The sequence below is a fragment of the Ovis aries genome, chromosome 15, assembly GCF_016772045.2.
Source record: "Ovis aries strain OAR_USU_Benz2616 breed Rambouillet chromosome 15, ARS-UI_Ramb_v3.0, whole genome shotgun sequence".
Lineage (NCBI taxonomy): Eukaryota > Metazoa > Chordata > Mammalia > Artiodactyla > Bovidae > Ovis > Ovis aries.
In genome coordinates, this window is record NC_056068.1 from 16,998,373 (window position 1) to 17,255,129 (window position 256,757).

The window sequence follows — 256,757 nt, forward strand, 5'->3', positions numbered from 1 at the left end:
GAGGCACAGATAAATAGAACAGAGACATAGATTGAGAAAATACAAGAAATGTTTAACAAGGACCTAGAAGAAATAAAGAACAGACAATCAGCAATGAACAACACAATAACCAAAATAAAAAAAATACACTAGAGGGAACTAATACCAGAATAACTGAGGCAAAAGAACAAATAAGTGAGCTGGAAGATAGAATGATGGAAAAAACTGAAGCAGAACACAATAAAGAAAAAGAATAAAAAGTAATGAGGTCAGTCTCAGAGACTTATGGGACATTAAGTGCACCAACATTCAAATCATAGGGGTGAGAGAAGAAGAGAAAAAGAAAGTATATAAGAAAATGTTTCAGGAGATTATAATCCAAAACTTCCATATATGGGAAAGGAAATAACCTGTCAAGACCAGGAAGCCCATAGAATCCCATACAAGATAAACACAAAGAGAAACATGTCAAGAAAATATTAATCAAACTAAAAAAAAAAATTAGACACAAGCAAAAAGTATTAAAAGCAGCAAGGGAAAAACAACAAATAACATAAAAGGGAATCCCCATAAAGTTAACAGCTGATCTTTAGCAGAAGCTCTGCAGGCCAGAAGAGAATGGCAGGACATACTTAAAATGACAAAAGTGCAAAACCCACAACCAAGATTACTCTACCAGCAAGGAACTCATTCAGATTTGAAGAAGAAATCAAAAGCTTAACAGACAAGCAAAAAAGTTACGAGAACACAGTACCGCCAAACCACCTTTACAACAAGTGCTAAAGGAACTTCTCTAGACAGGAAACATAAGAGAAAGAAATCACCTACAAAACAAACCCAAAACAATAAAGTAAATGATAATAGAACCAAACATATCAATAATTACATTAAATGCAAATAGATTAAATGCTCTAAGCTAAAGACACAGACTGGCTGAATGGATACAAAAACAAGACCCCTATATGCTTTCTACAGGAGTCCTATTTCAGGCTTAGGAAAACATACTGACTGAAAGTGAGGGGATGAAGAAAAGATATTCCATGCAAATGGAAATCAATGGCACCCCACTCCAGTACTCTTGCCTGGAAAATCCCATGGGCGGCGGAGCCTGGTAGGCTGCAGTCCATGGGGTCGCTGAGAGTTGCACATGACTCAGTGACTTCACTTTCACTTTTCACTTTCATGCGTTGGAGAAGGAAATGGCAACCCACTCCAGTGTTCTCGCCTGGAGAATCCCAGGGACTGGGGAGCCTGGTGGGCTGCCGTCTCTGGGGTCGCACAGAGTCGGACAAGACTGAAGCGACTTAGCAGCAGCAGCAATACTCACATCAGATAAAAAATACTTTAATATAAAGACCTTTACAAGAGACAAAGAATGATAGTACATAATGATAAAGTGATCAACCCAAGAAGAAGAAATAACAATTATAAATATATATGAACCCAATATAGGAGCACTTCTATACACAAGGCAAATGCTGACAACTATAAAAGGGGAAATCAACAATAACACAATAGAAGTGGGGGACTTCAACACTCTGACTCACAACAATGGACAGATTATCCAAAGAGAAAATTAATAAGAAAACACAAACCTTAAATGACATGTTGGACCAGATGGACCTAACTGATATCTATAGGACATTCCAACTAAAAACAGTAGAATACACTTTTTTTTTCAAGTACACATGGAATAGTCTCCAGAATAGACCATATCTTGGGTCACAAATCAAGTCTTGCTAAATTTAATAAAATTGAAATTGTATCCAGCATTTTTTCTGATGACAACAACATAAGATTACATATAAATTATTTAAAAATCACCATAAAAAACACAAACACATGGAGGATAAACAAAGTGCTCCTAAATAACCAAGAGGTCACTGAAGAAATCAAGTTGAAATTTTAAAAGAAATACCTAGAAACAAAAATGACAGTGAAAACACAACAACTCCAAACCTATGGGATGCAGTGCTTAGAGGGAAATTTATAGCAATCCAAGCTTACCTCAAGAAATGAGAAAAACATCAAATAAACAACCTAAACTTACACTTAAAGCAACTAGAAAAAGAAAAAAAAAATCCTTAAGTTAGTAGAAGGAAAGAAATCATAAATATTGGGGCAAAAAGAAATGAATGAAACAACAGCAAAGATCAATAAAACTAAAAGCTGATTCTTTGAGAAGATAAACAAAGTTGACAAACCATTAGCCAGACTCATCAAGTAAAAGAAGGAGAAGACTCAATCAATTAAATTAGAAATGAAAAAGAAGTTACAACTGACAAAGCAGAAATACAAAGGATCATAAGAGACTACTATGAGCAACTATATCCAAATAAAATGGACAATCTGGAAGAAATGGACAAATTCTTGGAAAAGTACAACTTACCATGGGTGAAGCAAGAAGAGATAGAAAATATGAACAGACCAATCAGAAGCACTCAAATCAAAGCTGTGATCAAGAATCTTTCAACAAACAAAAGCCCAGGACCAGATGGCTTCACAGGTGAAGTCTATCAAACGTTTAGCAAAGAGCTAACACCTATCCTGCTCAAACTCCTCCAGAAAATTGCAGACGGAGGAACATACCCAAACTCATTCTACAAGGCCATGATCACCCTGATAACAAAACCAGACAAAGATAACACAAAAAGAAAATTACAGAACAATATCATTGCTGAACCAAGATGCAAAATTCCTCAGCAAAATTCTAGCAAATAGAATCCAATAACACATTTAAAGGATCATGCACCAAGTCCACTAGGACTTTCCTGGTGGCTCAGATGGTAAAGAGTCTGCCTACAATGCAGGAGACCCGGGTTCGATCCCTGGATCAGGAAGATCCCCTGGAGAAGGAAATGGCAACCCACTCCAGTACTATTGCCTGGAAAATCCCATGGATGGAGGAGCCTAGTAGGCTACAGTCCATGGGGTCTCAAAGAGTCAGACATGACTGAGTGACTCCACTCCACTTCCACACCATGATCAAGTGGGATTTATCTCAGGGGTACAAGGATACTTTAATATACACAAATAAATCAATGTGATAAACCATATTAACAAACTGAAAAGTAAAAACCATATGATGATCTCAGTAGATGCAGAGAAAGCTTTTGACAAAATTCAATGCCCATTTATGATTAAAAAAAAAAAAAAGTCCAGAAAGTAGGCATAGAAGAAACCTACCTTAACATAATTTAGGCTATATTTGAAAAACCCACAGCAAACATTATTCTCAACAGGGAGAAACTGAAAGCAATTCTACTAGGATCAGGAACAAGACAGACTGCCCACTCTTGCCACTATTATTCAATATAGTTTTGGAAGTTCTAGCCACATAAATCAGAAAAGAAAAAGAAATAAAAGGAATCTCGATTAGAAAATAGAAGTAAATCTCTCACTGTTGGCAGATGACATGATACTGTACACAGAAATCCCTAAAAATGCCACAAGAAAATTATTGTTGTTGTTCAGTTGTGAAGTTACATCTGACTCTTTGTGACCCCATAGGTTATAGCAAGTCAGGCTTCCCTATCCTTCACTGTTTCCCAGAGTTTTCTCAAATTCATGTACATTGAGTAGGTGATGATATCAAACAATCTCATCATCTGCTGCCCACTTTGCTTCTGCCTTCAATTTCCCCCAGTATCACCATCTTTTCCAATGAGTCAGCTTTTTGCAACAGATGGCCAAAGTATTAGAGCTCCAGCTCCAACATCAGTCCTTCCAAATAACACTTAGGGTAAATTTCCTTTAGGATTAACTGGCTTGACTCAGTGCAGTCCAGAGACTCTCAAGAATCTTCTCCAACATCACAATTTGAAAACATCAGTTTTTGGTGCTCATCCTTCTTTATGGTCAAACTCTCACATATGTATGTTCCTACTGGAAAAATCATAGCTTTGAATATATGAAACTTTGTCAGCAGAGTAACATCTCTGCTTTTTAATAAGATGTCTAGTTTTGTCATAGCTTTCCTTCTGATGAGAAAGCTCTTTTAATTTCATAGCTGCAGTCACAGTCCACAGTGATTTTGGAGACTAAGAAAATAAAATTTGTAACTGCTTCTACTTTTCCCACTTTTATTTTCCATGAAGTGATGGGAGCAGATGCCATGACCTTAGTTTTTTGAATGTTGAGTTTTAGGCCAGCTTTTGCACTCTCCTCTTTAACCCCATCAAGAGTTTCTTTAGTTCCTCTTCACTTTCTGCCATTATGGTGGTATCATCTGCATCTCTGAGGCTATTGATATTTCTCCCACAATCTTGCTTCCAGCTTGATTCATCCAGCCTGGCATTTCACATAATGTACTCTGCATATAAGTTAAATAAGCCAGGTGACAATATCAGCCTTGACGTACTCCTTTCCCAATTTTTAACCAGTTCAATGTCCCATGTTCAGTTCTAACTGTTGCTTCTTGACCCACAAACAAGTTTCTCAGGAAGCAGATAAGGTGATCTGGAATTCCCACCAGATTAAGAATATTGCACAGTTTGTTGTGATCCACACAGTCAAAAGGCTTTCACATAATCAATGAAGCAGATCTTTTTCTGGAATTCCTTTGTTTTCTATATGATCCAACAAATGTTGGCAATTTGATCTCTGGTTCCTCTGTCTTTTCTAAATGCATTTTGTACATCTGGAATTTCTCAGTTCACATACTGCTGAAACCTAGCTTGAAGGATTTTGAGCATAAACTCGCCAATGTGTGAAATGAGCAAAATTGTACTATAGTTTGAGCATTCTTTGCCATTGACCTTCTTTGGAATTGAAATGAAAACTGACCTTTTCCAGTCCTGTGGCCACTGCTGACCAAATTTTTTCCAAATTTGTTGAAATGTTGTGTGCAACACTTTAACAGCATCATTATTTAGTATTTGAAATAGTTAATAAAGTCATAGGATATAAAATTAATACACAGAAGTCCCCTGCATTCCTATACACTAAAAACAGAACATCAGAAAGAAAAATTAAGGAAATAATCCCATTCACCATTATAACAAAAAAAAAAAAAAAAACAATAAAATACCTAGGAATAAACCTACCTAAAGAGACAAAAGACCTGTAAGCAGAAAACTATAAAACACCATGAAAGAAACAAAACAGCTGAAAGAAATCAAAGAGGACACAAACAGATGCAGAAATATGCCATGTTCTTGATCTGGAAGAACTGATATTGTGAAAATGACTATAATACCCAAAGCAATCTAAAGAGTTAATGCAATCTATATCAAGTTACTTATGGCATTTTTCACAGAACTAGAACAAAAAATTTTTAAATTTTTATGGAAACACAAAGGAGCCCAAATAACCAAAGCAATTTTGAGAAAGAAAAACGGAACTAGAGGAATTAACCTTCCTGACTTGAGACTATACTACAAAGCTACAGTCATCAAGATAGTATGGTGCTGGCACAAAGTTAGAAATATAGACCAATGGAACAAGATAGAAAGCCCAAAATGAACTCACACACTTTATGGGCATCTTATCCTTGACAAAGGAGGCAAGAATATACAATGGAGAAAAGACAGCCTCTTCAATAAATGGTGCTAGGAAAATGTAGACAGCTATGTAAAAGAATGAACTCTTAAGAAGTTAGAACACTTCTTAACCATACATGAAAATAAACTCAAAGTGGATGAAAGACTTAAATGTAAGGCTAGAAACTACAAAGTTCTTAGGAGTTAAACATAGGCAATGCACTCTTTGACATAAATCACATCAACCGCCTCTTTAATCTACCTCCTAAAATAACAGAAATAAAAACAAAAATAAACAAAAGGGACCTAATGAAGCCAAAAAGCTTTCTCACAAACAAGGAAACTATAAATAAGATGAAAAGACAACCCTGAAAATGGGAGAAAATAATTGCAAATGAAGCAACTGACAAAGGATTATTCTTCAATATATATAACCAGCTCCTAGAGCTCAGTATAAGGAAAACAAACAACCCAATAAAAAAGTGGGCAGAAAGTACAACTACACAGTAGACCATGCTTGCCACAACTAGAGAAAACCCACATGTAGCAACAAGGACCCAACATGACCAATAAACACATGAAAAGGTGCTTAACACTGCTCATTATTAGAGAAATATAAGTTAAAACTACAATGCGGTATTACCTTACACCAATCAAAATGGCTATCATCAGAAAACATACCAACAATAAGTGCTAGAGAGGATGTGGAGAAAATGGAACCCTCCTGCACTCTTGGGAAATACAAACTGATATGGCCACTATGGAGAACAGAAAGGAAATTCCTTAAAAACTAGGAATAAAATTAACATATGACCCAGGAATTCCACTACTGGACATATACCATGAGAAAAACCACAATTCAAAACCACCATGTACCCCAGTGTTCACTTGTAGCGCTATATATAATAAATAGACATGGAGGCAACTTAGAAGTCCATTGACAGATGTATGGGTAAAGAAGATGTGGCACATATGTACAATGGAATCTTAGCCATAAAAAGGAAGAATTTGAGTCCTTTGTAATGAGGTGGATAAAGTTAGAGCCTATTCTATAGAGTTAAGTAAGTCAGAAAGAGAAAAACACATATTGTATATTAATGCATATATATGGAATCTAGAAAATACTACTGATGGATCTATTTGCAGGGAAGGAATGCAGATGCAGATGTAAGAACAAACTTATACACAGAGGGGGAGTACAAGAAGGACAAATGGATAAAGTAGCATTGACATATAGCCACTATAATATGTAAAATAGATAGCTAGTAGGAAGCTGCTATATAACACAAGGAACAGAATGAAAACCACAATCAAACATAATGAAAAATCACAATCACAGAAAACTAACCAAACTGATCACGAGGATCACAGTGAAAGGCTGTTGCTGAGCCATGAAAGACACCAGGATTTCTGGCCTCCAGAGGAGAGAAATTTGATCCAGGGGCAGTGACAAGACTTGATCACTCAGAGCCTTTGTGTAATAAAGTTTTATTAAAGTATAAAAGTATAAAGTATAAAAGAGATAGAGAGAACATAGACATCAGAAGTGGGCAGAAAGAGTGGTCCCCTGCTAGTCTTTAGCTGGAATGTTATATAGCTACTAGCGGTCTGCTCGGAGAAGGCAACGGCACCCCACTCCAGTATGCTAGCCTGGAAAATCCTATGGACGGAGGACCCTGAAAGGCTGCAGTTCATGGGATCACTGAGGGTCGGACACGACTGAGCAGCTTCACTTTCACTTTTCACTTTCATGCATTGGAGAAGGAAATGGCAACCCACTCCAGTGTTCTTGCCTGGAGAATCCCAGGGATGGGGGAGCCTGGTGGGCTGCTGTCTATAGGGTCGCACAGAGTCAGACACGACTGAAGTGACGCAGCAGCAGCAGCAGCAGCAGAAGTCTGCTAATTAGAGAAAAGAAATGTCTCAAAACTCAGAGACTGACACCAGGCCCCTCACCCACAACATGCATTTTCAGATAACATTGGCACAAGGTGAGTTGCCTCGGCCATAAAATGATTGACATGAATCTTGAAGAAATGCAGGTTTCCAAGATGATGTGATCACTAATCTAGAGCCAGACATCTTGGAATGTGAAGTCAAGTGGGCCTTAGAAAGCATCACTACGAACAAAGCTAGTGGAGGTGATGGAATTCCAGTGGAGCTGTTTCAAATCCTGAAAGATGATGCTGTGAAAGTGCTGCACTCAATATGCCAGCAAATTTGGAAAACTCAGCAGTGGCCACAGGACTGCAAAAGGTCAGTTTTCATTCCAATGCCAAAGAGAGGCAATGCCAAAGAATGCTCAAACTACCGCACATTTGCACTCATCTCACATGCTAGTAAAGTAATGCTCACAATTCTCCCACCCAGGCTTCAGCAATACATGAACTGTGAACTCCCTGATGTTCAAGCTGGTCTTAGAAAAGGCAGAGGAACAAGAGATCAAATTGCCAACATCCGCTGGATCATGGAAAAAGCAAGAGAGTTCCAGAAAAACATCTACTTCTGCTTTATTGACTATGCCAAAGCCTTTGACTGTGTAGATCACAATCAACTGTGGAAAATTCTGAAAGAGATGAGAATACCAGATCACCTAACCTGCCTCTTGAGAAACCTGTATGCAGGTCAGGAAGCAACAGTTAGAACTGGGCATGGAACAACAGACTGGTTCCAATAGGAAAAGGAGTACGCCAAGGCTGTATATTGTCACCCTGCTTATTTAACTTATATGCAGAGTACATCATGAGAAACACTGGACTGGAAGAAACACAAGCTGGAATCAAGATTGCTGGGAGAAATATCAATAACCTCAGATATGCAGATGACACCACCCTTATGGCAGAAAGTGAAGAGGAGCTAAAAAGCCTCTTGATGAAGGTAAAAGAGGAGAGTGAAAAAGTTGGCTTAAAGCTCAACATTCAGAAAACAAAGATCATGGCATCTTGTCTCATCACTTCATGGGAAATAGGTGGAGAAACAGTAGAAACAGTGTCAGACTTTATTTTGGGGGGCTCCAAAATCACTGCAGATGGTGACTGCAGCCATGAAATTAAAAGACACTTACTCCTTGGAAGAAAAGTTATGACCAACCTAGATAGCATATTCAAAATCAGAGACATTACTTTGCCGACTAAGGTCCATCTAGTCAAGGCTATGGTTTTTCCTGTGGTCATGCATGGATGTGAGAGTTGGACTGTGAAGAAGGCTGAGCACAGAAGAATTGATGCGTTTGAACTGTGGTGTTGGAGAAGACTCTTGAGGGTCCCTTGAACTGCAAGGAGATCCAACCAGTCCATTCTGAAGGAGATCAGCCCTGGGATTTCTTTGGAAGGAATGATGCTAAGCTGAAGCTCCAGTACTTTGGACACTTCATGCGAAGAGTTGACTCATTGGAAAAGACTCTGATGCTGGGAGAGATTGGGGGCAGGAGGAGAAGGGGACGACCCAGGATGAGATGGCTGGATGGCATCACGGACTCGATGGACGTGAGTCTGAGTGAACTCTGGGAGATGGTGATGGACAGGGAGGCCTGGCGTGCTGCGATTCATGGGGTCGCAAAGAGTCGGACACGACTGAGCGACTGAACTGAACTGAAGTGAACTGAACTGAAGTGAACTGAAGCAGACATAGTCTCATTAACATAGTTTAAGAGAACATTTGCATCAGTAAAACATACTCGTTTATCAAGTCCTTCTTAGTCTTAGGTGGAACTGACTTGAAGAAAGACAGAGTCTAGGGTAAATACATAGTTCATTAACATAGCTTAAGAAAAACACGTTGGTTAGCTCAAGGTTTGAGGAAAGTTAAGTTCAGGGGGAACCAGGTGTCATCATGGCAACACAGAATTTTAAAAGAAACTGCCTTTTAAATTTGTATAGAGAAGGGAAAAAAATCTGCCACTTGTAGTTTGTTTCCTACAGCCTCTTAAGAAAGATTTTAAAAATGTCTGCACTTGCAGCCTATTTCTTCCCTTGGGGCCTCTAAACATTCCTTCCTGCCTCTTACCCTCTCAACAGCCTTGTCTAACTCAATGAAATCATGAGGCATGCCATGTAGGGCCACCCAAGATGGTGGGACATGGTGGAGAGTTCTGACAAAATGTGGTCCATTGTAGAAGGGAATGGCAAAAGACTTCAGTATTCTTGCCTTGAGAACCCTGAGAACAGTATAAGACAAGAAGATATAACACTGAAAGATGAACTCCCCAGATCTGTAGGTGCCCAATATGCTACTGGAGAAGAGTGGAGAAATAACTCCAGAAAGAATAAAGAGATGGGGCCAAAGAGAAAACAATGCCCAGTTGTGGATGAGACTGGTGACAGAAGTAAAGTCTGATGCTGTAGAGAAAAATACTGCATAGGCACTGTCAGGCGAGTGTATGCTCCTTGGTTCTCATCACAACAAAGATTTGGAGTGACGGACATTAAAGCCCTTGGTGTGTCACAGCTCTCAGGTCTTGGATAAACCATGTTATAGATTTTAGACAAATCAGTGTTACTGCTCTATTTTATTTAGAAGATAGCAAGAGAATCCATCCTCAAAGTGTGAGGGCATGCCAACCCAAAGACACAAAGAGAAGAGAGTGGAGGAGCGCACCAGCACGTGAAAGACAGAGAGAAACACAAAGAGTGCACACATGCTGGGGATAGAGAGAGAGCCCTTTGGCTCCTCTTTTTATATGTTTTTCCCTCCCCCTGGGCCTGCCCTATGCAAACTGGGCTAGCCAGAAGTGCAGTTTGTTCTACCTTAAGTCCTCACTCCAATCCTTGGACCTTCCTTTTGTTGCAGGAAGGGGGACCACTTCCAAGGCCTGAAACTGGGCTCTTGTCTAACACTCAGAAATGAAGTGTTAGAAGTCTGAGGAGACACATGTGCTGACAAAGCAAGAGATTTTATTGGGAAAGGGAACCCGGGTGGAGAGCAGTAGGGTAAGGGAACCCAGGAGAACTGCTCTGCCATGTGGCTTGCAGTCTTGGGTTTCATGGTGATGGGATTAGTTTCCGGGTGGTCTTTGGTCAATCACTCTAATTCAGAGTCTTTCTTGTTGGTGCACACATCACTCAGCCAAGATGGATGCTAGCAAGAGGGATTCTGGGAAGTGGACGGACACGCGGTGTCTCCTTTCAACCTTTCCCAAACTCTTCCAGTTGGTGGTGGCTTATTAGTTCCACATTCCTTATCAGGATCTCCTGTCATAAAACAACTCATGCAAATGGTTACTATGGTGCCTGGCCAGGGTGGGCGGTTTCAATCAATGTGCTTCCCCTAACACTTTGACCTTCCTTTGTTATATTTTCACGGGCTTTTCCCTTTTAGCCACCGCCATTTTGGACTCCTGTTTCCTATTCTAACTACCTAACATTCCCCCCTCAAGAGACGGGAGGCCCAATTCTTTGGGAATAGGAGTGTCGAGGTCTTTCTGGCTACTTCCTGCTGAATTGGGATGGCGAGGGGTATTGGACCTCCCCCTCTTGCTAGTCTCAGCCATCAGAGTCCTCATTAGCAGTGTCCATCAAAGGGTGAGTGATATTTTCCACAGTCGGCTGTAATTTTGTATCTTTGTTGAACTGGCACTGCATGTTGTAGCTTGTTGACCTGAGCAGAAATAAAACAGGTTAGACAATTGACAATACATGAACAATCATAAGCAGTATGATGTAACAAGGACTAGTGGGGGCATTAGCCAATTCTAAATTCCCATTGCTAGGATGGCTCAAATCCCTTCTTGTTCAGGGATTAGAAGATCTATCTCCTGTCTGTTTTGGAGTACAATCTCTACCAAGCTGTGTTGGCTGTTTAGAGCTATCCTGAGAAATCTTGTCCCCAGAAACCAGCTTTTGGTGGTGTTCATTAGAATGGCACTCATTTGTAGTCCTGAATAGGTATCTGAGATCTCCCAGGGGCTCACAGGTGTATTGAGTGTCCTCTTCTGTTTTCTTCCACAGTTTGACTCATGAGTAGTGAATCCAGGAGTCATGTCTTGGTACCTTGACTGCTGTGGGGGTAGAAAGTATTACAGGGTAGAGGCCCTTCCATGTGGGCTGGAGTTGAGCCTTTGGGGATCCATCTTTCCAGACTTTAATTAGGACTTGAGTCCCTGGAGCATATAATGGTGACTTAGAATCTTTTGGGTCCTGGTTCATGCCCCACAAGCGTATATCCTGTTGGAATTGCCCAATGGCCACGGTATAAAACTGGAGGGTCTGAACCTCTGGATCTAGGAAGAGGTCTCCCATAACAAAAGGTCTCCCATATAGCATCTCATAAGGACTAAGACCAACCTGTTCCTTAGGGGCAATGCGGATGCAGAGGAGGGCTATTTGTAAAGCCTCCTTTCATCCCAGGGAGGTCTCCTGGGTTATCTTTTTTATCACTGATTTTAAGAATTGGTTGGCTCTTTCTACTTTTCCTGAAGACTGAGGTCTCCAGGCACAATGGAGATAACAAGTAATGCCCAACGCTTTAGAGACGCCTTGAGTGACCTTAGAAGTAAATGATGTCCCATTGTCACTTTGTAATGACCTGGGCAGACCAAATCTTGGACTGATTTCATGGAGCAGTTTTTTACTACATCCTCAGCCTTCTCAGTCTGGGTAGGAAAACCTTCAATCCATCCTGTGAATATATTTATCATGATTAATAGGTATTTATACCCTTGGGAAACTGGCATCTGGGTGAAGTCCATCTTCCAGTCCTCTCCTGGATAGGTCCCACATCATTGGACAGGCTGGGCCAGCTTGGTCTTCGAGCTCCTTCAGTTCAGTTCAGTTCAGTTGCTCAGTCCTGTCTGACTCTTTGTGACCCCATGAATCGCAGCACGCCAGGCTTCCCTGTCCATCACCAGCTCCCAGAGTTCACTAAAACTCACGTCCATCGACTCCGTGATGCCATCCAGCCATCTCATCCTCTGTCGTCCCCTTCTCCTGCCTCCAATCCCTCCCAGCATCAGCGTCTTTTCCAATGAGTCAACTCTTCGCATCAGGTGTCCAAAGTACTGGAGCTTCAGCTTTAGCATCATTCCTTCCAAAGAACACCAAGGGCTGATCCCCTTTAGAATGGACTGGTTGGATCTCCTTGCAGTCCAAGGGACTCTCAAGAGTCTTTTCCAACACCACAGTTCAAAAGCATCAATTCTTTGGCGCTCAGCTTTCTTCACAGTCCAACTCTCACATCCATACATGACCACTGGAAAAACCATAGCCTTGACTAGGTGGACCTTTGTTGGCAAAGCAATGCCTCTGCTTTTGAATATGCTATCTAGGTTGGTCATAACTTTCCTTCCAAGGAATAAGTGTCTTTTAATTTCATGGCTGCAGTCACCATCTGCAGTGATTTGGGAGCACCAAAAAATAAAGTCTGACACTGTTTCCACTGTTTCCCCATCTAGTTCCCATGAAGTGATGGGACCAGATGCCATGATCTTCATTTTCTGAATGTTGAGCTTTAAGCCAACTTTTTCATTCCCCTCTTTCACTTTCATCAAGAGGCTTTTTAGTTCCTCATCACTTTATGCCATAAGGGTGGTGTCATGTTCATGTCTGAGGTTATTGATATTTCTCCAGGCAATCTTGATTCCAGCTTGTGTTTCTTCCAGCCCAGCATTTCTCATGATGTACTCTGCATATAAATTAAGCAGGGTGAAAATATACAGCCTTGACATACTCCTTTTCCTATTTGGAACCAGTCTGTTGTTCGAGCTCCTTGGGGGTTGTTTAATTGGCAAGTGGGACAAGAGGAGACCACTTGCCTTATAGTTGTTTGGAGGCTTGTTCCTCTGAAGGACCTTTCTAGTAATCTTTGGAGGGCCTTTTTCCCTAAATGAGTGGTGGCATGTAAGGAGTTAACCAACTTCCATTGGAGGTTCCCAGGCAGAAAAAGGAGCCCCTCCTTTTGGAACCACTCCATATGATATTCTTGAAAGACTTCATTCTTAGCTTTAAGAGTCTCACCTTCAGTATATGAACGAGTTTCTGGCAAATTAGTCTGTGGAACTAGGGTGGCAACCGCTATTAGGTCATTGTTCTGTAATGCTGCTTTCTTAGCTACCTGATCAGCTGCTTGGTTCCCTTGTGACACTTCCGTGCTCCCTTTTTGGTGTCCTTTACAGTGGGAGACTGAAACCTCAGTGGGCAGATAGACTGCCTCCAAGAGTCTGAGAGTTTGATCACCATATTTGGTTGGGGACCCTCAGGTGGTCAAGTGACCCCTTTCTTTCCAAATAGCCACATGTGCATGTAACACCAGAAAGGCATACTTGGAGTCAGTGTAAATGGCTATTCTTTTTCCTTTTCCCAGCTCTAAAGCTCGAGTCAGGGCTATGAGCTCAGCTAATTGGGCTGAAGTACCTGGTGGCAGAGGCTTAGCCTCTATGGTCTCAAAATTTGAGACTACTGCATACCCGGCTCTTCTTTTTCCATCTAAGACAAAGCTGCTTCCATCAGTGTACCAGATTTCCTCAGGATTGGTCAGAGGATCTTCCAACAATCACTCTTGGGGTTTTGTCCAGTGGTCCAAGGTTTCTAGACAAGAGTGAAAGGGGAGAGAGCCCTCGGGGGTAGGCAGGAGGGTGGCTGGGTTAAGAACCTCACAAGGGTGTATAGTGAAGCCTGGATTTTCTATCAGCATTACTTGATATCTGAGAATTCTTTGGTCAGAGATCCATAAATGGCCTCTCCCATTTAGGAGTTGTTTTACTTAGTGGCTGGTAAAAATAGTTTGTTTGCCCCCGAAGGAAAGTTTTAAAGCATCTTATATCATGATTGCAATAGCTGCAAGATTCCGAAGGCAGGAGGGGCCAGCCTTGGGCGGTTGATTCGAGTCTCTTGGATAAGTAAGCTGCAGGCTAGGGCTCAGACATCAGCCTTTGAGTTAACACTCCCAGGGCTATTCCCTCTCTTTCATGGACATAAAGTTGGAACGCTTTTTCTGGATCTGGCAACCTCAAGGCAGGTGCCTGAGTTAAGGCCTGTTTTAGTGTAGCCTCTGCCTTCTTCTGAGGAGTTCCCCACATCAGTGGGATTGAGTCATCTCGTCCCTTTAAGCTTTCATATAAGGGCTGGGCAATTAGACCATAGTTGGGTATTCAGATTCTACAATACCCATTTAGCTCCAGGAAAGCTCACAATTGTTTTTGAGTCATGGGGAGGGTAACTGGAGGATTCCTTGTACCTGATCAGAGGACAGCCTCCTGGACCCGTGTGTAATCTGAACTCCCAGATAAGTGACCTTTGTCTCAACCTTCTGTGCCTTAGCATGGGAGACTTTATATCCCCTTTCTGCCAAAAAATTTAGAACCTGAATTGAATGTTGCTGGGCATTATTTTCATCTGGAGAGCAGATGCACTACATCATCTACGTATTGTAATATTTTCCCACTAGGTCCTAGGTCCAGATCTAGGAGATCCCAGCTAAGGGCCTTTCCAAACAGGTGAGTGCTATCTCTGAACCCCTGAGGTAATACTGTCCAAGTCATCTGTTGGTGTTTTTCTCCTGGGGCCTCCCATTCAAAGGCAAAAAGATATTGGGATTCTTTAGCCAGTGGTATGTAAAAAAATGCATCTTTGAGATCCAAGACTGTAAACCACTTAGCACTGGGTGGGATTTCTCCCAAGATTACATAGGGATTGGGTACTGTGGGATGGAGGGGGACTATAGTTTCATTTATGATCCAGAGATCTTGAACCATTCGCCAGGTTCCATCCTTTTTCTTTACTGAGAGGATTGGGGTGTTACATGGTGAATTGGTGGGAACCATTAGCCCACAAACAAGGAATTTATTTATTAAAGGCTGTAGTCCCTCCCGAGCCTCTCTTTTGAGGGGATAGTTTCCAGTTGGGAAACCGGGTGGGATCTCGGAGGACCATGATGATGAGTTCAGCTTCATGGGCTCGTCCAGGAATTCCCTGGTCCCACACCTGGGGGTTAATTTTGTCGTCCCATAGTTTTTGGTTCCTCTCTATTGGAGAAGGTGTGATGGGTTCTTCAGTAGTAACTAGGAGCTGTAGGGATCTAGGGGCTGAAAAGCTTCCCATCATAAGGGTGGTCCCCAATTTAGTGAGTGAATCTCTTCCCAATAAGGGAGTAGGATGCTCAGGGACCACCAGAAACTGGTGGGAAAATATTTGCCCATCCCAGCAACAAAAAAGTGTTTGGGCAAATCTTTTAGTAGTTGTTTTTGTAGCACCCAAAATGGTACAGATTTGGGAGGAGAAGGCTCCAGAGTAGGAGATCAAGACAGAGTAGGTAGCCCCTGAGTCAACCAAGAAATTCTCGGACCTACCTGCCACATCCAGTTGCACCCTTGGATCCAGCCCAGTGATGGTTATCTATGACAGGTGGGCTGGTTGGAGCGGGCCACTTCAGTCCTTTTGAACCATCGTGAGGGAAGGCTTGGCATTTGACCTTGAGGTTCTTGGGTCCAGAGGGCAGAGTGCTGCCCAATGTCCCCAGTTGATGGCATTTGTAGCAAGCCATTTTAGGAGACTTGTCACGGTTTGGACACTCTTTGGCTCAATGTCCCACCTGTCTACAGATTAGGCATTTGCCTCATGCCTTGTCCTTCAAGGACTCGGGGTTTGCCATAGGACTTCCCTGGAGGGAGGCCAGCATCTGGGCATGCCTTGTCTCTTTCCTTCTCTCCCACTTCTGGGCCTTGGCCTCCTACTGTTCTCTGTTATCAAAGGTATTGGTGGCTGTCTGGATCATCTCATCTAAAGAGACAACAGGGTCCTGCTGCTGTAGCTGTTGTAACTTAATTCTGATATCTGATGCACAATGGGACAGGAATTTGTCCTTTAAAATCACCTGTCCCTCGTAGGACTCTAAATCCAGATTGTTAAACTTTTGGAAGGCCTCTTTTAGCCTTTCCAGAAAGGCAATGGGGTTCTTGTTGGGCTCCTGAGTTATTGTTGAGACTGGGCACGTTCCCATAAGTAATAGGCTTCCTTCTGTTTCCAGGAGTGGACTTTCTTAGGGGTGAGTCTTTCTGAAGCTTATCCTACCCAGTACTGTTGCAACCTGAGAGCCAGGCATCCCCGGGTCAGGGTGCAGATCGCCAGGCAGGCTGAGGCATAACAGCCTCCTAAAGATTGAATCCCCGGGCAGGTTGAGGCATGACGACCTCCTGAGAATTGGTTACCTGGGCAGGTCGAGGCATAACGACCTCCTGGGGCCCCTGGGACTGGCAGATCCCCGAGCAGTTTGAGGCATGACAACCTTTTGAGGACCAGATCCTTAGGCAGGTCAAGGCAGGTTGACCTCCTGGGACCCCCGGACTGGAGTTGGGCATCCCCAAGGTCTCCCACATGACCAGTGCCGGGTAGGATTAAGGGGTTGGCTATTATACAGTATTTCCCCCCCAAGGCCAGCTATTTTCTGGTTGTCCCCCCAGAAGATTGTAGAGGCAACACTGTGGGCCCAGAGGGGCTGAGGAAAGTAACATGAAACAGGAGGGAAGGAGGCAGAGCACAACCTTTGAAAGAATGACATAGCACAAGGGCATAACTAAACCAATTAAAATCAATTGGGTCTAACATGGCAAATCAAATTCAGGTAAACCTTATCCCCAATATATAAGCCAACAGGCACACCCAGAGGTGGCAGGACAGCTCTAAGGCACTGTCAAAAGAGGGAGGAGCGGGTGGTTCCCCAGTGGCTGAGATGATCCTCCCACTCTTTAGCATATGAATTCACCCCACTAGCAAAACCTAGCCAGACTACATTCCATCGCCCAAGCTCTTGCCCTCGGCAATGACCCACACCCTGAAGAGTGGCTCCTCTCTGAATCCTAATAAATCCACCTCTTACTAATGGCTTTGTCTCTCAATGAATTTTTGCAATGAGACATCAGAGCCTGAGTTTCATTAGGTGCTGAAGCCAGGCATCCTGGGAGAGAGCTGAAGGACAGAAGGAAAAAGCAATGGGAAAAATGTGCCAAAGAATCCCCTCCATAGTCTGTCAGAAAATCTGCTAAATTCCTGACCTGTGCTCACAGTTTTCATTGGCCTGATTCTTGGCATGGAGAAGAGTAAGGACAGAAGAACCCCACCGGCTTGGGTAACAGCTACTGGGGCTCAGCAGATAGTGCCTGTGGGACATACCAAAGAGTAGCCTCTCCAGAGTCCATCAATTGCGCCCACTGCCACTTACTTGTTCGCGGGGAGAGTGTTCAAGGAAGCAAGAAACCAGAGATTGTAAAGGAATTATGATTTTGTTAGGCATGTCCCTCCAGCCATAGGAGGGTGGACCTCCTTACCTTAACTGGAGGTCTTCTGGAATCTGAGACTGACCCTTGTGAGCTTTCTGCTGAGTTCATTTTTTGCTGTCCTGGTCTCCAGCATGATGGGCCTCTTGTCAGTTCCCTAGCGCTGGGTTTTCTTCACGTTCCGCTTCTACCACAGAGCTTTTGCTGAGTTGGGCTCCGGCTGTGCTTGGCCTCCAGCTGTGCTTGGCCTCCTCCTTGCAGGGGCCGCGCTGAGGTTGTTTCAGCCAGGTCAAATCTGAGTCATGGCATGTCAGGCAAGTATATGCTCCTCTGTTCTGTCTCGTCACAATTTGGATGAGATTTGGAGTGACGGACATTAAAGCCCTCGGCGCATCACAGCTCTCAGGTCTTGGACAAACCATGTTATAGCTCTGAGACAAATCAGTGTTACAGCTCTATTTTATTTAGAAGATAGCAGGAGAATCCATTTTCAAAGCGTGAGGTCATGCCAACCCAAAGACGCAAAGAGAAGAGAGTGGAGGAGCGTGCCAGCGTGCGGGAGAGAGACAGAGAGAGAGAAGGAGAAAGAGTGCACACACGCGGAGTGGGGGAGAGAGAGAGAGCCCTTTGGCTCCTACTTTAATGTTTTTCCCTCCCCCTGGGCCTGCCCTATGCAAATTGAGCTAGCCAGGAGTGCTGTTTGTTCTACCTGAAGTCCTCACTCCGGTCATCGGACCTTTCTTTGTTCTATTTTAGCAGGCTTTTCCCTTCCTTATCTTTTAGCCGCTGCCATTTGGACTCCTGTTTTCTATTCTAACTACCTAACAGGAACCTGGAAGGTTAGGTCCATGAATCAAGGTAAATTGGAAGTGGTCAAACAGGGGATGGCAAGAGTGAACATTGACATTTTAGGAATCAGTGAACTAAAATAGACCAAAATGGGTAAATTTAACCAGATGACCATTATATCTACTCTTGTGGGCAGGAATCCCATAGAAGAAATGGAGTAACTCTCACAGTGAACAAAAGAGTCCAAAGTGCAGTACTTAGGTGCAGTCTCAAAAATGACAGAATGATCTCTGTTCATTTCCAAGGCAAATCATTCAGTATCACAGTAATCAAATCTATGCCCCAACCAATAATGCTGAAGATGAAACTGAATGGTTCTACCATGACCTACAAGACCTTCTAGAACTAACACCAAAAAAAGATCTTTTTCATCATAGGGGACTGGAATGTAAAAGGAGGAAGTCAAGAGATACTTGGAGTAACAGGAAAGTTTTCTCTTGGAGTACAAAACGAAGCAGAGCAAAGGCTAACAGAGTTTTGCCAAGAGAACACACCCTCTCCCAACATAAGAGACGACTCTACACATAGACATCACCAGATGGTCAATACCGAAATCAGGTTGATTATTTTCTTTGTAGCTGAAGATGGAGAAGTCCTCTACAGTCAGCAAAATCAAGATTGGGAGCTGACTGTGGCTCAGATCATGAACTTCATACTGCAAAATTCAGACTTAAATTGAAGAAAGCAGGGAAAACCACTAGCCTATTCAGCTATGACCTAAATCAAATCCCTTACAATTATATAGTGGAAGAGACAAATAGATTCAAGGAATTAGATTTGATAGATAGAGTGCCTGAAAACTATGAACGGAGTTTTGTGACATTGTACAGGAGGTGGTGATCAAGACCATCCCCAAGAAAAAAAATACAAAAAGGCAAAATGGTTGTCTGAGGAGGCCTTACTAATAGCTGAGGAAAAAAGAGAAATGAAAGGCAAAGGAGAAAAGGAAAGATGTATCAATCTGAATGCAGAGTTCCAAAGAATAGCAAGGAGAGATAAGTAAGCCTTCCTAAGTGATCAGCGCAAAGAAATAGAGAAAACCCATAGAATGGGAAAGACTAGAGATCTCTTCAAGAAAACTAGAGATACCAAGGGAACATTTCATGCAAAGATGGGCACGATAATGGACAGAAATGGTATGGACCTAACAGAAGCAGAAGATATTAAGAAGACGTGGCAAGAATATACAGAAGAACCATACAAAACAGATCTTAATGACTCAGATAACCACAATCATGTGATCACTCACCTAAAGCCAGACATCTTGGAATGCGAAGTCAAGTGGGCCTTACTGAGAGAGTCATTTCCTAGGCAGGTTGATAAGAAGTCTAAGGGTCCCCAGGGAGAGAGGGGTCTGGAATTCTCAAGGAGGAAGAAAGGACAAACTTTTTTTCCTTCTCTACATTCCTTAGGATTATATAACAATAATGTATCCTGCCTGAGGACAGTCTCTGGATTAAACCTTCTGGCTAATTCTGTAAATTATGGGAGTAGACCTGCTCTTTACAAGGATTATATAACAATAATGTATTCTGCCTGAGGACAGTCTCTGGATTAAACCTTCTGGTTAATTCTGTTATCTTAAAATGTAAATTATGGGAGTAGGTCTGATGAGGTCTTTACAACCTCCAGACATTCTTTGGATTCATTGGAGAGTGTATAACTTCATTGCTAACACTAACAAGAGGGTACTCTTTCTGCCCCCTTCTGATGTCTATGTCAGAAGCTTTCTCTATTTCCTTTATACTTTAATAAAACTTCATTACACAAAAGCTCTGAGGGATCAAGCCTCGTCTCTGGCCCCAGACTGAATTCCTCTCTTCCAGGGGCCAAGAATCCCGGCGTCCTGATTCAACAACTTTTCATTACGAACTATCACTATGAACAAAGCTAGTGGAGGCGTTGGAATTCCAGGTAAGTTATTTCAATCCTAAAAGATGATGCTGTTAAAGTGCTGTACTCAATATGCCAGCAAATTTGGAAAACTCAGCAGTGACCACAGGACTGGAAAACGTCAGTTTTTATTCCAATCCCAAAGAAAAACAATGCCAAAGAATGTTTAAACTAACACACAATTGCACTCATCACACACACTAGGAAAGTAATGCTCAAACTTCTCCAAACTAGGCTTCAACAATACTGAACCAAGAACTTCCAGATGTTCAAGCTGGATTTAGAAAAGGCAAAGGAACGAGAGATCAAATTGCCAACATCCACTGGATCATAGACAGAGCAAGAGAGTTCCAGAAAACATCAACTTCTGTTTTACTGACTACTGCTTTATTGATTGTGTGTATCAGAACAAACTGTGAAAAGTTCTTAAATAGATAGAAATAACACACTACTTAACCTGCCTCCTATGAAATCTGTATGCAGGTCAAGAAGCAATAGTTAGAACTTGACTTGGAACAATGGACTGGTTCCAAATTGGGAAAGGAGTACGTCTAGTCTGTATTTTGTCACTTTGCTTATTTAAACTATATGCAGAGTACATCATGAGAAATGCTGGCTGGATGAAGCTCAATCTGGAATAAAGATTGCTGGGAAAAATATCAATAACCTCAGATATGCATATGACACCACCCTTATGGCAGAAAGTGAAGAGGAACTAAAGAGCCTATTGGTGAAAGGGAAAGAGAAGAGTGAAAAATCTGGCTTAAAACACAACACTCAAAAAACGAAAATCATGGTTCACAGTCCCATCACTTCATGTCAAATAGATGGGGAAACAATGGAAACAGTGACAGACTTTATTTTCTTGGGCTCCAAAATCACTGTAGATGGTGACTGCAGCCGCGAAACTAAAAGAGGCTTGCTCCTTGGAAGAAAAACTATGAACAACCTCGACAACATATTAAAAAGCAGAGACAAAGAAACTTTGCCGACAAAGGGCCATCTAGTCTAAGCCATGGTTTTTCCAGTAGTCACGTATGCAGGTGAGAGTTGGACCATAAAGAAAGCTGAGTGCTAAGAATTGATGCTTTTGAACTGTAGTGTTGGAGAAGACTCCTGAGAGTCCCTTGGACTGCAAGGAGATCAAACCAGTCAATCCTAAAGGAAATCAGTCCTGAATATTCATTGGAAGGACTGATGCTAAAGCTGAAGCTCCAATACTCTGACCACCTGTTGTGAAGAACTGACTCTGGCCACCTGTTGTGAAGAACTGACTCACTGGAAAAGACTCATGCTGGGAAAGATTGATGGCAGGATGAGAAGGGGATGACAGAAGATAAGCTGGTTGGATGGAATCACCGACTCAATGGATATGAGTTTGAGCAAGCTCTGGACGTTGGTGATAGACAGGGAAACCTGGCATGCTGCAGTCCATGGGGTTGCAAAGAGCCAGACACAACTGAGCAACTGAACTGAACTGAGTGGGAAGCTGCTATATAACCCAGGGAACCCACTCTGGTGCCCTGTGACAACCTAAAGGGGTGGATGGGCAGAAGGAAAGGAGATTCAAGAGGGAGTGGATATATACATACATATGCATACATAACATACACATGTATAATAAATATATATATATAATTATGACTGATTCATGTTGTACAGCAGAAACTAACACAACATTGTAAAGCAATTTTTCTCCAATTAAAAAAAAAAAAAACCCACAAATGCTCAGTATGAGGACACAACATGCCTAGTTAGCTTTAGCAGGTTTGGCTCATTCATTCTCCATCAAGTTTGTGCACATCTGGATCAGTTAAGGCCTCAGTCAGAAAAGAATGTCATCTTCTGTCAGACTTTGTAGGACCATTTCTTCACTATTACACCATATGTTGGGGAGAAGAAGCAACAGAGGCTGATGAATCAGAGACAACTCAGTCTTTCTGGTACAAAAGTTGGATGAAAGTACCCTTCAACCATTTGGAATTGCTAAAGCCCCCTTGGGTTTTCAGGTAATTCAGGAAATGGGGAGAGCCCCTAAGAAGAGAAGGTCTTGCTAATAGGATTATGAGTTCTAACATAATCATAATAAAATAATTGTGGTATAACTGAGCCCCTACTTTACAGAGCAATATATATCTGTGATATTAATAATGACAAGTCACTTTGCACTTCCTTTATTAATGGATCTTCCTCCTTCACTGTCAACAGCAATAACAGGTGGGTGTCTCAAGATGAAAAAGAAGGCAGTGAGATTATGAAACTTGGCACAGCCAAAGTGTGTGACAAGAGTGTGTGGCAAGACCAGGTAGGCAGAGCCAGCACCTTCAGGCGACAGTTCAGTTCAGTTGCTCAGTTGTGTCCGACTCTGCGACCCCATGGACTGCAGCACACCAAGCCTCCGTGCCCATCGCCAGCTCCTGGAGTTTGCTCAAACCCATATCCATAGAGTCAATGATACCATCCAAACAGCTCATCCTCTATCATCCGCTTCTCCTCCTGCCTTCACTCTTTCCCAGCATCAGGGTCTCTTCCAATGAGTCAGTTCTCCACATCAGGTGGCCAAAGTATTGGAGTTTCAGCTTCAGCATCTGTCCTTCCAATGAATATTCAGGACTTATTTCCTTTAGGATTGACTGGTTGGATCTCCTTGCTGTCTAAGGGACTCTCAAGAGTCTTCTTTAACACCACAGTTCAAAAGAATCAATTGTTTGGCGCGCAGCTTTCTTTACAGTTCTACGTTCACATCCATACATGACTACTGGTAAAGCCGTAGCTTTGACTAGACAGATCGTTGTCGGCAAAGTAATGTCTCTGCTTTTAATACGCTGTCTAGGTTTGTCGAAGCTTTTCTTTAAGGAATAAGTGTCTTTTAATTTCATGTCTTCAGTCACCATCTGCAGGGATTTTGGAGCCCCCAAAAATAAAGTCTGTCATTGTTTCCCCATCTATTTGCCATGAAGTGATGGGACCAGATGCAATGATCTTAGTTTTCTGAATGTTGAGCTTTAAGCCAGCTTTCTCACTTTCCTCTTTCACTGGCATCATTGATGTCTCTCAGGGGACAGCAGACCCCAAACATTGCCAGAGGGGCAGTGCCTCATGTACTGAGCACTTGATGGGCATTCTCTCACCCGAGACATAAATGAAATCACTTGTGAGAGACTCACTCAGCAATAGGAAGAGCCAGGACTATCTTGCTTTGCTCACAATCACTATGCCAGGTGCTTTGCAGTCCCAAGGCTTCTGGTTTCCTCTGGAAGAGATCTCTGGTCAGGTTTGCCAATCTATTTGTGAACTCCAATTCACCCAGGGGTGCTTTGGTTGTTTCACTTTTGGTTTATGTTGTTGTTGTTGTTGTTGTTTTAACGTAGATGAAGAATTCCATCTCTCTCAGGATTTAATGTAACAGGACGTTAACTATTCTGTTCAGCACTACCAATAGTTCCATGGGTAGAAAGCCTGTCGCCGGGAAGCAGCCAAAATGGGAAGCTCAGAACTTATTTTCAAATTCCCAAGGACAAAAGCACTCTCTGGCAGGTTTGAATGCTACCAAATTAAGTACTGTCAATCTTGTTCTTGAGTGTCAATGCTTAAAGCTCACAATTCTCCACATATATAAATAATAATTATCTAATTATAATCAGGTTCAAGTCCTTCTTCCACTTCTTTGTGTGCTTCACACTTACTTCATTGTCCAAGCTTCACCTGAAGTCTGTCTCCTTCCTAGCAGATGGAGTCCACAGGATTCTCTCCCTTCTCAGAGTGTCTGTAGCACTTTCTTTTCTGTCTCACTAAGTTCAAAACACATGATTCACTCCCAACTGCAGTATCCACCAGTTGAAATAGCAAAATTAGTAACAAGGAAAGAAAATTTAAAGGATAAGCAAACTAAAAGGTATTGCTGTTAACTGTTAGAACTTGGTCCCCAAATAGACCTTAGAATGTTCTTTAACCTTCTAAAAGGTTTTCTCCACCTGCTACATTAAAAGTTAATACAGATGATAAAGTGAAGGGGATAGAAACTATGATGTGCTTCAGTTAAACTTACTGAGTTCAGTACTGGAATAGTCAGCTGGAGAAATGTCCATATTAGAAGGTTAAAGTATATTCTAAGAGCACAGGCCCATTTGGGAGCCAAATTGAGCTACCTCTCTTGAGCTCATCCTACTACTAGAGGCCTAGGACTCTCATCTTCCCCAGATTCTTCTCCCTGCCCCCTTCATCCCTGTCTGGGGGTTCCGTATGAATGTCCTCCCATTATCTAACCAGCCTTCTTCTAAATTAGCTTCTAGTCACTGAAGTCCAGGAAATTTGAGAGTTCCCCCCTTTTGATGAATAGATCTCCCAGACAGTGTCCTTAGGCCTAGACTAGAGTCCTACTGTGGAGAAGGCAATGGCAACCCACTCCAGTACTCTTGCCTGGAAAATCCCATGGGTGGAGGGGGCTGGTAGGCTGCAGTCCATGGAGTCGCAAAGAGTCAGACACGACTGAACGACTTCACTTTCACTTTTTACTTTCATGCATTGGAGAAGGAAATGGCAACCCACTTTAGTGTTCTTGCCTGGAGAATCCCAGGGACAGGGGAGCCTGGTGGGCTGCCATCTATGGGGTCGCACAGAGTCAGACACGACTGAAACGACCTAGCAGCAGCACTCTGCATATACTGTTCATACTGTTCATGTTCATGGGGTTCTCAAAGCATGAATACTGAAGTGGTTTGCCATTCCCTTCTCCAGTGGACCACATTCTGTCAGACCTCTCCACTATGACCTGCCTGCTCTGGGTTGCCCCACTGGCATGGCTTAGTTTCATTGAGTTAGACAAGGTTGTGGTCTTAGTGTGATTGGATTAACTAGTTTTCTGTGAGTATGGTTTCAGTGTGTCTGCCCTCTGATGCCTTCTTGCAACACCTACCATCTTGAGGTGATGGAATTCGAGCTGAGCTATTTCAAATCCTGAAAGATGATGCTGTGAAAGTGCTGCACTCAATATGCCAGCAAATTTGGAAAACTCAGCAGTGGCCACAAGACTGGAAAAGGTGAGTTTGCATTCCAATCCCAAAGAAAGGCAATGCCAAAGAATGCTCAAACTACCACACAATTGCACTCATCTCACATGCTAGTAAAGTAATGCTCAAAATTCTCCAAGCCAGGCTTCAGCAATATGTGAACCGAGAACTTCCAGATGTTCCAGCTGGTTTTAGAAAAAGGCAGAGCAACCAGAGATCAAATTGCCAACATCCGCTGGATCATGGAAAAAGCAAGAGAGTTCCAGAAAAACATCTACTTATGCTTTATTGACTATGCCAAAGCCTTTGACTGTGTGGATCACAATCAACTGTGGACAATTCTGAAAGAGATGGGAATACCAGACCACCTGACCTGCCTCTTGAGAAATCTGTATGCAGGTCAGGAAGCAACAGTTAGAACTGGACATGGAACAACAGACTGGTTCCAGATAGGAAAAGGAGTATGTCAAGGCTGTATATTGTCACCCTGCTTATTTAACTTCTATGCGGAGCACATCATGAGAAACGCTGGACTGGAAGAAACACAAGCTGGAATCAAGATTGCCAGGAGAAATATCAATAACATCAGATATGCAGATGACACCACCCTTATGGCAGAAAGTGAAGAGAAACTCAAAAGCCTCTTGATGAAAGTGAAAGAGGAGAGTGAAAAAGTTGGCTTAAAGCTCAACATTCAGAAAACGAAGATCATGGCATCTGGTCCCATCATTTCATGGGGAATAGATAGGGAAACAGTGAAAACAGTGTCAGACTTTATTTTTCGGGGGCTCAAAATCACTGCAGATGGTGACTGCAGCCATGAAATTAAGAGATGCTTACTCCTTGGAAGAAAATTTATGACCAACCTAAATAGCATATTCAAAAGCAGAGACATTACTTTGCCAAATAAGGTCCATCTAGTCAAGTCTATGGTTTTTCCAGTAGTCATATATGGATGTGAGAGTTGGACTGTGAAGAAAGCTGAGCGCCGAAGAATTGATGCTTCTGAGCTGTGATGTTGGAGAAGACTCTTGAGAATCCCTTGGACTGCAAGGAGATCCAATCACTCCATTCTGAAGGAAATCAGCCCTGGTATTTCTTTGGAAGGAATGATGCTAAAGCTGAAACTCCAGTACTTTGGCCACCTGATTCGAAGAGTTGACTCATTGGAAAAGACTCTGATGCTGGGAGGGATTTGGGGGCAGGAGGAGAAGGGGACAACCGAGGATGAGATGGCTGGATGGCATCACTGACTCGATGGATGTGAATCTGAGTGAACTCCCGGAGTTGGTGATCGACAGGGAGGCCTGGCATGCTATAATTCATGGGGTCACAAAGAGTCGGATGCGACTGAGTGACTGAACTGAACTGAACTGAACTGACCCTGCATATAGGTTAAATAAACAGGGTGACAATATATAGCCCTAACATACTCCTTTCCCAATTTGGAACCAGTCCATTGTTCCATGTCCAGTTCTAACTGTTGCTTCTGAAGCTGCATACAAATTTCTCAGGAGGCAGGATATGTGGTCCGGTATTCTCATCTCTTTAAGAATTTTCCACAGTTTGTTGTGATCCACATAGTCAAAGGCTTTAGCATAGTCAATGAAGAAGTAGACGTTTTTCTGGAATTCTCTTGCTGTTTCTATGATCCAGTGGATGTTGGCTATTTGTCCTCTGCCTTTTCTAAATCCAGCTTGAACAACTTACCTCAGGTATGCAGATGACAGCACCCTTATGGCAGAGAGCAGAGAGGAACTAAAGAGCTTCTTGATGAAAGTGAAAGAGGAGAGTGAAAAAGCTGTCTTAACACTCAACATTGAAAAAACTAAGATCATCGCATCTGGTCCCATCACTTCATGGGAAATAGATGGGGAAACAATGACAGACTTTATTTTCTTGAGCTCCAAAATCACTGCAGATGGTGACTGCAGCCATGAAATTAAAAGACGCTTGCTCCTTGGAGGAAAAGCTATGACCAACCTAGATACTATATTAAAAAGCAGAGACATTACTTTGCCAACAAAGTGCTATCTAGTCAAAGCTATGATTTTTACAGTAGTCATGTATAGATATGAGAGTTGGACTATGAAGAAAGCTGAGCACTGAAGAATTGATGCTTTTGAACTGTGGTGTTGGAGAAGACTCCTGAGAGTCCCTTGGACTGCAAGGAGATCCAACCAGTCCATCCTAAAGGAAATCAGTCCTGAATATTCATTGGAAGGACTGACGCTGAAGCTGAAGCTCCAATACTTTAGGCAAGAACTGACTCCTTGGAAAAGACCCTTACGCTGGGAAAGATTGAAGGCAGGAGGAAAAAGGGACAATAGAGGTTGAGCTGGTTGGATGATATCACAGACTCTATGGACATGAGTTTAAGCAAGCTCTGGGAGTTGGTGATGGACAGGGAAGCCTGGTGTGCTGTGGTCCATGGCATTGCAAAGAGTCGGACACAACTGAGCAATTGAACTGATTGAACTGAAAGTCTTCTTGTGAGCAGTCTGGCAGGCTACAGTGCATGCAGTCACAGAATCAGACATGACTGAGCAACTGAGCACACAGTGTCTTCCTGCACTCCTCTCCAAAAGGAGATGTGGACTTGAACCATGTTTCTACATCATGTCCAAAGAGTTCTCAAGAGAGTACACTGTGCTCATCAGCCAAATTTGATTCCTCAGTTCAGTTCAGTTCAATCGCTCATTTCATGTCCAACTCTTGCAACCCCATGAATTGCAGCACGCCAGGCCTCCCTGTCCATCACCAACTCCCAGAGTTCATTCAAACTCATGTCCATTAAGTCGGTGATGCCGTCCAGCCATCTAATCTTCTGTCATGCTCTTCTCCTTCTGCGCCCAATCCCTCCCAGCGTCAGAGTTTTTTCCAATGAGTCAACTCTTTGCATCAGGTGGCCAAAGTATTGGAGTTTCAGCTTTAGCATCAGTCTTTCCAAAGAACACCCAGGGCTGGTCTCCTTTAGAATGGACTGGTTGGATCTTCTTGCAGTCCAATGGGCTCTCAAGAGTCTTCTCCAACACCACAGTTCAAAAGCATCAATTCTTCAGCGTTCGGCTTTCTTCACAGTCCGACTCTCACATCCATACATAACCACTGGAAAAATCATAGCCTTGACTAGACAGACCTTTGTTGGCAAAGTAATGTCTCTGCTTTTCAATATGCTATCTAGGTTGGTCATAACTTTCCTTCCAAGGAGTAAGTGTCTTTTAATTTCATGACTGCAATCACTATCTACAGTGATTTGGGAGCCCCCAAAAAGTAAAGTCTGACACTGTTTCCACTGTTTCCCCATCTATTTGCCATGAAGTGATGGGACCAGATGCCATTATCTTGGTTTTCTGAATGTTGAGCTTTAAGCCAACTTTTTCACTCTCCTCTTTCACTTTCATCAAGCGGCTTTTAGTTCCTCTTCACTTTCTTCCATAAGGGTGGTATCATCTGCATGTCTGAGATTATTCATATTTCTCCCAGCAATCTTGATTCCAGCTTGTGCTTCTTCCAGTCCAGCATTTCTCATGATGTACTCTGCATAGAAGTTACATAAGCAGGGTGACAATATACAGCCTTGGAGTACTCCTTTCCTATTTGGAACCAGTCTGTTGTTCCATGTGCAGTTCTAACTTTGCTTCCTGACCTGCATATAGATTTCTCCAGACGCAGGTCAGGTGGTCTGGTATTCCCATTTCTTTCAGAATTTTCCACAGTTGATTGTGATCCACACAGTCAAAGGCTTTGGCATAGTCAATAAAGCAGAAATAGATGTTTTTCTGGAACTCTCCTGCTTTTTCCATGATCCAGTGAATGTTGGCAATTTGATCTCTGGTTCCTCTGCCTTTTTAAAACCTGCTGGAACATCTGGAAGTTCACATTTCACATATTGTGGAAGCCTGGCTTAGAGAATTTTGAGCATTACTTTACTAGCATGTGAGATGAGTGCAATTGTGTGGTAGTTTGAGCATTCTTTGGCATTGCCTTTCTTTGGAATTGGAATGAAAACTCACCTTTTCCAGTCCTGTGGCCACTGCTGAGTTTTCCAAATTTGCTAGCATATTGAGTGCAGCACTTTCACAGCATCATCTTTCAGGATTTGAAATAGCTCAACTGAGATGTCATCACCTCCACTAGCTTTGTTCATAGTGATTGATGGTTTCTAAGGCCCATTTGACTTCACATTCCAGGATGTCTGGCTCTACATGAGTGATCACACCATTGTGATTATCTGGGTTGTAAAGCTGTTTTTGTACAGTTCTTCTGTGTATTCTTGCCACCTCTTCTTAATATCTGCTTCTGTTAGGTCCATACCATTTCTGTCCTTTGTCGAGCCCTTCTTTGCATGAAATGTTCCCTTGGTATCTCTAATTTTCTACTAAGCCAAATACCCCTGCTCTGACATGTCTCACACTTTAGATATCAGATCAGAGGTCAAGCCCTGGCCCTACGCCTCCTATAGAATGCTTTAAATTGATGGGAGACTAAATAAATGCTGCACACCAGTTGTGTCCAAGTAAAGTCACTATATTTAGGCATATCTTTGAGATATTATGAGTTTCATTCCCACCCACTATAATAGAGCAAATATCACAATAAAGCAAGTCAGCACACCAGTCAGAATGGCCATCATCAAAAAGTCTATAAACAATAAATGCTGGAGAGGATATGGAGAAAAGGGAACCCTCTTGCACTGTTGGTGAGAATGACAATTAAAATTTCCACTATGGACAACAGTATGGATATTCCTTTAAAAACTAGAAATAAAACTATCATATGACCCAGCAATCCCACTGCTAGGCATATACCTTCAGCAAACCATAATTGAAAAAGACACTTGTACCCCAATGTTCACTGCAGCACTATTTACAATTGCTAGGACAAGGAAGCAATCTAGATGTGATCAACAGATGAATGGATAAAGAAATTGTATATATACACAATAGAATATTACTCAGCTATAAAAAGGAACACATTTGAATCAGTTCTAATGAGGTGGATGAATCTAGAGCTTATTATACAGAGTGGAGTAAGTCAGAAAGAGAAAGACCAATATCATAATTTAATGTATATATAAGCAATCTAGAAAGATAGTACAGATGGTCCTATTTGCAGGGCAGCAAAGCAAACATAAACATGAACAGACTTACGGTACAGCAAGGTAGGGAAAAGGTGGGATGACTTGAGAAAGTAACATTGAAACATATACATTACCATATGTAAAATAGATAGCCAGTGGGAACTTGCTGTATGAGTACCAACCTAAAGCTGGTACTCTGTACTCTGACAACTTAGAGTGGTGGAATGGGAAGGAAGGCAGGAGGGCAGTTCAAGAGGAGGAGTATATGCATAAACCTATGGCTGATTTATGTTGATGTATGGCAAAAACAATCACAATATAGTAAAGTAATTATTACTTTAATCACTTGAGTAATTATTACTCAATTATAACCGAGTGACTATTACTCAAATTAGAAATAATTTTAAAAGTCACATGATTTCTTTTTTGGTTTCCTACTGCACATAAAATTTATGAGTATTCTATTAAGTGTGTAATTACTAATTAAGTGTGCAATAGTATTATATTTTAAAAAGCAATGTATATAGCTGAATTGTAAAATACTGCTAAAAAGTGCTAACCTTCATCCAAGCCTTCAACAAGTCATAATGCTTTTGCAGATGGAGAATCTTGACTGCCAGAGTACAGCTCCAGCAGCCAGGGATTCAACCTGAAGGGATGAGCGGTGTCGGAGAGAAACTGAGGTAGCCTCTCAGTTTTCTTGGACTGCTTGTTTATTTCAAGCTTATGATTCTCTTTTATACTTTTACAAAAGCATCATCTCAGAGGTTTGATATTTTCAGTTCCCACTGACCCAGATTTGTCTCCATAAATCATCATTGCCCCTCAAAAGGAGTTTCTGCCTCAGCGATTCTCTTATCTACTTTTTCTCATGTGTCCTTGTGAATACACTGTAACTCATGCTACTGTCTGGGCTGCATACCACATTCCTCAGTTTATTTCTTATATTTCTAAGTCCTGTTTGCCCCTAGTATTCTAAGCTCACTATCTCATAAAAAGGCTTCTAGCTATAGTGTCTCTAAAAATTCCTAACTTCTATAAGCTGTAGTAAAATATGCTAACTTTACAACATTCCTTAAATCTTTAATTTCTAACTATTTTCACTTTCAGGCCCTAAATTCAGTACACTCCTTTGCCATAAACATTTTCCTCACAAATAGGCTTCAGATAGCAGTCCCTCCCATGGCCTCAAACTGTAGCCTATGTGCTCATCCTGGAACACTCTTGTAAAAGTCCTTAAACAAATGTAAATGATTAACTTTATGAATTATTCTCTGAGCACAGCTGCAGAAGGCTTTGTTCCTTCTCACGCTTCTCTTAAGAACAATAAGCACCTTAATATTCCTTTTCAGTCAACTCAGCCGAGGAGAGGAAGAAACAAGTCAGAATTACAAGGCCTAGACGTTCAAGCTGGTTTTAGAAAAGGCAGAGGAACCAGAGATCAAATTGCCAACATTCACTGGATCATGGAAAAAGCAGGAGAGTTCCAGAAAAACATCTATTTCTGCTTTATTGACTATGCCAAAGCCTTTGACTGTGTGGATCACAATCAACTGTGGAAAATTCTGAAAGAGATGGGAATACAGACCACCTGACCTGCCTCTTGAGAAATCTGTATGCAGGTCAGGAAGCAACAGTTAGAACTGCACATGGAACAACAGACTGGTTCCAAATAGGAAAAGGAGTACGTCAAGGCTGTATATTGTCACCCTGCTTATTTAACTTCTATGCAGAGTACATCATGAGAAACGCTGGACTGGAAGAAACACAAGCTGGAATCAAGATTGCCGGGAGAAATATCAATAACCTCAGATATGCAGATGACACCACCCTTATGGCAGAAAGTGAAGAAGAGCTAAAAGCCTCTTGATGAAAGTGAAAGTGGAGCATGAAAAAGCTGGCTTAAAGCTCAACATTCAGAAAACAAAGATCATGGCATCTGGTCCCATCATTTCATGGGAAATAGATGGGAAACAGTAGAAACAGTGTCAGACTTTATTTTGGGGGGGCTCCAAAATCACTGCAGATGGTGACTGCAGCCATGAAATTAAAAGATGCTTACTCCTTGGAAGAAAAGTTATGACCAACCTAGACAGTATATTCAAAAGCAGAGACATTACCTTGCTGACTAAGGTCCGTCTAGTCAAGGCTATTGTTTTTCCTGTGGTCATGTATGGATGTGAGAGTTAGACCGTGAAGAAGGCTGAGCACTGAAGAATTGATGCTTTTGAGCTATAGTGTTGGAGAAGACTCTTGAGAGTCCCTTGGACTGCAAGGAGATCCAACCAGTCCATTCTGAAAGAGATCAACCCTGGGATTTCTTTGGAAGGAATGATGCTAAAGCTGAAGCTCCAGTACTTTGGCCACCTCATGGAAGAGTTGACTCATTGGAAAAGACACTGATGCTGGGAGAGATTGGAGGCAGGAGGAGAAGGGGATGACCGAGGATGAGATGGCTGGATGGCATCACTGACTGGATGGACGTGAGTCTGAGTGAACTCCGGGAGATGGTGATGGACAGGGAGGCCTGGCGTGCTGTGATTCATGGGGTCGCAGAGAGTCGGACACGCCTGAGCGACTGAACTGAAATGAACTGAACTGAACTGAACTCCTTCATCCTGGGTCCATGCCTGCGGAATGAAGAGAGGGGTCTGGGGCCATGCCTCCATTTTGTCAGTAATGCCTAACGCAGCTCCCGACACTTGACTATTTAGCGCTGATGGCTGCCAACTCATCAGGGTGGCATTGGCTGAAAGTTGGCGTAGCTGTGACAGTTTCTTAATATAAGGCAATAATAAGGTTTGCTGCATCAGCTGACTCTTACTTTCATGAACAGTTTCTCTACAGCTCGCAATGCTGTTTGATAGCATTTTACTCAACAGTAGATCTTGTTTTAAAAAGACCACTAAAAAGAATCAGCCTGTCTTTTGAAAATTTGAAGTCAGGCAATGACTTTTCCTCTTTAGCTATGAAAGTCCTAGCAGGCATCTTCTTCCAGTAGAAGCCTCTTTCATCTACACTGAAAATCTGTTTCGAGGAACCACCATATTAATTATCTTAGCTAGATCCTTTGGATAACTGTGCAGCTCTTATATATATCAGCACTTACTGATTCATCTTGCACTTTCATGTTATGGGGATGACTTCTTAGCTTAAACCTCAGGAACAACCTCTGCCAACTTCACACTTTTCTTCTGCAGCTTTCTGACCTGTCTCAGCCTTCATAGAGTCGAAAAGAGTAGGACCTTCCCCTGGACTGGGCTTTGGTTTAAGAGAATGTTGTAACTAGTTTGATCTTCTATCCAGACCACTAAAATTTTCTGTATGTCAGCAATAATGCTGTTTCACTTTTTTTTTTAATCACTCATGTGTTCTTATAATTTCCTTCAAGAACTTTTCCTTCGCATTCACAACTTAGCTAAATGGCACAAGAAGCCTAGTTTTTTTCCTGCTTTCAACATCCTTTCCTCACTAAGCTTAATCATGTCTAGCTTTTGATTTAAAGTGAGAGACATGTAACTCTTCCTTTCACTTGAACACTTAGAGGCCACAGCAGAGTTATTAATAGACCAAATTTCAATATTGTGTCTCAGGGAATAGTGAGGCTGAGGGAGAGGGACAAGGGAATGACTGGTTGATGAAAGAATCAAAACACTCACAACATTTATCCAATTAAGTTTACTGTCTTATATGGGCACAGTTTGTGGCTCCTGAAAAATTAAAATAGTAATATCAAAGATGACTGATCACAGATCACCATGACAAATATATAATAATGAAAAAGTGTAAAATATTGCGAGAATTACCAAAATGTGACACAGTCATGAAGCGAACAAATGTTGGAGAAAATGGTGCTGATAGACTTCCTCAGGGTTTCCACAAAACTTCAATTTGTAAAAATAGTGATATCGGCAAAACACAACAAAGCCAAACACAGTTAAATGAGGCATGTCCGTACATTTAATCCAACAACTGGTTGAAGAAAATGAACTTTCACAGGAATGGCTCTAGATATGTGTCAGGGGTAAGGGTATATTTCCTAAACTGCCGCAATCAATCTTATCAACAACTGCAATTTCTGGAAAAATATTAATAAGATGGGGGTAGGATGGGGAGACAGCGGGGCAGGGGAATACATAGGAGTTGGTGATAGTGATAATAGTGGTGACAGTGGTGTGGTGTGTGTCTGTGCCTTCATGTAAAGGTGTATGCACTGGACTGTGAATTGTGTGTGAAAATGAAAGTGTTAGTTGTTCAGTCAGGTCTGATTCTCTGCAACCCTATGGACTGTAGCCTGCCAGGCTCCTCTGTCCATGGAATTCTCCACACAAGAATACTGGAATGGTTTGCCATGCCCTTCTCCCGGGTATTTTCCTGACCCAGGGATCAAACCCAGGTCTCCTGCACTGCAGGCAGATTCTTTGCAGTCAGATGCAGTGGTCTGGTCTCCTGCACTACAGGCAGATGCACTGAACTAGCAGGCTTTTATCAAGACCGAGGTGGGGATAAGGTCCACAAGGCCAAAGTCAGAATACGAATCTGAAAGAATGTGAAACACTCAGGCAAAAATGGAAAAGCACCATCAACAAAAGAAAGAAAGCAACTTCTGAGGTCATGGAAAGTGGGACTCCAGAATCCTGCTACTAGCTCGGTAAATCCTCTAAATCTCACTTGGTGTATAGAGTCCAGCCTCCTCACTGGGCAAGCAGTGAAGAAGAGCTGATTGAATGATAATTCTATAGGGGTACGACCTGCATGCTTGTTATGGTAGTTGGAACAAATAATTATTCAAATGGCCTATGTTTTTTATCGACATCATTTCTCTTCCCAATTTTCTTTTCTAAAGTCTCTGCACTTTAAAATTGCTAAAAGAGGGCAATATTTAAACTAAGAATTAAGTGCATGAAGAAACTTGGGGACAAAAATTTCTACAGGTAAAATTTTGCTAAAGAGGCTTTATTCCTCTGACATACCACATATATATTGCAAGATTTTTCAAAACACTTTTTATAAAAATACTATTGAAGAACTGCATGTTTAGCATTACCCAATTTCCTCATAAATCTCTTGCCTTTTTTTTTTCCTCATAAATCTCTTCTTTTAATAAGCTAAGTGGCTATCTGTTAAATTTCTCTGATTTATTGGTCTCTTTGGAGAGCTGAAGATATGTCCAGATACTAAGTGATTAAATGTGGATGAAAATGGTACATCACCATAATAATGACAGAAAAAAGAACCGTGACTAGGCATACAGAAGACCTCACAGAAATGCATGTTGACAGCTTCTTAAAAGGGCAGGCTCCAGAGCCACATAGAAAACTGCACCATCAAGCTAGTTTTTAGAGGAAAATCTTCCTGATTCCTCCCATTTGAGGTGCATTCACATTCACTGGCTCAGCAGTTCCACAGGGATCCCATACAGCCCGCTCAGAATTCACTGTTTCAAGTAGTAGGAATTTCAGTGAAACTGAAAGGAATCTTAGATTCTGTTTTCACTTTAGCCACCAAACTATGTGACCCATAAAGGACATTTCAACTTTTCTGAAGTGTGCATTCTTCAGCTGTTAATCAAAGGCAATCCTTGCTGAGGACAGTCATCAAGATCCTCTCTTTTAAAACACTTTGATTTAACAGAACATGATGGTGGTGCTACAAAAGATTGTTTAATGTCACAGGTCTTTTTTCTAATTGTTAAAGCGCCACCTGTCGGAAATACTGATATTACATTCTAATACTCTGAAACACATATCAGAAAGGTAAGAAATGTTAAGTGCTCATCCACAAAATGGGCTTCCCAGGTGGCTCAGTGGGTAAAGAATCTGCCTGCAGGAGAGCAGGAGACCCGGGTTTGAAACCTGGGTCGGGAAGATCCCCTGGAGAAGGTCATGACAACCCACTCCAGTATTCTTGCCTGGAGAATCCCATAGACAGAGGAGCCTGGCAGGCTACATACAGTCCATTGGGTTGCAGAGTCAGACCATTGGGTTGCAGAGTCAGACATGACTGAAGTGACTGAGCACAGCACATCCAAAAAAGAGAATCTAAATTCAAAAGGCAAATAATGAAAATGGTACCAGCAAAACACTCTCTTCTGACAGTATTACCACAGTCCAATTGCACAATTTATTACCACTATATAACACTAAAGATCTAGAAACTCTATTATACTATTCAGCAGGAATTTTTTTTAATGACATGAATATCTACAAAAAATATATAAAAATCAATATTGCTTTAATAGACTGAGAAAGAATTTATAGGAGTTTCTCAGCTTAAGAATGTGTTGTGTTTTAAAAGCTTGTGTGTAAGCCAGATATTTGAAAACACATCTTCCATGAAAGTGGCATTATATAAGCTAGTTAAACTGACAGTCTTCACAACTTACTTAAACCAGGATGCACAGCCTTGTGTGTGTGTGTGTGTGAAGTCACTTCGGCCATGTCCAATTCTTTGCGACCCCATGGACTGTAGACCACCAGGCTCCTCTGTCCATGGAATTCTCTAGGCAAGAATACTGGAGTGGGTTGTCATGCCTTCCTCCAGGGTATCCTTCCAACCCAGGGATCAAACCCGTGTCTCTTGAGGCTCCTGTACTGCAGGCAATTCTTTACCGAAGGCCCTCCTTATATGCACAGCCTTGCAGTATTATCATATAGTTTTTGAATGTCATTCATAGCATTGCTTCTTTGGAACCCTAAATTCTGAATTTTAATGTGAGATGCCTAGACTGGAACTCCTCTGCCCCTTTCCAAAGGCAGCAAGCAAGGAGGAACACCAGGATTAAGGGCAACAGGTAAAAAAAGAGCAGGGTAGGATAATTTACTCCCTACAGACATCAAGAGCCTCTTGATAAGGGTGAAAGAGGAGAGTGAAAAACCTGGCTTAAAACTAAATATTCAAAAAACTAAGATCACGGCATCCAGACCCATCACATCATGGCAAATAGATGGGGAAAAAGTGAAAATAGTGGCAGATTTTATTTTCTTGGGCTCAAAAATCACTACAGATGGTGACTGCAGCCATGAAATTAAGACACTTGCTTCTTGGAAGAAAAGCTATGACAAATGTAAGACAGTGCGTTAAAACAGAGATACCATTTTGCTGACAAAGGTCCATATAGTCAAAGCTATGGTTTTCCAATAGTTGTGTACAGATATGAGAGTTGAACTGTAAAGAAGGCTGAGCACTGAAGAATTGATGCTTTCAAATTATGGTGCTGGAAAAGACTCTCATCCCTTAGACTGCAAGGAGATCAAACCAGTCAATCCTAAAGGAAATCAACTCTGAATACTCATTGGAAAGACTGATGCTGAAGCTCCAATACTTTAGCCACCTGATGTGAAGAGCTGACTCTGGAAAAGATGGGAAAGGTTGAGGACAGGCGAAAATGATGTCAACCTCGAATGAGATGGGTGGGTGGTATCACCGACTCAGTGAACATGAGTTTGAGCAAACTTCAGGAGATATGGAAGGACCAGGAAGCCTGGTGTGCTGCAGTCCATGGGGTGACACAAAGAGTTGGATGCAACTTAGCAACTGAACAACAGACATGTATCTGCATAAAAGGCCTTACTTTAGATCAGGCTCTCCTTAAATGTTCTGAACTGGGACCAAAGACAAAGTTCACTAATCTCACTTCACTCAAGTGAGATGACCAAGGACTAGAAAGATGATAAAAAGCTGTTGACATGGAAGAGCTCAACCTGTGGTGAAAAGGGACAAGCAAATGACAAGCACCTCAATTCACTAAGTGTTATAAGGAAGATGTGAATAAGCAAGGGCCCCTGGGAACATAAAGGAGGGGGAGACCCAGCCTGGACAGCCTAAAAATTAGGCTTCATAGTAGCACAGATTCATTTGAGCTCAGACTCAGAATACTGGATACTGAGTATCCAATGGGATACTGACACCTGAGATTCTCCGTCTGTCTGTCTCTGTCTGTTTACCTGCTTAGTCATGTCCAACTCTTTGCGATCCCATGGACGGTAGCCTGCCATGCTCCTCCATCCATGCGGTTTTCCAGGTAAGAATACTGGAGTGGGTTGCCATTTCCTGCTCCAAGGGATCTTCCCAACCCAGAGAGGGAACCCAAGCCTCTTGTGTCTCCTGTGTAGCAGGTGGATTCTTTACTGCTTGAGCCATCGGGGCTACTTCACCACTATCCCTATAGATACAGGTTTATTGTTAATCAGGGTTCTTTAAAGAAATAATCAGTGTATTAATCAAACTAGAAGTCTTCTCCAAAGAGTCAAACATTTTAACATAACCTTTTTCCACTCACTGACAGTTGTTAATGGTAAAGAGTGAAAACCAAACATCAGTTTTAACTGGCTGCAGGAAATGAAAGATTATTTCACTTTAAAAAGTTTTCTTTAAAAATTCATTAAGGTAATTCAAAAGTTTTAAATGTTTATCCCAGCAAATAACTTGGGAGCTCGCTCTGATTTCCCCTCCATTCTGACATAGCCCCAAATAGATAAGGCTGCCCCACCTTAAGAAGACATGACTCTAAAAAGTTGTATATGAGGAAATCTTGAATATATTGTCACTTAAAATCCACAAGGGGAATTAGGTAATCAAAGAAACCACACAGTAAATATATTTCCATGAAATCAAAATCTTTTAATAGTACGAATTTACCCTCAGTTTCATTATTATATTTTTCACCCCCAAAAGTTCACATACAGAGTTTTTACAAAGTGGTATTCTGGCAGTTGATATCATAATGACGCTGCATATTAACACTCTGCATTGAAGAGGTATCATAAAAATCGCATGGCACATTATTTGCTAAGAAGTAGCGTAGGTACAGTTGGGAGAAGGTTCCTAGCTTTACTGTACTCTACTTGACGGCTTCTATGGTACTCACAGGTGCATCTCGGGATTTCTCAAGTGCTGCCCCACCCATTTTCCCTTTCCTAAAAGGCCACAAGGCTTGTGGACAATAACTGGCTCAGCAAGACAAAACTCAGATGCCTCCAAACGAGAAAACCTACTCCCAGCCACCCTGGGCTGCCCCTTCTCCTGACTATCTAGCCCATTCTGGACAGCCTGAGTCTGGCTCACACCCAAGTATCTGCCCAATCCTGCTTTCCCACTTGTGCTTCTAACAACCCAGGGTGCGCCCCATACCTTGTCTCCCTAACACTAACAGGTATTTGGCCTGAAACATACAGAAACACAATCGTAGCCTCGGCTTCTGCTCTATTTTGGCATTTCCACTTTTGATACATGATTTTAATAATCCTTTTAAAATCCAACTGGATCAAACCCAATGCTATGGAGTGTTCACTCTGATAAGTTTTCAAGTAGCCCAAGCAGTAGGCTCTGCTTTATCCAGGTGACAGCTCCCAGCTCCCCAGGAAACCTCAGGGGCACATGTATGCCTTCTTCTCCAGCTACAAGACTGCAGAGTGGGTCTCCTGCAGGTTCTCCTCAAGCTTCAATCCCAGGTTGTCAATTCCAATGCTGGTGACTGGTGGTACACTGCTTTCAGCTGGCTCTGCTGTGCGTGTCGGGGTGGAGCAATACAGGATGAACCCTATCATGATGACGGTGAAGGACAGGATGTAGAGTCCTGAAAACTAGGAGGAGAGGATAGGCTAAGATAGTGGTCTCTCACATACACATCTTTGCTGCTGCCTTCTGTCCACTGAGTTTGGAGAGTTACCTTCTCATAATCTTTTTATCTGAAAGTTGTCCAAGGAGATATTAAGGACCAAAACTGTCCCAAGTATATGTGATCTCTGCCAATATTACCCAGCCCATCAGTCAACTGGGTAAAACATCTTAGATCTCTAGGAAATGGACTCTTGCCTTTCTCTGCAATAATACAGCAACATCCCACCTCACAACTAGTCCCACTTACTTAGTGGAGAGACTAAAAGGAAAGACCCAGATTTAGACCCTAGACAACAACATATAACAATGGCGTGAAACAATAAGAAAACAGAATGGGTTGGAGAAGGAAAAGAAAAATAAAATGAAAGAGAAGAAAAAGTGAGACACATTCTCAAGGGTAGAAGGAGAAACGAAATAGGTTTCGAAATGAGTATTATATAGATTGCTGGTCCCCTCCAGCTGTAGGCTTCTACGGGTCACTATTGGTTTCAACATGTTAATGTTTCATAGATGCTCAATTAGTTCTTAACCTTAAACTTTTAGAACCCTGGAAGAGCCAGTTTAGTTCAGTTCAGTCGCTCAGTCGTGTCCAACTCTTTGCAACCCCATGAATTACAGCACACGAGGCTTCCCTGGCCATCACCAACTCCCGGAGTTCACTCAAACTCATGTCCATTGAGTCGATGATGTCATCCAGCCATCTCGTCCTCTGTCATCCCCTTCTCCTCCTGCCCGCAATCCCTTCCAGCATCAGAGTCTTTTCCAGTGAGTCAACTCTTCGCATGAGGTGGCTAAAGTATTGGAGTTTCAGCTTCAGCATCAGTCCTTCCAATGAATATTCAGGACTGATCCCCTTTAGCATGGACTGGTTGGATCTCCTTGCAGTCCAAGGGACTCTCAAGAGTCTTCTCCAACACCACAGCTCAAAAGCATCAATTCACCTGTGCTCAGCTTTCTTCACAGTCCAACTCTCACATCCATGCATGACCACTGGAAAAACCGTAGCCTTGACTAGACGGAACTTTGTTGGCAAAGTAATGTCTCTGCTTTTGAATATGCAGTCTAGGTTGGTCATAACTGTTCTTCCAAGGAGTAAGCGTCTTTTAATTTCATGGCTACAGTCACCATCTGCAGTGATTTTGGAGCCCCCCAAAATAAAAGTCTGACACTGTTTCCACATCTAATAGCCAGAGCCCTCCCCAAAGCTAGAAGACCTCCAATGGATTCAGTGGTGATGCAACGCCAGTGATAATTTCAAGCAGAGCAGGAGCCAAACTAATTTCCATGGGTTTCATTCTTGGATCCAATCTTAGCACAGCACCCAGCACATAGCTAGTATTGAATAAATGTTTTTTTTCTGAGGGGTGAGCAGTGGTTTGGGTGGGGGGAGGTGATTCAGAGAAGATTAAGGGGGAGTTAAAGCTATTTCAGTTAAGTTCAGTCGCTCAGTCATGTCCAGCTTTGTGACACCATGAATCACAGCACTCCCTGTCCATCACCATCTCCCAGAGTTCACTCAGACTCAAGTCTATCGAGTCGGTGATGCCATCCAGCCATCTCATCCTCTGTTGTCCCCTTCTCCTCCTGCCCCCAATCCCTCCCAGCATCACAGTCTTTTCCAATGAGTCAACTCTTCGCATCAGGTGGCCAAAGTACCGCAGTTTCAGTTTTAGCATCATTCCTTCCAAAGAACACCCAAGGCTGATCTCCTTTAGAATGGCCTGGTTGGATCTCCTTGCAGTCCAAGGGACTCTCAAGAATCTTCTCCAACACTACAGCTCAAAAGCATCAATTCTTCAGTGCTCGGCTTTCTTCACAGTCCAACTCTCTCATCCATGCATGACCACAAGAAAAACCATAGCCTTGACTAGACGGACCTTTGTTGGCAAAGTAATGTCTCTGCTTTTCAATATGCTATCTAGGTTGGTCATAACTTTTCTTCCAAGGAGTAAGCGTCTTTTAATTTCATGGCTGCAGTCACCATCTGCCGTGATTCTGGAGCCCCAAAAATAAAGTCTGACACTGTTTCCACTGTTTCCTCACCTATTTGCCATGAAGTGATGGGACCAGATGCCATGATCTTCGTTTTCTGAATGTTGAGCTTTAAGCCAACTTTTTCACTCTCCTTTCACTTTCATCAAGAGACTTTTTAGTTCCTCTTTACTTTCTGCCGTAAGATTGGTGTCATCTGCATATCTGAGGTTATTCATATTTCTCCCAGCAATCTTGATTCCAGCTTTTGCTTCTTCCAGCCCAGCGTTTCTCATGATGTATTCTGCATATAAGTTACACAAGCAGGGTGACAATATACAGCCTTGACGTACTCCTTTTCCTATTTGGAACCAGTCTGTTTTTCCATGTCCCGTTCTAACTGTTGCTTCCTGACCTGCATACAGGTTTCTCAAGAGGCAAGTCAGGTGGTCTGGTATTCCCATCTCTTTCAGAATTTTCCACAGTTTATTGTGATCCACATAGTCAAAGGCTTTGGCATAGTCAATAAAGCAGAAATAGATGTTTTTCTGGAACTCTCTTACTTTTTCCATGATCCAGTGGATGCTGGCAATTTGATCTTTGGTTCCTCTGCCTTTTCTAAAACCAGCTTGAACATTTGGAAGTTCACAGTTCACGTATTGCTGAAGCCTGGTTTGGAGAATTTTGAGCATTACTTTACTAGCGTGTGAGATGAGTGCAATTGTGCGGTAGTTTGAGCATTCTTTGGCATTGCCTTTCTTTGGGATTGGAATGAAAACTGACCTTTTCCAGTCCTGTGGCCACTGCTGAGTTTTCCAAATTTGCTGGCATATTGAGTGCAGCACTTTCACAGCATCATCTTTCAGGATTTGAAATAGCTCCACTGGAATTCCATCACCTCCACTAGCGTTGTTCATAGTGATGCTTTCTAAGGCCCACTTGACTTCACATTCCAGGATGTCTGGCTCTAGGTGAGGATCACACCATCATGATTATCTTGGTTGTGAAGCTCTGTTTTGTACAGTTCTTCTGTGTGTTCTTGCCACCTCTTCTTAATATCTTCTGCTTCTGTTAGGTCCATACCATTTCTGTCCTTTATCAAGCCTATCTTTGCATGAAATATTTCCTTGGTATCTCTAATTTTCTGAAGAGATCTCTAGTCTTCCCCCATTCTATTCTTTTCCTCTATTTCTTTGCACTGATCACTGAGGAAGGCTCTCCTATCTCTCCTTGCTATTCTTTGGAACTCTGAATTCAGATGCTTATATCTTTCCTTTTCACCATTGCTTTTTGCTTCTCTTCTTTTCACAACTATTTGTAAGGCCTCCCAGACAGCCATTTTGCTTTTTGCATTTCTTTTCCATGGGGATGATCTTGATCCCTGTCTCCTGTACAATGTCACGAACCTCAGTCCATAGTTCATCAGGCACTCAATCTATCAGATCTAGTCCCTTAAATCTATTTCTCACTTCCACTGTATAATCATAAGGGATTTGATTTAGGTCATACTTGAATGGTCTTGTGGTTTTCCCTACTTTCTTCAATTTAAGTCTGAATTTGGCAATAAGGAGTTCATGATCTGAGCCACAGTCAGCTCCCAATCTTGTTTTTGCTGACTGTATAGAGCTTCTCCATCCTTGGCTGCAAAGAATATAATCAATCTGATTTAATCAATCTGATTTCGGTGTTGACCATCTGGTGATGTCCATGTGTAGAGTCTTCTCTTGTGTTGTTGGAAGAGGGTGTTTGCTATGACCAGTGCATTCTCTTGGCAAAATTCTATTAGCCTTTGCCCTGCTTCATTCCGTATTCGTTGGCCAAATTTGCCTGTTACTCCAGGTGTTTCTTGACTTCCTACTTTTGCATTCCAGTCCCCTATAATGAAAAAGACATCTTTTTTTGGTGTTAGTTCTAAAAGGTCTTGTAGGTCTTCATAGAACCGTTCAACTTCAGCTTCTTCAGCGTTACTGGTTGGGGCATAGAATGTGATACTGAATGGTTTGCCTTGGAAATGAACAGAGATCATTCTGTTGTCGTTTTTGAGATTGCATCCAAGAACTGCATTTCGGACTCTTTTGTTGACCATGATGGCTACTCCATTTCTTCTAAGGGATTCCTGCCCGCAGTAGTAGATATAATGGTCATCTGAGTTAAATTCAACCATTCCAGTCCATTTTAGTTTGCTGATTCCTAGAATGTCTAAAGCTATTTTCAGTACTCTAAACTTTTGAAGTCGGTATCATAAAAGTCAATTGTGCTCTCCCATAGAATGTTCATTTTTAACTGTGAGGAAACCTAAGTAACTTATTCAAAACATGTTCTGCTTGATTTGGAGGTTTTAAATGTTTATAAGAAAAAATGTCTTGTTCCTCTTAAGAAGTATTAGGTGCCTGGTCATGTCTGACTCTTTGCAACCCCATGGATTATAGCCCACCAGGTTCCTCTGTCCATGGAATTCTCCAGGGAAGAATACTAGACTCGGTAGCCATTCCCTTCTCCAGGGGATCTTCCTGATTCATGGATCAAACCCAGGTCTCCCACATTGCAGGCAGATTCTTTACCATCTGAGCCTCCAGGTGATAAAATGGAGGCACTTTTATGAGAAGAGAGAGACTGAGGGAGTGAGATAATAAGTCTCCTGAATTAAAGGCTCTTACCTTTTTTTAATTCTACCCTTTGTGTCTGGATCTACACAGGAAGTTTCTGTGGCTACTCTGTTTGGTGAGTATTTACTAAAGATCAATCCGGGGAGGGGGTGGAGTCTGACACCAACGAAGGTAGAAATTTTTAACATCTTCTTCAACTGTTTCAAAATATTAGAGCCCAGGTTATCTTAGATGCTACACTTTTTAAAATTGGTGATATATTGAGTTACGATTCTTTACTTAAAATTTTCTTCTAAAATCCTAGGTATCTTCTTAATGTTCTGTATGATTTCCAACCTCTGTAATTTACTCTGAAGATCACAGCAGACCTCTTTCCTTTACGAGTCTTGAAATAGCCTTTCACCAAAAAGAATAAAATCTGATTAGAGTTAAAAGTGAGCTGCTAGACATGCAGGGACAAAGACACACGAAGCAAAAGAACTGTAAAGGAATTATCACTTGCATGTTCCATTTTGAAAACAATAGTGTAAATCATTTGGGCAAAAAAGACACACAAAAAGGCTTTTTCTCATTAAAGTTAATAGCAATTAAAGAGCAAATACTACATTTAGGGAGCTTATAATAGGTAGCGACAAGTGTATTTTCACTTTGAAGCTTTTATTTCTTTAAGCTTACTTCCTCCTTGGACAATATTTTATTTATGAGGGAAAAGTACATGTTAAACTACTAATGCTATCTCAATATGTTTAGTTTTAAAAAAAAAGCACACGTGAGCCAGGCCACAAGTTATACTGCAGAGCTTTCAAGCTTTCTCTGGTAGCCATCAGCTGGCCTTGAACTGCAGAATAAAATCACCACGGTCCTCTAGTGGTAGCCATGTGAAAAGCAATAACACCAGCATGGAACAGCTAACACTTGAAAGGCTTGCTTTGTACCCCTTAATGATTTTTATCACAGGAAAGAACCTAAGCCTATCAAGATCACTGTTCTGATTCACTCTGACATCTGTCACTTTTTAATGATGCCACCAAAAAGCTATAAATACTTCTTCAGGCTTGGTTCGTGAATACCACAACCAGTAGGTTTTTTGCAAATATAACAGCTAGTTTCTGTGATGTAATTTTGAAAAGCAAGAATGGTTTATGCTTCTGAAGCAGAAATTTCTGGGAATACACTGAACTAGGCATTCTGAGTTCATGGTCAATTCCTGGGAATAGTGTCAATCAACACCGTGTAATTTCCACCCAGATCTAAAACTTTATAAGGATAAAGAAATACAGTTGCTATACCCAGCTAAAAGTAACATTACCAAGCAACAGCTGACATTCTATTTGTTCAAATGATTGTAATAGCAGGCAGGTTAACAAGCTTTATACTATGGAAAGATAGATTTCTAAGGCAGTAAGAAATTCTTGCTAAGGAGATGAGAAGGTTTTATTTTGGGATCTAAAATTTTAAAGAAACCCACTACTTCTTTTACACCAAAAAAATGTTCTTATTGAACAAGATCTATTTGCTCACCTTATAGCCAAACAGAAAGAGTCCAAAGAAAAGACTGTAGAGGTCAGCTGTCAGGATGCCCAGGTTGACAGAAGTAGCACTGGTGACTTTCATCACCAGTGGCATGAAGCTATACAGGCAAAACATACAGAGGGCAAATGCTACAAATAGCAGGGCTGTGGGGGGAAAAATGGAATATCTAACGTTAAAGGAAGAAATCAAAAGATAAAGGATAAAGCTTGCCTGATGTAAAATTCCCTGATCCTTTAACATACTGGCCACAAAGTCCCTTATTAACAGTAAGCATTACAAATGAGACATACAAAGTTCTCATGTGATGTAGATGAAGAACTACAACAGAGTGTTAGATGATCAAGGCCATAGAATCTTGCTTATGGTGTAAGCTAACAGCTCTTTTCACTCCATGCTATCCACACCTGCCCGGTGAGGTGCCAATGATAAAAGACATCATGGTTGGACACAATTTGTGTGGTTGAATTCAGAATAAAGTATTCTTAGGGTATCAAAGACAGTTGTTAGCGTCTTATCTTTTGTTCATCCTATAAGAGAGCTAGTCATGTGGGTGCTGACTACTTAGTATCTCTGCTTCACAACCACTTCTCCAACCTCATTCAACACATACACAGTACATACACAGGAAATCTAAGTTATTTACTTGAATGAAATCATCCAAGCATGGTAAATGAATTTCAATTCAATGACACTTCATGCACTACTTTTTTCCATCCATAAGGTTCAAATCTTTTCTGACTGTCCCACTGCTGCTGTCTTCTGTTGTTTATCTGGGCAGATGCTTAAGACTATCAGATGAGAGAAGCAATCAAGATGGTAGTGACTACACACCATCAGATTATTTAAGTTAATACTTCACTGATTATATCAAGCAGGCAATCTTTACAAGAAGTCTGAGGACACGAAATATAGATCTAGTTGAAAGCTAGTGTGACCAAAGGTCAGTCTTATTCAGAATTCCTAGTAACGAAAGGTTATTCTTGAAGGTAAAGATTAAGGATTAACTTTCACGGGGGTTCATTTACAAGTTCTCAGAGAAAACTTGACATAAACCACTATAGTTTTCTGTGTACTAAATTACTCTGTGATTTTATATAAAAATGCCTAAATAGTATTATTAAAATATTTCTTGGTGTGTGTCAGGGGAAAGACTAAAAATAATTATTATATATATATATATAATACATACCAATTTTCCAGTCCCAGTGAATGCTGGCAATATCCTTATATTCCACAATCAATCTGTGATTAAAACAAGAGGTCACAGAGACATCTTTATATAAATTTTCACTGTTTTATAAACAAGTAAGTTCCTTCAAGCTTTAAGTACTTCACTTTAAGTGCTTCAGCTTTTAAGGTAATAAATTATGTTGACTTTTGGTTTTCATAAAATATTTTTTAAAACTATCTTTAATTAAATGACAAGGAATTAAACTCAAAGGAGTCCATAAACACATGTTTGACACCCTAGAAGCACTGTTTAGTGGTAGTCAGCTACAGGAGGGAAACATGATATTATGAATAGGAAGTTAATATTTTCTAGGAATAACTGAAAAAGAAAGTCTTCACTGGTAATACAAAGTCTAATGATATTATAAGCAGGAATCTTAAGCATCAAACATGTGTAAAAAAAATGAGGCATAATTACTGACATTTTAACAATCTTCTAATAGATATTTAGCAAGCTACTGATTTTGAATATGAATTTAGGCCAAGTAAACAATGAATGTTAGTAGCTGGAAACTAATCATCTATGACATATTTGCTGATTTTGTTTTTAAGGATATGTTTAGAATCTTACAGCTGTATGCCACTGATAATTGTTCCAAATAAGCCCACCATTCCTAAAAACTCCCGTCTGCTCAGCTTCTTCACGATATATTCTTCACACACGTTAGAAACAGCATAGAGGGAAGCTCCAAGAAGGACCAAGATGTCACCAATCAGAACATTATTACCTATAGAGAGATAAGCCATAAAAAGGAATACATTGTCACTAGAGAAAACTCTCCAGCTTGCTTCCAGAAGTATATCTGACTCATAATCATCTAAATAAGATTTTACAGGAGAAGAAACCCTGCTTTTTAAAAGTTTAAAGACTCTTACTCTTCTCGCTTTCTGGCACAATTCTGCTTTCATTTTTCTTATTTTGGATCTTCAGGAAACTAACAGATTGGAAGATGGTGGTGTATACCATAATGTAAGGCCCCAGAAAATGATTCTATGACATGGGAAATTAATGGAATTTATTAATGGGAACTCACTGAAAACTACAGGGAAGCAAGGTAATTTTCTCAATCAAAGGAGACCCTGAAGTTGCTTGCAGATTGGGGAAATTCATAGACCTTATTTAGATTTTATACTATAAACTATTTCAACCTTGACATAAAGAATATCAAAATGTTCCCATCTACAGAGTAGCTGAAATAGAGGTCATTTAGTGTACACAAAGTCTCCTTTTTGATGGCAACAAAACCTACAGTAGGGTTTCCAGCAACTAATCTAAATGTATGGGCTAAAAGAAGATTATTGCAAATATATAAAGAAAGTTCTCTCTCAGGACACAAAACAAACTAGTGTGACAAAAAGCAAGGACTCTGGGCAGGCAGGAACATAGAATGCTTTGTTGAAGTGGTCATAGTACCAGAAGCAAGCAAATCTAAAAATAAAAATTTTAAGATAGGTAATCAGGACATGTTCTCTGCCTTTTACTTTATCTTTGCAAAATAAAAGTGAAGACATAAGCAAAATGTCTTCTGTGACTAAACCAGAAATAAGTAACACAGTCTCACCTGTATTTTCTTCCCTCCCTGCTAATATGTCTGCACCAACCATAGTTCCTACACCCAACAGACAGACAGCCACAGCAATGAAGTGGATCACTCTGTATCTTGCATAAAGAATAAACCACGAAAGAGCCATCAACACAGGAATCCCAAAGCAATCCAAAAGCTGCATGAAAGGAGAAATAAATAACTTAAAATATCTCTCATTAGTGAAAAGATGACCAAGTAATAACAGAAATCGGTGTTTATTGAGCATTTATTATTGCCAGCCCTGTACTAAATGCTTTATCTGGATGAACTCATTTAATCCTCATAAGAACGCTATGAAACTGGAACTTCAACCTCCATTTTACCCATGAGGAAACCAAAGGCACAGAGAGCTTAAATGAGTTGCCCAAAATTACACAGTTAAAAGTTTGGGAGTCAGTTGATGAACCCAGGAATTCTGCCCAACAGACTATGCAATGTATTTCTACACTCTCACTTGTGTTTATCCTTAAGTCCAGTAGACATGTACCCATTCAGTCAATAAATATTTAAGTATGTGATATGTGGGAGACATTAATGGAGGAGGTGGAATGTAGAGAATAAAAGAGGTACCAAGTGGAGTATTTAGAACACTAGACAGAGAAAAATAGCATAACCAATGTTTAATTGCAGTTGGGCTTAAGAACTACAAAAAGAACAGGTTATTATGAGAAAGCAAACAGAAACCATCTCCCTGACAAAGTGTCCAACCCCACCATATAAGACAGATACTTGCTCACAGCAAATACTCTCGCTCATCTTCATCATATACTCCTCCACCACCTGTTGATTCTGGGTCCAGAAAATACTTGCTACACCCCTGATATTGCCAGTCTGAAAGGCAGGGGGATTAAGAGTGCCAAAATTATAGTAAATCCAAAATCTTTGCAAGATAAAGTAAAAAGAGATTTCATTCATTCAATTCTCAAAGGCACACATTTGTAGAGTGCATTCAAGGATAAAATACATTCCTTTTATTAATAATGTTCCTGATGTTGCTATTTGATTGCTCATCCTGTATCTATTTAGTCTCGGACAAGGCAGGCCCTAAATCTCAGCAGATTGTTTGATCCTGTCCGCAGTTGTTTACTGATTGCCTTTCATTGCAATGTCAAGTATAGGAATGGGCACTTTGCCTTCTGTTATTTATTCCATCTATAGAACTCTAATCTCTTAAGTGCTTTATTGAGCCTGCCTGAATAACAAACCATTAAACGATGCAAATGATAATAGCTTGTCCTGGAAGACACCAAAAGAATCTAGCCATAGTGAAGTAATAAAATCGAAACTATGGTCCTTAAACAAAAAAAAGTAGACAAAAATCTCCCTAAAAACTATCACAGAAGACTCCCTATCCTCAAATTGTGTCTTAAAATCAAACTTAAACCTGCTCTATTTTTAACCATTTTTGGTGGGCAATGACTGGCCATATAAGAGAGGCACCGACATCTTGGTGAGAGCTCCCAAGGCCTCAGGCTCCAGCCGTGCCATTGACCAGCTGTGTGATCTCCAGCTAGTCAACTCTTGAGTCAAAATCTAAAATCAAGAAGTCAGACCAAATGATCTCAAGGTACCTGGCCACTCTAAAGTTCCATGACTTCTAATCTGGTATCTATCACAGTCAGTCATTTATCTAAATGGAATCTTTTCAAAATGTATTCCTGGTGACAGATGCCTTCTGCTTGATGCTTTATAGTTCTAAGAGCCATCTATTTAATGTTTAAAAATTATTGGCTAGATTTCTGATTTTAAAAAATAGACATGCAACAAGCAACAAAGGTTTACTGTGTGGCATGGGGAACTATAGTCAATACCTTGTAATAACCTATAATGGAAAATAATTTCAAAAATAACATGTGTGTATAACTAAATCACACACACACAAAAAATTCTACTTTTTGAAATTAAGCAATGTTTATCTTTTTGCCAGGTTTTCTAAATGGCCTATGGACATCTAATAGCAACATATGAGATACAAAATTTTAAATATATTTGTGTAGGATATGATTAATATAAATTAATTAAATATAAATCTATTATATTTAAATTATTAATGACATCATTCAAGATGCTCCTATTCTTATTTATTCTGCACTTGATAAAATATTCTGAGAAATGTTAATATGTCTCACTGCTACTGCTAAGTCACTTCAGTCGTGTCCGACTCTGTGCGACCCCATAGACGCCAGCCCACAAGGCTCCCCCGTCCCTGGGATTCTCCAGGCAAGAACACTGGAGTGGGTTGCCATTTCCTTCTCCAATGCGTGAAAGTGAAAAGTGAAAGTCAAGACACTCAGTCATGTCTGACTTCTTAGCGACCCCATGGACTGCAGCCTACAAGTCTCCTCCGTCCATGGGATTTTCCAGGCAAGAGTACTGGAGTGGGGTGCCATTGTCTCACTATGATTATATATTTTTTCTTTTCCTTTATATTTCTTCTGATTTTTCCTTTATATATCTTTGTTTCTTTGTTGATAAGGTATCTAATGGTTTATGATATCTATCTTCTTTGTGAATTGCTCCTTTTATCATTAAAAATATTCATCTTTGCTTTAAAAAAATTATTATATAGACACAAGAAGTAAGAACCTGGAATGAGGGGGAAGGTTGGATATAAACACGAATCAGACTTTGTTCGTGATACAATGGAGTATACTCTATAGAGAAAAAAATGAAATTGAATTAGGCCTTTGAGAAGGGGCTTTGAAAAGGATGCATTCTCGAAATAATATAGCAAAATGAGAGCAGCTGGTTGTGGGTAGGGAATGTGTAGATATGGCAAGTGAAATGAGAAGTAACATGAGTAGAAACCTAGGCCAGCAATGTCAACGTCATGACACATCATGAACCACTACATTAGTATTTACAATTACAGAATCCTTGAAGGAATCCTTAAGAAAGAGGTTCAAAGACCATCCAATTTAAACTTCCACCCTCTCAGGGGGAATTCCCTGGTGGTCCAGTGGTTAGGACTCTGTGCTTCCACTGCAGGGGGCACTGGATCCACACCTGGTTGGTAAACTAAGATCCTGCATGTTGTATGTCCATAAAGAAACAAACAAGCAAACTTCCACCCTTTCAGATTAACCAGACTAGAGGTTTACTCAAGGAGATAATCCAATTGAAGAATTCCAATGACAGGCACTCTTCACTGCTGGAAGGAGGTTTAGTTGTTAGATGCACTTGTTATAATATGGCTTCCTAGGACCATAAGTACTTAATTTTTGACAACCAAATGCTTAGGTTTTTCTAAGAGGCTAGGATGAAAGAAATTGTTTGAGATTAGTTTAAGGCATGAATTTTAGTCACAAAAGTTCAGTGTAAGTATTTTGCTTAGCTCTGTTTAGACCTGTACCAATTCAAAACTTCTAAACATCATCTGTCACAGATCAAAATTTCTGGAAATTATAATCAAGCAATTAAACTGTGTGTGAGATCATGAAGGTAGATGTGACTAGAAAAATGCCATTTTCTGTATTTGTTGTTGTTTAGTCACTAGGTTCTGTCTGACTCTGCGACTCCATGGAACGCAGCGTGCCAGGCTTTCCTGTTCTTCACTATTTCCCAGAGTTTGCTCAAACTCATGTTCATTGAGTTGGTGATGCCTCCAACCATCTCATCCTCTGTCACCCCCTTCTCCTCCTGCACTCAATCTTTCCCAGCATCAGGGTCTTTTCCAATGAGTCGGCTCTTTTATATAGAGTACATTTTCTATATACTTACACTCTCATTATTCATTGCTAAAAGTACACTTAATACTATTTGTGATGAATGCATCTTCTAGGCCACTCCTGGTTTTAATTTCTATGAAATTCTGAGTTTTTCATGTGCCTCTTATGATGTCTGTCTTATAAAAGATTTCCTATCTTTCCCACCAGGCTCCTCTGTCCATGGGATTTTCCAGGCGAGAATACTGGAGTGGGTTGTCATTTCCTTCTACAGGGGATCTTCCCGACCCAGGGATGAAACCCGCGTCTTCTGCTTGACAGGCAGATTCTTTTTACCACTGAGCCACCTGGGAAGCCCAGAGGACAATGCTTAGCACAGTATTAAACGGCATTCTGGTAATAATAGCATTTAACGCATATTCACATCAGAAAAACACCGAGTTTTCACTAATCATCAATCTTTCTCTTTAAATCTTCAATTTTTCCATGTTCCTTAAATTTGGAGATAAGACTATCTCTGTTTTATAGGAAAAAGTAAAGCAACAGGAATTCTCTGGTGGTCCAGTGGTAGAGACTCTGTGCTTTCACTGCTGAGAGCACAGGTCCAATCTCTCCTTGGTTGGGGAAGTAAGATTCTGCAAGTTATACAGCACAGCCAAAAAAACAAAAAGATGCATCAAAAGTCATAAATTCAGGGACCTCCCTGGTGGTCCAGTGGCTAAGACTCTGCGATTCCAATGCAGGGAGCTCAGGTTTGATCCCTGGTAAAGAAAGTAGATACCACATGCCGCAAACAATTTTTTTTTAAGTCGTAAATTCAGTAAACTGTGAAGTCTAAACCCGACATGGGAATCTATTTTACTTTCATCTCCATTTACAACACATTTTATTGTTGGCAATAAGGAGTCAGTGTTATGATACATTCCACAGTTTGCTAACATTAAGACAACTCTTTTCTTTTTTTAGGGTGTGTCACATAGCTTGCTGGATCTTGGTTCACCGACCAGGGATCAAACTCGGCCACAGCAGTGAAAGCCCAGAATCCTAACCACTAAGGCCACCAGGGAACTCCCTAATGCTAAGACAACTTAATCAGTCGTCCTCAACTCCACCAAGTTGAAAAGTACCGCTATGTAGGAACATTTTTCTTTCAATCTAATGAGAATAAACCTAGAAAAGGAATAGATATAAGTTTTACTTTTGGCTACCACCTCTACCCAAAATGTCTAATGCCCTATTAGACAACAGACAACAAAAAGACAACAACCTATTAGTTGTCTTAGATATCTACTTTACTTGTAAGACTCCAATTTATCTGGGACACAATAGCATATTCACTTTATATGCCATTTAAGCAACACACAGAACAGAACTCTTGCCAACATCACAGCATCGACTGCCAACTAAATATTTATGTTTATTTGGTAGCAACTGTTCTATTCATCTACAGCATTAGCAATTTGGGAACAGATTAACTTGTATATGTTTTCACTAATTCCAGGAAGCCTTTCTCATTAGCACACATGCTCCACTGGAAAACAGATAGCATCTACTGTTTTTAGTTTTTTTCTGAGTGAACAGGTTCTTAAGCAAATTAGGTGAGCACATATGAGTTCAGATTCCTTTCTTAAAGCTATAAAATCCAAACTGGTCAGAGGACTCCTTACCTGGACACTGGTTAGAGTTGTGTACTGGTATGCTCTGACAATCAGGTAATTAGCCTCTACATCTGCTAGTCCAAGCAGGATGTACTTCCACCATTTCTTTTTCAAGATGTATAAAAGATTATCACTACCTGGTTGAAAGAAATCTAGATTAGGACATGTTACTTGAAAATTATTCCATGCATGTTAATTTAGAGATAAAGACTCAAAGCTAGTGTTTGTGCTGGGCTGTGCTTGGTCGCTCAGTTGTGTCTGACTCTCTGCGACCCTATAGACTGTAGCCCACCAGGCTTCTCTGTCCATGGGGATTCTCCAGACAAGAATACTGGAGTGGATTGTCATGCCCTCCTCCAGGAAATCTTCCCAACCCAGGGACGGAACCCAGGTCTCCTGCATTACAGGCACATACTTTACCACCATGTACATTGAACATGGTCCCTCCTAATGTCCATTACTCATAACTCAAACTCCTGCAACAGCTCAGCAGAGTTGGTCAGATTTTCTTCTAGTATGAGGCGCAAGCTAAGATGTCATCATAGACCAAGTGCTCAATAAAAACACCAAAGATAAAGGAAGTAAGAGTGGTTAAATTCATTGAATTCCTTTTTCTTTCGTACTGCAACAGAAATATAACATCCAGATCATCTTATGAAATGAAATGTTTTCTTATAACTTTATCAAACAGATGAAAACTCTGTTTGTGGTCATTATTTTGGAAAATATCTGCTTTCAACAGAAAATTAAGCCAGTGGTAAGTTTGGAAAAACAGCCTAGTGACATCATTGAAGAAACACCTTTTATCCCTTAAATTCTATTTATTCAAGTCAACTGTGAATAATTTCTTTGGAGAATCTAGCATTACAAGGAGATATAGGGTTGGCATATATGCAAGAAGGCTTTATGGGTAAGATAACCTGCAAAGAAATAAAGGCAGAGAGAATCATAGTCAAATTCTGTTATTGTTCAGTTACTCAGTTGTGTCTGACTCTTCACAACCCCATGGACAGCAGCACACCAGGCTTCCCTGTCCTTCACTATCTCCCAGAGTTTGCTCAAACTCATGTCCATTGAGTCGATGAGGCCATCCAACCATCTCATCCTCTGTTCCCCACTTCTCCTCCTACCCTCAATCTTTCCTAGCATCAGGGTCTTTACCACTGAGTCGGCTCTTTGCATCATGTGGCCAAAGTACTGGAGCTTCAGCTTCAGCATCAGTCCTTCCAATGAATATTCAGGACTGATTTCTTTTAGGATGGACTGGTTGGATCTCCCTGCAGTCCAAGGAACTCTCAAGAATCTTCTCCAACACCACAGTTCAAAAGCATCAATTCTTCAGTGCTCAGCTTTCTTTATGGTCCAATTCTCATATCCATACATGACTACTGGAAAAACCATAGCTTTGACTATACGAACCTTTGTCAGCAAAGTAATGTCTCTGCTTTTTAATATGCTGTCTAGGTTGGTCATAGCTTTTCTACCAAGGAACAAGTGTCTTTTAATTTCATGGCTGCAGTCACCATCCACAATAATTATCATTAAATCCCAACTAGCAGGAATATCCTAAAAACACAGTCTTCCTAACATGAGATAGCATGGAAGGCATCTATTAATAATAACCATCCCTTAGGGGACTTCACTTATTTATTTACGTATCATTTTTTTAGTGGTAAAGAATCTACTAGCAATGCAGGAGATGGAGGTTCAATCTCTGGGTCAGAAAGAACCCCTGGAGAAGGAAATGGCAAACCACTCCAGTATTCTTGCCTGAGAAATCCCATGGACAGAGGAGCCTGGTGGTCTAAAGTCCATGGGGTCGCAAAGTCAGACACGACTTAGCAACTAAACACAATAATAGCCATCCCTTAGAGGGACTTCACTGATACATTTACAAATCACACTGACTTCCTAAAGGCCAATTCTTACAGAGAGGAGCAAATTCTGAGGCTATTAACCACGACATACCAGTTCTATTTCCAGCTTGTACAGCTCTTGCCAAATTTGGTGCTTTCCCCTTAGGAAAGTACCCCCTTCTCATAATTGGTTTCCACTTTCTTTCAAAAGTAAGTTATTTATCCTGACATATAGGAATACCATTGATGTATTAATGTTCATATTAAAACCAACACACTGCTAATTTTATCATATGCTTTAAATGTGATGAAAATGGTAGTATTGCACCCTCCCAGTCTGGGTTATCCACTGTCTTTAAACTCTTGAAATCAATCTTGTGATAAGATGTTAATTCCTTGTTTTGTTTCACTCACATTTACAGGCAGTGGTGTTCTACTTAGCATTCTCCACTTAGCTGGAAATATATATTTTGGAAAGTGAGGTTCTTGACTTTTTAAGTGTTTTTAACACTGTCTCTTAAATTTATCAACCACAGGGGAGGAAAAAAGGTGTAACTTATAATGGCATTTACACTTTTTTTTTTTACAAATCCTGTGTTACAGTTTGATGCTACTCATTTTAATCACTCTAGTCACTAACTTCATAGAATTCAGAGGTGTCATACCTTTCTAGTGACTTTTATAAAAACAGCAGTAGTTTCCAGTTCTTGGTTTTGGTTTGGGTTCATGTTTTATTTTTTGAATGTATAGAGCCAAAATTTTTATGAAGATAATTTGTTAAAAAGGTAATTTGACATACCTGATTGAAATGCCAGCATCACTGTATAAATTAGAAACAGCAAGCAGTAGTTGATAAAGCTCTGTAGCATGGGAGTATTCACTTTATATCTTTCTGCCAAATACTGGCTAGTGATGGCTGTCCCACATATACACAAGGATAACATCTGACCTAAGGCAATTGTTTTCAAAATATTCCTAGAAAATAAAGGAGAAAATAAGAGTAACTGGTAAATAATTTATGTATTTCACATGCACACACACACACACATGCACACACACACTTTAGGGCTAAACAAAAAGGAAAATGCTAGTAGTTCCAGGTGGCTCTTTATTTCATTTTATCACTTACTTCATATGCACAAAAAGTGTTGGATTTTCAACAACTACAATTTTATTCTCTTTTATATTTCTAATTTCTCCCACAAAAATACATATCCCCCTAGTTCACTGATGATCTATTTAGAGATCATCTTGGTTACTTAGTAGCAGTGGCCACAGGACTAGAAAAGGTCAGTTTTCATTCCAATCCCAAAGAAAGGCAATGCCAAGGAATGCTCAAACTATTGCACAATTGCACTCATCTCACACGCTAGAAAAGTAATGCTCAAAATTCTCCAAGCCAGGCTTCAGCAGTACGTGAACCGTGAACTTCCAGATGATCAAGCTGGTTTTAGAAAAGGCAGAGGAACCAGAGATCAAATTGCCAACATCTGCTGGATCATCGAAACAGCAAGAGAGTTCCAGAAAACATCTATCTCTGCTTTATTGACTATGCCAAAGCCTTTGACTGTGTGGATCACAATCAACTGTGGAAAATTCTGAAAGAGATGGGAATACCAGACCACCTGACCTGCCTCTTGAGAAATTTGTATGCAGGTCAGGAAGCAACAGTTAGAACTGGACATGGAACAGCAGACTGGTTCTAAATAGGAAAAGGAGTACGTCAAGGCTGTATTTTGTCACCCTGCTTATGTAACTTCTATGCAGAGTACATCATGAGAAATGCTGGGCTGGAAGAAGCACAAGCTGGAATCAAGACTGCTGGGAAAAAGATCAATAACCTCAGATATGCAGATGACACCACCCTTATGGCAGAAAGTGAAGAAGAACTAAAGAGCCTCTTGATGAAAGTGAAAGAGGAGAGTGAAAAAGTTGGCTTAAAGCTCAACATTCAGAAAACTAAGGTCATGGCATCCAGTCGGGCAAACAGTGGAAACAGTGACAGACTTTATATTTTTGAGCTCCAAAATCACTGCAGATGGTGACTGCAGCCATGAAATTAAAAGATGCTTGCTCCTTGGAAGGAAAGTTATGACCAACCTAGACAGCATATTAAAAAGCAGAGACAATATTGCGTCAACAAAGGTCTGTCTAGTCAAGGCTATGGTTTTCCAGTAGTCATGTATGGATGTGAGACTTGGACTATAAAGGAGGCTGAGTGCCAAAGAATTGATGCTTTTGAACCGTGGTGTTGGAGAAGACTCTTGAGAGTCCCTTGGACTGCTAGGAGATCCAACCAGTCCATCCTAAAGGAAATCAGTCCTGAATATTCATTGGAAGGACTGATGCTGAAGCTGAAGCTCCAGTACTTTGGGCACATGATGCAAAGAGCCAACTCACTGGAAAAGACCCTGATGCTAGAAAAGATTGAGGGCAGGAGGAGAAGGGGATGACAGAGGATGAGATGGTTGGATGACATTACCGACTCAATGGACATGAGTTTGGGTAAACTCTGGGAGTTGGTGATGGACAGGGAGGCCTGGCATGCTGTGGTTCATGGCATCCCAAAGAGTCAGACACGACTGAGGAACTGAACTGAACTGAACTGATTACTTAGCTATGTCATATATTATTTGAATTGTGTGTGTGTGATTTTTTTTAACTAAACTTTAACTCTAGTTTTAAAGTTTATCTGTTTATTAAATGTTTAACATTTTCTCATCCTTTCATTCTCCCAGAGACTTGGTTTCTTCAATTAGAAGCAGAGACTTTCAGTGTTACCTACATGTTAGAATCACAGAGCTTTTAAAAATGTTAATACCCCAGGTTGCACCCCAGACCAATTATACTATCACCTCGAGGGGTGGGTCCAGGCATCAGTGATGTTCAGAGCTCCCCAAGTAATCCCAAAAGCTGCTAAGACTGTGAATCACCACTTCAGAGATGGGTACTTTGAATCCAGAGTAGAATAAGATCTAGAGCCTACCCGTCTTCATTTTAAAAGAGAAGTACCTTAGCAACCAACTGAAAACTGCAGAAAGCAAACCACACAAACCATTTTTTTGTTGTTACAGAAAGCAATCTTATAACAGTGGTACAAGTGAAAAAGGGCTGAGAGAGCACACAGGTTAATTCTGAATGAGGGAGTTAGCAGGCAGAGGGAAAACTGAGAAAACTTCTATGGAACAGACAATTTTTCAGTTAGATTTGGATGTATATAAGAGGTTGATAGAGGAAGAAGTAGGGAGAAGGGAATCCAAGAAGTAACTGTAGGCCCAAATGTAGAGGCACAAACATCCAATGGTGGGTTCTGGAAGCAAGTGGTCTATGCCTAAGGTACAAGTGCAAAGAGCCATGGGCAAGAAGCCTGGAAAAGTAATGCATGAAAGCACCATCTAAGATGGCCACCAGTGAATCTGTTTCTGGATAGCTCTGTTCTGTGTAATCGCTTCCATCTGAACATGAGCTGGATCTTTAATTTGACTCTAACCATTAGAATTCAAATAAAATAATGGGATACCAGACTGTACAACACAGAGAATACATCCAGTATTTTATAATTACTGCAAATGGAGTATAACCCTTAAAAAGTGTGAATCATTATATGGTACACCTGTAATTTATATACTATTGTACATCAACTATACTTCAATTAAAAAAAAAAAAAAAAAAACCCCAGGCTACCACTTCCATGAATACATTAGATGAGGTTATAACTTCCATCTTGCTAGCCAACTCTACTGATTCTCCTCCTTACTGGTTCTAATCAAACAAGCTGCTATATAAAGAGGCCCACATGGCAAGGAACAAATGGCGGCCTCTGGTCAACAACCAGTAAGGAATTGAGACCCTGAGTCCACCAGTCTCCAAGGAAATAAATCTCACCAACATCAACACAAGCTTAGGAGCATTTTCTCCCCAGTCATGGCTTCAGATGAGACTCCATCCCTGGCCAACACCATGACTACAGCCTTATGAGAGATCTGAAGTGGACAGCAGAGCTAAGCCATGCCCAGATGCCTGATCCATCAAAACTATAAGATAACAACTGTATTGTTTTAAGCCACTAAATTTGAGGCAATTTGTTATACAGTAGCAAGAGATTAAAAAAATAAAAAGTTGAAACTCTGAACTTCAGAAAGACTGTACCTATATCTGTTTTGCTCTCCACTACATATCCAGTGCTAGCACTTTGCTGTCACTCAATAAATATTTGTCAAGTGAATGTAAGTAGATAAAGAAATTACCAGATATGCCCAAACATATGGTTACCTCAAATATAAGACACTTTCCCACTTGTCCTATGAAGTGTAATAGTTGAAGAAAAACAACAAACTATGGAAGTGCCATGATACAGAAACTAAGAGTACAAAAACATTTTAAGAAAACTGATATCAACAATACAACAGCCAAAAACTGCAGAGACAGAAAAAGGGTCATCATGGCTAAACAGACACAGTTGAAATGGCAAGCTGGAAGCTCCTAGATAGCTTGGAAAGAAGGCTTTTTGTTAGTGGTAGTAACTAAAGTCAGATTTCAGTGGGCTGAGTGAGTAGAATATCAGTAAATTAATGCACCAAAATTTCTTGCCAAGAGAATGCATTGGTCATAACAAACACTCTCTTCCAACAACACAAGAGATGACTATACACATGGGCATCACCAGATGGTCCATACTGAAATCAGATGAATATTATATTCATTGCAGCCAAAGACTGAGAAGCTCTATGCAGTTAGCAAAAACAAGACTGGGAACTGACTGTGGCTCAGATCATGAACACCATACTGATTTCAATAAAATTCAGACTTGAAGAAAGTAGGGAAAATCACTAGGCCATTCAGGCATGACCTAAATCAAATCCCTTATGATTATACAGTGGAAGTGACAAATAGATTCAAGGGATTAGATCTGATAGAGTGCCTGAAGAACTATGGACAGAGGTTTGTAACACTGCACAGGAGCCAGTGATCAAAACCATCCCCAAGAAAAAGAAATGCAAAAAGGCAAAATGGTTGTCTGAGGAGGACTTACAAATAGCTGAGAAAAGAAGAGAAATGAAAGGCAAAGGAGAAAAGGAAAGATATACCCATCTGAATGCAGAGTTCCAAAGAATAGCAAGGAGAGATAAGAAAGACTTCCTAAGTGATTAATGCAAAGAAATAGAGGAAAGACTAGAGATCTCTTCAAGAAAATCAGAGATACCAAGGGACCATTTCATGCAAAGATGGGCACAATAAGGGACAGAAATGGTGTGAACCTAACAGAAGCAGAAGATATTTAAAAGAAGTGGCAAGAATACACAGAAGAACTGAACAAAAAAGGTCTTAATGACCCGGATAACCACAGTCACTCACCTATAGCCAGACATCCTGAAGTGTGAAATCAAGTGGTCCTTAGAAGGCATTACTACAAACATAGTGGAGGGAATGGGATTCCAGCTAAGGTATTTCAAATCTTAAAAGATGATGTTGTGAAAGTGCTCCACTCAATATGCCAACAAATTTGGAAAACTCAGCAGTAGCCACAGGACTGGAAAAGGTGAGTTTTCATTCCAATCCGAAAGAAAGGCAAGGCCAAAGAATGTTCAAACTACTGCACAATTACAGTCATTTCACATGCTGGCAGGGTCATGCTCAAAATCCTACAAGCTAGGCTTCAACAAGGCTGAACCAAGAACTTCCAGATGTTCAAGCTGGATTTAGAAAAGGCAGAGGAAGCACAGATTAAATTGCCAACATCTGTTGGATCATCGAAAAAGCAAGGGAATTCCAGAAAAATGTCTACTTCTGCTTCATTGACTACATTAAAGACTTTGACTGTGTGCATCACAACAAATTGTGGAAAATTCTTCAAGAAATGGGAATACCAGACCGTATTGCCTGAGAAACCTGTATGAAGGTCAAGAAGCAACAATTAAAACCAGACATGGAACAATGAACTGGTTCAATATTGGGAAAGGAGTACATCAAGACTGTGTATTGTCACCCTTTTTATTTAACCGATATACAGAATACAACATGTGAAATGCCAGCATGGATGAACCACAAACTGGAATTAAGATTGTCGGGAGAAATATCAGTAACCTCAGATATGCAGAGGACACTACCCTAATGGCAGAAAGCAAAGAAGAACTAAAGAGCCTCTTGATGAAAGTGAAAGGGGAGAGTGAAAAAGCTGGCTTAAAACTCAACATTCAAAAAACAAAGATCATCTGGTCCCATCACTTCATGGCAAATTGATGGGGCAAACAATGGAAACAGCGACAGACTTTATTTTCTTGGACCCCAAAATCACTGCAGACAGTGACTGCAGCCGTGAAATTAAGACACTTGCTCCTTGAAAGAAAAGTTATGACCAACCTAGACAGCACATTAAAAAGCAGAGACATTACTTGGCTGACAAAGGTTTGTATAGTCAAAGCTATGGGTTTTCCAGTAACCACTAACAGGTGTGAGTCAGACCATAAAGATGTCTGAGTGCGGAAGAACTGATGCTTTCAAACTGTTGTGCTGGAGAAGACTCTTAAGAGTCCCTTGGACAAAAAGGAAATCAAACCAGTCCATCCTAAAGTAATTAACCCTGAATATTCATTGAAAAGATTGCTGCTGAAACTTTGGCCACCTGATGCAAAGAGCTGACTCACTGGAAAAGGCCTTGATACTGGGAAAGATTGAGGGTAGAAGTTGAAGGCCCAACAGAGGATGAGATGGTTGAATGGCATCATCAACTCAATGGACATGAGTATGAGCAAACTCTGGGAGATACATATAGTTCCTGGAAGTTTCAGGGACCAGGACTGAGAATACTGGAACTTTTATTTAAGTGTTCTCTACATAAATACTTTCTTCAAGAATTGCTCTTAGCAAAATAGAAAATACCAATACTATGGAAGGCACAGAATATCTGTTCTAAGAGTTTATAGTTTGGGGGTTTTTGTTGTTGTTGTTGGAATATTTGTTTCAGTAATTCACAATTAACCTCAAACAATCCCAACATAGGCAAAAAGAAAAAGGGGAAGCTTGCTGGGTGGGACAATCCTAATTATAGAGCATCTACCATGTGCCAGGCCATGAGAATACAAAAACTGAATAGGCACTTTCTGTGCCTCAAAGGCTCAGAGACCACTGGGGATAAGCAGGAATAAAAACTAGTAACTAGGGCACAGACAGACAAATACAAAAATAGGCTGGTTACAAAAACTTCATGAATTCACTAGACAGGCACAGTAAGGAAAGATATCTCAAGCAGAAGGAACAGCAAGTACCAAGGCACAGGGCTCTAAAACAATATGGCACATTCAGGGATTTCATGTGAGTTAGTACAGCTGTAGCTCAGAGTATAGGAGAGAAAAACAGCAGCAACAGATGATGGAAAAGTCAATAAAAGTGAGATCAAGAAAAGATCTAAAGTAAGTTCTAAAGCTGGTATCTTATCTGCTAGTGGCAAGCTCATTGAAATCTTCTACATAGAAGGGAAAAAAGTGACTAGCAAGGCAGAAATTGGGCATGCCTGGGTCCCTATATGTCATAACACATAGCACCAAAACCTTACTCTTAATTCCTGCCATGGAAGCCAATTAAAGAGGAAATTTGTCAGAGACAGGTCTGTTTAATATAATACGCAGTTTTCTGAATCAGACATGTGATAGATAACAATGCGGTTAATCAAGATCCCAAAGGCAAAAGGAAAAGGCACATTTAGAAAAGAGAATAACTCCATTTTGGACATGCTGGATTTTGTTTAAATTATGAGATAGTCAAGAAGAAATATCCAGTAGACAATTTGGAGTTGGGATAAAAAGACTGGATTGGAGAAATAAATTTGGTAATCATGATCATAAAAGTGGTAATTGAAGTTGGGATATAAATGAGATCACTAAAACATATACCTAAAAACTGAAAAGAAAAGAGGGTAAAAAAGAAACACCCAGGGAAACAGCAGCATTTAGTAGGCAGAGGAGGAAGAGGAATTAGAGACGCAGATGAAAAGGCATGGCCAGAAAGATGCAGGGAGAGAACAAGCAAAAAACACTGGAAGCAAAGGTAAGTGGCATTTCAAGCAAAAAGTACTCTACAGTTTGAACTGCAGCAAATTTCCCGTAACTGTTCTTTCTTCTTTACTGTCCACAAACCCAATCTCTACACTATACAGGAGTCAACATTCTGCATGTTAATCAGAAGATGTAGAAGTTTTGTGTTTTTTTTTCAACATTTATTTATTCATTTGGCTGCATTGCATCTTAGGTGCAGCATCCTGGATTTTTTAGTCTTGGCATGCAAACTCTCAGCTGTGGCATGTGGGATCTAATTCCCTGACCAGGGATTGAACCTGGCCCCCTGTATTGGGAGCGTGGGAGTGTGGCATCTTAGCCACTGGATCAACAGGGCAGTCCCATCACAGTTTAATTTTTAAGTTTTGAAATTTCTTATAGAATATTAAAATATAACAAAGTACAAAGCATAATCAGCATGTACTTGTGTATCTACCAGGCAGCTTAAGATGTAAAATACTGATGACATCAACATTCCCTCTTGTGTTCTCCCCAGTATCTTAGCTCTCCTGAGATAAGTACCTTCTAGAACTTGGAATTTAACATCTCATGCATTTCCATATATTTTCATATTTATGTAAGTATCCCTGTGCAATATAAACAATTATTTTAACTGTTTAAAATTTTTATATAAACAGCATCACACTATATGTATACTTTTTGCAACTTGCTGTTTTGATCAACGTGGTTATCATTGATAATGACACATTAGTTCTAGTTTATTCCTTTCCACTACTGTATTATATTACACTTCATGTACCCATTCTTTTATTGATTATTAGGTTGTATTCCAAATTTTTTTGCTTCTATAAACAATGCCTCTATAAATATTCATATGTATGTTTCCCAACATGCATATCTAAGAGTTTTTCTAGGTTTTATAAAACTTGTGCAAATGAGTTACTAATGTGTAATGTATAATCTCCTCAGCACTCAGGATGGCCTGATGGGTACCACCTAGACATCTTCTGAAAGCAGTGAACTCATAGTATCCTGCAAACTTCTATTTATGTCATGAAGTTTAAAGGAATCATTTGCTTTAGAGATGTATTTAATAGAATAATTGGTTTTAGAACATGTCTTCAGCTTTACTTATTTTGCTAAAATTCTCTTTAAAGGGTTATATTGCTCCATATAGCCTACTCTGTTACATTCAAATGGAAGAAAATGAGGCAAATTTCACCCTTCAAGAGGCAGAAATGGTATCAAGAACTGTTCAGATGCAAAGACATTTTACTAGGCTACTGTAGGAATTTTCCAACCAGGTGAGCAAAAGTCTCAAGACTTGCTCTCACAGAGTAGTATTCTTTCTAGGGCTGCTCTTCTCGTCACAGGCTGATGAGGTAAACTGGATCTGTGGGTTGCTACCTCTCTCTTGCGCTCATTTCTTTCCGAAGGAGACAAGTTTGCATTGATTCTGGAAATTATGCTGTCCTATCCTAAGCAAAAGAAATTCACCACTTGGTCCAGTATGATGAACTGGGAACCTACAAGTGTATAGACCAAAGCCAAAGAATGAAAAAGTGCATTCAGAGTCATTGTTCCCAGCCACACACTTCCCTCTGGAATATGTGAGGAAGGGTACCTGGCAAGGAAATGGTTCCAATTTTCTTGTATTTCATTGTTTAATGAACGCTTCCTTTCTTTAAACTTCTCTTACTCTGTTCCATGGAACAAAGTCTCAGACTTGCTGGACTTCGTTGTTAATCTCCATTTTTTTTTTAATGAGGAAACTGGCCAGAAGAGCTGACTATATCACCTAAGAAAACATAGGAGCCAATTGTATGCAAATTCTCTGACCATTAAGCATCTGCTGTGCCCACTGGAGAACATGGTCTTAGGATAGGAAGTGAGGTCATCTCTCACAGCTGCTATCTTCTTACTCCTGTGCCTCTTCGTCCTCACTCACCTATCCCCACACCCCTTTTCCCACCCTCCTTCACTTCTCTATGATTTTATAACAGACCTTACATTAGAAGCCACCTTCTTCAAAGCATCCATGCACTTCACTTTACGGTCAGCAAAGAAAGGGTCTAGCCCGATTTCTCTGCTACCAGAGAAACCGATTTCTCTGCTACTGCTTCCCACATATCAGGAGGACATTGGATGTCCAAAATACAGGGCACCAAAAAGTTAATAAAGGAGCTGAAACTTTTTTTAAATTCAGAACATTTTTTGCCCACCATAATGGGCTCAAAAGCAACTATAAATTTGAAACATGAGAATAAGAAATGTGGAACTAAGCCCTGTTCACAAATGAAAATTCCTCTAATAAGCCCAAATTTATATTCTTATTGTTCAGTCACTCAGTCATGTCGACTCTTTACAACCCCATGGACTGCAACACACTAGGTTTCCCTGGCCTTCACAATCTCTCAGAGCTTGCTCAGACTCACATCCATTGAGTCAGTGATGCCATCCAATCATCTCATCCACTGTGGCCCCCCTCTCCTCCTGCCTCTATTGTTCCCAGCATCAGGCACTTTTCCAATGAGTTGGCTCTTCACATCAGGTGACCAAAGTATTTGAGCTTCAGCTTCAGCATCAGTCCTTCCAATGAATTATTCAGGGTTGATTTCCTTTAGGATTGACTGGTTTAATCTCCTTGCAGTCCACGGGACTCTCAAGAGTCTTCTCCAACACCACAGTTCAAAAGCATCAGTTCTTTGGTGCTCAGTCTTCTTCATGGTCCAACTCTCACATCCGTACACGACCACTGGAAAAACCATAGCTTTGACTAGACAGACCTTTGTTGACAAAGTAATGTCTCTGTTTTTTAATATGCTGCCTAGGTTTGTCACAGCTTTAGGAAGTGTCTTAATTTCATGGCTGCCGTCACCATCTGCAGGGGTTTTGGAGCCCAAGAAAATAAAGTCTGTCACTGTTTCTATTGTTTCCCCATCCATTTGCCATGAAGTGATGGGACCAGATGCAATGATCTCAGATTTTTGAATGCTGAGTTGTAAGCCAGCTTTTTCACTCTCCTCTTTCATTTTCATCAAGAAGCTCTTTAGTTCTTCCTCACCTTCTGCCATTAGGATAGCATCATCTGCATATCTGAGGTTATTGCTATTTCTCCCAGCAATCTTGATTCCAGCTTGTGATTCATCCAGGCTGGCATTTCACATGATGTACCCTGCATATAAGTTAAATAAACAGGGCAACAATATACAGCCTTGGTGCACTCCTTTCCCAATTTTGAACTAGTCCATTGTTCCATATCGGTTCTAACTGTTGCTTCTTGACCGGCATACAGTTTTCTCGGGAGGCTGGTAATATGGTCTAGTATTCCCATCTCCTGAAGAATTTTTCACAGTTTGTTGTGATCCACAAAGTCAAAGGCTTTAGTGCAGTCAATGAAGCACATGATTTTCTGGAATTCCCTTGCTTTTTCTACGATCCAACAGACTTTGGCAATTTAATCACTGGTTCCTCTGCCTTTTCTAAATCCAGCATGAATATCTGGAAGTTCTCAGCTCATGTACTGTTGAAGTCTAGTTTGGAGGATTTTAAGCATGACCTTGCTAGCATGTGAGATGAGTACAATTGTGAGGTAGTGTGAACGTTCTTTGGCATTGCCTTTCATTGGGATTGGAATGAAAACTGACATTTTCCAGTCCTATGATTACCGCTGAGTTTTCCAAATTTGTTGGCATATTGAGTGCAGCACTTTCACAGCATCATCTTTAAGGATTTTAAACAGCGCAACTGAAATTCCATCACTTCCACTAGCTTTGTTCATAGTAATGCTTCCTAAGGCCCATGTGACTTCACACTCTAGGATGTCTGGCTCTAGGTGAGGGATTACACCATCATGGTTATCCGGGTCATTAAAATCTTTTCTGCATAGTTCTTCTGTGCATTCTTGCCACCTCTTCTCAATATCTTCTGCTTCTGTTAGGTTTATACTATTTCTTTATTGTCCTTTATTGTATCTATTTTTGCATGAAATGTTCCCTTAGCATGTCTAATTTTCTTGAGGAGACCACTAGTCTTTCCCATTCTATTGTTTTCCTCTATTTCTTAGAATTGTTCACTTAAGAAGGCTTTCTTATCTCTCCTTACTATTGTTTGGAACTCTGCATTCAGATGGGTATATCTTTCCTTTTCTCCTTTGCCTTTCTCTTCTCTTCCGTTTCAGCTATTTGTAAGGCCTCCTCAGACAACTATTTTGCCTTTTTGCATTTCTTTTTCTCGGGGATGGTCTTGATCACTGCCTCCTGTACAGTGTTACAAACCTCTGTTCATAGTTCTTCAGGCACTCTGTGTATAAGATCTAATCCCTTGAACCTATTTGCCACTACCACTGTATAATCATAAGGGATTTGATTTAGGTCATACCTGAATGGCCTAGTGATTTTCCCTACTTTCTTCAATTTAAGTCTGATGTTTGCAATAAGGAGGACATTCAAGTGTTAGTCACTCGGTTGTGTCTGATTCTCATTCAACCCCATGGACTGTAGGCAGGCTCCTCTGTCCATGGGATTTCTCAGGCAAGAATACTGTAGTGGGTTGCCATTCCCTTCTCAAGGGGATCTTCTGGACCCAGGAATCATATTCCAGTCTCCTGCATTGCAGGCAGATTCTTTACCATCTAAGCCAACCAGGTGAGATCCATTTACATTCTAAAATAGCACACTTAAGAAAGTTATCCTCCCACTATAAAGTATACCTATCTTCTAAAAAATAAAAAGGGAGTCATATATTGAGTATGGAGATTAAAGTTACAGCAATGCACTTCTCTTGGCTCCAAATCACAATGACCTCATCTATAATGGAAGAGGAAAAGAGCAAGAACAAAAGTGAGAAAGAGAGACAGTAAGAGGAGCTGAAGGGGTTGGAGGCCGCACAAGGGAGAAAGAAGAGGAAACGACTCAGACATGTACAGAGAGATACCTAAGGCCACAAAATAACTTTTGTTACTTATGGCTTCATATGCAAGCATTTGAACTTCACAAATTCCTAGTCCATATGAATTCTGAGTTAAACACAGGGACTCTCTCTATACCATAATAAAGCCTGTCCTCTTTAAGGGAAGTTGCCAGAAGCAACGTGCATCTAACCATGGGACATATCCTGTCACTATTTTTCAAACGGAACCTCTACTGAAGTGAACTTCAATGACAGGATATGATCCAGCTCCAAGACGTGTTTCCCAAGGCAGCTTCATGCTGTGAGAGCTGGGCTACACAGCATGAAGCAGAACAAATAAGGCATGGTCATCAGGGGTAGGGGTGGGGAAACTGGTAGAAATGAAACTAACCACATTACTCATTCTGACCACATTACTCATTGGATATATTGTACAAATTTAACAATTTAAGGAATAAAGGAAGAAAAGATTGCAGGCCATTTTATTTCCTCCCTTCCTTCTTCCAGAAAACCGGAAGTGTGTATTTTAATATCCCGTCCTTTCTAAAACTCATACTTATTCATATGCTTTCCAATGAAACTATAATTTCTCTTATTCATTTATTCAGTCAGTAAACTCTTTGGTCAAGAACTTACTAAAGTTTCTTGGGTGCCTAATATGTGCTACTATTTACTTGCGTGTGTGTGTTAGTTGCTCAGTGATGTCTGACTCTTTGCAACCCCATGGACTACAGGCCACCAGGCTCCTATGTCCATGGAATTCTCCAGGTGAGAATACTGGAGTAGGTAGCCATTCCCTTCTCTAGGGGATCTTCTGGACCCAGGAATCAAACCCACGTTGCCTGCACTTCAGGTAGATTCTTTGCCTTCTGAGCCACCAGGGAAGCCCCCCAATATGTGTTATACACGAAGAATTTAGAACTTTAAAGGCCCATGTATTTCATGGTCCCAGGCCTTCTTCTCTAAAGATGCTCTTACTGTGTGTCTTGAAAAAAATACCCACATGCCTCTATCCTAGCACCCACCATGCTGCTTATGGTTTTTCTTGCAAGACTCTAAGCTCCCAGAAGACAGGAACATTATAGAAACACAATGTTATGTCTCAGATCCATGCTGCTAGGTTGCCCATTATCAGCTAAAGGCAGGATTTAGAATTAAAGCTTAAAGACTTCTATGGAGCCATCTTCTTAGGGAGATTTTTAAATCTATCATAATTGTCATCTGTAAATACTTGGGAGAGAATAATAACTTGAGCACTTCTATAAAAAATCCTATTACAAATCTGAAAAGAATAAATCCTCATATTTAGCACATAGAATATCCAATGTATATTAGTGTTTTAAATTAGACTGGAAGGAAGCTAAAAAATAAATGATAGATTTTCTTTACATTGTAGCAGCCTAGATGATCTGTTATATTCTTTCCATATCTACATTTCTATGATTCAGAAATTTATCCATCTAATTATAATAAACATAAGTAGCTAGCAGTTTTGAGGAACCAACATTCTGATGTAATAAAGGCATATTCAAAGTGGCCAAGCAAGACAAATTTCAAAGAATAGAAAGGTGTGTGTGTGCGTGTGTGTGTGTGTGTGTGTGTGTGTGTGTGTGTGTATAATTACTCTAAATGGAAGACAAATAAGGAAAGGTAATTTTCTTTTTCCCCCACTGGATTATGTCTCATTCACAGGAGATGCTCAGTAATGTTTACTAAATTAATGAAAAATGCGCAATTAACAGTTGAGATGCCATAATGTTAAAAAGCAAGGTAGACAAAGACTGTAGATAAGAAACCCTTTGAAGTGAACTCAAGGAATGTTACAGTAAAAGGAATATGAGCTCAGTTAGATAAAACTGGGGTCTGGATTTAAATCCGAAACATGAAACAATAGAAAAACGGGTGCAAGCAAGTGAGAAACAGTGGGTTTTGTTGTGTTTGGTTTTGTTTTGTTTTGTAAAAGGCTGGTAGAGATTGCACCCCAGATAGAGCTTTCAGGAAAGGAGTACTCCTCTGAACATAGTGGAAAAAACTTTAGACTTTCTCTCAGTATTATGAAGTTGAATAAGTTAGTCTCTCAAAACTTTCTTTTTTCTTTTTAATGGGTGTAATATCTTGCCTGGAAAATTCATGGACAGAGGAGCCTGGTAGGCTGCAGTCCATGGGGTCGCTAAGAGTTGGACACGACTGAGCGACTTCACTTTCACTTTTTACTTTCATGCATTGGAGAAGGAAATGGCAACCCATTCCAGTGCTCTTGCCTGGAGAATCCCAGGGACGGGGAAGCCTGGTGGGCTGCCATCTATGGGGTCGCACAGAGTCGGACACGACTGAAGCGACTTAGCAGCAGCAGCAATACCACCTATATGGGTTTAAGGATTAATTGATGCAACCTGTATAAAAGTATCTGCAACCTTAGACACTCAATGAATCTTCTTTCCTTCTTTCTTCTGGCTCACCCAGACTTCTGGAAACCTCCTGACCGGAGCTGTAAAACAGAACTTTTTGTGATGATAAAAATGTTCTGTATAACCAGCACCCACATGTTGGTGTCAGCCACATGTAGCAGTTAAACACTTGAAATATGGCTACTGTGAATGTAAATTTTAATGTTATGTAATTGCGATTTAAATTAAAATAGCCATGCATGGCTAGAGGCTACCACACTGAAGTGTAGCCACAGACCAGCACTGTGCAACAGAAGCTACTAATAATGCAAATGTTTAAAACTGGCTATTGAGCACTTGAAATGTGGCTAGTAGGGTGAATGAGGAACTGAATTTTTTACTTTATTTCATTGAAATTCATTTTAATTTAAATAGCCCCATGCAGCTGGTAGTTAGAAATACTAAAAAGCACAACTCTAGACCAGAGCTTCTCAAATCTTGAAGTGTTAGTCATTTAGTCATATCCAACTCTATGATCCCATGGACTGTAGCCTGCCAAGCTCCTCTATCCATGGGGATTCTGCAGGCAAGAATACTGGAGTGGGTGGCCATTCCCTTCTCCAGGGGATGTTCCCAACACAGGGATCAAATCCTTGTCTCCCTCATTGCAGGCAGACTCTTTACTGTCTGAGCCACCGGGGAAGCCCGGTATGAATCACCTGAGAATCTTGTTAAATTACATGCTCTGATTTAGTAGATTTGGAAAGAAGTTTGAGATTCTTCATTTAAACACTCTCAGTAAAGCGTCTGTCTACAATGCGGGAGACCTGGGTTCAATCCCTGGGTTGGGAAGATTCCTTGGAGAAGGAAATGGCAATCCACTCCAGTACTCTTGCCTGGAAAATCCCATGGACAGAGGAGCCTGGTAGGCTACAGTCAATGGGGTTGCAAAGAGTCGGACATGACTGAGCAACTTCAATTCACTTCACTTCACTTCACTTCACTTCAGAGGATGCCTATGATGCTTGTTGCTGGACCACACTTTGAGTTGTAAGCCTCTACAGCTGTTGTTCAGTTGCTCATTCATATCCAACTCTTTGCTACCCCACAGACTGCAGCACTCCAGGCTTCCCTGTCCATCACCAAATCCTGAAACTTGCTCAAACTCATGTCCATTGAGTTGGTGAAGCCATCCAACCATCTCATCCTTTGTCATCCCCTTCTCCTCCTGCTTTCTACATTTTCCAGCATCAGGATCTTTTCCATTGAGTCAGCTCTTCACATCAGGTGGCCAAAGTATTGGAGCTTCAGCTTCAGCATCTGTCCTTCCAGTGAATACTCAGGATTGATTTCCTTTAAAATTGACTGGTTTGATTTCCTTGCAGTCCCAGGGATTCTCAGGAGTCTTCTCCAACACCACAGTTCGAAAGCATCAGTTCTTCAGTGCTCAGCCTTCTTCATGGTCCAACTCTCACATCCATACATGACTACTGGGAAAACCATTGCTTTGACTATACAGACCTTTGTTGGCAAAGTAATGTCTCTGCTTTTTAATATGCTGTCTAGGTTTGTCAGAGCTTTTCTTCCAAGGAGCAAGAGTCGTTTAATTTCATGGCTATAGTCACCATCTGCAGTGATTTTGAAGCCCAAGAAAATTAAGACTTTCATTGTTTCCCCATCTATTTGCCATGAAGTGATGGGACTGGATGCTTAGCTCTCAGTTTTTTGAATGTAGAGTTTAAAGCCAGCTTTTTCATTCTCCTTTTTCACCTTCATCAAGAAGCTCTTTAGTTCCTCTTTGCTTTCTGCCATAAGGGTGGTGTCATCTGCATATCTGAGGTTAGTGCTACTTCTTCCAGCAATCTTGATTCCAGCTTGTGATTCATTCAGCCTGGCATTCTGCATGATATATTCTGCATATGAAAGGTCGTTGCTGAACCACAAAAGGCACCAGGATTCTTGGCCTCCAGAGGAGAAGAATTCATTCCAGGGCCAGAGAGGAGGCTTGATCACACAGAGCTTTTGCGTAAAAAAAGTTTTATTAAAGTATAAAAGAGACAGAGAAAGCTTCTGACATAGACATCAGAAGAGGGCAGAAAGAGTGCCCCCTTGTTAGTGTTAGCAATGGAGTTATATACTTTTTAATTATTACAGTGAGTCAAAAGAATGTCTGGAGGTTATAAAGACCTTACTAGACCCACTCCCATAATTTACATTTTAAGATTACAGGTTAGCCAGAAGGTTTTTTCCAGAAACTGTCCTCAAACAGGATACATTATTGTTATATAATCCTAAGAAATGTAGAGGAAAAAAAGTTTGTCCTTTCCTCCTCCTCGAGAATTCCAGACACTTATCTCCTCCTAGAGGACCCTAGACCCCTCTCTCCTTGGGGACCACCGGACTTCCTATCAACCTGCCTAGGAATTGACTCTCTCACATATAAGATAAATAAGCAGGGTGACAATATATGGTCTTGACGTACTCCTTTCCCAGTTTGAACCAGTCCGTTGTTCCAGTCCAAGGCTCTACATAGTGCTTCCAGTTCTGAGCTCTCTCAACTCTGAATCCATAGAACTAGTGGCAGCAATGCATGGGCTATTTAGGAGCTATTTTTGACACACTTCAAAAAGCTGCACAGCATTTCGGACACTTTCTGGCAAGAATGCAAAAATGATACATTATTTATGGTGTGGAGAGGTACAATTTCTAGCAATTTTATTTCTAGGAAAATACCCCAAAGTTAATCTGGGAAAAATACAAAAGATGTTCAGTTCAGTTCAGTTCAGTCGCTCAGTCGTGTCCAACTCTTTGCGACCCCATGAATCACAGCACGCCAGGCCTCTCTGTTCATCACCATCTCCCAGAGTTCACTCAGACTCACGTCCATCGAGTCCGTGATGGCATCCAGCCATCTCATCCTCAGTCGTCCCCTTCTCCTCCTGCCCCCAATCCCTCCCAGCATGACAGTCTTTTCCAGTGAGTCAACTCTTCTCATGAGGTGGCCAAAGTACTAGAGTTTCAGCTTTAGCATCATTCCTTCCAAAGAAATCCCAGGGTTGATCTCCTTCAGAATGGACTGGTTGGATCTCCTTGCAATCCAAGGGACTCTCAAGAGTCTTCTCCAACACCACAGTTCAAAAGCATCAATTCTTCGGCACTCAGCCTTCTTCACAGTCCAACTCTCACATCCATACATGACTACTGGAAAACCATAGCCTTGACTAGACGGACCTTAGTCGGCAAAGTAATGTCTCTGCTTTTCAATATGCTATCTAGGTTGGTCATAACTTTCCTTCCAAGGAGTAAGCGTCTTTGAATTTCATGGCTGCAGTCACCATCTGCAGTTATTCTGGAGCCCCCAAAAATAAAGTCTGACACTGTTTCCACTGTTTCCCCATCTATTTCCCATGAAGTGATGGGACTGGATGCCATGATCTTTGTTTTCTGAATGTTGAACTTTAAGCCAACTTTTTCGCTCTTCACTTTCAATTTCATCAAGAGGCTTTTTAGCTCTTCTTCACTTTCTGCCATAAGGGTGGTGTCATCTGCATATCTGAGGTTATTGATATTTCTCCCGGCAATCTTGATTCCAGCTTGTGTTTCTTCCAGTCCAGCATTTCTCATGAGGTACTCTGCATATAAGTTGAATAAGCAGGGTGACAATATACAGCCTTGACATACTCCTTTTCCTATTTGGAACCAGTCTGTTGGTCCATGTCCAGTTCTAACTGTTGCTTCCTGACCTGCATACAGATTTCTCAAGAGGCAGGTCAAGTGGTCTGGTATTCTCATCTCTTTCAGAATTTTCCACAGTTTATTGTGATCCACACAGTCAAAGGGTTTGGCATAGTCAATAAAGCAGAGATAGATGTTTTCTGGAACTCTCTTGCTTTTTCCATGATCCAGCAGATGTTGGCAATTTGATCTCTGGTTCCTCTGCCTTTTCTAAAACCAGCTTGAACATCAGGGAGTTCACGGTTCACGTACTGCTGAAGCCTGGCTTAGAGAATTTTGAGCAGTACTTTACTAGCATGTGAGATGAGTGCAATTGTGTATATACAGGCTATTCACTGCAGTATTATTTGTAAAGTCTAAAGAGAAAATCGTATATGTCTCACAATAGTGTTTCAGGAAAGAAAGTGGGCCTGAGAGGATGGTCACATCCTAGGTCTCAAGTGAGTGTCTGGAATGGCTGCCAAGCGAGGGTTCTTGGCTTCACATAGGAAAGAATTCAAACGCTAACCACGGTAAAGTGAAAGAAGGTTTACTCAGGGCAAAACACCCCACAGACAGAGTATGGGCCACCTCAGAAGATGAGAAGCACTAGGGTACAGGGCTGTTGGTTTTTATAGGGGTGGGTAATCTCGTAGGCTAATAAGTGGGAAGATTATTCCAACTATTTTGGGGAAGGGATGTGGATTTCCAGGAATTGGGCCACTGCCCACTTTTCAGTCTTTTACGGTCCAGTCTCAGAACAGTCATGTCATTTAGCTGATCTACTACAATGAGTGTATACTGCGACTTAAGGTCTAGTGGAAGTCAATCATCTGCCATCCTGTCCTCAATGGCTGTCATTCTTTTAAAGGTTATGTCCCACTGCCTTCCTACCTCAGGGAACTAGATTAATAAATACAAAAGAGTACTATATAGCTATAAAAAGCAAAGCAAATATCTCTATACACTCTATAAAATGACTGCCAAGATATACTAAAAAATAAGTATGGAGGAAAATGGGTAAGGAATGAAAACATGTACCTACATTTGTTAATATTTTTAAGTGAAAACAGGCAACTGCTTCTAAAGCTACCTATATGTCAGAAGAGAGAAAAAGTAAGAGCTATATTATGTCTGCATATGCCTTGGTTTATAGATTTGTCTTAGGAACCATTTTACAGAACTATAAAACAAAACTTTAATTTTAAAATAAGCTACATATAAAATTAAAAACAAAATGTTAAATGAACTTAGAAGAATGTCTTAAGTTGGTGGCAAAACCCAATAGGAATTATTTCAAATGACTTTAAAACATACTAATTTGTGACAACTCAGAATGGTGGGTTGGAGTGCAAGGTGGGAGGGAGTTTCAAGAGGGAGGGGACAAATGTATACCTATGGCTGATTCATGCTGATGTATGACAGAAACCAACACAGTGTTGTAAAGCAATTATCCTTCAATTAGAAATAAATAAACTTTTAAAAAATACACTAATTTGATAGTAAATTCTTAATAGAATACACTATAGGACCAATAAGAACTGCAAAATGCCTTAAACACCTTGAGAGGTAGTGTAGATATTATTTTGAAACTGTATGCATATTGTGGAATAAAACAAGTAAGAAAATATATTAATGTATTGATTTCTGGTGCAGGAAAAAGACTGGTACTCCAGTCACACCAAATGGCAAGAAACTTTAGTGAAGTCATGACAAAAAGACCGTCTAGGCATCAGTAAGAGCAACTACACTGGATTGAAATACCTCTAGTATGTTTGAATCCGTGAAGCAGGGCTTTCCTTATGGTGCAGTGGTAAAGAATCTGCCTGCCAATGCAGGGACACAGGTTAGATCCCTGGTCTGGGAAAATTCCACATGCCACAGGGCAGCTAAGCTTGTGCACCACAACTACTGGGCCCATGAGCTGCAACTACTGAGGCCTGCACACCCAGAGCCCGTGCTCTGCAGCAAGAGACTGCACGGCAATGAGAAGCCTGTGCCCCGCAACCAAGAGCAGGCCCGGCTCTCTGCAAATAGAGAAAGCCTGAGGGTGCAGCAGCAAAGACACAGGACAACCAAAAATACATAAATAAATAAAATTATTGTTATTAAGAAAAAAAAGGAAAATCATTCCTGGTTCTTTCTCTGGGAAACCCCCAACCTATTTGCCTACAATTGACCATCTTTGGTGGATGCTAGGGAACCAATCTGGGCTTCCCAGGTGGCTCAGTGGCTAAAGAATCCACCTGCAATGAGGAAACTCAGGTTCAATCCCTGGGTCGGGAAGATCCCCTGAAGAAGGGCATTACAACCCACTCCGGTATTCTTGCCTGGAGAATTCCATGGACAGAGGAGCCTGACGGGCTAGTCCATAGGGTCACAAAGAGATGGACACAACTGAAGTGACTTAGCACACACGCACGCAGGGAACCAACCCATTATTTTGAAAACTGGTAAATAGAGGGAAAGAAGCAAACATTTATCCTGCCCTTCCTATACAAATTATACCTCAGGGTACTGAGTTGATGACAGGAAGTTCATCTTTGTAGAAATACGTATATAATAAATAAACACGGAATGACAGAAAGAGACTATAATTTTACAACTCCTAATAAAATAATGAATCTAGGCAATAAAACTTCATAGCTCCTAACATAACATAAAAAAAAAAAAAAAAGACGTGAACATTAGGCACTTCCTGAAGACAGTACACAATATCTACAAAATTGTCTTGCTAAAATTGTAGAACCACAAAGCTTTTAATAGGGGTCCATGGATCAGGCCCATGAAAATATTCTAGGGAATACATGGACTTGGATGGGTAAAAAACACATCCTGATCTTCAGTAACATTAAACTGTAGTTTAAATTCCCTTCGATTGCAAACATAGGTAACAAATTATAGAGGTATTACTATTAGCTGTGCCTATAAATTCGCTGCCAAAGATTTTACAGATATTTTCATATTATATGACAACTGTTGGCTGGAATTTCAAAACATCATTGCTACTCCAAAATGATGCTAGTTAAAGACCCATTGTGAGATCTTTAATCTAACATTTTTTTTAAAAGAGAGCACATATATTAACATCATATTGTTTTTAATAATTTAATACCTAAATAGAGAGAATGGGTTTCCTCTATAATCCTATGTATTTTATTTTTTTGCATTTAAAAACATTATTCTTAGAAGGAAATACTCTAAACCCACCAGATACAGTCAGCAAAACCCAGAGAGTGGAAAACTCTCTAGCACATATGAACTGTTCCTTTAAAAATAAACTGCAAGAGACCAGACGTGCTTGGGTTGCCTGACTGGCCTTTCTTATAAGTTTTCAGAAAACAGAAGTGCAATAGTTGGAGTCCAAGCAGTCTTGTGGTGGTCTCCAGGTACCCTGTGAGAGGAAAGGGGAGGGTGCCCCTGGAATCATCTTCCTCTTCGATGCCGCTCCCCTTCCCTTCTCCCTTCTGTCTCAGACATTTCTAACTCTTCCCCTCCCCCATGTCTTACATCATTTCCCAGGAGATAAAGTGTATCCTTCCCTGGTTTGCCAGCTGGTCGGGTTCTCAGTGTGAACCTTTCCAACAGGACCTGGTAGCTAAGACAGTCCTGGGAAAATTATAGCCACTGCTTGAAAGTCTGGAGCTGCTCAGTGTGTCTGGAGCAAACCCACTACCTTGTATCTTTGAGTGCCAGCTGCATCTTCAGGATAAACGGTCCTGAGGTGGGCTGAGCAACAGCACTAGGAATTTGTCAGGCAGCTGGAGGTCAGTAAGCCAGGCTTTGTGGCAAAATTTTACCAAGCTGTGGCTACTACAGCTGCTGAAGAATGCTAGGCATTAAAAATCAAAGAAGATAACCAGAGCGAATAGAGTCAAGGCCACAACTTTACTATGAGAACTTCAAACATGTCACTTAAAGATCTGGAGATGGTGTCCCGATCAGCTGACGGAACTCGATGACCAGTACAGGCCTGGTGATTTCAACAGCCTATCAGCTGAACTCCTAGTGTAAATGTTTTCCATTTAAGCAAATCCAGATCAGCCGTCTGCCTCCTAACTTACTTCTTTCCAAGAGAAGTCAAACCCTCAAGAATTTAAAGATTTCTTTGGCAACTATAATCAAAAGGAATCTACACATTATAACTCAAGCTTATTGTTAGCCTACAGGGGTATCAAACACAGCTCTTGAACTCCAGAAATGGAAGAATGGCCAAAAAAAGGTCATGTTTTTATAATTTAGCTGGGTTCAGATACCTGGTTTTACCACCACTACCAAATTCTAGCATAATTATCTGACATCCCAACTACTAGCTTTTCTAGTTATGATTTAGTAAAAGTATGAAAAAAAATCAGATTAGTTACTACTTTCTCCACACTGACGCTTGTCTGGGTCTAAGTAACAATGATTTTTCTTCTAAAGTATACGTGACATCCTTGGGGCTGGCAGCAGATAGTCTAATTCTATAAGTTTGCTCTACAACAATAAACAATATGAAAACAAGTGACACTCTTTACAAGTTGACGGGCTTATTTTTTATATCAAAATAAAGAATGAATTTTGAGAACCAAAAAAATAAATAAACAGCAAGAATAAAAGAGCCAAAAAATGAAAAGGACAATAGAAAAGAGCCAAGAGGAAGAGGAAACATATAGAAGAAAGAGATGTAGATATAACAATCTTTAAAAATGAATGGTACTTACGTGCATCTTTATATAAACAAACTATTTTAAAAATTAAGTTATAATTGGGAAAACTTGAACATAGACTAGCTATATGATAGTAAGGAATTACTGCTAATTTTTAGGTGGAATAATAGTACTATGACTATGTTTCTTAAGTCCTTATCTTACATGTTGAGATTAATACTGAAATATTTATGCATGAAATTATATGATAATCCAGGAGGGATGAAATGGAGAAATATGAAAGAAATGAGCTGATAATTATCAGTTGACCTGTATATCACAGCAGGTAATAGTCTCTACTTTTATTTAAATGTTCCCATAATTTTTTTAAGCCTAACAGAAACCTCACATTTACCCATGATAAGACTATTCAGACAAACCCAAATATCATATTTACTTACTTTTAGTTATAATTATACCAACCAAATATGGGAACACTCATTTTCTCTTACTAATCAGAAGCTTTAGTGTCTGATTACTTAAAACAGAGAGGAAAAAAAATAAATTCATTATTATTTAACAAATACAATTTTTTAAAGTTTCAAAATATAAAATTCTGGGGAGAGAAGTAATGAAAACAGGTTTATAATGGAGGAAAACCTAGATTGCTGATCTAATAAAATGTCTCATATAGTATTCTATTTAGTATGTATTTGGCTCGCCAGATAGGTTGTAGTACGAAGTCAAGTGGGCCTTAGGAAGCATCACTACAAACAAAGCTAGTAGAGGTGATGGAAATCCAGCTGAGGCATTTCAAATCCTAAAAGATGATGCTGTTAAAGTGCTGCACTCAATATGACAGCAAATCTGGAAAACTCAGCAGTGGTCACAGGACTGGGAAAGGTCAGTTTTCATTCCAATCCCTAAGAAAGGCAATGCCAAAGAATGCTCAAACTATCGCACATTTGCACTCATCTCACATGCTAGCCAAGTAATACTCAAAATTCTCCAAGCTAGACTTCAATAGTACCTGAATTGAGAACATCCAGATGTTCAAGCTGGATTTAGAAAAGGCAGAGGAACCAGAGATCAAATTGCCAACATCCACTGGGTCATAGAAAAAGCAAGAGAATTTCAGAAAAACATCTACTTTGGCTTTATTGACTACACTAAAGCCTTTGACTGTGTGGATCACAAGAAATTATAGAAAATTCTTCAAGAGATAGGCATAACACACCACCTTACCTGCCTCCTGAGAAATCTGTATGCAGATCAAGAAGAAACAGTTAGAACTGGACACGTAACAAAGGATTGGTTCCAAATTGGGAAAGGAGTACATCAAGGTTGTATATTGTCACCCTGTTTATTTTACTTATATGCAGAGTACATCATGCAAAATGCCGGGCTGGATGAAGCACAAGCTGTATCAAGATTGCTGGGAGAAATATCAATAACCTCAGATATGCAGATGACACAACCCTTATGGCAGAAAGTGAAGAACTAAAGAGCCTCTTCATGAAAGTAAAAGAGGAGAGTGAAAAGCTGGCTTAAAACTCTACATTCAAAAAACTAAGATGTTGGCATCTGGTCCCATCACTTCATGGCAAATAGGTGGGAAAACAATGGAAACAGTGAAAGACTTTATTTTCTTGGGCTCCAAAATCACTGCAGACGGTGACTGCAGCCATGAAATTAAAAGTCACTTGCTCCTTAGAAGAAAAGCTATGACAAACCTAGACACCATATTAAAAAGCACAGACATTACTTTGCCAACAAAGGTCTGTCTAGTCAAAGCCATGGCTTTACCAGTAGTCATGTATGGATGCAAGAGTTGGACTATAAAGAAAGCTGAGCACCAAAGAATTGATGCTTTTGAACTGTGGTGTTGGAGAAGACTCTTGAGAGTCCCTTGGACTGCAAGGAGATCCAACCAGTCCATCCTAAAGGAAATCAGTCCTGAATATTCACTGGAAGGACTGATGCTGAAGGCCAAATTCCAATACTTTGGCCACCTGATGCAAAGAACTGACTCATTGGAAAAGACCCTGATGCTGGGCAAGATAGAATGCAGGAGAAGGGGACGACAGATAACGAGGTGGTTGGATGGCATCACCAACAAGACAGACATGAGTCTGAGCAAGCTCCAGGAGTGCGTGATGGACAGGGAAACCTGGAGTGCTGCGGTCCATGGGATAACAAAGAGTCACACACGACTGAGCGACTGAACTGAACTGTAAGTTGTAGGCTCTTGCCAAATTATTACCATTTCTCTAGTCCTATACAGGAGCAAGGGTCCATTGACAATCAATCCTAACTGCTTGGAAGTCAGACACCAAGAGCAGAAGAAAAGATGTCATGAAGTAAGGGGAGACTTTCTTTTGTCTTTGTCCTAGATTCACCAAACAACATCAGATCTTGTAGTTCCTAAGCAGATTTTTCAGTTGGGATGATTTCACTGTAACCAGCTGTCAAATTTAACAGTGACAATTCTTGTTATAAATTGTTGTGCTTAGCCACTCAGTCCTGTCCAACTCTTTGAGACCCTATGGACTATAGCCCACCAGTCTCCTCCATTTTTGAGAATCTCCAGGCAAGAATACTGGTGAGTGTGTAGTTCCCTTCTCCAGGGGATCTTCTCAACCCAAGGATCAAACCCACATCTCTTGCATTGCGGGTGGATTCTTTACCATCACAGCCACTAGGGAAGCCCCCATTATAAATTAATACATTTATTTTCAAGTATAAATGTAAGTTTCAACAGCAAGAGCCCCACTTTTTCTAGAGCCCAATCACATCCAAATGAACTGACCATGATGTTCCAGATATACAGAAGCAGAAAATTCCCCCAAGGAACAGGAATTCAGAAATGCAGCTATCAGCTTTCTTATCTACAATGCTAGAAGGATGTTCACAAAATTTTGTCATAACCACAGTCTATCGTTTAATGAAGTAATGAAGCAAGTGTGTCCAAAAGTTGCCCCATAAATCATAGCACCTATTATATTTTCTTCTATTTATTACTATTAAACAGAATAATAGAATAAGGCACTTCAAAATTAGCAAAACGTTTTTCTCTACTTACCATCACCATATGTCATAGTGAACTTCTTACACTACAAGGGGAGGGGGAAAGCTAACCAATTTTGTGGCACTCTACGACAATACAACGAGGTTTGGAGAAGAGCAAACTTAGGATGTGTATAGGTCGAGCAAGGACCAGAATTACATTCAGTCTCTTTAGTTGTAACTCAAGATGTATTCACCCAAATTAACTTCAACCTCTGAGCCTTAACAACTCTCTTCTAGATCCTGAAACTCTCATTCCATTCTGACTCTGCAGAAACATCAAAGGGCCTAGAGCCAAAGGATATTAGTGAAAGAGATAAGAAATCAATGACTAGATTGGTAGATGGATCAAATTACCTGATTGAACCCTAAAATTAACAGAGCATTTGGCTGGGATCATAGGACTCTGGTTGTTTTCTTCTTTATCAAAGTTGTGCATAGCAAGTTTTCTAACAATGAGAAATCTATTTTTTAAAATCTATGTTCTTTCTTTAAAAACCTGTAGAGTCTGAAGGGACCAGAAGAGGCCGTGCAGACTAACGTTACAAGACTTCTTTGACTCTTCAATTTGAATCCTTGTGCTAAGGTTGACTCATCCGTCACCATCAAGTGTTATTTTCTTACATTCACGCTAAAGAACCCCATCAAAATACCTTACTTTATGTTTTTTATAGTGCCTTGCAAGATACAAAAACTTCTCTCTACCTTCTTTGGTTTTTGATCCATTTGACAGTGCTGTGGAGTTACAGATGAAGAAACAGGCTGAGAGCAATGAAATGGGTCACCTAACTGATGTTGGTTCCAAAGTAGCAGAATTAGGTACAAAATACAAGGCCCCAGAACTAAATAGAGTGCTTCTGCTAGCCCACTATGTTCCCTCCTATGTGATTCTGTTAAAATAACTTAAAGTAGAGGATTCATCTCTTCTTTTTCTCTAACCAAATATCTGACGAAAATGGATAACGTGGCAAAAATACAAACTGGATAATACTCTGAACTGAACTGAATGCCATCTCTTTCTATAAATGCCTGACTTCTCATCTAATCATCGAATATGACTTCAAACTATATTTTCCCATATATTTTATATTAGGTAAAATATTCCATAATAACTATAAACTCAGTTTGCATAGAATTAAAGCAGTTATTATAGAATTATAATTAGTTTACATATTTCTCAGAATTTTATTTGCAAATATATCCTAACACATGCCAAGCAATTTAATAAATACTGTGCACAATACTGAAGTATGCAAATTTTGGCAATACCTGGCAACTCTAATCATTGCAATATCATCCCACAGCCAATATGAGAAGGATACCAATATTAAGTCCTGTAGAAAATTAGAGTTAAGCAAAAACAGAAAGATATACACACAACCACATACACACACATCCTCACACAAATAGAGAAGCGTGGATGGAGAAAATAGCCACTTAAGGTATTTTTCAGTAACTGCACCTGTAATAGAAAGCTGCAGCTTGTTCGAGGGAGCTGATCTATCTCAGTTCAGTTCAGTTGCTCAGTCATGTCCAACTCTTTGCAACCCCATGGACTGTGGCATGCCAGGTTTCACTGTCCTTCACCATCTCCTAAAGTTTGCTCAAACTCATGTCCATCAAGTCAGTGGTACCATTCAACCATCTCATCCTCTGTCAACCCCTTCTCCTCCTGCCTTCTATCTTTCCCAGCATCAGGGTCTTTCCCAGTGAGTCAGTTCTTCACATCATGGGGCCAAAGTATTGGAGTTTCAGCTTCAACATCAGTCCTTCCAAAGAACACTCAGGACTGATTTCCTTTAGGATAGACTGGTTTGACCTCCTTGCAGTCCAAGGGACTCTCAAGAGTCTTCTCCAACACCACAGTTCAAAAGCATCAATTCTTCAGCGATGATCTAATCAAGTTTATACCTGGGTCTTTTTTTCAGGAGTGGGCTAGGCTTTGCAGTAGTATACTACTCTTACCTAGAGACTGCTTAGTGAAAACAGTCCAACCTGGCAGATAACTGCTACAACCCACGGTGACCTTTATTACCATCTTCTTATTAGTCCCCTTTTCAATTCGGCAATTTTTTTTTTAGTTCCTGATACCATATCAGACTCTCAGAATATAGAAAAATAATAGAGAGCCTGCCTTCATGAAATTCACAATACAACAGTGAAGAAAAACAGTAAAGAAACAACTGAGTGAGTGATAGTCACTCAGTCGTGTCTGACTCTTTGTGACGCTATGGACTGTGGCCTACCAGGCTCCTCTGTCCATGGAGTTCTCCAGGCCAGAATACTTGAGTGGATTGCTATTTCCTAATCCTTCCTTCTCCTGTGCTAGAGCTTTTGGCTGTGTCTTTTGGCTTAACACCCATTAAGAAGTGATCCCAGTTTTCAGATAACAGAACAGGAATTCCTATTCCCTTTCCTATTCCTATTCCCTGACTTCGTCAAGCTGCTCAGGTTAAGAGAAAGGGAATAGGAACTCCTGTTCTGTTACCTGAAAACTGGGATCACTTCTTAGTGGGTGTTTAGCTAAAAGACACAGCCAAAAGCCCAAGAGCAGGAGAAGGAAGGATTACTACTTGCACCGAGTAAGAACAACAGGTATCTTTCCCAAAGCAGTGTCTCACCAACAACAAAGCTGGAGAAGCTTGAAGCTAAGCGTTCACATATATTCATGAAGGGACTTGAGCAGAGAAGAAGTCAGCACAGAATTGGAACTAAGGTTGACAAAGTGCAAGCTATAGTTGACTGAAATCTCCAGGGTCAGAAAAGGTCAACATCATCATTCCTTAGATTCCAGTAGATCTGGTGGTTGAGCATGTGGTCGGAGGAGGGGTCAGTTCCACAAAACAGACCAAGAACCCACATACTGGCTATCTTTACCACTGAAACGTAACTGGAAGTCTTTATAACTGATTTATTCCTTAGCTATTGTTACTTTTCTTGCCTAAGAACACATTTGTTCTTTTGTCCTTAAGATCACTGAATACTGAGACCTGATCAAGGATTGTGGTCAGGCTTAGATCACAAAATAGCTTAGGCCGTGCTCTAATGTCAAGAAAACCATGCCTGGTTCTCTTTCTCCAGGGACCTTATCTGCTTATAGGTCCCAGCAGACAGTGGTATTATGAATTCTCCAGCATGCCTGGAGCCTAGAGATGCAGCTCATCCAAAGAAATTAGCAGCTACCAAATCTCTTTCAAACCTGTGGAACAACCTAAAAAGAGAACCAATTATTGGTTGATTATTTCAAACAAGGACCATGTGCAAAGGTGAGGGTTAGATGAGTTGAGAAATTTTTTTTTTTATATTTTATGAATTATTGCTTACATTTGTACCAGCATCCAGATGGTCTCTGTGCTCCAAAGTTATTTTTTTTTAACTGGAACCAATTTTAGACTCTATCACCAAATGTACTAAGAATAATGTCTCCCAAAATATCTCCATGCCCTAGTACCCTGGAACCTATGAATAGTTCACCTTACATGGTACAATATTATGATATAAAAAATATATATTTTAGTCTTGGCTCCTGGCCAAATCCTAAAGTCCTTATAATTTCCTAAATGATAAGACTGAAAGAGGACTTCCCTGGTGATCCAGTAGCAAAGACTCTGCATTCCCAACTTTTGAGGGCTGGGTTGCATCCCAGGTCAGGGAACTAGATCCCACATGCCCTCAACTAAAGAAAGATTTCACATGCCACAGTAACAATCAAAGATCCAGCATGCTGCAACTAAGATCCGAGGAGGCCTAATTAATTAATTAATTTTTTAAAAAAGAGAGTTGTTCAGTTGCTCAGTCATTTCCGACTCTTTGTGACCCTATGGACTGCAGCACACCAGGCTTCCCTGACCTTCACCATCTCCCGGAGCCTGCTCAAACTAATGTCCATTGAGTTGGTGATGCCATCCAACCATCTCATCCTCTGTCGTCCCCTTCTTCTGCCTTTGATCTTTCCCAGCATCAGAGTCTTTTCTAATGAGTCAGCTTCTTGCATCAGGTGGTCAAAGTATTGGAGCTTCTGCTTCATTACTAGTCCCTACAATGAATACTCAGGATTGCTTTCTTTTAGGATGGACTAGTTGGATCTCCTTGCAGTGCAAGGGACTCTCAAGAGTCTTCTCCAACACCACAGTTCAAAAGCATCAATTCTTTGACTCTCAGCCTTCTTTATAGTCCAACTCTCACATCCACACATAACTACTGGAAAAACCATAGCTTTGACTAATGTCAGCAAAGTAATGTCTGTGCTTTTTAATATGCTGTCTAGGTTTGTCATAGCTTTTCTTCCAAGGTGCAAGCATCAAATTTTAATTTCATGGCTGCAGTCACCATCTACAGTGATTTTGGAGAGAGAGAAAGTGAAAGGACCACCTTTTTTTATTTGTTGGTCTCCAGATCCTGAAATGGCTCCAGAGTAATAAAGAAGAAAGAATCATCTTTAGTTATTCATAACAGGCCCTTTAAACCACGCCAGAGTTTATGTTAATAATATGACTTTAAGAAAGCCCCTAAGGATAAAGGACTAGTTGCCAGGGAAACCAGCCAGTAATTAGATGGCTGGAACTTTCAGCTCTACTCCCAAGGAAGAGGAAAGAGGCTGGAGGTTGAGTTAATCACTAATGACCAATGAATTAATCACTTTTCTACATAATGGGGGCTTTCCTGGTGGCTAAGGCCGTAAAGAATTTGTAGCAAATGAGGGAGACCCAGATTCAATCCCTGAGTTGGGAAGATTCCCCTGAAGAGAATACCTATCCACTCCAGTATTCTTGCTTGGAGAATTCAATGGACTGAGAAGTCTGATGGGCTACAGTCCATGGGGTCACCAATGAAAACATTCACTAACCTCTGGTTGATCAGCAGAAATACAAGGTGACAACCTGGGACTCATGACTGGTGTCTGAAATGGAAGGTTGGGAGGTGGGGGCATGTTAGGGAAATTAAAATGGAGGAAGTTCTGTTCAGGCTTCAGAAGCAGGAGAGCAGGCCTCTGATCGGCTTCTGACCAGCCTGGACACTGCCAGAATTCCGTGCCTGCCTGCAAGCAAAGCAAGTCAGGAGGCACTTTAGATAACACCCATTCCAAGAATGGGTCTTGGAATTCTTGAGCCCCTAGAGATCTGGCTAACTCCCTGGGGTCTAATGAAATACAAACAAACAAACAGCATTGTAAAAAAATTGAAATAATGGGGCTTCCCTGGTGCTATACTGGTTAAGGATCTGCCTGCCAATGCAGGAGACATGGTTTTGATACCTGCTCTGGAAAGATCCCACATGCCATTGGGCAATGAAGCCTGTGTGCCACAACTACTGAAGCCTGTGCCTTCTAGAGCCTAAGCAAAGCCAGACAGTCTGTGCACAGCAACAAAGACCCAGCACAGACAAAAATAATAAATAAAATTTATTTTTAAAAAAGGAAAGATTAATGTAAAACCAGAGCTGCATTTTTGTACACAAACTGACAATGATATCAGCTTGCAGCCTGGGATTATAAGTGGTAGCCTCTGAAACTACAATCTGAAGTCTCACACATGGAGCAGATGAATCACCCAGGGTCCTTCCCCCAGTTGGGACCCCAGATTGCTGTTAATGAGGGACTTTCCAGCATGCCATTTAAGTCTGGATGTTGGTCAGCACAATTTGGTGATATATATGCTGTTAATCTTCTCTATTGTTTCTATTTCTCTTTCCTTTTAATGACTGCATATTGAAATTAAGTTAAATAACCCTTTATTAAATATTGAAATTTAAGAGGCAAGGGAAAAGGGGAAAGATATCCCCAGCTGAATATAGAGTTCCAGAGAATATGAAGGAGAGATAAGAAGGCCTTCTTAAATGAACAATGCAAAGAAATAGAGGAAAACAATACAATGGGAAATACTAGAGATCTCTTCAAGAAAATTGGAGCTATCAAGGGAATATTTTATTTAAGGATGGGCACAATAAAAGACAGACATGGAATGAACCTAACAGAAGCAGAAGATATTAAAAAGAGGTGGCAAGAATACACAGAACAACTATACAAAAAAAGTCTTAATGACCCAGATAACCACAGTGGTGTGGTCACTCACCTAGAGCCAGACATTCTGGAGTATGAAGTCAAGTGGGCCTCAGGAAGCATTACTACAAGCTAGTGGAAGTGACAGAATTCCAGCTGAGGTATTTAAAATCCTAAAATGATGCTGTGAAAGTGCTGCACTCAATATGCCAGCAAATTTTGAAAACTCAGCTGTGACCACAGAACTGGAAAAGGTCAGTTTTCATTCCAATCCCAAAGAAGGGCAATGCCAAAGAATGTTCAAACTACCATATTATTGCGCTTATTATACATGCTAGTAAGGTTATGTTCAAAATCCTTCAAGCTAGACTTCAGCAGTACATGAACTGGGAATTTGGAATTGTATAAGCTGGATTTAGAAAAGGCAGAGGAATCAGAGACCAAATCACCAGCACTCATTGAACACAGAGAAAGCAAGGGAACTCCAGAAAAAAAAAAAAAACATTTATTTCTGCTTCATTGACTATCCTAAAGCCTTTAACTGTGTGGATCACAATAAACTGTGGAAAATTCTTAAGGAGATGGGAATACCAGACCATTTTACCTGTCCCCTGAGAAATTTGTATGTGGGTCAAGAAGTAACAGTTAGAACTAAACACAGAAAAACAACTGGTTCAAAATTGAGAAAGGAATACTACAAGCCTGCACATTATCAACTTGCTTATTTAAGTTATAGGCAGAGTCTATCTTGGGAAATGCCAGGCTGGATAAATCACAAGCTGGAATCAAGAATGCTGGGAGAAATATCAACAACCGCAGATCTGCAGAGGACACCATCCTTGTGGCAAAAAGCGAAGAGGAACTAATGAGCCTCTTGATGAGGGTGAAAGAGAGTAAAAAGGCTGGCTTAAAAGTCAACGTTCAAAAAACTAAGATCATGGCATCTGGCCCATCACTTTATGGCAAAAAGAAGGGGAAAAAGTGGAAGCAGTGGCAGATTTTATTTTCTGTGGCTTCAAAAATCACTGTAGATGGTGACTGCAGGCGTGAAATTACAAGACACTTGCTCCTTGAAGAGAAAGCTACGACAAATCTAGCCAGCGTGTTAAAAAGTAGAGACATCACTTTGTCAACAAAGGTCCTTCTAGTCAAAGCTATGGATTTTCCAGTATTCATGTACAGATGTGAGAGTTGGACCATAATGAAGGCTGAGAGCCAAAGAATTGATGCTTTCGAACTGTGGTGCTGAAGAAGACTCTTGAGAGTCCCTTGGACTGCAAGGAGATCAAACCAGTCCATTCTAAAGGAAATCAGTCCTGAATATTCATTGGAAGGACTGATGCTGAAGCTGAAGCTCCAATACTTTGGCGACCTGATGTGAGGAACTGACTTATTGGAAAAGTTCCTGATGCTGGGAAAGATTGAAGGCAAAAGGAGAAGGGGGTGGCAGAGGATAAAATGGTTAGATAGCATCACCAACTCAATGGACACTGGATTCCAGACAGAATTGATCAGCAGCCATCCTGGATTAAAACACTTTCATCATTTGCTGGGAAGAATATGAGCAAACTCTGGGATACAGTGAAAGACAGGGGAGCCCGGCAGTAAATAGGGCATCAAAGAGTCATACACAACTTATGAACAACAACATATTGAAATTAAGTTAAATAATAATCCTGTATTAAATACTGAAAGTGTTCATTTGTGTGTAACTACAAGTGGTTTCTTCTGTTAATCAATCCTTCGAACCTAAAATGAAAATAAAACTTTCCACAAAATAGGGCAAACTTTAGGGCTGCTGCTGTTTAAATGTTATGTCATGTCCAACTCTTTTGCAACCAACCCCATGGACGGTAGCCTGCCAGGCTCCTCTGTCCACGGGATTTCCCAAGCAAGAATACTGAAGTGGGCTGCCATTTCCTTCTCCAGGGATCGTCCAAACTAGGGATTGGACCCATGTTCTTGCTTGGCAGGAGCATTCTTTACCACTGAGCCACCTGAAAAGCGCCTGTGGAGTCTGCACTAATTCCAAACAGTATCATAACTAAATTGTAGGTACACCCAATTTGTGTCAGAAGAGCTGGTAAATTTGTTGATGTGAGAGACCACAACCACCACCCCCACATTTGTTGTCAGAAATATCGAGTTAGGAAAATAGTTTTTTCCCTAGGGCAAAAGGGACTTTGCAAATGTAATTATGGTTAAGTACCTTGAGATGAGTCCTTAAAAGGAAAACCCTTTTCCATCTGTGGTTGAGGGTGGTATGACTACATAAATAGAGTCCAAGAGAAGCAACATTGCTGGTTTTGAAGATGGGGGAAGGGGCCAAAACCAAGGAATACAGGCATCCTCCAGAAAGTGAAAAGGCAAGGCTATCCACTCTCCCTAGAGCCTCCAGAGAAGAACACAACCCAGCTGATGTCTTCCTTTTCAGCCCAGTGAGACCTGTGTCAGATTTCTGCCCTAAGGAACTGTAAGATAATAAATCTGTTGTTTTCAGTCACTAAATTTGTAGTAATCTGTTATAACAGCAATAGAAAACTAGGGCACCAAGTCAAGTTAGTTGCATATGACACTTAATATTTGAATCATAATGTTATTTAACTCTTTACATCCAACCCAATGAATGGCCTTAAGTAACAAGATAATCACATCAAGTAAAAAGCGTATTAAGTAACTGCAAACAAAGTTGATCAGGAGCCATCCTGGATTAAAACACTTTCATCATTTGCTGGGAAGAAAGTGAAACCATGCCATCAAACCAGAAACTACTGAACTAGTTTTATGTAAATGAACAAAAGTACAGTTGGAAATCCAGAGATTTCCTCTTACATATCACGTCCTGCATGATATGTAAGATAGTCAGGAGTACAGGGGAAACATATTAATACTCACCCTCTCTACAATAAAAAGGGAGACAAGTGCCAATCACTGACAAGTACTGAGCTTTTACATATATTAACTTAATGGATTTTTATACAAACCTAAAATGTAGGTATTCTTTTGCCAAAGTTCAAAGTCCTTTAACCAAGTTATAACAAATAAATAGTAACACTAGGAAAGTGAAAGTCGCTCAGTCGTGTCCAGCTCTTTGCAACCCCATGGACTGTAGCCCACCAGGCTCCCCTGTCCATGGAATTCTCCACGCAAGAACAGCAGAGTGGGTTGCCATTTCCTTCTCCAGGGGAACTGCCCAACCCAGGAATAAAGCTTGTTCTCCTGCATTCCAGGCAGATTCTTTACCATATGAGCCACCAGGAAAGCCTTGCAGCTAGATTAAAATTCAAATAAGATTCTAAAGCCTGTGTTCTTTCCATTCTGCTATGCTAAGAAAATGAAATAATTGTAGGAAGAAAGATAGTCAGAAGGGTGCACAGTTCTAGAATATTTATCCCTCAATTCCTACAGCATTTGCCTTGTAACTCTCCTTCCCACTTTCTACTATATGTCTGTAGCGTTTTAGATTCCTGTTTCACTTGTTTTACTAGATTATAAATGCAGAAAGTGTGTCATGGGGATTTTTGTGCCTTCCCCTTACGTTCATATAATATCCAGTACTGTTACTATTATTGCTGTTGTTACTATTGTTACTATTACTATTATTACTATTTACAGTAACAATATCTGACACTTGTTGAATGCACATTTCTTACCAAGCACTGTTCTAACAATTTCATAATTTTAATTCATGTAATCCTCCCAACAATCCTATAAAGTAGGTAATATTCTTTTGCTATTTATAGATAAAGAAGCTGAAGCACAAGACATTAAGCAACTTGCCCAATATTATACAGCTAATAAACAGTAGAACCTGGGGAGCAGCCCAAGCAATGTGGCTTATAATAACTTTATACTCCAGTACAGTAGCCCTCTCCCCTTTATCTATGGAGGATACATTCCAAGAATCCCAGTGGAAGACTGAAAATGTATATAGTACTCAACCCTACACATGCTATGTTTTTTCCTATACATGCATACTCATGACAAAGTTAATTTATACATGAAGGAAGAGATTAACAACAGTAACTAATAACAGAATAGAGCAATTATAACAATATATTATAATAAAAGTTATGTGAATGTGAGCTCTCAGAATATTTTATAGTACAGGTTTAATGTGTTTTCCATCTTAATCTTAACTAAGCATTTATCACACACTGCGGCTGTAACTTTTATTTTATTTTGCTCTATTTAGGTATGTCAGGTCTTAGTTGCAGCATGTGGGATCTTCGTTGCAGCTCAGGGACTCTAGTTGTGGGCTCAGCAGTTGCTAAAGTGGGCTCTCCAACTGCGGCGAACAGGTTCTGGCTCAGTAACTGTGGCACGTGGGCTTAGTTGCTCTGCAGCATGTGAGATCTTAGTTCCCCGATCAGGGATCAAACACACGTTCCCTGCATTGCAAGGTGGATTCTTGATCACTGGACCGCCAGGGAAATCCCTGTGGCTGTAACTTTTGCAGTTTGAGGTGCAACAGCAAAACCAGCACACACTTCTTTTTCCTTCTTCACAGTTTCACAGAAGATTTGTTCTTACCATACATCTTAGCAACTTCAGCAGACAAGTTTTTTCCCGCATTAAACAGAGAACTTTCACCATTTTAATTAAAGAAAATACCTTATGGCTTCCCTGTGCTGTATCCAAACTGCCAGCATCACTACTCTTGCATCTGTGGGCCATTTTTAAGTAATCTAATGGTGACATGAACACAAAAATAGTCGATCTGATCATTAAGATGCCACAAGTGACTAATGGGCAGGAGAGCAGAACAAAGAGATGAATCAAATCCCAGGTGGATGCAGCAGACAGCACAGGATTTTACCACACGACTCAGAGCAGCACTCAATCTAGAACCTATGAACTGTCTATTTCTGGAATTTTCCATTTAATGTTTTCAGGCCTCGGCTGACCATGTGAAACTGAAACCAAGGACAGCATTTATTAGGGACTCAAAATACCTTTCTTATTATCCTAACAAGATTGAGGAGACAATAAAAATAACTATGCCGGGTGTCATACTAAGTGCTTATATATGTTGTTTCATATAAATCTCATAAAAGCTTTAGTGAGAAACGGATTACAAGTACACCTGAATAGGTAAGAAATGGAGTTGCAGCCGTTCCAAGTTTGTATTTTCCCATCCTACATATTACCTCACCTCTCTGATAATAACAAAAATAAAGTATACAATATTGAGGATTAAGATACCATGCAAGGAGACCAACTGATACAAATTACCCTGAATCTCTAACAATGAGCATTAACACATGCATTTGATTATATGTTCCACAATTATTCTACTAAGGGGTGTTCTAATGAAATTAAGAAAGACATATCTATTTATGGTATCCTCTCTCTGCCCTCCAATTTTGATTGGCTGAAAAGAGAAAGTCTGAAACACATATTCAACTCACCTATTCCCTTTGGCAGAGAAGGCAATGGCACCCCACTCCAGTACTCTTGCCTGGAAAATCCCATGGACAGAAGAGCCTGGTAGGCTGCAGTCCATGGGGTCGCTAAGAGTCGGACATGACTGAGCGACTTCACTTTCACTTCTCACTTTCATGCATTGGAGAAGGAAATGGCAACCCATTCCAGTGTTCTTGCCTGGAGAATCCCAGGGACGGGGGAGCCTGGTGGGCTGCCGTCTATGGGGTCGCAGAGAGTTGGACACGACTGAAGCAAATTAGCAGCAGCAGCAGCATTCTCTTTGGACACAGATCAGAGAAACCTGAGTCCTACGGCCTACAAGGGGGAGGTTAAAATGAAAGTGTTAGTCGCTCAGTTGTGTGTGACTCTTTGCGACCCCATGGACTGAGGTCCACCAGGCTCCTCTGTCCCTGGGATTCTCCATACAAGAACACTGGAGTGGGTTGCCATTCTCTTCTGCCAGGGTCTTCCCCACCCAGGGATCGAAGCCGGGTCTCCTGCACTGCAGGCGGATTCCTTACCTGCTGAGCCACTAGGGAAGCGAACAAGAAGGCGCTGGAGAAGCACTAGCTGTGGGCAATATGTAGAGGATGTGGCCTCCACCTCTTGGATTCTCCCTCTCCCCAGACTCCTGTGTGAGAGTTCCAAAAGGGGCAACCAATATGAAACACCATCCAAGGTCAGGAACAGGAGCTCCAGGAGGGCTGACAAGCTGGGGACAGGGATGGGGGAAGGGTAAATTCAGAAGGATCGGATCAGTACTGGGTAATTAGCACACTGCAGTTTCAAGAGTCTAGATGGCTAGAGTTTAAAATCCTGTGACAGAAGTACAACCATATCTCTACCCAGCCCAGTCTGGCAAAGGCATGGAAGAAAACAGACTAACCCTGTTCTCGATGGGCAACCAAGAAGCCACCACCCATAAAATTTTAAATTCCTAATACTGCCTACCCATTGAGGCTGAGGCTGAATAGGAAGTTTTGAAGAACTATTTTTCTTTAACCATTGGAAAATCTAAATGTACATCCTTTGTGGATTATCAAAACAAAAATACGGATTTCAAAATTTGAGGATTTTGTTGTTTTCTGTTTTGTGTGTTTTAAATGGCAAGATGTAATCCTCAAATGAAGAAAATCAACTGGTCTGCAGTTAGAAGAATGAAGTCAACAGCGACAGCAAAGCACAAATAAAGAGACAGGCAGAGAATCCCACTGTGGTTTGGGTTCCTGGCTCCATCTGCTTCTCTGCTCTCTGTGGTTTGGCACTTAAACCCTCCTTGAATTCTGCGAAGTCATAAATCTTCCTTTTTACCTACAACAGTGGTCAGCTGGATTTCTCTTCTAACAATCAAATTCATACACTATTCAAACACCAACCAGGCACCAAAAGAAAACAGGAATCTAAGTCTGAAAGTTCCTGAGGACCGGGTCTGAAAGGGGAAGGGAGGTGTAAGGGAGTGAGTCATGACAGTCTTTCAACATTCCACAGACCTTAAACCAGAAAAACTCACTCTCCTCCTTAGTCTGCTTCATTTGCTCCTAATTTATGCCTGCCAGCTCTCAACCACTCTCAACCTTTTCAAATGGAACTGCCAGTATCAGGCAAGGAGAAGTAAATGAGCATTAGTGGGGAACCTGATACAAGCCCCAATTTTTTAAGCTCTCAGGTGGCATCTTTAAAAATCTATGTAAATTGCATTGTGTATGTATGTGTGAAAGTCACTCAGTTGTGTCTTTGTGACCCCATGAACTATACAGGCCATGGAATTCTCCAGGCCAGAATACTGGGGTGGGTAGCCTCTGCCTTCTCCAGAGGATATTCTTAACCCAGGGATCGAACCCAGGTCTCCCACATTGCAGGCAGATTCTTTACCAGCTGAACCATAAAAGAAGCCCATAGAGATGTCATTTGATATAAAAGTAATAGCAAGAGATGGGTATTTCACAGGTAATATGAGTATTTCTCAAAAGTGGAAACAAATAAAGCCAATAAACATACACAGAGACCCAGCTTCATTATTGATCAGGGATACACAAATTAAGATACTCTTTTACATTCACTTGATTGTAAAAATCTTAAAGTATGATAACATCAAATGTTAGGATATTTGTTTCACAGGATTTCTCATATTCACACAAAGACTTTGGAAAAAGTTTGGCATTTACTTTATAAAGTTGAACAATCACATACCCTCTAATCCAGCAATTCCTCTCATAGGTGTATGTGTGTGTGCATGTGTATGTATTAAAGAAGCTCTTACAAGTGATCAATAGAAGACAGTAGAAGAATGTTCCTAAAACTCCTATTCACTATTCCAAAACACATAGGAAAAAGCCCAAATGCCCCTCAACGGAATGAGAACATAAAATGTGGTATACTCACAAGAAAGAATATTATATGAAGCAAAAGGGGGTATTTTGCAGCATCAGGCAACAATACAGATGAATCTTAGCAATGCGATATGGGGGGTGTAAATAAATCCCAACAGATTATTCATAACATACCCTTTTTAAACAGTTAAAAAAAAAAGATAATAAAATATAAGTTTTAGAAATGTATACAGGTACAAAGCTATACCAAAATGAGAGCAAGGAAACGGTGAGAGAAGGATTTAGGATGGTGATTATCTTTGGTTAGGAAAGAAGGGATAGTATGAAATGAAATATTTCCTGCCATATCAGCTAGCAAGAAATGGCATCACCAAATGTGAATTTCTGAGCCCTGCCAACAAATGGCACCACTCTCTACCCAAGGAACTTAAGGATGTTACAGTCATCAGCGATTACAGTCCTCCAGTGTGAGCTAGTGAGCCGTAAGGGAATTCAAGAGAGAAAAGAATACTTTTGTAAAATTGCAGGATGCTGGCCCCAGATAGCTGAAATGCATATGAAAGAAATGACTTCAATAATCCCAGACTCTTGCATCTTCTCATACATAGAAAGGTGCTAAATTCCTTGATACCTGGTTTTCCTTACTTAACAATAATCTGTGATGGTCAGCCTGCCCGATCCCTTTGTTGCAAATTTGTATATTGCCTGACTGCCTCTCCTGCCTGCTCAGAGCAGTTTTTCAGGGCCTCTGAGATGCTGTCTCCTGGGCTAGGAGTCCTAAACATTCCCACCAAGTGAAATATTCTCTATTTTCTGGATGTGACTAATTTTTCAGTCAACAGTTTGAAAAAGGTAGATGAAAATTACCAGTAAATGCCAGTTTCAGGGCTGATAGTAGGTATATAGGAACATATTGCATGCAAAAAAAAAACTAATTTAGTCATTCATGGGCCAACTATGAAAGCATGTCATGTGCCAGGGATTATGAGTAATACACTTCCATGCAACTGGAATCTAAAAAATAAATGATGCTCCAGGAAAAGAATTATATTTATCTTGTGACTTTATATTCTCCCTGGAACCCTAAGGGGATACGAACAGCCCAGAACAAAAACTCTAGAGGGTAAAATTGTCCCGGGCTTGATTTTTCTGTTTGGTGTCCAGCTCAGAGGAGGTAGCGTCACCACAGTGGTAGCAGCCCGGGCGCTGGGACCAGACTGACTTGGAGGAGATGAAACCTGGCTGCTTTCCTTACTGCTATGTGACTAATCCCATTAGGGAATAAGATTTAACCTCTCAGTGCCTCAGCTTCCAAATGTGTCTAGGGGCCGGGCAATGCAAGTATAACACTGCAGAGGATTATTGTAAGGATTACATAAATTAATCCACATGATGTCCTGGAATAGTGAGGTTGCTCTAGGTATACTAAGTAAAGTTTACTCAACAAAGATTGGCTTTTAACATTATTTTATCTCTGACTTGACACCACGTGAAAAGCTTAAGAAATATTCTCCTAATGGATATGTTAGGGGAACACACTTACTGAAACTGCCTACCCTGGCCAGGCACCATAGTAACTATTTGCATGAGTTATTTTACAACAGGAAGTCCTAGTAAGGAACATGGAACAAATAAGCCACCACCAACCAGTTCAGGAAAGGTCAAAAGGAGACACCACATGTCAGACCACCTCCCAGAATCCTTCTCATGGGCATCCATCTTGGTTGACCAATGTGTGCACCACCAGGAAGGACTCTGAGTCAGAATGGTTGGCCAAAGACAACCCAGAAATTAATCCCATCACCATAAAACCTGAGACTGAGAGTCGCATGGCAGAGTAGTTCTCCTGGGTTCCCTTACCCTACTGCTCTCTGCACGGGTGCCCTTTCCCAGTAAGATCTCTTGCTTTGTCAGCATGTATGTCTCCTTGGACAATTTATTTCTGAGTGTTAGACAACAGCTCTCTGGGACCCTGGGAGGGATCCCCCTTCCTGCAACAGATACATTTATACATAGAGCTGAGTAGCTTTGCTGTATATCTGAAACTATCACAACATTATTAGTCAGCTACACTCCATCATAAAATAAAAACTCAAAGAGAAAAAATATTCCGTAGTACAAGAGTACTATTCTGGGAGGCTCTAAATCATACTAGAGAAGGAAATGGCAACCCACTCCAGTGTTCTTGCCTGGAGAATCCCAGGAATGGGAGAGCCTGGTGGGCTGCCATCTCTGGGGTCACACAGAGTCAGACACAACTGAAGCGACTTAGCAGCAGCATAGTAATACTAGCATAGTAATATAGTCATATAGCATATTAATACTAGCCTCAAGCTCTCAGTAGGATTTGCTGGAGTGCAGAAACTGAATCAATACGTTCCTTAAATACTCTGATTTCCAAGAAATGACTAGAAAGAAGTCTGAGACTCACAGGTGGTTTTTAATGGAATCTTTCTCTGAATCATTGGCATAAATAACCAAGTTTTCCTGACATATTACTTATCTGATGACTTTAATTAACACAGACCCCTGTAACCATCTAAAAAGAAGTCCCACAATCTGTAGACTTAAAGTTTTTATAATTTATTAAAATAGAAACCATTTAAATCTTTATACAGGGCCTATTTATACTTTGACTATGAGCAATTCTAAGAAATGGGTTATCTAGTTTCTACAGCATTAATTGGTTAGAAGTCATAATCTAGAAAAATGTAGACTTTTAGATATGCTCCATAATACAGAAAAAAATCATGTGTGACAACTATGAGAAAGAAGTCCAAAAAAAAAATTAAGACAAAACATTAAGTCAAATGGCCTCTTAGCACATTATGACTACTCAGCAGAATAATTTTAATTATAATCATCATAATGATGATCCTGAATCACTAAGAAAAGGTACTATGTTGAATGCACTTTGTTTATTAAAAGGCAAGTAGTCTCATTTCTATTTTAAATATACCATGAAGACTTCTAAATGATGGATTTTTTCCTTGATAAAATCTCCAGGATTAGTTGCAAATGGACTCACTAAGTAATTCAGTGGGTTGGCCTAACCTAGACAGTTGTTTGATACAAACCAATTAAATGGTGAAGAACTGTTGCCCAAAATTATGACAACAGAAGTGAGTAATCCATTACATAAACAGTGCCACTTTGATTAGGTTTAAAAGTCTTAATATTTTTTAAAAAGTGTGTCAAAAGTTACCTGTAAAATTCACCTGCATGAAATACTTCATTTTCTCTGATGTTCCTCAGTAAATAATAATATAAGGAAGCTTTATAACTTTTTAATAAACTTACCAAAATTAACATACGCAAGCAGTTACCTTGAGAGGCAATTCCCTTCTTCCATAGCTGTAGCTCGTGAAAACTACTTTTTTGTTACAGTATGGTAATGTAATGAGTTAGGAAACAGGTTCAGGAGAACATAGAGGAAGGGCACCCAACAGAGAGACAGCAAGAAGCCAAGGAAGAAGACTGCCTAACTTAGCGCTATCTGCAAAGAGTCTTTAAGCAGCCATGAGGTCAGATAGGAAAGCATTCAAGGAGGGAGGTACGAGTATAAAGACATGGACTATGACGTGTTGGCAGCAAGGCACTCAGGGGAATGCCAGTGTTGCTGGGCCACCACATGAGAGATGGACGTCCTGGGAAATGAGCCTGGAGAGGGAAGTGGACCAATGATAGACAGCCTTACAGCTCATGTCAAGAACTTTGAGTTCTCAAAATAAGGAAAAATTTTGCATGATTCCATTTATAACAGGGATCTAGAATAGTCAAATTTATAGAGACAGAATGCAAAATAGTGGTTACCAAGGGCTGTGGGGAGAAAGGGATGTGGAGTTAGGGTATAACAGGTTTAGGGTTTCCATTTGGAATAATTAACAAGTTCTGGAAATGGAGAGTGGTGATGGATGCACAACATTGTGAATATACGTAATATCACTGAACTAGACACTTTAAATGGTTAAAATGGTAAACTTTACGTTATGTATATTTTAGCATAATAAAAACCTCTAAAAATATAATAATTGTGTTCAGGTAAGAAGAAGACAAAGGAGGGAGGAAGGGAGAGGGGGAGGAAAGAAAAGGAGGGAACAGCGACCAGAAGCAGTACCAACAGACACAGCTTGAGCTCCATTCAGTAACCAATGGCTCTCAGCCTTGTTTTAACTGCAGAACCCTGTCTTCAAACATCTTGCACAAAAGCCCAACTGTAAAACAGGCAAAGCCACAGACCAAGTAGGGGCCAAAGGCCAGCCCAGGAGCCCGCCAGCTTCTACTTCCCATCTTGCCCCCATAATGGACCCAGAGGAAACTTCAGTGCCCCCGCAAGAGCTTCCCCAAATTGCAAACCACTGGGCAGGTAATGGGAGGAAGCCAAAAGATTTCACCCTCAACATGATGAAGTGAGATTTCTGAAACAGTACTGCAAAAGTTTAGTTTAGAATCAAATGATTCTACAGTCCATCGGGCTGCGAAGAGTCGGACGCCACTTGGCAACTGAACAACAATATGAATCAAATGAAACTATCTCAACTCTGCCTCTCCCTGAGGCAGGAGACAGTTGGGTCACAATTAGGCATTTACAACTGGCCACGTGTTTACATTTCTTAGAGCAAGAAAAAGATGGGCTTCATGCCAGACACTTAAAACCAGCCTCCTGTTTGCTAAGTAGGACACGTCTGACTGTTTGCAACCCCAAGATTATAGCCCACCAGGCTCCTCTGTCCATGAAATTCTCCAGGCAAGAATATTGGAGTAAGCCCTTCCCTTCTCCAGGGGATCTTCCTGACCCAGGGATCAAACCCAAGTCTCTTGCATCTCCTACAATGGCAGAAGGATTTTTTTTTTCTCAATGATAAATAAATCTTTTTTTTAAATAAATGTATTTATTTTAATTGGAGGTTAATTACTTTACAATATTGTATTGGTCTTGCCATACGGATGGGGAACACGTGTATACCTGTGGGAGAAGGATTCTTTACCACTGCGCTATGAGTGAGTGAAGTCGCTCAGTCGTGTCCCACTCTTTGCGACCCCATGCACTCTAGCCTACCAGGCTCCTCTGTCCGTGGGATTTTCCAGGCAATAGTACTGGAGTGGATTGCCATTTCCTTCTCCAGGGGATCTTCCCGACCCAGGGATCGAACCCGGGTCTCCGGCATTGTAGACAGCTGCTTTACCGTCTGAGCCACCAGAAGGAAACCACTGCGCTACCCAGGTTCAATTCCTGGTCAGGGAATTAAGATCTGAGGCCCCTGCTCACAGCTGCCTCTGTGAGATCATCAACAGCAATCTGCCCTCAGGCAAATTACTTACCTGCTATCTAAGTGAAGTGAAGTCGCTCAGTCCTATTCGACTCTTGGCGATCCCATGGACCTGTAGCCTACCAGGCTCCTCCGTCCATGGGATTTTCCAGGCAAGAGTACTGGAGTGGGTTGCCATTTCCTTCTCCAGGCGATCTTCCTGACCCAGGGATTGAACCTGGGTGTCCCGCATTGTAGGCAGACGCTTTACCATCTGAGCCACCAGGGAAGTCCAACCTGCTATCAAAGGGACTAAAAAAACTTTTTATAAGGACTGATGAAATGTTAGTTGGAAGCCTATCCCTTCTCCAGCGGATCTTCCCGACCCAAGAATCGAACCAGGGTCTCCTGCATTGCTGACGGATTCTTTATCAACTGAGCTATTAGGGAAGCCTGAAGGATACCTTATTGGGGGAAAAATTCTCATTTGATGGCAGTAATTGGTACCCTTCAGTGTTATTTGGCATTACTCTGGTTCCTCTATAATGAGATGATTTAGGGTAGATGAAGGCATGAATGGAAGCTGTGACAAAAGTGCAAGTAATGATAAAGGTCTAAACGTAAGTAGTGACCATAGGGATTGGAGGGGGAGGTGGACTCCATATACTTTCTGGAAGCGCTGTCAAGAAGAGAAATAAGCACTGGCAGCCATCTCATATTCCTCCAAATGAACCTAAAGAAAGGAGCAGAGATAAGCAGGAATAACCTAGAACTGTTCTGGGGGGGTGGGAAGGAGAGGAATATACCCTTGGGCAGAGAACGGCCAGAGGCCTCGTGGAAGGCTTTTAAAGTCCACCCTTACCTCCTCCCTACACTGCATTACTGCCCATCCCTCTAACAACTTCCTGCAGTGCTGAAAAGTTAAAAAGGTTCAGGCTTTCTAGCCTGGAGCCATTCCTTCACCCAGCTCCCTCCAGCTCCTAAGGTAATGAGCTACTTCACCTCTTGAAGTCTAGCAGAAGAGATGAGTTTTAACACTGAGAGTTTAAAATACTAAATATAAGGAGTACTGGATATTGGGTAAAATGCATTTTTCTGATTGCTGGGTTAAACAAAGAGAAACTGCACATCAGAATTTATGTTTGGACAGTTGCCAGAGGTAGGACTGAAAATCTTAACGAACAAAAGAGCTTTGCCAAAAGCTCCAGCCCAAGACCCTCAGAATAAAGACCAATAAAGGGAAGACTATAGGGAGTATGGTAGAGTGAAAAGGAAGTCTCAAGAACTCTAGTCATCCCTTATTCATTTATTCATTTGTGGGATTGTGGGAGGCGGGGGAGAAAAAGATCTGAATTCCTGCTATTAAGGACTTTGTCCATCAGGAATGTAAGATGCATACAAATAGCTATCACACAGGGAAGAAATTAAAAATCAATAAAGGAGGCACACAAAAAAAGTGTGTTTAGAGAGAGAAGACATCTCATGTCTAAGAAGCTATGAGATATTCCTGGTATTAATAAAATAGAATAGATTTTGGAAAATATTAGAGCATTAGGGAAAAAAAATATTGCTCATCTTTCTCATGTCTTGCTAAACTAATCTGCTGTATCGTCTGTCTAGTCTCAGGATTGCTATTATCTCCTAAAGCAACACCACACCTTCCTATTACCCAAGAACTAGGGGCTGATGATGAATGAAACAAACCCATGAATAGTACCATGAACCAAGCTGTCTGCCCCTCCTGTGTAGTCAGCCACTTAATCTCCACAATATCACAACAAAATAGGTACTGTTATTATCCCCATTCTACAAGTGAGAAAACTGGGGCCCAGAGAAGTTAAATGACTCATCCACAATCAGTCAGCTGGTAAGTGGCACAAACAGAATTTGAGTCTGTAATCTTAGACATTACTCTAAGACATGTACTCTTAGATACTGCCTCCCAGCTGAGAACTTCTGTCTAAATTATCAAGCATACTGTATACTGCTGGATAATATAAGGTGATTTTTGGCCACCTTTCCCCTTTAAACATATACAGCTGTTTAAAACTATTCTTATTTACATGACAAAAATATATACACCATTATTGATCTAGTTTTGAAAATGGTATGACTTTTCAAGACATAGTTTTCACAACCTTTTATGAAAAATTCGATTTGTTAATCTGAAAAAGGAAAAAAAAAAAAAATGCCTGTGTCATAATGAGCCAGTGGCCAGGAGCACTTCAGGTCAGCTGAGACTGGGGTGGACAGGCTCATTCCTCACAGGTCGTTGCATGGCCTTGCAAAGTTGCTTTAGCTTTCTTTGTTTCTCCATCCACAAAGTAGGGATAACAACAGTGCCATCTCATAGAGTGGTAAGGATTAAATAATATTATCCATAAAAATTCCTAAGCACAGTACTTGACTGTGAATGCTCCATGAATGCTGGCTTTCATTATTTAGATCCTGAGTTATCTCTATTTTCCAAGTCGTCCACCGACCACAAGAATGCTTTCCCCGACCCAGAGTCTCTCCCAGTCCCTTAAACACACTTCTGTTTCCCACAGAGCATGGTGACAACGGAAGCAGCTTCTCTGAGGACCCTGGACCCAAAGGTGGCTGCGTCGCCTCTCATCTCAGCCCAGGGAAGGAGCTGGCTCTCGACTACCTCCAGGCGGCACCAGGAAACTCAACCCTGATTTTTCACTTGGGTGAACTCAACTGTTAGTGGACTGGGCTCCGCAGCAGTGGAATGTGGACATAGACTCCAGGGAGAGGAGCTCACCCACCTACAAAGCCCGAGGGTGGGGACCCCTCTTTCACAGCATCGCCGGGGGGCTCCGTCCCCTGCAGGCTGGGAGGCCACCGGGGACAGACCTAACGATGCCCAAAGAATTAATTTCCCATCAAATCCTCTGAAACACATCCCCACGATTTCTAAGAGGGAGCCCAGGGAGGGACACCAAGCGCTTCATAAAGCCCGTAAGGAGTAAAACCCCTGCGGCACATGTTGAGCCGCCTGAACCAGCTCCCCCAACGCACGCGGCCGCCGAGCCCGAGCCGGGGTGCTCCCTGCGGCGCCCGCAGCCCAGCCGGCCGCGGAGCACTGCCCTCCACTCACCAGGTGAAGAGTTTGCCCTTGATCCAGAACAGCAGGCTGGCCGAGCCCGGCGCGTGCGGCTGCCGGCCGCTAGGTCCCGCCGGCGAGGCGGCCTCCATCGGAGCCCCGCGGTCTTCGGCGCCCGGAACCCCTAGAAGTGCCGGGTCCCGGAAGACGGGAGGCGGCGCTTGTGCGGCCGGTGGGGGCTCGGCACGGGCAATGGGTCTGCGCTGTCGCTCTCGCCGGCGTCGCTCTCTCACCTCTGCTGGGCGGACTCGTTCTGCGGCAAATCATTAACTGTCAAGGCCCTGGGGCCAGACGATCCGTCAGCAGATGACAGTCTGGCAACTCCGAGAGAGAGCAAGGAGCAGCAGGAGAAAGGGCGCTTTTTTTTTTTTTTTTTTTCCCGCCTTGGCAGTGGAGCTTAACTGCTGAGCTACACCCAGTATGCATTTCAAGTTCTTACGGTCCTTTATTTAAAATCAGCAAATGAGGTGAATCGAGATTATGCCAGTGTACTAACCTAAGAAGCAGTAATTTAGCTACTGCCGCCAAAAGCTTGACTCTCTATGTACCAATCACAAACAGAAATAGGGAGTCAGAACCACAGAGAAGGAAAGAGTGGCTTGCTTTCTTTGCCAGGCAAACGGGGAATCCAGAAGGCAAGTTTCTAGAACAATACCCCCGGCCCTGGTGAATAGGTAAAGGTTATATAGTCTGGCAGGGGGATGTGATAAGGCTCAAGGCAGTAAAACTCTTGCCTTCTTCCGCAAAGTTTTAAAAGGGTGGGGTTACTGACAAGATTAAGGTGTGTGTAGAGTCCAAGTTTACCCTTGGAGTACAAAATGAAAGGGCAAAGGTTAACAAAGTTTGGCCAAGAGAACTGGTCATAGCAAACACCCTCTTCCAACAACAGGAAACAACTCTGCATATGCTCATCACCAGATGGTCAATACCAAAATCAGATTGATTATATCTTTGCAGCTGAACATGGAGAAACTCCATACAGGCAGCAAAAACAAGACTAGGGGCTGACTGTGGCTCAGATCACGAACCCCTTATTGCAAAATTCAGACTTAAAATGAAGAAAGTAGGGAAAACCACTAGGTCATTCAGGTATGATCTAAATCAAATTCCTTACCATTATACGGTGGAAGTGACAAAAAGATTCAAGGGATTAGATGTGATAGACAATCAGTTCAGTTGCTCAGTTGTGTGCTACTCTTTACGAGCCCATGGACTGCAGCACACCAGGCTTCCCTGTCCAACTCCTGGAGCTCGCTAAAACTCAGGTCCATTGAGATGGTGATGCCATCCAACGATCTCATCCCCTGTTAACCCCTACTCCTCCCACCTTCAATCTTTCCCAGCATCAGTGTCTTTTCCAAAGAGTCACTTCTTCACATCAGGTGACCAAAGTATTGGACTTTCAGTTTCAACATCAGTCCTTCCAATGAATATTCAGGACTGATCTCCTTTAGGATGGACTGGTTGGCTCTCCTTGCAGTCCAAGGGACTCTCGAGAGTCTTCTCCAACACCACAGTTCAAAAGCATCAATTATTCAATGCTCAGCTTTCTTTATAGTCCAACTCTCACATCCATACATGACTACTGGAAAAACCATAGCTTTGACTAGACAGAACTTTATTGCAAAGTAATATCTCTGTGTTTTAATATGCTGTCCAGGTTGATCATAGTTTTTCTTCCAAGGAGCAAGCATCTTTTAATTTCATGGCTGCAGTCACCATCTACAGTGATTTTGGATACCAAGAAAATAAAGTCTTTCACTGTTTCCATTGTTTCCCCATCCATTTGCCACAAAGTGATGAGACCAGATGTCATGATCTTAGTTTTCTGAATGTTGAGTTTTAAGCCAACTTTCACTCTCCTCTTTAAATTTCATCAAGAGGTTCTTTAGTTCTTCTTGGATTTCTGCCATAAGGGTGGTGTCATCTGAATATCTGAGGTTATTGATATTTCTCCCAGCAATCTTGATTCCACCTTATGCTTCATTCAGCCCAGCATGTTGCATTATCTACTCTGCATATAAGTTAAATAAGCCAGGTGACAATCAGTCTTGCTGTACTCCTTTCCCGATTTGAAACCGGTCTATTGCTCCATTTCAGGTCTGTTGCTTCTTGACCTGCATACAGATTTCTCAGTAGGCAGGTCAGATGGTCTGGTATTCCCATCTCTTGAAGAATTTTCCAGTTTGTTCTGATCCAGAGTCAAAGTCTTTGGCATAGTCAATAAAGCAGAAGCAGATGTTTTTCTGGAACTCTGTTGCTTTTTCTACGATCCAACAGATGTTGGCAATTTGATCTCTGGTTCCTCTACCTTTTCTAAATCCAACTTGAACATCTGGAAGTTCACGGTTCATGTACTGTTGAAGCCTGACTTGGAGAATTTTGAGCATTACCTTACTAGCGTGTGAGATGAGTGCAGTTGTGTGACAGTTTGAACATTCTTTGGTATTGCCTTTCTTTGGGATTGGAATGAAAATTGACCTTTTCCAGTCCTGTGGCCACTGCTGAGTTTTCCAAATTTGCTGGCATATTGAGTGCAGCACTTTCACAGCATCGTCTTTTAGGATTTGAAATAGCTCAACTGGAATTCCATCACCTCCACTAGCTTTGCTCATAGAGATGCTTCCTAAAGCCCATTTGACTTCGCACTCCAGGACACATGGCTCTAGGTGAGTGATCACACCATCGTGATTATCTGGGTCATGAAGATCTTTTTTGTATAGCTCTTCTATGTATTCTTGCCACTGCTTAATATTTTCTGCTTCTGTTAGGTCCATACCATTTCTGTCCTTTATCAAGCCCATCTTTGCATGAAATGTTCCCTTGGTATCTCTAATTTTCTTGAAGAGAATTCTAATCTTTCCCATTCTATTGTTTTCCTCTATTTCTTTGCACTGATCACTGAGGAAGGCTTTCCTATCTCTCCTTGCTATTCTTTGAAACTCTGCATACAGATGGGTATATCTTTCCTTTTCTCCTTTGCCTTTAGTTTCTCTTCTTCTCTCAGCTATTTGTAAGGCCTCCTCAGACAACCATTTTGCCTTTTTGCATTTCTTTTTCTTGGGGATGGTCTTGATCAGTGCCTTTTGTACAGTGTCACAAACCTCAGTCCATAGTTCTTCAGGCACGCTGTCTATCAGATCTTGAATCTATTAATTCCTTGAATCTATTTGTCACTTCCTCTGTATAATTGTAAGTAATTTGATTTAGGTCATACTTGAATGGTCTAGCAGTTTTCCCTACTTTCTTCAATTTCAGTCTGAATTTGGTAATAAGGAATTCATGATCTGAGCCATAGTCAGCTTCTGGTCTTATTTTTGCTGACTGTATATAGCTTCTCCATCATTGACTGCAAAGAATATAATCAATCTGATTTCAGTATTGACCACTATGATAGACAGTGACTGAAGAACTATGGACAGAGGTTTGTAACATTGTACAATAGGTGGCGATCAAAACCATCCCCAAGAAAAAGAAAGTCAAAATGGTTTTCTGAGGAGGCCTTACAAATAGCTGAGAAAAAAAGTGAAGCTAAAAGCAAAGGATAAAAGGAAAGATGTACACACATCTGTTTGCATAGTCCCAAAGAATAGCAAAAGGAGAAAAGAAAGCCTTCTTAAGTGATCAATGAAAAGCAATAGAGGAAGAAAATAGAATGGCAAAGACTAGAGATCTCTTCAAGAACATTAGAAATAACAAGGGACATTTCCTGCAAAGATGGGTACAATGGAGGCCAGAAACTGTGTGGGCCTAACAGAAGGAGAAGGTATTAAGAAGAAATGGTAAGAATACGCAGAAGAACTATACAAAGGAGATCTTCATGACCCAGATAATCATGATGATGTGATCACTTACCTAGAGCCAGATATCCTGGAGTGTGAAATCAAGTGGGCCTTAGGAAGAATACAAACAAAGCTAGAGGAAGTGATGGAATTCCACCTAAGCTATTTCAAATCTTAAAAGATGATTCTGTGAAAGTGCTGCAATCAATATGCCAGCAAATTTGGAAAACTCAACAGCGGCCACAAGACTAGAAAATGTCAGTTTTCATTTCAATTCCAAAGAAAGGAAGGCAATGCCAAAGAATGTTCAAACTATCATACAATTTTACTCATTTCACATGCTAGCAAAGTAATGCTCAAAATTCTCCGTGCAAACCTTCAACAGTAGCTGAACCAAGAACTTCCAGATATTCAAGCTGGATTTAGAAAAAGCAGAGGAACAAGAGATGAAATTGTCAACATCCACTGGATCATAGAAAAAGCAAGAGAATTCCAGAAACACATCTAATTCTGCGCCAATGATTACACTAAAGCCTTTGACTGTGTGGATCACAAAAAATTGTGGAAAATTCATCAAGAGATGGTAATACCACATCACCTGATGAGCCTCCTGAGAAACCTATATGCAGGTCAAGAAGCAACAGTTAGAACCAGACATGGAACAATGGACTGGTTCAAGATTGGGAAAGGAGTACAACAAGGCTATTTATTGTCACCCTGCTTAATTAATTTAATGCAGGGTCAGTCAGTCAGTCAGCTCAGTCGATCAGTCGCATCTGACTCTTTGCAACCCCATGAATCGCAGCATGCCAGGCCTCCCTGTCCATCACCATCTCTCAGAGTTCACTCAGACTCATGTCCATCGAGTAAGTGATGCCATCCAGCCATCTCATCCTCTGTCGTCCCCTTCTGCTCCTGCCCCCAATCCCTCCCAGCATCAGAGTCTTTTCCAATGAGTCAACTCTTCACATGAGGTGGCCAAAGTACTGGAGTTTCAGTTTTAGCATCATTCCTTCCAAAGAAATCCCAGGGTTGATCTCCTTCAGAATGAACTGGTTGGATCTCCTTGCAGTCCAAGGGACTCTCAAGAGTCTTCTCCAACACCACAGTTCAAGAGCATCAATTCTTCAGTGCTCAGCCTTCTTCACAGTCCAACTCTCACATTCATACAAGACCACTGGAAAAACCATAGCCTTGACTAGACGGACCTTAGTCGGCAAAGTAATGTCCCTGCTTTTGAATATGCTATCTAGGTTGGTCATAACTTTCCTTCCAAGGAGTAAGCGTCTTTTAATTTCATGGCTGCAGTCACCATCTGCAGTGATTTTGGAGCCCCCCAAAATAAAGTCCGATATTGTTTCCACCGTTTCCCCGTCTATTTCCCATGAAGTGATGGGACCAGATGCCATGATCTTCGTTTTCTGAATGTTGAGCTTTAAGCCAACTTTTTCACTCTCCTCTTTCACTTTCATCAAGAGGCTTTTGAGTTCCTCTTCACTTTCTGCCATAAGATTGGTGTCATCTGCATATCTGAGGTTATTAATATTTCTACCAGCAATCTTGATTCCAGCTTGTGTTTCTTCCAGTCCAGCATTTCTCATGATGTACTCTGCATATAAGTTAAATAAGCAGGGTGACAATATACAGCCTTGACGTACTCCTTTTCCTATTTGGAACCAGTCTGTTGTTCCATGTCCAGTTCTAACTGTTGCTTCCTGACCTGCATACAGATTTCTCAAGAGGCAGGTCAGGTGGTCTGTATTCCCATCTCTTTCAGAATTTTCCACAGTTGATTGTGATCCACACAGTCAAAGGCTTTGGCATAGTCAATAAAGCAGAAATAGATGTTTTTCTGGAACTCTCTTGCTTTTTCCATGATCCAGCAGATGTTGGCAATTTGAACTCTGGTTCCTCTGCCTTTTCTAAAACCAGCTTGAACATCAGGAAGTTCACGGTTCACGTATTGCTGAAGCCTGGCTTGGAGAATTTTGAGCATTACTTTACTAGCATGTGAGATGAGTGCGATTGTGCAGTAGTTTGAGCATTCTTTTGCATTGCCTTTCTTTGGGATTGGAATGAAAACTGACTTTTTCCAGTCCTATGGCCACTGCTGAGTTTTCCAAATTTGCTGGCATATTGAGTGCAGGACTTTCACAGCATCATCTTTCAGGATTTGAAATAGCTCCACTGGAATTCCATCACCTCCACTAGCGTTGTTCATAGTGATGCTTTCTAAGGCCCACTTGACTTCACATTCCAGGATGTCTGGCTCTAGGTGAGTGATCACACCATCATGATTATCCAGGTCATGAAGATCTTTTTTGTACAGTTCCTGTGTGTATTCTTGCCACTTCTTCTTAGTATCTTCTGCTTCTGTTAGGTCCATACCATTTCTGTCCTTCATCGAGCCCATCTTTGCATGAAATGTTTGTTCCCTTGGTATCTCTAATTTTCTTGAAGAGATCTCTAGTCTTTCCTATTCTATTGTTTTCCTCTATTTCTTTCCATTGATCGCTGAAGAAGGCTTTCTTATCTCTTCTTGCTATTCTTTGGAACTCTGCATTCAGATGCTTATATCTTTCCTTTTCTCCTTTGCTTTTCATTTCTCTTTTTTTCACAGCTATTTGTAAGGCCTCCCCAGACAGCCATTTTGCTTTTTTGCATTTCTTTTCCATGGGGATGGTCTTGATCCCTGTCTCCTGTACAATGTCACAAACCTCAGTCCATAGTTCATCAGGCACTCAATCTATCAGATCTATTCCCTTAAATCTATTTCTCACTTCCACTGTATAATCATAAGGGATTTGATTTAGGTCATACTTGAATGGTCTAGCTGTTTTCCCTACTTTCTTCAATTTGAGTCTGAATTTGATAATAAGGAGTTTATGATCTGAGCCACAGTCAGCTCCTAGTCTTGTTTTTGTTGACTGTATAGAGCTTCTCCATCTTTGGCTGCAAAGAATATAATCAATCTGATTTCGGTGTTGACCATCTGATGATGTCCATGTGTAGAGTCTTCTCTTGTGTTGTTGGAAGAGGGTGTTTGCTATGACCAGTGCATTTTCTTGGCAAAACTCTATTAATCTTTGCCCTGCTTTATTCCACATTCCAAGGCCAAATTTGCCTGTTACTCCAGGTGTTTCTTGACTTCCTACTTTTGCATTCCAGTCCCCTATAATGAAAAGGACATCTTTCTTGGGTGTTAGTTCTAAAAGGTCTTGTAGGTCTTCATAGAACCGTTCAACTTCAGCTTCTTCAGCGTTACTGGTTGCAGGGTACATCATGTGAAATGTCAGGCTGGATGAAGCACAAGCTAGAATCAAGATTTCTGGGAGAAATATTAATAACCTCAGATATGCAGATGATACCACTCCTATGGCAGAAAGTTAATAGGAACTAAAGAGCTTCTTGATGACGGTGATGGAGGAGAGTGAAAAATCTGTCTTAAATCTCTACATTCAAACAACTGAGATCACAGCATCCAGTCCCATCACTTCATGGCAAAAAGATGAGGAACCAATGTACACAATGACAGACTTTATTTTCTTGAGCTCCAAAATCACTGCAGATGGTGACTGCAGCCATGAAATTAAAAGACGCTTACTCCTTGGAAGGGAAGTTATGACCAACCTGGATAGCATATTAAGAAGCACATACATCACTTTGCCAACAGAGGTCCATCTAGCGAAAGCTATGGTTTTTCCAGTGGTCATGTATGGATGTGAGAGTTGGATCATAAAGAAGACTGATCGCTGAAGAACTGGTGCTTTTGAACTGTGGTTTTGGCGAAGACTCTTGAGAGTCCCCTGCAGTCCATCCTAAAGAAAATCAGTCCTGAATATTCATTGGAAGGACTGATGCTGAATCTGAAGCTCCAGTACTTTGTCACCTGATGCAAAGAGCTGATATTATAAAAGACCCTGATGTTCAGAAAGATTGAAGGCAGGAGGAGAAGGGGACAACAGAGATGAGATGGTTGGATGGTATTACCGACTCAATGGACAAGAGATTGACCAAGCTCTGGGAGATGGTGAAGGACAGGGTAGCTGGTGTGCTGCAGACCATGGGATCATAATGAGTCAGACTGAGCAACTGAACAACACCAACTGACAAAATTAAGTTGTGTGCAGAGTCTCAGGTGGTCCCTCTCCTAATAAAGGATGATCCTCTCCGGTCCCTTTAATCTTATCTCAAGTAGTTTCAAGGCTGCTGCTTCCTTGATAAGCAACTGTATGAAGCTGCTGTTTGAAACTCAGGGAAGGTCTTGGAAGCTTCAGTCTTGCATACAAGAAATGAAAGAACAAAAGGCCTCCATGGCCAGGAGCCCCACAGGGCACTGCTCAGCATCACTATACCCTCTAATGCTTGACCTCTGCTAACTTGAAAGGACCAGCTAACCCTTCCCCTGACCTAGTCTTCCTCCCTTTGACTAACGTAAAAGATATTTACCATCTAAAAGAACTGAAGATGTTTTATTCTGTGTCTCCTTTCTACTGAAAACACAGGTAAAATCTTGTGTCCTATCCTTAAAAGGATCCTGGAAGCATATTGTTGACTTAAAAAATAATCACAACCTAAAAGCTGAGAGTTATGTTTTATTAGGTGGAAACTTTTAGGACTTCAAGCCTGGGAGACAGGATCTCAAGTGACCCTGAGAGAACTGCCCTGAGAGGCACAGGAAGGAAACAGATTATACAGAAGTTTTACAGCACAGGAGAGGTAGTCTGACATCAAAAGATAATTTTTATTTAAAGAAAATGAGATTATCCCAAGTTAAGGGATTTAGGGCTTCTCTGTGTATAACCGTAGTACTAGTGTTAGTCACTCAGTCATGTCCGACTCTGTGACCCCATGGACTGCGGCCTGCCAGGCTCCTCTGTCCATGGGATTCTCTAGGCAAGAATGCTGGAGTGGATTGCCATTCCCTTCTCCAGAGGATCTTTCTGACCCAGGGTTCGAACCTGGGTCTTCTTCATTGCAGGCAGATTCTTCACTGTCTGAGCTACAGGGAAGATCCTCTCTATGTATGGGAAGATACAAGAGTCTGGGTTCATTGAAATTATTGCTTTCATATGTATCTCAGCTATCTGGGGATAGTAACCTGTGTTTTCTCACATCCTGAGCTTCCTTGGTATCAGTGTAGGGAGTGGCTGCAGTCTGATGGCTGCTAGATCACAGGCGGTCTCCTTCCTCTGCGCTTAGGACCCACCAGCTTATATTGGAGGGATGCTGGTTCTAAGATGTTTACTTACTGATATGGCAGGAAATAGGTATGTCTCTTTCCTTACGCTAAGTCTAAGTCGCTTCAGTCATGTCTGACTCTGTGTGACCCTCCACCAGGCTCCCCCGTCCCTGGGATTCTTCAGGCAAGAACACTGGAGTGGGTTGCCATTTCCTTCTCCAATGCATGAAAGTGAAAAGTGTAAGTGAAGTTGCTCAGTCATGTCCGACTTCGCAACCCCATGGACTGCAACCTACCAGGCTCCTCCACCCGTGGGATTTTCCAGGCAAGAGTACTGGAGTGGGGTGCCATTGCCTTCTCCCTCTTTCCTTATAGGTGTGTTCATTTTGCCTTTCAACATTCAGAATTGTCTCTGAGGTGTCAGAGAAGAATGCCAACCCCTGGCATTCAGCTAGGGTGCCCTGGGCCTGGGTCATGGCTTCCCATGATTCTGCAGGCCCTTGGGACTAGGAACTGGGGTCATAAATTTCCTGATTCATTGACATGAGGACGTTGGTGGGTCTTGTAGACTCCTGCTTCTGGAAAGGAGAAAAGAAAGACAAGAGAAAAAGAGTTGGGACCACTTTTCCTTGATTACATCCTTCCTGGGGCAAGGATCAGGTGGCCAAAGTGGGGAGCAGACCATGAGAAGATTCTAAGAAAGAAAATAGATTTCAAAAAATGAAATGTAGCTTGAGGAACTTCAAGTTTAGCAGCTACAGAAACCCCAAATTTGAATGAAATGATTTTTTTTTAAAACTGTTTAAGAAGAGAGGTGATATGATAATGGAAGTGTTGCCAAAAGCTCACCACTCTGTATCTGCATGTGCATGCTCAGTTGTATCCGACTTTTTGCAACCCCTTGGACTGTAGTCTACCAGGCTCCTCTGTCCCTAGAATTTCCCAGGCAAGAATACTGGAGTGGGTTGCCATTTTCCTCTCCAGGAGATCTTCTGCATTAGCTGGCAGATTCTTTACCACTGAGCCACCTGGGAAGCCCCTCTCTGTACACTGGTCCAAAATCAAATCCCAGAGACAGAGTTTTGGGTGTTCTAGAAAGTTCAGTTCAGTTCAGTTCAGTTCAGTCGCTCAATCATGTCCAACTCTTTACAACCCTATGGACTGCAGCACACCAGGCTTCCCTGTCCATCACCAACTTCTAGAGTCTGCTTAAACTCATGTCCATCGAGTCAGTGATGCCATCCAACCATCTCGTCCTCTGTCATCCCCTTCTCCTCCTGCCTGCAATCTTTCCTAGCATCAGGATCTTGTTCAATAAATCAGTTCTTCGCATCAGGTGGCCAAAGTATTGGAGGTTCAGCTTTAGCATCAGGCCTTCCAGTGAATATTCAGGATTAATTTTCTTTAGGATTGGCTGGTTTGATCTCCTTACAGTCTAAGAGACTTTCACGAGTATTCTCCAACACCAAAGTTCAAAAGCATCAATTCTTCAGTGCTCAGTCTTCTTTACGATCCAACTCTCACATCCATACATGACTACTGGAAAAACTATAGCTTTGACTAGACAGACCTTTGTTTCAATATGGTATCTAGGTTGGTCATAACTTTTCTTCCAAGGAGTAAGCGTCTTTTAATTTCATGGCTGTAGTCACCATCTGCAGTGATTTTGGAGCTCAAGAAAATAAAGTCTCTCACTGTTTCCTTTTTTTCCCCCATCTATTTGCCATGAATTAATGGGACAAGATGCCATGACCGTAGTTTTTTGAATGTTGAGTTTTAAGTCAGCTTTTTCACTCTCCTCTTTCACTTTCATCGAGGGGCTGTTTGTAGTAGAAAAGGAAAACTTTATTGTTTTGCCAAGCAAAGGGAGATACATCGGGCTCCTGTCTCAAAAAAACTGTGTGTCTCAACCCCAAGAAATTCGATGAGGGTTTTTATAACAGGGGATCAAAGGTGAGGGTCCCTGACAAGATTGGTGTGTGAGGGATCTCAGGTTGTTGGCTCCTAATCTTGATGAAACTTCTCTGGTCCCTTTAATCCTGCCTCAGGTGCTTTCATGGCTGCTTCTCCCTTAATTAGCAACTGTTCCATTCCATCCTTTGGAACTGAGGAAAGGTCATAATGGCTGCAGTCTTTCTAACAAGAAATGGGGGACAGAAAGTTCTCCATGCCTGGGAACCCCACATGGCCCTTCTCTGTTTCACAAGCACAGGTTGCAGTAAAAACTTTGAAGATCGAGGAATCTCCAAGCCAAGGAGTAAAGGCAGCCACTAGAAGTTTAGAGCCATGAGAAGGAAGTAATTCTGTCGATTGAAGCCTTAACTATAGCCCAGTAAAGCTGATTTCAGACTTCTGACCTCCAGAAATAGAATAGATTTGTGAAAGATTTCATTTTCTTGGGCTCCAAAATCACTGATGCTAAAGTTGAAACTCCAATACTTTGGCCACCTCATGAGAAGAGTTGACTCACTGGAAAAGACTCTGATGCTGGGAGGGATTGGGGGCAGGAGGAGAAGGGGACAACAGAGAATGAGATGGCTGGATGGCATCACTGACTCAATGGACATGAGTGTGAGTAAACTCTGGAAGTTGGTGATGGACAGGGAGGCCTGGCATGCTGCAATTCATGGAGTCACAAAGAGTCAGACATGACTGAACAACTGAAGAAAATCACTGCAGATGGTGACAATAGCCATGAAATTAAAAGACGCTTTATGGATAAAGTTACATGTATTTTCTAAACCTATATACAGGTCAGGAAGCAACAGTTAGAACTGGACATGGAACAACAGACTGGTTCCAAATAGGAAAAGGAGTACGCCAAGGCTGTATATTGTCACCCTGCTTATTTAACTTCTATGCAGAGTACATCATAAGAAACGCTGGGCTGGAAGAAGCACAAGCTGGATCAAGATTGCCGGGAGAAATATCAATAACCTCAGATATGCAGATGATACCACCCTTATGGCAGAAAGTGAAGCGGAGCTAAAAAGCCTCTTGATGAAAGTGAAAGAGGAGAGTGAAAAAGTTGGCTTAAAGCTCAACATTCAGAAAACGAAGATCATGCATCTAGTCCCGTCACTTCATGGGAAAATGATGGGGAAACAGTAGAAACAGTGTCAGACGTTTCTTTTCTGGGCTCCAAAATCACTGCAGATGGTGACTGCAGCCATGAAATTAAAAGATGCTTACTCCTTGGAAGAAAAGTTATGACCGACCTAGATAGCATATTCAAAAGCAGAGACATTACTTTGCCAACAAAGGTCCGTCTAGTCAAGGCTATGGATTTTCCAGTGGTCATGTATGGATGCAAGAGTTGGACTGTAAAGAAAGCTAAGTGCTGAAGAATTGATGCTTTTGAACTGTGGTGTTGGAGAAGACTGTTGAGAGTCCCTTGGACTGCAAGGAGATCCAACCAGTCCATTCTGAAGGAGATCAGCCCTGGGATTTCTTTGGAAGGAATGATGCTAAAGCTGAAGCTCTAGTACTTTGGCCACCTCATGCGAGGAGTTGACTCACTGGAAAAGACTGTGATGCTGGGAGGGATTGGGGGCAGGAAGAGAAGGGGACGACAGGATGAGATGGCTGGATGGCATCTCCGACTCAATGGATGTGAGTCTGAGTGAACTCCGGGGGATGGTAACGGACAGGGAGGCCTGGTATGCTGAGATTCATGCGGTCACGAAGAGTCGGACATGACTGAGCGACTGAACTGAACTGAACTGAAACATACAATCTTCCTCAGAAAGTAGCACTAGTGAAATGGAATGGGACCGTATGGTCCTTGCCCCCCCAGTGATGTCCTCTGCCTGCCTTTTGCCTGTGGAAAACTTTATTTTTTTTCTGTTACCCTTTTTTTTCTTTTTTTTTAATTTAAATTTATTTATTTTAATTGGAGGCTAATTACTTTACAATATTGTATTGGTTCTGCCCCACATCAACATGAATCTGCCACAGGTGTACACGTGTTCCCCATCTGGAACCCCCCTCCCACCTCCCTCCCTGTACCATCCCTCCAGGGAAAACTTTTATCAAAGAATAAGCTTAATCAGAGAAGTAAGAAATGCTGAGACAAAGGAAAACAGTCTAAGGAGACTAAATAATAATAATGTAATCATTCAGCATAGTCAAGGACCTTTAGTTCTTTCTCAAGGTCTGTAGATAATATTCTGAACCATATCCTGTGAGCTGTCTTATAGATATTAAAACCCCAGGTGGAAAAGTTAACAACATGATGACCAGACTTTACCCAGGACATGAGATGTCACAGTTCTGAAAACTGACTGCAAAGAAGTGTGAACAAGTGCCTTATAGAACTGAAGATTAACTGTACCTAAAACCACCAAGATGATGCTAGTCAGACCACCGATGGCCAATTTGAAGATGACTGTTAGAGATGACTGTACTCTTTCTGCCTTAGACATCCCCCCACCCCACCCCATTCTGTCTATAAATGCTGTCACCCACTGCTTGTCAAGGGGGAAGTCGGCCTTTGAACAGATGTCTACCACCCTCCTCACACAGTTGCCGGCAACTGAAATAAAGCAAACTTTCCTTTACACCAAACTGGCCTTTTGAGCAGTGAGCAGCCGGACCCCTCACACACTCCTTTCGGAAACATTAGTAGTACTGCTCTAGCTTTGCTCCAGAACGAGAGCAGCCTCTTACTGAGGATTATTAATCAGTCTACATTATTTTGGCATCAGGATTAAAATATATTGAGTAGATCCGTGGACACTAATCCACAGATTTTTGTCAAACATTTTGTTTAGGGAGACTTCTATGGTGGTCCTGTGTCTTAAGACTCCTAGCTCCCTATGCATGGGGCCAAGATTCCATTCCTGTCACGGAACAAGATCCCACATGCCACAGCTAAGAGCTTGCATGCCACAACGAAGACCTGCCACAGACAAATAAATAAATAAAAATTGTAAAATAAATATTTTTAAAATGTGTACAGGTGTTGGAGATTTTAAACATAGTAACTTTACTTCTGGGGCTTCCCTAGTGGCTTAGCTAGTAAAGACTCTAGCTGCAATGCAGGAGACCTCGGTTTGATCCCTGAGTCAGGGAGATTGCCTGGAGAAAGGAATGGCTATCCACTCCAGTATTTTTGCCTGGAGAATTCTGTGGATAGAGGAGCCTGGAGGGGTGGCAAAGAGTCAGACATGACTGAGTGAGTAACTTTCACTTTCACTTTTCAATCTTACTTCTTAGAAGTACCAAAAAAGAGCTACCACTTCTTGAGCACCTACTGTGTACCAGGATACCAAGGGAACATTTCATGCAAAGATGGGCTCGATAAAGGACAGAAATGGTATGGACCTAACAGAAGCAGAAGATATTAAGAAGAGGTAGCAAGAATACACAGAAGAACTGTACAAAAAAGATCTTTAAGACCAAGATAATCACAATGTGTGATCACTCACCTAGAGCCAGACATCCTGGAATGTGAAGTCAAGTGGGCCTTAGAAAGCATCAATCACTATGAAAAAAGCTAGTGGAGGTGATGGAATTCCAGTTGAGCTATTTCAAATCCTGAAAGATGATGCTGTGAAACTGCTGTATTCAATATGCCAGCAAATTTGGAAAACTCAGCAGTGGCCACTGGACTGGAAAAGGTCAGTTTTCATTCCAATCACAAAGAAAGGCAATCCCAAGGAATGCCCAAACTATCACACAATTGCACTCATCTCACGTGCTAGTACAGTAATGCTCAAAATTCTCCAAGCCAGGCTTCAGCAATTCGTGAACCTTGAACTCCCTGATGTTCAAGCTGGTTTTAGGAAAGGCAGAGGAACCAAAGATCAAATTGCCAACATCCGCTGGATCATGGAAAAGCAAGAGAGTTCCAGAAAAACATGTTTCTGCTTTATTGACTATGCCAAAGCCTTTGACTGTGTGGATCACAGTCAACTGTGGAAAATTCTGAGAGAGATGGGAATACCAGACCACCTGACCTGCCTCTTGAGAAACCTGTATGCAGGTCAAGAAGCAGCAATTAGAACTGGACATGGAACAACAGACTGGTTCCAAATAGGAAAAGGAGTACGCCAAGGCTGTATATTGTCACCCTGCTTATTTAACTTCTATGCAGAGTACATCATGAGAAACGCTGGGCTGGAAGAAGCACAAGCTGGAATCAAGATTGCCGGGAGAAATATCAATAACCTCAGATATGCAGGTGACACTACCCTTATCACAGAAAGTGAAACTAAAAAGCCTCTTGAAAGTGAAAGAGGAGAGTGAAAAAGTTGGCTTAAAGCTCAATATTCAGAAAACCAAGATCATGGCATCTGGTCCCATCACTTTGTGGCAAATAGATGGGGAAACAGTGTCAGACTTTATTTTCTGGGCTCCAAAATCACTGCAGATGGTGACTGCAGCCATGAAATTAAAAGATGCTTACTCCTTGGAAGGAAAGTTATGACCAACCTAGATAGCATATTCAAAAGCAGAGACATTACTTTGCCAACTAAGGTCCGTCTAGTCAAGGCTATGGTTTTTCTGTGGTCATGTATGGATGTGAGAGTTGGACTGCGAAGAAAGCTGAGCACCGAAGAACTGATGCTTGTGAACTGCGGTGTTGGAGAAGACTCTTGAGAGTCCCTTGGACTGCAAAGAGATCCAACCAGTCCATTCTAAAGGGTATCAGTCCTGGGGGTTCTTTGGAAGGACAGACGCTAAAGCTGAAGCTCCAGTACTTTGGCCACCTCATGCAAGGAGTTGATTCATTGGAAAAGACTGCGATGCTGGGAGGGATTGGGGGCAGGAGGAGAAGGGGACAACAGAGGATGAGATGGCTGGATGGCATCTCCGATTTGATGGACATGAGTTTGAGTGAACTCTGGGTGTTGGTGATGGACAGGGAGGCCTGTCATGCTGCGATTCATGGGGTTGCAAAGAGTCGGACATGACTGAGCGACTGAACTGAACTGAACTGTGTGCCAGATACTTAATGTAATTTTCAATCCTGTTTCAGTTATCTGTTGTTACATACCAAATCACCCCAAATCTTACTGGTTTCAAATAACAATCATTTGTTTATGTCTTGTGGTTTCTGTGGATCAGATATTTAAGAAGGTCTGGGCCAGGCAGTTCTGGCTCAAAATCTTTCTTTCAGTTACAATCAGAAGGTAGCTGAAGCTGGAAGGCAAGGGGGTGAGGGTGTGGGAGTGTTATGGTGATGGCATCCGGGGGCTGACAAGCATCTCTCTCCATTTAGTTCCATGTGGTCTCTTGCTGCTGTGCTTAGTTGCTCAGTCACATCTGACTCTTTGTGACACCATGGACTGTAGCCCACCAAGCTCCTGTGTCCTTGGGGATTCTCCAGGCAAAAATACTGGAGTGGGTTGCCATGCTGTCCTCCAGGGGATCTTCCTGACCCAGGGAGGAAACCTAGGTGTTCCTTATTGCAGGCGGATTCTTTACCATCCGAGCTCTGTGGTCTCTTATTGTGCCCTAATTTGGGCTTCCTCACAACCTGATGACTTTAGAGTAATTGGTCTGTTTACACAGCAGCTGGTTGCCCTCCAAGCAAGTGTCTAAAAATAAAAAAGCCAAAGTATTGTTTATGTGATCCAACCAAAGACTACCATGCTGCTGCTGCTGCTGCTACTGCTAAGTTGCTTCAGTCGTGTCCGACTATGTGCGACCCCATAGATGGCAGCCCAACAGGTTCCCCCATCCCTGGGATTCTCCAGGCAAGAACACTGGAGTGGGTTGCCATTCCCTTCTCCAGTGCATGAAAGTGAAAGTGAAGTCTCTCAGTCGTGTCCAACTCTTAGCAACCCCATGGACTGCAGCCTACCAAGCTCCTCCATCCATGGGATTTTCCAGGCAAGAGTACTGGAGTGGGGTGCCATTGCCTTCTCCATGAATATACATGTAATTAAACAAGTTGAATTTATTACTCCCTGAAGTGAGAGAGAACAAACCCATGGGAGAATTATCAGACATCTTGGTAAGAGGATGTTAGAAAGGACCTGTTAAGATTTGGGCTTCCCAGGTGGCTCTAGTGGGAAAGAACCCACTGGCCGATGCAGATGTAATAGACTCTGGGGTCGGGAAGATCCCCTGGAAGAGGGCATGGCAATCCACTCCAGTATTCTTGCCTAGAGAATCTCATGGACAGAGGAGTCTTGCAGGCTACAGTCCGTAGGGTTGCAAAGAGTTGGACACGACTGAGCAACTTAGCATGCATGCATGTATGAGTGCCTTGAGGGAGGGTCTGAGGAAGCAGGAATTGATTTACCCTAGACTGAATGCTGTGAGATTGGATGCAATTCTGGTTGGTATCTCAATAAACTAAACTAGGGTGAGGATAAAACTACAATTGACAGTGAAATAGCAGTCACTCATTTTCACTAAAGGGGGAGAGTTGGTATTTGTGGGGTGTCACAGTGAAAGACCTTTTTTGTTTGTTTAGAGAAAATTATGAAGTAGCCTTGTTTTGTCTCATTTTATCATGGGCTCAAAGTAGTCTTGTCTTAGAGCAGTACTCTGAGATTGTTTATGTTCAATAAGAGAAAAATATGACCTAGCAATAAGTGCCAGGACAGCTTCCAAATGTTAAAAACTGCTTATTTTCTTTCTCAGCATCTTCTTTCAAGACCTAAACTTGGAAGTCACGTAGCATCACCCTCACCATAATTATGAACCCCTCCAGATACAAGGGGAGTGAATATAGACCATGTTACAACCCGAATGGTTTGTGTTTCTACAACATTCATATGTTGAAATTTAAATCTCAGTGTTATCATATTTGAAAGTGAGGGCTTTGAGAGGTAGGTAATTAGGTAGTAAGACTAAAAACCAGAGAGCTAGCTTGCTTTTTTTCTTCTATGTGAGGACACAGTGAGAAGTTAGCAGCTGCAGTTAGCAGTCTGCAACAAAGAAGAGAGCTCTCACCAGAACCCAACCATGCTGGCATCCAGATCTTGGACTTGCAGCGTCCAGAACTGTAAGAAATAAATATCTGTTGTTTAAGGCATTCAATATATGGTAATTTTTTAAGGCAGCTAAAATAAGCAAATCCACAGCTTTTTTTCTTTAATCTTCTGGCCACATCAAATGGCATGTGGGATCTTATTCCTCACCCAGGGATTAAACCTGTGCCCACTGTATTGGAACTGCAGAATCTAAAACACTAGACCATCTGGGAAGTCTTAAGAAAACCTCCACCTCTTGATAGGATATGTGTCAAAGTCACATGAAAGTGAGTGTATGGAATGGGAGCTATTGTTGCAGATATATTTGGAAAATATAGTCTGCCACAAATGCTTTACAAATTCCAAAAGCATTTCCAAAATGCTTTCCTTATTTACACTGATTAGCTTATTAGCACTGTTTTTTGAGGTGAGTAACTCAAAGCTCAGAAAAATTAAGTAACCAAGATTTTCAGAATAAAAATTGACTGCCTCTGTGATTTAACTGACAAGTATGCTAAGCCTCCTTCCCACTACCTTTTCTACCCTGTTTATAAAAATAAGTGTAAATAAACATACTTTTAAGTCTCAGCAAACACAACATATTGTATAATTTAAAAAGTGAATATCTGTGTCATATTATGATTGTCATCAGTAAAAAACATAAGATTGTAGTTCTAAGTGTCTATGATTTTATGTTATGTTCTTTTGTGAGGCATTTTTGAATATTAAAAATACCGTAATAGTAAAAAGCTGCAACTTTTTTATTGACAAGTATCAAGAAGAAGAATTCTAAAGCAGATAACAACATTTAAGACTCACATAAACTGGAAACAGTACTTAAGATAAACTAGTCATTTCTAACCATTCTAGTTGAATGGTTCTATGGCGCAGGAGGGCCGAGAGGAGCTATTCCACATTCAAGGTCAGGAGCAACAGCTGTGAGGAGATACCCCTCATCCAAGATAAGGAGCAGCGGCTGTGCTTTGCTGGGGCAGCCCTGAAGAGATACTCCATGTCCAAGGTAAGAGAAACCCTAGTAAGACAGGTGTTGCGAGAGGCATCAGAGGGGAGATACACAAACCATAATCATAGAAAACTAGTCAATCTAATCACATGGACCACAGCCTTGTCTAACTCAATGAAACTAAGCCATGCCCTGTGGGGCCATCAAAGGCAGGCAGGTCACGGTGGAGAGGTCTGACAGAATGTGGTCCACCAGAGAAGGGAATGGCAAACCACTTCAGTATTCTTGCCTTGAGAACCCCATGAACAGTATGAAGAGGCAAAATGATAGGATACTGAAAGAGGCACTCCCCAGGTCATTGAAAGTGAAGTCGCTCAGTGGTGTCCGACTCTTTGTGACCCCATGGACAGTAGCCTACCAGGCTCCTCTGTCCATGGGATTTTCCAGGCAAGAGTACTGTAGTGGGTTGCCATTTCCTCCTCCAGGGGATCTTCCCGACCCAGGGCTTGAACCCAGGTCTCCTGCACGGCAGGCAGACACTTTACCATCTGAGCCACCAAGGAAGCCCAGGTCATTAGGTGCCCAATATGCTACTGGAGATCAGTGGAGAAATAATTCCAGAAAGAATGAAGAGATGGAGCCAAAGCAAAAACAATACCCAGCTGTAGATGTGACTGGTGATAGAGGCAAGGTCCAATGCTATAAAGAGCAATATTGCATAGGAACCTAAAATGTTAGGTCCTTGAATCAAGGCAAATTGGAAGTAGTCAAACAGGAGATGGCAAAAGTGAACATCAACATTCTAGGAATCAGCCAACTAAAATGGACTGGAATGGGTGAACTTAACTCAGATGACCATTATATCTACTACTGTGGGCAGGAATCCCCTAGAAAAAATGGAGTAGCCATCATGGTCAACAAAAGAGTTTGAAATGCAATACTGGGATGCAATCTCAAAAACGACAGAATGCTTTCTGTTTGTTTCCAAGGCAAACCATTTAATATCACAGTAATCCAAGTCTATGCCCCAACCAGTAATGCTGAAGAAGCTGAAGTTAAACGGTTCTATGAAGACCTACAAGACCCTGTAGAACTAACACCCAAAAAAAGATGTTCTTTTCATTATAGGGGACTGGAATGCAAAAGTAGGAAGTCAAGAAACACCTGGGGTAACAGGCAAATTTAACGTTGGAAAACGGATTGAAGCAGGGCAAAGGCTAATAGAGTTCTGCCAAGAGAACTCACTGGTCATAGCAAACACCCTCTTCCAAGAACACAAGAGAAGATGCTACACATGGACATCACCAGGTGGTCAAACCGACTTCAGATTGATTATTTTCTTTACAGCCAAAGATGGAGAGGCTCTATACAGTCAGCAAAAACAACACCAGGAGCTGACTGTGGCTCAGATCATGAACTCCTTATTGCCAAATTCAGACTTAAATTGAAGAAAGTAGGGAAAACCACTAGACCATTCAGTTCAACTCGTAAAGATCAGTCGCTCAGTAGTTTCCGACTCTGCGACCCCATGAATCGCAGCACGCCAGGCCTCCCTGTCCATCACCATCTCCTGGAGTTCATTCAAACTCACGGCTATCAAGCCGGTACAGGTATGACCTAAATCAAATTCCTTATGATTATACAGTGGAAGTGAGAAATATATCTAAGGGAATAGATCTGATAGATAGAGTGCCTGATGAATTATGGACAGAAGTTCGTGAATTTGTACAGGAGACAGGGATCAAGACCATCCCCATGGAAAAGCAAAATGTCTGTCTGGGGAAGCCTTACAAATAGCTGTGAAAAGAAGAGAAGCGAAAGCAAAGGAGAAAAGGAAAGATATAAGCATCTGAATGCAGAGTTTCAAAGAATAGCAAGAAGAGAAGAAAGCCTTCCTCAGTGATCAATGCAAAGAAATAGAGGAAAAGAACAGAATGGGAAAGACTGGAGATCTCTTCAAGAAAATTAGAGATACCAAGGGAACATTTCATGCAAAGATGGGCTCGATAAAGGACAGAAATGGTATGGACATAACAGAAGCAGAAGATATTAAGAAGAGGTGGCAAGAATACAGAGAAGAACTGTACAAAAAAGATCTTCACGACCAAGATAATCACGATGGTGTTATCACTCACCTAGAGCCAGACATCCTGGAATGTGAAGTCAAGTGGGCCTTAGAAAGCATCACTATGAACAAACCTAGTGGAGGTGATGGAATTCCAGTTGAGCTGTTTTGAATCCTGAAAGATGATGCTGTGAAAGTGCTGCACTCAGTATGCCAGCAAATTTGGAAAACTCAGCAGTGGCCACTGGACTGGAAAGGGTCAATTTTCATGCCAATCACAAAGAAAGGCAATGCCAAAGAATGCTCAAGCTACTGCACAATTGCACTCATCTCACATGCTTGTAAAATAATGCTCAAAATTCTCCAAGCCAGGCTTCAGCAATACATGAACCATGAACTCCCTGATGTTCAAGCTGGTTTTAGAAAAGGCAGAGGAACCAGAGATCAAATTGCCAACATCCACTGGATCATGGAAAAAGCAGGAGAGTTCCAGAAAAACATCTATTTCTGCTTTACTGACTATGCCAAAGCCTTTGACTGTGTGGATCACAATCAACTGTGGAAAATTCTGAAAGAGATGGGAATACAGACCACCTGACCTGCCTCTTGAGAAATCTGTATGCAGGTCAGGAAGCAGCAGTTAGAACTGGACATGGAACAACAGACTGGTTCCAAATAGGAAAAGGAGTACGCCAAGGCTGTATATTGTCACCCTGCTTATTTAACTTCTATGCAGAGTACATCATGAGAAACGCTGGACTGGAAGAAACACAAGCTGGAATCAAGATTGCTGGGAGAAATATCAAAAACCTCAGATATGCAGATGACACCACCCTTATGGCAGAAAGTGAAGAGGAGCTAAAAGCCTCTTGATGAAAGTGAAAGAGGAGAGTGAAAAAGTTGGCTTAAAGCTCAACATTCAGAAAACCAAGATCATGGCATCTGGTCCCATCACTTCATGGCAAATAGGTGGGGAAACAGTGGAAACAGTGTCAGACTTTATTTTGGCGGGGGGGAGCTCCAAAATCACTGCAGATGGTGATTGCAGCCATGAAATTAAAAGATGCTTCCTCCTTGGAAGGAAAGTTATGACCAACCTAGATAACATATTCAAAAGCAGAGACATTTCTTTGCCAACAAAGGTCCATCTAGTCAAGGGTATGATTTTTCCCGTGGTCATGTATGGATGTGAGTGTTGGTCTGTGAAGAAAGCTGAGCACTGAAGAATTGATGCTTTTGAACTGTGGTGTTGGAGAAGACTGTTGAGAGTCGCTTGGACTGCAAGGAGATCCAACCAGTCCATTCTAAAGGGTATCAGTCCTGGGTGTTCTTTGGAAGGACAGATGCTAAAGCTGAAACTCCAGTACTTTGGCCACCTCATGCGAGGAGTTAACTCATTGGAAAAGACTTTGATGCTGGGAGGGATTGGGAGCAGGAGGAGAAGGGGACGACAGAGCATGAGATGGCTGGATGGCATCACCAACTCGATGGACATGAGTTTGGGTGAACTTCAGGAGTTGGTGATGGACAAGGAGGCCTGGCGTGCTGCAATTCTTGGGGTTGCAGAGTCAGACACGACTGAGCAATTGAACTGAACTGAACTGATCATGACCTATAAGACCTTTTAGAACTATACCAAAAAAAGATGTCCTTTTCATCACGGGAGACTGGAATGCAAAAAGAGGAAGTCAACAGATATCTAGAATAACAGGTAAATTTGGCCTTGGTGTACAAAATGAAGCAGGACAAAGGCTAACAGAGTTTTGCCAAGAGAACAAACTGGTCACAGCAAACCCCCTCTTCCAACAACACAAGAGAAGACTCTATACATGGACGTCACCAGATGGTCAATAGCAAAAACAGATTGATTATATTCTTTGCAGTCAAAGATGGAGAAGCTCTACACAGTCCTCAAAGGCAAGACCAGAGGCTGACTGTGGCTCAGATCAAGAACTCCTTATTGCAAAATTCAGACTTAAATTTAAGAAAGTAGGGAAAATCACTAGACCATTCAGTTATGACCTAAATCAAATCCTTTACCATTATACAGTAGAAGTGACAAATAGATTCAAGGGATTAGGTATGATAGACAGACTACCTGAAGAATTATGGAGAGAGGTTCGTGACATTGTACAGGAGGCAGTGATCAGGACCATCCTCAAGAAAAAGAAATGCAAAAAGGCAAAATGGTTGTCCAAGGCGGCCTTACAAATAGCTGAGAAAAGAGAGAAGCTAAAGGCAAGGAGAAAAGGAAAGATATACCCATCTGAATGCAGAGTTCCAAAGAATAACAAGGAGAGATAAGAAAGGAAGGCCTAAGTGATCAAAGCAAAGAAACAGAGGAAAAGAACAGAATGGGAAAGTCTAGAGATCTCTTCGAGAAAATTAGAGATACCAAGGGAACATTTCATGCAAAGATGGGCACAATAACGGACAGAAATGGTATGGACCAACAGAAGCAGAAGATATTACGAAAAGGTGGCAAGATTACAAGGAAAAACTATACCCAAAAAAAAAGATCACAAGGACCCAGATAACCACCATGGTGTGATCACTCACCTGGAACCAGACATCCTGGAGTCTGAAGTCAAGTGGGAAGCATCACTACGAACACAGCTAGTGGAGATGATGGAATTTCAGCTGAGCTATTTCAAAATCTAAAAGATGATGCTGTAAAAGTGCTGCACTCAATATGCCAGCAAATTTGGAAAACTCAGCAAAGGTCACAGGACTTGAAAATTTCAATTTTCATTCCATTTCCAAAGAAAGACAATGTCAAAGAATGTTCAAACTACCACAAAATTGCACCCATCTCACATGCTGGCAAAGTAATGCTCAAAATCTACAAGCTAGGCTTCAACAGTATGTGAACCAAGAACTTCCAGATGTTCAAGCTGGATTTAGAAAAGGCAGAGAAACCAGAGATCAAATTGCCAACATCTGTTGGATCATAGAAAAAGCAAAAGAGCTCCAGAAAAACATCTACTTCCACTTCATTGACTATGCTAAACTTTTGACTGCGTTGATCACAACAAACTGTGGAAAATTCTTCAAGAATGGGAATACCAGACCACCTGACCTGCCTCCTGAAAAATCTGTATGCAGGTCAAGAAGCAACAGTTAGGACTGAACATGGAACAATGGACCGGTTCCAAATTGCAAAAGGAGTACATCAGTGTTGTATATTGTCACCTTGCTTATTTAACTTACATGCAGAGTACATCATACAAATTGCTGGGCTGGATGAAGTGCAAGCCAGAGTCAAGATTGCCAGGAGAAATATCAGTAACCTCAGATATGCAGATGACACTACCCTTACGGCAGAAAGCAAAGAGGAACTGAGGAGCCTCTTGGTGAAAGTGAAAGAGAGTGAAAAAATGTGGTTTAAAACTCTACATTCAAAAAATGAAGATCATGGCAGCCCCTGGTCCCATTAATTCACGGCAAATAGATGGGTAAACAATGAGAAACTTTATTTTCTTAGGCTCCAAAATCACTACATATGGTGACTGCAGCCATGAAATTAAAAGACACTTACTCCTTGGAAGAAAAGCTTTGACCAACCTAGATAGCACATTAAAAAGCAGAGATATTACTTTGCCTACAAAGGTCCATCTAGTCAAAGCTATGGTTTTTCCAGTAGTCATGTATGGATGTGAGAGTGGGACCATAAGAAAAGCTGGGCACTGAAGAATTGATGCTTTTAAACTGTGGTGTTGGAGAAGACTCTTGAGAGTCCCTAGGACTGAAAAGAGATCCAACCAGTCTATCTAAAGGAAGTCAATCCTGATTATTCATTGGAAGGACTGATGCTGAAATGGAAGCTCCAGTACTTTGGCCACCTAATGCAAAGAACTGACTCACTGGAAAAGATCCTGATGCTGGGCAAGATTGAAGGCAGGAGGAGAAGGTGACAATAGAGGGTGAGATGATTGTATGGCATCACCAACTCGATGGACATGAGTTTGATCAAACTTGGGAGTTGGTGATGGGCGGGGAGGCCTGGCATGCTGCAGTCCATGGGCTTGCAAAGAGTCAGACAAGCTGAGCAACTCAACTGAAGAGAAGTGAGTCATTACTAAAGAAACTAAAGTGCAGTGGATTTACTGTATTCTGTTAGTTTCAGGTGTACAGCTAAGCGATTCAGTTGTTTTTCAGATTATATTCCATTATAGGTTATAACAAAGTATTGAATATCATTCCCTGTGCTATACAATAAATCCTTGATGCTGATCTATTTTATGTATAAAACCTCCATATTGTTTTCCATAGTGCCTGCACCAATTTATGTCTCCTCAACAGAGTAGGATGATATTCTTTTCTCCACATCTTTTCCAGCATTTATTTTTGTAGACTTATTGATTATAGACATTCTAACCCATGTGAGGTGCTATCTCATTGTGATTTTAATTGTATTTCTCTAATAATTACTAACATTGAGCATCATTTCATGTGTCTGTTGGCTATCTGTATGTCTTCGGAAAATTTTCTACTTAGGCCTCTTGCTCACTTTTTGATTGGGTTGTTTGGTGGGTTTTTTTTTTTTTCCCCCCTATATGGATTATGAGCTGTTTGTATTTTTTATATTAACTTCTTGTCATTCACATAATTTGCAAATATTTTCTCCCATTCTGTAGGTTATTTTTCTTTTGTTGATTTCTTTTGCTATGAAAAAGTTTTTAAGTTTGATTAGGTCCCATTTATTTTTGCTTTAATTTGTTTTGCTTTGGGAGCCTAAGAAAATATTGCTAGAATTATGTCAGAGAATGTTTTGCTTATGTTCTCTCCTAGAAGTTTTATGGGGTAATGTCTTATATTTAGGGCTTTAAACTATTTTGTGCTTATTTTTGTATGTGTAATAAGGGAGAGTTATGATTTCATTGATTTTTATGTAGCTGTCCAGTTTTCTCAATACCACTATGGAATGGACTTTTTTCCATTGTGTATTCTTGCCTCCTTTGTCATGGATTAATTGGCCATGAGTCCATGGTTTATTTCTGTCTCTATGTTCTGTTCTGTTGATGTATATGTCTATTTTGTGTGCGTATCAGTATCATGCTGTTTTGATTCATGGAGCTCTGTCATATAGTCTAAAGTCTGGACCTGTTATACTCCAATTCTGTTCATTTTCCTCAGGACTGCTTTGAGAATTCTGTTCCTTTTGTGACTCTATATAAATTTCAGCATTATTTATCCTATTTCTGTGAAAAATATCTCAGGTATTTTGATAGGGATTGCATTACATATGCAGATTGCTTTGCATAGTATGGCCATTTTAAAATATTAATTCTTCCAATCCAAGAGCATGGGATATCTTTCCATTCCTTTGAATTATATTCATTTACCATTATCAGTGTTTTATAGTTTTCACTGTATAGGTCTTTCACCTTTTTGGTTAAGTTTATTCCTGTGTTTTATGTTTCATTTTGTTTTGCTTTCTGGGCATAATGTTAAATGGGATTTTTTTTTTTTTTTACTTTTTCTTTCTGATATGTTTTTATTAGTGTAAACAATACAACAGAGACTTCTGTATATTAATCAAGTAACTGCTATCTTGCTGAATTCATTAGTTCTAATACTTATTGTGTGGAGACTTTAGGGTTCTCTATATAAAGTACCATGTCATCTTCAAACAGTGACATTTTTACGTCTTCCCTTGCAATTTGTATACCTCCTATTTCTTTTTCTTATCTGATTCCTGTGGCTAAGACTTCCAATACTATGTTGAATACAGATGGTTAAGTGGGCATCCTTGTCTTGTTCCTAAATTTAGCAGGAAGGCTTTCAGCTTTTCGCTGTCGAGTATTATGTTCGCTACAGGTTTGCCATAAATGGCTTTTATTGAATTCAGATATATTCCCTCTATAGTCACACTTTAGTGAGAGGTTTTATCATGAATGGGTGTTGAATTTTATCCAATTATTTTTATTTTTTTTTTTATTTTTTTTTTATCCAATTATTTTTAAAACCTTTGAGATAATCTTGTGGTTTACATATTGCCTTTTGTTAATGTGGTGTAGCACATTGATAGATTTGCTTATACCAAACCAATCATGTGTCCCTAAAATGAATCCAAACCGATCATGGTATGTGAGCTTTTTAAATATTCTTGGACTTGATTTGCTAATATTTTGTTGAGGATTTTTGCATCTCTATTAGTCAAGGATATTACCCTGTAAAATTTGTTTTTTGTATTGTTTTTGTCCAGTTTTGGTATCAGGGCAACAGTAGTTTCACTGCATGACATGGTTTCTCCTCTTCAATTTTTTGGAATAGTCGAAGAAGGATGTATAAGTTTATCTTTTTACATTTGATACAGTTCCACAGTGAAGCTGTTAAGTCCTGGACTTTTGTTTGCAGGAAGTTTTTATTAATAAATTACAGATTCTATTTCACTGATAGCGATCAGTCTGTTCAAATTATCTATTAACATTTCTTTTTTTCTTTTTTTTAAATTATTTTTTTGTTGAAGGCTGTTTTCATTCCAACTCCAAAGAAAGGCAATGCAAAAGAATGCTCAAACTACCGCACATTTGCACTCATCTCACATGCTAGTAAAGTAATGCTCAAAATTCTCCAAGCCAGGCTTCAGCAATACATGAACCGTGAAATCCCTGATGTTCAAACTGGTCTTAGAAAAGGCAGAGGAACAAGAGATCAAATTGCCAACATCCGCTGGATCATGGAAAAAGCAAGAGAGTTCCAGAAAAACATCTATTTCTGCTTTATTGACTATGCCAAACCCTTTGACTGTGTGGATCACAATCAACTGTGGACAATTCTGAAAGAGATGGGAATACCAGACCACCTGACCTGCCTCTTGAGAAATCTGTATGCAGGTTAGGAAGCAGCAGTTAGAACTGGACATGGAACAGACTGGTTCCAAACAGGAAAAGGAGTACGTCAAGGCTGTATATTGTCACCCTGCTTATTTAACTTCTATGCAGAGTACATCATGAGAAACGCTGGACTGGAAGAAACACAAGCTGGAATCAAGATTGCCAGGAGAAATATCAATAACCTCAGATATGCAGATGACACCACCCTTATGGCAGAAAGTGAAGAGGAACTAAAAAGCCTCTTGATGAAAGTGAAAGAGGAGAGTGAAAAAGTTGGCTTAAAGCTCAACATTCAGAAAACCAAGATCATGGCATCCAGTCCAATCACTTCATGGGAAATAGATGGGGAAACAGTGGAAACAGTGTCAGACTTTATTTGGGGGGGGGGGGAGCTCCAAAATCACTGCAGATGGTGACTGCAGCCATGAAATTAAAAGACGCTTACTCCTTGGAAGTAAAGTTATGACCAACCTAGATAGTATATTCAAAAGCAGAGACATTACTTTGCCGACTAAGGTCCGTCTAGTCAAGGCTATGGTTTTTTCCTGTGGTCATGTATGGATGTGAGAGTTGGACTGTGAAGAAGGCTGAGCGCCGAAGAATTGATGCTTTTAACCTGTGGTGTTGGAGAAGACTCTTGCGAGTCCCTTGGACTGCAAGGAGATCCAACCAGTCCATTCTGAAGGAGATCAACCCTGGGATTTCTTTGGAAGGAATGATGCTGAAGCTGAAGCTCCAGTACTTTGGCCACCTCATGCAAAGAGTTGATTCATTGGAAAAGACTGTGATGCTGGGAGGGATTGGGGGCAGGAGGAGAAGGGGACGACAGAGGATGAGATGGCTGGATGGCATCACTGACTCGATGGATGTGAGTCTGAGTGAACTCTGGGAGATGGTGATGGACAGGGAAGCCTGGCGTGCTGCGATTCATGGGGTCGCAAAGAGTCGGACACGACTAAGTGACTGAACTGAACTGAACTAAATTACTTTACAATATTGTATTGGTTTTGCCATACATCAGCATGAATCAGCCACGGGTATACATGTGTTCCCAATCCTGAACCCCCTCCCACTTCCTTCCCCATACCATCTCTCTGGGTCATCCCAGTGCACCAGCCCCAAGCATCCTGTATCATGCATTGAACCTAGACTGGCGGTTCATTTCTTATATGATATTATACATGTTTCAATGCCATTCTCCCAAATCATCCCACCCTCTCCCTCTCCCACAGAGTCCAAAAGACTGTTCTATCCATATGTGGCTCTTTGCTGTCTCACATACAGGGTTATCGTTACCATCTTTCTAAATTCCATATATATGCCTTAGTATACTGTATTGGTGTTTTTCTTTCTGGCTTACTTCACTCTGTACAATAGGCTTCAGTTTCACCCACCTCCTTAGAACTGATTCAAATGTATTCTTTTTAATGGCTGAGTAATACTCCATTGTGTATATGTACCACAGCTTTCTTATCCATTCATCTGCTGATGGACATCTAGGTTGTTTCCATGTCCTGGCTATTCTAAACAGTACTGTGATGAACATTGGGATACACGTGTCTCTTTCAATTCTGGTTTCCTCGGTGTGTATGCCCAGTATTGGGATTGCTGGGTCATAAGGCAGTTCTATTTCCAGTTTTTTAAGGAATCTCCACACTGTTCTCCATAGTGGCTGTACTAGTTTGCATTCCCGCCAACAGTGTAAGAGGGTTCCCTTTTCCCCACACCCTCTCCAGCATTTATTGCTTGTAGACTTTTGGATCACAGCGATTCTGACTGGAATGAAATGGTACCTCATTGTGGTCTTGATTTGCATGTCTCTGATAATGAGTGATGTTGAGCATCTTTTCATGTGTTTGTTAGCCATCCATATGTCTTCTTTGGAGAAATGTCTATTTAGTTCTTTGGCCCATTTTTTGATTGGGTCATTTATTTTTCTGGAATTGAGCTGTAGGGGTTCCTTGTATATTTTTGAGATTAATTCTTAGTCCATTGCTTCGTTTGCTATTATTTTCTCCCATTCTGAAGGCTGGCTTTTCACCTTGCTTATAGTTTCCTTTGTTGTGCAGAAGCTTTTAATTTTAATTAGATCCCATTTGTTTATTTTTGCTTTTATTTCCAATATTCTGGGAGGTGGGTCATAGAGGATCCTGCTGTGATTTATGTTGAAGAGTGTTTTGCCTATGTTCTCCTCTAGGAGTTTTATAGTTTCTGGTCTTACATTTAGATCTTTATTCCATTCTGAGTTTATTTTTGTGTATCGTGTTAGAAAGTGTTCTAGTTTCATTCTTTTACAAGTGGTTGACCAGTTTTCCCAGCACCACTTGTTAAAGAGATTGTCTTTTCTCCACTGTATATTCTTGCCTCCTTTGTAGAAGATAAAGTGTTCATAGGTGTGTGGATTTATCTCTGGGCTTTCTGTTTTGTTCCATTGATCTGTATTTCTGTCTTTGTGCCAGTACCATTCTGTCTTGATGACTATGGCTTTGTAGTAGAGCCTGAAGTCAGGCAGATTGATTCCTCCAGTTCCATTCTTCTTTCTCAAGAATGCTTTGGCTATTTGAGGTTTTTTGTATTTCCATACAAGTTGTGAAATTATTTGTTCTAGCTCTGTGAAAATACCGTTGGTAGCTTGATAGCGATTGCATTGAATCTATAGATTGCTTTGGGTAGTATACTCATTTTCACTATATTGATTCTTCCAATCCATGAACATGGTATATTTCTCCATCTATTAGTGTTCTCTTTGATTTCTTTCACCAGTGTTTTATAGCTTTCTATATATAGCTCTTTAGTTTCTTTAGGTAGATATATTCCTAAGTATTTTATTCTTTTCATTGTAATGGTGAATGGAATTGTTTCCTTAATTTCTTTTTCTATTTTTTTTCATTATTAGTGTATAGGAATGCAAGGGATTTCTGTGTGTTGATTTTATATCCTGCAACTTTACTATATTCATTGATTAGCTCTAGTAATTTTCTGGTGGAGTCTTTAGGATTTTCTATGTAGAGGATCATGTCATCTGCAAACAGTGAGAGTTTTACATCTTTTCCAATTTGGAATCCTTTTATTTCTTTTTCTGCTCTGATTGCTGTGGCCAAAACTTCCAGAACTATGTTGAATAGTAGTGGTGAAAGTGGGCACCCTTGTCTTGTTCCTGACTTTAAGGGAAATGCTTTCAATTTTTCACCATTGAGGGTAATGTTTGCTGTGGGTTTGTCATATATAGCTTTTATTATGTTGAGGTATGTTCTTTCTATTCCTGCTTTCTGGAGAGTTGTTTTTTGTTTTTGTTTTTGTTTTTTAATCATAAATGGATGTTGAATTTTGTCAAAGGCCTTCTCTGCATCTATTGAGATAATCATATGGCTTTTATTTTTCAATTTGTTAACATGGTATATTACATTGATTGATTTGCAGATATTGAAGAATCTTTGCATCCCTGGGATAAAGACCACTTGGTCATGGTGTATGATCTTTTTAATGTGTTGTTGGATTCTGATTGCTAGAATTTTGTTAAGGATTTGTGCATCTATGTTCATCGGTGATATTGGCCTATAGTTTTCTTTTTTTGTGGCATCTTTGTCCGGTTTTGGTATTAGGGTGATGGCGGCCTCATAGAATGAGTTTGGAAGTTTACCTTCCTCTGCAATTTTCTGGAAGAGTTTGAGGAGGATAGGTGTTAGCTCTTCTCGAAATTGTTGGTAGAATTCGCTGTGAAGTCATCTGGGCCTGGGCTTTTGTTTGCTGGAAGATTTCTGATTGCAGTTTCAATTTCTGTGCTTGTGATGGGTCTGTTAAGATTTTCTATTTCTTCCTTGTTCAGTTTTGTAAAGTTGTACTTTTCTAAGAATTTGTCCATTTCTTCCACGTTGTCCATTTTATTGGCATATAATTGCTGATAGTAGTCTCTTATGATCCTTTGTATTTCTCTGTTGTCTGTTGTGATCTCTCCATTTTCATTTCTAATTTTATTGATTTGATTTTTCTCTCTTTGCTTCTTGATGAGTCTGGCTAATGGTTTGTCAATTTTATTTATCCTTTCAAAGAACAAGCTTTTGCCTTTGTTGATTTTTTGCTATGGTCTCTTTTGTTTCTTTTGCATTTATTTCTGCCCTAATTTTTAAGATTTCTTTCCTTCTATTAACCCTGGGGTTCTCCATTTCTTCTTTTTCTAGTTGCTTTAGGTGTAGAGTTAGGTTATTTATTTGACTTTTTTCTTGTTTCTTGAGGTATGCCTGCATTGTTGTGAACCTTCCCCTTAGCACTGCTTTTACAGTGTCCCACAGGTTTTGGGTTGTTGTGTTTTCATTTTCATTCGTTTCTATGCATATTTTGATTTCTTTTTTTATTTCTTCTGTGATTTGTTGATTATTCAGAAGTGTGTTGTTCAACCTCACATGTTGGAATTTTTAATAGTTTTTCTCCTGGCAAATTATCTATTAATATTTCTTCTTGACTCAATTTTGGCAGCCTGCAAGTTTCTAGAAATTTGTCCATTTTTTCTAGGTAATCCTGTTGACATATAACTATTCATAGAATTGTCTCACTCTTTTGTGTATTACTGTGGCATCAGTTTTTTTTCCGCCCCACCTCTTTCATTTCTTTTTTGTTGTTGTTGTTTTTTCTTTGGAGGGGGTCCCCTCTTTTTTATTCTTGGTGAACCTGGCTAAAGGTTTGTTGATTTTATTTATCTTTTCAATAATCAGTTTTTGTTTTTATTGATCTTTTCTATTGCTTTTTTTTTTTTCATTTCTGTGTTATTTATTTTCTCTCTGGTCTTTATTATTTCCTTCCTTCTGTTGACTGGGTTTTGTTTGTTCTTTTTCTAATTCTTTTAGGTGGCAAGTTACGTTGTTTATTTGAGATTCTTCTTGTGTCTTCAGGAAGGCCTGTCACTATGAACTTCCTTCTTAGAATTGCTTTAGCTGTATCCCATAGATTTTGTTAAGTTGTGTTTTCATTTCCATTTTCTTGAGGGATTTTCTGATTTCTTCTTTGATTTCATCATTGATGTTTACTTTCCATGGTTTGGTCTGATCCCATTTTTCTTTCTGTGTTTAATTTCTAGCTTTATACCAATATAGTCAGAAAAAAAAGTGCTTGAAATAATTTCTATCCTTTTAAATTTGTTTTGTGAACTAATATGTGCTCTATCCTAGAGAATGTTCCTTGTATTTTTGAAAAGAATCTGTATTCTGATTTTTTGGATATAGTATCATATAGATATAAATTCAGTCCAACTGGTTATTAGGATCTCTGTTACCTTATGATCTCTCCATTGGTGTCAGTAAGGTGTTAAAATTTACTATTATTGTATTATGATCAATTCATTCCTTTATCCCTGTTAATATTTGTTTTATATAGTTAGGTGCTTCTATATTGGATGCATATATGTTAATGAGCATAATATCCCCTTCTTGTATTAATCCCTTTATCATTAGATAATGCCTTTCTGTGTCTTTTTTTTTTAGAGCCTTGTTTTAAAGTCTATTTTGTCTGATGTGAGTATTTGCTACAGCCACTCTCTTGTCATTTCCATTTGCATGAAATATCTTTTTCCATCCCCCTCGCTTTCAGTTTGTCTTTCACCCTGATGTGAATCTCTTAGAGGCAGCTGTTTTGCTGACAATTTTGCTTTCATTTTAGGTTTGAAGGAATTGTTCACAAAAGAAACCACTAATCACACACAAATAAAAAATTTCAATGTTTAATAGGGGATTATTTGACTTAATTTCAACATACAGCCATTAAAAGAAACAATAGAAGTTAACAGTATATACATCACCAAATTGGGCCAACAACCTACATCCAGAACTGAACAGTGCTAGGAAGCCCTGAATGGCAGCAATCTGGAGTCCCAGTTGGGGAAGGGTCCTGGGCAGTGTGTCCATTCCATGAGTGATACTTCAAATCTCAGGTTTGGAGGCTCCTGCTTATAATCCCAGGCTGCAAACTGATATTATCAGCAGATTGCATGCAAAAATGCAACTCTGTTTTTGTTTTATTTCAGTTTGTTTTTTTACCTTTAACAATGTTATTTGTTTCACCTTTAGAGTCATAAGACTTCTTAGACCTCAGGAGCCTAACTAGGCCTCCAGGGGCTCAGGAAAATTATACGATTTTATCTAAAGTGCCACCTGGTTTGCTAGTAATGATTGGTGTGTTTTGCAGGTAGGCACATGATCTGGGCAGTGTTCAGGCAGATTAGAAGCAGCTGAAAGGCCTGCTCTCCTGTTTCTGAAGCCTGAAGAAGACTACTTCCTGAACAGGACTACTACTTTCCTTGACAATAACATATCATAGGTTCTTGTTTTATTATATAATCTGTCACTCTGTGTCTTTTTATTGGAGAATTTAGTCCATTGACATTTAAAGCAATTATTGATAGGTATGTACTTATTGCCATTTAAATCTTTATCTTCCAAATGTCTTTGTAGTTCTCTTTTGTTCATCTCTTCTTGTTATTATTTTTCCTTTTGTGTTTTGATAATTTTCTTTGCAGTATGCGTGAGTTCTTTCCTTTTTGCTTTTTTTGGAATCTATTGTTTGTTTTAAATTTGTGCTTATCATGGAGTTCGAGTATGTTGACCTATAACTGTATTACTTTTTTAAACTGATAGTCATTCAAGTTAAAATATAGTCTAAATTAATTTAAAATATATATATAGTCTAAATGATTTATGTTTTTATACTCCCTTCTCCTATATTTTGTGATTTTGATATCCTATTTTAAAACTTTGTGCTTATCCTTTTACTATTAATTATAGTTAAAAATCACTTTTTACAATTATTAAAATTGCTTTTTAATCTATTTTCTGGCTCATTAAAGTGATAGTCAAGAATAGTAAGAATGTTTAGGACTCTGAGCCCAGGAAACAGCATCTCAGTAGCTCTGAGAAAACTGCTCCAAGGAGGTCAGAGGCTATATACAAGTTTGCAAACAGAGGTGTGTCCAGTATTTTTGGTGTGAGGGCTGGTTTTGATATGGATGCTGTGCAGAGTATGCTGGCTGTTATCTCCTTGATAGGGTGTATGGTTTGTGTTAGAGGATTTAAATCCTGTGCAGGAATGAAGCAGGGCTTCTTCTTTGATCTGTTGTTATTGTGACCTATTGTGGCAAGGTTTGCCCCCAGTTTTTGGAGTTTTTGCCCCCTGAGACACAGATTCTATCAGCCTCCATTGTATTTGAGTGCAAGACCTGCCACAAAGAATGTGAATACTAAAGCAAGTGAAGTCCATGTTAACACAGAGGACCCATCTGCCTCCTGTGTACATATCTGTGATTCCATTCAGAAGCAGCCCCAATTTGCATCTCTTTTCCTCTTGTGTTCATCCCAGATATAGTACAAGGCTATGGTTGGGGGTTAGGGCATTGTGACTGCAGGAATTGAGATGGCTGTGCTGCCCCCAAATCTGGGCTGCCTCTGTGGCAGACTTCTCCCAGGATATATCTGCTCCAGATCTAATGTAAGGTATGGTGTGAAGTGGGTAGGGTGGAGGCACTCTCACTGGAAAATAAGCTAGTGAGTTCTCCTGCCCAGGGCCTGTTTGCCTAAAATTCAGAAGTTAGCCACTGAGCCCTCTTGTGGGGCTGCCCTGTGCACACATTGACGATATTCACAGCGGATGAATATAGATGTCAAGGCTATAAATTAGTGCCACAAATTCACTGAGTTCTGTTAGGTAGTTAGAATAGGGAAAAGGAGTCCAGAATGGCGGTGGCTAAAAGACAAGGAAGAGAAAAGCCCGCGAAAATAGAAGAGAGGAAGGTCAAAGGAAGATCTGAGGACCGGAGTGAGGACTTCAGGTAGAACAGCACTCCTGACTAAGCCCAATTTACACAGGGCAGGCCCAGGGGGAAGAAAAAAGCATATAAAAAGAGGAGCCAAAGGGCTCTCTCGCTCTCTCTCCTTGTGCACTGGGGCGCTCTTCTCTTCGCGTCTTTAGATAGACATGCCCTCATGCCTCAAAGATAGATTTTCTTGCCATCTTCTAAATAAAATAGAGCTGTAACACTGATTTGTCTAAAAGCTATAACACGGTCTGTCCAAGACCCAAGAGCACCGATGGGGGCTTTAATGTCTGTCACTCCAAATCTTTGTTGTGAGGAGACAAAAACTGAGGAGCATACACTCGTGTGACAGTTCCATATGAACCATTCTCTCTAAAGGTAATAATAGGCATAGTTCATAAAGCACCCAGCCTTGTCTCGTAATATTATCAGGTTGATCATTTTTAGTATGATTTAATTGTTCCCAGCATACAGGAGCTTTTAAACTTGAGTGAACATAGCTTTATGTTAACCATATAGATCCATCCCATAATTGTGGGAGCTTTCCTTTTAATAGATGAGAGGTTAGTTTCTTGATTGAGACTTAGCTTGTCATTCTGATTGAGTTTGAATGACTCTAAGAGGAAACTCTGAAAGGAGATCCAACCAGTCCACCCGAAAGGAAATATGTCCTGAACATTCATTGGAAGGACTGATGCTGAAGTTGAAACTCCAATAGTTTGCCCACCTGAGGAGAAGAACTGACTCATTTGGAAAGACACTGATGCTGGGCAAGATTGAAGGCAGGAGGAGAAGCGGACAACAGAGGATGAGATGGTTGGATGGCATCACCAACTCAATGAACTTGAGTTTGAGTAGAGTCCGGGAGTTGGTGATGGACAGGGAAGCCTGGCATGCTGCAGTCCATGGTGTTGCAAAGAGTCAGACATGACTGAGCAACTGAAATAAACTGAAGAGAAAACTTAATCTATGGCCAGCATCAGAGCACGTATTATTAATTGGCCAGGTGAGAGGATCCCATCTAGTAATATTATGAATAGACAGAACAGGACTGAACTCTTATCTAAAATAAATTTCCTAGGGGGTATCCAGTCAGAATCTAGGAGGACAGAAATCCACCAAGTTAACCCAGAAGTACTAGACACAGGTAACTGTCCACAACCCAACAATTGGATTGAGTTTTAAACTAGTATAGAATCGTGTCCATGATAGAAAACATTTGATTGATAGGCACAGGTCCAAGGAATCAAGAAAACATAAATGATCGTATGAATCGGATCAACATCTGAGCAAGCTGTCTACTTCTGATGTTGTTATCTTCTCATTATAGCGTAATGCAACTTCCTCTTTGAGACTCATTTTAAGGTGAGTGTGAGGTCAGCAGGCCTCTCTATAGACCAGTCCAGCTTAGGGGCCTTTGGAAGTGGCAGTTAATTCAACAGTCAACTTCCCTTCAGTTTCACTGTGTATCACTCAGTTAAGAGTACCTGACGGAAAGGTCCTTCCACCCAGGTTTGAGACAGTTTGTTAAATTATGTCTTGCCAGTATTGGTTGCAGGTTGTGTGTGAGGCATCTGATCTTCATCCAAAGATAAATTACTGAGATAAGCTTCAGAAACAAATCTAGATGTCCTTTAATAATTTAATTAAATTCTACATTAATATATCCTAACACCAAAGAACTATCTAGGAAAAGATTCTTAGCAGATACAGACCTCCATTAATAAACTGGGGTTTCAGTTCAGCTCAGTTCAGATCAGTTCAGATCAGTCGTGTCCGACTCTTTGCGACCCCATGAATCACAGCATGCCAGGCCTCCCTGTCCATCACCATCTCCCGGAATTCACTCAAACTCACGTCCATTGAGTCCGTGATTTCATCCAGCCATCTCATCCTCTGTCATCCCCTTTTCCTCCTGCCCTCAATCCCTCCCAGCATCACAATCTTTTCCAATGAGTCAACTCTTCGCATGAGGTGGCCAATGTACTGGAGCTTCAGCTTTAGCATCATTCCTTCCAAAGAACACCCAGGACTGATCTCCTTTAGAATGGACTGGTTGGATCTCCTTGCAGTCCAAGGGACTCTCAGGAGTCTTCTCCAACACCACAGTTCAAAAGCATCAATTCTTCAAGCTTTCTTCACAGTCCAACTCTCGCATCCATACATGACCACTGGAAAAACCACAGCCTTGACTAAACGGAACTTTGTTGGCAAAGAAATGTCTCTGATTTTGAATATGCTATCTGGGTTGGTCATAACTTTTCTTCCAAGGAGTAAGTGTCTTTTAATTTCATGGCTGCAGTCACCATCTGCAGTGACTTTGGAGCGTAAAAAGATAAAGTCTGACACTGTTTCCACTGTTTCCCCATCTATTTGCCATGAAGTGATGGGACCAGATGCCATGATCTTGGTTTTCTGAATGTTGAGCTTTAAGCCAACTTTTTCACTCTCCTCTTTCACTTTCATCAAGAGGCTTTTGAGTTCCTCTTCACTTTCTGCCATAAGGGTGGTGTCATCTGCATATCCGAGGTTATTGATATTTCTCCTGGCAATCTTGTTTCCAGCTTGTGTTTCTTCCAGTCCAGCGTCTCTCATGATGTAATCTGCATATAAGTTAAATAAACAGGGTGACAATATACAGCCTTGGCATACTCCTTTTCCTATTTGGAACCAGTCTGTTGTTCCATGTCCAGTTCTAACTTGCTTCCTGGCCTGCATACAGATTTCTCAAGAGGCAGGTCAGGTGGCCTGGTATTCCCATCTCTTTCAGAATTTTCCACAGTTTATTGTGATTCACATAGTCAAAGGCTTTGGCATAGTCAATAAAGCAGAAATAGATGTTTCTGGAACTCTCTTGCTTTTTCCATGATCCAGCGGATGTTGGCAATTTGATCTCTAGTTCCTCTGCCTTTTCTAAAACCAGCTTGAACATCTGGAAGTTCATGGTTCACGTATTGCTGAAGCCTGGCTTAGAGAATTTTGAGCATTACTTTACTAGCGTGTGAGATGAGTGCAATTGGGTGGTAATTTGAGCATTCTTTGGCATTGCCTTTCTTTGAGGTTGGAATGAAAACTGACTTTTTCCAGTCCTGTGGCCACTGCTGAGTTTTCCAAATTTGCTGGCATATTGAGTGCAGCACTTTCACATCATCATCTTTCAGGATTTGAAATAGCTCAACTGGAATGCCTTCACCTCCACTAGCTTTGTTCATAGTGATGCTTTCTAAGGCCTACTTGACTTCACATTCCAGGATGTCTGGCTCTAGATGAGTGATCACACCATCGTGATTATCTTGGTCATGAAGATCTTTTTTGTACAGTTCTTCTGTGTATTCCTGCCACCTCTTCTTAATATCTTCTGCTTCTGTTAGGTCCATACCATTTCTGTCCTTTATCGAGCCCATCTTTGCATGAAATGTCCCCTTGGTATCTCTAATTTTCTTGAAGAGATCTCTAGTCTTTCCCATTCTATTGTTTTCCTCTATTTCTTTGCATTGACGGCTGAGGAAGGCTTACTTATCTCTTCTTGCTATTCTTTGGAACTCTGCTTTTGGATGCTTATATCTTTCCTTTTCTCATTTGTTTTTCACTTGTCTTCTTTTCACAACTATTTGTAAGGCTTCCTCTGACAGCCATTTTGCTTTTTTGTATTTCTTTTCCATGGGGATGGTCTTGATCCCTGTCTCCTATACAATGCCATGAACCTCATTCCATAGTTCATGAAGCACTCTATCAATGGATCTAGTCCCTTAAATCTATTTCTCCCTTCTACTGTATAATCATAAAGGATTTGGTTTAGGTCATACATGAATAGTCTAGTGGTTTTCCCTACTTTCTTCAATTTAAGTCTGAATTTGGTAATAAGGAGTTCATGATCTGAGCCACAGTCAGCTCCTGGTCTTGTTTTTGCTGACTGTATAGAGCTTCTTCATCTTTGGCTGCAAAGAATATAATCAATATGATTTCGGTGTTGACCATGTGGTGATGTTTATTAAAACATCTTTTTCTCTCTAAGATAATCATTTTTACAGGTCTGGGCTCATTAAACTTGGCCTGATGATAAAACCATAATTGATCACAGACTTTTTTGCTTTGTTGAAACTTTTAGAGTCACAGACTGAAGGCTAGCAAAGTCATGTCAAAGGCTTATCACAGATTTGCCTAACAGATATAAGTGAATTCCTCCCTTCTCGAGGGCTCCATAATGCTTTGAGATTTCTGTATCTCCTTGTGAGATAACTTTCTTATCTGATTAAGTTATTGGAAACTAAGAGTTTCCAATCTCTGGAGGGTTCACAGATTAAAAAGATAACTGTTTCAATTTGTTTATAAAATATAATTTTACCAAATTACTGTCATAATTAGTTTGAGGGCAAGGTTTTTTCCTTACACCTGGAAAACATAGATTCAAACCAGTAATTTTTCAGATAGAAACCATAAAATTTCTAAGCATATTTGCCAATTCATTCAGTCCTTTTGTTAAACTTTGTGAATTCATCAGGTTTCACATTAGGATCCTTACCCAGTTCAGAAACTAGTGTTTATCCAAAAGTCCTTTCTATAAAGCTTCTTGAAGAGGAAGGATTTTTGTGAAACTTGGTTAGTGCTATGAAAATATTTTGAGATAATAACTAGAATTATGACTGATAACCCAAAACTTATCAGAATTTTAAGAAGTCCATATAGTTTCTAGGATATCTATATTACTAATATTTACCATAAAATATCTCTTACCCTATTAATCAGGGGGCAGACGGATGTGCTATATATATATATTGGTCTTGGGTACAATTTCTAAAGGATGGAATGATCTCTGTTCGTTTCCAAGACAAACCATTCAATATCACAGTAATCCAAGTCTATGCCCCAAGCACTAATGCCAAAGAAGCTGAAGTTGAATGGCTCTATGATGACCTACAAGACCTTCTAGAACTAACACCCCAAAAAGATGTCCTTTTCATTATAGAGCACTGGAAGGCAAAAGTAGGAAGTCAAGGGATACCTGGAATAACAGACAAGTTTGGCCATGGAGTACAAAATGAGGAAGGGCAAAGGCTGGCAGAGTTTTGCCAAGAGAACACACTGGTCATAGCAAACACCCTTTTCCAACACAAGAGAGAACCCTACACAAGGACATCAACATATGATCAATACTGAAATCAGATTGATTATATTCTTTGCAGCAGAAGATGGAGAAGCTCTAACAGCCCTCAAAAACAAGACCAGAAGCTGACTGTGGCTCAGATCATGAACTCCTTGTTGCCACCAGTGCCAGTGAAGTTGCTCAGTTGTGTCCGACTCTTTATGATCCCATGGACTGTAGCAAACCAGGCTCCTCCATCCATCCAACTTTCCAGGCATATTGAAGTGGGTTGCCATTTCCTTCTCCAGGGGATATTCCCGACCCAGGGATCGAACCCAGGTCTCCCCCATTGCAGGCAGACACTTTACCATCTGAGCTACCAAGGAAGCCCACTGCTACTGCTACTGCTACTGCAGTAAATCACTTCAGTCGTGTCCAACTCTGTGCGACCCCATAGATGGCAGCCCACCAGGCTCCACCGTCCTTGGGATTCTCCAGGTAAGAACACTGGAGTGGGTTGCCATTTCCTTCTCCAATGCATGAAAGTGAAAAGGGAAAGTGAAGTCACTCGGTCATGTCTGACTCTTAGCGACCCCATGGCCTGCAGCCTACCAGGTTCCTCCATCCATGGGATTTTCCAGGCAAGAGTACCTGAGTGGGGTGCCATTGCCTTCTCCGAGGAAGCCCACATTCAGACCTAAATTGAAGAAAGTAGGGAAAACCATTAGACCATTCAGGTATGACCTAAATCAAATACCTTATGATTATACAGTGGAAGTGACAAATAGATTCAAAAGATTAGATCTGATAGAGTGCCTAAAGAACTATGGATGGAAGTTCATGGCATTGTACAGGAAGCAGTGATCAAAACCACCCCAAGGAAAAGAAATGCAAAAGGGCCAAATGGTTGTCTGAGGAGGCCTTACAAATAGCTGAGAAAAGAAGAGAAGCTAAAGGAAAAGGAGAAAAGGAAAGATATACTCATCTGAATGCAGAGTTCCAAAGATTAGTAAGGAGAGATAAGAAACCCTTCCTCAGTAATCAGTGCTAAGAAATAGAGTCAAACAATAGAATGGGAGCGACTAGAGATTTCTTCAAGAAAATTAGAGATACCAAGGGAACATTTCATGCAAAGATGGGCTTGATAAAGGGCAGAAATGGTATGGACCTAACAGAAGCAGAAGATATTAAGAAGAGGTGGCAAGAACACACAGAAGAACTGTACAAAAAAGATCTTAGTGACTCAGATAACCATGATGGTGTGATCACTCACCTAGAGACAGACATCCTAGAATGTGAATTCAATTGGGCCTTAGAAAGCATCACTACAAACAAAGCTAGTGAATGTGATGGAATTCCAGCTGAGCTATTTCAAACCCTGAAAGATGATGCTGTGAAAGTGCGGCACTCAATATGCCAGCAAATTTGGAAAACTCAGCAGTGGCCACTGGACTGGAAAAGGTCAGTTTTCATTCCAACCTCAAAGAAAGGCAATGCCAAAGAATGTTCAAACTACCACACAATTGCACTCATTTCACATGCTAGCAAAATAATGCTCAAAATTCTCCAAGCTAGGCTTCAATGGTACCTGAACCTAGAACTTCCAGATGTTCAGGCTGGATTTATAAAAGGCAAAGAAACCAGATATCAAATTGCCAACAGCCGTTGGATCATAGAAAAAGCAAGAGAGTTCTAGAAAAACATCTACTTCTGCTTTATTGGCTACACCAAAGCCTTCGACTGTGTGGATGACAACAAATTGTGGAAAATTCTGAAAGAGATGGGAATATCAGGCCACCTGATCTGCCTCCTGAGAAATCTGTATGCAGGTCAAGAAGCAAGAGTTAGAACCAGACATGGAACAATGGACTGGTTTCAAATTGATAACGGAATATTCCAAGGCCGCATATTGTCACCCTGCTGATTTAACATATATAAAGAATACATCATGTGAAATGTCAGGCTGGATGAAGCATAAGCTAGAATCAAGATTGCCAGGAGAAATATTAATAACCTCAGATATGCACATGACACCTCCCTTATGATAGAAAGCAAAGAGGAACTGAGGAGCCTCTTGATCAAAGTGAAAGAGGAGAGTGAAAAATTTGGCTTAAAACTCAACATTCAAAAAATGAAGATCATGGCATCTGGTCCCCTCACTTCATGGCAAATAGATGGGAAAAGAATGGAAACAGTGAGAGGCTTTATTTTCTTGGGCTCCAAAATCACTGCAGATGGTGACCACGTATTGAAAAGCAGAGACATGATTTTGCCAAAAGGTCCTTCTAGTCAAAGCTATGGTTTTTCCAGTTCTCATGTATGGATGTGAGAGTTGAACCATAAAGAAAGCTGAGCACAGAGGAATTGATGCTTTTGAACTGTGGTGTTGAAGAAGACTCTTGGGAGTCTCTGGGACTGCAAGGAGATCCAACAAGTCAATCCTAAAGGAAATTAGTCCTGAATATTCATTGGAAGGACTGATGCTGAAGCTGAAGCTCCAATACTTTGGCCACCTGATGTGAAAAACCGACTCATTGGAAAAGAGCCTGATGCTGGGAAAGACTGCTGGCAGGAGGAGAAGGGGACGACAGAGGATGAAATGGTTGGATGCCATTACCGACTCAATGGACATGAGTTTGAACAAGTTTGGGGATTTGGTGAAGGACAGGGAGGCCTGGTGTGCTGCAGTCCCTGGGATTGCAAAGATTCAGACATGACTGAGCAATGGAACTGAACTGAACTGAACCATCTTGCTGGGGTCTGGATCAGATTCATTTGTAGAGTTAGGGAGAATGAAGCAATGAGCCACTGAAATCAAAAGTCAGAACAGAGAGGACAGGGAATGGGGTAGTAAAGTGAAAGGGCCTTCAGTCTCACAAAACATCTTTGGAAGGGTTAACCTTTGGAAGGGGTGTATTAATCTGTTCACAGGTGGAAAGGATTAGATTATTTCTCTCTGATCTGAGTAAAGTGAAAGTGAAAGTCACTCAGTTGTGTCCAACTCTTTGTGACCCCATGGACTACACAGTCCATGGAATTCTCCATCCCAGAATACTGGAGTGGAGTTTGATCCCAACTCAGGGATCAAACCCAGGTCTCCTGAATTGCAAGTGGATACTTTACCAGCTGAGCCACAAGGGAAGCCCAAGAATACTGGAGTGGGTAGACTATCCCTTCTTCTGGGGAACTTCCCAACCCAGGAATTGAACTGGGGTCTCCTGCATTGCAGCAGATTCTTTATCAACTGACCTATCAGGGAAGCCTGATCTGAATAAAGGTACTTTAATTTACAGTCAGGGAGAGGGGTAGGGTCCTCTGAGTCAGGCCATTATGTATGATTGCAGTAACAAAAACAACAAGAAGCAAGTCAAAGGAACACTTTCCCACATGGCGTCAGAATTGACTTCTTCTCTGCAACAGCAATACTAATTTATGATTTTTTTTCCTGCCTTGATGTTATTTTAATAATTTCATTTATCTATCTTTGGCTGCGCTGGCTCTTCCTTGCTGCTCAGGTCTTTCTATAGTTGCAGCAAGTGGGGGCTATTCTCTAGTTGTGGTGCGTGGGCTTCTCTTGTTGTGGATCAAGGCTCTAGAGTTGAGGGCTTCAGTATCTGTGGTGCTTGGGCTCAGTAGTTGCAGTTCCTGGGCTCTAGAGCACAGGCTCAATATTTGCAGCACACAGGCTTTGTTGCTCCATGGCCTGTGGGATCTTCCTAGGCCAGGGAAAGAATCCAAGTCTTCTGCATTGGCAGGAGGATTTTTTACTACTGAGCCACCAGGGAAACCTTTATTATTATTATTATTAAGTGATTACCATGTGTCAGAAACTGAGGCCTACAGAGGTATGTAAATTGCCCAGTATCACACAGTTGACAAGTGATATACTCAAACGCAGTTTTGCTGACTCCAGAGTTTGGGCTCTGAAGGGTAAATGTTTATAGTTTCAAGATAGACTTGAATGGAAGGTATATTATGGAAGCAGAAAGAAGATTCTTGATGCAGAAAGGCAAGAGATAGCACTAACAGAGTAAAAAGGAATCAAGAATGATATTATTTACTAAGAAAGTGACATATGTAGCTTTTTAAAAAGTAAAAGTTTGGTAGGCAAACAAGGAGATAGGGAGAACATTACAAGTGAAAATAAGAATACGAACTACAAACATGCAAGGTGTGGCTAGATGACAGAGGGCTTATGGAGACCCCAAGTCAAAAATATCTGAACACCTCCCATCAACCAACTTAGACAAGAGTTTATCTTCCCCAAAGGTATAATTCTAAATAAGGAGAAATCTAGGAAACAGGTCACTTACCTTTTTATTAATGTATTTAATAATTAAAGACTGAGTGCTTACTCTTTATCAGACACTTCCTGGTTATTGAGTGGAAACAGCATGGAAGATGGGGTGGGGAAGTAACTAAACAAATAAACTCATTAATAATACATAGCAAGGATATCAGATAATTATAAGTTCTAGAGACAAGAGGAAAGGAATAGGAAAGTAGAAATTAGTAATAACATGAAGACAAACTTGTGTTTGGTTTTCGGGTCAAGCTATCACCGACTCAATGGACGTGAGTTTAAGTGAACTCCGGGAGTTGGTGATGGACAGGGAGGCCTGGCGTGCTGCGATTCATGGGGTCGCAAAGAGTCGGACACGACTGAGCGACTGAACTGAACTGATTCTCTCCTCTGCTTTTAGCTCTCATCAAATTAAAATCATTTTAAAAGATAATGTACTAAACATATATGTCTATTCTTATTCCTCTTCAAAATATCAGCAAATGATATAGTAGACATTAACAACAAGTGTTAAATCCGCAAGGACAAAGAGGACAGAAGAAAAGACAACAGCAGATAAGCTCCCAGCCAAATTTTGCAAGATAAAAATATTTCAAAACGTGGTGAATGAATTAACAGAATTGAGGAAGATGCAACCTCAGTGTGGAAAGTCAGAGATCAAAATAAATCACCAGAGAAAATAAAGCCAAAGGAAACAGACTAAGCAGAGACCAAAAGAAAACTTTAAAAATAATGATGTCACTAGTAATAATGTCATCATAAAGATAAAGCAATAATATATTCATAGAACAAGAACAATATACCATGAAAGGAAAACAACAACAGCAAAAATCTCTTGGAAATAAAAGTATGATAGCAAAATTTTTCGGAGAAGGCAATGGCACCCCACTCCAGTACTCTTGCCTGGAAAATCCCATGGATGGAGGAGCCTGGTAGGCTGCAGTCCACGGGGTCGCTAGGAGTTGGACACGACTGAGCAACTTCCCTTTCACTTTCCACTTTCATGCACTGGAGAAGGAAATGGCAACCCACTTCAGTGTTCTTGCCTGGAGAATCCCAGGGACGGAGGAACCTGGTGGGCTGCCATCTATGGGGTCACACAGAGTCAGACACGACTGACGTGACTTAGCAGTAGCAAAATTTTTTAATTCAATAGAAACATTGAAATATAAAATTGAGGAAATCTACTAAGATGCAAAACCAACATATAAAGAAATATAAAATGGGAGGGGCTTCCCAGGTGGTACTAGTGGTAAAGAACCCACCTGCCCATGCAGGAGACAAGTGATGCAGGGCATGGCAACCCACTCTAGTATTCTGGCCTGGAGAATCCCATGGACAGAGGAGCCTGGCAGGTTACAGTCCATAGGGTTGCTGAGGGACACAACTGAGGCGACTTAGCAGGCACACATACATAAAATAGGAGATAAGTAATAGGAAATTCAGAAGGTATCTAAAAGACTCTCATCCGATCTTAATGCATTTCAGGAAGAAAGCAAAGAAATGGAAAAAATGAAACCCACAAAGAAAAAAAATTACCAAAAAATCCTACCATTGAAAAGTGTGTATTCGTAATGAAAGAGCCCATAGTGAGAGAAAAACTTCCATCATTATAAAGTTTTATGAAACCAGATATTTTTTAAAAAGGATCTCAAAAGCATTCAGACACGAAAAAAAGCAAGTAGTTTCAAGACAAACATTTAGGAATGAAAATGGCTTTAGACTTCTCAACTTCTCAACTCTGGACTCTAGGAGATGATGCAAAAATGTTTACAAAATTCTGATGGAAAATTATTTCCAGCCATAAAATGCAATATCCAGGCAAGTTATTAAGTAAATATGAGAGTAAAATAAAAGCATTTTTAGACTTGAAAATTCTCAAAACTTTTTCTTGCTTTGCCTCATTTTTGGAAGGCTGTTGGAGAATATGATCTACCAAATCAAAAAGTTTATTGAGAAAGAAAGAGATATGGTGTGACTGACACAGTGGACTGGCTCACAAATAACTTTTATAACTACTTCCTGATGTGTTTCTCTGGTTATATATAGGTTGGAAGCTAAAAATTACATTTACCCCATTCTCTTAAAGCTATGACTTTAGCTTTGTTCATCAGAAGAATGCACATAAAGAGCTGAATTCAGAATTGAGTGGAGAATGAGTATATAACATGCACAGCATCTGTTTTTGCTGATATGGGTAGTGCAAGTGACATGACTGTGGAGCCAACAGTTGCAGTAGCAGCATCGTGATTCCTATGTCAAAGCTAAGAGGATATGCCCCTGGAGACCATAGATGTAACCTGGCTTACTGATTCACCAGTGTCTTGATTAGGACAGGATTGGCAGCACCAGTAGCCATTCTTGTTTTGTGAGCCACTGCATGGAGGCCCCACCTAGAGCCTGCTCCTCCATCCCTTTAGTTATTTTTTTCACCACTGAATTCCTACATTCAATCATTTTCTGTTTAAAATAGCTAGAGTAATTTCTGTTGTCTACCTGTATCCAAAAATATTGTAGGCAGAGTTCAAGGATAAGAATCTGGGGTCATGTGAGCTGCATTTATTTGAAAGGAGTGGGGATGTGTTACAAGTAGAAGATGGGATACTAAAAATCCTGCCAATGGCCATGTTACTTAAATGAACACCTGTGTGAACTAAAATGAAATGCCTCTCGTAGGCACAGCTTTTGTGGAATGAGTAGCAAAAGCTCTAGCACAGTGTGATTTCTATAAAGAATATAAGAACTGAGAAATTCAGGTTCCTTTTTGCTTCCCTGAAAAGTGAAAGTGAAAGTCACTCAGTCATGTCTGACTCTTTGTGATCCCATGTACTATACAGTTGTGGAATTCTCCAGGCCAGAATACTAGAATGGGTAGCCTTTCCCTTCTTCAGGGGATCTTCCCAACCCAGGGATCCCAGGTCTCCCACATTGCAGGCAGATTCTTTACCAGCTGAGCCACAAGGAAGGCCTTGTGCTTCCCTGGGTCCCTTTAAATCTACTGTGTGGCACTAATGTCACCCCCTAACTCTAGGTAAAACTCAGTCCAGTGCTTGGACTTTTCAGGCCATTCTTAGATAATGAGGAGTCATTTTAGTTACGTCAATTCACTTAACACACATTCAATTCAATAATAAAAATCTCCTGTCCAATGATTCAAAGTTGCAGTTTATCCCCAAACCCCAGCTCTGGCCTGTTGCAGTGAGGAGCCTGCAATTGGGAAAGAAAGAAAGGTTACTTCTGCCCTCTCCTCTACCTAGTACATCTCCTTTTCCTCCCTTACCTTGCCAAACCAGGGTCTGAGAACAGGGAAGAGGAATGGGAAACAGAAAAATTCATAGCATACTGTCAAGGTGATGTGGTGTCATGCTCTTTGGTCTCAGAGCAAGTCTTAAACCAATTCTTTTCTTCCTGTCACTTTGGAAGATTTTGCGGGCTCTTCAGAAATCCCGTATTACAAGAAAACTATCATTTGTAAATCTCTTATCATGACTACACACATTTTCATTTCAATCCCAAAGAAAGGCAATGCCAAAGAATGCTCAAACTACTGCACAATTGCACTCATCTCACACACTAGTAAAGTAATGCTCAAATTCTCCAAGCCAGGCTTCATCAGTATGTGAACTGTGAACGTCCAGATGTTCAAGCTGGATTTAGAAAAGGCAAAGGAACCAGAGATCAAATTGCCGACATCTGTTGGATCATAGAAAAAGCAAGAGAGTTCCAGAAAAACATTTACCTCTGTTTTATTGACTATGCCAAAACCTTTGACTGTGTGGATCACAATAAACTGTGGAAAATTCTGAAAGAGATGGGAATAACAGACCACCTGACCTGCCTCTTGAGAAATCTGTATGCAGATCAGGAAGCAACAGTTAGAACTGGACATGGAACAACAGACTGCTTCCAAATAGGGAAAGGGGTAGGTCAAGGCTGTATATTGTCACCCTCCTTAATTAACTTATACGCAGAGTACATCATGCAAAATGCCAGGCTGGATGAAGCACAAGCTGGAATCAAGATTGCCAGGAGAAATATCAATAACTTCAGATATGTAGAAGACACCACCCTTATGGCAGAAAGTGAAGAACTAAAGAGCCTGTTGACGAAAATGAAAGAGGAGAGTGAAAAAGTTGGCTTAAAACTCAACATTCAGAAATCTAAGATCATGGCATCTGGTCCCATCACTTCATGGGAAATAGATGGGGAAACAGTGGAAACAGTGGGAGACTTTATTTTGGGGGGAGCTCCAAAATCACTGCACATGGTGACTGCAGCCATGAAATTAAAAGACACTTGCTCCTTGGAAGAAAAGTTATGACCAACCTAGACAGCATATTAGAAAGCAGAGACATTCTTTGCCAATAAATGTCCGTCTAGTCAAAGGAATGGCTTTTCCAGTAGTCATGTATAGATGTGAGAGTTGGACTATAAAGAAAGCTGAGCATGGAAGAATTGATGTTTTTGAACTGTTGGAGAAGACTCTTGAGAGTCCCTTGGTTGGCAAGGAGATCCAACTAGTCCATCCTAAAGGAAATCAGTTCTGAATATTCACTGGAAGGACTGATGTTGAAGCCGAAGCTCCAATAATTTGGCTACCTGATGTGAAGAACTGACTCAAAAGCCCCTGATGCTGGGAAAGATTGAAGGTGGGAGGAGAAGGGGACGACAGAGGATGAGATGGTTGGATGGCATCACTGACTCAATGGACATGAGTTTGAGTAAACTCCGGGAGTTGGCGATGGATAGGGAAGCCTGGCTTTTAACTAGACTAGATAATTCTTAAGGTCCCTTTCAGCTCTGAAAACTGTGCGGATGGTGAGAGACATATTTGAAGAGGAGAGGGAAATGCTAATGATGGTGGCATTATGAAGAGGAGGAAAGGTGTGGGGTGATGCGGTCAGGGATGGGTATAGCAACAGTACTTCCTGTTGACTCTCCCTGAAAGCCTTGGAGGATGGGGCTGAAAGGATGACCACATAAGAACAGAAGATGAAAGGACTACTGACAATCATTTTTTAAAATTAATTAATTTATTTTATTTGGAGGCTAATTACTTTACAATATTGTAGTGGTTTTTACCATACATTGACATGAATCAGCCATAGACATCATCATTTGAAGGGACCTGAAGAAGATGGTTTAGAAAAAGAGAAAACTTTCTTCTCCATCTTGAGATCTGTAGGATGTTAGGAAAATACTGTTCAATATGTTTTGCTCTAGAGAGGATTATAATAGTGACTTTTTAATAATATACCAGTTCTCTGCTTTTAATAAAACTAAATGAGCAATCTTTTTCAGTAATTCCATGAATGTATTATTGAAGAATGTAGGCTACATTCAGGTTGCCTATTTCTAAAATGAAATGCTGCTTGATAGAAAATTTAGCAAAAGCTAAATCATTTCCCCCAAGCATTTAGCTCTGATGAGGTGAATAGGTCCTGAACACTCTTTGGTAGACTTCCAATCAGAAATAACTGGCATCTGAAAAGGCTTAGCCTTGGAAGAGAGCCAATTCTTTCTCCTTCTTCTCCCTCAATAATATTGATTTCTGAGCATTGTAAAGCAAAACTGTCTAAATGTTTCAGGTTTGGGATTAAAGCAAAATATATTTCTATTCTCACAATTCAAAACTTCCAACAAAATTGCTTTCTTTAATGATCTTGAAATTTTTTTGTGATGGTTTATACCCTGACCTTTGGGTCATTTAATTTCCAATAATGGGGAAAGTGAGGTAAGGAAAAACCAAAGTGATTGATCATCAAGTTAGTCACTCTCAGTAAAATTGTCAATATAAAGGTAAAAATTGCATATCATTGATTTAATTTGCATCTCTTTGATTACAAGTGAAATAGGGCATTTTTCTTTCAGTGCTTAACAGCCAATTATATCTCTTCATTTTTAAGGTACCCATTCATTAGTAGAACTGGTCCTTTGATAAAACAGATAACAATTTCCAGTAGAGTAGACAAAGTATGTTCTGGTCCCTCTCCTTTTTTAATTTGTATTTTAATGCTATACTGCATTTAGATGAGTAGATTATAGGCCTCAGCTATAAAACAAAATGAAACAAAAAAGTTAACCTTTATCTTAAAGGTGAATCACTTTTAGTTATTTCTGCTGTAACTGTTCTAGTTTCTATTTTCACACAGGAATGTTTCTAAAAAGTCAACTGTTCTAAATATATATTCTTACCCTTAAAAGACAGATATCAGTATTTAACTTGCATATCAATTGTAAATTTATACAAGTTAACTCATTGAATTGCCTCCATGTATATTCACTTTGAATGAGAGAGATATTTAGTTTCAACTGATTAAAAATTTTTTCAGGTTAATTTCCTAAAGTCATTCTTTATTACTAAACTTTGTGGCCTTGAAGACTCTTTCATCTATGTGCTAGAGTGAATTCAAAACTGCTTCCTGAGGAGAATCTAGGCTCCAAGAGTATTCCCCTGGTTTACCTCCATGCCTTCTAAGGCTTTTCTGCCTTCAAAGGAGGTTATCAATCTTACTTCCAGCCCAGTTGACTATTAATATTTATGACTCTAACTTCACACATTCTAAAGGTATTGCGAACAACAGTGAATTCACAATACTAATTCAAAGTGAGACAAATAATATAAATGGAAGATTGACTGAATGCTCTATTCCTCTAGTTTATTCTAAGGTCTATCCTTAGGAAAAACCAAACCAGAAGAGCTATATCTCAGCCTCTTATTGTCTGTTCTTGCTGAATTAAGCTCAGACATGATGTCATTATCCTACTCTAAGAGATATTTATATAAAACAATTAAACTCACTGGCCTTTCAGTTCATTGACCTTCTCATCTCCATTGACATTTCTCATCTACACAATCAACTGAGGTACCCACTTTCCGAAGTTACATCCTAGATGTCATCACAGAAGAAACTGTACTGCTTCCAAATTCATAAATCAAATATCTCAATCCCAGCTCCTTTACTCAAGTAGCACACTGCCACACTCTTCATCTCATTAAGATCACCTATCAAAAACAAAAGAGCACCTATCCATTGACACCACCACCACAATTTTCAATCTATGAAGGTCTTCTAATCTCTCTTCCTTACCCATGTTAGGTACCATGGCCAAAATTTATAGTGTTAGTCACCCAGTCACATCCAAATCTTTGAGACCCCATGCACTGTAGCCCACCAGGCTTCTCTGTCTTTGGGATTTCCCAGGCAGGAATACTGGAGTGAGTTTCCATTTCCTTCTCCAGGCGTCTTCCCAACCCAAGGACTGAACCCAGGACACCCACATTGCAGGTAGATTCTTTACCTCCTGAGCCACAAGGGAAGCCCACCAATACTGTAGTCGGTTGCCATGCCTTTCTCCAGGGGAATCTTCCCAACCCAGGGATTGAACACAGGTCTCTGCATTGTAGGCAGTTTCTTTACTGTCTGAACCACCAGGGAAGTCCAAGAATACTGGAGCAGATAACCCATCCCTTCTCCAGGGGACCTTCCCAAACCATTAATCAAACTGGGGTCTCCTACATTGCAGGTGGACTCTTTAACAGCTGAGCCACAGGGAAGCCCGAAGATTTATAATCATTCATGTCAGTTAAAAACCCAATGGTACATCTTGCTTTAGCTATAGCTTGATGTTGGGGATCAGATTGACAAAAGAGCTGTTTCTTTTCTGAGTTTAAGAGGCTCTGTTTCCTCAAGATTGGTTCCTACTCTCAGACAGGATCTCTCCTCTTGATGGCAAGAAGGCTGCAGTAATTAGCTTCAAAAATCCACATCTAACTGAAACAAAAACTCTCTTTATTAGTAGCTTTCAATAAAGTCCTGGGACTCACTTAAAGTCATTTGGAGTATGCACATTCTACTTCTCCCTCTTCTGGCTTGCTACAGCTTAGATATGATGGCTGGTACTTAAGCAGCCGTTTTGAAGGTGAAAGCCAAATGTAGAGGATGGCAGCACAGCAGTAGAGACAGAGCCTGGGTCCTTACCTTTGTAAAACTGCTCTAATAGTTCTGGAGAATCCAACTACATATTTCTTTTACACAAAGATAAATAAATTTCTACCATATTTAAGGAAATGTTATTTTATTGTTTTTCTTTTTTATATCACTCACAACCTAATCTAATCCTCATCCATGCAAAAAACATGGTGCTGAAATAAACCGTGGCATTTCAGGAGCCACATATAGTACAATAAATGCAAAAGCAAATATAAAGAAATAGGAAAAAAAAATAGGAAGTGAAAGAAAATCCAAAGGTGACCAAAGTATGTATTTTCTATCATAATCCAGTTCAGTTCGGTCACTCAGTCGTGTCTGACTCCTTGAGACCCTGTGGACTGCAGCACGACAGGCTTCCCGGTCCATCACCAACTCCCAAAGCTTGCTCAAACTCATGTCCATCGAGTCAGTGATGCCATCCAAATATCTCATTCTGTCGCCCCCTTCTCCTCCTGCCTTCGATCTTTCCAAACATCATGGTCTTTTTCAATGAGTCAGCCCTTCGCATCAGGTGGCCAAAGTATCGGAGTTTCAGCTTCAGCATCAATCCTTCCAATGAATATTCAGGACTGATTTCCTTTAGGAGGGACTGATTTGATCTCTTTGCAGTCCAAGGGACTCTCAAGACTCTTCTCCAACACTACAGTTCAAAAGCACCAATTCTTCAGTGCTCAGCTTTCTTTATAGTCCAATTCTCACATCCATACTTGACTACTGGAAAAACCATAGCTTTGACTAGATGGACCTTTGTTGGCAAAGTAATGTCTCTGCTTTTTAATATGCTGTCTAGGTTGGTCATAACTTTTCTTCCAAGGAGCAAGCATCCGTTAATTTCATGGCTGCAGTCACCATCTGCAGTGATTTTGGAGCCCCCAAAATAAAGTCTGTCACTGTTTCCACTGTTCCCCCATCTATTTCCCATGAAGTGATGTGACCAGATGCCATGATCTTAGATTTCTGAATGCTAAGTTTTAAGCCAATATTTTCATTCTCCCCTTTCACTTTCATCAACAGGCTCTTTAGTTCTTTGCTTTCTGTCATAGGGTGGTGGTCAACTGCATATCTGAGGTTATTGATATTTCTCCCAGCAATCTTAATTCCAGCTTGTGCTTCATCCAGCCCAGCATTTCACATGATGTACTCTGCATATAAGTTAAATAAGCAGGGTGACAATATACAGCAGTGACTTACCCCTTTCCCTATGTGGAACCAGTCTGTTGTTCCATGTCCAGTTTTAACTGCTGTTTCTTGACCTGCATACAAATTTCTCAGGAGGCTGGTCAGGTAGTTTGGTATTCTCATCTCTTTGAGAATTTTCCACAGTTTATTGTGATCCACAAATTCAAAGACTTTGGCATAGTCAATAAAGCAGATGTTTTTCTGGAGCTCTCTTGCTTTTTCAATGATCGGCAATTTGATCTCTGGTTCCTCTGCCTTTTCTAATCCTGCTTGAACATCTGGAAGTTCAGCATTCATGTACTGTTGAAGCCTGACTTGGAGAATTTTGAGCATTACTTTGCTAGTGTGTGAGTTGAGTACAAATGTGTGGTAGTTTGAACATTCTTTGGCATTGCCTTTCTCTGGGATTGGAATGAAAACTGATCTTCCAGTCCGGTGGCCACTGCTGAGTTTTCCAATTTTGCTGACATATGGAGTGCAGCACTTTCACAGCATCATCTTTGAGGATTTGAAATAGCTCAACTGGAATTGCATTGCCTTCACTAACTTTATTTGTAGTGATGCTTCTTAAGGCCCTGTTGACATTGCATTCCAGGATGTCTGGCTCTAGGTGGGTGGTCACACCATTGTAATTATCTGGATGATGAAGATCTTTTTTGTATAGTTCTTCTGTGTATTCTTGCCACCTCTTCTCAATATCTTCTGCTTCCGTTAGGCCTACACGGTTTCTGTCCTTTATTGTCCTTTGCTTGAAATGTTCCCTTGGTATCTCTAATCTTCTTGAAGAGATCTCTAGTCTTTCCCATTCTATTGTTTTCCTCTTTTTCTTTGCATTGATCACTGAGGGAGGCTTTCTTATATCTCCTTGCTAGTTTTTGGAACTCTGCATTCAGATGCGTATATCTTTCCTTTTCTCCTTTGCCTTTAGCTTCTCTTCTTTTCTCAGCTATTTGTAAGGCTTCCTCGGACAACAATTTTGCCTTTTTGAATTTGTTTTTCTTGGGGATGTTTTTGATCACTGCCTCCTGTACGATGTCACGAACCTCCATCCATAGTTCAGGCACTCTATCGGATCTAATCCTTTGAATTTATTTGTCATTTCCACTGTATAATCGAAAGGGATTTGATTTAGGTCATACCTGAATTGTCTTGTGGTTTTCCCTACTTTTTTCAGTTTAAGTCTGATTTTGCAGTATGGGGATCATGATCTGAGCCACAGTCAGCTCCCGGTCTTCTTTTTGGCTGACTTTATAGAGCTTCTCCATCTTTGGCTGCAAAGAATATAATCAGTCTGATTTCAGTATTGACCATCTGGTGATGTCAATGTGTATAGTCTTCTCGTGTTGTTGGAAGAAGGGGTTTGCTATGACTAGTGGGTTCTCTTGGCAAAACTCTGTTAGCATTTGCCCTGGACCATTCTGTACTCCTTGGCCAAATGTGCCTGTTATTCCAGGTACTTCTTGACTTCTTACTTTTGCATTCTAGTCCCCTATAGTGAAAAGGACGTCTTTTTTGCCTGTTAGTTCTAGAAGGTCTTTTACATCTTCATAGAGCCATTGAACTTCAGCAATTTTCAAATTCAACTTTTGTATCATAAGAATAAATTTAAAATGTATTCTTTAAGCTGTGTGTGTGTGTATAAATAAAGAGGGGATATGAAATAGTTTGGGCTAGGCATAATATGATAAGATTATAGTATATGTTAGAAAGATTCTTTAAGTGACATGGCGGACATTTCGGAGGTGGACAAGATCAGAGGAACTGAGCTTGTAGCAACTCTAGTGAGAGATTAGGATTAAAACAAGGGCAACAACATTGGGGATAGCAAAGAGGAGACAGATTTGAAAAATGTTTAATATATACAAGAAGGAATTGACCAAGTCTAGTCAACCTGAATAACTTCTAAAGCTCTAGAAGCAAATTTTGTTGTTGTTGATTTAGTCACTACATCATGTCTGAGTCTTTTGTGACTCTGTAGACCGTAGCTGGTCAGGCTCCTCTGTCCATGGCATTTTCTATCAAGAATATTGGAGTGGGTTTCCATTTCCTTCTCCAGGGGATCTTGCCAACGCAGGGATCAAATTTGCGGTTTCCTGCACTGGCAAGTGGATTCTTTACCACTGAGCCACCTGGGAAGCCCCACTAGAGGCAAATAGACTCTAATATAAGACCACAATCAGCTAATATGAGATTCAAAATGAGCATTTCAGAGAGATGGCATGAAAAAAAAAAAAGCAGTTCTTCATGTCGTAGATTTTTCACTCCTCACATATTTACCACTCACAAAAGCTCTTAGAGTCACACGCATGTTGTGTCTGAATGAATGTGCCTAGGTGTTGGAATGCACACTTATTTAAACCACTATTATTTGTCAGTTTTTATTTGGATCAGTTCTTCCTCTTTTAGCAAACAAGATGTCTTCAATTTATTGCCTCAGGCATGCAAGTAACTTTATCTTTCTGCAACTCAACTTAGTCTTTATCTTAAGCTTCCATTCCACCTAATAACCTAATGTAGTTATTTAAGGTTTTTTCTTTGTCCCAGTCATTGCAGACTTAAACTCTTGTCAATTCACAATTTTTTCCTCCCTCCCTATTTTAGTTCTGCTGCTGCTGCTACTAAGTTGCTTCAGTCGTGTCCGACTCTGTGCGACCCCATAGATGGCAGCCCACCAGGCTCCCCCATCCCTGGGATTCTCCAGGCAAGAATACTGGAGTGGGTTGCCATTTCCTTCTCCAATGCATGAAAGTGAAAAGTGAAATTGAAGTCGCTCAGCCGTGTCCGACTCTTCGCAACCCCATGGACTGCAGCCCACCAGGCTCCTCCGTCCATGGGATTTTCCATGCAAGAGTACTGGAGTGGGGTGCCATTGCCTTCAGGGCATTTAAACTACCAGATGCTTGTATGAGCTCTTTGTACTGTAGATGGGGAGTAGAATTGGTCATTGGTCCAACTGGGAGATAACATAGTGAAGGTCTTCACATTGCAGTTTTATCTCTTAAATACAGAGCAGCACACAGAGGAAATTCTAACACTCAGATGCCCCCCACTGCAAATATAACAAAATTAAAATAATACCTACACAAGTTAGAAAATTTTTATTCTATTTTTCAAGTGTAAGTTGACTTGTGCTTCACTTTGGGGAGACTGTCATATTCAGAAAATAATTGTAAAGACAAAAATAATTTTAAGTATTGAGAATGGCATGAACATACATTCCAAGCTGACTTCTAATTTTATGCAATTATTTTTATCCACACTATTCATACTCTGGGAAAACTTCACTTGATTCAGTCTCTAGATAGTTAAAGGAGAGTTTAAACGAGACTGGTTAACTATTTCAAATCAGAACTTTGGTTCCAGTTTAATCAGTCCCTGACTGTGATCAGGATATTGAGGATACTGAATATCTTACTCACTTCATACATACTCCTCAATGGTATATTTCATGACTTTATGGTGAAACCACTAGGAAAAGATCCAGTTTTCACGTCAAAATTAATCATTTATCAACTTAATCCTTGGTAGTAAAAGGTTATGAAACAGTTCATAAAACAAAATTAAAAGTGATAATACAGTCTGTACTCTCCATATCTAGAATTTTCTTCCTTTAATTTCCACCCGAAGTCTTCAGTCTCCATGTCTAAAATTAAATATCATTATCTGTTTAAAGGCCCCTATCAGTTATCCTGATTTTGTCTTTTAGACAAAAGTTATGGAGACCTTAAATTTACTAACAAATATTTATTGACTGTCTACCATATTCCAGGTATTATGCCAGGCACTGGGATACTGCTGTGAATAAACAACAACAAAAAATCCATACTCATGGAGCTTGCGTTTTCCTGTGCATGCTAAGTCACTTCTGTGGTGTCCGACTGTTTGCATCCCTATGGACAGTGGCCCACCATGGGATTCTCCAGGCAAGAATACTGGGTGGGTTACCACGCCTTCCTCCAAGGGATCTTCCTGACCCAGGGGTTGAAAATGCATCTCTTTGTCTCCTGCATTGGCAAGCAGGTTCTTAGATAGCATTTTCATGTGGGATGTGGACAAAGTAAAAAATGCCATATTTTATTACATGCTGATAAGTACTATGGAGAAAAATAAAGCAGAGGGGGTAGTTTTACACTGTAAGGAAGGAAAGCCTCATGGAAACATTTTAGTGAAAACTGAATAAAGTAAAGGAGCAAGCCGTGCAAGACAAAGGGGAAAAGTTATTCCAGAGGAAATGGCAAATTGAAAGGTTCTGAGGTGGCAGCCTGCCTTGCATATCTGAGAAATACTGAGTACATTTGTTTCCAGTATGTTTGTTGTGGAGATATTAAAAGGACAGTAGAAGGTGAGAGCTAAGAGGTAAAGACTGAGGACTTTGACTTTTGCTGTGAGATTTGAAGCCATTTAGACATTCTTGAGTAAAGAAGTCACATGATCTGACTTATAATTTAACAAGATCATTCTAGCTGCTAGGTTGAAAATAGCAATGGCAATGCCTAGTAAGACACTTTTACAGTAACCCAGACTACAGATGATGGTAGTTTGGATCATGTTGGTAAAGGTAAAGGTGGTAAGAAGTGGTTAGAATCTGGATATATTTTGAATATAGCCTATCAAATTTCTTCAGTTCAGCCACTCAGTCATGTCTGGTTCTTTGCGACACCAAGGACTGCAGCATGCCAGGCTTTCCTATACATCACCAACTCCTGGAGCTTGCAAAAAACGCATGTCCATAGAGTCATGCCATCCAACCATCTCATCATCTGTGGCCACCTTCTCCTTCTGCCTCCACTCTTTCCCGGCATCAGGGTCTTTTCCAATGAATCAGTTCTTTGCATCAGGTGACCAAAGTATTGGAGTTTCAGCTTCAGCATCAGTCCTTCCAATGAAAATTCAGGATTGATTTCCTTTAGGATTGACTGGTTTGATCTCCTTGCAGTCCAAGGGATTCTCAAGAGTCTTCTCCAACACCACATTTCAAAACTATCAATGTTTCAGCTTTCCTTATGGTCCAACTCTGACATCTATGCATAACTACTGGAAAAAACAGCTTTGACTAAGTGGGCCTTTGTTTGCAAAGTAACATCTCTGCTTTTAAATATGCTGTCTAAGTTGGTCATAGTTTTTCTTCCAAGGAGCAAGCACCTTTTAATTTCATGGCTGCAGTCACCATCTGCAGTGATTTTGGAGCCCTCCCGAAATAAAGTCTGCCACTGTTTCAACTGTTTCCCCATCTATTTGCCATGAAGTGATGGTACTGGATGCCATGATCTTAGTTTTCTGAATGTTGAGTTTTAAAAGCCAACTTTTTCACTCTCCTCTTCCACTTTCATTGAGAAGCTCTTTAGTTCCACTTTGCTTTCTGTCATAAGGGAGGTGTAATCTGCATATCTGAGGTTATTGATATTTCTCCTGGCAATCTTAATTCCAGCTTGTGCTTCACCCAGCCTGGCATTTCACATGATGTACCTTGCATAAAAGTTAAATAAGCAGGGTGACAATACACAGCCTTGACGTACTCCTTTTCCTATTTGGAACCAGTCTGTTGTTCCATGTCCAGTTCTAACTGTTGCTTCTTGACCTGCATACAGATTTCTCAGGAGGCAGGTCAGGTGGTCTGGTATTCCCATCTCTTTCAGAATTTTCCACAATTTGTTGTCATCCACACAGTCAAAGGCTTTAGCATAGTCAGTGAAGCAGAAGTAGATGTATTTCTGGAATTCTCTTGCTTTTTCAATGATCCAGTGGATGTTGGCAATTTGATCTCTTGTTCCTCTGCCTTTTTAAAATCCAGCTTGAACATATGGAATTCATGGTTCATGTACTGTTGAAGCCTGGCTTGGAGAATTTTGAGCATTATTTTGCTAGTGTGTGAGACGAGTGCAAATGTGTGGTAGTTTGAACATTCTTTGGTATTGCCTTTCTTTGGGATTGAAGTGAAAACTGACTTTTTCCAGTCTTGTGGCCACTGTTGAGTTTTCCAAATTCGGTGGCATATTGAGTGCAGCACTTTTACAACATCATTTTTTAGGACCGAAATTCTAGCTGGAATTCTATCACCTTCACTAGCTTTGTTCATAGTGATGCTTCCTAAGGTCCACTTGACTTTGCACTCCAGGATGTCAGGTTCTAGGTAAATGATCACACCATCATGTTTATCTGGGTCATGAAGATCTTTTTTGTATAGCTCTTCTGTGTCTTCTTGCTATTTCTTCTTAATATCTTCTTCTGTAAGGTCCATGCATTTTCTGTCCTTTATTGTGCCCATTTTTGCATGAAATGTTCCCTTGGTATCTAATTTTCTTGAAGAGATCTCTAGTCTTTGCCATTCTATTTTTTTCCTCTGTTTCTTTGCATTGATCTCTGAGGAAGGCTTTCTTATCTCTCCTTGCTATTTTTTGGAACTCTGCATTCAAATGGGTATATCTTTCCTTTTCTCCTTTGCCTTTTGCTTCTCTTCTTTTGCCAGCTATTTGTAAGGCCTCCTCAGACAACCATTTTGCCTTTTTGCATTTGTGTTTCTTGGGCATGGTTTTGATCACCGCCTCCTGTACAATGTCAGAATAAACTTTACTCTACCTTAAATGTTATTCAATTTTTTCAGCTTTACCCAGAAATTTGAAAGTTGACTGGTCATGCTAGTTTCCATGTAAGGACGCTATAGGCCATGTGATGAGGAAGGTCACAGGTCCTTTTACCCACACCCAGAGTCTCTACACAAAGGGGTAAATTGTCATGTTTTTACTGACTCAAACACCACCATTCCTGATTAGCATATTTTTGCTTGTTATTTTATCCCAGCAGTCAACTTATTTAAAACATTACCCTTCTCATTTTTTAAAACATACTGAGAATGTATCTAATCACTGGGGGGAAATGTCAGAATATCTAATATATCCTCACAGGATATACATTTTCCAAGAAAAGTGGAGGAATGAACTCACAGACAACCATTTTGCCTTTTTGCATTTCTTTTTCTTGGGGATGGTCTTGATCATCACCTTCTGTACAATGTCATGAACCTCTGTCCATAGTTCTTCAGCACTCTATCAGATCTAATCTCTTGAATCTGTCATTTCCACTGTAAATCACAAGGAATTTGATTTTGGTCATACCTGAATGGTCTAATAATTTTCTCACTTTCTTCAGTTTAAGTCTGAATTTTGCAATAAGGAGTTTATGATCTCAGCCACAGTCAGCTCCTGGTCTTGTTTTTGCTGACTGTATAGAGAATATAATCTATACTATCTTCAGCTGCAAAGAATATAATCAATTTGAGTTTGGTACTGACCATCTGGTGACATTCATGTGTACAGTCTTCTCTTGTGTTGTTGGAAGAGGGGATACGTTGCTATGACCAATACTTTCTCATGGCAAAACTCTGTTAGCCTTTGCCCTGCTTCATTTTGTATTCCAAGGACAAACTTGCCTGTTACTCCAGGTATCTCTTGACTTCCTACTTTTGCATTCCAGTTCCCTATGATGAATCGGACATCTTTCTTTGATGTTAGTTCTAGAAGGTCTTGTAGGTCATCATGGAACCATTCAACTTCAGCTTCTTTGGTATCACTGATTGGGGCATAGATTTAGATTACTGTGATATAGAATGGTTTGCCTTGGAAAGAAACAGAGATCATTCTGTCATTTTTGAGACTGCACCCAAATACTGCATTTCAGACTCTTTTGTTGACTATGAAGGCTACTCCATTTCTTCTAAGGGATTCTTGCCCATAGTAGAAGATATAATGGTCATCTAAAATTAAATTCACCCATTCTGGTTCATTTTAGTTCACTGATTCCTAAAAAATCGATGTTCAGTCTTGCCATCTTCTGTTTGACCACTTCCAATTTACCTTGATTCATGAATCTAACATTCCAGGTTCCCAAGTAATATTGTCCTTTACAGCAATATTTTTCTTTCTATCACCAGTCACATCACAACTGGGTGTAATTTTCACTTTGGCTCAGCCTCTTCATTCTTTTTGAATCTATTTCTCCACTCTTCTCCAGTATCATATTGGCCACCTACTGACCTAGGGATTTCATCTCTCAGTGTCATATCTTTTTGCTTTTTCATACTGTTCATGGGGTTCTCAAGGTAAGAATACTGAAGTGGTTTGCCATTCCCATTCTCCCTCCAATGGACCATGTGTTGTCAGAAATTTCCACCATGGCCCATGCATCTTGGGTGGCCCTACATGGCATGGCTCATAGTTTCATTGAATTAGATAAGGCTGTGATATATGTGGTCAGTTTGGTTAGTTTTCTGTGTTTGTGGTTTCCTTTCTGTTTGCCCTCTGATGGGTGAGGATAAGAGGCTTGTGGAAGCTTCCTGATGCGAGGGACTGGCTGTGGGGGAATCTGGGTCTTGCTCTGATGGGCAGGGCCATGCTCAGTAAATCTGTAATCCAATTTTCTGTTGATGGGTAACTCCCTGTAGTTCCCTCCCTGAGGTCAAACTGTGGTAGGTGTAATGGCAGTGATGGCTACCTCCTTCAAGGTCTTATGCCAGCACACCATCCACAGCTCCCAGGACTGTTGTATTCAGTGTGCCTGACCCCGCAGCAGGCCACTGTCCACCCACACCTCCACTGGATACTCCTGGACACTCACAGGCAACTCTGGCTCTGTCTCTTGTGGGGTCACTGCTCCTTTCTCCTGGGTCCTGGTGGGCACAAAGTTTTGTTTGTGCCCTCCAAGAGTCTGTTTCCCCAGTTCTGTGGAAGCTCTATAATCAAACCCCACTGGTCTTCAACATCAAATTCCCTAGGGGTTCTCAGTCCCTTTGCCGGATCCCCAGGTTGAGGAAACTTTTGTGGGCCCTAGAATTTTGCAACAGTGCAACTTCTTTGGTGTAATTGTTCTCCAGTTTGTGGGTCATCTGCTTGGTGGCCCTTTGGTGGGGCTAATGGCGACCTCCTCCAAGAGGATTTATGCCACACACAGCACCTCCCAGGTCTACTGCAGCCAGAGCCACTGTCCTATCAAACTTGTTAGTGGAACACTTATGGGAGACATAAAAAGTGTGGCATCAAGCTGAGATTTCTGAACTGAGCAACTAAAAAAAATGGTGTTTCCCTTTACTTAGGTGGTGAAGACTGAAAGAAGAGCAAAATTTTTGTTGTCTTCTCACTTGTAAATCACAGCACATGTATATAGATTTAATGTAGCAAACATGGATACTGCATGGAGAATTCCTGAGCATTTTAAGAGAATCTCAAAGTCAGAAGCTGCATTAAAAATCACCTAGCTTTAAAAATTTTTTACTTTGACCCAAAAGAAATAAATTTTACATCTTGACCCAGTACAGACAAGTATGAAAATACACATACAAACACACACACACAACACACTCACACACACACACATCACTGAAAGAAAAGTTTCATGCAACAAACATCCCTATTATGTATGATGGACTCTGGAGTTTTGTTTTGAATTCTGGTAGTTTCCCACCAGGTTGATTTTACAACCCCTAGCTTGAAAAATACTAATGCAACTCAACTCTTTTAGTGTCAGATGAGGACACAAAGATCCAGAGAGAGTAAGTGATTTATAAAAAGTCCCCCAAACTTAGTGGCAATGCTGGGATCAGAACACAAGTCTCTTAACTCTTGGTTAATAAACAACAGAGTATTCTCCTTTCCAGCATTTTCCATTTTTTCTCAGCAGAATGCCCTGAGTAGCAGCTTAAGAAGTTTTCTTAAATTAAATTTTCCCTACTATCTGCCTTATTTTCTAAGCTTAAATGTCTACAAATACAAACATAACAATGTATTTTATTAAAGTATTAAAGTATTTTTACTCAGCTTACGTAATTCAAATGTACTTTAAAGTTATTCATGAATTATTCAAAGACAAATTTTAGCAATTATGAAATTAATCAATTCTAATTCATTATGAACCTCATCGTATTGTGTGCACACTGCATATGTTTAAAAGTTCAGGTTCATGATAATTATGGCTGACAATTAATTTTCACTCAATGAGCATTTATAGAGTACTACTATGTGCCAGCTCTGTGTGTGCTGGGGAAATAGCATAAAATTAAGGAGTCCCTCTGGCCTTAAGGAACTTACAATCTAGCAAGAAATAGTCAAACTATAGCCATGATTCAATGAGATATTTTATAGAAGATATAAGAGATATTGTATAAGCACAGAATACTCTCTGCTTACCTGCTTTAGTAACACAGATGAGAGACAAATTGATTCTCTTTGAAGGGCATAGATGGTTTAGAAAGGCTACAAATGAGCCTTGGAAGATAAATAGAAATTTGCTAACCATATTTTCATCTGGTAAAAAAGATATAAGGAAAGGGAGAACAGCAGGGGGGGGCGGAAACTAGTATAATACAAATTGCATGTCATGTAGAGGAATTACTGATTAGATTATAGACATCACATTATTGTTGGTCATACATGATGCTATTAGGTATTTAGATTTTATCCTAGGATGAATAAGTCATTCAGTTCAGTACAGTCGCTCAGTCATGTCCTACTCTTTGCGACCCCATGAATCACAGCACGCCAGGCCTCCCTGTCCATCACCAACTCCCAGAGTTAGTCACTCAAACTCACGTCCATTGAGTCAGTGATGCCATCCAGCCATCTCATCCTCCGTTGTCCTTTCTCCTCCTGCCCCCAATCCCTTCCAGCATCAGAGTCTTTTCCAATGAGTCAACTCTTCGCATCAGGTGGCCAAAGTACTGGAGTTTCAGCTTTAGCATCATTCCTTTCAAAGAAATCCCAGGGCTGATCTCCTTCAGAATGGACTGGTTGGATCTCCTTGCAGTCCAAGGGACTATCAACATTCTTTTCCAACACCACAGTTCAAAAGCATCAATTCTTCAGTTCTCAGCCTTCTTCACAGTCCAACTTTCACATCCATACATGACCACTGGAAAAAACATAGCCTTGACTAGACAGACCTTAGTTGGCAAAGTAATGTCTCTGCTTTTGAATATGCTATTAAGGTTGGTTATAACTTTTCTTCCAAGGAGTAAGTGTCTTTTAATTTCATGGCTGCAGCCACCATCTGCAGTGATTTTGGAGCCCAAAAAAATAAAGTCTGACACTGTTTCCACTGTTTCCCCACCTATTTGCCATGAAGTGATGGGACCAGATGCCATGATCTTGGTTTTCTGAATGTTGAGCTTTAAGCCAACTTTTTCACTCCCCTCTTTCACTTTCAGTAAGAGGCTTTTTAGTTCCTCTTCACTTTCTGCCATAAGGGTGGTGTCATCTGCATATCTGAGGTTATTGATATTTCTCCTGGCAATCTTGATTCCAGCTTGTGTTTCTTCCAGTCCAGCGTTTCTCATGATGTACTCTGCATATAAGTTAAATAAGCAGGGTGACAATACACAGCCTTGACGTACTCCTTTTCCTATTTGGAACCAGTCTGTTGTTCCATGTCCAGTTCTAACTGTTGCTTCCTGACCTGCATACAGATTTCTCAAGAGGCATTCCCATCTCTCTCAGAATTTTCCACAGTTGATTGTGATCCACACAGTCAAAGGCTTTGGCATAGTCAATGAAGCAGAAGTAGATGTTTTTCATTGGAGGTGTTTAATAAAATGGAGCCATCAGGGAAGCCCCAATAAAATAATTTTGGAAGAAATGTAGACACAAAATGGGGGCCTGCTAAGGAATAATTTGTTTTGAAGTTCTAACTTCCAGTACTTTAGATGTATATCTTATTTGTAAACAATCTTTACAGATGATCAAATTAAGATGAGGTCTTTCAGTCCAGATGGTGCTAGCGGCGAAAAACTTGCCTGTCAATGCAGGTTTGATCCATAGGTTGGAAATATCCCCTAAAGGAAGGCACAGAAGCCCACTCCAGTATTCTTGCCTGGAGAATCCCATGGACAGAGGAGCTTGGTGGGCTATGGTCCATAGGATCAGAAAGAGTCAGATACAACTGAAGTGACAGCACACATTCAGTCATAATGCAATATGACTAGCGTCCTTATAAAATAGGAGAAATTTGGAAACAGACACAGGCATGTACAGAGGGAAGATTATGTGAAGAGATAAGGGGGCAATGACCTGTGAAGGTGGAGAATTGGAGTGACACATCCACAGTCCAAGTAACTCCAAACAAAGATCACCAGTAAACCACCAGAAGTTAAGAAGGATGGAATATAGTCTTGTTCACAACCCTAAGAAGGAATCAAGCTGGGACTTCCCTGGTGTCGAGTGATTGAGAACCCACCTTTTAATGCAGGAGACGTAGGTTCCATCCCTGGTCAGGGAACTAAGATCCCATATGTTGTGGGGCAACTACTTAGACCACTCCCTGAAATGAAAGATCCCACATATGTCAATTAAGACCCAACACGGCCAAATAAATAAATAAAAATTTTTTAAGGAAGCAACCAATTCTACTGATATCCTGATTTTTTATTTCTAGCACTAGAACTATAAGCCCATAAATTTCTGTTATTTTGTTGTTGTTCAGTTGCTCAGACATGTCCAACTCTTTGCAATCCCGTGGACTGCAGCACCCCACTCTTCCTTGCCCTTCATAATCTTGCAGAACTTGCTTAAACTCATGACCACTGAGTTGGTGATGCCATCCAACCATCTCATCCTCTGTCGTCCTTCCTCCTCCTGCTTTTTATCTTTCCCAGCATCAGGGTCTTTTTCAATGAGTCAGCTCTTTGCATCTGGAGCTTCAGCTTCAGCATCTGTCCTTCCAGTGAATACTCAGGATTGATTTCCTTTAGGATTGACTGGATTGATTTCCTTGCAGTCCCAGGGATTCTCAAGAGTCTTCTCCAACACCACAGTTCAAAAACATCAATTCTTCCATGCTCAGCTTTCTTTATAGTCCAACTCTCACATCCATACATGACTACTGGAAAAACCATAGCTTTGACAATACAGACCTTTGTCGGCAAAGTAATGTTTCTGCTTTTTAATACACTGTGTAGGTTTGTCATAGCTTTTCTTCCAAGGAGCAAGTGTCTTTTAATTTCTGGCTGCAGTCACCATCCACAGGGATTTTGGAACCCAAGAAAATAAAGTTTGTCACTATTTCCATCATTTCCCCATCTATTTGCAATGAGGTAATGGGACCCAGTGCCATGATCTTTGTTTCTTGAAAGTTGAGTTTTAAGTCAGTTTTCCACTCTCCTCTTTCACCTTCATCAAGAGCTCTTTAGTTTCTCTTCACTTTCTGCCATAAGGGTGGTATCATCTGCATATCTGAGGTTATTGATATTTCTCCTGGCAATCTTGATTCCAGCTTGTGATTTATCCAGCCCAGCATTTTAAACCATTCCTTTTGTGTTATTTTAAGCCACTCCTTTTGTGGTATTCTTTTACTTCAGGCCTAGGAAACTAATAGAGATGCCTTTGAGCAGTGTAGCCTAAAGTGATAAGAGAATGAAATGAACCGACAGTGATAGTGGGGAGTTCAGAAATGTCATAAATCTATACTGTTGAAGTAAATGCAACAAGACTTAATGATTGGCAGAATACAACAAAGAAGAGTGAAGATTCCAAGATAGATGAAGTTTCTATTCTATCTTAATCAACTGAATGTAGTGTCTAAATCCTTAGTGTCCTCATTAGATCTCTCCTGAGGTTGAGGACCTTATAAAAAGTCCTATGCTTTTCCTCTGGCTTGTGGTGTCTAACCAAGCCATATTCTGATATTTCATACAAACCTTTCTTTGGGATGGATTCCCCAGTTTTCACTCTGGTAGCTTACAGCTATATCTGCTCCTTCTACCCATTTTTTTCTAAGGCCTGCCTAAATTCCTTTCTGTTTTACTTTTGTTCTGGATACTATCTATCAGATTATTAGCTAATAATTAGCTCTACATTCTGCCACCTTTAGACCAATTTCACCTCTCCCCTTTATGCAACACAAACTCCCAGCCTCCCAGTTCAGTACCAAAAACTTTCATGTGTCTTAGGAGCTAGGGTAGATACTAACGCCATTAACCAAATTGTAATACACAGCAAAAGAAAACAGCAAGAAAGCCACTGAATTCATCTTCATCAGCAAATATGGAAAACTCAGCAATGGCCATAGGACTGGAAAAGGTCAGTTTTCATCCAAATCCCAAACAAGGGCAATGACAAAGAATGTTCAAACTACCGCACAATTGCCCTCATTTCACATGTTAGCAAAGTAATGCTCAAAATTCTCCAAGCCAGGTTTTGACAGTACATGAACCAAGAACTTCCAGATGTTCAAGCTGGATTTAGAAAAGGCAGAGGGACCAGACATCAAATTGCCAACATCCACTGGATCACAGAAAAAGCAAGAGAATTCCAGAAACACATCTACTTCTGCTTCATTGACTACACTAAAGCCTTTGACTGTGTGGATCACAACAAATTATAGAAAATTCTTGAAGAGATGGGAACACCAGACCACCTTACCTGCCTTTTGAGAAATCTGTATGCAGGTCAAGAAGCAACAGTTAGAACTGGACATGGAATAACAGACTGGTTCAAAATTGGGAATAGAGTACGTCATGACTATATATTGTCACCCAGCTTATTTAAATTATATGCAGAGTACATCATGAGAAATGCCAGTCTGGAGGAAGCACAAGCTGGAATCAAGATTGCCAGGAGAAATACCAATAACCTCAGATATGCAGATGGCACCACCCTTATGGCAGAAAGTGAAGAAGAACTAAAGAGCCTCTTAATGAAAGTGAAAGGGAAGAGTGAAAATGCTGGCTCAAAACTCAACATTCAAATAAATAAGATCATGGCATCTGGTCCCATCAATTCATGGGAAATAGATGGGCAAAAAATGGAAACAGTGATAGACTTTATTTTCTTGGGCTTCAAAATCACTACAGATGGTGGCTGAAGCCATGAAATTAAAAGACGTTTGCTCCTTGGAAGAAAAGTTATGATTAATCTGGATAGTGTATTAAAGAGCAGAGACATTACTTTGACGACAATGGTCCATCTAGTGAAAGCTATGGTTTTTCCAGTGGTCATGTATAGATGTGAGAGCTGGACCATAAAGAAAGCTGAGCAACAAAGAATTAATACTTTTGAACTGTGGTGTTGGAGAGGATTCTTGAGAGTCCCTTGGACTGCGAGGAGATCAATCCAGTCAACCTTGTTTTGGCTGCAAAGGAAATCAATCCTGAATATTCATTAGAAGGACAAATGCTAAAGTTGAAGCTCCAATACTTTGGCCACCTTATGTGAAGAGCTGACTCACTGGAAAAGACCCTGATGCTGGAAAAAATTGAAGGCAGGAGGAGAAGGGGACAACAGAGGATGAGATGTTTGGATGGCATCACTGAGTCAATGGACAAACTCCAGGAGATGGTGATGGACAGGGAAGCATGGTGAGCTGCAGTCCATGGGTTTGCAAAGAGTCAGATATGACTGAGCAACTGAACAGCAACAACAAGAGTACTCTGTAATGGCCTATATGGGAAAAGAATATTTTAAAAAATAGTGGATACATGTATATATATATTATAAATATATACATATATATGTATAACTGATTCACTTTGCTGCACATCTGATACTAATACAACATTGTAAATCAACTATACTCCAATAAAAATTAGAAAAAAATTTTTTTAGCTACTGAGTTCATTATTGGACATTATAGAGAATATATTTTGAGACAAAAGGAAGGCACTGACCCATCCTTTCTCCAGGACTGCTAATATCCCACACACCCCATACAAAGTGATTGACCTGCTGCATGTTCCTCTTCCCCTGACCATATCTCTTTGGTATGAACACGTATTCTGAACTGGGTCAACCAGACTGTCTCTACAGAAAAATGGAAATTGGTTTCCATATGTGTCTAAATATATATCTTGGAAACTGAAGCAACTACAGTCTTCCATATGGACTAAATAGCAGGGAAAGCTGATTTGCAGGGAGATAAGGATTAAGCAGATGTCAGACAGAAAGAAATATAAGAGAGACAGGGACACATGCTGCCTGGGTTCTTCAGATCTTTCCCTTTCCCGGTTCCAACCCCTTCCTGATAACAGCTGCACACCAGCCTGTGGACTCTGTGAAAATACCTCTGTACTCTTGTGATAAGCACACTTATCTTTTTATATCACCCTAACTAAAACTTCCAAGGCCAAATTTGCCTGTTACTCCAGGTGTTTCTCGACTAATAGCGTTTTGCCAAGAAAATGCATTGCTCTTAGCAAACACTCTCTTCCAACAACATAAGAGAAGACTCTACACATGGACATGACCAGATGGTCAACACCGAAATCAGATTGATTATATTCTTTGCAGCCAAAGATGGAGAAGCTCTATACAGTCAGCAAAAACAAGCCCAGGAGCTGACTGTGGCTCAGATCATAAACTCCTTATTGCCAAATTCAGACTGAAATTGAAGAAAGTAGGGAAAACCGCTAGACCATTGGGTATGACCTAAATCAAATCCCTTATGATTATACAGTGGAAGTGAGAAATAGATTTAAGGGCCTAGATCTGATAGATAGAATGCCTGATGAACTATGGAATGAGGTTTGTGACATTGTACAGGAGACAGGGATTAAGAACATCCCCATGGAAAAGAAATGCAAAAAAGCAAAATGGCTGTCTGGGGAAGCCTTACAAATAGCTGTGAAAAGAAGAGAAGCGAAAAGCAAAGGAGAAAAGGAAAGATATAAGCATCTGAATGCAGAGTTCCAAAGAATAGCAAGAAGGGATAAAAAAGCCTTCTTCAGCGATCACTGCAAAGAAATAGAAGAAAAGAACAGAATGGGACAGACTAGAGATCACTTTAAGAAAATTAAAGATACCAAGGGAACATTTCATGCAAAGATGGGCTCGATAAAGGACAGAAATGGTATGGACCTAACAGAAGCAGAAGATACTAAGAAGAGGTGGCAAGAATACACAGAAGAACTGTACAAAAAGATCTTCATGACCAAGATAATCACGATGGTGTGATCACTCACCTAGAGCCAGACATCCTGGAATGTGAAGTCAAGTGGGCCTTAGAAAGCATCACTACAAACAAAGCTAGTGGAGGTGATGGAATTCCAGTTGAGCTGTTTCAAATCCTGAAAGATGATGCTGTGAAAGTGCTGCACTCAATATGCCAGCAAATCTGGAAAACTCAGCAGTGGCCACAGGACTGGAAAAGGTCAGTTTTCATTCCAATCCCAAAGAAAGGCAATGCCAAAGAATGCTCAAACTACTGCACAATTGCACTCATCTTACATGCTAGTAAAGTAATGCTCAAAATTCTCCAAGCCATGCTTCAACAATATGTGAACCGTGAACTTCCTGATGTTCAAGCTGGTTTTAGAAAAGGCAGAGGAATCAGAGATCAAATTGCCAACATCTGCTGGGTCATCGAAAAAGCAAGAGAGTTTCAGAAAAACATCTATTTCTGCTTTACTGACTATGCCAAAGCTTTTGACTGTGTGGATCACAGTAAACTGTGGAAAATTCTGAGAGAGATGGGAATACAGACCACCTGACCTGCCTCTTGAGAAATCTGTATGCAGGTCAGGAAGCAACAATTAGAACTGGACATGGAGCAACAGACTGGTTCCAAATAGGAAAAGGAGTACGTCAAGGCTGTATATTGTCACCCTGCTTATTTAACTTCTATGCAGAGTACATCATGAGAAACGCTGGACTGGAAGAAACACAAGCTGGAATCAAGATTGCCAGGAGAAATATCAATAACCTCAGATATGCAGATGACACCACCCTTATGGCAGAAAGTGAAGAGGAGCTAAAAAGCCTCTTGATGAAAGTGAAAGAGGAGAGTGAAAAAGTTGGCTTAAAGCTCAACATTCAGAAAATGAAGATCATGGCATCTGGTCCCATCACTTCATGGCAAATAGATGGGGAAACAGTGGAAATAGTGTTAGACTTTATTTTGGGGGGGGGGGGCTCCAAAATCACTGCAGACAGTGACTGCAGCCATGAAATTAAAAGACGCTTACTCCTTGGAAGGAAAGTTATGACCAACCTAGATAGCATATTCAAAAGCAGAGACATTACTTTGCCAACTAAGGTCCATCTAGTCAAGGCTATGGTTTTCCAGTGGTCATGTATGGATGTGAGAGTTGGACTGTGAAGAAGGCTGAACACCAAAGAATTGATGCTTTTTTTTTTTTTTTTTTTGAATTGATGCTTTTGAACTGTGGTGTTGGAGAAGACTCTTGAGGGTCCCTTGGACTGCAAGGAGATCCAACCAGTCCATTCTGAAGGAGATCAGCCCTGGGATTTCTTTGGAAATGATGCTAAAGCTGAAACTCCAGTACTTTGGCCACCTCATGCGTAGAGTTGACTCATTGGAAAAGACTCTGATGCTGGTAGCGACTCGGGGCAGGAGGAGAAGGGGACGACAGAGGATGAGATGGCTGGATGGCATCACTGACTCGATGGACGTGAGTCTAAGTGAACTCCGGGAGTTCGTGATGGACAGGGAGGCCTGGCGTGCTGCAATTCATGGGGTTGCAGAGTCGGACATGACTGAGAGAACATGACTGAACTGAACTGAACTAAAACTTTTTTCAAAGAATCCTAATCAACACAGAGTGAACTGTGAAATGTCTATATGACATCTTAGAGGAGAGGTAGTTTGAAATATGAATCTGAATACAGAGCAAGGGTTGGGGGAGGACATTTGATTTTGGTAAGGGAGTAACTGAAGTCACTAGATTAGATTAAGTCATGAGTAACAGCCTAAAGTGAAGGAAAACAGGGGAAAAGGGTAAAGGAAAGACAGACCTCTAATGAACTTTAATATGTAAGATATGGTTCAAAGGAACAAGAAACTAAGAGAGAATGCTTCTGTAGAAACCAAGAAATAAAAGTATTTAGGCTATACTTATGGCTTTCCTTGGTGGCTCAGAGGTTAAAGCGTCTGCCTCCAATGCGGGAAACCTGGGTTCAATCCCTGGGTTGGGAAGATCCCCTGGAGAAGGAAATGGCAACCCACTCCAGTATTCTTGCCTGGAGAATCCTATGGATGGAGGAGCTTGGTAGGCTGCAGTCCACGGGGTCGCAAAGAGTCGGACACGACTGGATGACTTCACTTTCACTTTCATAGAAAATTCAATCACCACTGGCTTAAACAGGTATTGATTAATTTATCTCAAACAAGAAGATGTCCAGAACTGGTACCACAGATCAACAAGCCCATCAGGGTCTCAGGTTGTTCCTCTCTCTCCTACCACCATCTGAAGCATCTAGCCTTCACCTCTACGGTCACACATGGCTGTTACATCTTCCAGGTAGGAAGGAAAAAGAAAGGCAACAAAGTGATGGCCAGTAAGGGTTTTGTTATCAGGAAAACAAAAGCTTTATGTCTCATTGATTACACCTCTGTCATTTGGCCATCCCTAACTGGAGAGACTAGAAGAAAGAAGACTATGGTTTTAAGAGTTGAGTCAGCCAATTAGCTTTCAGCCAAAGAGTTTAATCAACAAAAACTACAGAGGGGTCAAGAATAACTAAAGACAAACGATGGGGTTGTTACCAAAAGGGTGTGGTGGGGTGGGGAGGCATCAGGTCTGGCTGATGCTCAACAGCTCAAACGCCAAGAAATAGGCCAGCTTGGTGGAAAGGAAAGTTTGCTTTATTTCAGACGCCGGCAACTGGACTGGTGGAGGGTGGTGGACACATCTGTCCAAAGGTTGACTATCCTCCCCACTCCCGACAAGTAGTGGGTGAGAGCTTTTATAGAGAAATAAGTGTCTAAGGCAGAAACAGCACAGTCATCTCTAACAGTTATCTTCAAATCGGTCATCAGTGGTCTGACTAGCATCATCTTGGTTGTTTTAGATACAGTTAATCTTTAGTTCCAGGTTCATTTGTTCCCATTTCTTTGCGGCCATTTCTTGGAATTGTGGCAGGTCATGTCCTGGGTACAGGCTGGTCATCATGTAGCTAACTTCTCCATCTGGAGAAGTATCTATAAGACAGCTCACAGGATATGGCTCATAATATTATCTATAGCCCTTGAGAAAGAGCTAAAAGTCCTTGACTATGCTTAATGACTACATTATTATTATTTAGTTTCCTTTGTTTTCCTTTGTTTCAGCATTTCTCACTTCTCTGATTAAACTTACTCCTTGGCTAAAGTTTTCCACAGACAACAGGCAGGCAGAGGACTTGATGCGGCAGGCACAAGGACCACAGAGTCCTGCTCCCTTTCAGGGTGAGGAGGATTTGGTAGTTGGAAAGTCCTTGGCAACCTTATCAAAAGCAATGGTCAGGTACATATTGGTCATGGAGAGGGCTGGAGACTAACTGGTGGCTGAGAAATGGGAATAGATAGTTCTTTTTTAGCGTTTGAAAAGGAGAAAAATGGACACAGCAAAAATCTAAAGAAAAGACAATAGAAAGATATTTAGCTTGGTTTCAGGATTGTGATTGCTCAGATGGTAAAGTGTCTGTCTACAATGTGAGAGACCTGGGTTCCATCCCTGGTTTGGGCAGATTCCCTGGAGAGGGAAATGGCAACCCACTCCAGTCCTCTTGCCTTGCAAATCCCATGGACAGAGGAGCTTGGTGCAGGTTACTGTCCATGGGGTCGCAAAGAGTGGGGCACGACTGAGCGACTTCACTTTGGAAGTACAAACAATTGGAAAGGGGGAGATTTGAGGGATAAATGGCATGAAATAAAGACTACTTTCAAAACAAAAGTTTTAAAAAGAGGATTAAACATATCCTTGAAAACAAAACTTATTCCTCCTAAATAAGAAAGGAAGTAAAGCTGAATAACAAAAGTATAAGTTTGGATGTGGACAAGAAAAAAGTTGAATTGTTAAAATTCTATTTTAACAAAAATTCACTTTAAAACTGCTTAACTTTTAAAAGAATTCATTATTAACCAGTTTGAAGAAAGGCATGAGAATCTCGCCAGAATTCAGGTGTGCTTTGTTTACTCAGATTCCTGACCAGAAACAAGCTAAGTAGAGACCACTATGGGATTTTTTCCGACATATAGAAGAGACTGAGAATAGGAGCTTTTATGAACATCTCACCGTTTCATTTTCTTTCCTTCTCTCCTTCCCCAAACAAAAGGGCCCTAGAGACGATGGAGGCGATTGGCATTTTTCTCATTCTTCCGTAGTAATGAAGGCAGTGAGGAAGAGACGGTGGTGGCATGAGCAATGGCCAAAGTCCTTGCTTGAAGCATCCAGAACTTGCTCTGCAAATTTATTTCAACCTTGCTCTCAACTCCTTCATCTTAGAACACCTGGGAGGTGGCAGTCAACAAGGATGGAGAGCAGAAAGCCGCGAAAAGATATCTGGTTCAGCAACAGTGGTCACAGAGCTGGTCAAACCCGATGAAAGTGGAAACCACATTTTCAAAAATCAGAGCCGGAATCTGACGAGCCCGCCCTGACGCCTGTAAAAGAAAATGATTTTCACTTTTCATTGGCTGACCCTCCCAGAGTTGAGACCTTTTTTCATTTTCATTGGTCATTGCCTCTGTCACGTCCTTTCACCACACCCAAAGCGCCCAGTGAGCTTTGGGGAAAACTGATTTACAGAGGTCGGGGGCGGGAGTTCTCAAGCAGCTAGACTATTCCGCGCCCCCCGCCCTAGTCCGCCCCGCCGCTTCCTCCTCACGGCCCTACCCCGCCCCCTGGCCTGAAGCCACGCCCCTTCCCCGGCCGGGCCCCGCCTCTCCCTCCAGAGAGGGCGGGGACCTGGTGGCGGCCGCAGCCGCAGGAATATGCTGGAAGCCGACTGGCGGGCGCTGGGGAGGTGCTGAACGGACAGTTCCCGCCGCTTTATTTGCCCGGCGGCGGGTAGGAGGGTGGGGCGGCCTTAGAGTCCGCTGGGCACGTGAGCGATGGAGACCATCTGGATCTACCAGTTCCGCCTCATCGTCATCGGGGACTCCACCGTGGGAAAGTCGTGCCTCCTGCACCGCTTCACTCAGGGCCGCTTTCCTGGTCTGCGCTCCCCCGCCTGCGACCCCACCGTCGGCGTAGACTTCTTCTCCCGCCTGCTGGAGATCGAGCCCGGCAAGAGGATAAAGCTGCAGCTCTGGGACACGGCGGGACAGGAGCGGTTCAGGTAGGACCCCGGGCGCTGGGACCCTCCCCAGGGACCGCACCGCCCCCTCCGTCCTCCTGGGGCCCCCTCCCTAAGCGTTGGCCGCACCGGCCCGAGTCGGGAGCAGCTCTGGCCCTTCCCTCTCGAAAGTGCAAACACTCCATTCTCGCTTCCCCTTTGCCCCTCCTCTTCCAGGGACGACTTCCTCCTCCGCAATTTCTCACTTCTTTCTTTGGCTTCTATTTCCTGCGCCCCCTTTCCGTTTTTCCTTTCCCGCCTGAACCCAGGTCACCCTCACCAGCTCCTCTTACCCAGCGCTCTGGCCCTGCTGGCATTTTAATCCCCAACTCTTCGGCTCTCCTGCTGCCTACTCCCCAAACTCAGCGTCCCTCGCTGCGCACGCCCTGACCTGGCCACCCTTCTCCAAGCTCCGCTTTTCCTCCTCTGACCGAGCAGCTTCCCATCTATGCGGCCCCGGAGAACTGCATAGAAGGATTCCCAGATTCATGATTGATGCGTTTAGCTTCACAGCAAGCAGTGCTCCAGCCCAGATTACAGCATGAGCTCATTGGGCACCGTGCAGACGGAGATGAATGCGGTAATGGTCTGAACATCTCACAGCACCGAATGTGGTCATCAGAAATACAGGGCCAGGACCCGTGAGAGTGTGTCTTGCACAGCAACCAAGGACATAGACACAACTGAGGAGTTTTTGTTTCATTGATATTGTTTTTTAAGGATTGAGTTGTCTTTAGAAGTTTGTCATCACTGGTGCTTTGATGGAGAAAAGAGAGATGTACATACTGAGATTTGTTAGGAACTTTTCCTTTAATTTATTCATAATAAGTACTTAACGTTCCAGGGTGATAATAGATCAGAAAATACTTTTCTACATGGAGGAGGAATACAAATAAATAGTCTCATTCTACATGCTCATTGAAACCCTGAAGGATTTCACAAAAGTGACTGCCAAATAAAAACTAAATGTAAATTGTATGCATTTCCTAGATATTTAAGATGGAATCAGATATGAGGCACATTTAAAATTTTTAGGATTCAAGAACTTTTTTTTTAGAGAAGGGTAAGGGATCTGATATACTGTAGTGTTTGGGACTCTTGTAAGGTTCTATTATCCAATGGAACTCATTAAAGCAAACATTTGGTAGTCTTCTGCTTTTGGAATTGGTACTTCTTAACCATACTTCCCAAACATGGCTCCCCCTCACCCCATCCAACACCCATTCTGAGTGAGATCAGCGTACTTCGCTGAGAAAAAGAGAAAATAAAATAAAATAATTTTAAAATAATTTGTCAAAATCTAATTCCTCATCTGTAAAATGGAGTCATTATGATCTCTAAGATTCATTACAGTTTTACCATTGTAAGGTTGACAGCAAATTCATTCACTTGTGATCTCAGTCAGAGATGAACGTTAAGATATTTCATGGTCAGTAAAAAGCATTTACTATAGCTCTTGCTCTGCCCTCTAAAGTGAAGTGAAGTTGCTCAGTCATGTCCTACTCTTAGTGACCCCATGGACTGCAGCCCGCCAGGCTCCTCCATCCATGGGATTTTCCAGGCAAGAATACTGGAGTGGGTTGCCATTTCCTTCTCCAGGGGATCTTCCTGACCCAGGGATCGAACCCAGGTCTCCCACATTGCAGGCAGACTCCTTACCCTCTGAGCCACTAAAGTGAATATAGTGAAAACATGTTCTTTATACTTTAACTTCTATACCGTAACTTTATATCTTAAACTTCTAGCAACTACTGATAATTAAGAAGTATAGGTAGTAAAATCTTCTTGAGTCTAAAACACTTTCCTTAAAAGTAACTTTTTAAAAAAATTAATTAATTTATTTTGTGTTGTTGTGTTAGTCGCTCAGTCGTGCCCAACTCTTTGCAACCCCATGAACTGCAGCCCTCCAGGCCCCTCTGTCCATGAGATTTTCCAGGCAAGGATACTGGAGTGGGTTGCCATTTCCGTCTCCAAGGGATCTTCCCAACCCAGGGATCAAACCTGGGTCTCCTGCACTTCAGGCAGATTCTTTACCAACTGAGCTACAAGGGAAGCCCCTAATTTATTTTATTTTAACTGGAGGCTAATTATTTTAAAATACTGTGACAGTTTTTGCCATACATTGAATCAGCCATGGGCGTACATGTGTCCCCCCATCCTGAACCTTCCTCCCACCTCCCTCCCCACCCCATCCCTATGGGTTGTCCCAGAGCATCGGCTTTGAGTGCCCTGCTTCATGCATCGGACTTGCACTGGTCATCTATTTCATATATGGTAATATACATGTTTCAGTGCTATTCTCTCAAATCATCCCACCCTCACCTCCTTCCACATAGTGCAAAAGTCTGTTCTTTACATCTGTGTCTCTTTTGCTGCCTTCCACATAGGATTGTCATTACTGTCTAAATACCATATATATATGTTAATATACTGTGTTGGCGTTTCTCTTTCCAACTTACTTCACTCTGTATAATAGGCTCCAGTTTCATCTGCCTCATTAGAACTAACTCAAATGTGTTCTTTTTTTATAGCTGAGCAATATTCCATTGTGTATATGTACCATAACTTCTTTATCCATTCATTTGCTGATGGACATCTACGTTGTTTCCATGTCTTATTTATTGTAAAGAGTGCTGCAATGAACAGTGGGGTACATGTGTCTCTTTCAATTCTGGTTTCCTCAGTGTGTATACCCAGTGGTGGGACTGCTGAGTCCTATGGCAATTCTCGGAGAAGGCAGTGGCAGCCCACTCCAGTATTCTTGCCTGGCAAATCCCATGGACAGAGGAGACTGGTGGGCTGCTGTCAATGGGGTCACAAAGAGTTGGACACAACTGAGCGACTTCACTTTCACTTTTCACTTTCATGCACTGGAGAAGGAAATGGCAACCCACTCCAGTGTTCTTGCCTGGAGAATCCCAGGGACGGGGGAGCCTGGTGGGCTGCCGTCTATGGGGTTGCACAGAGTCAGACATGACTGAAGCAACTTAGCAGCAGCAGCAGCATGGCAGTTCTATTCCCAGTTATTTAAGGAATCTCCACGCTTTTCTCCATAGTGGCTGTACCAGTTTGCATTCCCACCAACAGTGTAAGAGGGTTGCCTTTTCTCCATACCCTCTCCAGCATTTATTGTTTGTAGACTTTTTGATGGTGGCCATTCTGACCTGTGTGAGATGATACCTCATTGTGGTTTTGCTTTGCATTTTTCTAATAATGAGTGATGTTGAGCATCTTATCGTGTTTTTATTAGCCATCTCTATGTCTTCTTTGGAGAAATGTCTATTTAGTTCCTTGGCCCACTTTTTGATTGGGTCATTTTTCCAGTATTGAGCTTTATGAGCTGCTTGTATATTTTGGAGATTAATTCTTTGTCAGTTGTTTTGTTTGCTGCTATTTTCTTCTATTTCTGGAGGCTGCCTTTTCACCTTGCTTATAGTTTCCTTCATTGTACAAAAGCTTTTAAATTTAACTGGGCCCCATTTGTTTATTTTTGTTTTTATTTCCGTTACTCTGGGAGGTGGATCATAGAGGATCTTGTTGTGATTTACATCAGAGAGTGTTCTGCCCTTGTTTTCCTCTAAGAGTTTTATAGTTTCTGGTCTTCCATTTAGGTCTTTAATCCATAAAAGCAGCTCTTAAACTTATTGTAAGGGATGGTTAAATTGTTAGATTTTAAAGATCTTTTCTGCTAAATACATCATTGTTTTTTATTGCCTTAAGAAAAATGTACATTTATTTTATATATACTATTTAAACTGGCTTCCCAGGTAGTCCAGTGGTAAAGAATCCACCTGCCAATTCAGGAGACAAGGTTTCGATCCCTGGGTAGAGAAGATTCCCCTGGAGTAAGAAATGGCAACTCACTCCAGTATTCTTGCCTGGAAAATTCCATGGACACAGGAGGCTAGTGGGCTATAGTCCATGGGGTCACAAGGAGTCGGACATGACTGAGCACACACACACATTTAAATCAGACAGTAACACTCATAATAATGCAAGGACATTTAGGGAACATTTACTGACAGTGAGTCATACTATATTTTGTTTGGCTCTTTACCAAAGATGTATTCCTAAATTCACATATATATCAGTAGCTGCCTCCAAATACTTGCTTTTCTCTCATTTAGCAGAACAATTTCTCCATAAAATTGCATTAAAGTTATTGTTAAATCATTCTGTACCTTCCTCTAAGAAAATACAGATACTTATTTTGAGTAAGTGCATTTGTTTCATAGAAAGGTACTATTTAGTTCATGAATGTATACTCCTGTCATTAGTTATAATCATACTGTTTAACTGTAATCAAGAATTTGTGGGAAACATTCCATTTACATTCTATTTGAAGGTTGATTGGTGATCAGATATAAATAAAAACAAATTGGTTTTAGACAGTTCAGAAGATAGCTTAAAAGCATAAACAAATGTGTTAGAGGACAACAAAATAGTGAGCTGATGATTATGATATAAATAGCTTTAAGTTATCTTTTTCATGTTGGGGGGGCGGGGCGGGGGCGGGATTCCCCCGTGGTTTAGCTGGTAAAGAATCTGCCTGCAATGTGGAAGACCTGAGTTCAATCCCTTGGTTGGGAAGATCCCCTGGAGAAGGGAGAAGCTACCCACTCGTTTTCTGGCCTGGAGAATTTCAGTCCATGGGATTGCAAACAGTCAGAACAGGACTGAGCAACTTTCACTTTCACTCTAGGTCATTTTTTTAACCCCGGTTTATTAAAGTAATAATTGATAAAGCCTTAGTGTTTAAAGTTCAGAGCATATGTTAATATGCTTGTAGCCAGTAACTAGTCACAAAAAATAAAAGACAACAAAATCAATGTGAAGAAAGTTTAGAAAAATGATGAATATGTGAGCATCTTTAAATTGTAGCATAATACTCAGTTGTTACAGTTTTTGTTATTAACACTGTGTTTTAGTCAGAATAAACGTTAAATTACTGTATTCAGTTCAGTTCAGTTGCTCAGTCGTGTCCGACTCTTTGCAACCCCATGAATCGCAGCACGCCAGGCCTTCCTGTCCATCACCATCTACCAGAGTTCACTCAAACTCACGTCCATTGAGTCTGTGATGCCATCCAGCCATCTCATCCTCTGTCGTCCCCTTTTCCTCCTGCCTCCAATCCCTCCCAGCATCAGAGTCTTTTCCAATGAGTCAACTCTTTGCATGAGGTGGCCAAAGTATCAGAGTTTCAGCTTTAGCATCATTCCTTCCAAAGAACACCCAGGACTGATCTTCTTTAGAATGGACTGGTTGGATCTCCTTGCAGTCCAAGGGACTCTCAAGAGTCTTCTCCAACACCACAGTCCAAAAGCATCAATTCTTCGGTGTTCAGCTTTCTTCACAGTCCAAGTCTCACATCCATACATGACCACTGGAAAACCCATAGCCTTGACTAGATGGACCTTTGCTGGCAAAGTAATGTCTCTGCTTTTCAATATGCTATCTAGGTTGCTCATAACTTTTCTTCCAAGGAGTAATCGTCTTTTAGTTTCATGGCTGCAGTCACCATCTGCAGTGATTTTGGAGCCCAGAAAAATAAAGTCTGGCACTGTTTCCACTGTTTCCCCATCAGTGCCTTATTTAACGATAGTTCATTTCTCTCCTGTTTAACAGTCTCAAGGTAAGTGGTCCGTCATTCAGGACCGTCATTCAGATGCCTTCTCTCTTACTTTCCTACCATCCCTAGAACATTATCATCATCTCTGTGGACAAAGCTGGGTTGTAGGCACACTTTGTGCCTGTTCAGGGAGAGGGGAAAGAAAGGATCTACATCAAGGAATGTTTCCTTTAAGCAGGTGAGGCCAGTGTGGTGCAGATTACTTCAGCTCTCAATTCACTGAGGAGAAAGAGGTCATAAGGCCACACTTCCACAGGGCTACCACACTTATGCAGCACTTCCCCAGCGCTCGGGGAAAGGGGAAGATGGATTCAGCATTGCAGGCACTGGGTGAAACTAACAATCACCACTTCTATTTTTTAATCATCATAGTGGAAGAAGTTTAGCAGGAATGGAAATAAAAATATTGTTTAACAGTATTAATAGGGATAAATAAGTGTAAATATGACTAGACATATAGAGAGCACCAAATGTAAGAACATAAATTTTGAATTTTTCTCATGAAAAGCATATAAGGCAATCTGAAGATAAAATGAGTTATAGCAACATTAGCTGTGGGGATAGAAAATCTGAAGCTTCAAGCCAAATTTGGCCTTTTATTTCATGTTGTCTGGCCTTTGGGGTATTACAATTACAGCCAGAGGTTGTACAACGTGACTGAAGTGAACTGAACTGAATGCAGTGCTTCTCGAAGTGTGTTCTGCAGAACACTCAGACCATGTGATTCTTTTTAAAGGATGGGTTCTCTAATCAAATAAGTTTGAAAATCCTTGTATTCCATTTCTCTTACAAAATTCATATCAAAGACACCAAGAAGTCTTGAGTAAAGAAACCTATTTACCTTTGATTAAACTAGCATTTTCACCATTTATTTGAAGGGCTATTCTTAAAATATGAAAATCTGTGATTGGTAGTGTTCTAACTAGTATAATTTGGGGGAAACTCCTTTGATGAATTGCTTTAGTCACATTCTTTGAGCAGAACCAAGTAAACTTTTGAAGTTTGGAACAATGGAAAACCTGCAGATATTAGTTAACCTTTTCCTCTAGCTCCTCTTCTACTGTGTATCTTTCTCTTCCTTATGTGTCTTACCCTTCCTTAAACTCCTTATTTTTTAATTTTCCTTTAACCTCTTCATCTGTCAGTTTCTACTCGTAGTTTCCTCCCACCTTCTCGTTTCATTTTAATGTGTCTTTTTTGATCTCATTTCTTTTTAGCTTATTTCTCCTTATTTATCCCTCTGCCTCCCTTATGTCTCTGTTTCCTCCTTTCTCACTTCAAAACATTCATATGAAGTAAATATTTAAAAGTGGTTTGTTTTCTGTTTATAATTTTAAAAGTAAGCATCATGAACATTTTTATTTTTCCTTAAGAGATCATTTAAGATTTCTAAGCTAAATGGGTCTTTCTTTTGTTTTTAATTAATTGTTTAGTTTTGGCTGCACTGGGTCTTCACTGCTTTGTGCAGGCTTTCTCTCATTGCAGCGAGTGGGGGCTACTCTTCATTGCAGCGGACTTGCTTCTCATTGTGGTGGCTTCTCTTGTCGGCAGGAGCATAGGCCCTAGGTGCGTGGGCTTCAGTAGTTGTACCACTCCAGGCCAGAAGTTGCCGCATGCAGGCTATAGGGTGTGCAGGCTTTAGGGTGCATGGACTCAGTAGTTGTGGCGGCATGGGCTTAGTTGCTCCGGAGCATGTGGAATCTTCCTGGACCAGGGATCAAACCCATGTCCCCTGCATTGGCAAGCAGATTCTTTACCACTGCACCACCTCGGAAGTCCTGTTTTTGTTTTTTAAGGAAACTTTATTTGATCTCCACCCTCCTTACTGTGGTTCATGATTGTCAATAGAGATTTTCTGATAGTGGATTGGTGGGCTCATAATTACATAGGTAACAGAACAAAGATTGCTTGCAGTTAAGTGCTATAATCATTGCAGTTTGCTGTAGTTCCGAGTTATTAGAAGCAATAGAAAGCTGGGCTTTATTTGTATTGAGTGATCAGATAATACAGTGTTTTGATTAAGATTATTTGTGTTGTAAGTAACAGAAATAAAGCCATATTAGATTAGATATAAAGGATAAATTATAAATGATACCGATTTCATGAGAAGCAAAATCTCGGTGAACATACAGGTGTTCTAACATGTGTTTGTGGATTTTCTCTCTAGTCTATTTCCATTATCCAGTGCTGTAAGCTCCCGACTGTGTCAGTCCCTGAGCCTCTTATTCAAATTCTTAAAAGAAAAAATATCATTGATTTTTGATTGGCCAGTGAGTCAGCTCCCCTAGGGTTGGGTTTATTAAGATAGTATCCACATAAAATACAAGGAATTATACAAATACTGAGATATGTTTTATGAGTCATACAAAGCAAATGAATCTGTAGGAGTCTACTTTTTGGGAAACAGAAATTCACAGAAGAAAAAAGTGAGCAGTCACCCCAAAATGTATACTTTCTCATGTTTCAGAGTAAAATGATATGTAAAAAGAAGCCAGCATCATTTCTAACAAGTATAGCAGAATGTGGAAAGATGACCCTTGTAGCCAAGTGTATTTTTATATGCTGAAATTTATTTTCGCTGTCCATTCAGAACATTCAGACCATTTTGAGTGATTGCATACTCAGCACAGTTAAGAAGCTAGCCATTAAAAAAAAAAAGAAGCTAGCCATTAATTTCAAAAACCTGTGATTAGTTTTCTTAATTTCCTTTTTCTTCAGTGAATCAATTAATTTCTCCTATGTAGCCATAACCTCAATGACATATTGGTATATGAAGGTAATTATACATCCTCTTTAGTAACTAAATATTGTAAATAAAGTAGACTAAATATTGTACTTCAGTGTTTGAAGACCCTAGGCAAGCAGTAGGCAAAATTGCAAAGTAGAATGCATTCTTGGGGCCGTTGGTGCTTGCCTACTTTTTCTTTCCTACTGTTTTTGAATAGTAAGATCTTGACCAACTCTTCTATTTTCCCTCACATCTCAGTTGAAAAGCCATTCCTTACTTCTCCATCCTAGCTTCAGAGAGAAGTAGCTGGAAGATCAAGAGATACAAAAATATTAAAAGAATAAGGGTTCTTCTAGGGGTATTTCTGTTCTAAAAGAGAATGACCACCTTGTATCATCTTGAGGTAATGTTTCCCTGTTGGAGTTGTGAATCTGTGGCTGAAGGGTATTGGAGTTTCCTCTCATCATGCTGTGTCAATGACCACCTATTCTGACACGCTGGCCCCACATTTAGCTTTCAAGGAAACGGCTAGAAAAAAAATTAGTAGTGTTGTCAGTATATGGATCACTCAGTAAAGTTTTCCCATGAAGAAAAGTGCTTTGCTTAGTCTCAGAGAAAGAGAGAGAATAAATTTCTACCTATTGTTGGTCAGTTTTGATAGCATATAAAGATCTCTTAACAACTTAGCCTCCATAGCCATTTTACTTAAACTTTAAAGAGCAACTTCTTGGAATGATCTGAGATTATTTATTTTGATGTTTCAAAGAGCCAGTTATTCTTATCCTAACTGAGTTAGAAGAAATCTGCATTCTTCCAGTCTGTTCTATGAAGTAGTGGAAAAGAAAGGTGAACCACTCAAATAATACTGAGGTACACACACACACACACCAGAGAACATCAGATTTTACTTCAATAAAATATTTTCATTCTTTCTGAAGTGAAATTCTACAAAGCCTATACTTTATGATACTAATAACTCTGCCTCCAAATGTCAGTAACTTTTATTCAATTCTGACAATATGTAATTCAGAGTTCATTTAAAAAATTACCCAACACAGTCTACCTCACTTATCATGAAACAAATATCATTAAAAACCCATTGTTTTCTGAAAGGAATCACTTCATGTAATGAAGTACTATTCTGAGCTATAGGAGTTCCAGAAAATTGTGAAACAGAGGTCCAGTACACTTCAAAGTTAAAAGTATATTTTTAGTTTAAGCTGTAGAAGAGTTTCAAAATAGCGATAATAATTCTGTATATCAGAGTTGGATGCAACTGACGCAACTTACCATGCATGCATGCGTAGGAGAAGGAAATGGCGACCCACTCCAGTGCTCTTGCCTGGAGAGTCCCAGGGACAGGGGAGCCTGGTGGGCTGCCGTCTATGGGGTCACACAGAGTCAGACACGACTGAAGCGACTTAGCAGCAGCAGCAGCAACAGCAGTTCTGTATATAAGCATGACTGAGTAACTGTCGATGGCTTGGTGGCATGTTATTTTGTTTTGGCTTAAAATCTTAGTGTTCTTTAAAACATTCTTAAAATGTACTGAATTTTGTTTTTTCTGTTTCCTTCCTATGGTAATGATTCACTTTTAATTGATGAGTAACATGCTAAATAAAATTATTTTTTTACTGGTAGTAAGTCTTTTAAGAGCATCCACTCATACCAATATCTAGGATATAAATAAACCATCAAAAATGTCACAATGCCAAAAGAATTGGTAAGGTAACAGAGACTTCTCTCTTAGGTTTATTTCCACTTCACTGGTATAATGAGTACATTAGAGTCACCTGAGAAAGGTCTTTGGCAAGCCAGGCCCCAAAAGTTATCAGTGACTTTTCTTGGCAAAATATCATCCTTCTATTGTGGCTCAGACCATAAAGAATCTGCCTGCAGGATAGACCCAGGTTCAATATTTGGGTTGGGAGAATTCCCTAGAGAAGGGAATGGCTACCCACTCCAGTATTCTTACCTGGAGATATTTCCATGAACAGAGGAGTCTGGTAGGCTACATTGTCTAGGGTCACAAAGAGTTGGACACAGTTGAAGCTATTTAGCATGCATGCATATGCCTGTTTCTTCCCCCTCCTTTTTATGTAATTGGTCAGAATCTCTGTCTAAATTATCTTCCTGTATCAAAAGTGGTTTTTCATCTGATTCTTCAGCCTTTCCAAATGTATTTCTGTTTTGTAGGACATAGTGTGATATGGCTTGAAACAGATAAGGCTAAAGGACAGCCTTAATAACAGACTCCTGCCTCAGAAATACAAAAGAATAGTGTGTGGCCCGAACTGAACCCTCTTCTCTGAGGAGAGATCAAGAGAGAATACTGCAAATGGGAGTTAATAGATATTATGAACTTCTTGGCTATAAGAGAAGACATTAAAAAAATAAAAGAGTATAGATTCTCAAATTCTAGGCATTGCATATCATTTTTCTTCCGAGTAGCATTTTTCAAAGTAATAAGTATAATTTAAGTAAAAGTTTCCTTGATCAAATACTGTTAAAAATGCTGGGATTGTGCAAGATTTTTCAGAGCTTTAATATAATATTAATATTCTAATATACTTTGTAAACACCCAAGATACACATGGTGTTTCCCAACCCAGAGTCCCATTACATAGAATGGGAAAGACTAGCGATCTCTTCAAGAAAATCAGAGACAACAAAGGAACATTTCATGCAAAGATTAGCACAGTTAAGGATAGAAATAAAAATATGGACCTAACAGAAGCAGAAGATATTAAGAAGAGGTGGCAAGAATACACAGAAGAACTATACAAAAAAGATCTTCATGACCCAGATAACCAGGATGATGTGATCACTCACGTAGAGCCAGACATCCTGGAATGTGAAGTCAAATGAGCCTTACTTAGGAAACATCACTACGAACAAAGCTAGTGGAGGTGATGGAATTCCAGCTGAGCTATTTCAAATCCTAAGATGATGCTGTGAAAGTGCTGCACTCAACATGCCAGCAAATCTGGAAAACTCAGCAGTGGCCACAGGACTGAAACAGGTCAGTTTTCATTCCAACCCCAAAGAAAGGCAATGCCAAAGAATGTTCAAACTATCATACAAGTGTCCTTATTTCACACACTAGCAAAGTAATGCTTAAAATTCGCCAAGCCAGGTTTCAATAGTATGTGAACCGTGAACTTCCGGATGTTCAAGCTAGATTTAGAAAAGGCAGAGGAACCAGAGATCAAATTGCCAGCATCCGCTGGATCAGTGAAAAAGCAAGAGAGTGCCAGAAAAACATCTACTTTTGCTTTATTGACTACACCAAAGCCTTTGACTGTGTGGATCACAACTGTGGAAAATTCTGACAGAGATGGGAATACCAGACCACCTGACCTGTGTCCTGAGAAATCTGTATGCAGATCAGGAAGCAGCAGTTAGAGCTGGACATGGAACAACAGACTGGTTCTAAATAGGGAAAGGAGTACGTCAAGGCTGTATATTGTCACCCTGCTTATTTAACTTCTGTGCAGAGTATATCATGTGAAATGCCTGGCTAGATTAAGCACAAGCTGGAATCAAGATTGCTGGGAGAAATATCAATGACCTCAGATATGCAGATGACACCACCCTTATGGCAGAAAGTGAAGAGGAACTAAAAAGCCTCTTGATGAAAGTAAAAGAGGAGAGTGAAAAAGTTGGCTTAAAGCTCAACATTCAGAAAACGAAGATCATGGCATCTGGTCCCATCACTTCATGGCAAATAGATGGGGGGGGGGGGAATGGAAACAGTGTCAGACTTTATTTTGGGGGGGCTCCAAAATCACTGCAGACGGTGAGTGCAGCCATGAAATTAAAAGACGTTTGCTCCTTGGAAGAAAAACTATGACCAACCTAGATAGCATATGCAAAAGCAGAGGCATTACTTTGCCAACAAAGGTCCATCTAGTCAAGGCTATGGTTTTCCAGTGGTCATGTATCGATATGAGAGTTGTACCGTAAAGAAAGCTGAGTGCCGAAGAATTGATGCTTTCGAACTGTGGTGTTGGAGAAGACTCTTGAGAGTCCCTTGGACTGCCAGGAGATCCAACCAGTCCATCCTAAAGGAGATCAGTCCTGGTTGTTCATTGGAAGGACTGATGCTGAAGCTGAAACTCCAATACTTTGGCCACCTGACGGGAAGAACTGACTCTTTGGAAAAGACTGCAATGCTGAGAAAGATTGAAGACGGGAGGAGAAGGGAACAACAGAGGATGAGATGGTTGGATGGCATCACTGACATGATGGACATGAGTTTGAGTAAGCTCCGGGAAGTTGGTGATGGGAAGGGAGTCCTAGCATGCTGCAGTCCATGGGGTCGTAAAGAGTCAGACATGACTGATCGACTGAACTGAATTGAACTGAATTAATAGAGAGAACACTTCAAAGAAAAAGTGTAGGCAATTCCTTAAATTTTAGAATATATTTGAGAACGTCTCATGGTTTCTTCTCTCATTTGATTCTCTCTTTGTAAAAATTATTTATAATTTTAGTTTTGACTGTGCTAGGTCTTTGTTGCTGCACAGGTTTTCCTCTAATTGCAGTGAGCAGTGGCTACTCTGTGGTTGTGGTGCCCAGGCTTCTCATTGCGGTGGATTCTCTTGTTGCAGAGCACACGGTCTCGGGTGTGCAGACTTTAGTAGCTGAGGCACCTGGGCTCAGTAGTTGTGGCTCCCAAGCTCTGGAGCACAGGCTCAGTAGTTGTGGCACACGGGCTTAGTTGTTCCATGGCATGTGGGATCTTCCTGGGTCAGGGATTGATCCCATGTCTCTTGCACTGACAGGCGAATTCTTTAGCTGAGCCACCAGGGAAGCCCTCTCTCTCTTTTGCTAGTGCTTCTGGATGACTTCGTCAGGTCTCTGTTTCAAAATTAAAAGGTTCCTTCACTTGTTTTGAGGGCTACAGAAAGGTTTGGGGAGTAGGAAATAAAAAGTTAATGAAGCAAATATGAGGTGAAATTTAAGACATATTTGATAGGACTGGAGGATAGACTCTGAAAAGAGAATTAGAAGTGGAAGAGAAGGTATAACTAATTGTATAGGAGAGATCTATTGGAGGCAAGGTAAATTAGTGAGAGTTGAATTGAAAATAAAATCCAAGAAAATTCCATGGACTGTATAGTCCATGGGGAGGCAAAGAGTCAGACATGGCTGAGCGACTTTCACTTTCACTTTTCGGCTTCCCGGATAGCTAGCTGGTAAAGAATTCGCCTGCAACGCAAGAGACCCTGGTTCGACCCCTGGGTTGAGAATATCCCCTGGAGCAGGGAAAGGCTACCCACTCCAGTATTCTGGCCTGGAGAATTCCAAGGACTGTTTGGCCATGGGTCGCCAAGAGTCAGTCATGAGTGAGTGACGTTCACCTCAGCTCCATGTAGTTTCTCCCCTGAAAAATATTTTGTTTGTGTACAACCCCACCCCACTCCCATCTCTATAGATCCAAGTTAATTACTGTCTACTCAAACCGTTATTTTTCTGCTATATTCAGAAACAAAAGGAGAAATAGCTTTACATAATAGAAGTGGTACTGATAACTGACAGCAAACACTTGTGGCTGCAACGGCAATCAACTCTCCCCTGCATGCTGTGCTCAGTGTCTGCACTGCCACACTTAGAAACAGGAATGAACCCAACCCACTGCAACAGAAGAATATATATGAAGTTTTTTGCCTTGATAAACAAGGAAAGATACTGGGTATTAAGCAAAGCCAAAAGCAAATACTGGCTATGGTGTCCTAAAATCTCAAAAGTACTATGAACTAGCTTTCTATTTTTTTTTTTGAGAGAAACTGAAATCCATCAGGATGATGATCTCCTGTGGAAATCTATGCATCTATTTATATTAACTGGATACAAGGCACTATACAAAAATAGATGTAAAAATAAATAAGATGTAGTCTCATGTTCAAGGTCCATGTTGTCTGTATCCTGGATAGAGTACAAACTACATTGCAATCCAGAAACTGGCCAAATATGGTACCTTAAATGATACAGAATTTTGTTTCTCTCTCCCCTGTGTTAATGGTCCAGCATGAGCAGTTCTGGACTATCTAGGTGACTCTTCCTCAATATCAGTTTCCAGAGTTTTCCAGTCATTGCCATTCCTAACAAGCAAGAAGGAAAAAGAAGCAGCCTAGGGCAAATGGCTTCTTTAAGCAGATGAACCTCAGACTGCACATGTAATTTATCATGTTCCATTAGTCCAAACTTAATGATATGCCAAAACTAACTGTAAGAAAACTGGGGAAATATAGTTTCTATATGAGTTGCTGTGTGCAAGCAAAAACTCATGGAGTTCTGTTACTAAAAGAAGACAGGGAGAATAGACCCTGGAGGACAATTAGAGATCTTTCTCACAGACTCATAGCAAAGAAAGATAAATAATTGGAATAAAGGCTGCTAAGTACTAAAATAAATTCTGGTGGCAGAACAAAGGGAGAAATTGTCTTCTGTGTGTAGGGTGAGGGCTTGTTTCAGAGGATGCATCTGAAAGAATGTGGTCCTTGCTGCTGGGACATGAAGGATATGTCAGTAGTAAGAGAAATAACAATAGGAAGCAATGACAATAAACTGGAAGAAGTGGCTTCCAGTAATGACAGCAGATTGAGTAATTATGCCTTTTTTAGCTTTTTTTCTGAAACCTCACTAAAGTGACAGTTTTGGTTTTTAACCATAGATTCTAGCAAGAATAGGTAACAAGACAACAGGAAAAAAAAAAATTGAAGTAAGGAAGCAGATGGAGGAATGATACATGAATTAGCAATTTAAAGAAAATTAGCTTCTAAGCCAGGGGGTGGGAAAAGTGAAAAACCAAACCAGTATATATCATTGAGTCCTCTAAAGACCCAGGAACTGGTGATACCAGATACTTCTGAATTAGGGATACTTCTGAATAGGGATCATTGATTGTCAATCTGTTTAAGAAAGATTGGGTCCTCACATCCCCACCACCATTCCATGCAACAGTTGACTTCCTCTTCCTGCATATTGGCAAAAAACCAGAAATTTATTCTTTGAAAAAGTTAAACATAGAATCTCTTACTGAAATGATCAGGCATAATTGAGGTTGAGATCCCTTATTAAAAGTAAGGACTTTAAGTGAATATATGCATGTTCCATGCTAAGACTGTCTAGCCTCCTTCCCTGTCTTAGCTTCCAGAATGCTGACAATCAGACCTTCACCCTTCAAACAGAACATTGGTGAAATCATTTCAGAAGAATTTGACCAGGCCAAGAAGAAAGACTTAAGATACCAGTATTAGCAGTTCCTCAACTAAATGATCCATCCTGATCATCTTATGAGTTAGGCTTTTAGTCTCAATGAAAGATTACAAGAAATATTAGGAAATCCAAAATATGAAATCTAGAAACTGAAATAAACAGAAGCCAAAAGCAACCAGAAAAACAAATTTGATAAGGGAGAAAGGAATGTTTCAGAAGTACAACCCCTCTGCCCCCCAAAAACCCTGTCTTTAATTTTCTCAGAGGGAAAATAGGAAAATATTGAAATCATAAAAGAAGAATAGATACTGTTTTTTCAAAAGAATATTCTGAGAAAAAAGCTTTTGGAAACACAATAGAAAAAAATAAAACACTCAATATAAGATTGGGGAATTCTCTCAAAAAATAGGACAAAAGGAAAAAGACTTAGAAAATAGGAAAAAGAATATATATATATACACACACACATTTTTTTTTTCCTTAGAGGACTGTTCCAATAGGTTCAGTAAAAACGCAACAGGCATTCCAGAAAAATGGAGCAGAAAAAAACAGGAAAGAAATGATCAGTGAAGCAATTTTAAAAATATTTCCAAGATGTAGGGACCTGAGTTTTCAGATTAGAAGAGTCCAGCACAATAGATGAAAGTAAACACATTCTAAGTAACATTGTCATGAAATTCTAGACCCTGGGGCCACAGAAAAGTTCCTACAAACTTCTGGAGTAGGGCAGGGAAGGGATATGGATAATAGGTAATAGGTCACATAAAAAAGATCAGGAATCAGATTGACTTCATATTTTCTATAAACAACAACTGAACCTTGAAGGCAATGGAAAGCCTTCAGAATGCTGAAAGAGTTCTGTGTCTGACCATTCAACTGTGAAAACAGAATAAAAACATGCAAAACTTCAAAATACTACCTCATGCATCTTTTTTTCCTCATGTATCTTTTTTTTTTTTAAGCTTTTTATTTTGTTTTAGGGTATAGCCAATTAACAATGTTGTGATTCAGGTAAACAGGAAAGTGACTCAGCCATACATATATATGTATCCATTCTTCTGAAACTCCTCTCCCTTCCAGGCTACCACATAACACTGAGCAGAGTTCCCTGTACTGTACACTATGTCCCTGTTGGTAATACATTTTAAATATAGTGTGTGCACATGTCCATCCCAAACTCCCTAACTATCCCTTCCTCTCATCCTTTCCCCTGGCAACCATAGTTCGTTCTCTAAGTCTGTGAGTCTGTTTGCGTTTTGTAAGTTCATTTGTGTTATTTCTTTTTAGATTCTACATTAAGGGATATCATATGATATTTCTCCTTCTCTATCTGACTTAATTCACTCAGTATGACAATCTCTAGGTCCACCCATGTTGCTGCAAATAGCATTATTTCATTCTTTTTAATGGCTGAGTAATATTCCATTTTTTATATGTACCAAATCTTTATCTATTCCTCTGTTGTTGGGCATTTAGGTTGCTTCCATGTTTTGGCTATTGTAAACAATGCTGCAATGATCATTGGGGTGCATGTATCCTTTTGGACCATGTTTTCTCCAGATATATGCCCAGGAGTGGGATTCTTTGGTTATAGGTTGCTAAAGTATTGTAGCTTTAGCATCAGTCCTTCTATTTCTAATTTCATAACATTGTGATCAGAAAAGATGCCTGACATGATTTCAGTTTTCTTAAAGGCTCACTTTGTGGCCCAGCATGTGGTGAATCCTGGAGAACCTTTCTTGTGCACTTGAGAAAAATGTGTAGCCTGCTATTTTTGGATGGAATGCTCTGTAAATACCAGTTAAGTTCATCAGGTGTAAAGTGTGTTTCCCTATTAATTTTCTGTCTGGATGATGTGTCCATTGATGAAAGTGATCCACTATTATTGTATTACTGTTGATTTCTCCTTTTATGGTTGTTAGTATTTGCCTTACATATTGAAATGCTCCTGTGTTGGATGCATATATATTTATAATGGTTATATCTTCTTGGATTGATCCCTTGATCGTTATGTAGTGTCCTTCAATTCTCTTATAACAGTCTTTGTTTTAAAGTCTATTTTGTCTGATATGAGTATTGCTATTCTAGCTTTCTTTCGATTTCCATTTGCATCAAATACTTTCTCCCATCCCCTTACTTTCAGTCTGTAAATGACCCTAGGTCTGAGGTGGATATCTTGTAGACAGCATATATAGGGTCTTGTTTTTGTATCCACTCAGCCAGTCTATGTCTTTTGGCTGGTGCATTTAACCCATTTACATTTAAGGTTCAGTTCAGTTCAGTTCAGTCACTCAGTCGTGTCCGACTCTTTGCGACCCCATGAATAGCAGCACGGCAGGCCTCCCTATCCATCACCAACTCCCGGAGTCCACCCAAACTCATGACCATCAAGTCGGTGATGCCATCCAGCCATCTCATCTTCTGTCGTCCTCTTCTCCTCCTGCCCCCAATCCCTCCCAGCATCAGAGTCTTTTCCAATGAGTCAACTCTTCGCATGAGGCATCAGTCCTTCTAATGAACACCCAGTACTGATCTCCTTTAGGATGGACTGGTTGGATCTCCTTGCAGTCCAAGGGACTCTCAAGAGTCTTCTCCAACACCACAGTTCGAAAGCATCAATTCTTCGGCGCTCAGCTTTCTTCACAGTCCAACTCTCACATCCATACATGACCACTGGAAAAACCATAGCCTTGACTAGATGGACCTTTGTTGGCAAAGTAATGTCTCTGCTTTTTAATATGATGTCTAGGTTGGTCATAACTTTGCTGCTAAGGAGTAAGTAAGTAAGTAAAGTCACTCAGTCATGTCCGACTCTTTGTGACCCCGTGGACTGCAGCCCACCAGGCTCCTCAGTCCATGGGATTCTCCAGGCAAGAATACTGGAGTGGGTTGCCAAGGAGTAAGCATCTTTTAATTTCATGACTGCAATCACCATCTGCAGTGAGTTTGGAGCCCCCAAAAATAAAGTCTGACACTGTTTCCACTGTTTCCCCACCTATTTCCCAAGAAGTGATGGGACCAGATGCCATGATCTTCGTTTTCTGAATGTTGAGCTTTAAGCCAACTTTTTCACTCTCTTTTACTTTCATCAAGAGTCTTTTTAGTTCCTCTTCACTTTCTGCCATAAGGGTGGTGTCATCTGCATATCTGAGATGATTGATATTTCTCCCAGCAATCTTGATTCCAGCTTGTGCTTCTTCAGTCCAGCCTTTCTCATGATATACTCTGCATATAAGTTAAATAAGCAGGGTGACAATATACAGTCTTGATGTACTCCTTTTCCTATTTGGAACCAGTCTGTTGTTCCATGCCCAGTTCTAACTGTTGCTTCCTGACCTGCATACAGGTTTCTCAAGAGGCAAGTCAGGTGGTCTGGTATTCCCATCTCTTTCAGAATTTTCCACAGTGTATTGTGATCCACACAGTCAAAGGCTTTGGCATAGTCAATAAAGCAGAAATAGATGTTTTTCTGGAACTCTCTTGCTTTTTCCATGATCCAGCGGATGTTGGCAATTTGATCTCTGGTTCCTTTGCCTTTTCTAAAACCAGCTTGAATATCTGGAATTTCACGGTTCACATATTTCTGAAGCCTGGCTTGGAGAATTTTGAGCACTAGTTTACTAGCATGTGAGATGAGTGCAATTGTGCGGTAGTTTGAGCATTCTTTGGCATTGCCTTTCTTTGGGATTGGAATGAAAACTGACTTTTTTCAGTCCTATGGCCACTGCTGAGTTTTCCAAATTTGCTGGCACATTGAGTGCAGCACTTCCACAGCATCATCTTTCAGGATTTGAAATAGCTCCACTGGAATTCCATCACCTCCACTAGCTTTGTTTGTAGTGATGCTTTCTAAGGCCCACTTGACTTCACATTCCAGGATGTCTGGCTCTAGGTGAGTGATCACACCATCGCAGTTATACATTTAAGGTAATTATTGATATATATGATCCTATTACCCTTTTCTTAACTGTTTGGAGTTTATTTTTTATTTCCTTCTTTGTGTTTCCTGCCTGGAGAAGTGCCTTTAGCATTTATTGTAAAGCTGGTTTGGTGGTGCTGAATTCTCTTAATTTTTGCTTGTCTGGAAAGCTTTTAATTTCTCCATCAAATCTGAAGGTGAGTGTTGCTGGGTAGTGTATTCTTGATTGTAGGTTCTTTCCTTTTATCACTGTAAATATATCATCCTATTCCTTTCTAGCTTAGAGAGTTTCTATTGAAAAATCAGCTGAAAGTTATGGGAGTTGGCTTATATGCTATTTGTCATTTTTCCCTTATTTCTTTTAATAGTTTATCTTTGTCTTTAATTTTTATCAGTTTGATCACTATGTGTCTCAGCATGTTCCTTCTTGGGTCTGTCTTTCCTGGTACTCTCTTCACTTCCTGGTCTTGGCTGACTATTTCTTTTCCCATGCTGGGGGAGTTTTCAGCTAATTATCTCATCAAATATTTTCTCAGGTCCTTTCTCTCTCTCTCTTCTCCTTCTGGGACCCCTATAAATATGAATGTTGGTGCATTTAATGTTGTCTCAGAGGTCTCTTACGCTGTCTTCATCTCTTTTTTGGTTGTTGTTGTTGTTTATTTTGTAATATTCTGTTTTGTGGCTGTGATTTCTTCATTTTATCTTCCAGGTCACTTATCTGTTCCTCTGCCTCAGTTATTATGCTATTGATTCCTTCTAGTATTATGCATCTCTGTTTGTTCTTGATAGTTCTTCTGGGTTTTTGGCAAACATTTCTTGCATCCTTTGCATTCTTCTCCTGAGATCATGGGTCATCTTCACTATCATTATTCTGAATTCTTTTTCTGGAAGATTGCTTATCACCATTTCATTTAGTTGTTTTGTTGCTTCATGTGGGACATAACTCTCTGCTTTTTCATCCTGATTAACTTTCTTTAATGCAGTTTTTGTTCTAACCATTGTGGGATCATGGTTCTTCTGGCTTCTTCTGTCTGCCCTCTGGTGGATGAGGCTAAGGCTGGTGTAAGCTTCCTGATGGGAGGTACTGATTGTGGGAAAAACTGGGTCTTGCTGTAGTGGACAGGGCTGTGCTCTTAATCCAATTATCTGCTAATGGGTGGAGCTGCACTCCCTCCTTATTAGTTTGCCCTGAGGTTATCCAGCCCTGGAGTCTAAAAGCCCTTCATGCTAAGTCACTTCACTTATGTCCTACTCTTTGCAACCCCATGGACTGTAGCCCGCCAGGCTCCTCTGTCCATGGGATTCTCCAGGAAAGAAAACGAGTGGGTTGCCATATCCTCCTCCAGGTGATCTTCCCAACCCAGGGATCAAACCCATGTCTCTTCTGTCTCTCTCATTGGCAGGCAGGCTCTTTACCAGTAGAGCCACCTGAGAAGCTGCCATGGTAGGACTAATGGCAGCCTACAAGAGGGCTCACACCAAGGGGCACCTCCTAGGACTACTGCTGCCAGTGCCCCCATCCATGCAGCGAGCCACTGCTGATCCACAACTTTGCAGGAGACCCTCAAACACTAACAAGTAGATGTGGTTCAGTCTCCTGTGGGGTCACTGCCCCTTTCCCCTGGGTTCTGGGGCATGCAAGATTTGTGTGTGTGTGTGTGCCCTCCTAGAGTGGAGTCTCTGTTTCCCCTGGTCCTGTGGGAGTCCTGTCATCAAATCCTGCTGGCCTTCAAAATCAGCTTCACTGGAGACTTCTAGTCCCTTTGCTGGATACCCAGGCTGGGAAGCCTGACATAGGGCTCAGAACCTTCACAACAGTGGCAGAACTTCTTTGGTAATATTCTCTAATTTGTGGGTTTCCCACCTGGTGGGTATGGGATTTGATTTGATCATGATTGTGCCCCTCCTACCATCTTGTTGTGGTTTCTCCTTTGTCTTTGGTTATGGGGTCTTTTTTTGGTGGGTGCCAGCATCTTCCTGTTGATGGTTGGTCAACAGCTAGTTGCAATTTTGGTGCACTCACAGGAGGACTTGAGCACCCATCCTTCTACTCCGCCATCTTAAACCAGTCTCCCTCATGCATCTTTTTTAGGAAGGTGCTTGAAGATGTGCTCTATCTCTCTCAATGTATATAAACACAGACAAGCACACACTTGCATGTAAAAGAATGAACTATGAATGAAGACATGGGCTACAAGGCCCAGGAGATTTATTTCTAAAGAAAAGCAAAGGAAATGCCCTAGAAAATGGTGAAGGGAGATCAGGATGCTTTCTCTGCCCCAGATACCAAGGACAACCAGGCCAGATTGATTGAAGCAGGGCAGAAGATTGTAGGAGAGAATCCTCAAGAAGGTGAAATTGACAGATAAGCTAACAGGAATGAACTTTCTAAAAGATGGAAACTGGCAGAGTTTGGGGTTGGATTATTGAGGCCTGCATGGAAGTTTTAGCAAAAAAAAAAAAAAAAAGGAAGAAGAAGAAGGGGAAAAAATGTGGTAGAGAGGGCTCACTCATTATCTGATGTGTCTTTCCCTCTGGACACATGGGAGGAATATATTTCCTTTCCCTCTTGCACTTAGAATCATATGACTATTTCTGGCCAATAAATTTGAGCAGAACTCACATATGATAGTTTTAAAATACAGCCTAGATTTTTTTTTTAATCTTCTTCCTATCAAGAGATGGGTTATTTCTTACTGTAGCATAGTCTGGTCTATCTTGATTAATATGCAAGGTAATTATTGGGAAAAGAAATCATAGTTTGTTTCGGGGCTCAGCATTGAAAAGTTTACATGGTCAGAATAACCAAATGCCAAGAAATGATCTTTCTATAATTATGATATAATGATACAGTATTGGCGGGTTTGGGGAATAGGAAAAATAAGGATGTTCTATAAGTATGCAGTTAACTTTGATGAAAACATGAATTTAGAAAAAGAATAGAAAAGAACAACCTATTCTAATTTCTTGAAAATAAAAGCTGCATAATTTCAGATATAGAATGAAATGAGAAAAGGATAAACACCAACATAAATTATAAAATGTGGAGAGATATACAAAGTCACATGAAATGAAGCAATATTGAGAGAGTCGTATGGAAACAGAAGTCAAAATGGTAGGAGGATTATAACCCAAGAGAAAATGTTCTTTACTTACATTAAATCACATAATGCATTATGTTACACGGAAGATCAAACATCATGAGACGCTGTCATCATCTCATTTTTGTTCTGCAAAAGGATGCCAGAAAGTTTCAGAATAAGTGCTAGTCTTTTCTACACTTTCTGGTACCGTACCAAATGGAAAATAAGCATCTTTCATTATTACCTTATAGACACATGCTGAAGCTAAAACATTCCTCATTAATTTCTAAATAAATTATTTGGATTTTCACATGACATGTCTACCATCTAGAATCCATTACAGAGGACAATTTGAATTACTACCAATTTAAATACAGTAATTCTTTAGAAAAGGTGAATGATTTCACCTATATGTTTATAGTGTGTGCTGTTATTCAGCCCTCTTCTCCTCTGTTATTTGGCCTATTTCATGAATCCCCACTATAAATATCAAAAGGAGATAAGCTCTTTTATATTTGCCTCTGTTAGTCTCCCATTTGCTTATTATTTGCATGCCGCCTGGGGATAGCCTTACAGAGTCTGAACTTACTAATTCAGTTGTTTATTTATTTTCAACTCGCAATAGGCCTCACACATGCCCATTTTTGTTTTAGACACTAGGATACAATGTACCAAAGACTGAAAAAAATCTTTGCTCTTGTGCAGCTTATTTTCTAATGAGGGGAGACAGGCTATAACCAAATAAGTTGGAAAAATTATATAGACATTAGAATGGGTTAATTACTACAGAGGAAAATAGAGGATACAAGGTGAACAGACCATTCTGGGGGGGAGGGTGATAAGAAAACCTCACTATCATAAAATGATGATCTGTGGTAAAAGGGGGGAAAAAAAAAAGATGGTCACAGGGGAATTAATTCCTATATTCAAAGAGAGAATGTGGCCATTGGGTATTGTCAATATTACATATAGCCTCCAACCACAAATTTGATTTTTGATGAAAAGACCTTGGAATTATACAAAGAAAGAGAATTTTAATATTTATATGTATGAAAAAAGATATCCTAAGTTATAAGCCCCAAGTTTCAGAAGTCATCCCTGGTAACTCAGACAGTAAAGAATCTTCCTGTAATGCAGGAGAACCTGGTTCAATCCCTAGGTCAGGAAGATCCCATGGAGAAGGGAACGGCAACCCACTCCAGTATTCTTGCCTGGAGACTTCCATGGACAGAGGAGCCTGGCGGGCTACAGTCCATGGGGTTGCAAAGAGTTAGACGCTACTGAAGCAACTTAACACATTTCAGGAGGCAAGAGCAGGGAAGATTAAAGTCAGTAATAATAAGAGGAGAGGGGGAGATGTGTTTTGGTCTCTTGAAAGCAGTCCTAAGGGCCTGGATTACAAGGCAAGTGAAGCAGGTAAATAAAGCATCAACACAATGACTATTCCCAGAAGGGCAATAGGAATGTAATGTCATGGTGAAAAAGGCACTCCCAAAGCTATTGCATTTGTAGGCTGCTTGCTGCCAACAGTCTTTTGACATCAAAGTACTTCCATCTTCCAAATGCCTGTTCGGCAGTTGGCAAAGCCGCAGGAAGGGCCTTTCCAGAATGGAACAACTGGCTCATTTTACCCAAGTAAAGTCAGCAAGTGTTCTATGTTTTGTTGCTTTTGCACAAATAGAATGAGGCTAGTGCACATCCTATAAAGTTCATAATAATAAAATATAAGATCTCATTTACACTTGGTTGCATTGCCCATATATTAAGTAACTCTATAAATGTAAGCAAACTCCAGTGCTCTCAATTTAATTTGTCTATATATATTTCAGGAAAAGAAATTAGAGAGAATGATTAAACACTTTAAAATGTTTACATAAACAAGACAACCTTTTTCCTTTTCTATTCTAAAGTAAATATACATGTAGGAATAAATTTTGAGATGAATGGATAAAGAAAATGTGGTATATACATACAACTGAAAATCATTCAGCCATAAAAAAGAAAAAGAAACCTTGTCATATGCTACAATAAGGATGAATCTTGGGAGCATTGTGTATTAATATATGAAATTGAGACAGGAGAGAAGTAGGCAGGTCACAATCTTTAAAAGAATGACATAGTCATTGAGGAGATGACATAAACTGGTTAGAACCAGCTAGGCCCAAGATTGCAGAAGATTTTACTCCAGTTGACTTTAAGCCTCATTTTATGCTCATTGTTATATAGTAGCATGCTAAATCGGAGAAGGCGATGGCACCCTACTCGCCTGGAAAATCCCATGGACGGAGGAGCCTGGTAGGCTGCAGGCCATGGGGTCTTTGAGGGTCGGACACAACTGAGCGATTTCACTTTCACTTTTCACTTCCATGCATTGGAGAAGGAAATGGCAACCCACTCCAGTGTTCTTGCCTGGAGAATCCCAGGGACGGGGGAGCCTGGTGGGCTGCTGTCTATGGGGTCGCACAGAGTCGGACACGACTGAAACGACTTAGCAGCATCAGCAGGAGCAGCAGCATGCTAAATGACATACCCACAGGTGCCATGAAAATTCCCAAACTGACCATAAAAGACCAAAAAGTGGGCAGTGGTCCAACTCCTGGAAATCCTTGTCCCTTCCCTGAAAGAATTGGAATAATCCTCCTACTTGTTAGCATATGTAATTACCCAGCCCATAAAAACTAACCACCCCATTTATACAGGGCCTCTTGACTTTTTAGATGGCCCACACTTCATCTCTGTAGTGTGTATCTCCCAGAAAAACTTGTTTTCACTTTACTATGGCTTACTCTTGAATTCTTCCCTGCCAAGGACACTTACTTGGTGGCCTGTCTCAGGGGCTCACCTGAGACCTGGGACATGACTGACCTCTTGCTCCCCATTTTCCTGCAGCAAAATAAGCCAGTCACACAGGGACAAATACTGCATGATTCCACTTATATGAGGTATTTGCAGAAGTCAGACTCACAAATGCAGAAAGCAGAATGGTGGTTGTTAGGGCTGGGCATGGGGGAGAGAGTAGGAAATAAGAAATAGCTATTCAATGAGAATGGAAGTATCAGTCATGCAAGATGAAAAAGTTCTAGAGAATCTGTTGTACAACATTGTGCTTAGAGTTAACAATACTGTATACTTTAAAGTTGTTAAGAGAGTAAATCTCATGTGTTTTTTACCAAAATTTTTTTTAATGAATGAATTTTGGCTTCATAAAGCTATGTTGAAAGTTTATGTTTGTAACTTTGTTTTGCATCATTCTTTCCTACAAAATATCTGTGGTATCTATCAATCAGATCTTTGGTTGCCAGCAGCAAATCAATTTGAGGACTTTAATAAAAAACAAAAGCTACTGGAAGCATGTCTGAGTCACAGAGCCTTGACAGGATAGCTGGGGACCAGGCTTGGAATGAACCCAAAGATCCCAGGGCGAGAACCATAAGAGGCCAGTGTGGTCCCCATGATACTGTTGCTGCTTTTTTTGCCTTTTCACCCATTGCCATAAGAAACCCTGAATGGACAGTTGGCAGTCTCAGCTACAAATTCAATAGAAGTGTCACGAGGTTCTCTAGCAAAAGCGTTTCTCCCTTGGATACTAAAACCTTTATATCAGCAGAGTTCAGAGTCACAGAGATTAGAAGCAACAAAAAATGTTAGTGACTCATTAAGTGTAATTGTAAAAGGTACCGTCACCCCACTTTTACCCTTTGTTTCCCACACCACAGCATCTTTTTATGGGGAAAAAATCACTACCTACTGTATTCCTCACTAGCTTAGAACATATACATCCTGAAGGATCATGCTAAAATTTTACAGGGTGTCAACTCCTGGGCATGAGCATAACTGAATCTTTTTTTTAATTAAAGTTGATTTACAGTGTTAGTTTCAGGTGTACAGCAAGTTGATTCAGTTTTTTTATGTGTGTGTGTCGGAGGGGGGTGGGGTGGGGGTTGTGTATGTGTTCTTTTTCAGATTCTTTTCCACTTAGATTATGGTAATGCATATTGAATATTTTGTTTACTTTTGGCTGTGCTGGGCCTTTGTTGCTTTGCCCAGGCTTTCTCTAGTCGTGGCAAGCAGAGGCTACCCTTTGTTGCAGCGCACAGGCTCCTCATTGCAGTGGCTTCTCTTGTTGCCGAGCACAGGCTCTAGGTACATGGGCTTCAGTAGCTGTAGCATGTGGGCTCAGTAATTGTGGCACATGGGCTTGGTTGCTCCTCAGCTTGTGGAATTTTCCTGGACCAGGGATTGAATCCATGTCCCCTGCATAGCAGGCAGATTCTTATCCACTGTGCCACCAGGGAAGTTTATCTAAACAAATAGATAAACTTTTTATTTATCTATTATATATATGTGTGTGTGTATATCTGTTAACATAATTGGGTCTTAATAATCCATTCCACAGTTTTATAGGTGTATGCCTCTAGGCGATAGTGACATAAGATCATCAAATCTTATGGAATCAGCCCATTTCTTCCTCTGTTAACTGAAACCTTTTGGTCTGTAGCAAAGTGTGAGATATCATGACTTTGTATAAGGCATTCCATAAGTTCATGGATGGTGGTGCTAGCAAGGCTTGAGTCCATGTTAAATGTCTTTTACAGTGAGAACATATCAGTGTCCCCTTTTTGATGGTTTTCCCAGGTAAGGTACCATATTCAAGATACCATTAACTGCTAGAAAATTGAGTATTAAGCTATTAAAGTTGAGATACAAGAAAGTCTGTGTTGAGCCCAGTCAGCCTGCTACCACGATCACTTTGAGTCCAAAATAGGATAAAAATACTGACTGATGAGTGCAGGACAGGACATTTTGTTTAGCCGATTATTAAGAACTCCTTCACAGAGGAGGCTTTTGGTAAATATTCACATTGGATACAGTATTTGCATACTCAAAACCCATCCACACTTCCCAAATATCCTTATTATCAATCTTCTGATTTTTTTTTTTCCAACATACCTAACCCTTAGCCTCTGCTCATGAATTGATGTAGGTCCTTAACATACACCTCTCCATCTCTTCCTCTGGTAAAAGTTCCTCTTTATGGAGGATTTCTCCTTTGGAAGAAATGGAAGGATTTCTTCTTTCCAGTATTGAGTGGAATTGACTGATGCGAACATATTATTTAGAGCCATCTGTAAGGCAGACTTGAATTTTTTTCCCTCTGATTATAGGGGAAGTCCACATAAGCCCATAGGTTGAGAGGGTGTTGCAGAAGTAGACATGCTGGATGTGTGAGCCGTGTTGCTCCAGGTCCCCTCAGGTTCCACCTCTATTCCTGCCTGTATATATGACTTGGGTTTGATGACATAGTTCCTGCCTATGAATCAGAACACCTGGCTCTTGATGAGCACTCGGATTGCACAGACACCTGTTGTTTGTTAATCTCTATCAAAGCCAGGTTTTAAGCCAAGAACTATTTCTCAAAAGCATAATTGCTCTTGACAAAGAGGACATGTCTGTATTCTAAAATGTCATGCCTGTAATTGTCCAGTGAAACCTTCCTCAGGCTTTCTTTAAATCATTTATTCATTCAATGAGACTTTCAAAGCTCAGAAGGAAATAGATATAAAATAACATGCAAAAGATGTTGCTTAAAAAAAATTGTTACTCTTCATTCCTTACAACTCTTGGATTCTTTACAGGAAGACCTATCTACCTAGTTCTTTTAGGGTTTATTCCCTGCCTCCTTAAAACACCTTTAAGACATTCTGAAGACCTAGGTGTCTCAACCTAAGAGAGGAACTTCCAGAGAAAGATAGATGCCCCCTCATCATCTCTGTAAGACCTGGTTCTCAAGTTCTGTTTTTCAGTCTTGAGGCTTGTCTCTTCCCCTAAATAATTGACAGCAGGGATACCCAGTTATTTTAAGGAAAACCCTACTTCTCAGGACAACTAATTCTGAATTTGAAGCCTAACTGTATCAGAATTCTAAAACTAATATCCAGATACAAACTGGAGATCAAGTTAGTATATTGAAAAAGGCAGATGTCCTATTGAGGCCTTTTATTTCAACTAATTATTAATAAGGGCTGTTTTATAGAATATGTTACATATATTTTGCTATTATTTTATTCTATGGAATGATTTGCCAGCCAGTATTCCAAATATGTTTTCAAAATTAAATACAGAGTGCTAGAATATATAGCATTTCCTACAGTGTAAGACATGCCTCTGCCTAATAGACAAGAATTTCAGTGTTGAGTTTTTTTTAATTAATTAATTTATTTTAATTGGAGGCTAATTACTTTACAATATTGTGGTGGTTTTTGCCATACATCAACATGAATCAGCCACGGGTGCACATATCCTCCAATCCTAAACAGTGTTGAGTTTTTAACCACAAAAGCACGTTGGTTTGGGCTTCCCTGGTGGCTCAAAGAATCCACCTGCTCACTGAAGAGACATAGGTTTGATCCCTGACCCAGGAAGATCCCACATGCTGTAAAGCAACTAAGCCTATGTGCCACAACTATTGAGCCTGTGCTGTGGAGCCCAAGAGCTGCAGCTTCGGAACTCACATGCCTCAACTACTGAAGCCCATGTACCCTAGAGTCCATGCTCAGCAACGAGATAAAACACCACAACAAGGAGCCCATGTACCACTCCAGTCCCGACCTGCTGCAACTAGAGAAAGCCACATGCAGGAACAAAAACCCAGCAGAGTCAAAAGTAAACAATAAAAATAAATAAATAAAATTGTTTTTAAAAGACATATTGTTTTAAATTATACTGGTAGTAAATTAATTGGCAAAGGGAGAGTAATACAGACTTGGTTCTGAGTAAGTGAAAGCTTTCAGTCTAATATCAGCCTTATTTAGGTTTCCCTTAAGATACTACGTGCTAAGTCACTTCAGTTGTGTTCGACTCTTTGCAACCCTATGGACCTTGACCTGCCAGGCTCCACTGTCCGTGGGATTCTCCAGGCAAGAATACTGGAGTAGATAGCCATTCCCTCCTCCAGGAGATCTTCCAGACCCAGAGATCAAAACCCTGTCTCTTAGGTATCCTGCATTGGCAGGTGGGTTCTTACCACTAGCGCCACCTGGGGAGCCCTGCACATCTGCCTAAAGTCCAGTGTATATAGATGAGCAGCAAAACAATAACAAATTCGTTATCCCTCAAAATTAAAAAAAGAACAGCACCAACTTAAATGAACTGCATTATTTATAGCCTGCCAGTGGTAATAGGAGTGTGCTTCCCAGGTTGTGCTAGTGGTAAAGAGCTCACCTACAAATGCAGAAGTTGCAGCTTCAGTCCTTGAGTCTGGAAGATCCCCTGGAGAAGGGTATGGCAACCTACCCCAGTATTCTTGCCTGGAGAATCCAATGAACAGAGCAGCCAGGTGGACTGCAGTCCGTAGGGTTACAAAGAATTGAACATGACTGAAGCAACTTAGCACTCACACAATGATAGGGGGAGTTTTTTCTTACTGTTTCCAACTGTATGGTACAGTAATCCTTAAAAGAGGTTTTTTTAAGCAGTCACTTAAGAGCCTCTCTATTAGGAATTCCAAGGAGAAGGGCAGGCAGGAGATATGCAGAGGGGAGGTAATCTTTCTTCAACAAATTGTGCTTGTGGTATCCAGACTCTGAACTGAGCTGTGATTTCAGCAATAAGGATAAAGAAGGTATGTAAAGTTACTGACCCTTCACAAATATCTTTGGTGCCTCAGGCAAGTAACGGGAACACTTGCTTAAGGATGATCTGAATGCTTAAGATCACTGACAACTTGGGTAATTCCCTAACGGTGCAGTGTTTAGGACTCCATGCTTCCACTACAGGAGTCCCAGGTTTGATCCCTGGTCAGGGAACTAAGGACTTTCCAGGTGGCTCAATGGTAAAGAATCTACCTGCCAAGCAGGAGATACAGGCTCAATCCCTGGATTGGGAAGATCCCCTGGAGAAGGAAATGGCAACCCACTCCAGTGTTCTTGCCTGGGAAATCCCATGGACAGAGGAGCCTGGCCCAGCCACAGTTTGTGGGGTTGCAGAGTCAGATACAAGTTAACAACTAAACCACCACCACCACCATGAGGGAACTAAGATTCTGCAAGCCATGTGGCTTGACCAAAAAAAAAAAACAAAAAATCACTGACAACTTGGAAGCTGAGGCACTTATGTGATCTCTAGCTCATACAACATTTAACATGTTCCCTCTCCAATAAGATTAATTAATCCAGTAAAACAAATATTAAAGTACATCTATCACTTGTTAGGCAATTAGATACATAGATGGAATATGTTTAGCCCTCAGGAAAACATATTTGTTGTTATGTCTTCATTAAGTAGAAGACATACCAACAAATCCAATCAATACATTATGAAAATTGATAAATAATGGCAGTGTGCCAAAGGTTCAATGGAGTTATTAGACAAATACCTCAGAGAGGTAGAGGAGGAGAAGACAGTGACAAGGAAGGCTTTTTATATGATAGGATTTTTTAACTGACTCTCTAAAGAAGAAATGGGAGTTTGCTAGGCAAAGAAAAGTGTAAAAGACATTCTAGGTAGAGAAAACAACATACATAAAGGCAAAAAATATAAAATGTATGGCCTTGCCATCTTGCCTCTTGATTTAGTCAGGAAACAAATGGCACACTTGAAAGGTTAACTGCAAAGAGTTTAATGAAGATGACTATTTCCAGAAATGTGGGCTAAGTCAAGGGCACCAGCAAAGAATGGTGAAGCGTTCAGTGGGAAGCTATAATGACCTGGCCAGAGGGGCAGGGAAAGGGAATGAGACTGCCAGAACCTGCTGAGAGGCAGAGCCGTGGGAGAGGGACTACCCAACAGCAACCTCAACCAGAAGCAGAAGAAAACAACCACTACCAAATCACAGCCTGGCAGAGACAGAGTGAAAGTGAAGTCGCTCAGTCGTGTCCGACTCTTTGCGACCCCGTGGACTGTAGCCCACCAGGCTCCTGCGTCCATGGGATTCTCCAGGCAAGAATACTGGAGTGGGTTGCCATTGTCTTTTCCAGGGGATCTTCCCAACCCAGGGATCGAACCCAGGACTCCTGCATTACAGGCAGATGCTTTAACCTCTGAGCCACCAGGGAATCCTGACAGAGACAAAGGGAGGGGTAAAGACCCTATCCTCCCTTTCCTCCAGTCTCCAGCAGACCCCCCCTCCTGCTAGCTGAAACCCACTGCAGCCCAGAGGGCAAAGGGTTTTGAGAAAGCTTCTGTAAAGGTTGGCCTTCTGAGGCCGGGAGAGCAGAGACTAGATCTGTAGAGGCCAATAATCATTAGTACATACATCTCAGATTCATATCCCGTGTCTGAACAATTTCCTGCTTCTTGAACAGGTATGGCTAACCCAGGACTAAACCTCTAACTGACATGACGAGTTTGCCCTCGTTTCTTCTTCCTTGACTGATATAAGGAGTAGCTTGTTGACCTAAATGATAGGAAAAGATTCTTAAGATCATTGCAACCTCTGCCCTGAACCAAAACTTTCTGTATATATCCTTTTAATCATGGTAATGTAATAATTATCCTATCAGATATTTAAAAATAAGTGATCCTGAGTGTGAGATGACATATAAGTGCTTATTTGTCTGTCTAAAAATATCTACTTTCATATTGTCAGTGGATGAAACTGGCTTGCATATTAGTTTCATAGAGTTTTTTTGTTCACTTGAGACACTGCATATTTGATTTATAAACTCTAGTTAAATCAAATTTAAAGTATCTTCAGATTTTGTTATGGTGCTACATTGTTTGAAATAGAACAAGTTGTCCTTTTACAACCTTTTTTTCTATTTATTTTTCAGATCAATAACTCGATCTTATTACCGCAACTCGGTTGGTGGATTTTTAGTATTTGACATTACTAACCGACGATCTTTTGAACATGTGAAAGATTGGCTGGAAGAAGCAAAAATGCACGTACAGCCATTTCAGATTGTATTTCTGCTAGTGGGACATAAATGTGATTTAGCTTCACAACGTCAAGTTACAAGGGAAGAAGCTGAAAAACTGTCAGCAGACTGTGGTATGAAGTATATAGAAACCTCAGCGAAAGATGCTACGAATGTTGAGGAATCCTTCACTATCTTGACAAGAGACATATATGAACTTATTAAAAGGGGAGAGATTTGTATTCAGGATGGCTGGGAAGGGGTTAAAAGTGGTTTCGTTCCAAATACTGTGCATTCTTCTGAGGAAGCAGTAAAGCCCAGGAAAGAGTGCTTCTGCTGACTTCAAACATGCCAAAGAATTAAGAACAGATTGGGTGTCATTTCAGGATAAATACCAACATTAACAACAGAATGATATGATGAAAGCATTTTAAAAAGTTATAAACCCATGCTAATGCTGTTTTGTAAGGTATTTAATTCAGAGCAATATGCTAACTTGTTAAACTACCAGATTGGTATTTTGCTAAACTATCAAGCAAAGCAGACAACATTTTCTGGAAACTGGAGTGTCTACATAATTGCCTTCATTCTCATTTTGTTAGCATATAACTGACCATAATATCCAAATATGTCAATATTACTCGTGTTTCTTGATAGTTTGAAATGGATGTTTTATGCACACATATAATCTATTGAAAAGATTTTATCAGGAATTACATTCTCTAGCATTAATTAATATTAAATAGTAAAGTGGATTTAAAAGTGCACTGTTCATTTACAAAGTAAACAATCTCAGAGTTATTAACTAGGCCTAAAATAACAATTTCTTGCTTAAAGTGGCAGGTTTTTAACCATTCTCTGAAATATTCTCCCTTAATTTTGCTTGAACATGAAAAGATAAGTTTTATATTAATTTTTGTTCTCTCATTTATTGCTCCTGAAAATTTTATGTTTTATAGAGACATCTAAGAATCTCAGCAAAATATTTTATTATAAATATTTGTAAAAATCAAAATGAAGGCTCACTATCAGCAAATGTTTTGTTTTTGTAGTATACTGTCCTTAATAAGATAAGAAAAATGAATTTATATACTGATGACATTTTCAAAGAAAGTAAATCCAGTCTACCTTGAGCTATTGTGAAAATTATCAATATAGGTAAGTGTAGAATATTTTTAATAATTGCTTTTTATGTTCAAATGAATTTCCAAATTTCCCCATTTTCAATACAAGGAAAGTGTAGAAAATATTTTAGGGGGCAAGAAAAATTGACTAGATGTTTGAAATAACATTCATCATCAGTAAAAGTAAAAATAAAATAATGAGTTAAGGCTATAAGATAATGTTTGAGCTTCCTAATTTTTAACTTGTTAATTAAATCCCCCTCCTGAAAGGGACATTTTTATGACAATGTCAAATATTTTATAATATATGTTTCTATTCTGTTCTGTAAACCATTCTTGATCACAAACTGCTTTTTGGGATCATAAGGTCTTTACTGTTTAACTGTAGTTGCTTCATTTGTTTGAAAACCAAATTTGTATAGTAGAAAGAATATTTAATGAGAAATCAGAAAACCTGGTTCTAAGCTTGCCTTTGCTTTCCAGCATTCATACATAAGTAAGTAACAACTTCTGTTAGTTTTCTCATCTGTAAAACAAGGCTAATGACCTCATTAATTGTATTTCATGGAATTATTATGGGAATCCAGTGAATCATGCAAAAAAGTTTTGTGAGTGGAGAAAGAATTATACAAATGTGAGATCAATATCAACTGCTGATGGGCATACTATTATATTTACAATGGATGAGAATTTTTCCCATGTTATCTTCCTTCCCTCCCACACAGAAGGAGCAAAGAAGGTGTATGCTTTCATGGACCTGGCGCAGTTCTTGGCTTGATATATTTCTGTAGACTGTTACCCTGAAACTCCGCTCCTCTAAAGTGGAAATGTTAGGCAAGAAAATCCCACGAGACTTAATTCAGTCAAAAGTCATGTTTGAATGTGGTTTTTGTGCCTCTTTGAATGTTTAAATACTAGTACCTTTCTAGATTAATGTAAGTATTTTTATAGTGCCTGTAGAGACTATGAATTATACCATTGCTATAATTTTTTTAATATATTGTAAATGTTTTCTTGGTATCCTTGGATTAATTTTACCTGAGTAAGTTCAAACTATAAGTGGGCAGATAAGACAATACTGTCACCCCAAAAGTGAAGTAGTCTCGTTTTATTGTTATAATTTAAAATCTTATAATTTTCATCAGTTCAAAGTAGCATAAACTCACATAGTGAATACTTAACAGTAAAGTACAGTTATTTGTGGCTATTTGTAAAGTTAAACAGCTAAAATATAAAATGTGATTTAACTTTCAGTGGATACCCTTTGTAATACTAATGTTGGTACAGCACTTATGTTTGCTCAAAGCATATGATGTGTTCCAAGATTTAGAATCAAATTAAGAAATCAAAAGAAACAAATGGGAATGCAGGGCCCCATAAAGCTGATACTTAGCAGAATCACACATAAGCAGAAGCAAGCATCAAAGTGTAATTCTTATATCTTGGTTGATATTCTTTCCATAATCATGCTGTGTCAGGGTGTGTGTGTGTGTGTGTTGAATAAAAGGGGAAATGTCATCTAACGGAATCTACAAAGTCTAAAATTGGGCTAAATCGTTATATTATAGAGGAGCTGAAATTTTTGAGTTCTTATACCAGATTGCCAAATATCTTTATAACCTTAGCCAGATATCTTTATCTATTTATCTGCCTATCTCCCTGTACATATAAGTAACTGACCTATTTTCTTACACATCATTATGTAGCATATGCCAATGTAGTAAAGATATTAGCTCCAGGCAAAATACTTTGAGTAAGGTTCTTATAAATCAAAAATACTCGATTTTACATTAGAATTATATAATTTAATACTTAATTTAAACCTTACTTAAATTAAAATCTTTAAAGTGAACAATGTAGCTAATTTAATAATTAGCTAATTATTAAATATTTTAAATGTGATTAAAAAGAAATGAAAAACTATCCAATCATATAACAAATTTGTCCCTGACAGAAATTGCTCATCTTGAGTATTATTAACACTTTCAGGGCATGTAGTGATATGTTTCATTAAATGGTAAGCTTAAGCCAAAATGATTATGTAATTGGAGTGTGGAGTGTGTAAATGTGGCCTTTATATACACGGTAGTAGCAAACAAGAGTTTTTGAGCCTGGAAACTTGGGAGTTTACTCTAGGTTTCCCAAAGCTTCAAAGCAGTTTCGGTTTGTTTGTTTGGTTGGTTAGTTGGTTTGATTTGGTAGCAATCAAAGCAGTCATTTCTATTATTGTTAAGATAACTTTGGCAGTCTTTTTATCCAACTTTACATCATGAAAAAACTGAATCTGTGAATTAATAAAATCATCTTAGTGCTGCTTTTGTCAGATTTTATATTGCCATTGGTTAAATTAAGAACAAAGCTTCAGGCTTCCTTGGTGGTCTAGTTGGGTTAAAAGTCTGCCTTGCGCTGCAGGGGACACTGATTCCATCCCTGATCCAGGAAGATCCCACATGCCGCAGGGCAACTAAGCCCATGTGCCACAACTACTGAACCCACACTCTAGAACCTGCGAGATGCAATTACTGAGCGCAAGCTCCTCAACTTCTGAAGCCCTTGCTTCCCAGAGCCTGTGCTCCACAAGAGAGCTACCAAAATGAGAAGCCCACACACAACAGCTAGAGAGTAGCCCCTGCTCACCTCAACTAGAGAAGGCTTCATGCATGGTAATGAAGACCTAGCAAAGCCAAAAATAAATACGTAAATGAAATTATAAAAAGAACACAGTTTCCTTTGACTTTGTGAAATAAAATTCACAGATAAGGCAAGATAAGAAAAATCTAAACAAAAGAATTCTCTGCCCTTTGGCCTCCTCTGTCCCCCACTGTGCATCAACCAAATCTCTTTCATCAGCAGGAATACCTGCTCAATCATTAAGAGCACCATTGGCCAAACATCAAAAAGACAACTCCTTAAAAGATAACATTCCTTCTTGGTCTTGTAAAGGATCACATAACCTACCATGATGACACTTAGACCTGGATTATGTAAACTGTCACTAATGATACGTCATTTGAGGTACAGCCTTCTGTCTCAAAAAAACTATATAAACTGTGCCTTGACTTATGACAAGTAGAATAGTTCTCAGAGCTTTCTGAGATATACTTCCCAGGTTTTATTTCTCAAATTCGGCTCAAATAAAAATTTCCAATTCTTTCTTAGGTCGACTGAATAGTGTTTCTTCTACAACTTAAAAGAGTGCACTCTATTTCCTTAGTTATGACATAGAAGCATTCAAAAGACTAAAGACCTGTTTGATAAGCTAACTCATTTGTTCCCCAATAACTGCCTGAAGAGATTCAGTTGGAAATGCAAAGGAAATCATTAAGAAAAAATAAACACTATTAAGGCTTTAAAGTTAGATTCTTAGTATTTTAAAATGGTAGAATACATTCCCAATCAGAACCTACTTTTGGATATTCCACAGCTGATAAACAGCCATCTCTGCTTCAGAATCTTTCTAAATTCGTTTTCTCACTAAACTTTCCTGAGCAACTGATCTTAAAATAACTAACAAACTGTTCTCCTGAACCTGAATGAACTGCTACATGACTTGGTATTTCCAAAATCTTAATAACACATGAGTGATGAGCTATGACAATCTAATCAATTACTATACAATCTAATTCACATCATTATGATATAGAATAAATATTTTTTAAAAAATTTAAAGATATTAAAAAACTGGTGTTCCTTGTTGGTATGTCTCTGGGTAAATTTTTCATTATTTTTTTAATAGTGCCTAAAACATTATCTATGTGACATTCAGTGACTATTAATTGATGATTATTATGCTGAGTTAATCCTATTTAATGTGGGATCCGTATACTTAGTTTTAGTTTATATATTCCATGGAGGAACAAACATGTTTTGCTACAATTTCTCTTGCAATTTTTTCAGAATGACAGCCAATGGAAGAAAGATATGGCATAAAGTTTTTGAAGTATGTTATTTGATTTTAAATAATGAATAAAAAGAATGAGAATGAGAACTCATTGTCACGATTGTTACATTATCTATTTTTCATGCGCCATCTTTAGCAGTGCTTTTAAAGCAGAAGCAACTACTAAATACATGTGTGTATTTATTCACAAGTGAAGTATGAATAAGAATCTGAGATCTGAAATCTCTAATATATTACATAATACCTTGATGGAGTGTGGGGTAGAACAGTATAATCAAGCATTAACATATATGCAGCAAGATGTATGAATATTCACACTAAAAAGTCAAGTTTATCAATAACCAGGTCAGGTCAAATTTTTGCTGCCAAATGAGTTATCAAAAGAATTTATGATTTTCAGAGTTTTTTGGATTTCAGAATTGCAGAAAAGGGAACATGATCATCCACCTCACTTTAACAGATATTTCAGAATTTGTGACTTTTTTGTAGTTGGTTCATCTTTGTCATGCTTCAGCCTCTCACGTAGTAGGAACTTATTAGATTTTGAATTGAGCTGTTAAACCACACAAAATTTTCTTAACTTCAGCATACATAAACAGTTTTACATGTAAAATATTTACAACAATGATTGGTACATAGTAAGCACTTGATAAATGTCACCTGTAATTTTTATTTTATTTTTAGGATAATTCTTTTAACTACAAACTTGCCATGAAGCCAGTTTTAATCCCTGTGATGTGCCAGGAACTAATTGTTAATAATGGCTATCTTACTGGTCTGATTCTTGGAGTCAGGGAAGAACGCTCTAACAAGGATTGTTGGCGATCCCAGCATCTGACCAGATGGACAGGTGCTTGAATGATCAGAGGCCGTCATGTCTCTAAAGCAGTTCTGGGAAGTCATCACCAGGAACAGTACACATGCACTCTGTGCTAAGAGCTGTAGGTCAAAGGATTGGACTTCTTAGTTATATATAAAATGGTTATCAGCATTGTTTTTTAAAAGATATTTTGGTAACAGCTTTACTGACATAGTTTACATACAAAACCCACTTAAGATGTACAGTTAAATGGTTTTTAGTACACTCAAAATTGTGCGGTCATCACTGCAATCAGTTTCAAACATTTGTGTCACCTGAAAAAGGAAATTCTGTACTCTCTAGCTGTCACTCCCAATACCCTCCCCACCCCACACTACCAGAGTCCTAAACAAACACTAATCTACTTTGTGTCCCTATATTTGGCTATAGTGTACATTTCATATAGATGGAATAGTATCATATGTGGTCTTCGATGACTGACTTCTTTCAATTAGCATAATATTTCTAAGGTAGTACCATCATTTTGGGCTTCCCTGATGGCTCAGACTGTAAAGAATCTGCCTGCAATGTAGGAAACCTGGGTTTGATCCCTGGATCAGGAAGATGCCCTGGAGAAGGAAATGGCAACCCACTCCAGTATTCCTGCCTGAAGAATTCCATGGACAGAGGAGCCTGGCAGGCTGTGGGTTTGCAGACAGTCAGACAGATTTGACTGAGCGACAAACACACACACATTTTAACAGAAGTGTTCCCATTATGTAATGAATACTAGCTAATTGTACAAAATTTGGAAAATATAGAAAAATAGAGTGGTGACAGAAGAATCACTGTTAGACTCATTTCTGAAAATAATTACATCAATATTTAATTTATTTCCTCTTAGTAATGTAAAAAGAAATATATATATATAAGAAGGGAGATAAATAAAGTAGAAAATGAAAGACTCCTTTTATCCTAGGTCAATTCCATTCTTGAAGAGAAAATAACTGTTCACAATTTTATGTGTATCCTTCATGTCATTTTCTTATGTATTTACACATGCTATACACACATATACAGTGGAGGAGGGACTACATAAATGAAATTCACTTAAATTATTCTGTTACTTGCTTTTTACACATAATAAGGATCTTGGAAATCTCTTTCTGTTGACATACATTGATTTTTCTCTTTGACAGCTTCATAGAGTACCACAATATAAAGGGAATTATATCTACTTTTAATAGAAATTTATATTACTTCCAATTTTTCTTCTATAAATAATGTTACAATGAACATATCAGTGAACATATTTTGGTGCAGATGTGTGGGTAGTTTATATGATAGATTCCTAAAAGTGTCCTTGCTTGGTCAAAGGGCATTGCACATTTTTCAGTAGCTGTTGCCAAATTTCATTTAAAAAGAAGTCAATGATAGTCTCAAAAAAGAAAGTAAAACAACATCTGTTGGTAATTCCCTGGAAGTCCAGCGGTTAGGACTCAGCACTTCTGCTGCAAGGGCCTAGGTTCAGTCCCTGGTTGGGGAACTAAGCTACATGGCACAAGCTGCATGACACAGCCAAAAAAATTTGTTCCCCTCACATCTTTATTAATACTAAATACTGGAAAAAAAAATTTTCTCATTTTAATTTGCATTTTTCTGTCCTGAGGCTGAGCAGCCTTCATAAATTTATTGATCATTGATTTTTTCTTTGGTGAATTACCTACTGATATTCTTTTTCAATTGGATTATTAGAATTTTTCTTACTGTTTTTTAAGTAAAGCTTTCTTTAGAAAAGAAATTATAGGAATAGAAAATTAGAAAAAATAGAAATTATTTGTTTTTAATTGATTTTGGCTGCTCTGGGTCTTCATTGTGGCACACAAACTTCTCTAGTTGCAGGGCACGGGCTTATCTACAGTATGTGGAATCTTAGTTCCCCAACCAGGGATGGAACCCAAACCCCCTGCATTGGGAGCACAGACCCTTATCCTGAACCACCAGGGAAGTCTTCTGTTTTGTATGTTAAAGTTACTTTCTTCCAACCAGTTACTACTTGCTTGTGGTATCTTTGGAGAAGGAAATGGCAACCCACTCCAGTACTCTTGCCTGGAAAATCCCATGAACGGAGAAGCCTGGTAGGCTGCAGTCCATGGGGTCACTAAGAGTCAGACACGACTGAGTGCCTTCACTTTCATGCATTGGAGAAGGAAATGGCAACCCACTCCAGTGTTCTTGCCTGGAGAATCCCAGGGACGGGGGAGCCTGGTGGGCTGCCGTCTGTGGGGTCACACAGAGTCGGACACGACTGATGCGACTTAGCAGCAGCATGGTATCTTTCGTTGTAAAATTTTTGTTTTCTTTTGTGTTTTCTAGAATTTCTGTCTTGGGTAGGAATTTCTTCCCTGACCCCAAGTTATAAAATACTCTCCTACATTTTGCTTTTGATGTTTATTCTTTTACATATCCGAACTTAACCTATACATGATGGTATGACATAGGAATTTATTTCTGAATATTTAGTCTAAATAATCCATTGTTCCAATGTCATTCCTTCCTTTGTCCAAACATCTGAATTGCCATCTTTATCACATAGATTTATATTTCTGTATTTTAGCACTGTCTATGTCTATATAAAAGTTGTTTCCAGACTTCAGTTTCATTGATTATTGTTCTATTGTTGAGCTTACCACATTTTCATTTACTGAATTTTTAAAATATAGGTGTCACAATGACTAAATCAGTTGCTCTCAGTCCTTCCCACACCCACCAACATCCAGAATCTGGTGTCTAAGTACTATTTTGCACTGAAACGAGCCAGGGCTCTCTTATGACATGCCTGATTCTTGGTCTGGAGCCGAAAATGAACAAAATGACCCTGGGTTGTTGTCACATCAGAAAGTAAAAAAGCTATCAAAGAATACTGTGGACATAGCAAAGAGACTTGGAAGCAAATCTGAAGAGGCTAAAACTAGGACAATATGAGTGTCACCATGAATAATAGTGTAAGTGAGTAAGTGAAGTCACTCAGTAGTATCCGACTCTCTGCGACCCTGTGGACTGTAGCCTACCAGGCTTCTCCGTCCGTGGGATTCTCCAGGCAAGAATACTGGAGTGGGTTACCATTTCCTTCTCCAGGGGATCTTCCTGACCCAGGGATTGAAGCTGGGTCTCGTGCATTGGAGGCAGACGCTTTAACCTCTGAGCCACCAGGGAAGAATAATAGTGTAGTAAAATATTTTAAAATCTGTGAGTTAAATTGATAGAAAAACTCAATGTATAATGAAAGGAGTCACTCATGCTTCTATTTTGTGATTCCCAGACCCATGTATTCCAGATATAGGGAAACTATAGCATATAATTGTCTCTGATTCAGTGTGCTGTAGTCCATGGGGTCGCAAAGAGTCAGACACAACTGAGCAACTGAACTGAACTGAACTGATTCAAAGCATATACTTCATTCTTTAATATTGAACCTCATCCTTAGATTTTATCTCCTGTATGACTCTGTAACTGAGTCTTCAGCAAGCCATTTTACCTTTCAGGTAGGCCAACTGCTTCTGGGTAATGAGGTGTTCAGGAAGACCAAATAATTCTATAAGCATGAACCCAGTGCTGGACTTTGCTGTGAAGTTAGTTCCTTGATCAGACCCAAAGCTATAAGGGAATCTTTTGAGTTCAAGTATGGCCATGAAGCCAAAAGCATTGCAGACAGTGAAGGTAAAACCATGCTCAATATGTACCTATTCCGATGTGGACAAATCTCCATACCTTTCATGACTGTAAAGGTCCAATGTGATTATCCTTCAATGAGTGATCAGTCCCTGTCAAAGGGGACCTCCAAGACCACACCCAGTTTCAGTAATTCACAGAAAGATTCGGAGAACTCAGCAGATAATCTCACTCATGGCTGTGATTTATTACAGCAAATGATATAAAGCGGGAAAAAGGTGCATGGAACAAAGCCTGGGGAAAAACAGTCACGAGACTCCAAGGGTCCTTTCCAGGTGAAATCACATAGGATGCGCTTAATCCCCACAGCAAAAACTTGTGACAACACTTAGGAAATGTTGTCCATGATGGGAGCTCATTGAGACTCAGCTCCCAGAGTTTTTATTGGGGCTGATCACATCAGCAGCCTCTACCTGGCACATATTCAGCATAAACCACTTATTTGAACAGTTTTGGCATCATAAGCTGCTCCTATCAGTTCTGGGGATAATGAGAACCTTCCTGAAATCCAAGTTTCCAGATGCCAACCAAGGCCAACCTTGTAAGCAGATCTTTCAAAGCACAGTAGTCAGGCCTGCTATGGTACGTCCCCCATGGCCAATGGTCTTGAAATGTATAAGTATTCCCTTTTCCCCAGGTCATAGTCACCCAAACAAACAGCGTATGTTTTGAGGAGGATGGGAAGGAGAAGCCATTACTATGTACATTTGCTGAGATGCTGCAGAGTGTGGTGTGGAAAACTGCCTCTGTGAATTGGTGCCAAATCGAATCTCAGGGACAGACAGAGTTTTGGGTGAAGTAGAAAAGAATAGCTTCATTGCTTTTTCAGGCAAAGGGGGACAGTGGTATACTCTCATCCCTATTCCTGCTGGGAACCCTAGTTCTGTAATGACCTCCCTACCATAAGCCCTAGCCTGCAGAGAAGAGCTAAAACTGAACTTAGTGACAGGTTCCCTTCTTACCAGGACATTCATCTGGAGAATTTTCCCCTTTACAAAGTATATCCACTTCAGCATGCTCTTTTTTCTGAGACTTTTATCCCTTTCTCTACCATCAGTCATGGCATGGGTTGGATGTTACCTTTTCTATTTTTCTAGAAGGCATCCTTGGAGAAAGTTGGCACCACCTCCTGAGGTCTTTGCCAGAGTATTCAATACAATATCTGTGACAGTGTTCCCAAATCAATAAAATTTCCTTATCCAACCTTATATTCTGGCTTGCTGATCAAGCACCTTTAGACATTGATAGTATGTCTAATCCCTGAGACTCTGACAGCACATCCTGGAAGTCCTGCAGTTCCTTTTGGAATATAGTCTCTTTTTTCCATTATCAGACTCACCACATTCTTGACTAGGCTATATTGTGACTTAACCCTAGTTAAGGCTAAGAAGGGAGGCACATGTTGCCTTGTGAGAAAAAATAAATAAAATCGATATCAACAAGCCAAGGGAGATGTGTGAGTTCTTAATAGGGATGTGTGGACTTAGCCTCAGAAGGTTTGGGGAAATCTGGTAATTCAAGATGTTTTAAGTCATCAGACTAGATGACTTCACTCCATGTGTCCTTTCTTTCTCATTCAGGGCCTGACCTTGGCATAAAAGACCTGGCTTACAGGGAATTTAACTCTCTCGAAGCCCATTTACCTTAATGATTAAAGTCTTGGCTTTCTCTATCCTCCAACTGTAAGTGATATAAGCCTCTTTGTAAGGTATCAGAGAACCTTCTAGATTTCAGACTTACTTTCCAATTGGCAATTAATGCTCTCAGCTTTGCATTTTCATACTTTTGTGCTAAATGATAGCCACCCAATACCACTGTCCTTATACTTAACTATAATTACCCATACATTAGCACATATTACTCAAGTGCCTTATATATCACACCAGCTGTTCTGTTCTGGCATGTATTCATCACTGGGGAAAGTTTTAACCTTTGATAGTGTACTTATCATACTAGTAAGAAGTGATTCCATTTCAAAAGCTCATTTTAGTTGCCCTTCTATTGAAAATCTCCTGGTAGCAACTATCACAGGATGTATGACTGTGAAGCTGTCTGTGAGACAGGAAGGAAGCTGACTGTGTGTTAAGCTGAGATGCTGAGGCGTTTATTCCTTTTTGTTGAAAAGTTGCCAGAGATGGGCCTTCCAGAGGAGGTGTGGCCTTGGGTATGGCTTTGGGTGAGGTGGTTCTGCATCTGAGGCAATTCCTGAGGGAAGTAACAGCTGAATATAGTCTGCTGGAATGTTGGATAGCAGAGCTGGTGCAAAAGTCCTTCACAAGAGGGGATCAGGATGGGATATCTCAATGTCCACCATAAAAACTTGTAAGTTAAAACAGATTTAAGGGATATATTGATCATATGTGTTATATTGATCATGTGAGCCTGTTTTAACTAAAGAAGCATTTTGTGACAATCAAAGAAAGGTGAATGTGAAACAGTGATATTAATACATTATGTTGAGTTTTAGGTGTGATAATGGTATTGTTAGTAGAACCACTGACTGAAACCACCCACCCTGGCCAGGCATCATAGTAACCACTTGCATGAGTCATCTTCTAATAGGAGGTCCTGGTAAGGAAGAGGAACTAACAAGCTACCACCAACCAGAAGAATTTGGGAAAGATCCAAAGGAGAGAGGCGTCTTCAGTCAATATGTCCTACCAACCTTCCAGAATCCTACTCACTGGAATTCATCTCGGCTGAGAGATGTGTGTACCAGCAGATAGGACACTGAGTCAGGATGATTGGCCAGAGACCGACTGGAAACTAACCCCACTACCATAACACCTGGGACTGTGAGTCACATGGCAGAGCAGTTCTCCTGCATTTCGTTATCCTGCTGCTGTCTGCCTGGGCACCTCTTCCCAATAAAGTCTCTGGCTTTGTCAGAACGGGTGTCTCCTCAAACAATTATCTTCTGAATATTAGACAAGAGCCCCCTCCCAGGCCCTGGGAAAGGGTCCCCCTTCCTGCCACAGTATTATAATGGTTTTTAAATGAGCTCTTAATGTTTTAGAGATACATACTTAAATGCTTATGTGTGAGATAATAGGCTGTCAGGAATTTGCTTCAAAGTAATAGATTAGAAGTGGACTGCAATATACATGGGAAAAGAGTGACTATGAGTTGTTGCTGTGAACTGAAGACAAAATAATGCCTCAGATGTTCAAGTCCTAACTTTGATAGGGTTAGACTAAGATAGTTATACAGGTAGTTGTAGAAGTCCCAGCGGGAAACTGTGAATAGAGGGGAGCAGGAAAATTTGCAGACCACTGTAAGTTATGATTGCTCAAAAAAGCTATCAGAATGTCGTGGAACAAAGCAGACTTGTTTAACTATAAAACTATAAATAAAAGTACAAGATATTCTGTGGGTCATCAGGTGAAAGAAATATGTTGCCACCCTTCAACTAATTTGAATAAGTACTAGGATAATCCTAGTAACATCTACTCAAAGAAGGCAATCTTTTCCCCCTTTCCCACTTTCCTTTGAGTATCAAATTCAGCTGTCTTCATTTCTTTTCATCCTTTTTTCTATATTCTGTTCTGCAGCAGTGATTCCCACCATTTTTGTCCTCCAGGTCGTTTATTCATTCTTCTGCCTGCTATTGATTCCTTCTAGTGTATTATGCCTGGAGAATCCCAGGGACGAGGGATCCTGGTGGACTGCCGTCTATGGCGTCACACAGAGTCAGACACGACTGAAGTGACTTAGCAGCAGCAGCAGCAGTGTATTATTCATCTCTGTTTGTTTGTTCTTTAGTTCTTCTAGTTCTTTGGTAAACATTTCTTGCATCGTCTCTATCTTTTTCTCCATTCTTTTTCCAAGATCCTGAATCATCTTCACTATCATTATTCTGAATTTTTTTCTGGAATGTTGCCTATCTCTACTTCATTTAGTTGTTTTTCTGGGGTTTTATCTTGTCCCTTCATCTAGGACATAGCTTCCTCTTTTTTCATGCTGATTAACTCTCTGTAATGTGGTTTTTGTTTTAGTCACTATGGGATTGTGGTTCTTCTTGCTTCTTCTGTCTGCCCTCTGATGGAGGAGGCTAAGAGGCTTGTGTAACCTTCCTGATGGGAGGGACTGGTAGTAGGAAAAACAGGATCTTGCTCTGATGGGCAGGGCCTTGCTCAATAAAGTTTTAATCCAATTATCTGCTGATGGTTCCATGGTCGGATTAACGTCAACCTCCAAGAGGGTTTATGCCAAAGGGGACCTTCCCAGACTGCTGCTGCCAGTGCCTCCATCCCTGCGGTGAGCCTCTGCAGACCCAATCCTCCATAGAAGACCCTCCAACACTTGCAGGTAGTTTTAGTTCAGTCTCCTGTGGGGTCACTTCTCCTTTCCCCTGAGTCTTGGTGCATGCAAGGTTTTGTTCGTGCCCTCCAAGACGAGTCTCTGTTTCCCCCAGTCCTGTGGAAGTTCTATAATCAAATCCCTCTGGCCTTCAAGGTCAGATTCCCTGGGGATTCTCAGCCCTGTTGTCAGAACCCCAGGCTGGAAGCCTGATGTGGGGTTCAGAATCTTCACAACAGTGGGAGAACTTCTTTGGTATTATTGTTTTCCAGTTTGTGGGTCACCTACCTGGCAGGTATGGGATTTGTTTTTATTGTGATTGTGCCCCTCTTACCACCTTTCTGTGGCTTGTTCTTTGTCTTTGTACATGGGCTATGTTTTTTGGTGGATTCCAGTGTCCTCCTATTGATGGTTGTTCAACACCTAGTTGTGATTTTGGAGCTCTCACAGGAGCAGATGAGCTCATATCCTTCTACTCTGACATCTTGAACCAGAAGCCTTTTTTTTTTTCCCCTTTGTGCTTAGTCGGGTTTCATGTGCTCACAGAGGGCCACGTGCAGAGGCCTCACACCCTGCTCTTCAGACTGGAGTTCTTCCTGTGGAATGGCTGTTCCAGCACCACAGCTAAGTGGTTTTGCAATCCAAGATGGCGGCTGGGGCTGTGCTGTTTCTTTGTGACAACTCTTTGGGCACTAACACCTGAATGGGAGACTACATTGGAAGGGATAAATCTAAAATCAAAAGCACAAGTCTTGACCAAATTGTGTGGATTTTGACTTAAGAGTGGAATTTTGGATAATATGGGAGTTAGAGACATCATCTCAGGTTTGGGTCTGAAGTGAGTCAGGCTGCATCAGCCCCAACCAATACCCTTCTGGGCTGTATCCTCCAGATGAGGAGAAGTTCAGACAATAGAAATTAAAAAGAAAAAAAGAGAAAGAAACGTATTAGATTATGTAGGCTTCCCTGGTGGCTCAGATGGTAAAGAATCTGCCTGCAATGCAAGAGACCCAGGTTTGATCCCTCGGTCAGGATGATCCCCTGGAGAAGGGAATAGCTACCCACTCCAGTATTCTTGCCTGGAGAATTCCATAGACAGAGGAGCCTGGCAGGCTACAGTCCATGAGGTTATGTAATCAGGTTTGGCCACAATATGAGTTACAAAGCCAAGAAAAGTGGCCACTAAACACGTCCCTGAGTTATGACACTGTATTGCAGTGATGGCTCAGACAGCAAAGAATCTGCTTGCAATGCAGGAGACCTGGATTCAACCCCTGGGTCAGGAAGACTCCCTGGAAAAGGAAACGGCAACCCACTCCAGTATTCTTGCCTGGAGAATCCCATGGACAGGCCACCATCCATGGGGTTGCAAAGAGTCAGACATGACTGAGCAACTAACACTTTCTTTTATATTATAGAAGGAAATTTAACTGAAACGAGCTTCTGAGTGTTCAAATTTTCATGGCCTTGTATTTAGACATTGAGACTGAAAAGGAATTTAAGGGACATGTATCTTGGGGGGTAATTTGAGTAAGGACATAGAAGACATTTTAACTGATCTACACCACAGGGCCATCGGATAATCAAACCCTCCACAAGGAGGAGCTGCTCCTCCAGCTAGAGCTACTCTGAAATCACCAGATGGTAGCCGCTATACCAGAAGCAGCTGTGGCTCCAACAAGGGCCACACCTCAGGTGGGAGCCCCACTTCCAGCCAGGGCTGTTGCCCCAGGGGAAGACACAGCTAGGAATGAAAAGATATTTCCCCATATTCGGGATCCTCTTCTTTTTACCCTGAGTTTCCCAATGGGCCCATCCTTAGCCCAGCTAGCACTTGCAGCAGTGTAAGTTACCAACTGACTGCTCCTACCCTTTTGCCTCTGAGAGAAGTTCCTGATGAAAATCAAGGAACAGTAAGAATCCCTGTACCTTTCTCAATGCATGTTCTAAGTATGGCAGAGGACAGGTTGGGAAGTTTTTCTGAGGATCCTGAACCTCTTACAAAGGGGTTTACCTGACTAGTGAGATCTTTTGATCTCACCTTGGAGGATTTACAGATCTTACTATCCCACTGCTGCACCCCTGAGGAAAAGCATCATGTAATACTAGCAGCCGGAGAAGGCAATGGCACCCCACGCCAGTACTCTTGCCTGGAAAATCCCATGGACGGAGGAGCCTGGTGGGCTGCAGTCCATGGGGTCACTAAGAGTCGGACACAACTGAGCAACGTCACTTTCACTTTTCACTTTCATGCATTGGAGAAGGAAATGACAACCCATTCCAGTGTTCTTGCCTGGAGAATCCCAGGGACGGGGGAGCCTGGTGGACTGCCACCTATGGTGTCGCACAGAGTCGGACACAACTGAAGCAACTTAGCAGCAGCAACAGCAATCCTAGCAGCCAGATCCCATGCAGACCAACTGGCAGCTCAAGCCCAATAAAACTATGCAGTGTATCCAGTGAGAAATGATGCTGTCCCTGAGGCAGATCCCCAGTGGAATTACCAGGTGAATTCTATTGACAGAGATAGACAGGACCATGATTATCTGTTTAATAGAGAACATAAAGACACTTAGAGTAAAACCTATTAATCATGAAAGGGTGAAAGTGGTGCAATAGGGACAGGATGAAAATCCTGCAGTCTTCCAAATGAGACTAGTAGAAGCTTTTAAGAAGTATATAAACCTGGATCCCTCCTCCCTCAAGGGACAGGCTATTTTGGCTATGCATTTCATATCCCAGTCTATCCCAGACATCACATGCAAAATTCAGAAAGCAACCACTGGTCCTCAGATTCCAATGAACAGTTTGCTTCAATGGACTTATTCGGTTTTCAATAATAGGGATATGGCCGAAAAGGTCTAATGCACCCAAAGAAATATGCAAAAGGCCCAAACGATTGCAATAGCTTTGTCTACTCAGAGACCACCAACTGGGAGGCTAGCTTTTCCAGGCCAGTCTGGCCCTTGCAGACCACAAGGCCCATGGGTACCTATACAAGGCCAGTGTACTCTGTGTGGACAGAGGGGCACTGGAGGGAGGATTGTGATTGATGCACCCTTTGCAAACAGCCAGGGCGTTGGCAGAGGGAAAGCCCCAGATGCCAGAGAGTGACAGGGACTCCTCAGCCATTGATGGTTTTGCAATCAGAAGACTTACAGGGCCTACGGTTGAGAGTGGCTCTATCTAAAGATACCATCTACATAACTAATGTCAAGCCTCAGGTGGTCATCAACGTGGCAGGCCATTTAATAGAATTTCTGATAGACCCTGGTGCAACCTTCTCAGCCTTAACCCAAAGGATTGGAAACTTTAGCAGTCATAAGGAATAGTTAATGGGGTTGTCAGGCAAGAGACAAGGGCACACTTTCCTGGAGCCCCTTTGTAACATCAATGGTTAGCTGTTTTTACATTCCTTTATGTTTGGTGCCTAATTGTCCCATCTCTTTAATGAGAAAAGACTTATTGACTAAGCTAGGGGCCACTCTGTTTCTCAAGGGGCAAAGGAACAACCCTCATCACCAAATCATTCTAACAGAAAGAAAGGAATAGATGGAATCTGAAGCTGAGATAGAAGCCTCAGTAGACCCTGGAACAGTTTACTGGTTTAGCGTGTTTTATTGGTACTCTGTCAGTCACCATGTAATACATTGATATTGTGTGTGTGTGCATGCACTTAGTCACTCAATCATGTCTGAGTGGACTGTACCTGTGGACTGTAACCTACCAGGCTCCTCTATCCATGGAATTTTCCAGGCAAGAATACTTATGGAATGGGTTGCCATTTCCTTCTCCAGGGGATCTTCCTAACCCAGGGATCAAACCCACATTTCTTTCATCTCCTGCATTGGCAGGCAGATTCTTTACCTATGGGACACCTGAGAAGCCCCAATACGTTGATATTACCCATTCTTAGACCTACTGAGGAATATCTATTTGTACAAGATCTAAGGTTGTTAATGAAGCAGTGGAACCCCTCTATCCTGTTGTGCCTAGCCCTTATACTGTCCTGACTTAGATCCCAGAAGAAACCAATTGCTTTACTGCACTAGACTTAAAGGATGATTTCTGCATTCCATTATCCAGAGAATCTTAGTTTCTTTTTGCCCTGCAATGGACAGACCCAGATAAAAAGAAACTTTGCAATATCCTTGGACTTGACTCCCCCAAGGATTTAGGAATAAGATAGCCCATGTATTTTGGGGAATGCCTTGGCACAAGACCTGAGAGAATTAAAATTAACAGATGGCGTTATTCTGCAATATGTAAATGATCTTTTTTTTTTTTTTGCTATGTTTTATTTGTTCTTTGTTTTCAAACAGGATAACCAAAGATCCAGAAAGTATTCAATAAAATAAAATAGATGAAATATAGACTGTGATGCCCTATGCTACAGTTAACCTAATTTTTTTTCATGCTTTCCTTGGGATGCAGAATAGATCATTCAGTAAAAACACAGAGTAAAAACAAAATATGGCTTATCATGTACAACTTTGAAACTATAATAATGTTGTACCTTAATTACTTCCATGAACACAAGTCTAACATTACAGTATTTTTTTTTTTTAATAAACACAATTAAGGCTTTTAGGGAAAGACTCTAGACGCATTCTATAACAAAGTAATTCCTAATTTTTCTTTGTGTATATATCAAGCACCTCCAAAATATGAATTCCTATACACTGTGAGCACATTACTTACAATGAATTCTTAAGTAAATTAAGGACAGCCTTAGGATAAGCTGACATTATATATTCAGCTAAGTAGGCAACAAACCATAGGCTAAATGGAAAAAGCGTATTTGTAAATAAACTTCAAAAACTAAGTTAACATTTTATAATTAAATACAGAAAATAAACTGATTTGCTAAAATAAATAAGACATAACATAGTAATCCTTTACTATAAAGAATGCATACCTTTATTGTAAACTATTCTTAATAAGATTCACTCACCATTTATAAATATTCTGTAGATGATATTTTAATAGCAGATTTTTCAAAGAAGGCATTAGATGAGAACACTGTTAAGATTCTAACTCATTTATGGAAAAAAGGGTTATGGAATGTCTAAGATGCAAATTTCTAAACACAGCGTTCATTATCTGGAATGCATGCTTACCCCAGGGAAGAGGTCTATATCTGCTGATAGAATAGTGTTAATTCAGAGATTAAGGTCTCCAGAAACAGTAAAACTGCTTAGGGCCTTTTTGAGGGGTAACTGAATATTGCTGGATTTGGATTGCTGGTTATGGACTAGCTGCCAAACCATTATATGAGCTCCTAAACTATATGACCACTAAACTGGGGAGCTATAGAACAGGTCTTCCAAACTCTAAAATGAAAATTATTAGATCCCTCTGCTCTGGGATTGTCTAATTTAGGAAAAAAAAAAAAACAACATATTTTCTCTTGTGACTGAAGGAGGGGGTATGGCCCTTGGTGTGTTAACTCAGCATTTAGGACGCACATATCAGCCTGTTGCATATCTATCTAAGATCCTGGACCACACAACAACAAGATGGCCACCTTGCCTATGAGCAGTGGCAGCAACTACCTTATTAGTTATTAGAGACTGCTAAGCTGAAGCTGGGCCAAAGGATGACAGTGCTCACACCCCATCAGGTGGTTTCTGTTTTACAAGCAAAGGGAAACCACTGGATGACCAGAGGAGTCATCATTAAGTATCAGGCCCTTCTTCTAGATACCCAGAAGTAGATTTGAATGTATATCAAGCCTTAAACCCTGCAACTTTTCTGCCCAATTTGCATGTATGAGGAGATCAGGAAGAGGAAGTTTTGCTTTGTGATTGTGTACAGGCTATCGAACGAGTATATTCTAGTAGGCCTGACTCAAAGGAGATTCCCCTTGAAAACCCTGATGTTGAATGGAATACAGATGGAAATAGTTTCATAGAAGGAAAAAGAAAGGCAGAAAGAAAAAAAAGAAAAGAAAGGCAGGAAATGCAATAATAAGTGCTTACGATACCATCAACTCAGGACCTCTACCAATGGGACTTCGGCTCAAAGGGCTGAGCTTATAGAATTGACCAGGGCACTTAAACTAGCAAAAGGAAAATGAGCCATAATTTATACTGATTCTCAGTATGCTTTCTTGATCCTCCATGCTCATGCCACCACCTGGAAAGAAAGAGGCATGCTGAGCTCAAAAAATTCCCCTATTAAATATGGCAGAGAGATTCTTGAATTGTTGGGGTAGGACAAGATCCTCAAGAAATAGCTGTAGTTCCATGTGTGGTTCAGCTGGTAAAGAATCCACCTCCAGTGTGGGAGACCTGGGTTCAATCCCTGGGTTGGGAAGATCCCCCGGAGAAGGGAAAGGCTACCCACTCCAGTATCTCGCCTAGAGAATTCCATGGACTAGTCCATGGAGTCACAAAGAGTCAGACACAACTGAGCAGCTTTCACTTTCACTTTTTTCACTGTAGGGGACATCAGGCTTAGATTCTGGGTCTGAAATTGAAAAGGGAAATCCCCAAGTTGACCAGGAAGCAAAGAAAGCAGCTCGCATGCCAGCAGATAGAATAGAGGCAGTTTTAGAAGTCCCAGGCTTGATAGAGGAAATGACACAACCTTGCTATACCAAGGAAAAAGAGGATTGGGCTAAAAATAGAGGGTTAATACATCAAATGGGATGTTACATGTTAAATGAAAAAATTATGATTCCACATGCTCAGCAATGGAAACCAACCAAGGCTTTACATGAAACCACTATGAATGCGAAGCTCTTTGGAATTTACTGCAAAGTTTGTTCATGGGTAAAGGAATAAAAATGGTGGTGGCCCAGTTTACCAAGTCATGTGGCACATGTTTACAAAATAATCCCAAAACAGCACCACTCCCTCCTCTATTGATTAAACCTGTTCAATGCCAGGGAAGCTACCCAGGGGAGAATTGGCAAATTTATTTTATGCAGATGCCCAAGTCCAGAGGATACAAATATTTATTTGTAATGGTAGACACATGTACTGGATAGGTAGAGGCTTTCCCCACATGGACAGAAGAGGTAACAAAGAACTTGATTAAGGAGATAGTCCCACATTTCAGAATATCTCAATCTATACAAAGTGATAATGGACCAGGCTTTACCTCTAAAATTACCCTTCAAGTAGCTAAAACCTTGGGCATAAACTATTCCCTTCATGCAGCATGGAGACCCCAGTCCTCAGGGAAAGTGGAAAAAAATGAACGATACTCTGAAGCAAACTATAGTAGGGGCTTCCCTTGTCGCTCAGAGGTTAAAGCATCTGCCTGCAATGCAGGAGACCTGGGTTTGAACCCTGGGTAAGGAAGATCCCCTGGAGAAGGAAATGGCAACCCACTCCAGTATTCTTGCCTGGAGAATCCCATGGACGGAGGAGCCTGGTGGGCCACAGTCCACGGGGTCACAAAGAGTCAGATTCGACTGAGTGACTTAACTAACTATAGTCATAGTATGCCAAGAGACTCAGGAAAACTGGGTCCAAATACTACCGACTGCTCTAATGAGAATAAGGGCATGCCCCCAAACAAAAACTAAGACTCAGTCCCTATGAATTAATGTATCAGAAACCCCTCTTAATGAATGACTTTTTATTAGATAAAGAAATAGCTGTTATTAGAGATTATGCTGCAAACTTAGGACAAGTACAACTGACTCTCATAGATTATGGGTAAAGCGACTCAGCAAAATACTGTTAGCAAGAACCCTGGAGATTGGGTTTTAATCAAAAGCTGGAAAGAGGGCGTCACTAGATGATCAGTTAGAACCAAGAAGGAAGGGTTCTTACAAAGTGATATTATCAACTCCCACTACAATGAAAATAGAGGGGCATCCCACTTGAATCCACATCTCAAGGGTTAAACCATATAACTCTTTTGAAATGAACCCTCTTACTCTTGTAAACCTAAGATTTTAAATTCTTGTTCAAAGACAGCCTTAGATAGGACATGCAGATTACTTCTGGAATACCAATATGGATGGGAAAGATTCTCCTGCTCCTTGGTCTGTAATCCCTTCACTTACCTGGATATACTGAATTATGACAATTGCTGGAAGAGAACAAGAAGAGACCACATTACCGGCTTCACAACAGATAAGTGTTCAGCAAGAATTTCTATATCAAAAGCTATACTGTGCTGCCTGGTTGTTTATACAGCGTTCCTTTGGCGAGGGCCAAGGCAAGTTCTAACGTTTTCCTGACTTTGGCTAAAGCTTATGTGAGTTTTACTAATAATTCCAGTTGTTGGCTATATGGTCAACTTCCCCTCTCCAGTGCCTCTGAATTGCCATGGTGGATTTCCCCATTCCAGGGGGCTGATTGGCTGGGATTAAGAGGTTTAATCATAGAAGAGAGAAATGCAAGCATGACTTTGAAGGAGAGGTCCATTACTATGCAGGACCCCCCTTAATTGGCATATATCCTCTGTTGTACAAAATCATGGGCATTCTTCGAAATTCTCCCATGATAAAATGGTCACCCAAACCCATCAGATAGCATATTCCATGGTCAAAGATAATAACACAAAATTGTGGGAATACGATTTGATTCAAGTTTGGGATGGATTCATTTGGTTCACTCCAGGATATGGTCGACCAAGAAGCAGAGCTCCCTTATGTTGGAACAGAGAAACCATTCTTGAGTGCTTCGGGCAAACAGGACTAGAGACATGGAATGGTTATCTAGGGTCTCTTGTCACCACATTAGGATCCTTAGAGACACTGGTTAGGAATATAACCAATGAGTGAGGAGACCAGGAATATACTGGATAGCTCCTAGTCCCACCCAGTGAATATATGGCAGAAATATCTTGCTGTGGCTTCCACTAGGATGATTTATTCCAGACGAATCTGCTAATATATCTCAATTACTGAGTCACATGCACAGATAGAGGCCCTAAATGACCCGCTCCCAAATTTAGGAACTATTTTGGGAAAATGGTTTGAGTCCCCAAATCATGATTACAATCTCTCTTAATGACTCTTTTGATGCTCATTACTGTATTTCTCTTGACCTGTGTTTTTTTAGACTTATTCTACACTATTTAACCTCTATGATGGCTGTAAGCGCAGGCGGCTGTGGCCGGTGCACTAAGCGCAGCCAAGAGGAGCTACCCCATGTCTGAGGTCAGGGGCAGCGGCCTAGAGTGCCAGGCTGCGATGGCACAGGAAGGGCCAAGAGGAGCCACCCCGTATCCGAGGTCAGGGGCAGCGCCCGAGGCCAGGGGCGGCGGCGGGGAGGAGCAACCCCACATCCAAAGAACAGTGGCTGCACGGGCGCAGGAGGGCCTAGAGGAGCCATCCCACATTGAAGGTCAGGAAGGGCGGCGGTGAGGAGGTACCCCTCATCCAAGGTAAGGAGCGGCGGCTGCTCTTTGCTGGAGCAGCTGTGAAGAGATACCCCACGCCCAAGGTAAGAGAAACCCAAGTAAGATGGTAGGTGTTGCAAGAGGGCATCAGAGGGCAGACACACTGAAACCATACTCACAGAAAACTAGTCAATATAATCACACTAGGACCACAGCATTGTCTAATTCAATGAAACTAAGCCGTGCCCACAGGGCAACCCAAGACGGGTGGGTCATGGTGGAGAGGTCTGACAGATTGTGGTTCACTGGAGAAGGAAATGGCAAACCGCTTCAGTATTCTTGCCTTGAGAACCCCATGAACAGTATGAAAAGGCAAAATGATAGGATACTGAAAGAGGAATTCCCCAGGACAGTAGGTGCCCAATATGCTACTGGAGATCAGTGGAGAAAGAACTCCAGAAAGAATGAAGGGATGGAGCCAAAGCAAAAACAATACCCAGCTGTGGATGTGACTGGATACAAGCAGGGTCCGATGTTGTAAAGAGCAATATTGCATAGGAACCTGGAATGTCAGGTCCATGAATCAAGGCAAATTGGAAGTGGTCAAATAAGAGATGGCAAGAGTGAATGTCGACATTCTAAGAATCAGCGAACTAAAATGGACTGGAATGGGTGAATTTAACTCAGATGACCATTATATCTACTACTGTGGGCAGGAATCCCTTAGAAGAAATGGCGTAGCCATCATGGTCAACAAAAGAGTCCAAAATACAGTACTTGGACGTGATCTCAAAAATGACAGAATGATTTCTGTTTGTCTCCAAGGCAAACCATTCAATATCACAGTTATCCAAGTCTATGCCCCAACCAGTAATGCTGAAGAAGCTGAAGTTGAATGATTCTATGAAGACCTACAAGGTCTTTTAGAACTAACACCCAAAAAAGATGCCCTTTTCATTATAGGGGACTGGAATGCAAAAGTAGGAAGTCAAGAAACACCTGGAGTAACAGGTAAATTTGGCCTTGGAATGAGGATTGAAGCAGGGCAAAGACTAATAGAGTTTTGCCAAGAAAATGCACTGGTCATAGCAAATACCCTCTTCCAACAACACAAGAGAAGACTCTACACATGGACATCATCAGATGGTCAACACCGAAATCAGATTGATTATATTCTTTGCAGCCAAAGATGGAGAAGCTCTATACAGTCAACAAAAACAAGACTAGGAGCTGACTGTGGCTCAGATCATGAACTCCTTATTACCAAATTCAGACTTAAATTGAAGAAAGTAGGGAAAACTGCTAGACCATTCAGGTATGACCTAAATCAAATCTTTTATGATTATACAGTGGAAGTGAGAAATAGATTTAAGGGCCTAGATCTGATAGATAGAATGCCTGATGAACTATGGACTGATTTCATGACATTGTACAGGAGACAGGGATCAAGACCATGCCCATGGAAAAGAAATGCAAAAAAGCATAATGGCTGTCTGAGGAGGCCTTACAAATAGCTGTGAAAAGAAGAGAAGTGAAAAGCAAAGGAGAAAAGGAAAGATATAAGCATCTGAATGCAGAGTTCCAAAGAATAGCAACAAGAGATAAGAAAGTCTTCTTCAGTGATCAGTGCAAAGAAAGAGAGGAAAAGAACAGAATGGGAAAGACTAGAAATCTCTTCAAGAAAATTAGAGATACCAAGGAAATATTTCATGGAAAGGAAAGGGCTCGATAAAGGACAGAAATGGTATGGACCTAACAGAAGCAGAAGATATTAAGAAAAGGTGGCAAGAACACACAGAAGAAGTGTACAAAAAAGATCTTCACGACCCAGATAATCATGATGATGTGGTCACTCATCTAGAGCCAGATTCCTGGAATGTAAAGTCAAGTGGGCCTTAGAAAGCGTCACTATGAACAAAGCTAGTGGAGGCAATAGAATTCCAATTGAGCTATTTCAAATCCTGAAAGATGATGCTGTGAAAGTGCTGCACTCAATATGCCAGCAAATTTGGAAAACTCAGCAGTGGCCACAGGACTGGAAAAGGTGAGTTTTCATTCCAATCCCAAAGAAAGGAAATGCCAAAGAATGCTCAAACTACCGCACAATTGCACTCATCTCACATGCTAGTAAAGTAATACTCAAAATTCTCCAAGCCAGGCTTCAGCAATACGTGAACCGTGAACTCCCTGATGTTCCAGCTGGTTTTAGAAAAGGCAGAGGAACCAGAGATCAAATCACCAACCTCCACTGGATCATGGAAAAGCAAGAGTTCCAGAAAAACATCTATTTCTGCTTTACTGACTATGCCAAAGCCTTTGACTGTGTGAATCACAATAAACTGTGCAAAATTCTGAGAGATGGGAATACCAGACCACCCGATCTGCCTCTTGAGAAATCTGTATGCAGGTCAGGAAGCAACAGTTAGAACTGGACATGGAACAACAGACTGGTTCGAAATAGGAAAAGGAGTACGTCAAGGCTGTATATTGTCACCCTGCTTATTTAACTTCTATGCAGAGTACATCATGAGAAACGCTGGACTGGAAGAAACACAAGCTGGAATCAAGATTGCCAGGAGAAATACCAATAACCTCAGATATGCAGATGACACCACCCTTATGACAGAAAGTGAAGAGGAACTAAAAAGCCTCTTGATGAAAGTGAAGGAGGAGAGTGAAAAAGTTGGCTTAAAGCTCAACATTCAGAAAACGAAGATCATGGCATCTGGTCCCATCACTTCATGGGAAATAGATGGGGAAACAGTGGAAACAGTGTCAGACTTTATTTTTTTGGGCTCCAAAATCACTGAGATGATGATTGCAGCCATGAAATTAAAAGACACTTACTCCTTGGAAGAAAAGTTATGACCAACCTAGATAGCATATTCAAAAGCAGAGACATTACTTTGCCGACTAAGGTCCATCTAGTCAAGGCTATGGTTTTTCCAGTAGTCATGTATGGATGAGAGAGTTGGACTGTGAAGAAGGCTGAGCACCGAAGTATTGATGCTTTTGAACTGTGATGTTGAAGAAGACTCTTAAGAGTCCCTTGGACTGCAAGGAGATCCAACCAGTCCATTCTGAAGGAGATCAGCCCTGGGATTTCTTTGGAAGGAATGATGCTAAAGCTGAAACTCCAGTACTTTGGCCACCTCATGCGAAGAGTTGACTCATTGGAAAAGACTCTGATGCTGGGAGGGATTGGGGGCAGGAGGAGAAAAGGGCCATAGAGGATGAGATGGCTGGATGGCATCACTGACTCAATGGACGTGAGTCTGAGTGAACTCCGGGAGTTGGTGATGGACAGGGAGGCCTGGCGTGCTGCGATTCATGGGGTCGCAAAGAGTTGGACATGACTGAGCTTCTGAACTGAACTGACCTGAACTGATCAACATTGTCTTGCGAGTGTGCTAAGTTGCCTCAGTCATATCTAACTCTTTACAACCTTACAGACTATAGCCCACCAGGCTCCTTTGTCCCTGGGATTCTCCAGGCAAAAATGCTGGAGTGGGTTGCCAAGCCCTCCTCCAAGGAATTTTCCTAACCCGTGGACTGGACCTGTGTCTCTAATGTCTCCTGCATTGGCAGGCAGGTTCTTTACCACTAGTGCCACCTATGGCCCTCCCAAAAGAGAAGCAACAGTTAGCCAGGTGTTTTTCTGCTTTCCTAGTCAGGCCAATGTCCAGTCTCAGCAGAAAGTAGTTAATGAATGGTCATCATCCCATTTTCCCCTTTAAGCATAAAGGGGGAAAAACACCTGGCAGGCAGGGAGTGGGGAAATGATAGGGATGGAATAAGATAGGGATACAGGTAATTGTAGAAGTCCCAGTAGGGAACTGTGGATAGAGAGGGCAACCTAAGAAACTTTGGAAGCCCACTGTAAGTTATGATTGCTCAAGAAAGCTATCCAAACATTGTGGAACAAAGGAGGGTTGCTTAATATAAAACCATAAATAAAAGCACAAGATATGCCCCAGATCATTAAGTGAAAGAAAAATGTTACCACCCTTCTACTATAGTTCAGTTCAGTTCAGTTCAGTAGCTCAGTCGTGTCCGGCTCTTTGTGACCCCATGAATTTCAGCACGCCAGTCCTCTGTGTCCATCACCAACTCCCGGAGTTCACTCAGACTCACGTCCATCGAGTCCATGATGCCATCCAGCCATCTCATCCTCTGTCATCCCCTTCTCCTCCTGCCCCCAATCCCTCCCAGCATCAGAGTCTTTTCCAATGAGTCAACTCTTCACATGAGGTGGCCAAAGTACTGGAGTTTCAGCTTTAGCATCATTCCTTCCAAAGAAATCCCAGGGCTGATCTCCTTCAGAATGGACTGGTTGGATCTCCTTGCAGTCCAAGGGACTCTCAAGAGTCTTCTTCAACACCACAGTTCAAAAGCATCAATTCTTCGGCGCTCAGCCTTCTTCACAGTCCAGCTCTCACATCCGTACATGAACACAGGAAAAACCATAGCCTTGACTAGACGGACCTTAGTCAGCAAAGTAATGTCTCTGCTTTTGAATATGCTATCTAGGTTGGTCATAACTTTTCTCCCAAGGAGTAAGTGTCTTTTAATTTCATGGCTGCAGTCACCATCTGCAGTGATTTTGGAGCCCCAAAAAATAAAGTCTAACACTGTTTCCCCTGTTTCCCCATCTATTTCCCATGAAGTGATGGGATCGGATGCCATGATCTTCGTTTTCTGAATGTTGAGCTTTAAGCCAACATTTTCACTCTCCTCTTTCACTTTCATCAAGAGGCTTTTAGTTCCTCTTCACTTTCTGTCATAAGGGTGGTGTCATCTGCATATCTGAGGTTATTGATATTTCTACTATAAGCACTATGATAACCTAGTTTGATCTCATAGGGTTAGACAATTTACTGCCCGATACAAAGGAGGAGCTAGTGATATAAGCCTGACATCTACCCAAAGAAGGTGGTCTTTTCCCCCTTCCCCACTTTCCTTTGATTATAAAATTGTGGCCCACTTAGTCCTCAGGGCAGAGCCCCTTCACCTGTCAGCTTGCATCTCTCACAAATGTGTTCATCCCTCAGTCGTGTCCGACTCTTTGCGATGTGATGGACTGCAGCCAGCCAGGCTCCTCTATCCACAGAATTCTCCAGATAAGATACTGGAGGGGGTAGCCAGTTCCTTCTCCAGGGGATCTTCCTGACCAAGGGATCAAACCTGGGTCTCCTGCATTGCAGGCAGATTATTTACCATCTGAACAACCAGGGAAACCCATCTCTCACATGTGTCCTATATTAAGAAATCTACTTCTTGCCTATCACTTTGCCTCTTGCTGAATTCCTTTTGTACTGAGACACAAAGAACGTGAACCTCAGTAAGTCCAGACACCAGGTGAGTGATTCTAATCAAGACTGTGGCTTCAGGTCCCAATCACAATTTTGGCCAGGTTCAAGTCCCAGGTTCAAGTCCCAAGGTTCAAGTCCCCAGGTTCAAGTCCCCAGGCTCAAGTGCACGGTTTCAATCTCCAGAACCTGTGAATATACTATCTTACTTGGCAAGCAGAATTTTTCAGGCCAAGGATTAAAGATCTTGAGAAGGAAAGAGTATCCTGCACTATCCGTGTAAGGCTCCATTATAATCACAAGAGTCATAAGAGGAAAGCAAGAGGGTCAAAGTCAAAACCAAAAGAAGAGCATGAGGTCATGGAAGCAGAGAGAGGAGAGTCAAAGGGAGAAGACGCCATGTTGCTGGCTTGGAAGATGGAGCAAAGAGCCACCAGCCAGGGAAGGTGAACAGCCACTAGAAGAAGGAAAAGCTAAGAGAAGCTGAGTAAGACCCTATGGTACAAACAGTAGGACCTCCCTGGTACGAATCCTTTCTGCATCCCCCATTTCGTGTTGTAAGAAATAGGCTTCATTCAGCTTCCTTGACCTTCTCTGAGTTCCAAAGGACAGAGTCAAACAGTTGCTAATCAGGGAAGGGAGGGAATGCAGAAACAAGGGAAGAGTGGTCAAAAAACAATAGTGGTGGTCTAGTGGTTAGGAATCCACCTTCCATTGCAGGGGATACAGGTTCAGTCCCTGGGTGGGGAGCTAAGATCCTACATGCTACAGGACAACCAAGCCTGCACACTGCAACTAGAGAAGCCCACGTACTGCAATGAAAGGTCCCATAAGCTGCAACTAAACCTCTACACAGCTAAATAAATAAATATTTTTTAATGAATCGCCAGTCTATGTTCGATACAGGATACAGGATGCTTGGGGCTGGTACACAGGGATGATCCAGAGAGACGATATGGGGTGGGAGGCAGGAGGGGGGTTCAGGATTGGGAACTCATGTACACCTATGGCGGATTCATGTCAATGTACGGCAAAACCAATACAGTATTGTAAAGTAAAACAAAGTAAAAATAAAAATTAAATAAATAAATAATATTTGCCAAAATACAAAAAATAATAATAATAAAATCTGTTGAATTACAAAAAAAAATAAAAGACTTTATAAAAAAGAAACAATAGTGCAACTTTGGGGAAAGGTCTCCGTTCCTCCTCAAGTAATACTGTATACGTAACAATGTCTTTGAGTTCTTTTGCAGGAACTAAGGCCCCCATCTAGGTGGAAGATGGCAACTTCAGACTGAGCAAAAGATTCCTGGGGCACTGCTCACCACCAACCAATTAGAAGAAAGTCACACACTCTGAAGCCTTCACTCTACATTTTGCCTATAAAAACTCTTCCCCTGAAAATCATCAGGGAGTTCGGGGCTTTTGAGCATGAACAAACTGTTCTCCTTGCTTGTCCTAGCAAGGAACCTTTCTCTGCTCCAATCTCTGACATTTTGGCTGGTCTCTCTGTGTGTCAGGCACACAAACTTGTGTTCAGTAATATAAGGAACTGTTTCTTTCTTGAAAACTTTAGAAGAAACTCAGCCTTTCTAACACCTGGATTTTAGACTTCTGACCTCCAGAACTGTAAGAAAATAAATTTGTATTGTTTTAAGCCACTATAAGCCACTAAATTCCTGGTAATTTGTTACAACAGCAATAGGAATCTAATAAAGTATGCACACAGAGTTTCATTGTGCTTTCTCCTAATCTTATGATATTTTCTTTTTATTTATTTGGCTGCGCCAGGTCTTAGCTGTGGCACACAGAGTCATCTGTCTTCACTGCAGCATGCAAAATCTTTAGTTGCAGCAGGCAGGACCTTCTAGGTGCAGCAGGCAAACAGTTGCAGCACGTGGGATCTAATTACCTCCCCAAGGGTTGAATCTGCCCACCCCCCATTGGGCCCATCGAGTCTTAGTTGTCACTGGGCCACAAGGGGAGGTCCGGGAATTTTCTTTAATAAAAAGCTTTTTTAAAAAAAGAAAAACCAGTATTGAAAAAACAACACATCATATGATATATAGTTGGACAAGTCCTCTTGTGCTTTTGAAAATTATTTTTTGTTGTTCTTTCACATTTTTATCTCTCAAACACATTTTAATTGGCTTGTCAAATTTCTATAAAAATTATGTATTATAATTTTATTGAATATAGAAATTAACTTGTGGAAAATCACATAAAAGATAGATGTGACAGGATGTCCCTGCTAATACAAACTGATTCTTACGTATTCCAGGCCATCATCACTTCTAAGTTGCACGAGTTAAGGGAGGTCTGGAATTCTCTAACTGCCCCACCTACAACTAAGTGGGCAAGTTCTATTCAGAGAGAAGAGAGAGAAAAATAAAATAGTACTTAGCTTCCTTTCAAGACTCATTTTCCAGTATAGCTTTACCACCATGATTTAAATATTTCAAGATCTGTTTGTCCCCTTATATTTGTTCTCAGTTGGCTCCTAATTAGCATTTCTAAGTACATATATTCTCTGAAATCACCAATACATTGTGAGTAGTCAACTAAATGATGGACCTGAATGGACCTGAAGAACACAAGCAGAATTGATTCCGAACATTTTGAACCAAAACAAAATAAACAAACAAAACTGAGGGGGAAGAAGTGAAGGCCAGTGGAAGAAATGGCAAAATTTTTAGGTATTAATATTAACGTGTTCTCATTGCTTAGACGTGTGATGCCTGAGAATATTTTAGTTTTTAAGAAATAAGTTACTAACAAAAAATACAGCAGGACCCATCTATTATATTGTAACTACTAGGTTGCTTTGGCACAGCAAAAATACTCTGACAATTCATATATAATTCAACTAAAAATTTGAGTTTCATATAGAAGGTAGCTTTCTAATTTTGATTACTAAAATATTATTTTCATAGTCCATTCTTATCTTGTAAATTGTCTAAACTGAGAATTTAAAAATAAGGATTTTAAAAGATAGTTGCTTGAATTAAAAGTATTATATAATTAAAAAATAAAATTCTGGGACTTCCCTGGCAGTCCAGTAGTTGAGACTCCTGTGTAGGGGTTACAGGTTCAATCCCTGTTCAGGGAACTAGAATTCTGCGTGCCACATGGCATGGCCAAAGGCATTTTTTAAATAAAACTTAAAAAAATAAAATTCAGGTTAGATTAAGTCTCCAAGTGATAGCATTAATAAAGTGTTATAACTGGCCAACATCTGTTAATTTTTGTTCTACCTAGCATGTGATTAGACAACATAAAGTTTTTTCCTGGTATTGGTTAAGTGAATAACTGTGTAATGATAACTGTCTAATGAAGCAAGTATTAGAAGGGCTAGGATGCAGTGAGTGTTTCTTCCAGAGTCTTTTACAGATCGCTTAAGATGAAAAGTTAACGTGACCTCTTATGGCAGCTCCTGCCACTGTAGCTAACTGACATACCACTAGTGGAGAGATAGTGAGATGCTGTTTGTTTCAGGCTTGTTTGTTTGTGCCACACCACATGGCATGTGGGATCTTAGTTCCCCACCCAGGGTTAGAATACATGACCCCTGTATTGAAAGCATAAAGTCTTAACCACTGGAGCACAAATAGCTGGAGATGCTATTTGGAACACTTTCATCACAGCTGCCACAAGCCCAACAGTGGTTTCTGGAGGCCTCCAGAAGGCAAGGTTAGGCAAGGTTAAGGATTCCAGAGTTAAAATCTCTGACTTGTCTTCTCTTTTCATGGAGGAGAATTTGCAGCTACTAGTGCATCTATTGGGAGGATAAGAGAGAATGGATAAGCTTGACCTGTGCACTGGAATAAAGAGGTCCAGAGGATAAGAAAACAGGTCCAGCAAAAAAGTTCAATATCTTGCAGCCATCTCTGCATTAGCCCCTCCTCTCCTATGTGAAGAGAGTTAGGGTACACTATTAAAATAGGGCAGGGGAGACTCACTGCTGTGGACAGAGGGCAAAGAGGAACTAGAGTTTGAGCCTTCTGTGAAGCAACTGCAGAGGAGCTAAGAATCAGGTCCAGGAGTGAAAGTTCAGCTTCACAGGACAAGCAAAACATGCCTTGAGTATTTGTCTGTTTTGTTTTTTACTGAAATCATCCTTCAGACAAGAAAAACATTAAATCACAAATCTGAAGCCTTGGATCTAGTCCCAGTTCTGTCAATCAACAAAACCAGCTGATATGGTGGTTCATGCGAAATGCCAGGCTAGATGAAGCACAAGCTGGAATCAAGATTGCCAGGGGAAATATCAGTAACTTTAGATACGTAGATAACACCAACCTTATGACAGAAAGCAAAGAACTAAAGAGCCTCTGGATGAAAGTGAAAGAGGAGAGTGAAAAAGTTGGCTTAAAACTCAACATTCAGAAAACTAAGATCATGGCATCTGGTCCCATCACTTCATGGCAAATAGACGGGGAAGCAATGGAAACAATGACAGACTTTATTTTGGGGGGTTCCAAAATCACTGCAGATAGTGACTGAAACCATGAAATTAAAAGACACTTGCTCCTTCGAAGAAAAGTTATGACCAACCTAGACAACATATTAAAAAGCAGAGACATTGCTGACAAAGGTCCATCTAGTCAAAGCTATGCTTTTTCCAGTAGTCATGTATGGATGTGAGATTTGGACTATAAAGAAAGCTGAGAGCCGAAGAACTGATGCTTTTGAACTGTGGTGTTGGAGAAGACTCTTGAGAGTCCCTTGGACTGCAAGGAGATCCAACCAGTCAATCCTAAAGAAAATCAGTACTGAATATTCATTGGAAGGACAGATGTTGAAGCTGAAACTCCAATATTTTGGCCACCTGTTGTGAAGAACCAACTCATTTGAAAAGACACTGATGCTGGGAAAGATTGAAGGTGGGAAGAAAAGGGGACAACAGACGATAAGAAGTTTGGATGGCATCACTGACTTGATGGACATGAGTTTGAGTAAACTCCGGGTGTTGATGATGGACAGGGAGGCCTGGCGGGCTGCAGTCCATGGGGTCACAAAGAGTCAGACATGACTGAGTGACTGAAATGAACTGAACTGAACTGAATGTGACCCCAAGCAAGTTCATAGGAAACAAGTTAGTCAACAGAACAAAGTTGGTTAAAATATCTGTTTATTCTAGAAATTATATATCTGACTGCTGGTTTTTAAAGAATTGATAATTGTGAAGACTTACAGTATTTTTTAAACAATATTTTTAACCTTTGTATGCTTTTGCTATTTTTCAACATTCGGTGAATTTTTGGTTACATAAACAGACTATTATAAACCCCATGTTATTTTTTAAACTTTTTATTTTATGTTAGAGTATAGCCAATTAATAATGTTGCAATAGTTTCAGGCGGACAGCAAAAGGACTCAATCATACACATATATGTATCCATTCTCCCCTAAACGTCTCTCCCATCCAGGCTGCCACATAACATTGAACAGAATTCCCTGTGCTATACAGTAGGTCCTTGCTGGTTTTTAAATATAGCAGTGTATATATGTTTTCCATCCCAGATTCCCTAAATATCCCTTCCCCTCATTCTCCACCCTACCCCACCCCCGGTGACCATAATTTTGTTCTAAGTCTGTGAGTCTGTTTCTGTTTTGTAAACAAGTTCATTTGTATCATTTCTTTTTAGATTCCACATATAAAGGATGTCATAGGATATATCTCCTTCTCTGTCTGACTTACTTCAGTCAATGTGACGATCTCTGTGTCCATCCATGTTGCTGAAAATGATAAATCCCAGATAATTTAATTATTTAAGTATGAATATAATTGAGGCATAAGCTTTAGGCATTAGTTAGCAATTGTTAATGAAGCACCTTGAAAGAACAGGTGACTATTCACCAGTTGCTTTGAGAAAACTAGCCCCAAACTAGTCATTAAAATTTGTTCTTCAGGGAATTTCTTGGCTGTTCTGTGGTATTCATCTATGCAAAGTGCACAGAGCAGTGTCTGACATATAGTAAGCATTATACATGTATTAGGTCTTATTACATTTATTGAGTGCTTACATGTACAATATAATACATTATACTTTACACATATTATCATATTTGATCTCTGCAATAACTATGATGCAGATGCTACTATTTCTATCCTAATTTTACAGATAAGGAAACTAAGACTCATCAAGGTTAGTAATGCACCCAAAGTCTCTCACAGCTCATACATGGTCAGACCTGTTGGGTTCTAAAGCACATGTTCTTAAGCATATGTTCGTCATTAGTACATATGAAAATCACCTGGGATACTTGGAATAGGCAGATTTGGGGCCTAATTCCTGGCCTATGAAATCAGAATCTTCATAGGATGAACCCTGGAGGTCTGCCTTTTTAATAAACACTCTAGGTTATTTTCCAGCAAATTTGGAAAACTCAGCAGTGGCCACAGGGCTAGAAAAGGTGAGTTTTCATTCCAACCGCAAAGAAAGGCAAAGCCTAAGAATGTTCAAACTACCACACAATTGCACTCATCTTACACGCTAGTAAAGTAATGCTCAAAATTCTCCAAGCCAGGCTTCAACAGTACCTGAACTGAGCACTTCCTAAACTGAGATGTTCAAGCTGGATTTAGAAAAGGCAGAGGAACCAGAGAGAGATCAAATTGCCAATATCTGTTGGATCATAGAAAAAGCAAGAGAATTCCAGAAAAACATCCACTTCTGCTTTATTGACTACGCCAAAGCCTTTGACTGTGTGGATCACAACAAACTGTGGAAAATTCTTAAAGAGATGTGAATACCAGACCACCTTACCTGCCTCCTGAGAAATCTGTATGCAGGTCAAGAAGCAACAGTTAGAACAAGACATGGAACAACAGACTGGTTCCAACTTGGGAAAGGAGTACAACAAGGCTGTATATTGTCACCCTGCTTATTTAAGTTATATGCAGAGTACATCATGTGATATGCCAAGCTGGATGAATCACAAACTGGAATCAAGATTTCCAGGAGAAATATCAATAACCTCAGATATGCAGATGATACTACCCTTACAGCAGAAAGCAAAGAGGAACTAAAGAATCTCTTGATGAAAGTGAAAGAGGAGAGTGAAAAAGCTGGCTTAAAATTCAACGTTCAAAAAACTCAGATCATATCATCAGGTCCCATCACTTCATGGCAAATAGATGGAGAAACAGTGGAAACAGTGTCAGACTTTATTTTCCTGGGCTCCAAAATCACTGCAGATGGTGCACTGCAGCCATGAAATTAATAATTAAAGACATTTGCTCCTTGGAAGAAAAGCCATGACCAATCTAGACAGCATATTAAAAAGCAGAGACTACTTTGCTGACAAAGGCCCGTATAGTCAAAGCTATGGTTTTTCCAGTAGTCATGTATGGATGTGAGAGTTGAACCATAAAGAAAGCTGAGCACTAAAGAACTGATACTTTTGAACTGTGGTGTTGGAGAAGACTCTTTAGAGTCCCTTGGACTACAAGGAGATCCAACCAGTCCATTCTGAAGGAAATCAGTCCTGAATATTCATTGGAAGGACTGATGCTGAAGCTCCAGTAATTTGGCCACCTGATGTGAAGAAGTGACTCTGAAAAGACCCTGATGCTGGGAAGGATTGAGGGCACAAAGAGAAGGAGATGACAGAGGATGAGATAGTTGGATGGCATCACGGACTCGATAGACATGAGTTTGCTCAAACTCATGAGTTGGTGATGGACCTTCTCTAAGCCTGGCATGCTGCAGTCCACTGGGTCACAAAGAGTTGGACATGACTGAACGACTGAACGGAACCAGGTTATTTTTATTAACTGATATATTCACCATATTTAAGAAACTCCTTCATATATACTTAATGAATACACAGAAAACAAATGAGAATAAAACAAAAAGTTGACAGTGGATTGATTTCTTAGGAGGTGGGAGAGAGAGGAGATTACAAAAAACTTTCATTTTCTAACCCAGGCAGCATATCAAAAAGCAGAGACATAAATTTGCCAGCAAAGGTCTGTATAGTCAAAGCTATGATTTTTCCAGTAGTCATGTATGGATGTGAGAATTGGACCATAAAGAAAGCTGAGAATTGAGTAATTGATGCTTTTTAACTGTAGTACTAGAGAAGCCTCTTGAGAGTCCATTGGACTGCAAGGAGATCAAACCAGTCAATCTTAAAGGAAATCGACCCTGAATATTCACTGGAAGGACTGATGCTAAATCTAAAGCTTTAATACATTGGCCACCTGCTGCAAAGAGCCAACTCACTAGGAAAGACCCTGATGCTGGGAAAAATTGAAGGCTAAAAGAGAAGAGGGTGGCAGAGGATGAGATGGTTAGATAACATCATTGACTCAATACACATGAGTTTGAGCAAACTCCAGGAGATAGTGAAGGGCAGGGAAGCTTGGCAGTACTGCAGTTCATGCAGTCACAAAGCATTAGATACTGAACAACAAGTTAGTTACTGAATAACAACAACAACAATTAGATCTTCAATGAGCAGGTTATTTTCAAAATATTTTCAATGAATAAAACATAAAAATTATTTCATTTCCTACCAAACACATCTAAGCATTGATAACATATTTAAGATATTCTTACAGTTTCCCCCTATTCAGAGTAGGAAATAAAATTATAGTCCTTTTTATGTTAGAATCATAGTACATATGTGGAATTTTGCATCTTCTATTTTCATGTATAGTTTGAGTATTTTCTCATGTAATCAGCCTTCTATGAGTTTTAAAATTTTATTTTTAATTGGAGTATAAATGCTTTACAATGTTGTGTTAGTTTCCGCTGTACAACAAAGTGAATCAGCTATATGTATACATATATCTGCTCTCTCTTGAACCTCTTTCCTATCCCACCCCTACATCCCACCCATCTAAGCCATCACAGAGCACCAAGCTGAGCTACCTGTGCTATACAGCAGCTTCACACTAGCTGTCTATTTAGCACATGGTAGCGTATATGTGTCAATGCTATTCTCTCAGTTCATCCCACCCATGTCCACAAGTCCATTCTCTGTGTCTGTGCCTCCATTCCTGCCCTGGAATTAGGTTCATCAGTACCATTTTCCTAGATTCCATATATGTGTATGTATATATATATATGTATTAATATACAATATTTGTTTTTCTCTTTCTGACTTACTTCACTCTGTAAAACAGACTCCAGGTTCATCCAAATCAATACAAATGACACAATTTTTAAATATATATATATGTACCACTTCTTCATCCATTCATCTGTTGATGGGCATCTAGGTTGCTTCCATGTCCTGGTTATTTCAATGAACACTGGGGTACATGTGTCTTTTTGAATTATCATTTTCTCAGGGTATAAGGATGACACAAACATTGAGAGATATACGATGTTCTTAGATTGGAAGATTCAATGTTTTGAAAAATGACTTTACTACCCAAAGCAATCTGCAGATTCGATACAATCCTTATCAAATTACCAATGGCATTTTTCACAGAAGTAGAACAAAAAAAGTTACAATTTGAATGGAAACACAAAAGATCCCAAATAGCCAATGCAATCTTAAGAGAGAAAAATGGAGCTAGGGGATCAATCTTCCTGACTTCAGACTATACTACAAAGCTACATTAATCATGACAGTATAGTACTGATACAAAAACAGAAATATAGATCAATATAACAGGATAGAAAGCCCAAAGATAAACCCATGCACCTATGGGCATCTTATCTTTGAAAAAGGAGGCAAGAATATACAATGGAAAACAAGACATCTTCAATAAGTGGTGCTGGAAAAACTGGACAGCTCCATGTAAAAGAATGAAATTAAAACACCTCCTAACACCATACACAAAAATACTCTCAAAATGGATTAAATACCATTTTTGATTATTACTGGATTAAGACCAGACACTATAAAATTCTTAGAGGAGAACATTCTTTCACTTAAATCGCAGCAATATCCTCTTTGACCAACCTCCTAGAGTAATGGAAATAAAAAAAAATAATAAACAAATGGGACCTAATTAAACTTAAAAGCTTTTGCACAGTGAAGGAAACTATAAACAAGATGAAAAGACAACCCTCAGAACGGGAGAGAATAATAAAAAATGGAGCAACTGACAAAGGATTAATCTCCAAAATACACAAGCAGCTCAGGTAACTCAATATCAGAAAAGCAAACAATCCAATCAACAAATGGGTGGAAGACCTAAACAGACATTTCTCCAAAGAAGACATACAGATGGCCAATAAACACTTGAAAAGATGCTCAACTTTGTTCATTATTAGAGAATGCAAACCAAAGTACAATGAGGTAACACTTCACACCAGTCAAAATGCCCATCATCCAAAAATCTATAAACAATAAATGCTGATGAGGATGTGGAGAAAAGGGACTTTTCTTGTTGATGGGAATATAAATTGATAGAGCCACTATGGTAAACAGTATGGCGATTCCTGAAGAAATAAGGAATAAATCTGCCATATGACCCAGCATTCCCACTACTGGGCATATAACCTGGAAAATCATAATTCAAAAAGACACATGTACCTCCAATGTTCATTGCAATACTATTTACAATAGTTAAAACATGGAAGCAACCTAGGTGTCTATCAATAGATGAATAGATAAAGAAGCTGTGGTACACATATACAACGGAATATTCAGTTCAGTTCAGTTCAGTCGCTCAGTCGTGTCCGACTCTTTGCAACCCCATGAATCGCAGCATGCCAGGCCTCCCTGTCCATCACCAACTCCCGGAGTTCACTCAGACTCATGTCCATCAAGTCAGTGATGCCATCCAGCCATCTCATCCTCTGTCGTCCCCTTCTCCTCCTGCCCCCAATCCCTCCCAGCATCAGAGTCTTTTCCAATGAGTCAACTCTTCGCATGAGGTGGCCAAAGTACTGGAGTTTCAGCTTCAGTATCATTCCCTCCAAAGAAATCCCAGGGCTGATCTCCTTCAGAATCGACTGGTTGGATCTCCTTGCAGTCCAAGGGACTCTCAAGAGCCTTCTCCAACACCACAGTTCAAAAGCATCAATTCTTCGGCACTCAGCTTTCTTCACAGTCCAACTCTCACATGCATACATGACCACTGGAAAAACCATAGCCTTAACTAGATGGACCTTTGTTGGCAAAGTAATGTCTCTACTTTTCAATATGGTATCTAGGTTGGTCACTCAGCCATAAAAGGGAACCAATCTGTGTCATTTGAACTGAGGTTGATGAACCTAGAGTCTATTTTACAGAGTGAAGTAAGTCAGAAAGAAAAAAACAAATATTGTATATTATCACATATATATGAAATCTAGAAAAATGATACTGATGAACCTATTTCCAGGGCAAGAATAGAGGCACAGACATAGAGAATGGACTTGTGAATACAGCAAGGGAAGGATGAAGGGGACAAACTGAGGGAGTAACATTGACATATATGCTACTGCTGCTACTAAGTCACTTCAGTCGTGTCTGACTCTGTGCGATCCTATAGATGGCAGCCCACCAGGCTCCACTGTCCCTGGGATTCTCCAGGCAAGAACACTGGAGTGGGTTGCCATTTCCTTTTCCAACATATATGCTACCATATGTAAAATAGCTACCTGGAAGCAGCTGAATAGCACAAGGAACTTAGCTCAGTGCTCTGTGATGACCTAGGGGAGTGAGGTGGGCAGGTGGGAGGTGTATATGTATACTTACAGCTGATTCATATTGTTGTAAAACATAAACCAATATAACATTGTAAAATAATTATTCTTCAATTGAAAAAAATAAAAATAAATAAATTGAGATGGGAAAGTCTTGGGGAGATGAAAGACAAACATAAATGGACCAGTAAAAGTTATAGTAATGGCTGTTAGAGAAGAAAGAAGATTAGAAGTTACGTTTTCCATATTGTCAAGGTGAAAAGACCGCGTAAGGTAGTTGATTTTACTGGGGCCACTGCAATGCAGGGAGCACTGCAAACCCGAAGATTAAAGGTAGTTTCTTAGGTTGATTTTGCCTGGAAGAGCAGGCAAACTATAGGTGAGGTGATTTTGTAACTAAGCAGAATCCTATCAGACCTTCCCAGAAGAGACCTCTCCCCCATATCCTCTGCTTTAGCTCCTCTCTGAAGCACATAGATAATAGTGTCTGATGCATATTTCCTGAGTTGTTTAACAGATGCTAAACCGTCACCACGTGGAAGAAGTTAACTATTTGATGACTATGAGACTGTAGCCTCCAGACCAACTGGCTGCTATGGATTGATAATATTAACCCCTCACCACCCCATTACCATCAACCAATGAGAGAACTGTGCATAAACTGATCACGTACCCTGGGATTCCCCTCCCTCACTTTGTCTTTGAAAGTGCTTTGGTGAAACTCATCCAGGAGTTTGGGCTTTTTGAGCACTAGCTGTCCCTAACACTTTGCTTGGTGCCCTGAAATACTGAGTTGGCCAAAAAGTTCTTTTGGAAAGCCCAAATGAAATATTTGGCCAACCCAATAAATGCTGTTCTTTCTTTCATCACAACCTGGTGTTAAGTAGGTTGCCTTTACTGTATGCAAGTGAGCACACCCAAGTTTGGTTCAGTAACTATTTTACAGTTAGAGTTATTTCTATAATCTGAGAATCTCTGCCAGTCAGCTAAACAAAAAATGTTTATCTCTGTGTCTAGAGACAGTTTCAACAGAGGACTATTAGTTCAGCTTATCATTTATGAGACCAAGAATGTGAATTTTGAGTGTCTATGTCTGGCCTTATCACAGGTAAATGAGGCAGCCACTTGTGAGTCTTCAGGGAGTCATGAAAAAAGAATGCACACTGCTGGTCCAGTGGTTAAGAATCCCCCTGCCAATGCAGGGGACATGGCTTCTGTTACAGGGAAGAACAAAATCTGACTCCATGTTGGATCTGTTTCTTTTACTTTAACCTTTACTTGCCATTGCTTTTGTTCACTAAAAGGATACTGTCCATACATAATGTCCTGCCTCAGAGAACCCTTTTCCTCTGTTTGAATGTTAAACCAAAGTGCCTTTGTTCAGGAACCTGTCCACCTGTGGATGGCTACAGGAAGAAATTAACGCATTCTCTCCCTGAGGCTGGTCATTGCAGGAGATATTTGCAAGACATATGATCTTTTTGGGCTTCACCAGTGGCTCAGCTGGTAAAGAATCTGGCTGCCAATGCAGGAGATGCAAGAGACCTGGGTTTGATCCCTGGGACAGGAAGATTCCCTGGAGAAGAAAATGGCAACCCAATCCAATATTCTTGCCTGGAAAATTCTATGGACAGAAGAGCATCTCCTCCCCCTCTCTGTTCTGTAAGAGAATCTGGCATCCAGACCCCAGTAAGGTGGGTTTTTTCTGAGACACTACTTGGCCATTCTCTTGGACTGCTGGCTTTCCAGATAAAGTTGTATTCCTTGCCTCAACACATCATTTTTTATTCACTGGCCTGTTGTGCAGCAAGCAGAGCAAGCTTGAAATTGGTAACAAATCTGATGAGCCAACCAGGAGACTTGCTGCTTGTGGCTAGTCAGCCCCAGTCAGGGAATATTAGGACAAGGCTCTAGTAGGTACTGGGACCATTTGTCCTGTGGCTCTCCCCTTCAAAATTCCCTAAAGCAGCACTGTCTCCCCCAGCACTTGGCAACTGAAGCAAAACACCGACAAACTTCGCTAAATCAATGGACTTGATTTTGTAGGGTATGTCTACCCATTTCAGCAACCAGTTTGTTGGCGTTATGTCTTGGTTTGTGAATCAATGGGCCCAAATTTGTAGCATAAGTCACTCCAGCTCATGTGAAGAGTTGACTCATTGGAAAAGACCCTGATGCTGAGAGGGATTAGGGGCAGGAGGAGAAGGGGACGACAGAGGATGAGATGGCTAGATGGCATCACCAACTCGATGGACATGAGTTTGAGTAAACTCCAGGAGTTGGTGATGGACAGGGAGGCCTGGCGTGCTGCGATTCATGGGGTCGCAAAGAGTTAGACACGACTGAGCGACTGAGAACTGAAGTCACTCCAGTGGATACTGGGAACATATTCATCCCTCAGTTTAGACTTTTTCTTTACAGGACAAGCCAGTTTAGTTGTAGTACCCTGTTGGAGGGGCTTTCCTTGTGGCTCAGCTGGTAAAGAATCCATATGCAATGCAGGAGACCTGGGTTCAATCCCTGGGTTAAGAAGATTCCCTAGAGAAAGGAAAGGCTACCCATTCCAGTATTCTGGCCTGGAGAATTCCAAGGACTGTATAGCCCATGGGGCCACAAAGAGTTGGACACAACCGACTGAGCGACTTTCACTCACACACTCACTCACCCTGTTGGAGAGTGGAATTGTTGTTGGACTCTGCCTGAGTTGGAACCAGTTCACTGGGAACTAATTCATTGTTTTTTATAGGGTAAGCCTACAAAACTGATTTGGGAACTAGTTCATTGGTTTTTGTCTTGGTTTTGTTTGCATCAGTGCTGAAATTTGTACCTTTGGTATTGGAATTTCTTTGTGTCTTTTGTATTTTGGTGTTACCAAACTTATAAAAATGGGAAATATTTAATCTTTCCTGAAGGAAAGCTCTTTGGGCATATGTTAGATATGTTAAGATCAGAAGAACAATGGCCCTTGAATGGTTTACCCAGTTATACAATCTTGCAGATAGAAGTGTTTTGCAAAAGAACAGGAAAAGGAAACAAGACCTCATACATAGA

The 256,757-nt window shown here is 40.6% G+C and overlaps 2 protein-coding genes and 1 non-coding gene across 8 annotated transcripts; 1 reads left to right on the forward strand and 2 right to left on the reverse strand.

Annotated features, from left to right (window-relative positions):
• Nucleotides 1-39,092: 39,092 nt before the first annotated feature.
• SLC35F2 (solute carrier family 35 member F2) lies at nucleotides 39,093-180,503 on the reverse strand. Of its 6 annotated transcripts, none has more exons than XM_060399266.1 (9): nucleotides 105,047-105,187; nucleotides 70,170-71,632; nucleotides 57,021-57,196; nucleotides 54,375-54,502; nucleotides 49,019-49,178; nucleotides 48,028-48,184; nucleotides 47,416-47,468; nucleotides 46,215-46,369; nucleotides 39,093-40,079 (listed from the first exon to the last, which is right to left on the reverse strand). In XM_060399266.1, exons 3-9 carry the CDS (start codon nucleotides 57,163-57,165, stop codon nucleotides 39,894-39,896), a joined length of 984 nt encoding a protein of 327 aa, XP_060255249.1. In that variant the 5' UTR covers nucleotides 57,166-57,196; nucleotides 70,170-71,632; nucleotides 105,047-105,187; the 3' UTR covers nucleotides 39,093-39,893. The 6 variants fall into 6 exon arrangements, with proteins under 6 accessions (XP_060255249.1, XP_060255250.1, XP_042088813.1 ...); XM_060399267.1 differs by having other exon boundaries at nucleotides 65,858-71,632; XM_042232879.1 differs by lacking the exon at nucleotides 70,170-71,632 and adding an exon at nucleotides 94,886-95,076.
• Nucleotides 180,504-180,811: 308 nt separating this feature from the next.
• RAB39A (RAB39A, member RAS oncogene family) lies at nucleotides 180,812-218,748 on the forward strand. Its single transcript, XM_004015997.5, has 2 exons — nucleotides 180,812-181,199; nucleotides 213,550-218,748. The coding sequence occupies exons 1-2, from the start codon at nucleotides 180,973-180,975 to the stop codon at nucleotides 213,974-213,976; spliced, it is 654 nt and encodes a 217-aa protein (XP_004016046.1). The 5' UTR covers nucleotides 180,812-180,972; the 3' UTR covers nucleotides 213,977-218,748.
• On the reverse strand, nucleotides 212,761-212,832 carry TRNAY-GUA (transfer RNA tyrosine (anticodon GUA)). Its single transcript has one exon. It is a non-coding gene; the product is annotated as a tRNA-Tyr (tRNA).
• Nucleotides 218,749-256,757: the final 38,009 nt, after the last annotated feature.

What these genes read in the sequence shown, in the direction of transcription:
- SLC35F2 (XM_004015996.5), bottom strand. Translation starts at nt 105,144, where the DNA reads ATGGAGGCCGCCTCGCCGGCGGGACCTAGCGGCCGGCAGCCGCACGCG. An exon ending in AAGGGCAAACTCTTCACCTG is followed by an intron (nt 57,197 to 105,046) that starts GTGAGTGGAGGG and finishes TTTATTTTCTAG; the next exon opens with GAATATTTTGAAAACAATTG. An exon ending in TCACTGGGACTGGAAAATTG is followed by an intron (nt 46,370 to 47,415) that starts GTATGTATTATA and finishes TTCCCCCCACAG; the next exon opens with CCCTGCTATTTGTAGCATTT.
- RAB39A (XM_004015997.5), top strand. Translation starts at nt 180,973, where the DNA reads ATGGAGACCATCTGGATCTACCAGTTCCGCCTCATCGTCATCGGGGAC. An exon ending in GCGGGACAGGAGCGGTTCAG is followed by an intron (nt 181,200 to 213,549) that starts GTAGGACCCCGG and finishes TTTATTTTTCAG; the next exon opens with ATCAATAACTCGATCTTATT.